The sequence below is a fragment of the Vigna unguiculata genome, chromosome 3 (assembly GCF_037176805.1).
Source record: "Vigna unguiculata cultivar grain cowpea cultivar isolate G323 ecotype 2 chromosome 3, ASM3717680v1, whole genome shotgun sequence".
Lineage (NCBI taxonomy): Eukaryota > Viridiplantae > Streptophyta > Magnoliopsida > Fabales > Fabaceae > Vigna > Vigna unguiculata.
Window position 1 is genome coordinate 8616468 of NC_140794.1, and position 256590 is coordinate 8873057.

At 31.7% G+C, this 256590-nt stretch overlaps 24 protein-coding genes, 7 non-coding genes and 3 pseudogenes across 57 annotated transcripts; 15 read left to right on the plus strand and 19 right to left on the minus strand.

Moving 5' to 3' along the window:
- The first annotated feature begins 3841 nt into the window (after positions 1–3841).
- On the plus strand, positions 3842–13289 carry LOC114176092 (Peptidyl-tRNA hydrolase family protein). 10 transcript variants are annotated; one of them, XM_028061009.2, is made up of 11 exons: positions 3842–4035; positions 6102–6176; positions 6551–6721; positions 6838–6950; positions 7157–7241; positions 7337–7404; positions 9467–9517; positions 9606–9679; positions 12354–12412; positions 12498–12574; positions 13033–13289. In XM_028061009.2, exons 4-11 carry the CDS (start codon positions 6843–6845, stop codon positions 13162–13164), a joined length of 654 nt encoding a protein of 217 aa, XP_027916810.1. In that variant the 5' UTR covers positions 3842–4035; positions 6102–6176; positions 6551–6721; positions 6838–6842; the 3' UTR covers positions 13165–13289. The 10 variants fall into 10 exon arrangements, with proteins under 10 accessions (XP_027916810.1, XP_027916808.1, XP_027916807.1 ...); XM_028061007.2 differs by having other exon boundaries at positions 6551–6706; XM_028061006.2 differs by having other exon boundaries at positions 6551–6660.
- Positions 13290–32336: 19047 nt separating this feature from the next.
- On the plus strand, positions 32337–35275 carry LOC114175657 (calmodulin-binding family protein). The gene is made up of 8 exons (XM_028060431.2): positions 32337–32923; positions 33008–33122; positions 33219–33284; positions 33394–33482; positions 33564–33651; positions 33755–33994; positions 34103–34204; positions 34312–35275. The coding sequence occupies exons 1-8, from the start codon at positions 32352–32354 to the stop codon at positions 35035–35037; spliced, it is 1998 nt and encodes a 665-aa protein (XP_027916232.2). The 5' UTR covers positions 32337–32351; the 3' UTR covers positions 35038–35275.
- Positions 35276–41529: 6254 nt separating this feature from the next.
- On the plus strand, positions 41530–46472 carry LOC114178868 (uncharacterized). The gene is made up of 2 exons (XM_028064991.2): positions 41530–41688; positions 45073–46472. Exon 2 carries the CDS (start codon positions 45108–45110, stop codon positions 46332–46334), a length of 1227 nt encoding a protein of 408 aa, XP_027920792.1. The 5' UTR covers positions 41530–41688; positions 45073–45107; the 3' UTR covers positions 46335–46472.
- A 1749-nt stretch (positions 46473–48221) lies between these two features.
- LOC114178537 (Sept9 (DUF616)) lies at positions 48222–54559 on the minus strand. Of its 9 annotated transcripts, none has more exons than XM_028064511.2 (9): positions 54275–54556; positions 54120–54175; positions 53726–53841; positions 53401–53580; positions 52480–52557; positions 52186–52385; positions 51650–52065; positions 50653–50837; positions 48222–48631 (listed from the first exon to the last, which is right to left on the minus strand). In XM_028064511.2, the coding sequence occupies exons 3-9, from the start codon at positions 53811–53813 to the stop codon at positions 48264–48266; spliced, it is 1515 nt and encodes a 504-aa protein (XP_027920312.1). In that variant the 5' UTR covers positions 53814–53841; positions 54120–54175; positions 54275–54556; the 3' UTR covers positions 48222–48263. The 9 variants fall into 9 exon arrangements, with proteins under 9 accessions (XP_027920312.1, XP_027920316.1, XP_027920315.1 ...); XM_028064515.2 differs by having other exon boundaries at positions 53735–53841; positions 54096–54175; XM_028064514.2 differs by having other exon boundaries at positions 53735–53841; positions 54275–54555.
- An 8993-nt stretch (positions 54560–63552) lies between these two features.
- Positions 63553–71149, plus strand: ACD1-LIKE (ACD1-like protein). Of its 2 annotated transcripts, XM_028059746.2 has the most exons (7): positions 63557–64190; positions 64664–64851; positions 65048–65133; positions 65223–65386; positions 65689–65877; positions 66599–66786; positions 70670–71149. In XM_028059746.2, the coding sequence occupies exons 1-7, from the start codon at positions 63675–63677 to the stop codon at positions 70923–70925; spliced, it is 1587 nt and encodes a 528-aa protein (XP_027915547.1). In that variant the 5' UTR covers positions 63557–63674; the 3' UTR covers positions 70926–71149. The 2 variants fall into 2 exon arrangements, with proteins under 2 accessions (XP_085527401.1, XP_027915547.1); XM_085671275.1 differs by lacking the exon at positions 65689–65877 and having other exon boundaries at positions 63553–64190.
- Positions 71150–71818: 669 nt separating this feature from the next.
- SUB1 (calcium ion binding protein) lies at positions 71819–73924 on the plus strand. The gene has a single exon (XM_028064977.2). It carries the CDS (start codon positions 72003–72005, stop codon positions 73725–73727), a length of 1725 nt encoding a protein of 574 aa, XP_027920778.1. The 5' UTR covers positions 71819–72002; the 3' UTR covers positions 73728–73924.
- A 1812-nt stretch (positions 73925–75736) lies between these two features.
- On the minus strand, positions 75737–78275 carry LOC114178488 (large ribosomal subunit protein eL32z-like). The gene is made up of 3 exons (XM_028064423.2): positions 78093–78275; positions 76150–76331; positions 75737–76036 (listed from the first exon to the last, which is right to left on the minus strand). The coding sequence occupies exons 1-3, from the start codon at positions 78180–78182 to the stop codon at positions 75907–75909; spliced, it is 402 nt and encodes a 133-aa protein (XP_027920224.1). The 5' UTR covers positions 78183–78275; the 3' UTR covers positions 75737–75906.
- LOC114180053 (small nucleolar RNA Z196/R39/R59 family) lies at positions 76472–76555 on the minus strand. Its single transcript, XR_003603628.1, has one exon. It is a non-coding gene; the product is annotated as a small nucleolar RNA Z196/R39/R59 family (small nucleolar RNA).
- Positions 76886–76964, minus strand: LOC114180051 (small nucleolar RNA Z195/SNORD33/SNORD32 family). The gene has a single exon (XR_003603626.1). It is a non-coding gene; the product is annotated as a small nucleolar RNA Z195/SNORD33/SNORD32 family (small nucleolar RNA).
- LOC114180052 (small nucleolar RNA Z195/SNORD33/SNORD32 family) lies at positions 77107–77185 on the minus strand. Its single transcript, XR_003603627.1, has one exon. It is a non-coding gene; the product is annotated as a small nucleolar RNA Z195/SNORD33/SNORD32 family (small nucleolar RNA).
- Positions 77334–77412, minus strand: LOC114180002 (small nucleolar RNA U31b). Its single transcript, XR_003603581.1, has one exon. It is a non-coding gene; the product is annotated as a small nucleolar RNA U31b (small nucleolar RNA).
- On the minus strand, positions 77730–77811 carry LOC114180001 (small nucleolar RNA U31b). The gene has a single exon (XR_003603580.1). It is a non-coding gene; the product is annotated as a small nucleolar RNA U31b (small nucleolar RNA).
- LOC114180000 (small nucleolar RNA U31b) lies at positions 77947–78029 on the minus strand. Its single transcript, XR_003603579.1, has one exon. It is a non-coding gene; the product is annotated as a small nucleolar RNA U31b (small nucleolar RNA).
- A 5635-nt stretch (positions 78276–83910) lies between the features above and the next one.
- Positions 83911–89666, plus strand: LOC114179283 (O-Glycosyl hydrolases family 17 protein). Of its 4 annotated transcripts, none has more exons than XM_028065557.2 (5): positions 83921–84399; positions 84665–84793; positions 85174–86424; positions 87547–87574; positions 89353–89666. In XM_028065557.2, exons 2-5 carry the CDS (start codon positions 84733–84735, stop codon positions 89489–89491), a joined length of 1479 nt encoding a protein of 492 aa, XP_027921358.1. In that variant the 5' UTR covers positions 83921–84399; positions 84665–84732; the 3' UTR covers positions 89492–89666. The 4 variants fall into 4 exon arrangements, with proteins under 4 accessions (XP_027921359.1, XP_027921358.1, XP_027921355.1 ...); XM_028065554.2 differs by having other exon boundaries at positions 83921–84289; XM_028065556.2 differs by having other exon boundaries at positions 83921–84176.
- A 975-nt stretch (positions 89667–90641) lies between these two features.
- Positions 90642–92939, plus strand: LOC114177009 (cell growth defect protein). Its single transcript, XM_028062225.2, has 3 exons — positions 90642–90886; positions 90979–91149; positions 92536–92939. Exons 1-3 carry the CDS (start codon positions 90776–90778, stop codon positions 92617–92619), a joined length of 366 nt encoding a protein of 121 aa, XP_027918026.1. The 5' UTR covers positions 90642–90775; the 3' UTR covers positions 92620–92939.
- A 3265-nt stretch (positions 92940–96204) lies between these two features.
- FUS9 (Ubiquitin-conjugating enzyme family protein) lies at positions 96205–100819 on the plus strand. The gene is made up of 4 exons (XM_028065289.2): positions 96205–96571; positions 96666–96739; positions 99827–99974; positions 100529–100819. The coding sequence occupies exons 1-4, from the start codon at positions 96370–96372 to the stop codon at positions 100624–100626; spliced, it is 522 nt and encodes a 173-aa protein (XP_027921090.1). The 5' UTR covers positions 96205–96369; the 3' UTR covers positions 100627–100819.
- A 1491-nt stretch (positions 100820–102310) lies between these two features.
- AAE18 (acyl-activating enzyme 18) lies at positions 102311–109207 on the plus strand. Its single transcript, XM_028059728.2, has 14 exons — positions 102311–102717; positions 102786–102915; positions 103004–103263; positions 103550–103751; positions 105107–105147; positions 105554–105682; positions 105821–105894; positions 105979–106199; positions 106966–107060; positions 107131–107347; positions 107676–107801; positions 108235–108333; positions 108505–108711; positions 108906–109207. The coding sequence occupies exons 1-14, from the start codon at positions 102449–102451 to the stop codon at positions 109017–109019; spliced, it is 2184 nt and encodes a 727-aa protein (XP_027915529.2). The 5' UTR covers positions 102311–102448; the 3' UTR covers positions 109020–109207.
- Positions 109208–109807: 600 nt separating this feature from the next.
- LOC114174926 (transferases/nucleotidyltransferase) lies at positions 109808–113805 on the minus strand. The gene is made up of 13 exons (XM_028059658.2): positions 113537–113805; positions 113363–113458; positions 113209–113286; positions 112485–112565; positions 112183–112402; positions 112044–112102; positions 111601–111650; positions 111426–111513; positions 111073–111333; positions 110888–110980; positions 110688–110792; positions 110387–110503; positions 109808–110307 (listed from the first exon to the last, which is right to left on the minus strand). The coding sequence occupies exons 1-13, from the start codon at positions 113600–113602 to the stop codon at positions 110242–110244; spliced, it is 1380 nt and encodes a 459-aa protein (XP_027915459.1). The 5' UTR covers positions 113603–113805; the 3' UTR covers positions 109808–110241.
- Positions 113806–117928: 4123 nt separating this feature from the next.
- Positions 117929–119171, minus strand: LOC114176731 (F-box/kelch-repeat protein At2g44130-like). The gene has a single exon (XM_028061865.2). It carries the CDS (start codon positions 119087–119089, stop codon positions 118043–118045), a length of 1047 nt encoding a protein of 348 aa, XP_027917666.2. The 5' UTR covers positions 119090–119171; the 3' UTR covers positions 117929–118042.
- A 17512-nt stretch (positions 119172–136683) lies between these two features.
- Positions 136684–138810, minus strand: LOC114177776 (putative polyamine transporter At3g13620 pseudogene; annotated as a pseudogene).
- A 5060-nt stretch (positions 138811–143870) lies between these two features.
- On the minus strand, positions 143871–143942 carry TRNAG-UCC (transfer RNA glycine (anticodon UCC)). Its single transcript has one exon. It is a non-coding gene; the product is annotated as a tRNA-Gly (tRNA).
- Positions 143943–144008: 66 nt separating this feature from the next.
- LOC114177777 (Lipase/lipooxygenase, PLAT/LH2 family protein) lies at positions 144009–147439 on the plus strand. The gene is made up of 3 exons (XM_028063296.2): positions 144009–144230; positions 145692–146075; positions 146651–147439. Exons 1-3 carry the CDS (start codon positions 144056–144058, stop codon positions 147358–147360), a joined length of 1269 nt encoding a protein of 422 aa, XP_027919097.2. The 5' UTR covers positions 144009–144055; the 3' UTR covers positions 147361–147439.
- A 1615-nt stretch (positions 147440–149054) lies between these two features.
- LOC114178946 (serine/threonine-protein phosphatase PP2A catalytic subunit) lies at positions 149055–156962 on the minus strand. The gene is made up of 11 exons (XM_028065101.2): positions 156678–156962; positions 154408–154464; positions 154044–154127; positions 153257–153328; positions 152553–152624; positions 152146–152186; positions 151162–151228; positions 149982–150173; positions 149802–149891; positions 149615–149722; positions 149055–149510 (listed from the first exon to the last, which is right to left on the minus strand). The coding sequence occupies exons 1-11, from the start codon at positions 156762–156764 to the stop codon at positions 149445–149447; spliced, it is 936 nt and encodes a 311-aa protein (XP_027920902.1). The 5' UTR covers positions 156765–156962; the 3' UTR covers positions 149055–149444.
- Positions 156963–161876: 4914 nt separating this feature from the next.
- LOC114177549 (pentatricopeptide repeat-containing protein At2g34370, mitochondrial-like) lies at positions 161877–168467 on the minus strand. 5 transcript variants are annotated; one of them, XM_028062939.2, is made up of 4 exons: positions 168329–168467; positions 167901–168003; positions 163369–165435; positions 161877–162253 (listed from the first exon to the last, which is right to left on the minus strand). In XM_028062939.2, exon 3 carries the CDS (start codon positions 165413–165415, stop codon positions 163376–163378), a length of 2040 nt encoding a protein of 679 aa, XP_027918740.2. In that variant the 5' UTR covers positions 165416–165435; positions 167901–168003; positions 168329–168467; the 3' UTR covers positions 161877–162253; positions 163369–163375. The 5 variants fall into 5 exon arrangements, with proteins under 5 accessions (XP_027918740.2, XP_027918739.2, XP_027918741.2 ...); XM_028062938.2 differs by having other exon boundaries at positions 167901–168185; positions 168329–168449; XM_028062940.2 differs by lacking the exons at positions 167901–168003; positions 168329–168467 and adding an exon at positions 166325–166511.
- An 8447-nt stretch (positions 168468–176914) lies between these two features.
- LOC114177305 (DEAD-box ATP-dependent RNA helicase 37-like) lies at positions 176915–187233 on the plus strand. The gene is made up of 7 exons (XM_028062587.2): positions 176915–177094; positions 177452–178391; positions 178482–178565; positions 181458–181700; positions 181896–182063; positions 183999–184112; positions 186205–187233. The coding sequence occupies exons 2-7, from the start codon at positions 177621–177623 to the stop codon at positions 186691–186693; spliced, it is 1869 nt and encodes a 622-aa protein (XP_027918388.2). The 5' UTR covers positions 176915–177094; positions 177452–177620; the 3' UTR covers positions 186694–187233.
- A 7354-nt stretch (positions 187234–194587) lies between these two features.
- Positions 194588–199589, plus strand: LOC114178421 (Galactose oxidase/kelch repeat superfamily protein). Of its 2 annotated transcripts, none has more exons than XM_028064312.2 (3): positions 194588–194895; positions 194977–195191; positions 198146–199589. In XM_028064312.2, exons 2-3 carry the CDS (start codon positions 195129–195131, stop codon positions 199394–199396), a joined length of 1314 nt encoding a protein of 437 aa, XP_027920113.1. In that variant the 5' UTR covers positions 194588–194895; positions 194977–195128; the 3' UTR covers positions 199397–199589. The 2 variants fall into 2 exon arrangements, with proteins under 2 accessions (XP_027920113.1, XP_027920114.1); XM_028064313.2 differs by having other exon boundaries at positions 194591–194872.
- Positions 199590–204795: 5206 nt separating this feature from the next.
- On the minus strand, positions 204796–206254 carry LOC146887454 (uncharacterized). Its single transcript, XM_085671476.1, has 5 exons — positions 206234–206254; positions 206028–206081; positions 205343–205945; positions 205215–205296; positions 204796–205121 (listed from the first exon to the last, which is right to left on the minus strand). Exons 1-5 carry the CDS (start codon positions 206252–206254, stop codon positions 204796–204798), a joined length of 1086 nt encoding a protein of 361 aa, XP_085527602.1.
- Positions 206255–214248: 7994 nt separating this feature from the next.
- Positions 214249–219014, minus strand: LOC114178535 (geranylgeranyl transferase type-2 subunit beta 1-like). The gene is made up of 12 exons (XM_085671392.1): positions 218878–219014; positions 218639–218684; positions 217990–218230; positions 216655–216708; positions 216346–216496; positions 216125–216241; positions 215783–215849; positions 215547–215695; positions 215085–215218; positions 214906–215004; positions 214706–214781; positions 214249–214537 (listed from the first exon to the last, which is right to left on the minus strand). The coding sequence occupies exons 4-12, from the start codon at positions 216706–216708 to the stop codon at positions 214443–214445; spliced, it is 942 nt and encodes a 313-aa protein (XP_085527518.1). The 5' UTR covers positions 217990–218230; positions 218639–218684; positions 218878–219014; the 3' UTR covers positions 214249–214442.
- Positions 218692–220641, plus strand: LOC114178534 (berberine bridge enzyme-like 8 pseudogene; annotated as a pseudogene).
- A 1193-nt stretch (positions 220642–221834) lies between these two features.
- LOC114178276 (DUF538 family protein, putative (Protein of unknown function, DUF538)) lies at positions 221835–222500 on the minus strand. The gene has a single exon (XM_028064093.2). The coding sequence runs from the start codon at positions 222399–222401 to the stop codon at positions 221931–221933; it is 471 nt and encodes a 156-aa protein (XP_027919894.1). The 5' UTR covers positions 222402–222500; the 3' UTR covers positions 221835–221930.
- A 1407-nt stretch (positions 222501–223907) lies between these two features.
- LOC114178274 (exonuclease V, chloroplastic pseudogene) lies at positions 223908–225194 on the plus strand (annotated as a pseudogene).
- LOC114178275 (putative ribose-5-phosphate isomerase 2) lies at positions 225129–226424 on the minus strand. The gene has a single exon (XM_028064092.2). The coding sequence runs from the start codon at positions 226030–226032 to the stop codon at positions 225238–225240; it is 795 nt and encodes a 264-aa protein (XP_027919893.1). The 5' UTR covers positions 226033–226424; the 3' UTR covers positions 225129–225237.
- A 6054-nt stretch (positions 226425–232478) lies between these two features.
- On the plus strand, positions 232479–234806 carry LOC114179542 (transmembrane protein, putative (Protein of unknown function, DUF538)). The gene is made up of 2 exons (XM_028065913.2): positions 232479–233095; positions 234492–234806. Exons 1-2 carry the CDS (start codon positions 232628–232630, stop codon positions 234534–234536), a joined length of 513 nt encoding a protein of 170 aa, XP_027921714.1. The 5' UTR covers positions 232479–232627; the 3' UTR covers positions 234537–234806.
- A 9204-nt stretch (positions 234807–244010) lies between these two features.
- On the minus strand, positions 244011–245309 carry LOC114176392 (non-specific lipid transfer protein GPI-anchored 14-like). Its single transcript, XM_028061434.2, has 3 exons — positions 244767–245309; positions 244578–244676; positions 244011–244383 (listed from the first exon to the last, which is right to left on the minus strand). The coding sequence occupies exons 1-3, from the start codon at positions 245092–245094 to the stop codon at positions 244250–244252; spliced, it is 561 nt and encodes a 186-aa protein (XP_027917235.1). The 5' UTR covers positions 245095–245309; the 3' UTR covers positions 244011–244249.
- Between the last annotated feature and the right edge of the window lie 11281 nt (positions 245310–256590).

The window sequence follows — 256590 nt, forward strand, 5'->3', positions numbered from 1 at the left end:
TCCCACCTTCCCTTTCACCACCTCCGACTGCCTTCCATATCCTGTCGAGAAACTCAACCTGTGTTCTCCTCTACCATATTTTGCTGCATTGCCTCCTTAGTGTCTATATGGAAAGATGTTTGATTTCGCATTTCGGCTAGCGTCTGAGCTGGTACTTTCAAAAGCGACACGGTAAAGGAATTTCATCGTACTCCCTTCACAAAGGCCCTCACTAGCGTTCCCTCATTTGGTTCTATTGGCCTCATACTGAGGTTGCAAAATCGATTTAAGAAACCCTTGAGTGACAAGTCCATCTACTGCTTGACGTTAAACATATTCGCCATCTCGAAAGATTTTGCACGGTTTGTAGCAAATCGTTTGAGAAACATCTTGGAGAACACATGGAATGAAACGACTGCATCATTCAGAATGACACTGAACCATTCAGAGGCGAGCCCGTCAGGGTTCCTGCAAACATCTTATAGTGGACCGCGTTGTTTCTGCCGTATTAAGGTCTGATGATTGATGACTTATGTTATATATATATATATATATATATATATATGTATATATATATATATATATATATATATATATATATATATAATATGAGTCTTAATAATTTATATAGGGACATGAATATGACAAGGATGAATATTATGGCAGGTATGTGGACAAGTACGAGGTGGATATATACATCCGTATCCTCCATCTTCAATTGAAAAAGTCGAGTATTATTTATACCCATTCAATGGAGAGATTCTCCCTCAAAATGAGAACAAATTCATACAATATCCATTGAGATAATTTTACTTGTCATCCTTAATCACAATAATAATTATGGTATAATTTATACTTAAGAATTTAAAATGATTTTTTTATTATTATTTTAAACTTCAATTATATGATTACTTGAGTTAAACTCATTTGGTTAAAATTAATATTTCAGGTAAATTTTATCCTTGATCAACTTGAATGATTATCATCTTAATGTTTTAAGAGAAATTACAATAAAATATAAGATAAAAACAATATGAAAATGTAGAGAAGCAAAATAGTTATAGTCTCGTCTTGCAAGTTGCAACCTTTTGATAGGCATAATTTGTTGGAAGAGATGGTGAATCACAATTATTGCTTTGTGTAATAATTGAGGTTTTGGGTCACTAGTTTTTTTCCCTTTATTTAGGCATAATTTCAGAATACATTATTAGGCTTTTATTTCTTTTGAATATTACATTACCTTTTTTCTTTCTGAGAGATTAGAGTGCATGATATTTTTTTCCATTTTTTATTTTCTATTAAAGTTCCAGTCACGTTTTTGCAAAAAAGTACTATTTTTTTATCTGTTAACAGGTCAAGCTACATACAGGCCTGCAACCCATCACAACAAGGTTAGACCCAAGACTTTAAATTAAAAAAAAAAATTGTCTAATAAAATAAAACCATTTTCTTAGAAAATAATAATTTAGAACGAGTAAAGAGTATAATTTGAACGCAGTGAGAACGCGAAGAATATTTTTTTTTTGCATCATTATTTAAGTATAGATGGTAATGTTGTAAAAATCATTTTAAAACTCATATATAACTTACTTTTTTTTTATTGATGGTTCAATTTTTAAGTGTTTTTTTGCGTGTGATACCGACAATGTTGAAATATTAAAGGGTTAAATATGATTTTGTCCTCAAAATTTTAATCAAATTTAAAATCAGTTTCTCTTGTAAATTTTAAATCAATTTAGTCTATCAATTATGTATAAATGTGTGGATTTAGTTCTTTTAACTATATTTTATTAAGTTTATATGATGTTTCAAACACATTTTATTGTAGTATTTTAGTTTACACTATTTGACACATGTTCACTTCAATGTTAATTGAAAAACACATTTGAAACGTCAAATAAACTTAAAAAATATTGTTTTAAAAGACTAAATTCACTCATTTATAAATATAAGTGATTAGGTTGGTTCAAGACTTCCAAAATGAACTAATTCAAATTTTCATTAAAAATTGAAGGATTAAAAACATATTTAACTCAATATTAAAATCTAAAACACATGGTTCTAACAATTAAAAGCGTTGGCATATCTTTTCGATACATTTATTAAAGAAATCGCTGTGATGGATAAATGAGAAAGACATTATAAAATGTTAGTATAAAAAATTTTTACACTATCACCTAGTCACAAAATGTTATGCAGTTTATATCTATTATTTTTTACAATAATTACCTTCAAAGTCGTTTAACAAATTATTTATGATTAAATAAAAAATTTAAATTATTTTATATTATTATTAAAGTAAATTTAAATATATATTTTTCAATTTCAATAATAAGAATATAAGATTTGTTGTCTTTCAAGCTAAAACCCATAAGAATAGTTCATGATTTTAGGATAGTCAATCCTTACACTTACATTGTAGTATTCAAATGATGACATGTTATATCAAACATTAAAAAAACATTGTGTTTTGAAGTTTGTAACTTGTTAAAAGAGAATCGTTCTCACTTATATTAATTATACTGAGACTAACACTCCTTGATTAATGTAGTTAATGATGACATGAAAGTAAAAAACATAACAATTTTATTATTCAACATTATTTCAATCAATGCAATAAAAGTCACTTTTCGTTTAACACAATATCATTTTATATTGACCATAATTTTTCATGTTTGGAAATGTTAAAATAATTGAGTAAGATCACTAGAAAAATTATCAATCTCGTCACCTAATTACTGAAAAATCAAATAACAAATACCCTGTCCAATTAATGAAACAGAAACTCAATTAAAAAACTAAAAATATTCAAATTTATGATCTCCATAAAAACTCAATTAAAAATATTCAAATTTATGAAGAACTTATAACTTAATTAAGTCAAACTAAAAATAAAGATTTTAAATATTATAAGATGATTTTTTAAGCACTAAAATTAAAATCAACACATTATACACCAATTAAAAACCAAATTTAAATCTTAAATTACATTGTATTCACTAAAATGTTACACAGGGTTGGAGAAACATGCAGTAGAGGAGGAGTCTGATTATATGTATTCATTTATTTATATACACATATGTAAGGAATAAAGTGTGAACACAACATATACATGTTTTGCTTAGATGTTTATGTACCATCAGCAGTGTTGGAAATGTAATTGATTTGTGTTCATAATGAAAAAACAAGTTATACTAATCATGTGTTTGTTAATTTTTCTTATTTTTTTCATGAATTTTTTACTTTTACGTTTCCTTATATTTGGAAGAGTGAAAATGTTCAGATATTGAATCATATATTTAGACCTAGTTTTCCACAATGAAGGAATGGAGGCTATAATAACTTCTCTAGATATTTCCATTTGATCATAGAACATATACAATATAATTTGACATTTTTAAATACTTTGACTACTTCAATCACTATTTAAACTCTATGACATCTCAGTTTCACGATCTTTTTACAATCTTTTTACAATCTTTGATCCTATGAACCGATCATAAAACTAATTTTTAAGTCCTTAATCTTTGATTCTATGAACCAATTTTATAATTGATATTTAATCTGAAGCTTGGACACGTTTAATGATTTTTGTTGCCTTGTTTTCTTTCCCACGTTATTTTGAACTAAAATGGTACGACTTCAAATGTGCTAAACTGAAATCCCACACAATTTTTGATGAAAAGTGCACTAATGTTGTAATTACGGTTTGAAATTACCCTAACATGGTAAAAAAAACCTAAGACATTTCCTTTCACATGATTCTTGGTAGGTGTTTGCTTCATGCATCCCCTTATTTGTTACTTGCACCCCATGAGTTTTGAAATAACCGTTTTACCCTCTTGAACTTATGTTTGGAATGATCTTCTCCTTTCCCACAATGTTATTCCACTGTTGATTTTTCACTGGGGCTTGGAAGAAAAAGAAGTTCGACAATGAGTGGTGTTGATGATGTTTTGAAGTAATGATGTAACTTGTCAGGAAAGGGATCCGATCGGAGCCAAGGAGGGAACCAACCCAGGACCGCCAGCACAACAAGGAAAGGGGCTCCGAGAAGTAAGCACCTCATCAGGGAAGATTCAATAGAATTATCTGGTGCTTGAATGCATATGATGTTGTTTTATGCCGAACTTTATGTTTTATGTTTTATTTGTTGTTGATTTATGATTCTGTGTGAGTTGTTGCTCGAGTGCTTGAAAGCATAATCCCACGGTCACCCTCATTAATAACGCTCATCAAACTTCCCACACTCAACACCAACACTTTCATCACCCTTCAACCTCCGACACCAACCACGACTCAACCAATACAGCTTCATATTCTGCATTCTTCTCCGCCAATAAAACACTCCAGACCGTGAATGGGTGAGTGTTGGCTCACGCAGAGGAAGAAGAACCCCTAGGGTTTTACGTTCTAGGAGTTATTCTGGCGTTGGGCTTAAATCTGGTTCTATCAACTTCGTGCACTAGGCCATGTTTTGTTTCCTTCGTGCACCCCCAATGTTTGTTTATCTCGTACTTCTCCTGTGTTTGTTGTGATTGGGCTGTTTTCTATTTTTGAGTTTTCTCATTGCACCCCTAAATTTATTGTATACACTTTTCTTCCTTACTCATTGCACCCCACTCACTACATCATAGAACTAATCTCTAAGCCTTTAAACCGAAGCTTGGACACGCCTAATGACTTTTGTTGGCTGTTTTGTTTTCCATGTTATTTTGAAATAATGTTCTTCAAGCTCCTGGTTAAGTTGAAGAATGACGTGGTTTTGTGAAATAGAATTATTATGGAATTATGATTTCAGAAATGTGTAGTATAACTAGGTTGCCCCACAATTCATGAGAATGATTTCTTGATTTTACTTCTATTTTTCCATCAAAGCATTCTTTTAGAACAAGACTTGTAGACTGTTACATGTCTGTGGTTGTTATAAAATAAAATACTTGTTCATTTTTCTTGCTTGCCTTTAAGCATGCTGATTGACTTTAAGCCATGCACTGTGATGTTGTTGTTCACTAAAATATTAATAAATTTAATGATAAAATTTTAAGAAACAGTATACTTTCAATGGTAGCAAGTTTTTATTTTAACCTTTAAAAGTGGTGTTATTCGGTTGCAGAACTTAACTCACAGTCCAGTTTTTTCTCTCAAATAAAGCAAGATAGTGATGCCGGGGAGAGGGACTCAATGCTCCCTTTGAACCAAACTCACGGGATTGTTTCCCGTGGGTATCTTTCGTATATGTACTCCCTCTACCCCTCCACGTTGCTCCAGAAAGTTAGAGAGAAAGAGCAACAAAGTAATAATAATATTGCAGTTTATTTTTGTAGGATAATACTAACAACATAACATAGAGAGAGAGTGAGAGTTGTTGGAGTGTGGAAGGGAATTCAGCTGTCTTTTTTTTTTTTTTTTTCATTCAAGATCAGGTAAGAAGGTGTTGTCTTGGGTCTTGGAGGTTTTCCCTATGATTATTGTCCCTTTTCTCATAGGATTTTACCATTGTGCTTTGTCTGTAATTCTTATCTCTTTACTCAAGGGTGAGGTTTTAAAGTTTTTAGCAACTATTTTAATGTTTTTCGTTATAGTCTCTGCTAACTTTCTCTGACCATTTTTTGTCCTCTAATGCAGTTCTTCACGAGGTCCTGTTAAAGTTTTTAGCAACTATTTTACACTTTACACTCTCTCTTCTGCACTAAACTCCACTTTCTTTGTCCCTCAACTTTTAAGACCAAGATTTTTTCATTTTGGTTTTCAGTTTTTTCTTTTACACACTGTCCCTGGTGTATTGAAACAACATTTGGCTTCACTTGGTTGTTACAGGTTGGACATGTTTGCTTTTAAATAAATGGACGTCTTTTTCGTCTTTAATTGTCAAAAGATATGGATTGTCAGTGGGGATAATTTGGTACCTGAATCTGTTATCGGTATAAACTGAGTCATACTTTTCTTTCCAGAGTTATAGCTTCATAGGTTGAATATTCACGTCTTTGATCAGAATCAGAATTTTGGTCCTTGCTTACTAATTGCATGTATGCACTTGTGGAATTTGTAGTTCTTACTGATTGGAAAAGGCTTGGTTGTTGAGGTTTGTGATTTTTGTCTAAGACACTTTGAAATTACAGATCTTGGAGGCAAAGACAGAGATTTGAGCATTAGAGATCGTAGAACAACCTAGACCTAAGAGAGCAGACAAGCAGGTAAGTGATCACTGTTCTTCATCTATATTTTCTTAATTCTTATTTACATAATTTTTCTTTTTAGCATTATTTTTACATGATCGAGTACATACTTGTTACGTGTTTTTTAGAAAATAAAGCAAATATCAAGTTCCACAAAATTTATCTTTAAAATTTGATTTCTTGATAGCGATACTTGCTTGATATTTTATTTCTCTCCAATTTGAAAATAGATTATTCTTTAATATTGTTGTAATAAAAAATATGAAGAGTAACCTATATTAATCTAATTCCATGGATTTTTAGAAAATAATCAATAGCATTTTTTCACTGGACAACATTAAACAAGGAAATTTGGTTCTTATTGTCATTGTTTTGTTCACGTGGTTTGATAGCCATAGGTTTCCTAAAAGGCACAAGTTCAACAACTCTATTAGTAAATTACGGGTAAAACCCGACACCCATTGCTCGATTGCACGGCTTCGAATCGTGGGCGCACATAACGGTGAGTTGCTGCAGTGATTAGTGATTGCGAAGATGGAGAGAGAACGGTGATTGCTAAGACAGTTAATTCATTAATTTACTAATGCATATTCAACTTCGTCGTTTCGTTGATTTTCTCCGTTTACAACAGCATCGGATAGATGAAAGTGAAACTCTCTTATTTTGAATTTTGCTGCAGAGGAAATGCTTAATGGGTTAAGCCGGCGATGTTTATGCACCATTGCGCCACGCCCATGGCTTTTCGTGGGGTTGGGCAATCCTGGTGACAAGTACAAAGGAACTCGCCACAATGTACCTTTTTCCCTTTCCATTTTTCTTTTTTCTTTTTTTCGGCTTCCGCTTCTACAGCTTGTTAGTAGTTTGTTTTGGTAGTTACAAGTTTTAGTCATCTGTCTTTAACTTGCATTAGAAGTGTTCTGCAGTGTTAGGAGACATAATCAGCATCTGATTTTGCATTTTCTTGATGAATTTCCAAAATACGTTTTTGTCTAAATCAGGTCGGCTTTGAGATGATTGATGCATTTGCTGAGTCGCAGGGGATTCCTATGAACACTGGCCATTCCAAAGCCATTTTCGGAAAAGGTTTGTCTGCTGCCTTGCTTAGATATTTCTATTTTCTGTTTTTCTCTCGATGTTTGTTGTATTCATGAATTTTTGCGCAAGTTGGTTTGTTGCAGGTTTTGTTGGTGAAGTTCCTGTCTTCCTTGCAAAGCCTCAGACTTACATGAATCTGAGTGGTGAATCGGTAAGGAGACTGAATGTGCTATTTTTTTTTTTTCTCTTAAGCATGTGTGGATATTTAACTTTAGATTGTGCAAGTTGTGCTGTCTATATAGCTTGTCACTTGCCACTCCCAAAAATTTATTAACCAGGAGTTCCTTTAATCGCTTAAGCTTATAGTCTACTTTGAAGGCTAGCTTTTCTAATCTGCACATTGAAATTTACTCTTATTGGTTGGCATTGTTGTGAAGTTATATGTACTATAAAAATTGTAAACAGTTAAAAGATTGAAATTATTTAAGTTTAATATTACGACAACAGGGATAGGAAAATCTTGAAATTGACAATGGCTGCTAAAAGAATAACAGTATTTTCGGCAGTTTGAGCTCTGACAGAGTGGATGGTGTTTAATTCCTTAGTTTCTTCTCATTTTGAATATTGGGTGTTTAGAAGAGCTTATACTGAGCTAATTTTAACGTGACTTGTGAATTACTTATGAGTCCCTTTAGCTTATTTCAATTAGTTTCAAGGTGAATATAAACATAATCTCTTCTTATTTTAGTATGCTTATTATATGGGCTCTTATGTTATATTAGTCTTGAATAAAAACTTATTCTTCTTATCCAAATGCACCTATAATATTTCTAGACTGTTAGAGCCTAGCATATTGAAAACTAGGAAGTTGTAGCAAGTTTTGCGGTCATGCTGGCAATCTTGAAATCAAAAGTTCCTCTTGGTGAACCATGATTATTTGATGACATATTGACATTTGTAACCTTGTAAGTTTTGAATTGAACAGAGTACTTTGATTGTCTGGTATTATATGGCAATCAAAAAGAATTTTAAATATAAGAACTGTGAATCCAAGTTAATAGTTGGAAAGCCACCTTACCTGTGATCGATCTTGGGCTAGAAAAGGTTACCTACTGAGGGGTTGACCAGAAATACCAAGTTAAACATCATAGAGTACAACCATTGGGATGTAGGTCTTATGCGGTTGAGTCTCATCGATTAGAGGTATGACTTAATAGAGTCTATTGTTAGAATAGGTAAACTTGTTTGTACATCTATGATTTAAGGCTGTTTTGTCAGGGAAGACATGTAAAAAGAAATAAACTGTTTCAGCTACAACTTGATCTCTTTTATTCCCTCAACCTTTCTGATTCATCTTTCACATTTTGCTCTTCAAGAATTGTGTCTTAACTCTTCATTATCTTGTGTTGTTTTTGCTTGCAAGAATGATGCTACGCTTCACCTAAGTTGGTTGCCTTCGCCACAAACACTTTACCTTTGCTTCTTCATTTAGTTTTGGCTTGATTTCTTATTTCTTCACCGACTGTTGCACCATTTGCTTGAGCTTAGATTATTGTTGGTCCTCTCTTTCAAGAACACCGTGGAAAGTCTGCATTTCTTTGATGCAAGTTTCCATCTCATTTCTCTTCTTGCTTTAAGGTAGTCAATCTTTCAAAGACACGGTTACCACAAGTATCTTCAAATCTTTTGATCAAATCTGTAGAAAAGGATTCCCAATTTGAATTTGGGTTCATTTGGCACCAAGAATTTCGAACCATTGCATGACCATACCCTTCATGCCCATGAGTGCATATTGCAGCTTATGGAATGAATGAATTTCTTGTACCTCAGAATTTTTCAGCCCTAGCAATCAACCAATTGGGTCTGCCCCTATAGATGCTGGCAGCTCCTCCTTGTCCAAATTTGCACTTCATCTCCAACACTGCCTGTCCCTTGAAGATCCAGCAATTTGTAAGAATTACAAAAAGAAAAGAAAGAGGGATTTTTTATTGAATAGGATGAAAAGAACAAGAAATAGGAGAACTCTCTCACCTCCAAGGTTTGCCCTTCACAAAGGATTTCTCCTTTCATAAAGTGTCAAAATTTAATCTCCAAATGAACATTTATAAATACATGCATTTATTTAACTTATTAACTCCCTAACCAGTAATATCCTACCTGTATTAACTAACTATCACTTTCTCATAATCCTAACAGGTTGATGTTTAGGTTACATACGAAATCTTATTCTTATTATCAATTTATGTCATTCATGACTCTTCATTTTACTGCAGACAGGACCACTGGCTGCTTATTATAAGCTACCTCTAAATCAGGTGCTTGTGGTTAGTTATTCTGTATCCCAGTCCATTTCTTTAAAGTATCAGTGACAGGTGTGGTATTCTTTATTTACTCATCTATTTTTGGTTGCAGTTCCATGATGACATGACCTTGCCATGTGGGGTGCTTCGTCTTTATGACAAAGGGGGTCATGGAAGCCACAAAGGGTACAATACTAAATGATAATTCTGAAGTAAAATTAATACTATCTGTTTGACATTGACCGTAAGAAATTTGTTACTAATTGAAGTACCTACTGCCCTAGAGTTATTATGGTGTTTATTATGCATCACTAGATTATGTAACTCACTAATTTCCCATCCCAATAGTTATCTATGTTGAAATTAACATGTATATATTATTGGACTCATAATCAAATTCACATCACTTCGGAAGTCGGTTCTACGTTTTGTTATAATGAAAAAATAGATGGAGTAAGCCAAATTACATAAAACTGTGGTACATCAACATTACTGTGAATGGCTGTGCAATTTCATAAAACAATTTGGATATCTTAAGAGTCCTGATTAGGTTGCATCTTGCTTTGTGTGGCAAAAAACCCATGACCTATAAACTTTTCCCTCTCGATTAGATATTGATAGGAAATCAATATAGATTGAAAAAGAAAAAAACTGATACATATGTATTGAAGGATTCCCTTGCAACCAGAGGAGGAATCCTCTGTTATAGAAAACAAATGACATGAATGGAGTGAGGTCCTTAGAAGATGCCAAATAGGAATTAGAGCAAAATAAAAATGTTAACACCCGGTGACTGAGAAATGACAAGTTCCTCTGCTCAGACTAACAACCCAACACGATGCTTCATAAATTCCCTCATTTCCTCGTCCCTTTATTTGTTCGCACATCAAACTAAAAAATCGTTCTCTTTCCGTGTTTGATTTCTGGCTTCCGCATTCTGTCCTACATGCCACCTGTACAATTTGTTATTCCTCTCTCTTCTCCTCACGGTTTCTCTCATGTCATGTTTTTCCCTTTCCTCTCATATACTACCAGGCCTCGATTCTCAGGTCCACGCTCCTTTCATTCACTTCCTTACCCCTCGATTGCATAATTGGCCTATATCATACATAGTATAGTCCTTCCTAATGGTTCATCCTTTTCATTAATTCTTTCATGCAACTTTGTTTAGTTTTTCACAATCTTGTGCTTGTTCTGCTGTAACATGTTGATAATAATGTTTTGAATGTTGCCCAATCTAATTGTTGCCTAATCAATCATTTTGCAATCCTTGTTCTCTTCCAAGTCCATTTGTTTCTCAACAACATTAACTTGCTATCCAAGTTTTCCACTTTTTTTTGTTCTGCAACATCTCCCTCAACATCTCTGCAACCACCCTCAACATCTCCACAATCAAGTTCACCTACTCCCTTTGTCCTAAGATGCTCCTCCTGACCCACCAAACGTAATGTTCATCTTGCCGGCTAACATATGTGAAGTTGAGACGAATATTAAAATGAAATTTGGGAACCAAGAGGACATCGTGAAGGACAAAATTTGGAGAAAAAATAACTATTCCAGAAATGTAAGCAGTGACAATGTCAACACGTGCCACGATTGATAGTTGGTTCCATCAAAGACAGGAGTAATAGACACAGAGGAAGGACCATCACTAGGATGGATGAAATAAGGACTGGAAGGGTTGAGCGATGGATCGTCTTTCTTTGGACTGGAGGGTGGAGGGAGTTGTTGAAGATAGGGGAGGACAGCAGGCAGAGCTCCAGGAAGGAGCTCTGATACCATAAAACAAATAAGAACGAGGGAGAAGATATTTGGAATACTGAGGTAATGATTTGGAATTCAAGTCACATTTCAGCCAAAATACAACGTTATATACACGTTTTTGCCTAACCAATTTACATCTCATACTATTCTACAATCTTCTCCAGGGTTATAACAGAAAAAGGTTACATACAGAGATATTTACAAGAATTATAATGGGCCGAGGACAATTGGGCTGTATGGGTTTGGGCTATTACTTATTTACTGTGTAAGTTTGGATGTTGAGATAGCAGTTGACACTGGAAAATTTTGGTTCTGACAGTCAGGGTTGTTAGTTGTATTTACAGCTTCGTCTTTTGGTCCTTCACCTTCCTTCTTCTCACCAGCCTGCTGTAAGTTTTGTGCCCGTACCTAAATTATCAAAATTGTGTTCCAGTTCATCTGGAAAATTTTCATGACCTTTATTGTTGCTATCCATTTGGTTTCTGAAACTATGGAAGTGTCTTCTTTGTCCAATTAAAGTATTTTAGAAACTAATGACTGCAAGGTTAGATTGTTTCAATTCTATTCCTGATTTGTGTTTTGATATCCAAGCTTCAATGCACCCATGAGGAGTTATCCTCGACACCAGTTGTGGTTATTTGGAATCTAAATGGTAGGAAAATGCATATCAGTGAGAAAATATTTTATATCAAGAACTTTGTTACTCGAAAAAACTTCTATCCGCTCTAAACTAGTGGCTGACTAACTTTCCGTAAACAAACAGTCTATTAGTACTTTGTATGGAAACCTAATCACATAGTTTTTCTTCATCATTCATAGTGGATATATAGCTTCACCATTGTTAATTACATTTTGACTTCTCAATGGGCCATATGTTGTCATATCTGTAATAGTTCATGGTTTTCGGTAAAAAGGAAAATAGTTTTTTGGCGAAGCTGAAATAAAGGTGTTTATAATTCAATAATATTGTTTAAAGGATAAGTGGTGATGGAAATTGAGTTCATGAAACCTTCTCAGCTCTGATTTTTTCTTGTTGAGTGCTTCTTGACTCAAGTAATGCTACTCATCCTACTTCCTCCTTGCTTCTAACCGACAGACTAAGGAGTGTGATCTATCACTTCAGAGGAAATAGAGAATTTCCCAGACTGAGAATAGGTTGGTGCTTTTCTTGCAAATCTTTTATTGTTTCCCTAGTTCAGTTTATTGCTGTCATTTTTATTTTCAATTTGCTTTGTCATAGGAATTGGAAGTCCTCCTGGGCAAATGGATCCTAAAGCATTTTTGCTTCAAAAGTTTAATTTAACAGCTAGACAACGAGTAAGTTCTTCCTTAACTGCTAAATACACTTTTGGTTTCTCATGTAATGAACGTTTCAGTTTGGTTCTCATGGTTCAAATTGCAATGGTGCACCTCATGTTTTGTATGAAGTACGTAACTTGAATCCAATTATCAATGTCAATGTCATAAAAACGTGCTAATAGTTTTATAATACACCATAGGGTGGCTTTATAAAAATGAGTGTACTGATCCTGAAAGTTTTAGAGCAAAAGTTTTATAAGAGAGCCATAGTTGTTAAAACCATGTGATATGTGTAGAGGCAGTAGAGCACTACCCTGGGTGACATTACCCCATTTATATACTAAAGCAAATTTCTTGTGGTAAGCTTGTGGAAATTGCTTTTGCATATTTTTCACATCGTAGTATATGCACTGATTAAAACGGGCCAAGTTACAAAAATCTTCATCTCAATGTATCTGGCTTTTCTCGTTGAACAGATTGACGAGGCTTTGCAAGAGGGAGTTGATGCCTTGAAGCTCCTTTTATCTAAAGGTTTTACAGAGAGTGCAAAAAGATTCAACAAAGAACAAAAGTATAAGCACTTGAGAGTGCAAAACTTACCAGTTTGAAAGGATTTCCTTTTTCTCTTTAGGTTTCAATACATGTGTACAACTTAGTGATTGAAAATTGCCAGAATTTTGTAACATTCCACATAATATATGTGTATAAATCTTTCTATGTTGATTTGCTTTAATTTGGATATTGTCTCTGTGATGTGCAAAGTGAAAAGTTTACTACACTGGTGGGATAACTTAAAACGTATTAAAGTATTGCCACATTGTTATTCAACACGTTCATTTTGTTAATCGTAATCTTAGACGCGCTATTAACCATGGAGTAGGTAGGGAAATTTGACATAAACAGGTCAAATTATTTTTTGTTGAAAAGTTATTAAGACATCTTCCATACATTAGTTTATATATATACCTTAACTCTAGCTTGGAAAAAAAAATGATTTTGTTATTAAGATCGAAAAGGTTCATCTAAACTCGTTAAAAAAATAATTTTTCAAACTTCAACAATATTGGACTTGGTTGCAACTAGAAAATTGCAGATTAGGAACCTAACTTCTACTTCCTGTCCACTACCTACGTATGTGGCTTGATATACAGGTTAGTTAGAAGGTACAAATACTTGGATAAGAACAAGAAAAAAAATTAAGAGGATTGAACCTCTATCATAATAATCAATAAGACTTGAGTTTTAAAGTGTTGAATAATTTGGTTGGTAAACCATCACGAGTCATGTTACTTGATTTATGAATTATCTTTTAACTAATTTCTTCTGATTCTTTTATCTTGACTTTTCGGGAGTTAACACCCTTTGATATTAAGTTCATGTTTACACATTTGATTTGATGTTTTCCATAGCTAATTTAATTTTAAAAAAGCCATAAATTATACGGCTAAATATTAATCGAATTTATCATGTGAAATAAAAAAAAAAGTGTTCAATCACGTTAATTTTTTCAAAATTGAACCTTGCATCGATCCAACAGGTTTCATTTCATACGCTCCATGTTTTGATTATCACACAACACAACATTATGGGCCGAATACGACAGTAAAGGATTTACAGTAGCAGCCAGCTGTTCTGAGATCCAACCATGTCGATTCTGAAATTTTCAGAAACAGGTTTTCAACAATGTGCCGAGTAGAAAAATTTGCATGTGCTCCATCCATCCACGTCCCAAAGGGACCTTATAAACAAAATAATTGACAGATTTGATTTTCCGTAGTACCATATGCTTCCCTTGTACCATATTCACACTTCATATTTAATGTATTTATGTTTTAGGAATGCTTCATTTATGATCAACCAAAATAAATGAAAAAACCCACTATTCTTTTCTTTATTTACTTTCAAAACAAGTAGATGGCATTACATGTTCTCTGAGATACACCATGCTCATTCTTAGCCCTTTTCTACTTTTTCTTCTCTTTCAAAATTTACGCTGTTTGATTTATTCAACACGTCTATTTTCAACAGCTACATTATCATTTTCACAAAACACTTTTTGTATTCAGCTATAAAAACAGTGAAAAGGTCACAGTAATCGAAAAGGGGCAAAAACAAGCATTTTGGTGTTCCATGAAGTGTTTAGTACTAAGACAAAGCATTGTAACAGTTCAAACACTACTATTTGACTGTGATTCGATCTAATTTTTTTTCATAGAATAATTAATGTCACCTACAATATTTATGATCCATGAAGGGGGAAAAATATTAATTTTGATTGAAACAACTAACTTTATGGAGTGATTGTATAATAAAGGTGTATGTATATGTTGATGCAGGCCATGCAATTATGAAAGCTTAATTAATGTAATGGGTAGTGTTATCTGATACCAAATTGGAAATGGTACAATTGGTAGGTGGATTGTGCATGAATCATATATGCATGCCAGCTTGTTCATTTGGTGGTGTCCTTTTATTCATATAGTTGACCCTATCTTCTCTTCTCATCACTTCTTCTCACACTCTTTACCCTTTGCCTACACCTTCTCATTTTCCAACAACCTTTTCCCAGATCTAGGATTAAACTAATGTTTCACTTTGGTCAAATTTCATTGTTCTTTGCTTTCAAATACCTCTTTACTACAACCAAAGCCATGGCATGGAACACATGCTGCCTGCATTATTAATCTAATCACCAAGTTATTTCTACAGCTATAGCTTAGTTGATCACCTAACTATTTCTTAATATATTATTACAAAATATCATTAAGAAATAAACTTTAAACCTAACTCAATCCTACAAAACCAGCGTGTAAAGTAAGGTTTTACATCCATTTTTATACTATAAAACTGTCTGATCTCTAAATGATACGTGATCTTCAACGTATATACAGAGAGCAATGAGTATGTAACTGGGGATTGCTTGAGGCAGTGGTTAATTATGGTTAGAAATACACACATCATTGGAGAATTATTGAGGGACATATAATTGGTTCATCATTTATTTAATCCAACCACTGACATAGTGACATGTTTGTGTTTGTTTTAGCTGTAGGTGTTTGCAAAATCATATAACCTGCTCCTTAATTTCATATTTCGCCTACACCACGCATGCATGCTGTGTGCTGCATAATTAAATCCATATATGCTACATTTTCTCCTTCCTTTCTGACGTTAACTCTAATTAATTAAAACTATAATCTGCTTAAGCAATCATTAATCATCTTTCTCTTAATACCCTTTTGTGTCACATGCATATGTTCTGTTCCTCTCCCACACACACACACACAGAAATTCCATACATAAAACCAAGTACACACAAATACACAGTACTGTTGCAATTTGCAATCTGCATATTAATTAGCCTAATTAATACCAATAAATAGCAAGTAGCTAGCATCACATGTTGACTTTCACATGCCAACCACAGTGTGAAAAATTAAAAAGAGTTGTTGAGTAAGTTCTCAAAATTAGGGTTGACCTTAAATGAACACTTGTCAACTCCACTCTGAAAGAAATGGGGCAAAAGTAGAAGAGGTTACAGAATACGTGTTTGTGCTGTGTGGTATCTGAGTGTGTCGAGTGATCGAGATCCTTATTTGTAGCTGTGACACAGAGATCAGAGCAAACAAGTCAAACATGTGTGTTTATTATACACATCTATCTCAAGCACCTTCGTGGCTGCTTCCTCCTTCATGGAAAATTTTATTCAGTTTTTTTGGTTTTGTTGTGAAGGTGCCAAAAACACACACATAATATAAAAGACCAAGTCACCGACTTCTCTCACAAGTATCATGGACCGACTATTCTTCTCAGATATGGTTTGGTGACTGCTCCAATACATATGAAGAACCTTGAAAAAACACACACACAACAAAAGTAATGGAATTCAATTCCTTCTTTGAAATTTACAGTATCTTTTGGTTTGGAGAATTCATTTGCCACCCTCAAATAGAAATTGGATTTTCTGTTGATTTTTTTTGCATTATTATCTTGTTATATTCTCAAAATATATTCATGATCACTAATTTTAAAATTATTAAAAAAATATATATTAATATAATATATTTTTAATACTTAATGGTGTATAATATAAAAAAATTAAATAAAAAATTTGAATTTCATGAAATATTACTTATAAAATCACATAATTATTATTACTCTTTTATACATTAAGAAACAAACTACATTTTCTCTTCTTTTCAAACCTGAAATATATATATATATATATATATATATATATATATATGAATTAAATATGTTATATTTTTTAAATTTGAATTTAAATTTTGAAACATTTTAAATTTTAAATTTTAAAAATAAATGGATATTTTCATTTTAATTTAGTTACTTTAATTTTTTTCCCTTGTTAAAATATGTTTAGATTGGTATTTCAGCTATAATTTATCAAAAGGTACAAACAATTCAAACACTAAACTGGATAATATTATTTGACAAGTCAAAAAAACTTTAAAAAATATATTTATTCATTCTTATATTTTGGGAATCAAATTATTTTGTATCAAAATTTGATACATGAGGTGAAAGTTTAAAATTAAAAATATATTTAACCTATATTAATACACTAAATTAAATAGTATTAGGTTTTGTATTGGTAAGATGGGGTTATGAATATTTGACGTGTTGAAGGTTGGTAAAATGAAGATTGGAAAGTGTTAAAAGGAGTAGAGATGAGAAGGAATTGTTTGGTCAAAAAAAATGAAAGAAGAGATGTTAATTTATGTACTTTTTGTTGGACTGTGTTGACAATTGACCCAAAAGTTCTTGCTTGACAAGTATAGAATATTTTGGAGGATGAGTTTTGACAAAAATGGTTTCACTCATAACAAGTGGCACCAAATTCATTAATCAAAAATGGTGCTGCCAACCACTTCACAACAACATTATCTGCTGCCTCATTTACTCCTTTCGCTACTCACTATTATGTACTGTTATTGAAAAAAAAAAAACAATATAAAATAAAGATTCATCTATTTGATGTATAAAGATTATATTTTTGTCTTCTTTTAATTTAGAATAATCTTTAGTTGACAAATATCATTTTGTTTATATCAAAGGCTGGGCACTCTTGAGAGTAATATGCAACAAAATAAGGTAATTTTATGTTATTACCTAATAATGAATATAATAAACTTATTGAGTTTACAATAATTACCGTTATAAATTACATAAACAATAATATGAGATTAAATTAGTATGTAATATCTATACTTTTATATTCTATATTATTAATGGATTATTTCTTTTGGTATATACGTCTTTTTCAATTGTATTATTTTTTTTAATTATTAAAAAAATAGTTTTAACTTTTATTCTTTCGATTATAACTTTTGGATTTAAATAATTACTCATAATAAAAAATTAGTTATAATAAAATGATAATATTTTTTTTTATAATTATACGTTTTTATTCTAAATAAAATGTATTAAATTCATAAATCATTAGATTTTTTTTAATGTTAACTAAATATCGTAAGTGAAGTGTTCCTAATTTACCATAGTTATTCTTTAATAAAAAATCACTATAAGTAAGACTCAATAAAATTTAATCGATCATTTTTTTCCTTTTAAGGTAGAAAATTGAACTAATAATTCTTTTTCTTTATCATTAATCGAATGAGTGTTTGAGACTCGGGATTCTATTTGATCATCAATCCAATCACCATTCATGGTTTTTATGTTTCTTATCGATGAATAGATTGTTTTACTTTGATGGCTTAGATATCTCATATTTCTCGAAAAAACAATTCGATTGATGGGATTTTGTATAATACTTATGAGATTGATGAGATTCCAATATTTATTCTTAGAACTATCTATTTGACCCCATAAGCGAGACCACCACCCCATAACATGTTGCTACCAAAAGCAAAACTTTATATTTCTTCTAGAGAATCTCTTAATTGTTTTAGAGTAACTAGAAAAAGATTCTTTAACCAGAAAGAATTCAGTTTAGATGTAGGCTACATATCCAGAAGTTTTCACAACTCAATCATGTACGATGGAATCATCAAAGATTTTATCTTTTCGAACTCTGTTTGTAACTCGCTATAGACTCGATAAACAAAGAGAAGATGTTTACGAACGAGATATGTAACAAGGAGAATGAAAATGATTGAATAAAAGAACTCCTAAACATTTAGCGATCTCATATGTGTTGATATCAATAGTAACTCATTATTTCAACGAGTCAACAACAAGGAAAAGGAAAATGATTGAATAGAAGAACTCATGAAAATGTAACGATCTCAAATGTATTGATATCAAGACATCCGACACCCACTTTTTTTTTTTTTTACTTTCGAAAATCTATTTATGGACTATAGCTTATGGTCATGAGTCCCTTTTTATAGAAAATGTAGATTATAACAATAAATTTAGTTTACTAATTATAAGAAGTTTAAGTACTTGAATGTATCAACAAACTCATTTCATTCCTTTTGTTAACGGTTCTAACAAAACTCATCTCATTAGAAGGTTTTGGTATCATCGTGGATATTCTATATCCTATCCATATGGAAATCTTTTGTTCAAATTCTTCGATATTCGATAAAAGATATCACTTTCTTTCCATTAATAAAGTTGTTTTTTTTATTACAATTGGAATAGTCTTTTTCCTCAAAAAAAATGGATTTATATTTTTTTTTAAAAGAGTCGACGAATTTTCTTGTTCCTGTATAACTTATATGTATGAGAATATGAATCTATCTTTCTTTTTCTACGTAACAAATATGCACGAATTAGATTTTTTTAGGAACATGTTAGATTTGGTTAGACAATGTGTGGTTGGAAATCAAGGATCACTTTTTTAACAAGATACAAAATGTATCATCAAATTTTCAATATGATTCTGCAATATCTAGTTTCATTCAAGTTAACATACATACAATCTTCCTCATGTATTTTGATTAATTAGATTAGGTTTTTATAAATTCTAATACAAAGATTTTGTACATATATTTATGGACATTGCTTTAACATGTCATCTAAAAAAACATTGTTCCACTAATTCTATAAATTTGTTTGGAATATTATATTATTTAATATCATTAAAAAAATTAAATTGATTAGAATTCCACCGATTAATATATCAAGATTTCAAACTTTTCTTACTATTAATAAATCAAGATTCCATAATTTTCTTAAATAGAAAAAACACTTAACATGTCATCTAAAAAACATTGTTCCACTAATTCTTTAAATTTGTTTGGACTACTATATTATATAATATCATTAAAAAAATTAAATTGATTAGTATTCCACCGATTAATAAATCAAGATTTCATACTTTTCTTACTATTAATAAATCAAGATTCCATAATTTTCTTAAATATAAAGAGATATACAAGAAAAAAAAAACTCTAAATGTAAGATATAAAAGGTGAATATTTTTTTTTTCATTTTTCGAGACCTTTTAAAATAAAACTTGAATAGTAGTTTTTTCTCTTTATAAGTTCTACATTTTAATAGTAAAATATTCAACTTTCATCTATAAGAAACTACTTCACTTTACTCGGTTATTTTCTACAAAAAAAAAAAATATTTTATTAATAATGTAAACAAAATTTATAGTTTTATTTAATTATAGATTATTATGTATGTTAAGTTTGTTATTTTAAAATCATTTTAAAAATTATACTATTACGATTTCTTATTTTCAAGTTAATGATGTATATAAATTAGGCTCATATTGACTTAAGAATTTAAAAAAAAAAAGTAGTTATAATCTTTGTATACACTTACAATCTCAAGTAATTTTATGATAAATTACATTAAAAATTATACCAATAATAGTCTATGATTAATTAAAAATATAATTCTATTTACTTTATAAATATATATATATATATATATATATATATATATATATATATATATATATAAAATCATTGAACGGTTTATATTGATGTTATTTTTTTTATCCGACAATATAAAATCTTTTGTGAATACAAGAGTAAATGAATATCGAGTTAAAATATCTTATCGAGTGTATTTATAAGTTTCCATGAGCCTTCTAATATAATCACAAATAAAATAAACCGAAGATATAATAACATATTAATTATATTAACAATGTAAGAAATGAATTTAATTCATAAAATATTGGGTCTTATGAGAAAGGATCATCTAGGAGATACAATATCAATAAATACGAGCTCAACCTACATATAAAGGATTGACATTACTCTTAATCTCAAACTTTAAGATAATAGATTTATGGGTCTTTATCTTATATAGTACTCTACCTTTTTATTTTTAGCCAACGTGGAATTTAGACTCATACTTAAATTCTTATCGTAAGATGATTTTTGTTTATATTATTATAAATATCATTTTTATTTTATTTTAGGACTGTTAAATTAAGAGGAAGCTTACATATCCTTTTCATACTCTAAAATTATTTTTAAATATTATTGGTTTTGAATTAGCCAAATATAAAAATCATATTTTTCGTATATTCAAAAGTTTTAAAAACTAAAAGTTCTGCTATTATCAAAGTTCCCCACGCACCGACGCTACTAAACTCGCCAATCTCTCTGAGCCGTTTGTTCCGATATTAGATACTGAGGTATAGCAAGAAGACTTTTGAACCCTTCCATTATTAATAGTATTGAATTTACAAAAAAATCAAATTAAAAAATAAATGCAAGAAAATATTATCTAGATGAACAAAAAACAAAAAGTATAAAAAACTGAACAATTGTTTTTCTCTTTTAAGTGAATAAAAAATTAAACAACAAAGTTTTCGTCATAACAATCAATGAAGATTATTCATTTATGTAATTTTCGTATTTACACACTTTTCCTATCATTTTATTCCTGTAATGACATCTTTCTTGAAATTTATAAGTGAAGCAAATTAGTTAAATATACAAAATATGAGTTTAAGAATAATTTGTTTAATATAAAAAAAAATCTAATATAATTGTGATCTATTTTTATCATTTTAAACTTTGCAAACACAAAGATTATGATTATAATTTAAGGATGGAGATGGATTGAATTTTTTAAACTTTAGTCTACATTCCATAAAATACATCGGATATAAATTTTAATTAGATGAACTAAATTTAAATTTTTTCAATCTAATTTAAATTAGATTAAATTTAGTTTGAATCACTTTATCAATGTATAATTCATTTGACTCAACTTTTTAGATTGTTTATATATATATATATATATACTAGCGTACACATAACACATAGACGTGATAGTGTATGTGTGTACACATTCTTTAATTATGAATGATAGTATGTTAGTAGGTGATAATAATGTAATATTATTAAGTTAATATATAAAATAAATTTATATTTATTAAAAATAAAGTGAAATAAAAATAGAAATTAATTGTTGATGAATAAAAAAAAAAGAAAAAAAGAAAAAAAGTTTTGTAGAAAATAAGTACAAATAACCATTAATTTTAAAAAAATTAATAAATAATTATATTATAAAGAATAGAATTGACATTACAAATGTGAACACAAAAGAGGAAATTCAATTTATATACTACTAGCCTACACACAGACGTTGTCGCGTCTGTGTGTATGCATTTTTTAAATATGTATGATATTATATTAATAAATGATTATAATATAATGTTATTAAGTTAATATATAAAATAAAATTATATTTATTAAAAATAAAGTAATATATAACAAAAAAATGAGAGAATAATTGTTAATAAATAGAGAAAATAAATTTTTAAAAATAATGGTTAATTTTTAAAATTTAATAAATAATTATATTTTAAATAGTCAAATTAGTATTTTGAATTGTGAAAAAAAAATCTCTTTATTTATATATATATATATATATATATATAATTTATATCAATTAATGAGATATTCTTTGTGGACGGTGGTTGTTGAGAATTGATAGGGGACTAAAAAAACTGTCGTTGTGGGAACTTGGAGAGGACACGTTTTGAAGTTTTGTTGATTGTTAATTACTACACAACATTTGTAGGTGAAATCATGCTTATAAACTCCATCCACGTCAATTGCATTACTTTCATGAGTTGTGTACGTAAATAACTTATGTAAACAATAATAATAATTACTTCACTCTTTTTTGAGGAATTTAGTTTACTTACATCATTTTTTTATTTAATTTATGATTATTATATTAAAGATGTGAGTGGGTGATTTTGTTTTTTTCCATACAAGTTAAGAAGGAATATTTATTAGGTATTTTAGACTTAATCACTGTGTCAGATCAAGATAAAAGAGCAAATTTCTTTGAAAAGCACTATTTTAATTTATACAAAATATAAAGTATGATTAAGATTTTTAAGTTACTTTTTATTTAATTATATAACTTCTTTTATTTATAGCAATCAAGAATGTGACTACCTTCTCAATTGTTCTTTTTACATGATTTTCACTGCTTTTATTATTATATACAACTAACTTTATTTTATAAATTTAATATAAATTCCAGTAACAATTTTTTATTTTGATAATTTTTATAACAATTTTTTTTATTATTATAAACAAAAGTGGAGATACACGCTCACATGTTTTACACTAGTATTAGATATAAAAACGTTATTTTTTTTAATTTGTTCTTTTTTGTCTTTAATTTTTTCCAGGATTTTTAGTTTTAAAATATTGTTATTGAAGTTTTATTAAAATATAATTGAAATGTGCATTGAATTTTTGGTTTTAAATATTACCACACTATTTTAATTTTTCAAAGCGATTATGAAAAAAAAATCAATAAAATAAAATTTAGGTTTAATTTAATTCTATATTTTTTTAGCAAATAGAATATATATAAACATGTAATAAAGATTCTTTTATTTATTATACACAAATATTTTCTTATTTTTTAATAACATTTTAAAGTTACAATAAAAATATTAGACATTAGTTATAAATTAATATATATATATATATATATATATATATAATAGAACAATAAAGAAAAAAATGAAAGAAACTAAATTAGTAGAAATAAACCATTACTTAATACAATTGGATTTACAAGTCTTTAGATGTTTGTTTCTACATTTAAAATATTTTTTATAGCATAATCTTTATACAATGCACTTAAATATCTTATTTTCATATAATAACAACAAAGTTCCATAAAATAAAATATATATTTAAAAAATAAAATATTATTTTAATTTAAATGTAATAAAATAAAATAATACACCACATAGCCACATTAACAAAAGAAGACATTTGCTTTTGTTGATATAATATACAACAATAATACATAATACATAACACTCTTATTTTATTATTAGTTATATTTAAAATAACATTTTGAATCAACTAAACTATTTTATCTGATTAATAGTGGTGAAAAAGAGAAAAAAAAAATGTAAACACGTTCGCTACAAAAAGTTACCTACATTTTCAACTATTTAACAATATAATGATTCTTTTCTTTATTTTATGTAAATCTATACTTTATAACACTCTTCCAATGTTAATTTTATTGAAATTATATGTTACACATATTAAATATAAAAATAGTAATAGTTGTACATTTGAATAAATTTGTAAACTAATATAAATATTAAATTTAACTAGTTAAAATAAGATGTTATGATAAAAAATATAAATACATAATCCATGTATTTTTCACAAATAATAATAATAATAATAAAAAGATAAATAAATAAAATTGAAGTTTTCACAGACAAGGATGTACCTGCCGCCGATGTTAATGTTATTTATTAATTGGTTCTTCCTTTTTGTTTTATTTTACTTTACGAAATCATGAAACGGATCGCGTATTATTTTGTCGTAGATTACATCAAATCTTCAACCATTTTTAAAACACAGTGACGTTTTCCTTCTCTCACCACATCAAAAAGGTGTCACACATTTCAAGACAAAACACCTTTTTTTTTTTTCAGAAGTACTACTATTACATTAATTAATATCATATCTTTTATTATGTACTACACCTATTAATTCAAAGTAACAAATACGTTTTCCTTCTTTCCCTAAACTTTTTAAATAATACTGTGATTTATATGGGTTGTTGAATCGGTCTGGTCAAAAGAATAAAAGTGAACTATAAAGAAAAATTAATTAAAATATATAAATATTACAGGTGACATTAATTATTTCACGAAAAAATTAAATGAATTAAATTATGATTAAACAAATCGTGAAAAGAATGATTTTTAGTTTAGCGATAAGCGCTCATCCTAATAATTGATATTGAAAAAAAAATAAAGCTACATACATATTCAACTATATTAATTATTAATAAAATTAAACAAAAGCTATTGATATTAAAATTATACTTAAATATTAAATTGAACAAATGATATATACCTTAAAACGTTAAAAGATAACGTAGAATGGGAAAGAAATGGAACAAACGTCAAAGAAGTGAAAGAGGAGTTTGACTTTTGCGTGAGTTGTGGTGTTTGGGATTTTGAGAGGTTTGTTTGTTGCATTTTGCATGCGATGCGAGTGGTTCCACACACACACGTACGGGTCAAAAAAACACGTACGAAAAACTCACCCGCTTTAGTTTGAGTCGGTGTTTTATATGGTGTGGTGACCTTTTCTTTTGGTTTCCGCGTTCCATCTTTTTTTTTTTATTCTTCTTTTGGTTTCGCTTCAGAGTTCACATTAGTGGGCAGTGACCACAGAATCAGTAGAAAAAGCGACCAAAACATAACAAAAATGAACGACACTTTTCGTGCCAGCTGCTCATATTTAATTCACAACCATGCTCTACAGCTATATCTTCTTCTTCCTTCTGTTCCAGTCTTTATTAGTTGACGACAAAAAACAAATAAATAAGTGAAATTTCTTATAATACATATACAAATTAATAAATTTTAAGTTTATTATATAAAATGTATTATTTTCATCGATTTAAAATTTGTTTACCAACTTCTTCACTAAAAACGTGTTATTTTATCTATGCATATATATACGAATTTGGATTTTGTTCTGAGTTTTTTTTATATTTTTTCATTGTGTCTTTATAATATATTGATTATCATTAATTTTGACGTTTTAAAATATATAAAAAAATATTTAAAATATTAATACAATGTATTTTTAATACTCAATAGAGAATAATATAAAAAAAAATCAATAAAAAATCTGAAACTCTACCTTTCTATCTTATGCCTTCCACAAGAATAAGAAGCTAGTTCGATTAAATATATGTGATTCAAGATGAGTCTGTTTCCATGAGTTTTTTTTTTTTTTTCTGTATTGTTTATGGACCTGGAATGATTATTATCTAATCATTTATTTAGTTATTTAGTGGGAGTCACATGCTTATTTAATGTAAGTGGCTTTTAAAATATTATTTTTGTTTTTTTAGGATTTCATGCATTAGAGATTTGAATTAAATGATAATATTTTTTATAGGGTTGCCTAAATTTCTCTTTCATCAAATCATATACAAGTTTATCTGTGTTTATTATAACGACAATAATTATATATATATATATATATTGTATTATTCATTATCAAGTTTCTCTTTATTTCTATTTTGAATGTTTCTGCTGTGAGATAGAGGGTTATAGATCTTTTATATCAACTAGTCATGTGATTAAATTTTTAATATATAAAGGAGTCCAAATTCACCTCCTTAAATAAATTTTTGAGATTGAAATATAAATTATCTAAAATTGATTTGAAAAATTATAAGACATATTAGAAAAGACGACTCTACAAAAGTTAATCTTGAAAATATTACTATTTGGCTTAAAAAAAAACCCCGCCTCTTACAATTTAGTATTGACCAAAAGAAATCTCATTTTCGAGATAAAATAAATTTCTAGATCAAATTTTTTCTTTAAAATACAATGTCTTTCTTTATAGGATTGATAAATCAATTCAATGAATGAAAAAGAGAACAAAGGCTGAAAATTCCATCTTTTATATCCAGTTTCAAAATTTAAAGAATGTAATAAGATACGCTATAGAGCTATAGATATATGTTTTATTATTTACATATTTTATTGTATATTTGATTGAATTAATTTTGTGAGAATGAGTTAAATTTATATTTAACTACTATGATATTGGAGTTATTAAAATTTTATAATTGAGATTTGCACCTTCTGTGTCATATTATTAAATGGGTTAAATATGTTTTTGGTTTTTCAAGTTTCACTTAATTTTGGAATTAGTCTCTTTTCGAAATTTTATATCAATTTAGTTATTTATCTTTAGAAATACATATATTTAGTCTTTTTTACAAAATTTTGTTAAGTTTATTTAACATTTTAAACGTATTTTATTATAATATTTGAGTTAACATTGAAGCGAAAATGTGTCAAACGGTGTAAATAATTCAAATATTATTCTAAAATGTATTTAAAATATCAAATAAACTTAACAAAATTTAATTAAAAATAAATTTATATAATTTTAAATATGAAAGACTAAATTAGTCAAAAATTAAAAAAAAAAAACTGATTCTAAATTTCGCTTCATCTTAATAAAAGTATAAGATAGAATACATTGTACGTATAGCAAAGTGGATTTCTACATGAAAGCAAAACATAGAATACAGTGTAAAAGGGACAACAGGAACTGGAGAACAGATTTTGTGGTCTAGGGAAACGGTACGGTGTTACAAGTTACGGTGGCAACGTAGCGTGGCCCACTCTCATTATGACACGTGCACATCCCTCTTCTCTTTCACTGTTCCATGCATGCAGATCTCAAACACCATGACAGTTGGAAGTGACAATGTTTTGTCCATCTATTATATATCACCCATCTTATTTAAAACAAAAATATCCCTATCTATTTATTAATTAATATTTCTCACATCTTTTCAGTTTGAATTAATTAAAATGTTTTTTTTTTTCTTTCTTAAAACATCGAGCGTTACTTTTTGAGAACAGACAAGAGTACTGAAATGACTTACTGGATTAGCGTAGCTTTCTTTGCTTTGCGTTTGACTAACAGGTGTATTCAGGGTACAAAATTCCCCACTTTTTTAAATATATTAATTATTAATTGATTTATCTTCATTCTATATTAATCTCACCAGCATTTATTTCTTAAACGGTGCCGATTTAAAGTTGTGAAGTTTAGATTGTTTAGAAAGAATAGGAAGGTTCCTGATTTTGTTGAACGAAAAGATAGAACACGTGGTTTGTATAATTGTGATACATAGTCTTTGTTGAATCTGAAATGGAAAGATCTTGTTGTGGCTTGGTATAGATATAGTTGTAATTTTTTAAAATGGGAAAAGAATAAATGAAATGACCGAAAGATGAAACAGGAACACGTAGATTCCTAAATTATGTTTCCTTAATTACCACCTAAACCGGTCCTTTTCAATTTTTACTATAAAAAAACATAAGAACGGAAGAGAAAGTTTAATTACATAATTATATATTGTCTTCTCACCAACTTATTGTATATCTGTACATCACTTTCCGACACCGTACGTTTGCATTTGATACCAAATTAATATAATGTCTCTCTAGTTTTATATTTGGTTTTAGACTTTTAACACCAAAAGTAAACAATTTGTTTCCATTTTTTAAGAGCTTTACATTGTAATTATCTGTAAAAGAAAAACTCCAAACAATTATTTTCTTACAAAATAAAATAATCAAAATTGAAATATTTATAGATAAAATAAAGTTATAATATAATTGGCATATCATTTTGAAAAAAGTGAACCATTCCTTATTCAGCATTATATTATGACATTTCAGAGAGTACAATGAAATTGCAAAAAAAAAAACTTAACAGTTCAGCGAACTGTTGATGTTATTAAAATTATTTTTCTTAACTTCCCTTATACGAATTTTACGGTCATTCATCTTTAAAGTGTGACAAAAACAATTAATAGTGGTAAAACATATTATTTTGATTTCTGCTTTGGTAAAAAAATATATTTAAGATCAGAATTTTATTGGAAATAAATTTTTAAACAAGTAATGATAAAAATGTTTATAAACTCATTTTTATTAATATCATTTCCCTTAAATTCATATTTTTTTAAAACTACCTTAAGTTTAGAGAAGATTTTAACTATTGCGTTAAGAGATTATATCTACAAGGAGATAAATATTTTTTTTAGGGAATTCAATCCCTACTAAAGAATGTATTATTTTCTTCTCCTCTTTCAATAATTGGTTAAGAAGGGATTTTTCATGCAGGTTTGATCTTTGAAAAAATTATTTGTAATTTTGTTGATTTTCTAGAAGTGTCAACAAAAATTTAAGCTTGTAGGCACACTACGTTTAGAAATTAAGGCAAGTGAAGTTAATGATTATAGGTATTCAATGAATTGGTTGTTTAGATGAGTAAATAGTGTGATGGTTAACACACTGTTGAAAAAGTACATATTTTTTTTCACGTTAAATACTTACAAATTTTATTATGAAAAATAATTTTAAACAATTACTACTAATTATTTTGTAAAATATTTTGTATAAAATATTTTTCATACAAAATTTTGTAGAAAATTTTTGTAAAATAATATTTCATAAAAGTTGCTACCAATTATAGTTATATTATTTTATGTAAATATTCTATATAATATAAAAAATAAAAAAAATAAAAATGTTAACTAGCATCTCACTCAACACGGATTCACTTGTGTCATGTTACACTTAATATATGTTGTGTACTAAAAAAACCAACATATAGGTCATAGGTGTGATGACTTAGACATTATTTGGACTTCCATAAACACTTTTTGTTGCTATTAATTAGCCAATTAGAGACACCCCAAGAAGAACACAAGGAAATTTCCAACCTTTCACATCCCCACCACATTTTTCAAATTCATTACTTGCTTTGCACATCAAATTAACAATCTTTTTCCAACGACTATTCAATTAACATAAAAAATTGCAAGACTTATCGTCAGCAATGAGCTCCATAGGAGACACAAAGTTCATGATTCAATTTTGTAGTGGTTGTTTATCTTAACTTTGGGATAGTTTGACAAGGTTGATCATAAACAAACACTTAAACTAATTGACCTAAAAACCTTAGAATCAATGGTTGATTTTGATAAAGTCAATCTGGTTCTCACTTCGAATTCATGGATTGCATTTTACTTCAAGACTTTGTCAAGAAAATGACCCCTTCAAGATAGGGTTTGAAAAAGAGGGTTATTTCTTGGAAATTTTCTTTGGAGGATATACATGATCACAAAAATACAAAAATGTTTATAGCAGCAAGTCAAACCAAAATTCTAAGTAAATATGTTTCCTTTTTAATGTACATAAACTCGTAAAAACTGCCAGAAAAATAAATAGATACACTGTTTGTTATAGTTGTTGGTCAAATATACAAAATATTTCGTTGAGATTTGTCAACTCTTTAAATGAGTCTCAGATTTTCAATACTCGATTTCTTTTTTTCTTTTTCTTTTTTTACTTTCAAAGTCGTGTATTTACTAGCATTGGTGTTGTAAAAACTCAGATTACATCATTAATTACTTTGATTTAATTTTGGTATATTTCATTCCTGCTAATCTCTATAAAGTTGTTGAAATTTCACCATATTCATGAATTTAAGAACTTTAATTTTTTTTCCAGAATTAACAAATTAATTATAATTATATATGCTTAAGGTTAGAGTGTTTTAATTTTTAGTTCTCTTTAATAAGTTTTATTTCTAAGGTTAATTATTACACTTCATATATAAACTTTTAGACATGGTAAATTGTCTATTTACATAAATTTTGTTTTAAGCATTAAAAAACATTCCTAACCCAAAAACCAGGATGTAAATCAATCAATTCAAAATTATTTTATGCTTTATTTATATGGATGAAAATCGTCGTAATATGTATTTTTAAAAAATAGATTAAGAAGTAAATGATTTGATAAACTTATTATTGTTATTTAACTTTAACAAAAATTAATAATAATCAAATTAACCAAAAATTCTTTTTAAAAATATTAGTAATGATATAATCCATAATAATATACAAAAGAGATATTTTTTGTTTTTTATGTATACAATTTATATTTCTATTTTACGCTTAACTATATTTTAAGATTAAAAAAATTATAACAATATATAAAATAATATATGCTTGATATTTCTATTTTACTCTTAGTTATATTTTAAAAGTAAAAGCAAACTATTAAAACACTAAAAGTGATGATTATGCAATATGAATTATTTTTTTATGCAATTACTATTATTGATATTATGTTTTTCTTAGAATATATAAAATCACAAAGTGTCTCTTTTTCATTAGTATTTTTAATAATTTTTTTTTTAATTTTATAAATAAAATATCTCTCCCATATAGTTAGGGTTACCAATTTATATATGTTCTGAAGAGAGACCCCTTATAATTAAAAATTTTGTTTTCCCTAATCGGGTATACATTAGCTAAGAAATAATAATATAATACACATTCTTTTATATAAGGTAATTTGCGTGGTTAAATATAAACTTAAGCACGATTATTTTTATTTTTATTTTCTCGAATGTACTTATCTTATTTTAGGTATCAAAAACAGAGACGTTGCTTAAGATATTGGGTCGACACTTGAACTCCAAGATTTACGAAACTAGTTTTCCACAATATTATATCAATTTGACTATCCTAATTTTTTAATATATATTTTGAAGATTGCAATGTTACGCGTACGCGTGAAACTGAAACAAAACGTTCACCAAGCTTTATTTCATTATATAAATATAAATATTTTATCAAATTCTTAGTTTTTCAAATCATTTTATTTCATATATTTAATTTTGTATTAACGAATAAATTCCCATTTTTCTAAAACGGATAAGAAATTAAAAGAAGGTTACATGTCACGTCATGGGTGTGCTGGTAAAGAAGCCACAAACCAGAGTCCTTCTAAAAATAATGTGAGGAAGAAAAATCTGAAAAAGAAAAATGGAAATAAAATAAAAGGAATTTGAGTATACTTGTTCGACTCCACGTGGTTGGAAAGTGGAAACACTGTCTCTCTCTTCATCTTCATCTTATTCTTTCTTCTCCTAACATGTATATATATATGTTAAGTGTTTCATAGTGAAGGATCCCATTACCTTTGATAACAAGTTCAAGCTAGCTACCAAGTTCAGTTTTCCTCTATCACCATCTCAAAAACCACCATTTCACTTCATGTAACATCTCATTTTCCTCAACTCAACAACACTCTTCATTAATATTCATTCTCTCATCTTATCAACCCATTACAGATTCTCTTCTTTTCTCCTTCCTGGTTTTCGAATCTTCAGGTACTCTACTACCCTCCATTTTCCTTTTGTTTTTAAGAATCTGTTTTAATATGTATTTCTTTTTGTGGAATGAATGGTTTGCATATCCATTTCTGCATATTGAATACGCTGCTGAATGTTTTTTCTTTGAAAGATATTCAGCTCAATCTAACTAACTTGAAGAAAAATATAATCTTTTTTATTGTTGGTGTTTTAGTGAAAGTTTTTGTTTTTAGATCCTTGCTATTCTTTAACTGGGTTACCTGATATGCGTTGGTTGGTTGGTTTGGAATCTGTTTAGGAGAATGAAATGGGTTTTGTATTTACTGTGTTTGAGGTTCTCCTTTCATGTATACGAGACTGTTTCCTGTGATTTGTCTTTCAAAATGGGAGTTTGGTTGGTGGGTTTTGCGGATCCGTGATCCTTTGTTTCTGATGATTCTGTAGCAGCATAAAATATGAGTTCTTGTTGATGCTTTTTGTTCTTGCCCACAGAATAGTAAAAAGAACAATGCATTTTGAAATGGGTCTCAAGAATTTTAGTTTTCTGTTCTTTTTATCTTGGTGGAATTGTGTGGCTGTGATGTGAGTACGGTCTGAAATTTTTTGGACAAATGGAAAATGCATCTTCTTGTATTTTAATGCCGACTTTGCTATTTTCAGGTCCACGGATTGCACAAGTTTCTGCAGATTGGTTTTGCTGTCATATGGGGATATCCTTTTCATGTCCATTTGCCAAGTACAATGATGTGGAAGATGGCTTAGATTCTGTGGTTGTAAAATCCATCAACTTTGGCAATGATGAAATCAAGACTCCAGTACGATCTATTAGTTTCAAAAAAGAAGATTTAGAACCCACCATTCTGAAATCTGTAGGTTCTGGAAAGATGACAATAGAGACATCAGTGAGCTTCAAAAGAAAAGACATTGATGACATTATCTCCACCAACACTTTGTCATTTGACAAAGAAGAAAACATGCCTATCTCAAGGACTACCAAAATGAGCAAAGAAATGGATGATGATCTGCCATTCAAGTCAGAGAATCAAGTGGAAACCATCCAATCAGCACTTCTAAATCCAAGCAGCCCCAAACACATTGCTGCGCTTAAGTTGCAGAAAGTGTACAAGAGCTTTCGTACCAGAAGAAAGCTAGCAGATTGTGCAATTCTTGTTGAACAAAGCTGGTACTTATTCATTGTCCTAAAAATCTTTCCTTTTTCACAAAACTCCATGTGTTTCTAACATGTTTTTGTCGAATCTTTGAATAGGTGGAAGCTTTTAGATTTTGCTGAACTCAAGCGCAGCTCCATATCTTTCTTTGACATTGAGAAACACGAGACTGCAGTTTCTCGTTGGTCTAGAGCCAGAACTAGAGCTGCCAAGGTACTTTAATACCTTCAATAACTACCATGCTCTAACCTTTTAGTTCAAATTTTCATGCTGGATTGAACTTGATTAAACTTTTCTTTGTCATTGCAGGTTGGAAAAGGGTTATCAAAAGATGATAAAGCTCAAAAACTTGCTTTACAGCACTGGCTTGAAGCGGTTAGTCAAACATAACTGTTCTAGTGCTTTCTCTGCTTATGTTTTGGTTTGGTTTGTTAGTGATTCATCAATTATTACTTACAGAAATGTTTTTCATGTGTAAAAACAGATTGACCCACGCCATCGTTATGGACATAATCTACACTTCTATTATGATAAGTGGCTTCGGTGTCAGAGCAGAGAACCCTTCTTCTACTGGTGAGATTCTTTGTAAATGTTACAACTTAACATAGATCTTAAGTCACCAGAGTTTGAAACTAATCTTGTTTGAAATTGCAGGCTAGATATAGGAGAAGGAAAGGAAGTAAATCTTGAGAAGTGCCCTCGTTTCAAACTTCAACAGCAGTGCATTAAATATCTGGGTCCGGTAAGGTTTCCTCCATTTATGTGAACACCTCTTGATAGATAAATTTGCTTGAGACTCTTTTATTTCAACTTTTACTAATCATTTTCATTCTGCTTTGTTCCAGATGGAAAGATTGGCATATGAAGTTGTTGTAGAAGATGGAAAGTTCTTCTACAAGCAATCCGGAGAACTCCTTAACACCACTGGAAAAGATGCACATGCCAAGTGGATTTTTGTCCTCAGCACATCGAAGACATTGTATGTTGGAAAGAAATCAAAAGGTTCATTTCAGCATTCTAGCTTCTTGGCTGGAGGAGCTACATCATCTGCTGGAAGACTAGTGGTTGAACATGGTGTCTTGAAGGTATAAAATTTACTTGCTTAGTTATGAATCTTATGCTAGATTCCTACCACCATGGATGACTATTTTACTTGCTTAGTTAAAACTGATTTTGTTGTTTCTTTTCAACAGGCGGTTTGGCCACACAGTGGACATTATCGACCGACAGAAGAAAATTTTAAGGAATTCATTTCATTCCTTCAGGAGAACAATGTTAGCCTTTCGGATGTCAAGGTATAGAAAATATTAAAACACAGAACCAATGCTGTAATAGTTTATGTAATGTGATTACAAGATGTGAGAGAATATCTAAGGAGATTCATTTTGTTATATATATGCAGATGGATTCAGTTGACGAGGGTGATGAATTACGTTCTGTGAGAAGTGGTCATCTGAGAAGCCACTCCTCTGAAGAGGACTTAACTGAGAACATGAATGGCCTGGAGATTGAAGATACCATGAATGTAACCTCAGCTGCAGCAGAGAAGGCCAATTTGATTCAAACTAAGACAGCTTCTGCAGTGGTGACACCTAGCCCAAGGCAATTTCAAATTCTTGGAAGAGAACTTAGCAATCTTGAAATACCAAAAAGGGGTAATGTGTTTGAAGGACTAGAGAAAGAGGTTGAAGGTTTCCAAATGGAATCTCTCTCAGTTGATGAAGAAACAGCACAAGAGAAAAACTCTTGTGATGATAATGATGATGTTGAGAGCATTCCACCAGAGTCCATACTCAAAAGAATCAATTCACATAAAGAAATGAAATCATATCAACTGGGGAAGCAATTATCATGCAAATGGACAACTGGTGCGGGACCACGCATTGGGTGTGTGAGGGACTACCCTTGTGAGCTTCAGTTCCGAGCATTGGAGCAGGTTAATCTCTCTCCAAGAAGTGGATCCCGCCATAAATCATCTTTTACTCCTAGAAGCACCACTTTGTTGAATTCTAGTCTTTCAAATTTATGTGGGGACATAGCTATTGAACCTCTTCACAATAGTTCAAGATCAGAATGCTCCCCTTTGTTCAGAGGATCATCAGTGATACCAGTTATTCATACTTCATGAGTGAATAGGAGACTCCATTGTTTTATTCTTTTTGAGTTCATAGGTAACCAACAACACTTGTATTTTTCTTATTCTTTCCATTGATTCACACAGGCATTCATTTTTCACTCATGTATAGTAGTACTATTATACTATATCATAGGATCAAAATTGTAAAATTATCATGGGATCTATTTATCCTCCCATTACAAAGGAAACATTTGATCTTCCACCATGGAACAAGTTCATGGCTTCAATATTTGAAGGTGCAACTTTATGTTATCCTTTTCACTCAAAAGTTTAAGTCTAATCCACAATTGCTGTTGTGCTGTGCTGCTGGAGGCATGTTTGGACTTCAAGTACGAACCTATAATGGTTTTTCTGGAAACAAAAAATGATTCCAGTTTCAACCTGCACTACTATAAACTCTTGTATTTTAAATTGTGCAAACTGAAATGTAGTTTGTTCCAAAAATAATTTTGTTATGAAAGAGGTTAAGTGGGTTGGGTCACAATTGAATCGTGACATCCGGGTTGTTACACTCTTGAGTAAAAAGAGTTACGTCCTAATAAAATTATTCTAAAATGCATTTCATTTATTTTGAGAAGCTTGTTCCAATAATCTTCTGAAAATCTTATTTCAAAAATTCTATTTTTAAAAACTTGTTCCAAAAAGTCTGTTTTAAAAATTATGAAAAGTTTGTTCTGAAATAATTCATAAGTCACTTAACAATGATAAAATAATCTTTTAAAAAATATAAGAGTACAGTTAGAAATAATGAGGGTACATGAAGAAAAGACCCAAATGTAAATGGAAAAGTTTCCGTGGACAGAAAATAAAGAAAATTTCTTTATCTAAGCAAAAATGTTCTTAATTAGTTTAAATTTATTTCATAAAGATATTTTTTTCGAATAATCTCTGAGAAATTACAAATATAGCAATACTTGTCTTTCAATAGTTTTTCTCACTTCTAGCACGGCCTTTAAAAAAAGTGAATAAATACTAATTGTAGTATTTGGTTTCGTTTTCAAACGTAAGTTGAAGAACTGTTTGACAAGTATTATTTGAAAAATATTGTTTCAGATAAGAGGAAAGATAAAGATTAATAAACTTCTACTGAAAACATAAAAGATATGCAAGAAAAAGAAATAAAGCAGAAAACTCATTTACTGGAATTTCAACTTTTTTATGATTTTCTAAAATTAGATATATGAAGTTGAATATGCGTGTCTGAGGTAAGTATAATTATAGTTTAATTAATAAAATAAGGCTCGCTATTATTTATAAATAAATAAACACTTATAAATATACGATTAAATGACTTATTATTTTATTTACATATGATTAAATGACCTCCACTCTACACATTTTTATCATCACTGCACGCTTCACCACCATCATCTCCATCATATTACAAATTTTCATCATTATTTACCATCATCGAAACCCCCATTACGCAGAATCCAAACGTTCTCCAAACACTTGCATCACACATAAACAACACGCACAAAAATCATAACTCCATTACCATCTATTCACAAACTCCCACAGAACAATAGAACACTCTCCTTCACAAATTTAACACCACACACTATTATCCCTGAAGGTAACAAGACAACAGAACACGCAACCCACTCATCGGACGAATTGGGCCACCATGTTCATTATGTTGTTAACTATTTAATATTAAATTGATAAAATATGTCGAAAATTGAGACTTTGTTGAATAAGAAAAAGAATTATGACTAAATTAAATAAATTCTACAAAAATAAGGACTAAATTAGTATTTAAATTTTTATAAAATAACTAACACAATCAAGACATACCCACAAAGAAAAAAAATGATAAAAGGAAATCTTATTTTAAATCTCCTCCTATTGAGAAAATATTGAACAAAAAAATTCTAAAAGAGTTAATTGAATTTTAGAGTAAGAACTACGGTAAAACATCTTATGTCTTATGTGTACTATGGGACTTAGAGAAAAATAATGTAAAATATTTTAAAATCTTGCACTAAAATTATGTAAGAATCTAGAAAATAGTAAAAAAATAATAGGAAATACTTAATTATATTATCGCGTTAGACTATCAATAAAACTTTTATTAATTGAGTTTGATTTTATAATAACCACCATTTCTCTAAAAGGTTTCTTCTAAACATTTTTTCTAACTTCTCTCTAGGTTTTTTGCTCTATTCTTCATCTATATGACTCTTGGCATCACAGTTCTAAGTGAGTTCAATTTTATGCTTTTCTTTTGAGTTTTGCTAGTAAATTTGTTACATGTGAGGGGTGTAGGGGCTTGCGTGTGATGTCAAAGAGGTCAAGGTGAATCTTTGTTCGGTTAGGATTGTAAGGGTATGTTCTGATTGTTGATCAGAGTTTTATGTGTGCAGGTAGAGCAACTTGTGTGAGGTAAATAGAGCCTATGTGGAGCACCTTTTAAGTTTAAGAGTGTCCATCCAAGTAAGGGAAACTAGTATTAATTTTGTACCGTTTGATTTACCTTGTTTAAATTGTGTGTATGTTGATCTTTGATAGAATGATTGGATTGTTTGATTTTAAATTGCTTTATTTAGTAATTGTGTACTGGACATGCTTGCGGTAAATTTGTTATACTATTAGTGAGAACTCAAGATGGATATATGACTTTGTATCCTTGGTTGCTAATGGTCCATTTTAAATTGAGGTAGTACTGATTGTTATTGAGATATGGATAAAAATGCCCATTAGAGCTTGTGGCACAATCTGATATGAAGAGTTATGTTTTTGGTTTATGCAAACTTGTTGGACGAGTCAAACTTCTGCCGAGTGAGACTTAAAAATATGATTACAAAGAGCATCGAGACCTTTCACTTGTTGCGCAAGTTAGAGCTCGCTAGGCAAGCTTGATTTAAATCAGTTCCCAAAGCCTGAGTTGTTAGGCGAGTGAATGAGTCATTAAGCGATAGTGAAATTTGAGTTTTGATAAAGAGGCAATGGAGGTTGGTCGTTAAGCGAGTCTACCTTCACTAAACAAATTTATATGTTTTTGGTTCTAATGCTTGATATTAATGATGTGGAATGAGAGACAATGATTCCTAGGGTGAGAATACTACTGTCTTTGGTGATGTGTGGAGTGTATTGGACTCATGTAGAAGAAGATATTTAGTGTGAGAGTTGAAAAAGGTCTTCATTTGTAAAATTGGTAAAGAGGGTCAAATCTTATAGATGCGGGATTTATCATGTCATACTCGTTGGTGGAAGATGTAGCCCTATCATGATATATCTATAACCCTTGAGAGGTACAGGTGAGTATGACATATGCATGATATCAAATGTTACTCAATACGCTCTAAGTCTTCGGAAGTTGTGTCAGATGTATATTGGTGTATAAAAGTTATGAGGATCTTTGCATTTGTGATATTTTTTAGATTTTGGTTTATTGAATGTAATGTGTGGTTCATGAGTGATACATATAAGGTCTAAAATTTTAAAATTTGTTTTTTGTGTTTGTTTGTGGTCTATCTACTTGCGATGATCGTATGTTATATGTAGGGATGTCAATGGGGCGTATAGGGTACGGGTAATAGCTCTCCCGTACCCTACCCGTTGGATAAATATCTGCCTCGTATCCGTACCCATATCGGTCGGGTATCCGTTATGCGGGTACCCGTCTAATTTTTTCATATCCGCGAATATCCACGAGTACTCGCGAATATTTACAAAATTATTTAAAAATAAATATTTTATCATAAATTCAAATAAAATAAAATAAAATACATCACTGTCATAAATTTTAAATAAAGTTCAAACAAACTCAAGTCCATACAAGTCCAAATAATTATAAAAATAAATATAAAATGAAGTTCAACACAATGAAAATTTTTTAATTAATGTTTTGATAAATCTGCCCACTTTCCGCGATTGATTCCTAAAAAATAATCAAATAATAAACCCCAACTGTCACGTGCCAAATATTCTTATTTTGATTCCATCATTTCACAACAAGCACACCATAAACGTTACTGTCTATATAAGATTTGATGTATATGCCCAATTTCAAAGAAGGGAAAGAGAAGAATGTCAAGGAATACTTGAAGCTCGAAGAATGAAGACAGAAGAAGATAAGATGTGCAACTTAGAAAATATTAGATCAAAATGTTTTTTACTAATATATATATATATATATATATATATATATATATATATATATATAAGGGTATTTTTTTGAATTAAAGTTTAGCGGGTATGGGTATCCACGGATACGGATACCATGATACCTGTACATGTCCCATTAACATGCGGGTATAAAAAATACCCGTACCGTGGATAATTGGTATCCATTTTTAATATTCATTTCTTACCTATTGCGGGTTTTATTCGCGGATACCCGTTGGTACGAATATTTTTGACATTCCTAATTATATGTGAGGATAAGAGAATGTAGGTAGGAGAGTTGAGAAGCATGAGCCTATTATTAATGGACAATTATATATAATTGTTGCATAAATATATAGTTTTTGTACTGTATAGATATTCTATTTATTTGAAAAAAATTATATATATTTTGAAAAAACTATCTTGAATTTCAAAGAGGAGTGTAAATAGGTTTATACGTTTGTTTATTGCTTAATACCTAAATTGTAATAATTCATTGTGAATAGGTTAAATTCATATATTACAAATTTATTATTTGTTAATTTTGGAAAATTTAATTAATATTTATACTTTATATTATAATGGAATGATATTTAAGTATATCTTTAACTTTAGATTTCTTTAAAAGATTTAAATTTTAATCATCAATAGTCATTTTCACCACAGTAATACACGGCAAGTTGAGATAATTTGTTATATTAATATTTTATTTATAAAAATGTTAAATTTTTTTCTTTGAATTTAATGTTTGTAGTTATTTATAATATTTTTTTAATTTAATTTTTAAATATGTGTTAAACTACAATAACGAACCACTAAAAAAATTATGTTTGTTCTATTTTAGGGGAGGAAATGAGAAATATATTTTCGAATTCAAAACATTTGTCTTTTCTAATTTAAAAGAATTGTTTATTACATTTTTTTTTAAAATTTTATCTTTTACATAAAATTTTATTTTTTAAACTAACATGATTATTTTATTAATTTCTTTATATTTTTTTTTTAAAATTTAACTATTTTTTATTCTCTTACTTAACTATTGTTTTAAACTTGACTACTTTTTTAGTTATAAATTATCTACACAATAAATAAAAATGAGTTACAATAAAATTATAAAAATTATTTATATTTAATTTTAAAATTATAATAATTAAATTATTATTATTTTATTATTTTTTATCATTATAAAAAAAAGTTAACATGTAATGTCATTATAAAATATTAAATTGATTTGTATGCCACATTACCTAATTTTTTTTAAATAGATATTTTTCATAAAATATATAAAGGTGTATACGGAATTATTGTTCTTTAAACAAAAAATATATATATCTCACCCCTTTTAGGTGGAATTGGATTTTTTTTTTCTTTTGACTCGTTCAACTAACTTCCATGAATTGAGTTGGGTCAATTAATTGAATCACAAGTTTTAAATTTACTTTTTCTTATCAAAATTTGTAATTTTATAACATTTTTTAAATTAGTTACATTATTCAAATTATTCAAAATTTAAAGAGTTAAATAATTTAGCATTTTAAAATATAATTTTTAATAAAATAATTAACTAATAATTTTATTATTATTAATATTATTATTTTATAATTTTGGTTAGATTGAATCTATCAAAATTTTATCAATTAGTCCGTAAAAATCAAGACGAATAGATTCTGGCACCAATTATTCCACCAAATGAAAATTCATAAATAGATTCAGTTTTTTTTTTTTCTTTTCAAAATGCACTTATCAATTACATTCTTTTATCGTTTTTAATTGTTGTATTTCATGATTTATGTAAGTAAACGTATATTTATACCAGTAATAAAATTCTGACAGAATTTTTTTAAGTAGATTTTATTTTTCTTTTATAAGATTGTGATAGTATTACAATATTATAAGATAAGATAGTGTGATTCATGAAAAAATACCATTGGTTATAAGATATAAAATATCGATATTATTATTATTATTATTGGGATTAATTAAACTTTAAAATTTTTATAAATTTATGAATTTTTAATTTAGTTGATATCAAATTTGTTCTTTATTTGGTATTCAGTATTTAATATTTTTTAAAATCGAATTTGTGATGTTTAATTTTTTTATTAAGTATATCAAATTTAAATTTTGAGATTAATACAAAATAAACAAAACATCACGGTCTTTTTAATATAAAGAAAAAAAGGAAGATATATAATCAAATTATCTAATAAAATATAAAATTAAATTATACAAAATTAATTGAAAAATACGAAAATTTTGAATATCTAGTAATACATAAATTTATAAACTTAAATTTAATTAATTTTTATTATTACAATAAAGGAAGATAACGACAAACGAAAAGGCCAAACTGAATATGTTTATAGCTAGAGAAATGTACCTTTAAACTCCATCTAAATCGAATCAAGAATTGGAAAATTCTGGTCTCTACTTTCAATTTCAAAACCGAACGAAAGGAACCCCCTTTTTATTTTGCTGTTCATCGCTAATCCCTGATCTATAATCGTTGTATTCTCCTCACGACTCTTTCAGGTTAACCCTTACTCTTCTACTCTCCCCTTCTACAAATTAATATTATTCATTTTCCTTATTGCTTTGATCTTCTATTCATCTCTGATGATACCTACACAGATGATGTCAGTCTTTGGTTCAATTCTTTATGCTAGAACAATTGTTGTCAAATGCTGTCTGTGGTTTAAATATCTGCCTGATTAAGGATCAATTCAATTGCAACACGATATGCAATTGTGAAACATGTTTTATAGCATATTTTCTTTAATTTCTTTGTTGTTCAATTCTGTTTCTTGGGAAGGTGCTCTGCATTGTTAAGGATAAGATTTTTAAGCTGTTACTCAGTATCTCCTGTGATTGTTATCGGTGGAGTTAGAGTCTGATTTGTTGACTGTGGCATTTACTATCTAAAGATAAGAAGGCAAGCAATAAAACCCAGTTGATTGAATTTCTTTGTTTATGGATTAATACTTCCAATTTCATCATGGGTTTCTCAGCAAATAATCTTAATGGTACAACTGGTACCGAGGATGTAAGAATCTCATGTTCCTGACACTAAAGCTCTTTACATTGGAAAATGTCCTTATGTTTAAAGAATACATTGTATGGAAAACATGGATGTAAGGATAACAGATGATAGGTCCCAGTAAGGAGCATGTTAGTACTGTTGTCCCTAAGTAAGAATTTGGCCCTAGAGAGTTATCACTTTTGGTGGTTAGAAGACTAAAGTGTGTGAAGTTAAGAAAATGATTATATGGGTAAGCAGAATCAGAAGTTCAAACTTTCATATTTGAGTTGGCTGGGAATTGAAGAATTTATAGAATCAAATAATAAAGGAGATTTAATTCTCTTAATTGAAGTTAAAAGTACCAAAAAAACTTGCCCAAGACATTGAGGCAACACTAGAATGGTTCTGCGGATTACAGTGATATAAACCTGTGAATCTCAGTTGTCTAACTTGATAAAGGGGTAAAATAATTAGGATTCTAAAACAATAACTGGTTGTTGGTCTTTGGGACCCTTATTAGCTGGAATATCAGAGCACTGTTAGTTGAACATGATACTCTTCTGTTTCTATTGTGATGCTACTATGCTGGATTTGTTAGTTTTTGTGAAAAATCACGCTGTGTAGTAAAAAAAAAATTGTTTTCTTTTGTATTGTTAACTCATTCAGTATGGTGTGTACATTTTGTTACCTCTTGCCTTGAGGTATTAAAAGTCCCTAGTGCCTATTGGGTGCTTTCTGCCTTGGACTTCCTTTACGCCAGTTCCTCTATAACTCAAGCTTCTACCAAATTTAAAGTCACAATAAAATTATGCCTCTTAATAAACCATATTTCTGAATTGGGTATGTGCAATTCCGAAAGGCTGTAAAGGCTAGGAAAAAACATCTAAGAGAGGGAACCAGCCAAATTGTTAATTATTGGGGTTCAGGGGAGCTGGAAAGTAATCATTGGGCCTAGTAATAGACTACAGGACTGAACATGAAATGACACCCACTCTTCACCCAAAACATTAAGGAATTGGGTATAGGGGTCTGTTTTCTTATATTATTGTTAGAAGTGGGTTTAAGCCTAACTTAACCCCACAAAACTGGCTTAAATCCACTTCTAACATGGTATCAGAGCCCGGTTAAAGCCTATCCTAGCGAGCTTTCTTGAACATTCTGTTCCACCTGATGTCGGGCCGCTAATGGAGCACCCATTCATTTCTAGTCTCACGCACACCTTGGCATGAGGGGGTGTGTTGAAAGTCCTACATCGACTAGAGATAAGACCAATTCACAATATATAAGTGGGTGCAATTCTCACCTTACAAGCCGGTTTTGTGGGGTTGAGTTAGGCTTAAACCCACTTCTAGCAATTATCATCGAACCCATTCTTAACCTACGTTGGACTTCAAATAAACTCTTGAATTTCCAACATTTGTTTAGTTCTGCAGCCTTGTTTTTGGATGGTGATGATAGCTCTTTCCTCCCTTTTTTTCCTGCTTTTGCCATGATAGATCAATAACTAGATGAAGCCATTATAGTATATCAAATAATAGTTTTATATAGGGGTATGCTGAATTGTTTTAGAAGAATGCTGAGTGTTGTTTGTCTTTTTTATGTAATAAACAATGGTCTTTATTTTTCTTTTGTCTTGGGTATATTGTTTTTTGCCATGAGAAAAATGAAAGCTGCTTGTTGCTGTCTACGTATGTTGTCATACCAATTCATCTATTGCAAAGCCACTAGTTCTTAAGCTTTGGTTTTCTTCTTTTGATTCTCACTTCAATATTACCCACAGAAAATATCTATTGTTCTGCATACCTTGTGAAATTAAGTTTTGAGGCTTTTTTCGGAGACATGCAGTAGCAGTAGATATCTTTAGTACATATCAAATTTTAGGATACCTAAGTGCACTTTGAAATTTTAGGAAAAGTTTGAACTTATCCTTCTTTCCTCGGAAAAATAGTTTATGGGCGGGATGCTGGAACGTGAATGGTTTTTTCCCTGTGGATCTATGGTTTTTTAGGCTTATGTTTCTGCTTCAGGTGACACAGTGCTCTTCTATATTAAGTATTTATTAACAAAAATGAAGTTCTTTAGTCTGTTTTAGTTAGTTTGTAATTGTTGTTAATACAAGCTCCCTGGTATAATTTTTCGGATCAAGTATTTATTATATGCTATTCATTCGTGTTTGTGAAATATGACGGAGTTGTGTGCATGTACAGCTTCTCAATGTCTAATGTTGCATTAATATTGATAAGAAAAATGAAGAGTTTTATTTAACCTTTTTATCCATGGGATTTACTGGAAAACTCAATTGTGCCGATATCATCTGATGTTTTCTGTACCTTCTCATTTCTTTAAAATTTATAAAATTTTATGCATTTGACTTTTTGCTTAATTTATGTCGTATCAAACTCCACTAAGTTTTTGTCTTTCTCCTGAAGAACATCTGAAACAACTGACATTTTGGGCAGCAGGAGTCAATATTCTGAAATTTTAAAATGTTATGATTGTCTTTTATGTTGTCAGTGACAAGCATGGTATCCTTTCTTAGTGTGTTTACAAAATAGATTTGATTATGAAGTGATATTTTAATGAAACAGATACACGATGCCACCATATACTATTGTTTTAGATCAATGGTCATTGGTCAGTAGTCATTGCTGGTGTCAATTTGCACCTTTTCTAGTTCCAACTAATTATGTAAATGGATGCAATCTTCAAAATCTTAATATTTGTGAATAAGAATCAATTTCGTAAATAAATAGTGGTTGGATGAGAGGAAGAGAATTCTATTGATGTGAAGAATGGATCTTTTAAAAATAAAGAGCTTGTTATGCTTTAATTATTCAATTACAATTGGTATTTCTTTACGTAATCCATTTACTTTTTGATTGTTTGAATTGTTACAGATCTTGTGTTTAGCTACTGCATCTTGAATTTCAAAATGCCAAAAGTTAGAAGAGTGAAGTCCCCATCTACTGATTGCAATCGATCATTTCCTTACCCATCCACCTCCAGAAACATTGAGATGCGTAAGCCTACGAATTTGTCCGGATCAGTTGATGAAATGAAGGAATGGGAGGAAGCTAGATGTCCTATTTGCATGGAACCCCCTCATAATGGTGTTCTTTTGAAATGTTCTTCCCACGAGAAGGGCTGCCGTCCTTATATGTGCAATACCAGTTACCGCCACTCCAACTGCCTTGACCAGTTTTGCAAGTCATTTGCTTCTCATCTCTCCTCAGAAGTACTGGAAGAAATTCCTGCCACAAGCAGAGTATCTCATGATAGAGAAGTTCAGCCAGAGCCTGGGCACCCATCTCATCTTGGGAGCCAGTTAAAACCAAAGCTCACTTGTCCTCTTTGCCGAGGAGAAATATATGGATATATGCTTTTGGAGCCTGCTCGAAGCTATATGAATTCAAAACCAAGGAGTTGTTCTTCTGAAACATGTGAATTCCAGGGGACATACCCAGAACTCAGAAAGCATGCTAGGTCTGAGCATCCTTCTGTTCGGCCATCAGACGTGGATCCCTCGCGTCAGTGCGATTGGTTAAGGATGGAACAAGAAAGGAGCTTGGAAGATCTTTTTAGCTCTATCCATTCAAGTTCTGGTGCTGAATACAATAGAAACGCCATTTTGACGGGTGGTCTTGCTGATTTGATGTCCTCATTCTTGTATGAAATCTTCATCTCGATTGAAGATGTTAGCCGAATGGCTAGTTCCTTGTCTAATTCCAGACACAGAGTGCCATTGTATGACAGAAGGTCTGGAATAACGCACAGGGTATCAAATCATACACAGGCAAATCAATCAGCTAGATGGAGATCCAATTTACCTTCAGTGCATCAACTGGAGAGAATTGCTAGGAGTAGTAGTAGTAGGGTGAGAACCAATTTTCCTATTCTATCATCCCGTGATCTGGAGGCAGAGGCTAATCGAACTGCAAGATGGAGGACAAATTTATCATCTTTAAGAACACCTCGTGACGATCATCAGTTTTATAGAGACCTCAGCGCAGAGGTCACATCTTCAACAAGGATGCCTCGGACCTCACAAGGTGCTCAGACTAATCCCCAGACCGACATTTCTTCATCTGCAAGGATCCCAGGTCGTCAATTACGTTGGCGTGATCAAAGATGGTCCACCAACAACTACTACCAACGATGAGTGCCAATACATACCAAACTCTCTTTCATATAAATATTTACTTCTGCTATCCATATGCTCATGGAGATACCTCATCTATCATTAAACTCCTTTTATTAGATGATATTTGCTTCAATGAAATCCTTTTATTTCACTTTAGGGTTCGGGTATGCTTAAACTAGATCGATAGCAGTTACAAAATATTCATCTAAATTCTAGATATTATCTTGCCCCTCAACTATCATTCTAAATTCTAGATACCAACATAATTTAATTCTCTTCTGACACTTGTCTTATTACCACAGTTTATAGTAGCATCATTTGTCACATCTGGCATGTGATGTCTCGTCCAATAATACCAACATTTGCTTGAAAAACCTACAATTGCATCATTTGTTTCAGCTCAATGGGTTTTAAGAAAATATTTTCACTTTAATTGTTACAATCATATGTCAATAGTGAAAATGGAATATCATAACTATTATTCACTCATATTTTTCTGAACTTTCTTTCGGGAAGTTTTCAATTATTTTTTTCATAGAAGAACTCTCACCTTATGATAAGTGGGTGGTTTGAAACTGCTTTTGTTTTTCAATACCATTCATCGTTTGTTCAACAAGTGAATTTTTACCAAATTTCGAAGGTTACAAATCCATGTATGCATTCGCTAATTTCTTGACTGATGTCATCTTCTATAATTTTAACATTTCATTCACATTTCTGAATTATTAATGGTAATTAAAATGTTCTGTCTAAAAGAATTAAATTAAATTTCAGTTACCCTAATTTACGTGTTTTTCTTTGATAATGTTTAGCCAACTAAAGTGAAACGAACATTTATATTAAAACTCTTAATAGGTATAGTTATTCATTTCTTTATTCCATTACATGCCTTTCTAAATACTTAATATATCAAAATTTTAGAGATGTAAATTTTCTAATCAATATATCAGATGAGTTAATTAATGTTGAACATTCAATTGTGTTTTTGGAATTACGTAGTCAACCAAATTTAAAGTAATCAAATAAATTTAGTATGCGCCACACAATCACACAATGTGTTATTTCTAGACAATAACATAAAACGTCTTTGGTGTCATTTGATTTTTCTTTTTTTTGTTAATAGAAACAAACGAGTCCCTCGTTATATTACATTATTATCATTATAACAGCATGAAATAAATTATAGAAATATTGAAATCCTCCTTTTTCTCTCTGAAAAAATCATAAAAAATAGAGGATTATTTGATGTGGATACACTCTTGATTAAAAAAAAATTGTTTAATATTTTAACAAGTTTTTTTAACCTTGGTGAAATTGGATCTTTTCAATTTTTATACAAGAAATATAGTTATGAAGTTTTTCTAACTTAGTTTTCACTAATATTTATGAAAGATAACTTAAATTTAGTTCACTCCAACAAATTGTTAGTGTAGGACAACATCAATGAGCTGGCACTTTTTAGATGTTAAAAAGTAAATTTTAAAGAATTTAAAATGTTACGAATTTAAATTGCACAGATTTAAATTTTCATGCTAACAAAAACGAAGATATAAAGACACAAAGATAGACACACCCACAGAAACACATAGACTCTCAACATTTTAGTTTTGTCTTTTCCCTCTACCTTTCTTCATTGGTAACTATAAAATTGCTAGTGTCTACAGACCCCTATTAAATGATAACAGTAAAAAGAGCAATTGAAATTAACTTATTTAAAAATTGAGATTAATTTATACATAATACCATTCTCCCTTATTTTCTCTCATACAATTATTTATGTTAGGGTTTCCTCAACTAGACCTATAAGAAGGCGCTTACTTTACAACTAAAAAAAATTGAAGAGCTTTATCTTACTCTCATTAAGATTAAGCAAAATAAACATGAAGAAATTCTTGAGAAAAAAGATACAAAACAAAATGAATATATGTTAAAACAATAAACAAAAAATCAGCCTGCTTTTGATGTTCTTGTTACATTTGGCAGAACAACAGAATCAAGATCCCCAGGATAAGGGGTAAACAAGCCTAGCCCTCCCCTACTTTCTCTTAAACTGCTATCCCTTAGTTTACTAAAGTCTTTAACCCATTCTATGGGAGAAGAGTGCTCTCTCGTGTGAGGGTGCAACACAAACAGTGAATTGTATTCACAGTTAGGAAACATGAAATATTTGAATGATTCCCCCAATCTGTATGCAACATAGCCAAAACTAAGTTGATCTCTTGGTGTGAAGAGGTGAACCTCATTGAACCACAAACAGCTAAACAAGTTACTCATGGCAGTGTGTTCCCGAATGATAATGGCTCCCTCTGGTACATCTGAAACATTATCATATCATAATTTTCAAATTTTACATTACACTATTTCTAACAATTTACCAAGTAAACATAAACTACAACGTTTGCATATCATACAGATCAGTGAAGTCATCAGAGAACTAGAGATAAAATTACTTTTCCATACGTTTCATTTTTTAACCTTACAAGCTATTTGTTGACAGGATTCTTCTGTCAATTGGCACATTGATTTCTTTCTCTACAAGGAGCTCTTATAAGAGTTTACAATGATTGCAAGGTAATTCTGGAAGAATCTTGCTATACACAACATAGGATCTTGAACCTTGATGTTTGTTTCAGGGGCCAACTAAAATGTTACAAATCCAATAATCAAGTGGTGGTAGCATAAAGGTGATAAACAATTAACTTCTATGGAGAAACTATAGGAGAAAAAAAATTCGGAATCACAAGACATGTCAACAAAGGTTAGAAAGGTTGATAAAGTTGTCTTGTTTTGGATGAATCAAAAAGGTTTTGGACTGGGCTAAGTAATGTGGGTGGTTGAATAAAACTATTCAAGAAAAGGTAAGAAACAAAATGGAATGGAGTGTCTTAAGGTCTTGCATGGGGTAAATAACGCAGAAATTTGGGCAAAGTATCAGAAGGCTAGATGAGACATGGAAAGTTGAGTAAGAAAATCAAATATTATACCAAGTAAGAAATATTATGCATGAAAACAGAAAAGTTTTGGTTATAGATCAAGATGTGATAGAGAAATAGAAAAATATTTCTAAAAGTTTTCAATAATGGGCAATGATTTCTTTGCAACGTGAAAGATTAGAAATCAAAGATATCAAACAAAATTTAACCAACTATAGCAAAGAAACCATTAAGAGGGTGAACATAATGGAGAACAAAAAATTATTTGACTCACTAACTGAGAAGAGACTAGAAAAGCTTTGGTAAAGGAGTATGTTTGCATAGATTATATCCAGGCTATATAAGGCAGTATGGTGAGACAACTACTAATGTGAGAACTTTTAAAGGTAAGACTAAGAATTTCATAAGGACAGGTATACATTTTTGATTCCTTGTTTAACCTAGTTTTTTGGATATGCTTCTCCGGGACAACTAAAAGATTGTCCCTAAATATATGCTTTTTGTTGATGATATAGTTTTTATTGTAGAATCAAGTATAGAAAATAAACCTAAACAAAGACAAACGTTACGGTCAAAGATTTTTGTTTATACAAGAATAAGCCATAATATATATGCATTGCATTTTTAACGAGACAACAAGAAAATGACTTTAATGTAAAAGTTGAAGTTATCATACCATAAGTTTCGAAGTTTAACTGTCTGGGATCAATGTTAAAAAATGAGAAGAAATTAAAATGAAGATGTGACACCATTGATCCATGTAGGAGGGTTAAAACTAAAAGACATTGGAGGTTATTTTTCATGCAAAGTACCAATCAAGCTGAGAAGAAATTTTTTATAATGTTGCTGTTCAACCAACTGTGTGAATGTTGGACTTCAGCAGGACAACAAGAAGATGAGCACAATAAACAAGAATGATAAGATAAATGTCATACAAGAACGAGATGGTATGGAACAATTCTAAACAAGAAAATTTTGGTGCAAGACCTTCCAATAATAAGACGACATAAAAACTATTATGATTTGGTTATGAGCAAAAAAGAAAACTAGAGGCACCGATGCAGTAAGGTGAGTAAATCACATAAATTTTAGTCATGTAAAAAGGAGAAGACCAAGCAGGACATTGACAAAAATTATTGAAAAGGATCTTATGGTGAAAATAACATCATTGAACCCAATGGTGACATGTAATCCGTGCAGTCAACCTGGACTATTGAAATAAGGCTATGGTTGTCATCAATGCTATTGTATAGAAGTAAATTAGAACAAATTTAGAAAATTAAGATAAAGGCGACAAAACAATGTGTAAGGATAAAAGTGATACTGTTTACTCTTACCAAAATGATTGAAATCAAACAGTAGAAATAAAAAACAAAACCAGAAGGTCGTGTTTCCTATCTTACCACTAATGATCTTTTTCTTTGAACTCCATGGTTTCATTCCCTCATAATAGTAGATTTTCATGTGGAGATCAATAAGGGGTCGAGCATATCGCTTTCGCCTCTTGTTTGCATCAGCCTCCTCATATATGCTACGGTGATGCTTGTGTTGAGCAATGGCAAATGTATGCTTCCCTCGCCACAGGTATCTACACAGTTAATATAATCTTACAAGGTTAGCATCACCTCCAGTCACAGAAAAGCATGCACAAATATGGTCAGCAGTTTATCAACATTGCAACAGTAAGCTCTTAACATGAAGCTACAATGGGAAAATTTATGCCAATAATTTTATTGTCTTCTGTTGGTCGAAATAGATGTTCTCAATCTAAGTTATCCCCAGGTTTATATATTGGAGACAAATATCATAGCAAATTAGCTTTCGAAAGGAACTACATATGCTTTTATACAACACAGGTATCATAGCATCAATTGCAAATAAACATAACCCAGATAACTACAGGAATAACAAAAAAGGTATCCATTCTGCTAAAATGCACTATTTTTATCAGTTTCAAGTAACCACTGTTTATTTGTTTTAGAAGAGAGGAAGGAGGAGGTTAGTGTCAAACTAAATCACAAGGGGCGATGAACAAAGCCTAATTTCATGATTCAATCAAATAGTTATCCCAAAAGCAAATCTACAAACACATCACAAGCAAGTCCCTACCAAACCAATGTTCTGTATCTATAATGTATCAACTTCTTCATTCCAAAATGTAAAAGTCCAAGTAAGAGTAAAATGGGAACACAAAAGACATCCATTAAGGTTTTTATGATAAGCACGAGAAATGTATCAAATTAAATATAAAATGCCTCCTCCCCAAGCCCCTTTTATCCTTCTAAGATCTCTTCCTAAACAAAGAATAAAAGTTTAAATGTTTTTTCAGGAAAAACAAATTTAAAATGGTACTCTCATCAGAAAAAACTTGGCATAAAGTATTTAAATAGATATAAGTACCTCTCGAGGATTAGCAATGGATCAACTATCAACTCCATTTTGCCATCAATCCAAATACTATACTGCGCTTCAGGGAACAACCTGTGGGTTAATATTTTAGGAACCTTCCCATTCCTTCTTGGTTCATCATAGGGAGGATGCTTAAGAGGAATAATCCGCCATATTCCCACCCATTTTCCACCAGCACTGTCTTCTTTGACAGTACCATTTTCCCTCATGAATTTCAGAGATACCTCATCCACTACCATAAGAAAGCAAAAAAGCTTCTTTGAACTGAAACTTATATTTGATGGTTCGTGCGGTAAATCATAGCCATCAAAGATGCCAGATGCAACAACAAATTTGCATTTCTTTACATATTTTTTGTCCGCAAGCTCCATTTCAGCACCACCACCTCGGATAAATCCACAATGCACCTAGTGGGCAGAGTACATGGGAAAATACGAATCGTTAATTGGGCAACAAGCCAAATACGACATAATCTTACAAAACCGGCAACTAAAATGAACTTGATCATATGATGCTAATTAATTTACCTTCATATTTGACTTTAGTTTGAAACTTTCCTCCCTTTGTTTCCAACTTGGATGGCCTCCAAACAAAGGAGATGATAGATCTCCATTACTTGGAAACTCATCTTCCATAACATATGACAAATTTTTGACAATTTCGTTGGGAGTTCTTCTAGTTGGGATATTTATTCTATCAGGGTTATTGGAAAGAGGAATCGGACATCCTAGTGAATATAGGTAGGACCAATATCAAACACATAATTACCACTTGGTGAAGACCAAAAAGAAGGGATGGGGACAAAACTGTTAAAATCTTACTGTGAGGTTTTGAATCTCTTGATACAAGCCCCATAGTGTCTAACATGGTATAAACCTTGCTATCTCTGTTACACATAGCTGCAGGTTAAGCAGAAAATTGATATAGTATTCAGAAATGTTATCATGATGTTGAAAATTTTGAAAAAAAAGAAAAGACAATGAATATTTATACTATACAAGCATTCCTTGAAGTGTACCTTTTAATAACCTAACAGAACCTCCCATTAAATTATCATCCTTCATTTCTACTCATGGCAAATTTGCACCCAAACTCACCAACCAAATTTAAGATATTTGTGTTTCCAAAGTGAGTTTGAACTATCTCAATATACATAAAATAAAATATAAGACAAGTGCAGCTCTGCTTCCCCTTAGAAAATATAAAATACCATCAAAGATAGGCAAACATAACAAGACAACATCACATTAAATTCACTTTCTGTACCTAGATACATATACTATTCTGATCTTCAACTAGAAATAAGAGTGTTCCTAACCTTCAAAGTCCATTGTCTGCAAAAAAGTTATGCTACTAGTAGAACTAACGGATATGAGAGAGAAAGAGACATAAAACTTAGCCTTATATACATTGAAAAATGAATTTGCAAACCGTTTCTTTTAAATGCCATTACAATAAATGGCAAGAAACGTTCTTTACCTGTTGTTTTTCTAGTCCAAGGAACCAATAAATTAACAGATAGACAGCTACAAAAGTCAAGTTAAAATATAAAATGATGTGATTTACTCCCTTCTACCCAACTCCCAAAATATCACATTAAGAATAGTTAGATAGATGAAGAGTCTGTGTTATTACAATTAAGAAGAGTTATCAATAAGAGAAAAACATATTCACCAAAGAAAGAAAGATAAACTTGAGAAGATTCACAAGAAGTAACCAAATGTAATATAAACTTTACTAACCTGATAAAAAGGAGACAGAAGTTTGGCATGACCATATATGAAATAATAATGCAAGAAGAATTAATAACATCCACAAGATCCCGACAACAAGAACCAATCGAACAAACCCTTTCTTCCAAACAATCTTCATGGGGTAATCTTGAGATACCCTCCCCGAAGAAAATAAACTCACATCAACATCTGCATCACCAACAAACAAACACAGTTTATTTGTCAGTGCCGAAGAGCCTGTTTCCCACACTGTAATATCACCTAATAGATAAACAAAAAGAACAAGGGAACGATTCCTCAACAGATAAAAGAACCGAAACAGTTTATAACAAACCTTCCTCACCTTTAGCAGGAATTTGATTACTTCGGTCTCCTCTACGACTTAGGCGCAGAGATCGAGTCCTTTTAAGATCACCCTCCATATCTAATTCTTTCTTTAAGTTATCATCCCTGCCATTGTATAACAAAAATAAGGAAGATTAGAATAAAAAAGATGATATTTTTTTCATAACCCATGAGACTAAAAGGCAAATAAGATGCCCAAAGTTACAACAACTAAATTGAGAACGAAAAAGGGAAACTGATCCACACAGCAACTGATACCCCATCAACTCCTAGAAAATATTCAATCAGAATAACTTCCAAAAACAAAACTTTAAGAGAAAAAAGAGGGATCTAAAGGGAGAAAAAGAAGAGGGCAGGACCGAAAAGGAGATTAAGATTAGTACAATGAGTGGATATGGAGAAGGGGTGGTGTCGGTGAGAAGGGTGTGGATGCATATAGCTGCAAAAAATAATGGGAAAAGGAGCAACGAGTTGAGGCATCACTATCAGGTGTCAATTGTGAATGAAGCAATGGAGGAAAAGCAGAACAAATCGGTACCTGGCAGTGGTGAACGAAGAGATGGTTTTGTTGACAGTGACAAGAAGAAACAGATCTGTGTGAAAAGTGTTATGTTGTGTTGGATTGCTTCCAAAAAGAAAGAAGGTGAAGTGAAACTAAAATGTAATGAAGAGATGTTGAAGTTTCAAACTGAAACAGATCTCCCTCTATCTATCCTTTGTTTTCTCCTCAACACTCATCTGGGTCATCATAAGAACATTGAAGCTTCATAATCTCTTGCTTTTTTCAGCTTTAATGTTTTCCCCTTTAACTGTGAATTGATTGAGGAAACCAAAATAAGAGGGTTGGGTGAGGGCACCAGAATATTTACTTAATATTTTTTAATTTATTTATTTTTTAAATATTTTAGTTTTAAAAATTAGATATTATTTAAATTTAAAAATACAAATTGCATATTTAAATATTTGATATCATGTTATATCTATTTATTTATATATATATATATATATATAAAAGAAATTAATAAGTCGATGTTAAAACATATTTTTCATATTTTTTATATTTTCAAAACTTCTAAAAATTTCAAAAATAAACTACTCATTATTAGAATAGAATAAAATTTATCACATATCATCATTGCACTCTTTGGTGAAAATTTATCCTGAATGCAAACTAAAAAGAAAGATTAGATTTATAAGAAATGCTACACGATGATTTGTGTCGAGATTTTTAGAATTTTTGGAGTTATGAAATATATAAGAAAAATATGTGATATATTATTACGAGAACATATATTTTTGTATTTAATTGATATATTCTGTATATATAGTCAAATATAATATAATATTAAATATAAAATATTTACGATATTTTATATTTAATCTAAAATAATAACTAATTACTATTACTAAAAGATATTTTTAAAATTGAACTATTTTCTAGAAATTAATTTAAATAAAATATATATATTAAGTAATATTTTAAACTTTTCTCTTTGTTTAATATCTTTATTTAAATTTATATTTTCATATTTGATTCTCCATCTTTTAGTGATTGATTTTCTTCATTTTGTTTGTGCTTGTAATTATTGTTTTTCTCCTTCTTCCATACGATCACATATTTCTTCACTTTGATATTCTTATTTGTATTTTGTTTTCATCTCTCAACATCATCTTCTGTTGTAAATATCTGACAAATCACAAACAAAAGGGTATTTCTTGATGCGTGTAAAATTATTGTCCTTAAGGACTTATCCGTGGTGTGTTACGCAAGTTTCACAAGAACTTCTCGGATCTTCTGAGGATCTTAGAACTAGCAAGGTACTCTAAAACGAGTAAGGAATTAGACCCAGAATAATAAGAGGAAGGAAGAACTAAGAGAACAAAAGATATAGGAGAGGAGAATGAAAGCTTAATTAGTCTGTCTTGGAGGAGGCAAAAGACATCTATTTATAAATGTGAAAGGACCTTGCAAATGGTGAACAACGGTAAAAAAATTAAAGACCAAATCAAAATTGATTGTGAAATAATGGCCAAATCAAAACTGAAGCACCAAGGCTTGCAGCACAATTACGGATGAACCTAGATGGTATTAGGAATCAAAACATGGTCTCTAAAATAGACTTGCAACGCATCATTGATTGGTTCAAAACTGCTGCCATAAATGTAAAGATCTTGTTTCTAGACTTTTCTTCCCTTTCGAAATATCCTCTATTTTCCAATAATCCCCCACATATTACAAAAGGGGGGATATAGAAGAAAAACAAAATCTTGGGTCTAAACTAAGATGTAAAGCATCAAAGCTGGTATAACAAGCTATATGAACCAGTCCTAGACAGATAAACTTAACACACAATGTAGTTGGTATAGTAAGCTATATGGACCAAAGACACTTGATATGTGTTAGTGGTTTATCAATCACAATACACCCCACAATCCTTCTTGTTAATGCTTGTTGCGCTTATTACGCCATGTGTGTGCCCGATATTCATGAGTGCTCTAGAGATCATGCCAAGATCTCATACAAGCGGCCCCACTTGACACTCATATAGGTGATTTCATCAAGTGTATGCTGCAAATCATACACCACCCATAAGGGATATGAAAATCATTAAAACTTTGTTTAAACTAAAAAATTCTTACACCACATCGAATTTTAATTTACAAAGTTTAACCTCTCAATAATGCAACCTCTAACACTTTCACGCACACCATAGGAATGGACATAATTGATTTAAAATCAATTTAGTGTTATCAAAACTAACAAGTGACTTGTTTTTACCCATATGAACCTTATTCATGGGATCTCTAATCACAAAAGTTGGATTACCATCACTTGTTTGTTTGCAAGTGGCTTGAGTTCCATTCTCCTCGACGTTTCTAAAATCATATTCCTTCCCAAGGATTTTGACAAAGGGTCTGCTAGATTCCGTTTTGACTTCACATAATCAATGAAAATAGTTCCACTCTTTAGCAGCTGCTTAACCAGATTATGTCTCAATTGTATATGTTTATTCTTTCCATTATAGTTTTTGTTTTTAGCTATAGTTATTGCTGATTGGCAATCACAATGTATAGATACAAATGGGGTTGGTTTCATTCCTAAAGGAATGTTTGCTAAGAAGTTTTTCAACCACTCAGCCTCACTACCGTCCATTTCGAGAGCAACAAACTCAAATTATGTAAGACCAAATTGGGGTGTTACAGATTCCATTGTTGATCTTGCAATAATTGTTTGCCTAGCTGATCTACATGTAATCACACCACCCTCAAGTGTGAATACATAACCACTAGTGAATTTTGTTTCATCTGAATCAGAGATCCAGTTAGCATCATTGTACCCTTCTAGTACAGCGGGAAATACTATATTCAATGGCATAATCCATTAAACCTCTTAAGTATCTCATAAGCCTTCCAAGTGCATCCTAATGCTCTTGATTAGGACATTGAGTGTGTCTACTCAATCTACCTACTGCATAAGCAATATCAGGTCTTGAAAAGCTCATTAAGTATAGTAAGCTCCCAATTATCTGGACATACTGAGGTTGAGAAACAGGGATAGTAATATACTATCTCCCTAAGGGGTACTCACTGGTTTAAAGTCATAATATCCAAACTTCCTAAGAAGTTTTTCAATGTATTAGTAATATATTATATCCCTTCCTTATGACTCTAACACCTAAAATCACATTGACTTCACCCATGTCTTTCATTTCAAACTTAGATCATAGAAACAATTTAGTTCTAGAGACTATATCAATGCATGTACCAAAAATTAACATGTCATCCACATACAAACATTTAATGACACATTCGCCATTTTCAGATTTAGAGTACACACATTTATCAGCATCATTAGATGAAAAACCATGACAAAGTAAGACAATATCTAACTTTTAATGCCACTATTTTGGTGCTTGTTTTAATCCATACAAAGATTTAAAAAGTTTGCACACTTTATTTTCTTGACCAGGGACAACACACCCTTCAGGTTTCCTCCTTTAATTCATCATTCAGAAAAACAATCTTAATGTATCACTAGCTTATGGGTAGCTGCTAGTGCTAACAAAAAACGAATAGAGGAAATCATAGTCACAGGGGCAAAGGTATCAAAGTAATCTATGTTGGGTTTCTGAGTAAAACCTTTATCTACTAATTTTGCCTTATATTTATCTATGGATCCATCATGGTGATATTTTTTCTTAAAGATCTACTTACAACCAATGGGTTTTGCTCCTTTAGGCAAATCTACTAAGGTCTAAGTATTATTTTTCTCAATTGATTCAATTTCAGTCCTAAGAGCCTTATCCCACTGTTTTGCATCAGGAGCACTAGTAGCCTCTAAAAAAAACTTGTTGGATCATTTTCAACTAGATAGATATAAAAGTCATCTCCAAAAGAAGTTTCGTTCATCTATCTTTTACTTCTTCTCAAACCCTCACACATGGCATCACAATTATTATCTATAGGTTGTTCAACTGTATCACTAACCTTTAAAGGAAATATATGTTCAAAAAACTCAACATTTTTTATCTCCACAATAATATTATGTTCAATCACATCACTTTTAAGAACAAGAAACCTATAGGCAACATTATGTTCAGCATAACCCGAGAACATACAATCAGAGGTTTTTGAGCCTATTTTTCTTTTCTTAGGATCGGGTAACATTACTTTAGCTAGACACCCCAACACTCTTAGATATTTAAGATTAGGTTGATACCCTCTCCATAACTAATAGGGAGTTTACCCGTTTTCTTATGAGGTATCCTATTTTGTAAAAAGCATGTAATAAGAAGGGCTTCTCCCCAAAGGTTATCAGATGCACTAGAACTAATAAGCATGGCATTCATCATTTCCTTAAGAGTTCTATTTTTCCTCTCAGCTACTCCATTAGACTCGGGTGAATATGGTGGGGTTACTTCATGGATAATACCTTCTTTCACACAAAAGTCATTAAATAAAACATATTCACCACCTCTATCTGATTTAATCCTCTTAATTTTCTTACTCAATTGATTTCCCACTTTTATTTTATAAGTTAAAAACACATCAAAGGCTTCATCCTTACGTTTGATTAAGTACAGTTTAGTGTATCTAGAATAATCATCTGTAAAGGTTACAAAATAATTTTTACCACCTCTTGACATGGTTTGTTTTAAATCAGCTAAATCAGTATGAATTAACCCTAACAATTCAATTTAACATTCTACATGATAACATGTTTTCTTAGTTATTTTGGATTCTACACATACATCACATTTACCACTTTGCTTATCATTCATATTAATTAATCTTAGTCGTTGCAATTTCATAACATATGATGAATTCACATGTCCTAATCTAGCATGCCACATATCATATGAGTCAAAGATATAAGCAGAAGAACATGATTCATTTATAATTTCTGAAATATTGAGTACAAAGAGACCTTGATCACAATATCCCTTCCCCACAAAAACATTATTTTTTGTCATTACAAAGACCTTATCAGATTCAAATGACACTTTAACCACCACTTTTCCCAATAGTGATACATAAATTAGATTAACTCTGATAGAGGGCACATGTAGCACATCACTCAAGGCTAGAGTCTTCCCAGATGTGAGTTTTAGAAGAACCTTTCCTTTTCCTAGGACTAGAGTTGTCCTGCAATCACCAAGATAAACATGTTCTTCTCCATCCCATACACTAGTGTAGAAGGTAAAAGCACTCTTGTTTGCACAAATATGCCTAGTAGCACCAAAGTCTACCACCCGCTTGCTCACATTGGTCATCAAATTTACTTGAGAAACGACCGCAACTATAGTATCTTCCCCTTGGGCTATATTTACCCTAGGAGGATTGTCGTTTCTTGCTCTACGCCTGCACTGAGCTGCATGATGGCCTGACTTCCCACACACGAAGCAATTACCCTTTTTCTTAAAAACGGGGTTAGATCCATTAGAACATAAATTTCAAAAGTTATTTTTCCTTTCGTGATCAAGTTTGTTCTTGTACCTTTTTGAAGCAGGTTTGTCTTCTACCACGTTTGTCGTTGCAGATAGTGCTTTGGCCTTTGTAGTAGCACACTCCTTCCTGTTGGTATCTTCAATTATGATGTATGTAATGAGCTCTTGAAATGTCATTTGCTTGTGTCTGTGTTTCAGTTGTTGTTTATAGTTAGTGCAGGACAACGACAATTTCTCGATCAGAAGTTCTAAAACAAACTCATCAAGCAGAAGTATGTTTTCTGCTTTGATATCTTCAAGTAGTTTGTGATATTTGTTGATTTGAATCTTAATGTCTTTATCTTCGATCATCTCCCAGTGGTAGTAATTCCCTATGATGAATCTTTGTCGGGCAACGTCTTCGGCAGTATATTTGAGAATCAATGAATCCCAAATTTCTTTTGCTTCCTTATATGAGCAATACACATCGAACATATCATTAGACAAGGCACTAAGTAAGGTGTGTCGACATACCTTGTTTGCATGAGCCCAATCTTCCGCTTGTTTGGCATTGTATTCGTCAAGTTTTGAAGTTGAGAGAGTCATAGCTACTCCATACATGTCTAAAAGAGTAGACGACACACATTCTTGTTAGCATCGAAAATTCTGCCCAGAGAATACCTCAATTTTTGATACATCCGAAAATGGTTTTGCAAAGATGGTATGAGTTCCGAAAATATTTTGATTCTCTAGAGTAGTAGAGTTGTTGTTGTTGTCAGCCATAAGTCCTTAAGATTGTTGTAAATATCTAACAAATCACAAAAAAAGGTACTTTCTGAGGTGTGTAAAATCACTGTCCTTAAGGACTTATCCGCAGTGCGTTGCACAAGTCCCCCAGGATACAACAGGAACTTCTCGGATCTTTCGAGAATCTCATAACTAACAAGGTACTCTAAAACGAGTAAGTAATTAGACCTATAATAATAAGAGGAAGGAAGAACTAAGAAAACAAAAGATATAGGAAAGGAGAATGAAAGCTCAATTGGTGTGTCTTGGAGGAGGCAAAAGACATCTATTTATAGATGTGAAAGGACCTTGCAAATGGTGAACAACGGTAAAAAATTAAAGACCAAATCAAAACTGATTGTGAAATAATGGCCAAATCAAAATTGAAACACCAAAGCTTACCGCACAATTACGGATGAACTTAGATGGTATTAGGAATCAAAACATGGTCTCTAAAATAGACCTGCAACGCATCATTGATTGGTTCAAAACTGCTGCCATAAATGCAAAGATCATGTTTCTAGACTCTTATTCCCTTTTGAAAGATCCTCTATTTCCCAACATCTTATTTCTCAATTATGGATTTCATGGTAGTGACATTGGACCTTTGATGAATATTAGAATGTGGACTTTCATTTACTTTCTTCACTTGGACCACTTTTAAGAGATATTCATCTTCTTTTGATTTTGATCATTCTTTTATACTCTCTTTATTTTGTCTTTCATGTGGACTTTGAATATTTTTATGTTCTTAGAATTTTTGATCACACAAACTTTATTTTCAAAGGAGATTTTATAACCTTTGTCTAACATTTGAGTAATACTTAACAGATTTTGAGTAATCTCAGGTTAACAGATTTTGAGTAATTTCAAGAACATATAAGATATAAAAAACTTAATTTTATACCTGAATGAGTTTTAATTGAAACAATTCTTGTACCTTTCACAACAAGTTGTTCTCCATTCCCAATTCTTACCTTGAAAATATTTGATTTATTGAGTTCCTTGAAAAAGTTATTTATCATGAGTCATGTGGTTTGTAGAACCACTATCTATAATCCAATCTTTTGTAGATTTGTTGGTTATGACACATGATGTTGTAAGGAGTAGTTCCTCCTCTACTTTATCCTTCACAATTTGTATACATTTTCCACATGTCCCAATTGACTGCATTTGTGACATTTGACATTTGGCCTCCACCAACACTAGTTGGGTTGATGACCTTTTTTCTTGCAATAGGGACAAGATGGAAAACCTGAATGTGGTTGTATTTACTCCTTCTATTGTTTTTTACTATGAGAGCATTCTCTTCAGTGTAATTTAAATTACCTTCAACCGTGTCATGATCTTCTCTCATCAATCTTCGTTGTTCTTGTGCTTGCAAGACATGTATCACCTCTGTCAAGGTAATTGTAGACAAATCTTTTATGTTTTCTAAGGAAGCAATAGATGCCTCATATATTTCCGACACTGTCACCATAATTTTCTCAACAAGTCTGGAATATGGAAACTCCTTTTCCAACAATTTTATTTTGTTAGCAATACCCAATAATTTGTTTGAGTATTCTTTAATTGTCTCTGACTTTTTCATCCTTTGCATCTCGAACTTCTTTATCAATTTCACAACGTTCATGCCTCGAATATTCTCGTTCCCTTCATATCCTGCTTTCAAGTATTCCCAAATTTCTTTGGGAGACTTTAGAGTCATGATCCTGGTCATAATCATTTGTGAAACACTTGCGAACAAGTATGAATTTGACTTTGCCTTTCTCATTTTTTTGTCTTTATACGCTTTGATTTGATCCACTGTGAGATTTTCAGGCAAGGGAATATCATCTTTCTCCACGACTTCTCATAGATCTAGTCCCTCTAGATATGTTTGCATCATTATCCCCCATAGATCATAGTTTTCACTATCAAAAAGTGTAATAACGACATGTGACATATTTCCTTCCACTAATGGAAATGGCTTGATTGCATCAAATCTCCTAAAACAAGGATCAAATTGAGATAAGTAAAGATAGAGGGACCAAACCGATATTTTGCTACAAAAATGAGACCAAAAACATAATTAAACTTACATCAAATAAAATAATGCTGAAAATATTTACTTAATATATTTTTAATTAAATTAATTTTTAAAAAATATTTCAATTTTATAACTAATATTCAAATAGATGTTATATATATAATATTATATGAATAAAATAAAAATAAAAATTTCTTTATAAAATATTTTTTTTATATTTCTCATATTTTCAAAACTCCTAAAAAAATTTGAAATGGAAATAATCCTTCCATGGTTTTTAAAATAATTTTGAATATGAAATGTCACCCAGATTTAGTGCATTTTATAACTCAAAAGCTGTTTTGCAGTTTAATGTTGAATATAACATTATTATTTAGTAATCGTAATATGCATAATGCAATATAAGTTAATGGACACAAAATTGTTTGAGTTTAACAAAAAATATTAAATTCAAGCTTTAAATATACAATTACATTAATTTTAGAAGGATGTACTCGATAAAGAAATAATAAGTAATGAATTCATTCAAATATTTGGTCACTTTAGATAAATTTACTTGGTTGAATTAAATTAGTAAAAGTCTAAAATAACCTTCAAAAGTTATAAAATAAAAAATACTGTTCAATTAAGTCATGCAAAATTTTACTTTTAGTATAGTGATTGTAACAAAGTATCATATTTTTTTTCTCCTTCAAATTATTTTTCACTTACTTAGAATTTTATTCATTTAAAATATTTTATTTTAAAAATAGAAAGTGTTTTTAAATTAATTAATTAGTAAATAAATACGATTAAGACATTATGTTAACTTAAATGGCAACTAATTGTAACTAATAACAGACACCTTTGAAAGTTACACAGATGAATCTTACGTTTTAACCATGCAGGTGAGTGATTTTTGTTCTTCATTTGTTCTTGTCCATTCAAAGCTCTTCATCATCCACGTGGCTTTGTGATCTTTCATCAAATGCCACAAGGGGATAAGGTGCTTAATTCAAAGTTCACTGAAAAGCCAACATGGCAACAAATGGAATTCTAATTGGAACGACCCTAAAATTTCATTATCACATAAAAATGAACATTAAACACGAGCCTCTAGTTTTGAATTGCAGTACATAATTTGGGGTGTCCATTGTTTATTACTCTGCTACTTTCGTCTCTTCTTGTACTCTTGTTCCTTGTTTGCAGGAAGGAACATGGAAGCTGTGTGTGCTTTTTCTGTTGGCACACTTCACATCCCAACAGCACCAGAAATACCAACCCCATTTAGGAAATCCATATTCTTGAGAAACCATGTGAATTCACCTATTTCTTTGGTTTCTTGGGGCATTTCAAAATCCAAGCTTTTCACTGCCTTGTCGCCCCCTCCATTGACAGAATCAAGTAACCAGCCTGAGGCTGAGTCAGAATTTGAAGGGCAATCAGAAAAAATTGATTGGTACTCTCAGTGGTACCCTTTGATGCCAATTTGTGACTTGGACAAGAGGAAACCTCATGGGAAGAGGGTGTTAGGAATTGATGTGGTTGTGTGGTGGGATAGGAATGAGGGTGCTTGGCAGGTTCAAGATGATGCTTGTCCTCACCGATTAGCCCCCTTGTCTGAGGGAAGGATTGATCAATGGGGAAGGTTGCAGTGTGTATACCATGGCTGGTGTTTCAATGGCAAAGGAGAATGCAAGTTCATTCCTCAGGCACCCTCTGATGGCCCTCCGGTAATTGCTCTTCATCATTAATTCTAGTTCATGAATGTTGTTCTACTATTACTTCTAAATTCAGTGCATTTTTATGTTTCCTTTCCTTCGTATCCAGAACATACTACAAAATGCTTACTTTTCAGCCCCTTTTGCAATCAAGAGATTCTGATTTGCACGCACCATTTACTCATTTCCTGGCGTTAATTTTAGTTTGTCACAATTTCATGTTTTGAAACGTATACAACATTGATGGTGTGACCATATTATGTTGATTCTTGGAACATGAGTAGTGCCTTGTGAGTTATGTTGATCTGATGTTATGTTTCAGTAGACTTGTACTTTGTTTTTAATAACCCTATAAATTAAAAGTGAGTAACATTTACACCCCAAGTTTAGAAGTTTCGTTTATTCTTTGCTCTCTATATGCTATCTAAATATAGTTGCAGATGGGACAATTTGATAGTCACTAAATTTGGTGACAAATTGTGCAGATTCATACGTCCAAAAAAGCATGTGTAGCTTGTTACCCAAGTTCGGTGCAGAATGATATCTTGTGGTTCTGGCCCAATACTGATCCTCAATATGAAGATATTATTACAAGAAAAAGGCCTCCATACATACCAGAAATAGATGATCCATCTTATACTAAATTAATGGGAAACAGAGACATTCCTTACGGGTATGATATGATCTTTCCTGTATTGTAGATATGTATCTCACTTTCTTTTACATGAACCACTTCTATTTTTTTTTTCCTTGGGATTGCTAATCGGCATAGATATGTGTCGTAATGGAGGTTTTGTATTCGTGCATCATAGTACAACCATATTTCCTTCTTTGTGTATCTTTCTTACAAAATGATTATGCAATTCCAGGTATGAAATACTGATAGAAAATCTAATGGATCCTGCACATGTTCCATATGCACACTATGGACTAATGCGTACTGGAGAACCAAAAGGTAGGCTTGTAAGATGTATCTTTCTTCACTTTGAGTAAATTTCTATTTACTATATATATGACACTTACATATGTAGAGCTTATTGACAGTGAAAGCTGATAGAGAAGGGGGCAAGCCACTTGAATTGCATGTTGAAAAGTTAGATATCAATGGTTTTATAGCAGATCAGGGTTTGACCAAAAGCAGATTTATTCCACCATGCATTTTTTATGCATATACTCCAGATCAACCTTCCTCATCTGGTGAAACAAAGGTAACTGTTAGGAATAATTCAAGTGTGAGTCTAAATCTCAAATTGGGTAGAAAATGACAAAGTTAAAATCGTATAAGAAAAAAGACTTATAAACTCATTGTCTTAAGGTTTTGGATTAAAAATGATACCAGTTCTTTATGTGAGTTGGACTTATGTCACACATATATAATCTCTCTCTAATGAATACACCCTCTAAAAATAAACCCGTCACTAACATGTTGAGTAGATGCTATCTTTAGATCAAAAACAATAAATATGCAGTTTCTTTATTTGTTGCATGATGTGTGTTAAACTTTATGCAGAAACCATTAGCTCAGAAGAAAATGGCTTTAATCTTTATCTGTATTCCGGTTAGTCCTGGTAAAAGTAGATTAATATGGTGCTTCCCAAGAAACTTTGGAAAGTGGATGGACAAAATTGTACCACGATGGATATTTCATGTGGGACAAAACCTGATTCTAGATTCAGATTTATATCTCCTCCATGTTGAGGTAATTTCTATTATAATGTATAAACCATTTATCCAGTTGACTAATCAGTTCCATTAGTCTCTGTTTTTTCCTCCTCAAATTATTACAAGTTATATTATACTAAACAAAGTAATAACAAAGAGCTGCAACAACTTATTTCACAAGTTAGTATTCGATACATGAACTAAACAATTTTTTGTTGGAAATCTTATTTATACACATAAATTTCCTTGAAGTTTGAGTAGTACTTTTTCTTATCATTGGTAACACTCGAGGTACTCTTCCATTTCAATCATCCTACACGAATCCTATGGTTTACATCTCCTCTTTTGCCCATGAAAATAATAAAAGAAACATATTAGTAGTTACTATTACATATTAGCAATCCAAAATTCAGTAACTATAACTTTTTCAATTGATTAGTTTATTTAGCTTGCGTCTGTGTTTATTAGCATACGTGGCCATTTGCAACAAAAAATTTGATCAAAGTATTCGTAGATGATATTTTGAATACAAATGTTTGGTAGCAGACATCTTGACTTTATCATTGAATTTGTGCACAGGTTATTAATGTTTAAAATCTCTTTTCTCAATATTTTTAATTGATTGTTTATGTTAGTTTCTTTAACTTTGACAGATTGATCTCACAGATTTCAGTAACTATCACAAATTTTCGGTCTGCTGAAATTTATGTCCACTTTAGTTTGACTCCTTATATTTGGTTCTTAAATTCTTCTGATAGGAACATAAAATAAGGGATATTGGTCCAAACAATTGGCAAAAAGCCTGTTTTGTTCCTACAAAGTCAGATGCCCTTGTTATTGGTTTCAGAAAGTGGTTAAAGAAATATGCAGGTGGTCAACTTGAATGGAGAGGAAAATACAGTGGAGCTCTTCCTTCAACACCTCCTAGAGAACAGCTTATGGACAGGTATTGCACTTGAACATGGAGGTTTCAATTTGCTATATTTCAAATAGATTTGCTTCTTCCTTCAATATGTTTTAAGGGAAGAGTTGGTACACGTATACCTTTTGGTCACTGGATGTGGCAACTTCTGTTGCTTTGGTCCATGAAAAAGTCTATACAGATTAGTCCTTCTATGTATGGAATTATTTACAAGTTGACAGCTTTAAAAGGGTAAACTTGTTATAGATCTGTTAGTTTTTTAGAGATAAAGAAATGTAACAAAGAAGTAGCAAAGAAGAAACGTAAGATGAAAGTTTGTTTTTTTTGGGGAAACTGATATATTAGATAGGCTTGTTTGAAAACCCAATCAATAGCTGCAGATGATCAATAATTATGTTGTACCACACCCTTGGGGCTTCATATAAAGCTTTTTCTTAGCAAGTACAACTTGTCTTTTTTACCTTTGATCACACAACTTTCTGGTTGCTCAACATAAATCTCTTTTTGTAAAAAGCCTTAAAGGCGGATTAGACGTGCATATAGTAGTCGGTTCCAAATGTTTAAGAGTAGCATTTCACCACGAATCTTGCTTTGTTCCTGTTTATAAAGCCACAATTGAACTTTGTTCTAAACACCCATTTCAACCCAATGGCATATCTATCTTGTGATCTTGAAACCAGCTCCCATGTCTGATTTCTGTAAATCATGGACAGCTCCTCCTTCATTGCAGCTATTTCTCCTTCATAACAGCTTCTTCCAGACTGGCTGGTTCACCCATAGCTATGTTGCACATTGTTGTATTTCTCCTTAGGTAGATATCAAAAAGTAACCTTGTGCCACAAAATGCGAATCATTTATTGTTTCTGTTGGGTTTTTAATAAACTTAAATGTATTAACCACTATGGGTAACTAGCCGTCGTAAGAAACTAGCCGTTGTGAGTGGTTAATGCACTAGCCGTTGGAGTCTAGGTAGTTAATAAGTTAGCCGTTTATAGCCGTTTATAGCTGTTGAGAGTACAATGGTGAGGAAATGTGGGTCTATAAATATAATGTATTGTATGAATAACAACAACACAAGAGGTGAATAAAGTTTGTTCACAAGATTATAGAGTTGTTGTCTAACAAAGTGCTAACAAAGTGGTATCAGAGCCAGTTAGCTTGAGTGTTTGAGTGGAAAAGAGAGAGAGCTAGAGAGCTTGAGTGCTTGAAAAAAAAGAGCTAAGTGTTTGAGAAAAAAAGAAAGTGAGATGGCCAGTCTTACAAATAGTATTTCCCTGCCCAAGTTGACAAAGGTTGTCAACTATGACAATTGGAGTCTCAAAATGAAGGCCCTTTTTGGATCCCAAGAAAATTGGGAGGTGGTTGAAGATGGTTTCGATGAACCCACCAACACTACAGGTTGGTCAAATGCCCAGTTGAAAGTGCTGAAAGACGCACGTGTGAAAGACAAGGCAGCTTTGTACATCCTGTACCAAGCTGTGGACGAGTCTGGCTTTGAGAAGATTGCAAGTGCCAAATCTTTAAAAGAAGCGTGGGATATTTTGGAGAAGGCATATAAGGGAGATGACCGAGTGAAGCAGGTGCGACTTCAAACACTTAGAGGCGAATTAGAGAGCATGAGGATGAAAGAGACCGAAGGAGTAGCCGAGTACATTACTCGAGTTGAAACCGTGGCGAACCAACTTGCTAGAAATGGAGAGACGTTACCCGCTAGCCGAGTTGTGGAGAAGATCTTGAGGTCATTGACAAACAACTTCGAGAATGTGGTGTGTGCGATTGAGGAGTCCAAGGACCTATCAAAGCTCACGGTTGAAGAGCTTGCAGGATCTCTTGAAGCACACAAACAACGAAAGAAGAAGAAGTGGGAGCCACTTGATCAATTACTCCAAACGAAGATGTCAATTAAAGATGAGAAAGCTCAGAACACTCAAGGTAGAGGACGATATCGAGGAGGTATAAGAAGCGGTCTTGGTGGTAGAAGCCAAGGACAAGAAGAGAAAGAACAATCTAGTCAACAAAATTGGCACGGAAGAGGATGAGGTCCATGGAGAGGAGGTCAATCAAGCAACTCAAATGTTGAGTGTTTCAAGTGTGGCAAGTATGGTCATTATGCAAAGGACTGTTACTCAAGCAAGTGTTTCAGTTGTGGTAAGTCCGGACATTTTGCCAAAGATTATAGATCTGAAAGTAGAAAGGAAGAGACGATCAACCTCACAAAAGATGTTGAAGAAGAAGCGACATTGTTGATGATGGCGTGTAGCTCGGGAGCTGAGCATAAGCAAGTGGTGAACTCGGCAAGAAGACCAAGTAGCATGGAGAATTCAAGTTTGCAAGAACAGTTACAAGTTGAGAAGGATCTGAGAGTTGCACTGGAGGTGCAAGATGAGAAGTGGCGACTTGAAATGGATGAGGAGATTGAGCACAATAATACGTGGGTGTGGTCTGATCATTCAAAAGGAAGTCGGCCTATTGATAAGAACTCAGTTGACGACAAGTCGGCCACAAAGACAAAGAACCCAATGAGTAACAAGTCGGCCAAAGAGAAAAACAAGTTTGCCAGTAAGGATGCAAAAACTGAGAGAGCAGAGAACAAGTTAGCCACAGGAAAAGCGAAGTACAGGTCAACCATAGATAAAGTGAAAGGGAAGTCAATCATGAAAAAGCGAAGAACTTAACTATTCATGAAAGGGACAAGCACAATGTGGGAAGAGTTATTGCACGTTGGAAGCCGTGATGAAGAATAAAGGAACAAAGATGGAGAATAAAAGAAACATTTAAGTTTACAAGGGAGTTTTGTTGGGTTTTTAATAAACTTAAATGTATTAACCACTATGGGTAACTAGCCGTTGTAAGAAACTAGCTGTTGTGAGTGGTTAATGCACTAGCCGTTGGAGTCTAAGTAGTTAATAAGTTAGCCGTTTATAGCTGTTGAGAGTACAATGGTGAGGAAATGTGGGTCTATAAATATAATGTATTGTATGAATAACAACAACACAAGAGGTGAATAAAGTTTGTTCACAAGATTATAGAGTTGTTGTCTAACAAAGTGCTAACCGTTTCTTCAAACTCAATTGCAAGACTTTGATTCTTCTTTGAGTCACTCCAGCATTAGCTTTCATCTTCCATGAAATGCAAATCATTGAAAATAAGCACTTTTTACGGTTTGAGGCTTATAATATCCAATCTGCAGGTTCAGCCCTTCTGTCAAATTTATCACACTTAAGATACATACATATATGTGAGTAGCACAAGCAACCACAATAAAAAATTAAAAGAAAGTTTAAAACTAGACCAGGCCTCAAAAGGAGTTTGATTCTCGAATTTCAAGTAGGAAGCCTATTTTGAATGAATAAAGTTGTATTTGCAGCTTCAACCCACACCTTTGGTGATTCCTCTTGATAAAGCATACAACTAGGCTTCTCCACAATTCATCCATTTTTGCTTTCACTCGCTCCATTTTCTTGAGAAGTCTAACGAGCTGTTAGTTGATGTTCCATCACTGCTTCATCAAAGAATTGCTCAAATTGATTAGCCACGTACTCGTACAACATTATTTGACCTCAAAATTTGAACTTGAGTAGCTCCTATTGTCAACGTGAGCTTTGAACTTCTAAAATGTTGCAGCCGCTTTTGATTTGTGTTTAAGAAAATAAATCCAACACATTCTAGTTAAATCATCAATGAAAATAATATAAGAAAGAGGAACTCCACGAACAAGTTGACTTTTCAACATGTAACTCATTCCCAAATGATGGAAATGGTCCAACATTTTGTGTCATTTGAGCTTGCTGTGATTGGAAAAGCAGCTTGATCCTTCATTGGATTGAAGGGAAAGCTTTTTGGTTTTCATTTTGGCCTTGAAAATTTCTTGCCACTAACATTGTTGGCTACAATTTAATTTGAACAGGTACTGGTCCCATGTTGTGAACTGCAAGAGCTGCAATTCTGCATACAAGAGCCTGAATGTGGTTGAAGTAATGCTGCAGATCATATCTGTTGCTTCAGTTGGGATTGTGGCAACCATGAAGCAAGGTACAATGTCAGTGGCAACAAGAAACTCATTGGTTGTGTTAGCAGTACTATCCTTTGCATTGTCTCGCTGGTTGGCTCACTTCATATACAAAAACTTCCGTTATCATGATTACGACCATGCATTCCGCTGAAATGTGTTTTCCATTGTTCTTCAACCACATATATATTTGTATATATCCATACCATACGAAAGCTCCACAAGAATAAACCCAAATTTTCTCAAGTGCCAAAAACGGAACTGATCGGTGTGAAAAGTATTATGTTGTGTTGGGTTGCTTCCAAAAATACAAAGAAAACTAAGAATGTAATGAAGAGATGTTCAAGTTTCAAACTGAAACAGATCTCCCATTATTTATCCTTTGTCTTCTCATCATAGGATTATGGAAGAAGCTTCATAATCTCTTGTTTTATTTGTTTTTCAGCAATAATGTTTTCCCCCTTTAACTGTGAATTATTACAATATTAGTCGCCTCGCCCCCTTTGCTTGCAAAATCAGAAATAATTAATTCCTCATACAATTCTTATTACTCGGTGACAATTCAGGTAGGAAAATTTTAGTAAAATGGTGATTTTTGTTATAGTTATAATAATAAATGAATATATCAAGATATTCCTTAAATAGCAAGTAATTTAAAACTGGGAGATTGGTAACAATGAATATTGCAGTGTTTCTTCTCGGAATAAAGTAGGGCGACGAAATGTTTATATATTTAATCGGATGAAAAATCTTTAATCATTTTGATTCATTAAAAAAGTAATTAAAAACAAGATACATCTAATAAAACTTCAATTCAATTCACACATAAAAAAATTATTTTTTATAAAATTAGAAATAAATTTTGAACACTATACATTTAAAAACAAATTTTGCTTTAAAATATATTTTCAAAAACAGATGTAAGAAAGATTTAATTGTAAACAAAATGATTGAATTAATCTATTGACAGGGGTTGATAAAAATAAAATGTTTGAACAATATGATTTGGTAAACAACGGTTAGTGATTTATAATGGGTTAGTAAATACAAACAAACAAGTAAACGGAAACGGAAGAGTGAAGAAGTTAGCACACTATACTTACACTTACACCACTGAATGACGGGTCACCAGATTCAGATCCACCGTCGCCATCATCGTCACCGTCACCATTAACCTCTTTCTCTAACCCTACCTTCTTCTCTTTCTCAGATTCAGATCTCAAACCTAAAAATGAAGGACTCCAACTCCACCACCGGTAGCAACAGTGGCAGAACCGAACCCATTGCACAAAACATCATAAAACTCATAAGCAACCTTTGTTTCTCCGTCTTCGTCTTCTCCGTTCTAATCTTCACTGTCATAGCCATAACCTACCAACCACCAGACCCATGGCTCCAGTCCACCCCAGCCCTAACCAACCTCTTCACCCAATCTCAAAATGCCACATTTCAAATCGACTCCTCCGTCATCAAAACCGGCGAGGACCTCGCCCCCTCGCCTCAGGACCCTCCCCTACCCCCGCCGACCCCTTCCGCCGCCGCTGTAACCGAAGCCGTCATCGAGAAAACCGAACAGCGAATTCTAAATTCCACCGCCAACTCCACAGCCCCGCCGCTGCCCTCTGTCGCCGACTGTGACTTAACCCTAAATTGCTCCGATCCTCGCGTCCTTATTGCTGTTCAGAGGTTTAACCTCCGCGCGTTCAAGTCCATTGCCTTCTTCGACTATCAGCCGCCGATGAACGGCTCCTCCACCGGCGAGTGCGACGTCGCGTGGCGCTTCCGGAACAAGCGCGAGCGGTCGTGGCGCAAGTACCGCGACTTTCGCCGCTTCAAGATCAGCGTCACCGACGATTGCAGGTACAAGGTGGTGCACGCCGGTGGGTGGCACTCCGGGGCCAATGCTCGCCGGAACTTTACGAGGACTGGCGCTGGCAGGGGTGGTAAGACCCTGCCGCCGCGGGTTTCTGCCCGCGATGATGAGATCAATGACACGATTCCGACTTTGGGATCGGAGAGCAACTTTAGGAATGGGAAATATTTGTATTATTCACGTGGTGGGGATTATTGCAAGGGGATGAATCATTATTTGTGGAGTTTCTTGTGTGGGTTGGGGGAAGCTATGTATTTGAACAGGACTTTTGTTATGGATTTGAGTGTTTGTTTGGCTTCCAGTTATAATCCCAGTAACAAGGATGAGGAAGGGAAGGATTTCAGGTACTATTTCGATTTCGAGCATTTGAAGGAGACAGCTTCGATTGTTGAGGAAGGTGAGTTCTTGAGGGATTGGAAGAAGTGGGATAAAACTCATTTGAAGAAGAAGAGGGTTCCTGTTAGGAAGGTTGTCACTCACAAGGTGACTCCTATGCAGCTTAAGAAGGACAAGAGTACGATTATATGGAGGCAGTTTGATGCACCTGAGCCTGAGAATTATTGGTACAGGGTTTGTGAAGGTGAGGCTGCTAAGTATATTCAGAGGCCATGGCATGCTTTGTGGAAATCGAAGAGGTTGATGAATATTGTAACGGAGATTAGTGGAAGGTTGGACTGGGATTTTGATGCAGTTCATGTGGTTCGGGGAGAAAAAGCTCAGAACAAGGAGCTGTGGCCTCATTTGGATTACGATACGTCGCCGGATGCTATTCTTGAGAAGCTTAAAGGAATGGTTCAACCTTGGAGACATTTGTATGTTGCCACCAATGAGCCTTATTATAATTACTTCGACAAGTTGAGGTCAAATTACAAGGTCCATTTGCTTGATGATTACAAGGAAATGTGGGGAAACACGAGTGAATGGTATAACGAGACGACTCTTCTCAACAATGGAAAGCCTGTTGAGTTTGATGGGTACATGAGAGTTGCAGTGGATACAGAGGTCTTTTACCGTGGAAAGACACGTGTGGAAACATTCTATAATTTGACTAAAGATTGCAAGGATGGGGTCAATACATGTTGATCAGGTTGGCACTACTGGTGTTGATGCTTATTTAGAATACATGGTACACTCTTTGGATTCAGTTTCAGATTCATACAATTGGGTTGAATATGAGCTACTTGTTGTACTTGCCCGTTCTTTTATTGTATTGATTTTGTTGTTTATCATGATTTTGTATACATACACTTTCCTTCAATTGGCTCAAGCTGTTAAAATCATTCTTATTCTTTTGTTCTCCTTTCTCATCAGAATGTCTGTTTCTAAAATGACCACACTGTATTGAAATTTAAGAAGGGTTCTTTGCGTAGGAAGCCCATTGAGATTTCATTATCTTTGATGTTTGCGTTTGGTAGTTGCTCTGCATTATATAATTTTTCTGAAGTCATATGAATACGATAAAATATATGGATGACTACACTTCATCTTTAAACACACCACGTTGTTGCCCCGATGATGTTCCATCCAAACTTTTGACAAGATCCATGCATAGCCCAAATTATTATGTGACTCATCTACCTACACTTCCTTTACTTCTGTATTTTGACTGCTAGGAATATCAAGTTTACCCCGTGCCACGGCCAACAAATGACACTAATTTTCAACTTGAGGATGACTTTCATTGTATCAATCTTTCTTCCCTTGCACGTGTCATGTCTACAACCCATAGAAGGTCTGTGTTATTGAGATTACAGATTACTCCCTCTCTAATGTGTGGTGGCATCTCTAAATTGGAACCCAGACCGTCATTTTTTCTGCCGTAAAATAAATCGTTTGGAGTATTAAGAAGAGTTACTATTAATCTTCTTATATTAGGTAAAAATTGTTGTTAAATCTAGACTGGAAACAGCCGTCTGAAAGAAAATAATATGGATCAAATTGTGTTTGAATTCTTCCATTATTTTACATTTTTATTCCCTTATATGTGATTAACTGCATTCATTCTTGGTTGTTTAAGCAAAAGTACAAATGCATATCACACTTTTATTTTGAGTGTACCCAAATCTTGCAAGCAACTATTGAGCAGTTCATGTTATCCTCCTGTAAGGTCACCTCAGAATACGATTTCCCATTGAAAGTGTAATATTAATTTATGTTTGTATTAGGTCGCCAATAGGAGACAAATGTTCTAAACCACAGATTTATTACCAGAATGTTTATCTGCACACTACTTGGTGTATGATCAATAAAAACAATATATTACAAATATGAATTTCTTAACCACAAATATCTTCGATTCTGAATGCCACTTCCAAAATCAACATTCTTGCCCTCCTCCGACATAATCTAAAACTTTTGCAAACGTATATTTTCCTTTGAGCCACAACATCTTAAATATGACAAACAAAAGAACAGTGGGAATAGGATATATAACCCGCTTGATAAGCAATGTCTTCATACTCTTTAGAGAAAAAAGCATTTCCAGAGTCAATCACAGATAGCTAATTCTCCAGTCGAAACATCATTTCTTAGTTCTACTCATAGCAGCGCCATAATGAAACTCGAAACCAAAAATCACCGTCAATTCAAACTGTTATTCCCCAAGTTAGCAGAGATATTACTAAGTTTCAAAATTTAAGCTCCGTTGTGAAACTGTTATTCCATATAAATTGGAAAACATTAAACACATTACTAACGGTGGCATTATGTGTAGCTTAGGTTAATGTTTTGTGCTGACGGAATAACTAATCAGCACAAGACCGTCCATAAGCACAACGAATAATCATAAAAAAAAAAAACGTACAAGTCTACGCAAACAAATGATTTCTTCCAAAAATAAACGAAATCAACAAATCTCGACTAATTGAAGAATGTCCATCATTCTGCACAAAACCTCAAGACATGCAAACCAAGAGGATCTCAAATATAAAGAATGGCATTCAATTTAGCACATGCTTTGAATTCACAGGCTATAATTGTGGAGCCTTGCAAATCTTCGATATGTGCAATGTCTTCATCGAATCAAGTTAAATTAATTACAAAAGGGGCACCTTATATTAAATAAAAAAAAACACAATTAGAACGCTGTGAACTAATTCGTCTAAGATAAATTTTCCAATTTATAATTTGTGTACCAAGACAACCAAATAACCAACAGGTGATCAATCAACAAAATTCATTGTACATCAAACTACAATTCTTCAAAAATAAAATACGCAAATCCGATATCCCAAGTATCAATACAATCACTGAATCAAATTGTCTATTCATCCTCCTGGCTGCGTAATCTGGCAGTCTTGTTTGTCACGACAACATCAAGCTGCGCAGCTCTCTCAACTATTTCCTTCCTCTTTCTGGTTGATACATTATGTGCAATCTCGGCACAATAAGTCCTTAAAATAAAAAGGATAAGCAACAAGTGGTTCAATAAATGCACTATATATGGAAATCAGAAAAAACTACAGTAAAGAACTATAAATTCTAAATAGATTTTCAGATGAAATACCTGTTGTGCATCATGAGCAATTCCAAATCTTTCACGTTACTAACAACAAACTTTTTGAAACCGTTAGGGAGATAGTGACGTGTTCTCTTGTCTGACCCATAACCGATGTTTGGCATCAAAACACATCCTTTGAATTTTCTCCTAACACGGGAATCTATACCCTTCGGTCTACGCCAGCTAGGCTGTTGAAAGCATATTATGAATGAAAAATCGTTATTATTTGAAATAAATTATAAACGAACATTTACAAACATTACACATCACATCAGCAAAAAGAAAGTAAAACCAGGTTAATACACCCATCCAAAATAAAACTCGTTTTTGCAATCTCAGCCGAAAGATGGTGATATTAATAGTAATAATCACAGACAATCAGCAAATTACGGTAATATCATCACAGATTGCAATTTCTGACAATTTTGGAGAAAAATAAATAATAACAAATGCAATAGTTTTTTGAATGTCCACTTATTAATAACTACACGAAGATAACTGCGTACTATGAAAACAGGATTAATGGGCTAAAAATGTAAACAGGAAAATAGTAACAGAAAGCTTATTAAAAAAGCCAACTGTGTCGCAAGGCCTGTAAAAATTTTATATACGCCCTGAAAAACGAAATGTCCAGCTACAAGGAGACAAAAGTCAAAACTCTGGACATCAGATACCATGGGCAATTAACAATGAAAAAAAAAACTAAAAACTAAATAATCGATTTGTAAGAATTTAAAATTTGAAGAGATCAGATGGTAGTGCATGTAAGTAATCATCACTTTAACTGCAGAAATAATGGGTTAAACATCATCATATCTCTTTGTATTTGACCAAAAAACGAATACTTCTAAGAGGAAATTATTTTGGACATATGAAAAACGAGAAAACGATGAGAAGATTTTAGTGGTAAAACAAGAAATCAAATTCAACAAGCTAAATGAGGCATCTAGCGTACAATTTCATTAGAGGTCAGACGGTAGTGCATGTAAGTAATCATCACTTTAACTGCAGAAATAATGGGTTAAATATCATCATATCTCTTTGATATTTACGAAAAAAACGAATACTTCCAAGAGGAAATTATTTTGGACAGATGAACAACGAGAAAACGCTGAGAACATTTAATTGGTAAAACAAAAAATCTAAATCAGTAACAAAAAAAGACGCATCTAGTGTACATTTTCATTAGAGGATCAGACATGTAATATTTCACCAGGGTGCACAATAAGAGCACGTAAGACTGGGTGTCAACAAGCTATCATCAAATCCCATGTTTACAATAAAAATAAAAACATGATAAAAGCTTTCGACCACACATAATCAAACAAACATTATTAAAAACTAGAAAAAAAAAACATCAGATCCAATTACGAAACACAAACCATAATTGATAAATATGGGATCAGATAGTCGATCTATCACCACTCATAAAAGTATATGGTAAGACTGGGTGTCAAAAGGCATCCTCATATCCCACTAGTAATTAAAATAAAATATCACAGAGAATGCTTTGTATCAGTATAGCAAAAAGACTAGCAAACTGAAATTGATTTAAACCTACAAAAACAAAATTAACACTACTGGGAGAATCAGACAAAATGTCAATCACCATCTTACACCTTATGGCGCAAATTAAGACTGGGGCGACAAAATACTATCATCATATCCTTTACAAAAAGCATTCTCATGTTCCAATGGTCATTAAAATAAAAGATCATAGAGAATGCTATATATCAGTATAACAAAAAACTGGCAAAAAGGAATTGATTTAAACCTACATAAAGAAAAATAACAGTTCTTGAAGGATCAGATAAAAAAGTCAATCACCATCTTACACCTTGAGGTGCAAATTAAGACTGGGGCGACAAAATACTATCATCATATCCTTTACAAATACCACGCCAATTCAATTCAAATCACGATGAGTGTTAGAAAGAAAAGATGTATACCTTCACGGAAATCTTGCGGTCACTTTGAGGCCTCTTGAACCTCTTCACTCTCTTCTTGACGATCTTCTTGGGGAGTAGAGGCACCGCCATTTTCTCTGAAGTGGCTTTGCTTGATGTAGAGCTTGCGGATAGAGTTGTATATATAAGCGCTTCAGCGTTTTAGGGTTTTGAAGTTATAACAGAATGCCTCTATTCTAGGGCTTTCTTGGATTCAGGTAAGTGTGAATGGGATTGGGCTAAACAATGGGCCCAACTAACAATAAAAGCTTGTTATTTCCACTCCAAGAATCTCTATTGTCACCTCCTCTGTTTTGAAATTTCAAATTTGAGACGTTAAGTGTTTGTAGAAAGTGACGTAGTACGCTCCCCGCAGGAGACATCAATTATGGTAGGAATCAAATGTTGTTCCTTAAATATGGTAAGAGTCAAATGTTGTTCCTTAAATATGGTAAGAGTCAAATGTTGTTCCTTAGTTTATAAGTTGTTTCTGAATAAATTATTGATGGAGTTTTTTTTCCATATACATTTTATTACTAATTTCGATACAAATAAATATATATATATATATATATATATATATATATAATTTTATTATCTTAATAAAATTAGTAAATTGTTATAATTTATAATAATATATACGTTATTATTTTTCACTTCAATATTTAAGAGTTAGCTTTTGAAAATATACTAACTAAAAATTTTGTACGTATTTTATAAAGAAAAGCCTGTCCATCTTATAAAGTTCGCAAGCAATACATATTTCATCTCATCTTTCCTAAATCCATCTTCGCAAATTCAAGAAAATCCATGCAAATCTCTCATAAATCAGAGATTTTTTTCTTTTTTCATTCCTCTTTAATCGTACATCTATGGAAACAAACATACCTTTAATTAAGTTTTAAATATTTTATTAATTTTTAATTAAGTTTCTGTTAAATTATGTTTATGTTTATAAAAATTTTTAAAAATATATTTTTAAATTGAGTTTTGTTTAATTGTTTTATTAATTAAGTGCTGTAATTGTTATTTGAAATACTTGATACTTTGTATCGTTATTTTTTTTAAACTGTGGGTTTATATAACTTTATATACGAAATTGAGAATTTAGTGATGATAGTTTTAAAAGATAGTTTGTAAAATTATAAAGTATGTACTGAAAATAAAATTATTAAATTATTAAATTATTAAATTATAAGATATTAAATTAAAGATTATAAAATTATTAATTATATATGATAAACGAATAGTTAAAAATAATATAATTCAATTCATGCGACTTGACTCACTATAGGTTAACTTTAAAATGAGTCGTCATCTCAATCCGACTCTTTTTTTAGTGAAAAATTTTGTAATTTTACTTGATTTGTCACAGGTTGGTGGTTGATTAATTTAAAAAGTTTTTGTTATTTTGATTTATTTTATATATTTATTGATGTGCAATTTGTAACATTCCTTTAAAAACTAGTTCATACTTAATAACACAAAACAGATAAAATTCACACATTGATATAATATATTTACACGGTCATCCAAAAGGATTATAACTATACAAACGTAAGGAGGAACTTAACGTTTTTAACCATTAGGGGTTTCTATTGAAATTGTACATATATTCTAACCAGTTATCCTAAGCCTTAGGTCGAAGGTTCCTTAATGTCCATTGATGCATCAATGTATGCATCACCCTCTACTCACAACACATATGTGATCACAGCAAAAAAGAAGAAACATAAACCAAGACCATCAGAAAAACAAACATGGTAAGTTATCTGAATAAATGATATAGATACATTTTTAAACATTTCACCTGCGTATAAGTTTTATTTCAAAATATAAAACCTGATCACTCAATATATCATATTGTTAACTAAACTCTTATAGATTCAATATTATCCAAATAAGTGCAACTGAGTTTAGACTTGTGAAGCCAAATATTTGTGGTGATATAAATTATTTTATCGAGCTACCACGCATAAGGTTAATCCTTATTACAATTATAAGAATAATGGAACCACCCTTGTGACATGACCTTTTGCTACTCTCACCACCTAACCATTCTCTTTTGCATGAGTATGAATAATTAGTAGAGCTCAGGATAGTCTCACAAGATGGAACAGTCATAATCTCAAGGCACACCTTAGTGAACACACCTCATCAATGGGATTTTCCCCTTGGGAAACACCTTACAACAACTTAAAACACACATTTGTGTCAAAATATAAACCAATTATATACTTTACTTCACAATTTCACATTTAAAGAAAGTAAATCAGATAAATGATGGAAACAAGTAAAACAAGGCATCTGACGTTTAGTGCCCTATAGTTAAATCATTCAAAGACCTATTGTTAGGGATGACAAAAATACGTGTGCATGTGGATAAAATTCGTGACAAATAGTTAGTACTCGCGGGTAGCATGTAGTGAATATTTTAATATCCGTTTATAAACGATTCGGGTGCTGGTACCATACTATCTGTATTCGCGGGTATCCGTTATCTGCAAAATTTTGAAATTAAAATTAAATTCATGTTTTATTAAGTTAAATTTAATTAAAATTAAGTTTTAAATTATATTTTGTTATATTATATTTAATTTAATTTAATTTAATTTAATTTTTTTGCAATTTTATTTAATTTTAATTTTAAAATTTTATAAAATATATTTTTTTAAATATTTGCAGGTATCCATGGGTACTCGTATGTTTTAATATACCTGCAAGTATTTTTTAAACGAGTACTCGCATGGGTAGTGAGACGGGTTGCAGGTGAATTTTTTTATTGCATATTGGATTACGTGTAGACACTATCCGTGCCCGACCCGAATTAGAAAATAACAAATGCATTTTGTGGTTTTTAGGCGATCTGAATCTATTTCATAGTTCAAATTAGTATTCCTCTTTTAGGATTTATCCTTAACAGTTCTTAAAACATATAAACTAGCACCAATTTGACCAATGACTCAGATTCATTTTTCTTCCAAATACCACAAGATCAATCAACAACATACAACAAAAATTTGAATTCCAACTAAACAAAATCAACCAACCAAATTCATATAAATTCAAACTTTATCAATCCAAACAAATCCACAAATCATAAACACTCATTTTATATAACTTGTTTTTTAGAGAAATGAAATGTTTTAAAGTAATGAAACTATATTTCTAGTTATACTTAAACATTTGATTATTAGGATAACTGAGTTCCAATATTTTCAACACAATACCCATTCTAAAATTCAATTTTATAACCCTTTACACAATTAAAGTGAATTGATTTTTTATTACAATATCATCATACTCTTCACATCTTTCACCCAACATTAATATAAAGACAATGATTGGAAATTAAAATGTTTAACCTATATAACCTTGACAAATAAATTAAATTTATAAACTATTCAAACATTATAAAAAAATATAAAAAAGTAATAAATGATTATTGTTGGTGAAGTTATTTATTCACTTATTTTTAACTCACTTTAAATCTGTTCAACCCATAAGTTAAGTAAGCCAAATTCAAGTCGACTCACGTTTTAAATTTTTAAATCCAATCGAAATTTGTGTTGAATTGCATTAACTTATGAATTGTAATCTATTTTGACATCTATAGATAATAATAAAATTATTCGATCAATATTCATGTCGTTAAGTAAAATATAAATTTGTTAATTATTAATAGATTATAAAAATTTAATAGAATCATAGGTACAAAATTTAAAATTTATCAAGAAATTAAATATTAATTAATTTAACATGCAATATAATTTTGTTATATAATTTTCTTAAGATCTTTGTTTACTTTTTATAAAATTCTGCTGTCTTTTAGTTAATTTTTTTTAAAAAATTGTTAGTTATTTTTTTTCTGTATCGTAACACTTTTTTATTTCAAAATTATTTGAACATTTTATTTAATTTTTTTCAATAATAAAAATTTAAGAAAAATATTATTTGATGGATAAAACAAATGGAAGAATAAGAGCCATACTATATATGGAAAGAAAAATAATATGTCAAAAGAAAGAAGAAAAAAGAAAAAAGAAAAAAGAAAAGAAAAGTAGAGAACATTAATGAATAACATGGTCACGGGTTCTGTCCTTAGCTGTTGCAAAACCAAGTACCTTTTTTGGATTCATCTAAAGAGAACCATATTAATAACTTCTAAAATGTAAAAATGAAAATTCTATGATATTTAAACTGGAAAATGTACTTTAAAAAATAATTTTTCGTATTTCAAAATTTAAATGATTAATTATATTTTAATTTTCAGTGTCATTATGATAAAATAATACTTCAATTTATATTTGTATGTGTTTCTCATCTCTTCACAATACACAATTATGTTGTAATTTTCCAAAATAAGATAATCTCCATACATTCATTTATTTTTATGACAACGATGTTTTACAAGTTTTTTTTTTAATAAAACCACATTAATATTTTAATTTTTTGAGATTTTGAACTTATTTTTCTATAATATGCTAACTAATATTTATGTACTCTATTTTTATAAAGAAAATACTAGTCACTTGTATTAAGGTAGTGTGTCACTTTACTAAATAAAATAATTCATCTATTTTTTTTATACAATATACAAATCAGAATTAATAACTTATTTTCAGCAGTTATTTTTCCATCCACTACATTAAAAAAAAAGTTTCTTAAATAAGAATATGTGTATGAATTTCTAATTAAATTTCACTATTTTACAAATCATGAAAATTGAAAATAAATTTACATCATAATTTAAATTATTTATCACACATAGAAAATACAATTTATAAAATTAAAATGATTTGTTTACTGTAAGATAAAAATTTATCCTAAGCACGCACATGGTTTTTTCCACATTAATCGTTCATTAACCCTCTTAGCAAATCTTGAATCTTCTTAGATTAAATATCAATTATATTGAACTTCTTTTCTTAGACATACTTTTTTAACAAAAAATCTTGTATGGAAACAGAACTAAATGCAATGAGTAGTTAAAAAATTTAAGGGTTAAATATGTTTTTGGTCCCTCAAGTTTCAGTGAAATTTGGAATTAGTTTTTTTTCGAAATTTTATACCAATTTAGTCTTTTATCTTTAAAAATATATGAATTTAGTCATTTTAACCAAATTTTGTTAAGTTTATCTGACGTTTCAAGCACATTTCATGATAGTATTTGAATTATTTATACCATTTGACACATTTTTTGCTTCAATATAACACAAACATTATCATAAAATGCGTTTAAAATGTCAAATATACTTAACAAAAATTGGTAAGAAGGACTAAATCCACACATTTCTAAAGATGAAAGATTAAATTAGTATAAAGTTTAAAAATAAACTAATTCCAAAAACATATTTAACCCAAAATTTAATAGAAGCATATATTATCGATTCTACTTTATTTCATAAACAACACCTAAAATAGTAATTTTTAAGAAGTTATTGGTATTTTCATAAAACATTTTATAATTTGTATACAATTTTTTAGATTTAGATTTCTTATTTCTTATTAATTATTATTAGTCTTTGTGTTTCTTATCAATAAATAATAAAAAGGAATTTAAATAATAATAATAATGAAAATTACCTTGGTTAACATTTTTATAAAAATGAGTTAGTTTTATTACATTATGTTAGAAATATGATATATCAAAGAGGGAATAATGTTTTGATCAAAGAAGTGAAAAGAAGCTTTATGTTGCATGCATTATTTATGAATCATGAATAAAGAAATTGAAAGTTGCATGTGCAGATACATAAAAGAATGTGAAAAAAAAAATAAAAGGTAAATGAAGAGAGAAGAAAGGAAGAGCATAGGGCAAAATGGAAGGCAATGATGTGGATGTAATGTTGTCTGGTAGTAATAACTCAGTGGAGAGTGAGCAATTCAGACAGAAAAGTGACTGAGACTTGCCTCACACTGTTTACCTCTTCCTTCTCTCTCTCACTCTCTCTTTCTTCCCCAACTCATTCTCATTCATTCTTCTAACACACAAAAAACTAGTTGGTTGAATGCATCACTGCACCTACACATTGCAACCCAAATCCCCCAATTCAATTTTCTCATCGTTTCAGCTTCTGATACTTGGTACTGTGCTCAAAGTTGTTACCTTTTTTCTGTTTGTTTTGTTCTGTTCCACCTTTCAACTAGAGAAGAGTAGCTACCCAACACCCACTTTACTGGATTTCTAACAGAATCAGGTCCATACACTGCATTTCTCTTGTTTTCTTTGCAAACCCTTTTACCAGGATTAGGTTATTTTGTAATAAAAGGGGAATCCCTCATCTCTCTCTTCTCCATTTTTAGAAAGGTCTGTAAAAACGCAAACTTTTTTATTTTTTATGTTTGTTTTGACTGAGCGTTGATGTGCACAATGTACCTATTTGGAAAACTTGTTCTTACTAGATTTGATTTTGTGTAAGTCAGATTTCGTGCTAGAGTGCACGTGGGGTTTGTACATTGGTTATTGTTGTTTTGTCCTACTTTTGGTCTTTGTATATTTTAGTTTGCTGTTTGTGTTTTTGTTGGTGAGTTTAATTGTTCAAAATGTGATTTCGTGTTTTCTTTGGCTGAAGTTTGATAGCTAAGGCTTTGCTGGGCAGCAACATTGGTCTGAGCTTGGTGCTGAGGTTGTGCTGGCTTGATGACGCTTGAAACATGGCTTGCGAGTGTTTTGTTGCTAACTATGCTTACCACCACATTAGGTAATTTATACCTGTTCTGTTACCTTGGCGTGTGTTTGTTCTGTATATCTCAAATTGACTTTTTTTGCTCTATTTTTGTTCTTTTGAGCCGTCTACTTACTGTATTGTCCTGTGAGATTTTGTAGTTACACTGTGTGTCAATTAAATTTTGGATTGGAACTTTTTGGATTGAGATTGATAGTTACGAGCAAGGACTTTACAGTGAAAAATTACTGTTTTTCTTACATAAAAGGATGACCACATGTCTTGTACGTTGTTCATGTTTATTTTAATAAATGTGTTAGAGTTACCACAAGGGGAAGTGATTAGGTATGTGGGTGTACGGTTTTGACAGTATTATCTTTTTCAGTTGAAGCTAGATCTAATTTTTAAACTTGCAGGTGCATACGTGGGGGTAAACATTGGCACTGATGTTACTGATTTGCCATCTGCTTCGAATATAGTTGACATTCTACGGGCTAATCAAATTACTCATGTGCGTTTGTATGATGCTAATGTGCACTTACTACAAGCACTTTCAAACACAAGTATTGAAGTAATTGTTGGTGTCACCAATGAGGAGGTACTGAAGATTGGAGAATCTCCATCAGCAGCTGCAGCCTGGATTAATAAAAATGTTGTTGCTTATGTCCCTTCCACCAATATTACAGCAATAGCAGTTGGCAGTGAGGTTCTTTCCACAATCCCAAATGTCGCTCCTGTTCTGGTTCCTGCCATGAATTCTCTTCACAAAGCCCTGGTTGCTGCAAACCTTAACTTCCAGGTCAAAGTTTCAACTCCTCAATCTATGGATATTATCCCTAAGCCTTTTCCTCCTTCTGCTGCCAGCTTTAACTCTTCATTGAACAGTACTATATATCAACTACTTCAATTTTTGAAGAACACCAATTCCTCCTACATGTTAAATGCCTACCCTTATTATGGATACACTAAAGGAGATGGTATTTTCCCTATTGAATATGCACTTTTCCGACCTCTCCCTTCGGTGAAGCAAATTGTTGACCCAAACACTCTGTTTCATTATAACAGTATGTTTGATGCTATGGTGGATGCTACCTACTACTCTATACAAGCGTCGAATTTCAATAATATACCCATTATTGTCACAGAGACTGGCTGGCCATCATTTGGTGGAGCCAATGAACCAGATGCTACTGAAGAAAATGCTGAACTCTACATTAATAACATGATTCAGCGGGTCATGAATGATTCAGGTCCTCCTAGTCAGCCAAACATAGCCATCAATACATATATATATGAATTGTTTAATGAAGACAAGAGGAGCGGACCCGTATCAGAAAAAAATTGGGGCATCTTTTATTCCAATGGGAGTACTGTTTTTCCTTTGAGTTTTGGTGCTTCTGACCAGATTACCGCTGGAAATTCTTCAGGAGTTTTTTGTGTGGCTAAAGACGGAGCAGACACCGATAAGCTGCAAGCTGGCCTGAGCTGGGCTTGTGGACAAGGAGGAGCTAATTGTGCTGCAATTCAACCCGGGCAACCATGCTATCTCCCGAATAATGTGAAAAGTCATGCATCTTATGCTTACAATGATTATTATCAAAGAAAGCATAGTACTGGTGGAACTTGCGACTTTGACGGTACCGCTACAATTACTTCTAAGGATCCTAGTAAGTTGATATGATTTCTTGTTTTTGTTTTAACTCATATTCTGCTATTGTTCTCTATAACACATATAACCATTCTTTTTCCAAATTGCGCACTAACAGTTGTAGGAAACTGAGAGCATCATTGGTCACCGTAATCATATCTATTTGATTGACCAATGGGCCAAGGAAACAATTATAACTATAGCTTATCAATTTATAGGCACATATGCCTACATACTTTTTCCAAATTACACCACTACACATCTATGGCTTCGCCAAAGATTGAAGTTGAATAAATACTTCTAACCCCCCCTGCAAAACATTGTGGTATAATAAAATTATGGATTCTAATAAAGTCTTTGGTTGGTGACCTTGTCTCTATTTGTCATATTATTATTAGCATTAGATAAGTTTAGCAAGAAGTCTTTGAATCATTGTAAGAGTGATGTAAAGTTGTAGGTTTGTACTGTTCAAATTGAATTTAATTACCATCATTGGCATCACCTTAAAGTATAGATTCATTACTCTGTTGAATATTAGAATAAATAATGTATCCCTTACTTCATTGATCGTAGTGTAATACAACATCTCTTGATTCCAGTTTCATTGATTGATAGTAGTTACTGAATTAGAGTGACAGTGTCAATAAGTTGCACTTCAGTTGTCTATTAACTTGTTATGTAGGCCTAGGTAATTGGATCTGTAGCAGTATTACTGTTGACTGGGTGCATATCTATGCCTTTATCCTGATTCTATTTCTAGTTTCCGGTTAAGATATCATGGTTGCTGGTCTCTTATGTGTGAGGCTCAATGTCCAAAACCACAAACTCTTTAATGTTTGATAGAGTTTCTGAAGTTTGTTCTTTTGGTTTGGCAATATGGTAGTAGTATTTATGATCCTCAGGGCCTAGATATAAAACCTGTTGAAGCTTCATGAGCTCTACGTAATAGGCTACTATAAATATCATATTGTAACCTGAAAAGCTGAAACTAATAATTGCATAAAAGAGAAACTACTGGTGTGGACACTTTCAAACATGCATCTTATAAATATGGGTGCCATTGAAACATTTCCTAGATATCTTTGTGTTGAGGAATTGTAGGTAGTTACTTAACCAATTAATTCTGTGTACTTTGTTTCAGGTTCTTCATCCTGTATATTTACTGGAAGGTATAGAATCTTAATCTTTATACATCCTTAATACATTATTAGACTTAAGGTCTTTTGGTGAATTTTTTTCTGTAAACCCTTTTAATAGAGAAAAAGAACAAGAAAAAATGGAATATTTTTTTTTTTTATCAACAAAAATTAGTTTATCTACTGGATTAGCTATAATAAATGAGCTACACAAATGAACTCATGATTAAATGAATTTAATTTTTCTTTTTTTTCTCTTCTAGACCTATTTATAGAAAAAAGTTTCGAAATATAGGAACAAAGCAACAAAAGGTCAAAAGATACAGAAACAATACCTCTCTTATTATTGAACATGACTGCCACAAGAATATATATAGCAGTCAGGCAGAAACAACAACTGATAAATGGAACAGTACAAATAGCTGTAGAAAAAAAACTGACAAAATCCCTCAAGTTTCTAAATCTCTCAGCCTTCAATGCCTTGGTAAACAGGTCTGCAAGTTGCAATTCTGACTTGCAGTGTTCTATCTCAAGCTTTGCACTGTTAACTTGTTCATGTAGCAAGTGAAACCAAGTCTTCTTCCGTGAGTTGCTGGATATTAAGACTCGGTTTCACTTCCTACGTGGACAAGTTAACAGTGCAAAGCTTGAGATAGAATACTGCAAATCAGAATTATCATCTTGTGCCATATTTACTTGGTTTTTCGGTTTATTCTATGCTTCTTCTCCCTCCCAGCAATCTCGAGCAAAATGGCCCAGTTTTTGGCAATTATAACACCTGACTTTCTTCTTGTCAAACTTCCACTCCTTGCTTCCACTGGAAGGAGTTTTTGACTTATGATCTTTCGTCTTGGTAGTATCTTCAGAATCACGAGATTTGTGACCATGTTTCTGTTTGTTGCCTTTCTTGCCACCTTTGTTCTTTTCTTTATAATTGTACTGTGCAGCTTGTTCTTGAGTGTGTCTCCTCCTCTCATTTATCCTGTATTCGTGAGCTTCAAGCGAATGCCGCAGTTCTTCAATTTCCATGGTGTCTAAGTCTCTGTTTTCTTCGATTGCAACCACCACATGGTCAAACCTTGGAAGTAAAGTTCTCAGGATCTTATCTACAACTTGCTGATCTGAGACGCTGTAATTGCAGGCTCTCATAGCATTCACATGTTCTTGAATTTTGTCAAAGTAATCTGATATGGTTTCACTCTTCCATATTCAGAAATTCAAACTGCCTTCGCAGAGTTTGGAGTTTTACCTTCTTGATTTTATCACCGTCACCATAGGTCTTGATCAAGATTCCCCATGCTTCTTTGGCAGTAGCTGCCTTTGAGATCTTGTTGAAGATCTTGGAATTGACGCATTGGTAGATGAGGAACCGTGCCTTGCTATCAAGTTTCTGCTGCACCTTATAGTTTTTCTTTTCTTCATCAGTGGCTTTCAACCCCAGTTCTGCCAACCCTTCAGTGACCACTTCTGCAACATCTTGGAAACCAAAAAGGGCAAGCATCTTTATCCGCCAATCATCAAACAGCTTCCCATCAAACACTGGTAGAGCCCCTAGTATCATTCCATCCATTCCAGCCATGTGTTTCTTGATCAATCTTGGAGATTTTTCTACCTTATTATTGAACATGACTGCCACAAGCATATATATAGCAGTCAGGCAGAAACAACAACTGATAAATGGAACCGTACAAATAACTGTAAAAAAAAAACTAACATTTTAAATTTGACTTAATTCTTTACACCAAATAGACCCAATAATTAATTGGTACTTTTTAAATTTCTTATACGTTCATGTTTTTTTTTTTCATCAGTTCAAACTCGAGCACTGGTGGATTGAGTCTACCTCCAACGGCACTTGGACCATCAAGCCCCTTTGGTGGAAGTATGAAGCTGCAAGTTTGTAGCCTTAAGTATTTGATATCTGCAATTGCTGTATTTTTAGCTCTGTGAATGCTCATTAATGATTCGTGTAGTGTATGTGTTCATCATCGATTTTGTTTCTAACTTTTCTTGTCCATTTTATTCTTCAGATGTGTCCCATCTAGTGCATTTGGGATCATTGTAATTCATCACTCTTAAGATAGGTAGTTATTTAATTTAGTTTTTTCTTTTTTTCTTTTTTTTATTAATGTTTCTTCTAATTCGCCGATAATTGAGTTTTAGTATTTTTTTTATTTGCTTCTTTAAGATATACAAACTGGCCTCTTCTTCAGGAAGAGACAATCTTCCATTTTAGAGATTATGGAGATTTTCTTCCTATGGGATGAAAAATTCTCACCATGGACAAATACGATAAACATTAGATAAAATGGACGATCATTTTTTTTTTTCGAATTCATGTAACAATGCATACATGAAATTAGATAAAATGGATAACAATGATCAAGTATGGGTATTGAATTTAAATTTTTTTAATACCCGATACTAATATTTCAATATTATAATTTTTGAAGTATAAAAATGCAAGTTTTATTTTCGCACAGCAAACTCTGTTTCTGTTACCGCACTTCCATTCTTCACAGCAAACCCTATTCTTTACAAACGCAAATTTCGCGTTTTTGTTGAACATTCTTGGTGCGAGATTTATGTTGTTGAAAGGGAATTTTTTGTTGCTGGTATTGTTCTCTGTGTCCTCGGGTAAGTTTTAGTTCAGTGTTTCGTATTTTTCAATCTTAAATCAAATTATGCATAATATGTACTAAGGTGACAACAACATAAATGTATAGTAAACTTTTGCATTGAATAAACAATGCAAGCAAAATATTTGTTAAGACTCTTGTTAAGAAAAGTGGATTGAGAAATTGTTAAAAAACATTATAAGCATACAAATACATCCTAATAGCAGCAGAGACATGAAAAACAAAGACAGATTATGGATATAATTCTAAACTTAAATTGATATCATTTCAAGAGAAAAACTGTGTAACAAAAGAAAGAAAAAATGTAAAAAAACTCTTTAGGATAAAGTCCACTCAAAGAACCATATTAAATTAGACTAAAGAATATAATTATAAATTAAAAACTTATATAATGAAACAATACCAAGAATTTAAAAAAGTAAGTCATATATTTTTTCTACCATTGATTTTTTTTTTTCTTTATATAAATCACAATCAAGACCCGTTAATTAGAAAAGTTGACAACGTATTTGAATCAAAGTCAACATTTGCAAAAGAACAAATCCAATAATAATATCTTGCCCTAATTTGAATTTGTGATCGATCGAATCGAAACATGGAGAGAGTGTCGGGTTCAGGCACTAACGGAAAAGGGTACGCGTGGGCAGTTTCTGCTGGATTCAACGCCGCTCTTGCGGCCATTTCCGTAAAGCTCCCTCTTCACCAGGTTTGGTTAATCATTCAGATTTCACTTCTGCATTTCGTATTATAATCAATTCTCTTTTCTTCGATCTTTGTTACTCACTGCGAACGGAACAGTTTTTCAGATACGGGATGGTGTTACTGTTCAATGTAACGATGTGGGCTTGTTATGTCAATAGCCTTAAAGCTCTCTCCTCTCTTCAGGCAACTGTCACCAATTTCGCTACCAATTTTATCTCTTCCGGTTTAGCAGGTTTCTTCTTCTTTCGGGAATCACTCTCTTTTCAGGTACACTTTCTCTTATCCATAGTGTAATTTCAATTCATGCACAATCCTTTCTGTGGCCATGTTTGAAATAATTTTTCAAGAACACTTCCGATAAAGAAAAAATAAGAAGAAAAAATGACAATTAGTTTATCTATAAGTTAATTTACCCGGAAACATTTTAATATGACTTTTGTACATTTTTATTTTTTGCTTGTATATAAACTAATTTTAAAATTTATAGAAAAGTTAATTACTTTTTTTCTGGTTCATATTTGTTCTCACATTGTTATGAAGTTTGGTTAATTTTGAATGTTTTAACTTGTTGGTTTACTCCATTTACGTCTAACATGGTCATTTAAAACTATCTACAAATAATTTTTTATAATCTTGTTATTTGTTAGACTTTAGAACCTTACATGGTTTTAAATTGCTGATGTGAAATTAAGTATCTCCCACACCCCGGAAACATTCTACACTGCAACACTTGGAGTAGGAGATTGAAGTTTGACTATTTTCCTTAAAGTAACATAATGATGTTGAAACCCTGTTGTGACCTGCTGCTCCATTTCATGCGATTTAGAATCACACTCTAATTGTGAGTAGCTACGCAATAGCAATGTTCAGGCAGAAACAAGTGCCGTAATCTGCCTTTAAAATCCCTGGAACCTTCACATACACCATTTTGGAACTATTCTCTCTGGTTGGATCTTGGAAGCTAAGCTTTCTTCCATCAATCCCTATTTCGGACTTGTAATTGTTTTTGGATTAAGAATTAAGCAGGTTAACCTTATAGATGCTTCAGAGTTATTGTGGTTGTGGGCTAGAGTCAGTTTGGTATGCCCCTAAATTTAGCTGAACTATTCCGGGATGAGTTTTTGATGCACTTTTACACATCAAGTCTATCTTTGGGTTTTAGTGTGTTCGGTTTGGATTCACATGAGATCATTTAAGATGACCTTGAAATACCATTTAATGTAATTTTAGGTAAACATTCACACGTTTGCTTCATTTCGATGAATTGATTTTGTGTCCAAATTAATTGATTCAAAAAAACTTTATATAGCTTATATGTTGCAACAAAACAATAATGGAGTTTTTTCTACTAACTTGATTTTAGAATAAAAAAAATCCAAACATAAATCGCTTCACTTCAAAATCAATTTTACAAACGCTATCTGAGACAGTTAATTTTCAAGGGTCACCAAACAGATGACCCTTAAATGTTGTCCTGCTCCTGCTTTTGTTGCTCTAACCGCGTAGAGGGATACTTGGCTTTTCTTACTTTGTTACTGATGCTGACAGTAAATAAATAACTAAACCATCGAAAAACTTGTAGCCGGTTATTTACCTCTTGTATATTCAGTTTCTTGAATTGTGCATTTTTCTGATGAAAGAACTGTTCCACAGTGGTTTGCAGGTGCCATACTTATAATAATTGGTGTAGTAATACTTAGCAACTCAAGTATTGAGGAGAAGGTTAGCACAGATTAGGTGTTACAGTTCAGCATGATACCTTTTAAGGTTTGCTTGTTCAAGATGGAGGCTAGCATCTGCAGCTGCATGGAAGCATATTTTGGACCACAATTTTGAAATATCAGGAGTAGTAAAGTTAGATCGTTTACAGGGCTTTTCACTTCACATGAAACAAACACAGCAAAATCGCTCCTTGCCTTCGCCTATTTGATAACTCTTGTTATATGTCATTCAGGTTCAAGCAGCTTTTAGTTCCACCATTCTATGGCTTCTTTCTTAAATTTAGATTTGTATTATGATCTCAAGTTTCAATCTGCTATATTTCTGAATGTTCAAAATTCATCTGCAACTACAAGTTTTCTTGCTGATCGAATTTCTTCTATGAATTCATTCATTTCAGCATCAATGTAAAAATGATTTTACATATATGAGAGAGTATTACTACCATCCTAAAATACAGCATGGCACGCGATACACTTGCTACTCAGGCAGTGGGGAGTTGTTTGTTTATTCATATATATAATCTATAACTATCAAGTAACCATTTTTTTAGTTTACGTGTTATATCAACAGTTTTACTGTTGTGAATACAATTCCTTGATTGATTTTATTTTTCGTAAAAAACTACTAATGATACATAAAATTTATCATCAAGTGCTATGAAATATAATGTCATAAAAGTTAATAAAAGTGGATACTCATTCACATGGATGCAAGCAGTGTCACTGTCGAATTTATTCTAACAACTTTTTCGTTGATTTTTCTTTTGAAAAGTATTAAATTGTGTACATGGATAAAAAAATTGTAAATATTAAAAACAAGGTGATTATTTACAATCTCAAGAAACTTTAGAGTTGTAAAATAATCCTTCTACTTCCTTTTAACATCTATAAGTGTATGATATATACTGAGGTATAATGTTGTACTTCTTTTAACAATTAAGGCGTATATTAGCACTTCCCTTGAAGTTTCTTGAGGTTATACATAATCTCATACTTTTCAAATGCTCATAATAACTTTTCTTATTGGTTACACAATGCAATATTATTCTTCAAATAATATGGGTAAGGTGCACTGGGAGTAGAAATATGTATCATTTGAGGAAACTTTACTAGTGCCAATGTCTTATTCTATGATTTGTTATCCGAAACAAGCCCAAATAAATACAGGGTAAAAAATGTTCAATGTTCAACTATGAAGATGACATAATGTAATTAGGGTGTCAATGCTCTAAGTTTGTTATGAGATGGCGGAACTCAATAAATAATTAAATTAATCCTACATTTTTAATTAATTTTCATTTAAATGTGATAAATAAAATATCAGTTATTCCACGAACTTATGAAAAAAACAAATTGTAACATATGATAAACTATCACAAACTTTTGTCATGGAGAAAATTTCTTATCACGTTAGGATAATGATATTTTAACATACATATTTTAACAACTTCTCTGACAATTTTATGTGACACCTGCCTGGATTTTTTTTTTTTTTCATTTCCACATTTGCATTGTTTATGAAATGCTTTTGTCTACATTTTTTCTTCAATTAAGTCGTGTAACTGACTTAGTGTAGTACTGAATTTGTTGGTTGAGAGCTTGTGTATAACAAATACCTCTAAGGTTTAGAAAGAATGCTCAAACTTATATCAGTCCCATGGACTCCCATATTGTAAGCACAATGAAGATATGTAAATAATAAATACCTCTCAGGTCTAGGAGTTAGAAAGAGAAATATATACCTTCGAGGTTTAGGAATTAGGAAGAGTAAGAGATACCTCCGAAGTTTAGGAAGAGAAAGAGATACCTTCAAAGTTTATGAATCAGGAACGGTTAGAGATAATTCCAAAAGTTTAGGAATTAGGAACAGTAAGAAATAATTATGAAGTTTAGGAATTAACAAAATACTCACTGGTTTAGAAATTAGAAAGAATACAAGATACCTCTGCAGTTTAGAAAGAATAAAAGATATAACACAAGAAACTTAAAACCAATCTAGTCAAATAAAATCTCACCAAAATACAAAGAACTCAAAAAAATAGAATCTAGTCAAATAAAATTCCAAAACATAATGAACTAAAAATTTGAAAAATAATGAATAATTAAATTGTGAAAAAACTAATTAATAAGGGAATGTTTTTATTTTAATTATTTTAATTATTTTAATTACAAATATAAAAATATTTAACAACAATGTCCCTCTAATTTAAGATTTGAATGAAACAATGTAATTGTGATTATAAGAAAAACTAAATAATAACTTTTATTTAAGTATAAAATATTACATGTTTTGGAGACTTTTTATATAATAGATGTTCATTTAAGTTCAATTAATGGTCGCATGCCCTCTAATTTAAGATTTGAATGAAACAATGTAACTCTGATTATAAGAAAAACTAAAGAATAATTTTTATTTGAGTATAAAATACTATATGTTTTGGATACTTTTTTATATAATATAGGTGTTCATTTGAGTTCAATTAATGGTCACATGTTACATTTTGGACATTATCACATCTCATTATTAGGTTAAAGACTCATAGGGTGACAAATTTTGTTTTCATACGAAGATTTGACCTTGGTTTTTTTAAGGATTATGGATAACATCATGTTATTGACGTGTGTGTTTTATTGTTTAACCCTTGTTAAGGCCATAATAATTCATATTAAAGAACATATGACAAAAAATTATGTACATTTATAGCCTTTGCAAAACTTAAACACTAAAACACACACGTCAATTAGTGATGTTATCCATTATTATTTTCATAAAATGAAAGATTGTAGATGGATTTTTTTTTTGAAGTGTGAGTTATCTAGGTTAGGCTTAACATTTTGTGTTGTTATTGTTTGTAAAATGCTTCCACCCTCGTCTTTTCTTCGATTAAGTCTTATAAATAAGTTAGTGTAGTGTGAATTTGTGTAACCCAATTGGATTAGGCGTTTTGCGTATAACAAATTCTTTGAGGTTTAGGAAGAATACTCAAACTTATATTAATCCCATCAACTCTAATATTGTAGGCACAATGTAGAGATGTAAATAATAAATATCTCTGAGGTTTAAGAAGAGAAAGAGATACCTTCGAAGTTTAGGAATTAGGAACAATAAGAGATAATTCCAAAATCTAAGAATTATGAAGATACTCATTGATTTAGAAATTAGAAAGAGTACGAGATACCTCCGCAGTTTAAGAATAGAAAAAAAAAACACAATAAAAACTTAAAAGTAATATAATGAAATAAAATCCTACCAAAATACAAGGAACTAAAAAAAATCTAGTCAAATAAAATCCCACAACATAAGGAAGTAAAAATTATAAAAATAGTGAATAATTATATTATTGTAAAAAAATTAATTAATAAGGAGATATTTTAATTTTAATTTTTTTAGTTACAAATATAAAAATATTTAACAATAATATCCTCTAATTTAATATTTGAATGAAATAATGTAACCATAATTATATTATATATAAAGTTAAAGAATAATTTTTATTAAAATATAAAATATTATATGTTTTGGAGACTTTTTATATAACATAGCTGTTCATTTGAGTTCGATTAATGGTCGCATATGTCAAATTTTGGACATTATCCATTACATTAGTACATAACATTTGAGTTGAAATTCTTGAGATAAAAATGTAGTGGACTGGTTGTGGGGAGCAAAAGATGGGAGAGGATGAAATGAAACACTCTGGTCCTTGGTTGTGGAAAGTTTGAAGAAGAAGATAATTGTTGAGTTTGTTTGGGGTTTGAGAGATTGATGATGATATCAGGAGGAGGAGGAAAATCATCGTGGAGTTCTTCAACATCGTCATGGGTACCCACAACCTCCGTGTCGGCTTCAGGAAAGAGGATTCAGAGGGAAATGGTGGAACTCAACAACGACCCTCCTCCCGATTGCTCCGCTGGCCCTAAGGGCGATAACCTATATCACTGGATTGCCACTATTATTGGAACCCCAGGTAGCTACACTTTCCCAATTCTATTTATTAATCCTATCACTGTCCTATCATCTTCCCAACTCTGATTTTTCCTTTATCAACTTCTTCTCTGTAGGAACACCCTACCAAGGTGGAATCTTTTTCCTTGACATCAAATTTCCCAGTGATTATCCCTTCAAGCCTCCCCAGGTACGTTCTTCATGTTGCTTGCGCCATTCTTTTTTATGTTTTCTACAAAGGAGTGAACATGTACTTCTTTTGAGTAATAATCCGTTTCATCTTTTTTAGTCTGAAGATTGTTTCAATTTCTCTTGTATTCCGCTATATTTGTTTGTTATTTTGTTTTATGCGCACGTAATTGCAAACTTAACTCACTTTGAACTAGTGTTGTTTTCATTTTTCCTTATTCTTTTATGCTAATTAGGAAATTTAGCCAAACAGCCGCATTAACCATTACCTGACTTATTAGCAATTATTTAGCCTCTTTTTTCAGTTGATGTTTCTTTCTCACAATTTAGTGTTTGCATTGGCGTGTAGAAGAATTTTGCTAGGCGTCTGCTGGACTGGATCTGATAATTTTGTTGCTAGTTCTGATAGAAGTGCTTCTGTCCCCTTTATTTTATAGGTTATGTAATTATACAACCAAAAAAGTGTACGAAGTGGGTAAATATAATGTTATGTTCTAACTTTTTCCCTTTTTATTTATAGAGCATTCTATAGTAATGTTTTAGAACATGTGTTTTCTTCCTTTTCACAAGTAAAGGTGAAAGATTTGCATGAATTTGCACGCTTGTGGGTGTGTATGAATATTTAGCATTGATTTTTATTTTCTCTTAAGAACTACAGAGCCATAGGGGTCTCTTTCTGATCAGAAGATGATGTAGTTTTCAAAATATTTTTTCATTGAATTCCTTCCATTTTCACTTCTGTCAAGTTGGATATGTGGTTTTATCTGTCATTTTGTCATTGAATTAAGAACTGAAGGGGATCCGCTTGCATATCTCAAAGATAGAGCGGATCCCTCTTGAGTTATTATGCTTTCATTTAAAAAATCATATTAGAATACAATTACTACAGCGATGAGCCCAATTTGGAAAATGAAGCATAAAAGAAAATACCAATTAAATTGATCACTGTAATACTAGTTACAATACCTATTATCCAAAGTGGAATACTCCTAGTTCATTGAACTTGGTGAGATATGGCACAGTTTTGGTTCTGTCAACTCTTTAGTCTGAGTTTATTGGCATGCATGCTAGGTGAATCAAGACCCAGGAGGGCTAGAGACTGCTTGACAATGTAGACAGTAAGCCATAAGGAACTAAGGGGTGTAGATTCAGACTAGGATTTTAAGTAGAAGAAAGGTTACTGTTAAGCACAAATGCGTGTTCTGACGTGTTGTATACATGCTTGGCATGGAGCTGTATTTTATACAATGATTGGATTGAATTCCTTGAAATCCATGCTACTTGTTGACCAGATAAAGTTGTTTATGGATGATGTTGATATTTACTTATTAGGATTGGTTGTGGATCAAGACAGGCTTTATCAATTTGCACATGGGGTGCACATTTGGACCATGATTCTCTCAATCACTTGAGTCATTTAAGCAGACTGTACATATGACTTACTCCATCAGTCACTAGTTCGGTTTTGCAAGGCGATGAACTTGTCTTTGATTATTATGTTCGATATTGAGTATAGGGGCTCAATGTGGCACTTGAGCCATGAGGCTCTTTACCCAACAGACTAATTTTATGGAATTCATGTGGAAGGGTGACTTGAAAAGAAGCAGCTAGGGAAGTACATACATGATACATGTGCTTAAAGAGTTAGAATGAAAATCATTCAATGAGTGGTTAGGTAGAGTATTCTCTCACTTAACAGATCAGTCTTTTTGGGATGGGTTTTCTCATGGACATAAGTAGGAAGTCTTAAAATCAAGACTGGGGTAGAGTCCCTTAAAAAAAAGCAAATTAATTCCAAGGACCATTAAGCTATCATCACTGTTGTGAAAATAAGGATATGGCGTATAACTTGGAAAATAAATAAAATTGAATGTTCGTGTCACCTTTCCTTTTCAAGAGTAGGAAGGTTGTCCAAAATTCCAAGATATCTAATCACTAGATGCTCATTTTGTAAGTATTAGACAAACTAGGAAGCTCAAAGATGTCTCCTCAATGGTGTGCCACTATGTTTGACATGAATTGGACACCAACACACATAAGATGACACATGCATGATACGTATCAGTGAAATGTCTTATTTAAAAAGGTATTTTTTGGGTCTCTAACATAGTTCTAATGCAGTTCCAACACAACCTTAATCATGGTAGACATGGTGATTTTTTGTGTCAAGTTCTATTATAATTATAGAAATAAGGATCAAATCGTATATAATCAAGAGTATTTAGATTATATATGTATTATTAGGAACTTTTTTGATTTATTCTACTATCATATCTTAGTACAATGTGAAATTTTTTAAAGTTATTTTGTTTTTGATGAACCTCGTTAAAGTGTCTTTTTCAATGATGATGATCAAGAAGGGGATGAAATGTCTTGAAACTTTTCACTTTTTTGGATTTAGATAGATGAATTAAATTCATTTTTGTATAAGATGACAATGTGTTTAGATTGATATATTTGATTAACCTTGTTTGTAGATGATTTTGGATAAATAAATCTTTATTGTCAGTTTAATTAATTCTTAATGATGTTCAATATATATATATATATATATATATGTGTGTGTGTGTGTGTGTCGCAATGTCCATGTTAGTCTCTGTGCTAACAATTGTCATTGGAAAAGGTTTTTCATCAATTGCTTGAATGCACATATTTTTGGCTTTTGATTTGGCAAATGGAAAGTTTGCTGTCTGCTGTGCTGTTTTAGGGAGTTGATTGGATCAGTGTGAACTTCCATCTGTTTTTTAAATTCTAGTTTCGTAAATTGAAATTTGGAGCAGATCAATTTTTTCCCCTTTTTGAGTATATTACTGTTACCTCTTCTATTTTTGCAGTTTTTAAAAGTATATCACCTTTGTTTTGAAATCCTGCACAAACCTTCTGAGAAATGTTCAAAATCTTTAATGAAGAGCCTAAATTATCCTCCTTCTGTTTTTCTTGATTTTCATAAACTTCCCCTGATCAAGGAAGAGTGGTAGTGGTTCTGGAAACAAAGGAGCGATATGCAAACAAACCAGAAAATAATGGATATTGCTGTTGCAGTAATTTCAGTGTTTTAGTATCTTAAATTAAAGATATGAGATTGCAGGTGGTATTCAAAACACGCATTTACCACTGCAATGTAGACCCTGACGGCCTTGTAAGTATGGGAATATTGAAGGATGATTGGAGTCCAGCACTAACAATTACTAAGGTGCTACTTGCAGTTAGATCAATTTTCACAAATCCTGATCATTGTAAGTTCTTCCAACCTCTTAAAAAAATACTTATTCATATGACTATTTTGGTCATTGTATTGTATTCACCTGTCTTGTATTCATTTTCTATTTTGTTGCTATAAATGGAGGTTGTTGATGGTCTGTATGTTAGTTCATTCTTCAGCCTTGCCCTGTATTGGAGATGTAGCACATTGTAACAGGGACACCAACTAATTTTGTTTTCTTTTTTGACACTTTGGATTCAACCAAGTTAAGGGGTTGCTTGATTTGACAATATGATTCATTTTTGTTCTAAAACAGAAAATAAGAATATAAAAGCGTTTTGTTAAACCAATCAGCTCTCTGATATAATTCCTACATCATGTTTTCACACACATTTCTTTTTTCTTCTGTTCTTCGTCATATCTATCAACCATCTTATCTCATACTTCTCTTCCTTAACTGTAAAAAGTTGCTGTGGCTGATGAAATCTTGTTTCCAAACATGTAATATTAATAACACCAACACTTTCCATCAACATATCAAGTAGGCATTTATGATCTTGGAGTGTAAAGTTGTAATAATTTTTGCAGATAATGCTGTTGTCCCTGGCATTGCTCACTTGTATTCAGGAGACAGAGCAAAACATGATGGTATTGCTGCAGAGTGGACTGTTCGATTTGCCAAGTGAATGTGGTACAACTGTCCTTTTATTAACTTAAATCTTATACAGTGTTCCAGTGTTTATGTAAATGAGAATGATAGTTAATAATTCAATAATAACTCATCCTTGCTCGTTGTTCTAGAGAGTGACTTAGTTGATTCTTCATAGTTGTAACTGGATAATGGTTATTTATCATCACATGCTTTTAATTGTTTTCTCAGTTCTTGTTTTTATTTACTTTGTTATATTAAATTTGTTTGTTTAACTAAATTTGGGGAAACAACAACAAAGATTTGTAAAAATGTGTTTTGTTGAGTAAAGGAAAACACGTCTTTTAAATTCACTTCTTTTGTAAAGAAGTTATGGATTCTAATTAACCGAATTTTGATGATATCTGTGAGAAGTAAGAATATATTATAGGGAAAAAAATATGTTGATATATATTATTTGAGGAAGCAACTTAAAATACTTAGAAAAAGTGAGTAATAACTTCTGAAAACATATACTTTGTTTTTCAGGTTAATACAATGTATTATATTTAGCTGTTTTAATTGTTAAGATCTCAAATAGATCGTTTTTCAGACTATTATATCATGTTATATATGATAGTAACATAGAGTTTTTAAATTATAATTGTTAATTACTATAATTATAATTTTATAAATTAAAAGGTGTTTCGATGATACTCAGCAGAAAAAAGAAATCAGTACGTATGGCATGGGACAAAACGTTATGTATAGTGAAAACACATGTTCATTTTCTTTTTATTCTAGTAAAAGTTTAGTAACTATAAAATTATTTTTATTAAAATTAATGATAACAATAAATAATTTGTATGTATTTTTTATTATTATTTTTTTTAATTAATAGAAAACCAATTTTTTTTGGATGATATTTTTAAGAAAATATTAAAATTTAATTAACATAATTAATTTTCAATATTTTATTTTACGTCTTTTTTAAGTATAATTTAATCAATAAAATTCAATTATATGTTTTAGTTTGTATACACTATTTACAAACTTCTCTGTAAATACTATAAACACACACAAAAATGCGAAAAAGTTATCTATGACCAAGTTTTCATAAATAATCTTTTTATTTCCTTTTTAGGCATTATTTCCAATCCTTTTGCTAAAATATTACAAATACATAGACAGCGTTCTTAATTTGAGTGACAAGAATACTGAACTATGAAACCAAAATAGAATAAAAGAATAACAGTAAAAAAAAAAAAAATTCAAAGAGATCGTTTAATCAAATGTTTTAACATAACTTAAATGAAAATTTTCTTTAAAAAGAATCTATAAAAAACACAATTTATTAAATGAACTACCACAATATTTTAATTTTAAAGTTAAAAATTTAGGATTATTAAATTAAAAAAAATAAAGAGGCATAAATTAAATTCAAACTTACTAAATCATTTATAAATAATAATTATTTTCTAATTAATTAAACTAAATTATTATTTTCAAAACCAATTAAGAACTTATTAATTTCACATGAATAAAATATAATTTCACATGAACTTATTAATTATGATTTTTGGAGGGAAAAAAACGTGGTTGGTTTGGTTGTTTGTGAGGAGAGGCGTCACCTACTACCTATGTTGTGGTCAACTTTGGGACCTTGCCTCTGTTGGTAGCTGCAATAAACGGAACACGTGTGAAGTTGTTCCAACCTTTCTCAAAGTTTTTTTTTTTTTTTTTTTAACAATACCGAGTTGGAAGTGTTAGGTGGTGTGAAGATACTGCATGATCCACTTGAATCACCTCAAACTCAAAAACTCAACAACCATTCTGCAACTTTTCATTCAATTTCCAGATTTCAAAGAGGAGAGAAAGAGATGGTGAAGAGTGTGAGCGAATTGCAAGTAGAAGACTTGGTGAACGCAGGGTTAACACTAGCAGAAGCCAATGAACTGTACCGTGTTTTGAGGGATATTCTGTCTCAATGTCCCTCCGACACCGACAACCACCGCTCACTCATATGGCGCCACCTTGTCTCTCGAAAACTGCTCAAACCATCATTTCCACACTCCTTGCATCATCTTCTCTACCATTCTGTTTATCACTCTCAACACGCTTCCCTTCCTCTCTATTGGTTCCCTTCTCTGTAAGTCTTTCTCTGCTCATCACACTTATCACACTACAATCTCCACTCACTTCTCTTCTTCCTTTCAGGGACACCTCCAAATGCACCAACCTTGGCCGTTTCATGGAAACTCATGCCCCTCAACTTTTAGGACCTTCCTACAAAGACCCTATTTCCAGTTATCGCCTCTTTCACAACTTTTCCGTTCAACACCCTCAGGCAAGCAAAACCAAACACCTCTTTCTCTATTCAGACATAACATCTCTTCTTCTCTTTCTTTCTTTGTTAATTCTTATTGTGAATGCAGCTCTACTGGTCCCTTCTTCTGAAGGAACTTTCTGTCTCCTTTGTTGAACCTCCCAAGTCTATTTTAGATACTTCTGACCCTTCCAGACATGGAGGCACGTGGCTTCCCGCTTCTGTCCTCAACATTGCTGATTGCTGTCTGCAACCCAGTTCACATCCCTACAAACCAGATGACAGTATAGCCATCGTTTGGAGAGATGAAGGTTTTGATGATTCCGAGGTTAACCGTATCACGCTTAAACAACTCCGACAACAAGTAATGTAAGCCTTTTCAGCTCACACTTGCTTTTGGACCAAAGTTGTGTTATTCAATATAGGGAGTCTGATCTCTTGACTTTGATTTTAGTTCAGTCTGTATTTTTCAGTTGCACCAGTACATTTAATTTTTGTACTTTTTGATCAGGACAATTTGTGAAAATGAGTGTGAATTTGGTATTATTTGTTTCCATTCTTTTTGTTCTTGTATCTCACTTTTTAGATTTTGATCTTTCTCCCTTTGGGTTTATTCTTGAAGTAGTTTTCATAGTTTTTGCTGTGTTTTTTCCAGGTTGGTAGCGAATGCAATAGATGCCTCATTCTCGAAAGGAGATGCAATCGCCATTGACATGCAAATGACAGTGAATGCAGTGATTATATATCTGGCCATTGTTCTAGCAGGATGTGTTGTGGTATCAATTGCTGATAGTTTTGCACCAAAAGAAATTGCAACTCGCCTGCGTGTTTCTAAAGCTAAGGGTATTTTCACTCAGGTGATGTTTTAAATTTGGCATTGTGTATGACTTTAATAGTAACATGTTGTTCATCAAAGTGTACTATTCAATCGATATTGCCTTTGTTCTTTCCTAGTTATCAATTCCTGCGTGTTATACGGTTCATTGTGTGTGAAGCAATGCTAAAGTTACCAAATTGTTCTTTTGGCCTAAAAAAATTCATTTTCATTAAATGTTTCTTGTTTGATGAGATTCAACCAACAGCCCATGGTCACGGATACCTAATTCACGGAGAACTTGTTAAAATGATGATTTCTATTCGGGAAAACTTATTGGCCTATACATGTTTGATAAGGATGATGACTACATCGTATAGCTTTGATCCTAGATATTAGAAAAGAGGTGGATCTTGTTCAGGCTTATTACTCTTCGTGAATGGTGCATTGCAATAAATTAAGACATCACAAACTTGAGAAAGGTCAGGGTTTTAATAAATATTAATTAGGTAGAACAGTAGCTGCATTGAAAGCTGTATTTCGTGTGTTGAAGGGTGGCATGGAAGGAGTTGATAAAAACTAACAACCATATTGGTAGCAGTTTTAGTGATCAAAGAGTGCTTATTGAATTAGATTTCATGGTGCTGAGAGTTTTAGTAAGAAAAAATTAATTAAGACACTAAGTGATCTTAAAAATGTCTAGCCATAAGATAAATCTGGACAGATAATGAACATAAAGAAAATTGAAGATTAGAGTTCTAGATAAAGATGGTGGTTATCCCTGGCTTTCTGCCTTTTCTGTCCAGCACTTTCACACTCAAAATCTACAAGTAGCAATTATCTAAATCTTAAGCTGATAATTACATGGATGAACTTGTCATATATTGTTAGTTACATTTTGTTATATTCCCAACTATCTGTTAGTTAGAAATTAAATTTTCTAGGTTGCACCTGACAAATTAAACTGTTGGGAGACTGTTCATGATATCAGATTCTACCAGTCGTCAAGAGTTCTGTCCTCTCTGACAAATTCCCTTAATCAAATTATAATTTCACCAAAAAATCAGAGTGCACTGGTATTTTGTTTGTGCCTGAATCCCAAATGGGTCTCACTATTATTGGGCTTGTGCTTTATAGCTTAAGCTTTAAGACATTTGGTTCTTGAAACTATCGTTTAAGACATTGCTTCTTTGGAATGTTCTTTAGATATAAAAACATACAGCTTTAGCTTTTAGGAGAGTTGATCCTTGGCATGGTATAAAACTATCCTGATCCAGTGGTGAAGAGTTTGATCCTAGCTGTCATCACATTTAGGATCTTTAATATATGCACTTACATGATGAACTTTCAAAGATAAATTCGAACTGTTGTAATTTACTCAGCTTTGATTTGTTTCAGGATTTCATATCAAGAGGGGGCAGGAAATTCCCTTTGTACAGGTGAATAGTTTGTTGGTTTCTATGCTATATGGATGCTTAGTATGCATCTGTCTCTTCCTTTCATAAAGCATAATTATGGTACTTCTTCAATGCTCTTTCAATATGATTCTTCCACTTGGAATGTCGCATTTCTTGCTCATTTGTATTTTCTTGGCATTTTGATATGCTTAGACTTTCCTCCAGATTTTGGTCAGAACAAGGCACAACTGCCTTCCATTGACCAAGTTTCGTATTCTAGATGCATTTCCTAACTACTGCTTAATGCATACTTTAGTGCCACTCAGAATATTTTTACGAAGCAAAATTTAAAATATTTCAAGCTTTCTTGTAGTTTAAGCTAGATAAATTTAAGGTTGTTCCTTTTACATATAGAACACCAGCTCATTCTGCTTATTTCTCCTTGCAGTCGAGTCATTGAGGCAGCTTCATGTAAAGTTATCGTGCTTCCTGTGATAGGTGATGATCTAGGTGTGCAATTAAGAGAATGCGATGTATCATGGAAGGATTTTCTTTCTTCTAGCAGACAGCATCCTAGGTAATGCATACATTAAAATGTTTCTATTATGTGGTCTAAAATAGTCACTACTCAAGGTCCCATAAACAGAAAACATGGGTGAGAGAAGTTGCAATGTTTCTCTTGTTTAGTCTCACCTTAACATTTAAACCGTGGCAGGTCACATCATTACTCTCCATTCAATCAATCAATTGATGCTGTCACTAACATACTTTTTTCATCTGGAACCACGGGTAAAGATTCTTCCTTGAACAGTGAAACACATCAATAAGAAACTCCCATTATAATGATTTTCTAGTTACATTTTTACTTTTCAGGGGATCCAAAAGCAATTCCTTGGACTCAACTTTCACCCATAAGAAGTGCTGCAGATGGATGGGCTTTTGTTGATATTCAACCTGGAGATGTCTATTGCTGGCCTACAAATTTGGGATGGGTGATGGGCCCAACTCTTATATATTCATGCTTTCTATCAGGTGCAACTCTTGCTCTGTACCATGGATCTCCTCTAGGACATGGTTTTGGAAAGTTCGTTCAGGTATTTGTCCAACTCTAATATTTCAGTATATTTGTGAATTACAAAACACGTCTTATTCTAACAGACGGTCATTATTTGTGATTAACATAACATGTCTTAATCATCCAAGACTTTGGGACAGCATGCTAAATAAAATAAATGCTAACTAGTAGCAGGTCTGAATGGGAACTATACTAGGTTAGTTGTTTTTTCTTCCAAATTCCGGATGCAATGAAGTAATATGTTGCAGTGGGCCGTAGAGGGCAATGGTTGCAAGTTAGTGTCATCTACAGTGGCATAACTCATGAACATTCCTATCCTTTGTGAAAACAATTTGCATCTGTATGCCACTCCGATGTCAAAACAACGTAAACAAAGTTTTCTCCGTAGAAATTGTCTCATAAAATAGAATTACTAAGATGAAGCTTGTGATGACAAGAGAAGTATCTTGTCGGTGAGCTATGTCCATAAAAGTATATATGTTAACTTATGTAGTTTTGTTATGGTAAAAGAAAACAGAAAAACGAGTTTCCTTATGCATTTATTTGGCTGAGCCTCAACGACTAGGTGCTCTAGGCCTGAATGTACACGAAAGGGAAAAATAACCTTTTAGAAGGCAAGAATCTCATTTCTAGAACCTGACATAGCTACACACAGGTTTATTCTGGATGGGGTGAATCAAATATAAATGCAGCAATATACATAAGCGTCATACTAACTGTTGTATTCTGCGTCAATAGAATTTGATACGTTGCTCAAAGATCATCATTCAAATGCAATTGTTCAGGATGCAGGTGTTACTATTTTGGGAACGGTTCCGAGCTTAGTAAAGACATGGAAGAATACACAATGCATGGAGGGCTTGGATTGGACAAAGATAAAGTAAGTTCTTGTTTAGTTTGAACAATCAAGTAACTAATGAAAAACTGAACTAAACTGAGATTATATGCAGAACATTTTGTTCCACTGGAGAAACTTCAAATGTTGATGATGACCTCTGGCTTTCTTCGAGGTCTTATTACAAACCAATCATTGAATGTTGTGGAGGCACTGAGCTTGCATCTTCTTACATCATGGGAAGTCTACTGCAGCCCCAAGCTTTTGGAACATTTAGCACAGCATCAATGACAACTGGTTTGGTCATCCTTGACGAAAATGGAGTTCCTTATGTAAGAATATTTTCTTGGTAGTTTATTATTTGATCATATTGGTATTAACTATTTAGTATTTTGCCACCGACTTCAAACTGCTTTTCATCGTGTCAATACTTACCTATAATTTTGTTGTTGCAATGGATAATGGATGTCAAGTGCTTGTTAGCTGTAACATAGTCCAGACTTTTGAACCAATAACGCTAAATGGAAATACTAATCTCAAAATCTTGAGACTGTATGAGTGTGTTTGTGTGTCCTGTTAGAATTTTCAATTCTCTCAAGTCTTTAAGACTTTTTACTTTAAGGCTTTCTAATTTGTTTGCCTCTTTGACCAATGTGACAGCCAGAGGACGTTGCCTGTGTTGGTGAAGTGGGCTTGTTTCCTATATATATGGGAGCAACAGATAGATTGCTTAATGCTGATAATGATGAGGTTTACTTCAAGGGAATGCCAATGTACAAAGGAAAGGTATACACTTCAATTACCTATTTCCAACGTGACATTGTTTTCAAATTCAGTTAATAGCTATCTTAGAATAGTAGTTCAGATCTAAATGTATTTTTTGTGGCTTTTCTTGCATCCTAATGACATTTTAGAGGTCCAGAATGAATTGGTTCAATACATCTTAATGCTTGTTTGATGTCCTACTGCACAAGCACTCACTGACCGAATTGCACAGATAAAATCCAAAAATAAAGAAACTAGAGGATGAGATTACTCTTTAACTCTAAACTTAGGATGTTTAACTTCATAAAGGTTCAGTTAGTCACATTGTAACTTACATGGTAACTTAATAGACTATGTTGTGAGCTGTGATGTTAACTACTCACGTTCTGTTCTTATTCTAATAAACTTCTTCAAGTGGTTTGTTAATTTGTAATGTCTAAAATGATATAAGCAGGTTCTTAGAAGACATGGAGATATAATCAAAAGAACTGCTGAAGGCTATTTAGTTGTACAAGGGAGGGCTGATGACACAATGAATCTTGGTGGAATAAAGGTACCTCATCACCGCTACATTTATGTTTTCCATGTCAATGTCCAGCATAAATTAATAAGAGTTGAAGCTACTTGCTACTGATAATGGATTCTTCAGAAAATCATAAATTCCTACCTTGACACCTCTGTGTGACTGTCATTCTTACCTGGAATTTTCTGTTCTGATACGCAGACAAGTTCTGTAGAAATTGAGCGTGTCTGTGATGGGGCTGATGAATGCATTTTGGAGACAGCTGCAATCAGTGTTGCACCTGCACATGGAGGCCCAGAACAACTGATTATATTTGTAGTTTTAAAGAAAGGATACAATTCAGATGCAGAAACTCTAAAAAGGAAATTCGCTAAAGCTATTCAAAGCAACCTTAATCCCTTGTTTAAGGTATGACCTTTGGTTCATTGCAAGCAATTACCATTTTGAATTGAATAAATCATGAAAAACCACAACTCAACGACTTAAACATTCATGAAATTTCAAGTTTGGAGGGAAATTCAAAATTTACCGGAATTTTAACCTGACTTGTGATGATTAAGTTATTGAGTTGATGTTCACAAACTCATTTTGTTATTTTACAGGTGAGCCTTGTTAAAATCGTTCCGGACTTTCCTCGAACAGCTTCCAACAAATTACTAAGGAGAGTTTTGAGAGATCAAGTGAAACGCGAGCTTTCAATTCAGAGCAGACTTTAGTGACATTATTAATTGGCAAAAGAACAAGACATACATCAAGATTCAGTTCATTCTCTTCACCTACCGTCTTTGGCGTGTAAACAAGATTCAGTTCCTTTTTCTCTGTCGTTCGTGTTCCTCTGCCACAATTCCTTGTAACATTCATTTTCTTCTTGCCGCAATAAAACCACTGATAAATCTTTTCTAAATTTTTATTCCCGCATCAAAATTCGTCAAAATCATTTTACAAATTCTAGAAATTTCATATTCAAAGACTTTTAGCATATTTTGTTATCATTCAAAGAATGATGATCAAAGCTGTATATTTCATAAATGAATTTAATTGGCTTTCCTGAATAAACGTTGGCTACTATTAATGTCTAATTCCTATCACATAATGAAGCGATACATTTAACAATGAACAACGTCTTGTATAAAAAAATTCTCACATCCTTTTAGGAGACTTTATTTACGCCCTGTTCAAGTATCAGTAAATTGACCCTCGCTAAAAAATTACATTATAATCTTTAATTATTTTTTGAAGACAACTTTTTCATCATAAACAAGATTGGAACACTTCATTATTATAAATCACTTTCCGCCAAGATATATTCAAACATAAAGATTCATTTCATGAAATTATGATAACCAATCACGTTATTCCTCATTTTGCTAAACGTTATTTTGCGGTAATTTAGTAACACGATACCATTAGTAACTCAAAACATTCGCACACCTATCATCATCATAATCCCATCGCACAATAGGGAAGAAAAAAGTTGAGCTTAAATGAATTCTTACAAAGCAGGTACCAAATTCAAGTAAACATTATTATCACTAGATCTATAACAAAAACTAAAATGCAAAAAGCCCAAAAGAAATACGTCAATAGTACTGCATTTACTCGAATACAAAACTGATGCCTCTGGATGCCCAAAAGAAAGTCCCTTGTAACTTGAACTTAAATGGCAGAAAATTGTGATGAAGCGGAAATAATTAGTAGTCATTTACACAAATGAATATTCAACACTAATTGCAGCCATTTTCAAACAAATAGCAAGCAAAACAAACTGCAAAGGACACGCGTGCAAGTCGGAAGTATTAGAATTTCTTTGCTCCTCCTGCCAACACCAAATTGTAACTGCCGTCAGCAAAAAGCACAAAATTTGCACCAAGCAGTGATGAAGCAGAACATAAGTCATTTTGGTATGTATTTCCCAGCCTGGAATTTCACATCTCAGTTTCATTTCTTAGCCAAGACCTCTCCCTTGCACTCACTACCAGCAGTGACCACATAACCTGCTCCAACCTGCCAATATAAACAATGTCACATTCCGATTCAAATTGCAATCATGAAAAAATGGCCAGAAAAAGGTGAAACAAATTACTTGACAATCTTTTACTACTGCACGTTCTTGGAGCTGTACATTGCTACAGATAACAGAACCTTGGATTGAACAACAGTCCCCAATAGAAACGTGATTCATAACTACTGAATTAACAACCTGCGTGCATAAAACAAGTCACAAGAAAACTTGGCATTAACGTTATTGAATACAACTCATTAGTAATATGCCAGACTGTGTTGCTGATTACTCATTGTGGGTTGGAGATCATATACCACAGATAAATCAAAAGATCAAAAAGTAACCTCCTGTTAACTTGTAAGAATAACATATCATATCCAACCTTAACATTGGCACCTATCCGACAGTGACGGCCAATGACAGATCGTTTCACACTGCATTTGTCACCCATTTGTGAACCTTCCCCAAGCATACAATGTGGTCCAACCTACACAAATCATTACTATTTATATGAACCTAAAAATGGAATGAACAAAAAATAATGCTCCAGAAACTGTATATCAGACCACTAAAGTAACTCACAGTTGTTTTTGCCCCAAGCTCTGCAGAAGGATGGATAATGTTGTTTTGAGCAGAGAAAGAATACCCTGATAAATGGCTAGCCTCTCCTGTTACCTGTCACAGTAAAAAATGAATAATGCCAAAGAACCAGAGAATTTAAGACAACCACAACTTCCTGATAAAGGCCATAACAACAACAAACTCACATCTCGGTTTATGTCATTGTACGCTTGTATAGAATTTAAGCGAGCACAGTACTTGCTGCTTCCAGCAATATACACACAGCATTTGTGGGTTTTTCGATCAGAAGTAGAACTATAAGAACCCAGTGCATGCCGTAGATGAAATGTTGGTTCAGATGCATTAGCAAGTATTTGAGATAGCATTTGTTGGTTGCTCTGAGATATAACCTTTTCCGTTCCATTTTCTTCCACTGGTGGCATACCATTAAATAATACTTCTGATTTCTAACTCTCATTAAGAAAATTTGAACAAGGTCAGAATCCCTATAAGTTCAACAATACCCAACCTATCTCTTGAAAAAACATTAATAACTAACCAGTTGGCTCCGGACTAGATATGGCAATACGTCATGCTTTAAGCTCTGAAATGCACTTTTCTGATCTAGAACTTCTTGTAGAACTGATCTGCAAGAAAAGTTTGTTTCAGGATACAAAAATAAGTGATTCAAGACAAAAGAACAAAGAAGGAATTTAAAAAGAAAATGAATATACCTTTTGAACGCATACAAGTGGGCATCCATTAGATCAGCTCGTATTTCTATCTACATGAATGACAAATAACAATAAAGAGAAATAAGAAATAGCAAAAGTCTTGCTTTTAATTTCAAGTTAATCAGATGACCAATTCATATTTTCACAGAAGATGCTACTTCTGTAAGATTGTCAGATAGAACAGTTTTCTAACTCTGGAAGCATGATAACCAATTTCCATTTCTACATAAATCACAAACAGAAAACAATTTCAATGATAAAGTTGGTCAATGTGCTGAACAGGAGATGCAATAATAGTAAATAGCAAATGAAAAGTAGAAAGTTTTGCTATAGAATAGACAGTTAAATCTCACACCATAAGAATGATAAACTTGCAATATTAGAGAGATTATAGGCAGGTGGAACCAACTAAGAAGGTCCAGACACGAGGAAAAGAAAAGTACCTGGCCAACTGCAGGGAGTATGCTCTTCTGAATTCGAAGATCCTTCTCAACTTCTGCTCCTGAAAAGTGTTGCAAGATTCCACATGAACACACACACAACAATACTATGCCATATATAAGTACAAGTTAGATAACTAACCAGTTGCTATGTGAACTAAAAACTGCTTTGTGGGATCCAGCCCTATCAAATCATAGCGGCCAGGTTTCTTTGTTTTGTCTTTCCCACCAGAAGATACTGACTCTGAAGGTCCACTCACAGGAGCAGAGCAGAGCATAGCAGTAACAACTGCATCATGTCGTCTATGAGTAGCTGCAACAGCACCAAGCGGCACATCCGTAACAAGATCACCACTGACAACCTGCAGAAAATCAACGCAGCCATGAAGAACAACATTATTTAGATCACAGAGTTCACAGGCAAGGGAGGGAGGGATATTCCACCAAAATGTCTTTAGCAGTTAGGTGATGAGAAATAGCTCTAATTGCACCTGCTGTACCCACATCCTCAGGAATTGCAGCAACCTGGACAATTGTTAAGCAAAAAAAATCATCACACATGTCTTTGCATTATCAATCTTTTAAGGAAAAACTAAATAAGACCATTTAGATCATTTTCTTAACAAGCAATCATAAAAGAAGAAAATGAAAAACAAAAACGAATCATACTTCTTCCACAAGTTAAAATCAACTTGTGCACCTCAGCTTCTGAAGAAGTTAGATGAGAGATCCTCAATAAAAATTAAAGTGCATAGGTTAATTTGAACTTATTAAAGAAGTGTAAGACCCTGTTTAAATAAGCTTCTCAATAAGCACTAATAAGAGAATAGAATAAGAAGGTAAAACAAATTAAGGCAGCATCTCCCAGGAATCAAAACTGACTTATACTTAAGCTAATTTATGAAAACTCTTCCATTTCACTTCTTCAAATCAGACGATTTTAACTTGCACGAAAAATTAATTCATTTTATCTTTTGTTTTCTTCTAACGCGGGTGATCAATGAGAAGTTTCCCCAAGAAAGAGTCTACTCATGTTACTATTTAAAAGTTCATCCAAACAAAACGTAAGTAAGGCCAAGGTACCATTATCCTTACGGTCACTATCAAGATACATAGCGACAATGAATCATGTCTAGTAAATGAAAGGTAATACCAAAAAATCGATTACCTCAACATGGAGGCGATCAGCATAAGCCCCTGAAATCCAAGCCCCGACACGAAGAGCCGCTTCTTCGCCTTCAACCACCTACGGTTAAATTTCCTCACTAATTTCACTATTTACCCTTTCCAATAACACCTAAGATTGCGAGAAATGAAATTACCACAATGAGATCCTTGAGGTTGCTAAGCTCCAAGTACTCGAGAACGTAAGAGATAACGGGGCGATTCGCCACCGGAAGCAACGCGTTCGGAAGCTCCTGCAGACAGAAATAAGCGCTTTCATATAACATAATAGCGTCGAAAATTGTTTGGTTAGAAGCATTTCCGTTGGGAACCTGGGAAACGAGGGGGAGGAGCTTCTTGGAGACGCCACCGCCGAGAACCACCACTTGAAAATCCATGGCCACAACAAAACGCAAAGCCAAACAGGGTTTTGGGGTTTTCGAGGGTTCTGTTTCAATTTCCCTAATCAAATCTCGGATTCTACAAACGCTTACTCATTCATTCATTCCCAAAACCCAAACCCAAATCCAAACACGCCTTTAATCCACCTTCTGTTAATGTCAAATGCACCTTCCCTAATTGGTGCACCAAATTTGTTCCCTGCACACAACTTTTTTATTTTATTTTTATCCTTTTTCATGAAAAAACATCCTGGTTTAATTTTGGTTTAACAACATAATATATATTCAGATTTTTCTTTTGTCTATAATAAAAAATATGTCAGTCTTCTGTGAAAAAATATTTTGTATTTCATTTTATCATTACATGGATTCTGATAATTTAACATACAAAACCTATAATAAAAGTATTTTTGAGATCGTATAATAAAACCAAAATTTTCCAAAGACAAGATTAAAAATAAATGAAAAATCAAGGTCGATAATAATGAAAAAATTATTTAGACATGAAAACATGTTTAGTTAATTAATTTTTATGTAATGCTATTACATTTATTCGTTTTGAGCATTTATTAAATTCATTTTTAATCGATTAAAAGTTGTGGTCGGTATAATTTTTAAGTTAGTGTGAAAGTTAATAAGTTATTTGTGATTAAGATAACATTGACAACTCAAAATATGGATGGATAAATTATTTTTATTTTTTATTTATTTTGAAATGTAAGTGTAATTATATATAAGAATGACTTGTTCTTACATTATATTATATAAAAATACATGTAAGAAAAAATCATAAAATTATAATTTTGATGTTTTAGATGGAAAATAATATTAAGTTGTTATTTATAATTTTTTTAATTGGGACATTTACACTGTTTTTTTCCTCTTCGCCGCAAATATCAACCAACATTTTGAATTAAATTTATAGTGAAATATTTTAAAGAATATCTAGTGTATTCCTTGTGTTTTTTCGTTATTGATGTTTTTATGATAAATTAGGTTACTTTTTATTTATCTTAGGTATTTATTTAATTTAGGAAAACGAATGTTTGACAAAGTAAATGTTATAAAGTTTTTGACAAACTGACGTGATATATATTAAATGAATTTTTTGAGTTAAAAAATACTAGGATTGCGCGTGTGAGAGAGAAATCGAAGAAAAGGGAGGTGGTTTAAAAAATGGGGTTCTCTTTCACAAAAGCAGCTCCTGCGCCGTGGAGTTCTTTATCACCTGCTCTTAAGCTTTTCTTCCCCACGATGAGAGAGAACCATTCTGCAAATTTCCGTTGATTAAAATTTCCATTGCATTTACCCAAACTCCATTATCGTTACACATCGAATCTCACCTATACGAAAGCAGTCCGTCCCGACAGTGGTAGACGAAATTACAGTGGAACGTTCCCGACGGTGGTTGACGAAAAGCATTGCAGGTTAGGTTTTTCGATTGTAAATCAATTTGGGGTTTAGGGTTTTGATTGGAAACCATAGCTTCTTGGAGTCAAATGCATTTTTGGGGCTTAGGGTTTTGACCGGAAACTGACGTGGTCCTTGTGATATGTGTCACAGCGTCGTGCTCCGTAAACACCACACTTCAATTTTTGACCTAACTACGACAATGGCACGACGCTGTGACACATATCACAAGGACCACGTCAGTTTCCGGTCAAAACCCTAAGCCCCAAAAATGCATTTGACTCCAAGAAGCTATGGTTTCCAATCAAAATCTTAAACCCCAAATTGATTTACAATCGAAAAACCTAACATGCAACTTCAATGCTTTCCGTCAACCACCGTTGGGAACGTTCAACTGTAATTTCGTCTACCACCGTCGGGACGAACTGCTTTCGTGTAGGTGGGATTCGATGTGCAACGATAATGGGGTTTGGGTAAATGCAGCGGAAACTTTAATCAGCGAAAATTTGCAAAATGGTTCTCTCTCACCGTGGGGAAGAAAAGTTTAAGAGCAGGTGATAAAGAACTCCAGCGCGGGAACAACTTCTGTGAAAGAGAACCCCATTTTTTGAACCACCTCCCTTTTCTTCAATTTCTCTCTCACACGTGTAGTCCAATATTTTTTAAACTTGAAAAATTCATTTAATATATGTCACATCAGTTTGTCAAAAACTTTGTAACATTTACTTTGTCAAACAATCGTTTTTCTTTAATTTATTTTGAATACTTCTCATTAAATATAGTTTTAATTAAATTTTTAAATTTAAAGCATTATTTGTTGGTAAAACTATTACAGTCTGTTATATCTTGTAATTTTGCACTTCTTGAAGAAAAAAAAAATACAGAAGTGTTAGTTTAAACCTAAACCTTTGTATAGAGAAAAGAGAAGCCGTGTGTTTAGGTTTTTGGGATGAAAAAGTGAGGAAGAAAAGTTATACGCAACATTTTAAAAATTCATTTGTATCAAATTCTTGGTGGTCAAATGTAAATTTAAATTTTTGTCCTGCCTTTGTAATAAGACGTAAATAAAACTTTTTATGTATAACTCTTTGTAGTTAGAGATAAGCAAATTTCTTATTTACATCTAAACATTTGTGACCAAAAGTAAAGAGTTTCATTTATGATTAAACATTAACAATTAGTGTCTGACGTAAAAGAGACTTTTTTTTTATCTAATTAGAAAGGTTCAAATATAAAAAAGTTTCTCGTATTTTCTCTTATTTATAAGAATGTTAGTATCCTTTTTAATGTATAATTATATGTAGTCAAAACGTAAATTATGTTGCATAATTAACTCATTTTCCATTAATAATAGGTTTTCTGAAAAACTCGCTAAAATGTAATATAAAATATGAATACATAACTTAAAATCTCTAAGACCTACAATTATGGTTATTAACTTTAAGATATCCATTACATTTTTGTGCTAGACTTACAATAAAATCTCCATCAATTTTTAACCACATGAATCTATATGACTTAAACACTTTGTAATATAAGTTTGTTACAATACTTGCCATTCAAATCAAACAAAAGCATAGATTTATTTAGTATAGCAAATTCCTAAATTACATTACATAGACATTATTTATTAATATTTTCATAATTATTTGTAATGTTTAATCATTATATATCATCATTTGGTTAAAGATGTATCTTGCTTAAGTGAAAATTAATATATTGAATGAAAATTGGTCAAAAACTATCACGAGTTTCCAATCTCATTTTCGCTTGAATATAATTACTCTGACAAATAAAAATGTGACTTTTACATTTTTTTTTTGAGTGAGAGAGAAAATCTCGTTCAAGAAAAACAGAAGATAAAATGACAATCTAACAATAATTTAAAACATGTTTTCAAAACATATAATTATCACTTCTAGCACATCATTAATTTTGAACAAGTTTAAACTATAAAGATTAATAATTCATGCACAAATTTTATATACAAATCACTTTTAAATTAGGGATTAGTGGTTGATAAAATTACAAGAGAAAAAAAAAAGACTAAATTACAAAATTATATAGAAAAAAAAGTTTAGATTTGTTGAATGAGAGGAAGAAGGAGTTTTCAAAAGGTTTTCTTTTAAAAAGAAAAAAATGAAAAATGTTATAATATAAGACAAATGTTCTCCATCCACTAAAAGAATGAAACTTAACAAATATTCCAACACACTAAAAGGGTAAAACTTAATTTAGTATATATAAATATTACCATATAAAACTATTATCAAACAAATTAAATCTTCAAAAATCTAAATTTAATTATCACTTATACTTTGCAATGTTTATAGTAATAAAAAAAAGATATCCATACATTGTATGGAATCTAGGAAAAATTTAGATTATGAAAAACAGTACTTTTTTTCACTTATACAAAGATAAATTACAATTTTGTTGGGCCTTTTCATACAAACACATTGTCTTGTTTATAGTAAAAAAAACAATATACAGTCTAAATTTTTCAAATTTATTTGCTCGCCCTTGATATTTAAAATAGGGTGAACTTAATGGCATTTCTAATTATAAGTAGTAGAGGTTGATTTTTATATAATGTATTTTGTCAAGCAATATGGAAATGTTTTAAAAATGACCTAATACTGTACGTAAATGGTAAAAGTCAATGTTAAAGTAAGAAATCACTGTCATAAAATTATATTGATGACTGTAATTTTTCTGGTTATGTTGAAGTTGAGTGAGAAAAATTTCTGGTAACATTAAGGTTTAAATAGCTTTTAGGGTATGATAAGTTGAAACCTCATTATCACCATTGAAAAAGGGGAAAAATTTCAAGAACGAAGCACTCTTTTAACATACTCAACCTATATTAGTTGCATAATTTTTCTACCCATGAATTTTGTGAGAGAAGCATAATTTGAAAGAAGTAGAAGGACTATCAAATTAAAAGTAATATACATGTGATATTTGTATGGTAAACAAAAAACTAATAACAAATTTGGTATAATTATATTACACATCGCTCCCTCACTATATTTCAACACAGCACCCTGATTGAACAAGCCCAGAAAAACCCTCAGCAACACTTATACTTTTCAATTTACGATTCTGCCCCTCCTCCATGTCCACCAAATAGAACCCGTGAGCTGCCCCTTCGTATTCGGATCCACTCAACACAACGCTCGACCCGATCGCAACCCCACAAACCCCGACCTTAAGACCCGGATCCAAACCTCTAAAATTCACCAGTTTCCCATCTTTCCCAACGCCAACACAAGACCTGGGACACCGACCCTCTTCCCAAACCCCGTTAACCTCCCTCCACTGACCCGACCCAAGATCCAGCACCTCCACCGACCCGTCAAACATCCCCTGCCTCTCCGTACCATATCCACTAACAACCCAAAACTCATCCCCCACCACCACCCCCTCGCACTCGTCCCTCTCACGGCCCATCGGGCCCACCCCGACCCACTCGTCGCGCCTCGGGTCATAAGCCCACGCCGACCTCAGCGCGTTCTTATTCTCGTCATGCCCGCCCGCCACATAAACCCGACCCCTCCCCGACCCGATCGCGAAAAACGACCGCTTCTCCGGCATGTCCTTCCCCCGCCGCCACTCGCTCGTTCGAAAGTCGTAAACAAACACCGCCGTCAAGGGCTCGTAACTCGCCGGGTCCCACCCTCCCATGAGCACGAGGCTCTCATCGCAGCTCGCCAGCTGGCAGAACAGCGGCAACCCGTTCGGGTATTCCGGAACCGGTTCGACCCGGTCCCACGCCATGCTCTGGGGGTCGAACAAACTAATCCCGTAAGACGGTGGCAGTGAGCCGGTGAGTTTGTCGTGGTGCGGTTGGTCCTGACGCGCCTGAAGGAGGCACGTGACTCTTCGCGTGCGGCCGGTTTTCTTGCGATGGTTGTAGAATTGGTCGCTCTGGAGGAGGTGGTGCCATTGTCTGCAGACTCGGAGTGCGACTCGGTGCGCTGAGTGGGGCAAACGAGTTAGGCACTCGAGTCCAAGGTCTGTGGGTAACCCTGGTATCAGGTCGTTGAAGTGGATGAAGATGGAGAAATCCATATTCTAAGTGTGTTAGTGTTTCATGATGACGCGGCGGTTGAAGCATTTATAGAGATAGAAGCCGTTAGATAAGTCATCATAATCCAGTACAGTACTTCCCTCCCAGATATTTTTTATCACCTTAAAACCTAACTACATTTCTTAAATATTTTCACTTTATCATCTCTGTAATAAACGATTCATCTTAAATTTCACAAAAAAAAAAAACAATTTTCGAATTAACATAAAATTAGCATAAGAGTCATGCGTGTAATTTCAGATAATTTATATTTTTAGTATATCAACTCTTAAAATTTTTACTTGTAGTATAATTATAATCACGAAGAAATTGACACCTTATATCTCAATAGTTACGTGTTGTTCTATAGAATGTGTCTGTATGAAAAGAGAAAAAAAAAAAAAAAAGTGCCTTGAAACCAGTCAGTCGAAAAGCAACTTCACAATCCAGAAACAAATGTTCTGTTGTTTCCTCGTATTGACAACATAAGAGAAAGCACATCCTTCTTTCCAAGATTCATATCAAAACCTATGTCATTGTAGTCCCTTTAATATTTTCTTTCTATTTAGTTATAACTTAATATTTATGTATTACCGATAGAGTCAAGTAATAATGGTATACTAACTCAAAAATAGGATTAAAAAGTTAATTTACTTTGTTTTAGATTATGATTACTCAAAAGTGTATATTTTTCCACTGTGAATCTAATGAGGTTTTTTATCATCAAACAAATGAGACATTGGCTTGGTTTATAAAATTAGAGAGAAGACAAAGAAAACTTTATAGAAGAAAATTCAATTAACATAAAATTTATTTATATTTAAACTTTTTATAAATATAATAATGAAGTGTCATATTTAAAACCACCACTACTCTTAAATTATTTTCTAAATTTTTACAATTATTTTGTTATTTAGTATTTTAGATTTTGTAACTTTTTTTAAACACAATTAACTATATACAATTGAAAAGTTACATATGACAAAATGATAAAGTTTATTTATTTCATACATGATTTTTTACCGGTAATCTATAACAATTTTTTTTAAGTTACCTTTAAGTAGTTACCCTTTATAACTAGAGGCATTTTACTAACTCTTTTTACCATATACAATTTGTTGTCAATTTTACATTTATTAATATGATTCATTTTATTAATTTATACTTTAAGTTTTGTAAGTATTTTATCAAATTCTTCAAAGATCTAGAAAATAGTTTAAGAGTAGTAATGACTTTAACGAGGACACTCGATTATTTTATTTTATAAGAATCATCTTCTCTCTAAAACATTTTTTCTAAATTCTTTGTATGCTTTCTCTTTAGATTTTTGACTTCATCATTCATCTGTTTAAAGATTGGAGTACGTCATAAGACTCATGTCATCAAGGTCTATAACCCTACCAATCAAAATCTTAAACAAAGTAAGTTCATCTCTTGTCTTTTTTATTTTTGTCTTTTCATAAATTTGTTGCATGTGGGATGTTTTGGGCTTGTATGTAGCGATTAAGGGCTCAATATGAATCTTTGTTTAGTTAAGATTGCTAGGATGTGTTATGATCGTTGATAAGAAATTCTATGTGCAAATAGAGTAACATGTGTGAGGTATAGTTTGTGGGAAGCACCTTTTGAGTCTAGATCTTATGTCCAACTAAGGGAAACTAGTTTATTTATAATAATTATTTTGTTCTAAAATTGATGAATTTGGGTTGTGTTGTATGGTTTTAAATTGTTAACCTATTTGATTGTGGCTTGTGTTCTACCTAAAATCATTGAATTTGTTTTACCTGTGGTATACTTTGAACTAAACAATGAAATTTTCTATAAGGAGGAGTTGGATTAAGTATAGTAGTAATATGAAATGGTTCTAATAAATTATGATTTATATTAATAACTGGGTGATGGAGTTTATGCTTAGTAGGACAACCTAAGACATCATTGTGGTAATCTGATTTCTTGGAATCTTTGATACAATCTTGATTTAGAAATAACTAGGGATGAATCAAATTTAAGTGTATTGAAATGAGATATTGGTATTTTAGGTTATCAACTACAATTATGTACTTGAAATGTTGGTATCGTGTTCTTTTGGTTGTAAATGAGAGATTTATCTATGAGATATTTAATTGTTCAAATTGGTGCTTCTTGAGGTAATATAGTGTTATATTATTATCTTATAAAGTATACTAAGTGGTAAATAGTTCAGGAAGAGTCAAATTGATTAATTAACACTCATAGAGACATTTCAAATATCTGGTACAGTGTCGGGTGCCGTTGCAATGTCATTGAGCACCAATTGGGCAAGGGCGACTGACTTGGCCATCGTTGGGTGAGACTTTTGTATCGTTGGTGCAACCAAGACAGTGAAATCACTTACTAGTTGGTGTTGGGTGCCATCAAGGGATCGTTGAACACAACTCTTGTTTTAAAATGTAGGAAGCACTAGGAGATCTAGCGTTGGGCACCAAGTGCATGGTGTTGCCACCCTATTTTGGGTTCTAGGAAATCTTGGGAAAATTGAGATTTCTACTTCGTTAATCGTTGGATTTAGTTGAAATTTTGACATCTTGTGTTGGAGTAATGTTATTCATCATTTTGATGTACTTAATATAAATATTGTATGTGAATATTAGGGTAATGCAAAATAAAGAAGTTGATGTATTATTAGTGTTTCAACTAAATTAAATGGTATGTTGTGAGTTTAGATAGAAGTAGGAAACATATGTATAACTTGGTGTGATAATTTAATATTATATGAGAATGTGATGTGGGAGCTATGGTGCGAATGTGGTGAATGCAATGACTCCTATGAAGGGAGTATTACATTGATGTAATGTTAGGTGGTGTATTGGGAAGTTATTTTGTGTAGAGGAAGATGCCTAGTTGTGAGAGTTGAAGAATGTTTTATGTTTGTAGTTTTGGTGGTTGATCAAAATTACAAACATAGAATTTACCATGTCATGCTCGATGAAAGACGGATTTCTCGACTTTGTATTATATAGCTATAACCCTTGTAAGTCAAGGGTGAGAGATGACATGTGCAAGATCTCCGAGTCTATTCAATACATGCGTCTTCTAGAAGTATAGTAAAATATTAGTGTTATGTGAGTCATTTTAGGCATGCTTTGTGTGGACATATGATTGATGATTTATATGTTTTTGAAAATTGATTTGGTGCAAAAGAGTTTGAATATATATATTTTTAATTTGAGTAATAAGAATTGTTATAATTGCAGTAACTTACTCTATTGTTTGTTATGTTATGATGTGTCCGTTTCCAATAATTATATGTTGTACATGAACAAACGATAATACATATGAAATATTTGTAAAATAATAAACTTGTCGATAATCATCTAAAAATAGTAATAATCACTTATATATAATTATTGTATTGTATAAATCCTCCAAGTTAACAAAGTGCTATTTATCTTTGAAAAATTAAGTTATATTTTTCTCATTAAGGATTTGTAAATACAATTTATATACTATTATTTTGGTTTATATTTTTTTTTATCAATTACGTAAAATAGTAAATATGCTAAATTGAGATGTTACAATATCAATTTACTATAAATAATAATAAAAATTTGATAAAATTTGATAATATATTTATTTGATTATTATGTAAAATTGTAAAAGTTGAGTGTTTTATTAATTTATAATAAGTATATGAAGACGGAAATAAATTTAAAAAAGTATAAACAAATTTAAAAGAGCTAATTTTAGTTATATAATATAACACACACACACACACACATATATATATATATATATATATATATATATATATATATATATATATATATAAAAGAGCTAAAATAATTAATACTAAAACATTTTTTCCTCTGAGCATTGTTGCAATTTCAAACTTGGAAACTAATTCATTAAATGGGATTTAATGTACGGGATACATTGTTCCTCGACGGAACAATTTCGAATCAAAATATATAAGTGATTTTAAAATTTCTCATTTCCGTTGTGAAAGTAAACAAAATAAAAATAAAATATGATTTGTAATATTTTATTTCATACGTTTGATACCTTTTCCCAGCTATAGAAGTAACTAATATTAGGATCGTTTTTGTTTTCAACTACTTCAAAATATCAATTTACTCTTTATCGCATCTGTGTTAAATTTACATTAAGACTAAGTCCAATCATTCGTATATTTTCAGAATAAAATATATATTTTCTTTTTTATAATTTATATTTCAAATTAAAATAAAAAAACTTCTTTAAGCCACTTATAAATTTTATATCAATGAAAATTGTTAATTTGTTAGTAAGATTTAAAAGAAAAAAATAAAAACGTAAGTAGAAAATGAAGGTAAATTAGTTTCCGAATCAAGTACACTTTGTTTCACGAAATCCTTTTCTATTTTTCAAAATATGAAAGTGGAAATGTATGTTTTTGTGCTTGTTAGAATGCTGTAAAAAATATTTCTTTCGTTTGCTTTTACGAAAATTACAATCCTTTTGTCTATATGGCTTGAATTTTCATGCTAAGGAGAGGATAAGTTATTTTTCATCGACATGAGAAGTTACAGTTTTTTTTTTTAAATTAAAATAAATTTAAAAAGTACTCACCTGAATATGAAAAATTAATTTAGACATGCTTAGGAATAATTTTCCAATCATAAATTACTACAAATTACGTCACCAAAAATTGTAATTCGAATATTATATGACCATCAGAAATGTAAGAACTTGTTTTGGAGTTCAAATATCACAAAAAATAAGATTATTTTTTTATCAGGAAAAATGGCAACAATAAGATAACTATTATCTACGTTATCTTACAGTGTGCAGAATGATCATAACCAACTAATAATATGTTGTGGTGATCTTAATAATAATAGTGATGATAATGATTACACTAATGAAAGTCAGATAAATTGTTATAATGTTAATGATTGTAAAACCGTCATAATTTTATGTTGATTCATAATAATTAGTAAATAAGATGTATTGTAAGATTAAATATGTAATATCTGAATTTTATCCAAAAATATTTGAGTGGATTTTGTTTGATTCCCAATGAAGTGCGTAGAAGTAGATAAGGATGCATTCGTATGTAGGGACTGATGGGAGCCAAATTCCGGATAGGATCGGAGACTACCCTGCACAAAAATAACACTTATCTTTCTCCTAACAAAAGTAACCTTCTCATAAATAATCTTTCCTTCCTTCTTATCCTCATAATCATTTACTTAAATGTACATAATAAATTTTTATTTTTTATTTTCTTAAGTGAGTAATTTTTTTGTTTATTTATGTGTATTTTCACATTAAAAACATATTTACTCTAATTAGAAGCAAACTCTAAATATATATGTTAAAATTCCAATTATTTAGTCATTTATTATGTGTAATTTGTATTAGGATTAGCTTCTTAAAATGATTAAGAGGTTAAGTCTATTTCTAGAACTAAAATTTGTATCCATGTCTAAGTTCCATTTCATTTTTTTATAATTCGATAACAACAAATAATATGATAATTTATTATATACATTAATAATTAAAATAGAACAATAAATACGAAATACAATATATTGTATAGAAAAATTTATAAAGAGTATGAATTTATTACATCTAATACGATAAAATGAAACTTTAACTACTCTTATATGCATCTAGAACATATATGTAAGCTGAAATCATGGAGGAATATAAATTTTGAATATCCTAGAGTCACGTTTAATCCTAAACCCCAAATAGAATACATCTTTTTTTTCATTTACGATATATTAACTACTTCCAAAATTTATTTCCTCACTAAACGATTATACACTTTCGTTAAACGAAAAACGGATCACCAATTTTTCATCAAATTAACATTAAAATTGTTTTAATAAAAATAATTTACTTTGTTGGTGGTATAGTTAACATAATTTTAATATAATTTTGATCGAATATCATTAATCTGTTTTAAAAAAAAAAATAACAAAAGAAAGACATTACATCATTTTTTTAAAATCATAAATTGAGACTGAACAACCAAATTAATATTTTTTTCAAAAACAGAACCAATAATTAAACCATTAAAAAGATGGTAATGAGCGAATAGAAGGATGTAACGTGCGAATGAAGATAATTTCAACTACCTTATCCATTCACCTCTGCCTAAACCTCATTGCAACAATGGTTGCATTCTCCAACCAGATTAGTGTAAAAGTTGAGTGGCCAAGCAAGATCCAAACCAGAAAATAATAATAATAATAATAATAATAATAATAATAATAATAATAATAATAATAATAATAATAAATTGTTCACATACAATATACAAAGATTGTGTTTTCATGTAAAATCACCATCATTCATACATCATTCAGACGCGTAAAAAACTATAATGTTAAACAAACTTACCATAAAATATGTAAAACTATTAACTCAATAAACAAATGTACTACTGAAATTTTTGTAAATTGGATGCATTTTTACGGGAGAAAGAAATAGAAGAAGATTTACTTGTAAAAAATAAACAGAATTTTTATGATTATGCTATTAGGATAAAACTAATAAAAATTTTAATTTTGAGATAAAAAAATTAAGAATTTTTTTTTTCAAACATTTATTGCAATCTTTAATTTCGAAGAAAAAGCTAAGGCAGAAGTGACTCTGAGCGTGGACGGCAGTGCAATAGCCATAAACACTCTGAATGTGATATTTTACCGCTTATCGTATCGCACATGTTTTTGCTCCTCTTGTCTCAACAATGTCTTTTATTAATTAGATTGTTGTGACTTACTTACAAAATTTTATTTTAAATAAATAAATATTTATTTCATCATGTTTTAAGAAAATATATTAACTATCTTTATATTTGATAAAATAATATTCACCTTCCTTATTTTATTCATAATTTTTAAAAGTTTTCTATAAAAAATATTTAACTTTTATATTTCAAAATTTTAAACTCTAATTATAATTATAATTATAATTTAATTTTAATCAATATGATATAAAATAAAATAACATAAAGAATTATTACTCATAAAAATACAGAGCTATAAGAGTCATTTGTTGAAAATATAAAAACTAATATATATATATATATATATATATATATATATATATATATATATATATATATATATATATATATATATACTAGACCCACACTCTCTCTCTCCTAGTTGCTGCCACGTCTGTATCGGTCATAAATAAAATTATTTATACTCAGCAATTTATAGTTTCTTCTTTCAATGTGAAGGGTTGATAATTTTATATTCGCATGGAAATGAAAACAATGTTTTAAAGTAACTTTTTTAGTTTTAGTTTTCGAAAATATCGGTTAGAAGGTTAAATATATTTTTTATTTCAGTAAAATTTTAAAAAGTTGAATATATTTTTGGTCATTTAATTTTCAATGAAAATTAAAATTTGTCATTTTTTAAAATTTTAGTTAAATTTAGTCCCTCAACTTTATATATGTGTATATTTAATTCTTTAAACTAAGTTTTGTTAAGTTTATTTGATAGTTCAAATACATTTCTTAATAACATTTAAATTAATTACATTATTTGACACATTTATGTTTTAATGTTAGTTAAAATGGAATTATGAAACGCGTTTGGAACTATAAGAAAACATTACATTATTAACTTGAAAAAATTGTCAATATAATAACATCTACGGTCAGATTTTTGCTGACGAACTTTAGAATTTTGATTACTAACATATATTTCCATTAGTAAAGGATCAACAAGGTAGAATCCATTAGTAATATAGACATTTCGTCGATAAATTTCATTGGTAAAATGGATGCCAATGTTTTTACTTTAACTTTGATCATGTTGTGGTAAGATATGTTCTTGAGTCATTAGAGTTTAGGATTATATAAGTGATCCTGTAATTATTGGGACTCTATTGATTTAGTGAAATCCTTTTAAGTTCGAGTTGCTTAGAAGAAGACTGAATATACATTTATTTTGAATTGAACCAGTATAAAAATTGTTGTATTCTCTTATTTCTTTCATCGTTTTTGTTATTGCTAATTGATTCAATTAATCCATTAATGCAACATTGATAAAATTGATAAAATGATTGAAGCATTATAAAGATTGAAAAACAATTCAAGAATCTTTTAAAACAGTAAAATCTTGAAAATTCAATTCACCTCCTCTTGATTTGTGTACATTAGACGTATCTGTATTATTATATCATTGTCTTCTATTCTTCATTTTCTCACCGTTTAAGAACATGTGAAGAATAGTTAAGATCAAACAGGTGATTTTTTTTAATTAAAAACATATTTAATATATCATGTAAGAATAGTTTTTCTGATAAAATTTTAGGTCAAATTACTCTTTTAGTTCTTATTCTTGTTTATAAATATCAAATTGGTCAATTTTTTTTGTTTTAATCTGATTGTGATTTTTTAAAAGTGATTCAATTTAATTTTTATTATTAATTTTTTTACAATCAGTGTTATAATCAAATGTGATTTTTTAGAATTTAATACTTGTTATAAAAAATAAATGACAAAAACTACATTAAATCACTTTTAACAAAATCATAACTAAACTAAGACAGAAGAAGTAAAGGATCAATTTAACAATTTTTCTACAAAATAAAAAATAATAATAATTTAGCCAAAATCTTAACCATTGAATTTGAATAACTTTTAGTGCAACGAATGAGAGGAACTTTGAATTTTAGAAGTGCAGAAACAATAAGATATTTATCCCTTACATTTCTAGAAGCATTGTACTCTATCATTTTTAATTTGAAGTTGATCTGCCACGAATGCACTACTTTTGGGCCCAATTAGGAAAATAAAGTGACATGGACATTCTCCTTATCCCTACAAGAAAAGGAACACCTCTCATTTTCAATCAAATCGAATTAGAGACATTTTCAGCATCAGATCCAAAAATATGTCATAGTTTAACTAATTTAATATTTTTATTTTTTAACAGTTAAGATATATTATTAAAATGTTTTTTTAAGTTATATATATGAAGAATCGTGTTATTTAAGAATAAGAGTAATTCAAAATAATAATATTGAATAAGATTAACAGAATTTAAAATTTGTGTATATTTAAGTAAATAGATAATTTCACAAAAAGAAATACAATTTTATATTATAAAATATATTTTTAATGGAGGGTTAAAAATATAAAATATCCTTTAAAAAAAATTTTAAACACATTTTAACTTTTTTTGAGACATGAAAGGACTAAAATTTATTGGTCTCTTTGACAAAATCCTCTGCATGTATGAGAGAGGGAAAAATCCAATCTCTTTAGCTGTATTGAAAGAAAGATTCACAACGATTTCAATTTTCGAGTAAATTGTTCGTTTTTAAAGTAATTTACTTTGCCTGGAGGATTTAAAAAATCAAATCCTGAGTTATTTTATGGAGAATGCTAATCACATATTCCAAGTATATTGATTAATGAATAATTAATGTGTATGGATATAATTATTTTATGTTATAAATAATTAACTACACTAGTTAAAACAGTACAAATATACATAACATATTTTATAGGAGGATGTTAATCGATGCTCTAACAGTATTCGTTAAGAAATTATTAATGTATATATGTATCATCATTTTTATATTAAAAATTGAAATAATTAAATACATTAATTAAAATAATATAAATGTATATTACGTATTTTTAAAAATAAAAATACCGTTTTAATTTTTTGACAAAATTTTTTTGATACAAAACAATGATTTTGGAATTTTTATAATTTTAGATGTTCAATACTATTTTTTTCTTGATTTTTCTGTTAACTTAAACTTTGATATGTTTAATTATATTTAATTTTTAACAACATTAAAATATATTTATTTTATTATTTTTTTTTACTGTATTGATAAACATTAAATAAAATGAGATAAATATCCGTCGAGCTTGGACATAAGGATGAAGATAATTTTTTTCTTTGAGGATAAAATAATGAATGTCGTCCCCATCCCGTTAGCATCCTTTTTACATGTTTGAATCTTAAATCGATCATCCAAGTCAATAATATAAATATATATAATATAAATGTCTATAAATATACTCATAAATAAGTTAAGAATATATTTTTTAATCAATAATCAAATAAATGGCCATGAAGATAATATTTGAATAGAACTTGAATTATTATAATAGACAATAAAAAATGTTAAACACATACAAAACAATATAAGAGTTTTCACGAGTAAACAAAAGTTATATGCAAATGACAATATACTTGGAATGTGATATTAAAGAATGTGTCATGGAGAGTTACACTTATCGTATCAAACTATTAAGTCAAGGAATTTAACTCTTAAATTTATTGAAACTTCTCAAATTTTAAAATGTATTGGTTCAATAACTTACAAGGATTTACCACAAAAGAAATAACGTAACAATTTCTTAGAAATAATTTCTCTTGATAAAAAAGTTCTCACATTTTTAACACTAACAAAAATTTAAAATGACACTAAAAGAAACTCACTTGATATCTCCCACATGTTATTACTTCATATTTTGACTTACCCTTATCGTTTTCATTTTTTTCAACATGGTTTGGCTATGGTAGTTGATTCTTTTAGTCGTTAGTTGGTTCATATCAATCTTATCCTTTGATTCAACATCATGATATGAGAAAAACTTCTTCCACAACCTTAGAATGAGAAAAAGACAAGGACAGGATTTAGCATTGAATGTTAGGACTAAGAATTTTTAAAACGTAGTACAGTGAGTTTAAGAGAATGTCTGAATGGTAGAATGCTTTAAATTAAAAAATAAAAATAAAAATGAGCTGTTAGGAATATAATATAACTATGAAAAAAAAAAGTAGGCAATTATTACCAGATTCATTTAACTTTTGGTTACTAAAAAGTATTAATATAACTATTATAATTTTTCAGTCACCATATCTTCCATTATATGGACATTGATGTATCAATATATTTTATTACATGTATAAATTTGTGTGTTAACTATTTGTATAGAGTAGTATTAATGCGTACTTACACTAATCAATTTATTTATCAACCAAAAGAAATTTAATATCTAACCGATATATGAATGTTTTGATAAATCACCCAACAGAATAAAAATAAAAGTATTAAAGATATTTTGGGTATCATTTAGTTAAAATGAGTATTTAGTCGTGTAATCCCTATAATAATTTCAAGTCGGGTAGTATTTTTCTTTCCTTAGTTGAAATTTTTAGGACATTAATTTTATAGTATTCATAGTGTGAAATATATTTTTATACAATTAAGTAATTAAACACTATAATATGATTTTAAAATTAGTTTATATATAAAAATAAATAAATATTAAAAAAATCATATAAATATTTTTTAATGTTTTAATTGATTATTTAATGTTTTTAATTGAATAAAATAAAATAATTATTATATTACTCTTATAACTCATTATTAGAATTTAATGTATAAATGTTAATAATTTAAGTTACAATATTATATCATATTTACATCTTTAATAGAATATAATATATAAAAGTTAATATTTTAAATTAATTTTTAATTTAAGAAACAAAAGGAAAAAAAATATTCTCTTTTAACAAGTTGAAAATGTGAATCCAATGTATCTTCTTTTGGACATGTTCACGGTCGAGTTTTAAGTCGTGACCCACTTTACCGTATCTAATTGCATGACAATGATAAATGATTCCAATCTATTTTATTGGGTTCAAATAAAAGTAGCTAACATACAGAGAAAAAAAGACTATTATTTCCTACACCCATTATTACTGTCGCTATATAGGAAGAAGAGAGAAAATGGAAAAAAAAAAAAAAAAAACTTGTTTCAAAAAAGCTTTTTCTGAAACACATTTCATGTTTTCTAATCCGCTCTTTTTGAAACATATTCCATTTAGGGATGTCTTGGAAAACTCGTTTTGAAAGGTACTATATGGACTCAAACAATTTTTCGGGCTATTCTATTCTATTCCATAATTAATTTTTGATATTTAAGAGATTAATTTAAGAATGAGGCAATTCAAGAGTAGTCTTAACTACAAAACTCTTATTAATTACACAAGTCTTAATTATGAATGAAAGTCTTTTAATTACATATTTTCTAATATTTAGGAATGAGAAAATTTAAAAGAGTAATTGATTTATCTAAGACTTTGAAATTTTTCGAAATAATTTGGATAGGAGGTCGAGCCAAAGTCAGAGACTAAGACAAGTCAGTTAAGATTGAAAGTCAAGCTGAATCAAACAAGATCGAAGGTCGAGCTGAATTGGTCCAAGTTGAGTCAATCCAAGTCGAAGTTGCTACAAGTTATTTTAGTTCAAAGGTTGACCTAACTCAATTCAGACTCAAGAGTATAATTGAGTTTGAATTAAAATATAAATTAAATTGTTTTATCTAAACAATAAAATTGAAATCTTAAAAATAGTTTAATTACTCAATCCAAACAAAGTATTTAAGAAATAAAAAGAATTCAATTGTAAAAGTAAAGTTGAGTTTGACTTAAAATATAAATTAAATTATTTTATTCAAACAAAAAAATTGAAATCCATAATATTTTAGTTACTCAATCCAAACAAAATATTTAAAAAATAAAAAGAATTCAATTGTAATTAATTTAAATATTATGTATTTTAATTTCTTGAAATTGTTGAAATCCTTCCTCCAACCACAAAGTTAATGTATTATAAAAGTTTTGTTCCAAAAATTTTAACGTGAAAAGTTTGTTCCAATTTTTTTTCAAAACATGTATTCCAAAAGTCAGTTTCACAAAGGATAAAATGATCATTTTGAAAATTTAAGGAGAAAGTGAAGAAATTGTGGGGTGCAGAAAGTAAAAGCCTACAGAAAAAGTTAGAGTTGGAATTTTGTATTATTTGGGTGAAGAGTAGTTAGAGGAGAATAATAGAACGACGGGTGAATTTGGAAAGTAGAAAGTACAAATAGTAAAATTCCCGAAAGAAACACACTTTTCTTTTCTTTTCTCTTTTCTTCTCATTTTTCCTCCTTGAGAAATAATGTAATTTTACAATTATTAAAATAATATTTAAAATTATAAAATATAGACTCCTTTTGAGATACTTTAATATTGTCTACATGATTCAAATCTTCAGATTCTTTTCATTTTAAAATTAATCGAGGCTTATTGATGATGCATATCTACTAAAACTTCTTAAACTTTGCAACAGAAGAATATGTAAATAAAATGAATTGGATAAGTTATGTTAACCCAAGGACACTTCAATCCGAAAAACGTGTAAACTCGAAATATAGACAACTTCATACTAAATTTTAAAGTTCGCAACTAAAATATGTTTGACTCTCAAACGTATATTAACATAATTTAATTGAATTGCGATGAGAGAGATTGAGCATATACATTTTAAAATTTTTCATAAAGATAATTTTAAAATTTATAATTTTTAAATATTATTCTGATAGTTAACGTCTTTGAACACACTAAATTACAATGTAAAACACATCTAGCTAATTAATATTATTCGGTGGGATGTGTTTAACCGTTATTATGTTATAATTATCAATTGAAAAACTTAAAAAATAGTTAAGAGGAAAAGTGGTTTATTTAATATGGAGTTTAAATTTTTTATCATTAAAATAAAAAGTTTGAGTATAAAAACTAAATATTCGAGGTTCACTTTAAAAAATCATCATTTTTCTAAAATTATTTTTTTTTCTCTGACTTCTTTTTAAATTTTGAACAATTTATTCGTCTTTTTTATAATTATAATTTGTCATGGAAATCATAACATCAAGTTCAACAATCTTATCTAATCAAAATTTTCATCTTAGTAAATTTATCTTTATCTTTTTTATTGACTCAATTTTTTAAAGTGAGATATTATTTACATGTGACTCAATTAGGCTCAAGATGAATCTATATTTGTCTAAAATCATTAAGATATATTTATATTGTTGATTTGAGTTTTCTGTGTACATGTGTTGTATTCTGTGAGGATAGAAACTTTATGAATATTTTTAGAGTCAGAAAGCTTAATCTTGGTAAGACAACCTAGCTCATTTTCTACTAGTATTATAAGTTATATGATTTGGTTGTAGGGATGATGAGATCACCACAATTGAATCTAGTTCTTTGATGGATTTTAGTATTCGATGGTTGTTGAATGTTTAAATGAGTCATTTGAATTTAATGTTTTGTGGTTTTGTGAATAGGGAATGGGAAAAATATATCAACTGAGTCAAATTAATTCAATTGAATGCTTTTTTAAACTAAATATATCATATTAGGTACAAGAAATGAGAAGTAAAATCAAATTTGAACTAATTTGATTTATGATTTGTGATGTTAAATTTTATGAATTATACAAACTCGCTAGGCAAGCCCTCTAATCGCTCGACTAAATTAAAGATTTTAAAATCCAAAGAGCTCAACAACATTGTCTCGTTAGGTAAGCCTTCAAGTAAGGTTCCCATTATTTTGGATTACTAAGAAAACCAATCGTTCGCTAATTAAATCTCTTTTTATAAACTATCTGAGAGCTTAAGGTGGCTTAGCCACTGTGCAAGTTTGACTTCAGTAGGAAAAATTATTTGGTAAAAGCTTCCAGTACTTGATCATTAGACGAGTCAATTATCTCATTGAGCAAAATTTATTTAATTAAAATTCTAAGAGCTTATAGGAGATTGGTCATTAAGTGAGGTAACTTCAAGAGGTGTCTTGCCAGGTGAGTGAGTACCCTTTCTCGTCAGTAAGCTTGCTAAGCGAGAAAATATATAATGAATGAAATCAATGTTTTTAATTTCTAAAATATGTTTAAATGATTTAAGTGGTAGTGAATGATGAATTGTATGATATTTTTAATTTAAATGTGGTTAATTGAATTGAAGTTTAGAATGATTTTGTATTAGAATATAAGAATGTATGCATGAATGAGTATCTCATGAGTTATTGAGATGTGACATTTTGTATAATATGAACACAATTATTTTAAAGGAGAAAATACTACATGTGTGTATTATATGAGGATTCTAAATAGACATTATTCTGACTTTACTAATATTGGATTCACATAAATGAAAATGTTAGGTGATGAAAGTCAATAAAGGTTCTTGTGATCTAGTCTACTATGTGAAAAAAGAATTGTGTTTGGTAGGTCATAAGGAATTTCTTTTGTCATATGAGAATAACTTAGTTTCTTGAGATGTAGTTTTGTGTTAGGCCGATGAAAATATTACGTCTTGGAAAGTCCCACATCGCCTATGATAAGCTAGGGAGTGGGTGTTAGTAACTATATAATGAGCTCTAAGTTCATGATGTTCCTTGCCCAAAGTCAAAGACACTTTTATCCAGTATTTGATTTTTTCTATACTCCTGTGTAAGGTGTTGTAAGGTATAGTTAAATTTTTGCTTTGGAAACTGTGGGTGTATTTGGGATCAAAGGGCATGGTAGAAATTTTTCTGTGTGTTATAAACATTTTTATATTGCGATTATTCTTCGGTTGTCTTTAGACAACGATATAATCACTACAAGAAAATTTCCAATTAGAAACAAAAATAATTAGTTCCTATAGTGACCAATTTACTACTAATTTATAAAATAAAAAATTACTAGTAACTAAAATAGTCACTATTATATATAAAAAATTATAATTGGTCATTAATTAATTAAAGACCAATTTAGGATTAATTATAATTTTTTATTCATTATAGTAACTATTTTAGTAACCAATAATTTTTAGTTTTATCAATTAGTATCTAAATTGGTCATTATAATTACTAATAATTATTGGTCACCAAAATTGATCAGTATTTAAAAATTTTCTTGTAGTAATTCTTGCCAATGATATGTTTTTACCATATGTGCAGGTGCGAGTAATATGGCTATGTATGTAATGTCAACACTTTCTTATATTTAATTCAACATTGTCTTTCAAAAGTAGACTCTAGTATCTGTGATGATGTAATGTCAATGATTGATAATACAAGAGATAGCTAGTTAGTCTAAGATGTGTAGCTACTTGATTCTAAATTATTATGATTGATTATACAAGTTATTTGTTGGATCATATCCATTAGATTATTTTTATAAAATTTAGAAATAATACTAGCTTATCTTGTATCTCTGTGGTGTTGCTTGTAAAATTGTAATGATAGTATATTACAATAATATTTTAAGTGGAGGTTTTCAGCGATGATATATGAAGAAGACTTAAGATTTTTTTTTTATTGTAACATGTGCATATATGTTATTATATGTAACTTTTAAATTCTTTATGAAGACGGGGAGAATAATTATATTTTAAAATATATTTCATTTTTTTTATTAATATACCTATGTATATCTAACCTGTGTTTATATAATTAATAATAATATAATTGTTAAATAAACTTCACATTAATAACGATTATTCAGAGTTATTGAAATAACCAAATTGAGCTAGATTCAAAAGATAAAAAGGTTAAATTAAATTTCTTTTAAAATATCGATTTGAATTTAAACAATAAAGTAAAGACTAGAAGAGTGACTTTACCTTAAAAATAATATATATATATATATATATATATATATATATATATATATATATATATATATATATTACTTTTACTTTTACTTTTTCGCAATTATGGTAGTGCCGTAGGTTATTTATAAGGTGAATTGTTCGAACATGTGATTTAATAATGTACCATCATTCATTCTCATTGGATGATTTGAGATGATAATATATATTTTGTTACCACGTTAAATATATATATATATATATATATATATATATATATGATATTTATTAAAATTAATAAAAATTAAACATAATTAATTTTAATATATTATATGTAATATATAATAAATAATATATTTAAACGTACATAAAGTGACATTAAACTCAACTTTTACAAAATATTAAACTCATTAGATATTTTTCAACATCATTTAAGTGATGTGACTGAAACTAGTAAAACAGGTTTGCCTCGAATTGTCTCTAATATTAGTTGTTTGTGCCAAATTGGATAAGAAACAACTTCTTAAATTCGGTGTTAAATTGAGTTTTGCCGGATTTGATTCACCGATGGTTGCATCAACTTATTTTTGAAAATAATAATTATAATTTAAAGATTAAAATATCATTTTATCGTATCTATCTATGACAGAAAAAAATTAAAATTTGAAATTAGCATTATTTAGATTACGTAAATTAAAAAGCTAAATGAATTTGATTTTTCAATTTAGAATTATCTTAATTTTTTTTTTTAAATCGGAATAAAAACCCGCCATTAACCCCACAAAGATCGGTCCAAAATACTTTGACCCATTTTGCGGGATCACCATAATTTCTCCACTACCTTTGATTTTTTGTGGTACTTTAACACACACAAAAAAAGAAAAAAAAAGAAAAAAGAAAAGAAAATTTACTCTTTGACATTACTTTTTCTCTCTTCTTTTTCTTTAGAAATAGAAAATAATTTTACCAGGTGTCAAATAATTTTTTTTTCCTCTTTTGAAAACACAATCATACAAATAAGCACATTTCAGTAATTTGTCTTATCTTCCCTGTAACGTAACTACAGGAAGAGTAGTTGGCACCCAAAAAAGTAGAAGGGACACCAATTCTTAAATCAGATCTTTATGGCCTTTGAATTTATCAGCTTATCAGATTGGATCTAGAAATGCCAACTTGAAATAAAATAACAATTCAAACTAAAAATCAACCACTCATTGCTGATTGTACAGGGAATCTACATTGTCATCAATATATTTGCATGACAATTTTGTACTTGTATACATAATATCTGAAGAGAATCCAATTTCTCTAGCAGAAATATGAACCATGATTCTTCCACCCAACCCAGATAAATAAATCTGATAAAAATTTCAATCAAACAGGGGCACTCACACACACCCAAATTCTACAACACATAATCATCTTCATCCAATTTATCTCCAACGCGGCTGAATTCAAACCACTTCCTAGACTTACAGATGTTCATGAAATAATATAAAGCAATCCCAAGAGAGGTCAAGAAGAAACTAGCCACATAAACAATTTTTGAAGCCACACTCATGACATACACCAGAAGCACAGAGGGGACCAAACACATTAGGACCAAACCAGAGAACCCCAATGGAACCTCAAATGGTCTTTTCAAAGCTGGGAATTTCCTCCTCAATCTTAGGAATGCAGCAAACTCCAAAAGCATTCCCAAACTGTACAAGAAATTCACAGTGGATATGATATCTGTGAAGGATAAGAGACACATGGAGATTGCAATAACCGTTGAGACCAGAATAGCCATCCAAGGAGTGTTGAACCACCTTGACCTTTCTCCAAAAATTCTTGGTAAGAATCCCAAATCAGCCATACCCAGAAGTTGGAATGCAGCACTGCTGAGTTGAGCTTCAAACAGTCCAATTATTGACAAAACAGCACCCACTTCCATCCAAAATTTCAACCATTTCCCAGCAATGATCTCAGCCACATCTGCAAAATACCCTCCAACCCAACTTTTCTGGTCAAGTGGCATAGCCCCAGTGGCAGCCAACAAGGGAATTATGTAACCCAAACAAGTAAGCAACCCTGCAGATAACAGAGCCTTTGGGAATGTCCTATGAGGTTCCTCAACTTCACCAGCAAGAGTACTGGCACTGTCCCAAAAGTTCAAGTTCCAAAAGATGGTGTTGAAGTAGAGTGTCCAGTCCCTCTCCACACCCTCCTGACCCCAACTTAGCCACCTGCTGGGATCAATCTTGGGCAAGGAAAACAAAGAGAGTAACACAAAAGGCAATAGGGAAACAACCCCCAAAGCAACTGCAGTATAACCCACTATAGCCAAACCAGAATAGTTGAGAAAAGACAACGTGCAGGTGGAGAGGATTATCGACACAAAGCGGGGTGAACCAGAAGACAAAGCCGGAATCACTAGTTTGAGATAATCTATGCAGAGAACTGGGTATGAGGCTAAGTTGATAACCCCACTGTAGAACTTCCAGAAGCCCATGAGGGAACCCCAGAAGGGACCAAAGGCTTCATTAGCCCATATGACAAACCCACCATTACCAGGGAACGTTGTGGCCAATTCTGCAGTGAGGAGAGCCTCAGGGATGCTCCAGATGAAGGGGAAAACCACAAAGCCAAGGATTGCAATGAGGGGACCTGCAGCCCCCACTGCAGGCTCTTCACCATAGGGGCCTCCAGCAACTTCAAAATAGATGAGAAAAACCAAAGGGAGAAGTGCTAGCTTCTTGTGTGGCTTGGTGTTGGCGCCATGTTGCTCTCTCTCTGTCCCTTCTCTGTGGTCTAAAAGATGTTGCAGAGAAGTTGGAGTTGAAGAGTGGAGCGAATCCTCCATGTTGAGTTGATTGATTGGATTGGAAGTGTGAATCAAAGCCTTTATGAAGATTCCATCCCAATTGGACGAGATTCCAGTGGATTAAGATACCAATCAGAGGGTTGGAAGTAGATATTTTTGTTTTCTCCACTGTCTAGTTTTCTTTGCGTAATTCTCACGAACACCTTTTATGCTTGCATTCCCATTCCAAACCTAGCCAACAAAGTACCTCATATTTGTCCGCTTCTTGGTGTACTCTAGCCCTAGGACACTCACAATTCTAGGCTTCCATTTCGTGAAAAAAAAAAATTGACCCAACTATTTCCGTCGAAATTGGAACGCATTTTTGTAGCAGAGATTCCATTTTTGGGAAAAATAAATAAATAATTATTTTTCCTCATTGATCCAAACAATTTGGGAGCTACGTTGTTAGTTTGTGTTGGAGGAGGAAGAACAAGAGCAGCAATTGAGGAAGCTTCCTCTCACCGTTTTCTGTTCTCAAGTCTTTTCAAGTTTTCAAATATCTGGAGTTTGATTAACGAGTAATTATGAACACTTATTCAATATTTTAGTGATTTTCTATATAACATAATCAAGATAAATAATGTTAAGCGTTTATAATTACTTATAGAAAATTATAATACAATAAATTAAAAAGACTTTATTTCTCTTGCAAGGAACTTTAAAGATTTTTGGTGAATAAGGTATGAAAGGGACGATACACACTATATTGAATTCATTATTCTTTAAGTTATCTTTTACACGTCTTGAAAAAAAGGTGGCCACGCAGAACTTATGATAATATAATATACTATTCATCTTATAAGACATGGGAAATTATATATCAATATTCAATATCTTTTTAACGACTTAAAAATTGTCTCAGAAAAAATTATTTAATCAATAAAATATTTACTTTATTTTTCTTCTTTGAGGAGAAGTTTACTCACACGCGCGTAATGTTATTATTTGACTTTGTTTCAAATACAATGATTTTTAAAATAACATATCTAAAAATAAATAAAAAAATACGTAGAAAATATTTTTAAATTTCAATATATAAAAAAGTATTGCGTAGCGGCCTTTTGTTTCTTGGCCGTAAAACAAACTAAATCTTTTCAGACACATCACCATCTTTTTGAATTTTTTATTTTTTATTTTTGTTTACGCTAGCTATTATTATTAATTTAGAGAATAATCATTATATTTATTTTGCTAGAATATTATTTTATTTGATTGAGAAATAAAAATGAAATAAATTATTAGAAAGCATTTGTTTACAATTACTCTCCAACCTCCATAAAATTGTTTCAGAAATATTAAAAACAATACCTATTTGATTTAATCAGATCTGTTTCTCGTTAGTTTAATCAATTTCTACTTTATTCTTTTTGTTATGAGAACCTTACTACGGAGATCGCGTTCTACCATTATTAGTTAAATTCGAGTTTTTTTTTATATATTTACACGTATTTTTTTATGAAAAAAAATCAGTGTAATCAAATTAAATAATTCAAAGTCAAAACTGCTAGTTTAACTTATTAGATTTGGTATCAGTTCATTTTGCGTATTGGTAGTTGGACTATATTTGTTGAAATAAAATATATTTTCATTTTTAAATTAGCAATTAAAATCAAAGCAGACAAATATTTTACTTTTGAGAACCAAGTATGATTACGATATATACTTTTATTTAATAACAAATTAATTTATTATCTACCGAAACAGCTAAATAACATGTGCAGGATTATTGATTAAACTAACACATTTATTGTGTACATTGAGAGAATGGTTATTTTTCAACCGACCTCCCAACGTTGGTTTCAAATTAGTTTTTCTTGCCCAGTTGAAAAATCAGTTGTTGAAACACCTTTGTTCTTCTCGTTTTTTTTTAGATGTTTACAATTAAAATTTATTTAAATGTTCTATTAATGAATAAGCTCTTCAACACTAATAATTGAAAGTAAATATTATCATAGAAAAACATATCATTTACCGTTATATATATATATATATATATATATATATATATATATATATATATATATATATATATTAAGATCTTTTATGTAATTTAATTTCTTTATCATAAGATATAGAAAAAAATAGGTAAAGAATAGTATTTATAGTTTTTAAAAGATTATATTTGATTATTTAATTATTAAAAGTTGAATTAATAATAGTTTTCTGATTATTGACTTTCATTTAAAAAAAATATTTTATCTAAAACTATTTGTAGACTCTCTTCTACCTTTTCTTTAAGTCATAACATAGAATTCTACATATATGTCTAATTAGAACTGAAAACATGATAAGTTCACTCTTTATGTATTTGTAGAGACATTTACAATTGGTTTTGAGAATCATGCATGTACTTGAAATCGGTTCAAAGTAAATATTTGTTTAGTTGTGATCTTTGTGATACATGTGGTTCTTTAATTCGATATTTGTTATGTAGTTAACATATTTTGTATAATATAAAACTTTACAAGCATCTGTGAGTAAAGGTTGTTTTCCACAATGGAGGCTCGTATGAATTTAAATGTTGTTGTTTGATAAGATGTAATTAGTATGACAATGTATTATGATGAATTTTTATGTGGAATTTGATTTGAAATGATGTCTCTATATAAGTGAATTGTTGAATTAATGTTTCATATGTGATATGAGTTGTTTGCATTGATGGTACCTCTGATTAGTTGTGTGAATTATATAGACTTGTCTAAGGTTGTGCTTTAACTATAATTTTGTGTGTTTTCAACTAAAAAAATAGTGAGAAGCCTAAACAGGTTGGTCAGGAGCATAACCACATGAGAACTTGGTCTACTAAATTATGTAGACTCGTTGGGCGAGTCATTCCTAATTAGATGAGTTTATCAAAAGCGGTGTTAGGAGGTATACTCACTGAGCGAGTAAAAGCATGGCTGAGCGAGTGAGGAAATGCTAAAAATTCGAGAGCAAGGTGTTTGTTTGACTCGATGGATGAGTGAGTCTCATTGAACATTTTTTAAGGAATATGTTTATGCCATGTCAGAGAGCATCAAAGTTATATTCTAATTAGGCGAGTATTGTGTCAATGGGTGAGTCTCCTCCTATGAACACTCATTGAGCGAGACATTGACTCGTCAAATGAGAATATACCAACATTAAACGATGAAGTTATAGTTTATGTCTTACAAATTATATTATGAATTAATATAAAATTTTGTTTTTTACATGTTAAACATGTTTTATGTAAATATTTGAATTATTTTCACCGTTTGACATATTCACATTTCATTGTCAATTGAGAAACGTGTCTGACACATACAAAAAATTTAACATAATTAAATTAAAAGGTCTATATTTTTTTTAATGTTTAGACACTAAAATGTATCAAAGTTTTAAATAAGAAAAAAATTCTAATTTTACGTCAAAAATAGACTAAAAATATATTTAACCTATAAATTTGATAAATTTCAAAGCCTAAAATTTTAATAAGCATAATGTACAATAACTTCACTATAAAATAATATACAAATATTCTAGCACAAAAAATAATATTATCTGATTTCATCAAATACAAATATGTTAGATCTTATTATATCTCAATTATTACTTACTACTAAGACTAACTCTTTAATCCTAATTTATCAGTGAAATCTCAAATTGTTAATTTATCAATGAGAGTCATATAAAACTTTTAGCACTTTTTTACCAGTTTACTTAAACTAAATCCCAATTAGTTAAAAGCATTTAGAACTCAAAAGAACATAGACAAAATTGAAGCTTAAAAGTTGTCTCCTCCCTACACTCCTTATCTTACCTATACTTCTTAAGTTCTTCTAATTATTCATCACATTAGTATACAAATAAAATTAGTATTAGCTTCCGCCTGAAATCCAAACTGGAAAACTTTTCTTTAGAATAAAAATCTCTAAAAATATTCTTTTAACACTAATATATATCTAATAAATTAATTATAAAATTATGTTTAAAATTAAAATTTAATTAAATTATTAAGAGTGATTATCATTTTTACAGTACATTTTTAATTAATAAAAAGATCTTATTTTAAAATTTATTTTAAACCTTCGAATGTTAAAATATATTTAACAAAGAGTTTTATCAATAAACAAAAATATCTCATTTTAAAGTTTATTTTAGGTCTCCGACCTCTCTTATTAGTATACACAAATAACTTTTTTAGTTTTAATGTATTTTATATATTTTTCATCTAAGAAAAATTATACCTATAAACAAATTTTGGCATTTCTAAAATATATTTGGAATACAAAAGCAAAAAAGTCAAACATCTAACGTGTCCAACGTATGGTCAACAGGCAAAAGGCAATGTGCATGAATAATGCATTCCTTTTTCGCTCGTGGTTGGTGTCGGTTAAGAATAAAAGAATAAGTTTACGAGTTACATGCAAGGACAATGTGGCAATTCACACAACAATCACTTTATTTTTATTTTTATTTTTCTTTATGGAGAGTAAGTTGATCGAAACATTTTAACCTATTCAATTTACTTAATAAATTTAAATAATTTGGAATATAATATCATTTTAGTTCACTTTTTATCAATTCAAAGTTGACAAAAAATATTAATTTAAAAATTTATTAAATTGATTTAACGTGTTTTAAATAAAAATATAGTAAAATAAAAAAAGCAATAAGAGTCCCTCATATATAAAAGAAAAATTATTAGGAAAATAACACCTAACCTAACCACTATAGGCAAACGAAACGTGTGGATTTGTGTGATGTCTAAAGGCCACCCATATATCCTATATGGTTTTGTTTTGTTTTTTTTTTTTTAAATATCCCAGTGGATCCGTAAATAAAAAAAAAGTTTTAGTTTTCACACTCTATATATTAATATAAAAATATATGGCATCAATTAATTAAAAGAATCATTGATAGAATTTAAAAAAAAAATTATTGTAAGTTTTTTTTAGTTGAACATTGTAAACTTACTGGCTGACTTTTGAGAAATTGAAATATTTCTTCTGTATATTTATTTTCTTTGGAAAAACTTTTTTAAGAGAATTTCATATACTGAAATTTACTTAGAGACCAAAATCAAAGGGAAATTATAACAAAATATTAAAATCAAAACTCACTTGTTTTTACATGAAATAAAAATATATTTAAACTGTTTATACATAATCAATATATATTTCTATTAACTTCTCAAAAATCTAATCTCTTACTCATAAATTAATTATTTCAACTTTGAAAAATATTATAACTTTTTTCTTCTAAGAAAATAACTTCTTCTAACGAATACACTGGTCAGTCTTTTATATTTTAGTTCATGCACATTTAATTCTTTGTTTTTATTTACTGGTATTTAATTTTCGTGATCTTTATTTAAAATCAAGTTGTATTCGAGACATGCACTCATTATACATTGATTAGTTATTATCATATAAACTATAAAGCGAGATTTTAATCTACATAAGTATAAAATGAAAATTATAAAAACTACCTTCAAAAGTAAAAATAAGAAACAAAAATAAACATTTGAAAACTAAAAAAAACAAAAACATGCGTTTGCCGGGAGTCGAACCCGGGTCTATTGCTTGGAAGGCAATTATCCTAACCGTTGGACTACAAACGCTTGTTGATTTCAATAACCCTTTCTATTCTAGTTTTTGATTTAGAGCTTTCAAAATGTGTATTTGTGTTGTGATTGCATCTCTACACTGCAATTTCTGAATTGGTGGTAGAGTCATGGAGGGAATTCCTGTAAGGAGTGTGATACCTTCAGCTTCAACATCTCACTCTCATCATTTCCAAAGGAAAACAATCATACAACTATCATCTTCTTCAACGACAAAGGTTCTCACCCAAAACAGATACTTACGTTTTTCTGTTCGGGCCAAACTGTCTTCTGCTGATTTTCAAGGTACCCCCGTAACTATTTCCGGAGAATTTTATTAAAAATCTGAACTTTTACCTAATGGATTCATGCTACAGAATTTCAATTTTGAGGGGTTGGGGATTGATACTATCTCTACCTCTCTGTTCATAACTTGTAACAAATTTTAATAGCACCATATCTTTTTAATATTTATATAACCACTATCTTTACAAGATTATGGTCCTCACTTCAGTTGATGAAGGCAATGATTTACTTGTAGAATATTGGCTTAACGTTTGAATGATTCTCTTCTTGTTTTGTTATTATATATTTGTATATTACTTAAATTTTACAGCAATTTTTAAGCATCATTAAATTTATCATGCATAAACCATTTTTTCTTTTATCGCAATCTGATATATATTAATTATTGATCCTAACTATTAGCTACTTTTGTTTTAAAGTTTGGGGAGTCAAATGATATCTGAGAAATAACTGAGTACTGATAGATTTATGTTCTTGTTTATTGACTTCTATAATAATTACTTTAAAAATGGTACTGACCATTATTTGTGATTGGATGGTAGTATAAAATCTCAGGGCATAACCATTGATCACATTTTTTTTTTATTTATCCTGCAAAAAAAAACCTCATTTTGAGGATGGATCCATTTATAAAATATATGCTGGTTGTCAAGACTGATACGGTTTACTCTTTATACAGATTTGCATTTGTCGTCACCATTTTCAACTAATATATGATCAAAATGGGATTGTTCTTTTGTCAAGTCATTTGCTTTAGTGGGAAAAGTATTAATCAAAACCTTTACATTTTAATGCTGCAATTATGATTTCAACTTGAAAGATATTTTAGTGTGACATTATTGCGATAGATCTAATTGGTTGATTTTGGTTTTCCACGTATGTGTGGTCTAACTTGGCTTCATCCTATTCCTGTATGTAGTAGAAGTTCAAAATTTAGCAGTTACTGATCACTGCAGTATCCTGGAAATTTGCCTTCTTTTTTAGCTCTAGCATGAGTGATAAACACACGAAACTTGGTTTAACAACTAATTTGCAAAACTAATTAGTTTCATATTTATTGGGTCCACAAAATGATTGGTAGTAACTAACATGACTTGCTTTTCACATTTTTTTGGACCAAAAAGAATTTCCCTAAGTTCCCTTTCTAATTTATTAGATTGAACAGGGGTAGATGCATTGATTGTCTAGGTTGCCAACTAACTTTAATCTGTTATTTTCTGTCACCTCTTTAATTGAAATGAAGACCTGAGTGATTTCTTTTCTGTTAACATACAATGGAATTTATTCCTATATTGTGACCAAACGGGGTAAGGAAATGGTTATGATCTACTAACACATCTTTCAATATGAACCTTTTCTTGGTATACCATTTCATTGAAAACTATTAGAGTAGACATTTGGTCACTAATGTTCTGAAGAAGAGATTATTTTATTCACCAATCTGTGGTGTTCCCGTCACAGATTTTCGGAGCTATGCGAGGCCTTCGCATCTTTTACCAGCCTCTGAGGTGAAAGTGTACACAAATACATCAGTAGAAAACATTTTATCATCTCTGAAGGAGGGTGGATCCAAATCTTTATATAGGGTCAAGTTATGTACAAGCAGCTTATATGGCTCGAGTATTAGTGACTTAAATGCTGGAATCCTACTTTGCTTGATAGATGAAAATGGAAACTCCATATTGCAAAGAATCCCTGTTAGTTTGATGATGGATCATTCTACAGAATCAGGGGATATTACTGATATTGACGTGCTTCATTTCCAAAGAGGTTCTGCAGATGAATTCATTTTTGAGGGTCCAAAAATTGCAAGACTTGAGGCTCTATGGGTTAGTGTTGAATCAGGTATATTATTGTTGTTGATATGTTTTGCAATAATTGAAAGCTTCTGTAGACATCATCCGTGACCTACAATTTTAAAGTGCCCTTGATTAACACTCTTGTTTGTCCTCAAGATAAAGACTAGTTTTAATTAGTCTTACTTCTGATTTTATAGATTTGAATAAATTTTAACTGATAGGATAGAGTATGTTATAAATTGTTAAAGAATGAGTTGCTTGGTAGCACTCCTCTTGCACACAAATCTGTTTCTAAGTACTGAACTAAACATCCCCCCTTGGGTATTTTTTGCTAAGAAGCCAGTGTTCTACTATTTTCCTCTAACATCTTAGGCTCAAATCCGAGTTTTCAAAGCATTAAACAACCAATATATGCTCTTTTTTGAAATATCAAGTAATTGGTGGTAGAATTATGAATTCTTACCTATGAAGCTCTGTGTCCCGTGTACTATGTTTTTCAGTTTAGCTGTATCATTGTATCAGTACCCGTATTTGTGTCTGGGCTTCATAGGTTCTTACCATATTGACCTGTTTAAACCTAGGCTTTCTTACATCATCCTTCTTTTCTGTCTCTAAGGTCAGGTCAGTGGCGCCTAGGAAGTGTATCCTTAATGGTTATTAGTTGTGAAGGGCAACCGTCTGGGTTGGTAGATGGGTTACAAAGGTGCACTGGCTTTCAGTATGACTTTCAGATTGATGATGTGCTGCTTGGTGAGGGAACTGATCTATCCATGTTGGAATTAAGACCTACCCTTGTGACTGTGCTGGAAGGGAATGATGTCACAAACATCTTCAATAAAGGACTTAGTGACTCTACCTTGCTTTCAAATCCTAAGATCTCAAAGGAAGATAGCATGAGGGAATATGCAGATTTGAAGTTCTCATTGTTATTTTATGATGCTATGCTTACATTTTTTGGTACATCTGTGGCTTCCTTCTCAACTGGAGAAAATGCTGGGATTGATTTCTTGATTGGTGGAGTTGGAGGCTTCTTGTATCTGCTACTGTTGCAGAGATCTGTGGATGAATTGCCAGCTTCAGAACTAACCACTGATGACAAGGGTAGAAATGATGCATTATTCAGGGGAGTTAAGGGTCCAATAGCAAGTGTGGCTTTAACTCTAGGCTTGGCTGTAATTGCATCAAGGTATAGCACTGGAGATCTTCAATTCATGCTGACACCAAAAGATCTCATATTTGGAATGATGGGATTTCTTGTATGTAAAATATCTGTGTTGTTGGCTGCATTTAAGCCTATAGCACTAGGTTCAAAGTTCCCAACTGATATGTAACATTGTACTTTTGTCTCCTGTGAAGTGGTTTAATTTTTAAACCCGTTGTATCATCAATACAATGATTCATATTGTGGTATAGTGCTGATTATAGATGCATGGATTCCTCCTATTTCCTATTTCCCTCTTACCAAACAATGCAAAGGTATGAAAGGGGGAATGATATTTTGATAAAAGTTCTCCCATCCCTTTTCATCAGATTTTTTTTTTCTTCCCTTCTTTTCTTCAATTGAAAAACCACATAATTTTCAGTTTTAAAATACCGATAATGTTTGAGGAATATGTTAGACATGGAAACATCATAACAATTAAAAGAAAAAAAAGATTAATAAACATAGCATGAAAGCATGAATTCTTTAGTAAGCTGTGTCTAGTTCCTGTAAACACAACAAAAGCAATACTATTATTTGTCTAATTATTATAACATCTATCCCACGTAAATAGATTGATATATTTCAAAATACCATATTCACAATTTAGGGTTTGTTAGACATATTATCATTGTAATTTTACGTTATCAACTGATTCAAATTAATCTTGGAATGACAAATAGTTATTATCAAAGTCAACAAAAACACCCTACATAAAGATATATGATTGGATGGAAATATAAAATAGCCATTATTACATACTAAGTACATTTTATTTAAACTTCTTGAAATTCTACCTAATAATTAACAAATAAACAAACTCAAATACAAATAGTAGTAAGTTGTCACCCCAATAACAGATTCCAATTATGTTAATATTGCCCTCAAGGTAAGAACAGATTCTGGAGAACCCATCTTGGTTATGAGCTTAAAATAAAGACAGACTAGGCTTAGTGACTTTGAGCGAAATGAACCAATTTGACGACATTGTAGCAATCTACTCAAACTAAATGATAATCAAGTTCAGTTTGATTTATGAAAAGTATGATTTACGACAATTTATGTGAGGAAAGACATTATTTTATATTTTAAAATAAAAATGTTATGTTGAAAGAGTGCTTAAGTGAAAATGGTGTGAAACTATGTGGTGAATAGATTAGATGTGAACGCAGGTTGTGGATAGACAGAAAACGGAATGGGCAATTGCTTCACCTCATCAAATTTCTCCTCCCATTCCGTCGAAAGCTTTCCGAAAAATATTTTCCGTACGGAGAGATTGATTTCCAAAATTGTTTATTGTGTTTCGGAAAATGAATTCCAGAATGTAGGAAGAAAATGATAGGTGTAGGAATAATTTCCAACGGAATGTTGTGGTTTAGTTAGGTATGTGGCATGTGATACTTGACATGGAGACATTGGGTGCAAGTAATCCCTCACTACTATGTATCCAAGACAATCGATGAGTAGCTTTTGTTCTTCTACCGATCTCAACAACAAATAAAAAAAATTAACTCGTCATTTATGAGAAATCCTTCCAGAACTTAATAAAAAATCGAGGAAAGCAAATAATAATTAACTGAACAGGTAGGAAATATAAATATATATTCAATACAAAATACGGTATTTGAATTACCAAGGATAGAGGATCATGTTTTTTAAGATAAATAATTTTATTAAGGCATACGGTAGTTAAGATAAGCTATTGTTTAATTTTTCACTAGGGTTATCCGAGTATGAATATCATAATCATCATGAAAATCACCTTAAACTCACCATAGATGCGTCCCTCTCACTTTCGTGTAAAATCAAGAGTCACAAGGCGGGTAAAGAATCACAAAACACTCATTAAAAGATATATTAAAGCATTATCCATCTACAGAAACCCACCCCCTTAATAATCCTAAATTAAGAAACGAAAGGCCAAGAGTTTAAAATAAATAGAGAAGGAAAATTGGGGAAAAAAACATTAAAATTGATACATTGCAAGCTGGAATGATACACATGCCCACAATAGCATCGCCTACTGCTCAGCTTCCTCTTGGAAAGATTCAGTTATAATTCAACTAAATAACACATCCAGCGAAGCCTAACTTCGAAAATTATAAGTATCAAGATGATTCATGGCTCTGGTTTGGACAAGTAGATGAGCTTGCAGATTACTTACTGCAGGGCATTAGTTGCTGTGCTGGTAACAGCAACTAAACCAAAGGAGTATCATAGGAAGTAATCAGGCGTTCTCCTGGTTACATCCGGCTCTCCCCTCCTTGGAGCTGGTTCAAACTGAGATTAAAAAGATAATAGTTAAGTATAGATCCAACATATTGCTTAATGCAAAGCCAGCTAAAGAATAATTGGAACACCTAATAAAAAAAGGAAATCCCAACCTGAATGAATGTGTGTCCTTTGCAGTCATCAACCTCGAGAATTGATGCCATGTTCCCACAACGATAACAGTAGTTAGGTGCACTAAAGATAGTAACCACCTTTTGATCCTGTAACAAGGGACTATTGATCATCCATTTATCACAACGAATGAATACAAAAACAAAGTAAATGATATGAAGTATTTACATGACCCCAGTTATATCCTTCCATAACCAGCTGGTGAGCTCTAGCAATCAGCTTCAAGTTATTGGTATGATTAAATTGCTCAGATATGTCCTACACAACAGCAATTTGCGTAAGCAGTAAAAAAAGGTAACGGTGACAAATGAAAATAGTACAACCTTGTTAGATATAAAACTGGATTACCTGCCCAAAGGTATATCCAGCACCTCTAGGAGAGATGCCCCAACCACAACGATCATCCGGATCCGACCACAGAAGATCACACATGGGTCCCTCATGAGGAACTTCTTGTACGCGATCAAAATTACGTATGTTGTCGAGGGTTTCAATAGATGGTGACAATCCACCATGAAGACAAAATATTTCAGATTCAACCTACCAAAGTTAACATATCAAACTTAAGTAAGCACCATTCAGTTATTTAAAAACTGGAATCCATTGAAATACGTGAACTGCAACTGATTGAGCGGCATATCATGAAAATTTAAAAAATGCGATACGAGAAAGCTTCAGGGGAAAAATTTTCCAGAAATATATATCAGAGAGAGACAAAGCTTAAAAAAATCATACTGAATTCAGAGTATTAACAAAAAGAACACGGAACTAGGAAAGGTTGTTAAAATCGAAATCCTACTAAGGAACCGGAAGGGAAGGGGGCTAACAATCATCAATCATGACATTGAAAAAAGGATTGTAAGATCCTACAAATTTCATAGTATGTGTATGCTGCATATAAAATCATATTTTTGTCATTATATTACTAATATCTCAATCTCATTTTATATCTTGATAGTAATAATAAAAAATCAAAGATGCGGAAGGAGACAGAACATAAAATTCAGCAATAGATCCAAGAGTGGTTTTATTTTAAAAGAAAAACCCAAAATCCGTTTCTTAGGTTTCAGAAACACAAAAGCCACAAGCTTCTTCTGCCAGCCCTTGCTTCCACGCAGAAAGCAGAGCACAAATAGATCAGAATGATGCTTCAGTCAGATATATCACAAATAGATCAAAGTGACTTCGGAACAAGAACAGAAAGGAGCAGAAGATTTCAAACGAGATAAAAAGGTTAGAAAAGTTGGATGCAATTGCTGTCATGAGATGGGGCTTTGAGCTTTTTTTCTAAAAAAAAAAGGGTTACAGCTAGACCTAGAATCTCAGTAAGTGACATTCAGTTTTTCTTTGACCAGGTGACACGTGATTCCTTACATGTGGCCACATGGCACAATCTTACATGTAACCAGCACACTAATTGCATCATCAACCATTGAAACAAACAAACTACCATAGGCCTGAGAATAATGACAATCTAACAAAATATCCCATGGTACTTTCAAACATTATGAAATGACGGTATACTAACCAATGCTGTTAATGGAAAGTAGTCAAACAAATCTGTAAAGATCTTCCAAACATTAGCAGAACCATACCTGCAAATCAAATAAAAACATTCAATAATACAGGACTGCACAACTTCAAATATGCAAGCTATAAAAAGAAGAAAAAAATACAAAGGATTAAAATTGAAGAAAAAAACACACCAGTAAAAGGCCAGGGTACTAACACGATATGAATTCCAAATCAATTTTCACTCAAAAAATTAATTTGATATATTTATAATAATATAATATATACAACTTATTCACTCAGAATGGCAGGACCCACCATTATTCGTATAGGGTCCATAAATTAGTTTGTTTCTCATGACAAGAAATCAGTATGTCAGTAAGAGGCGAGAAAGAGGATACAAATCCTTAAACAGGAATTAAAATCATGTTTGTAATTTTTATTAAATCACATTAACCAATGAAGATGCAGATAAAATGCCTAAGTAATTTAATTGTTTACTACTTAATTCAGGAATTCCATGTTGAATGTAAGTGACCCGGATCAAATGTCAAAGCTTAACAATCTGAGTAAAACCTAACTTAACTGCCAGTGAAAACCTTAATTACAAGGGCGAAATGTTTTCTGATACTGAAGGCTTATCAAAGTAGAAGTCTTGGCAATCTATTGGAGAGAGAAATAATACTTTATTTTTCATCAATGTCACCAAGTAGGATAAAGGCTGTTGTTGCTATCATCAATTGGGGAATACTAAAAAAACTACCTAATAATATGCTAAAAACGAGAATTTTATACATCAAGCTCTACAAAGGGGAAAATAATAAGACAAATAACAGATAACAGGTAAGGAATACAAGTTGATTACAATGCTAATAAGGAATATAGGATAAGCAGTAAAATTTTTTAAAGAATTGCCTAATAAAAGGAAAAAAAAATGATCCCAAACAAATATTATCTTAAACAAAAGCACCCATAAATAATGAATTTAGCAGGTACTCACTTCCGTAAGCACTCATCATAAAACCCATAAACTTGAGTAATCTGCAACAGAAAGCTAAGATCAGCCATTACCATTCAAAGCGAAAAACATACAAACAAAAACAAACAATTAAATTGATGATGTACACAGTACTACTGTCAGTTGCTTAAAAGAAGTTCTAACCCTAACTACTTTCTGAAATTAATGGTGGTATAGTATTTTTATAAGCAATTTTGGTTCATGAGATACTAAATGATTTCCTCAAGAAGGACGTACAACATGAAAATACAGCAGTATATTAACAGAGAAAATCTGTCAAGAACTCAATTGGTACAGACTATGCTACCTCCAAGGGACAAAATATGATTTTTAATCTAATCTGTAACTCACTACTGTCAGGAAGTTCACGTAATTTTAAAACAACAAACCTGGCGACTTTCATGATTTCCCCTCAGAATGGTGATACGTTGACGATAACGCACTTTAAGGGCAACCAAAAGCTGCATTGTTATTTTGGAATTAGCACCGAAAATGTTACAAAAAGAAACACCATCTTAAATAAGCAATTAAAAAATAGCGGTTATCAACTTGTGCCACAAAATCAGTTTAAGTGTCATACATATATCCCCACAAATTGATGTTTATTTATATATTAGTGAAATACAATGGTATCCCACATGTTCAATGGACACAATGCATTATGTACACACGTATATAATTATGGCTTATAGGATGAAGTTTGGACTCACTTATATAGACTTTAAATCTAATTTAATCTCACAAAAACTAACTTATAAGATGGAGTTTGCACCCACTCACATAGTATGATGTGGTCATATTTATAGTTGATGTGAGATCTCTAATAATAGTTATAGTCCAGCAAAAGGAATTCTCAAATAAAAAACAACTGTTGATAAACTAAATAATTATCTACTCCTCTAAGCAGATATCAACTCACTAATACAAAAATACAAATCAAGCTTGGTCACTTAGCCAAAGACCAAGACATTTCTCTAGAACATCCTAATCAAACAATCACATATAACATATGAAAAGTAAATAACAACAAATAAAATATTTCATGATGAAGTTGAACTCTTAAAAATAGTAAAGTACAATAGTTCATATTTACCGTAACAGTTTCGACAGAATAATAGCCACGGTCAACGTAGTCTCCCATAAACAAGTAATTTGTATCTGGACACTACCAACAAAAATAGTGACTAGAAATCAGTATGTAATCCATAAATTTCATATTTCAACTAGAAGCAAGAAAAAAAACAAACACACACACACACACATATATATATATAGGCACAGAGAGGAGAGGTTAAAATTAATGATTCACCCAAGAAACAATAAATACAAAAATACATTTGTTTTCAAATTTGAAATAAGATAGTGAGAAGCTGAGTAATGAAACTGATTTAGCTTGTTTCTCAAATAAAAATAAAACTTTGGGGCAGCTGCATTAGAAATTAAGAATCAGATCAAACTGCACATGGGCGTTTCATGACTTTCCATCCAGTATATTACCATTTACAATAAAAATCCAAGCACAATAATTACTCCCTAACTACATGCATTCAAATTTAAGTGTGCGACTACTAATTTTTAGACCATGTGAAACTCCAAAAGAAATTTTCTATTTGTATTGCTGCTACCCAAATTCCAAATTAGAATACAGCATCTGGCAACTGGAAGGACCACACTGTTGTGAACATTTAATTAAGAGTGTTTTACTATGGCATAAGAAACAAATCAAACTTAATTTCACAATACAACATGAAAGCCGCAAAGAATTTCCTGAATTCCAAGTACTATTTATCTCAAACTTATAAATTAAATCTATATGATCTAGTTAACATAAATTTAATAGATAAATGTTGAATATAAAACCAACTATCATAAAAAAATACCTTTCCTCCAATGCGAAAAAGCTCTGCAAGATCATGAAATTGCCCATGAATATCACCACAAATTGTAACAGGACTTTTAACAGGCTGCAATTATAGGTAAATGAAAAATCCTTTTAGTTTTTTTTTTCATTTATTCAAAATCATCAGGTGTTAAAATCCTACAAAGAAACTCATAAAACAAAGTAAAAAACCATCATAAAGGGTGGTTAGTAAGAACTTAACAGATAATGGTAAAAAAATGTAAAGAAAAGGGGCACGAAAACAATGTTGGTGCAATAAACTAATTCAAAGAAAAATCCCTAAACTGAAAAGCAAATAAGTATAATCTAAACATGCTGACATAAATTATAAAAAATAGACGGACCTGCACATTGCTCTCTTCCATCAAAATCTCCTTTGCCTTATCACACAAGACCCTTACCTGCATACACAAGTGCAGCACGAAATAAAAGTGGGATCACCAAATAAAAAGGAATCAAGACACTCTCAATGACAAGGCTATTAACAGAGAGTAGAGTAAAATCGAACAAATAATGGAATAAAATAAAATAACTGCAATATAATTTACGTTCTGCATCTGTTGGTTTTCTTTTATGAAAGCAAATCAACCTAACTCATATATTCAATCAAGATCGCAAGCATTCTATTCTTTAGATTGAGAGATGAAAATATACGTAGATATGTGGAGTCAGAGAGTTAGCAATGCAGTTTGTTATACAACTTACGTGACTTTTCTATCAGAAATGTGTTATAGACAATCTGATGTTAATTTGGCCACAGACTAGAAAAGGTGAAGTTGGATCATTATTTCAAAACAAAACAAACTGGCTGGGAGTGATTTTTTATGTTTAGTTGCCCAATTGGAACCAAATTGATTTGTTCCCAAATAGGAAAAATTGATTGGTTCAGTTTGGAGGACACTTTTCCCCAAAAACAAAGTGTTGTTAATGCAGTATAGATCTGTGAAGTTGCCATCTACAAAATGTAAGATAGTGGATAAGAATGATACTGTAGCACAATAGTCTGAAGGAAGACGACTTCTATAGTGAAGAATTTGAGTGCAATATTGAAAATAAAAAACAACAAAAATTCAAGGCATGTTTATGAAAATATGATGAAAGGGCATATTCATCAAATTATCAAAAGTCAGTCTGGATATAAGCAGAAGTTATATAAAACAGAGGCAACAAATCAAAGACAAAAGAAGTGAAAACAGGGGCTGAGTTTGCTAAAAGGAACAGGTTTAGCCATAAATCATAAGTCTAGACCACAATTATCCTTCACAAATACCAGCATAGAGTGGCCCACGAAGACGGTATAGCACATTTTTTATAGTGGATGGAGAGATCATGTTTGAAAACCCAAAATCCATTTGATTCAGAAAAAAGAAAATAAGTTTAAATTTTAAAATCACAAAAGGGAAGTCCCAAAAATCAGTTGCATTATAAGAAAGGTAGATAAAAAAAAGGATTCCATCCTGTTCCAAATAGTGGCTTGTAGAGGTGTGAATTTGTCTGTGAATGAACATGACCTCAACTATGATTTGTGAGAAGCAAAAATACAACACGACTTAAGCAATTAAAGCGGTCAGAGGACCCTCTAACTCCACATCACCACAATAGCAGGTTGTTGCTAGCAACTTTGCAAAAAATGGAAATTGCTCTGAACCCACAAACTTCTAGATAGCACTTTCTTCTTATTCCCTAAATCCCACCCATCAAATACAATGACATGTGTGAATAACAAAAGGAAAGTAAAATTAATTGGAAATCTCTAACTTGATTAATACAGATGCTTCACAAGATAGGCAGTAGGACAAAGAAGTAAGGAATTTTTGGTCATTAATTATTAACCAGTGCATTCAACTGTTCTAAATATTTCCCTAAAGTTTTGCAGGCTCTCTCCAAGTGCAAGGAGACATATTAATCCTGCCATTAAATACACACTTTCTCAATTGTATGAAAATAAGACAAAAATCATGCATCATGCTTAATGTTATAGCTGTAGCCTAACTTATTGTGATGAAAACACATCTTCCGTTTTCTATTTCTTCTTACAAAATCAAGATTCAAATCAGTGTTCTTAACTTGCAGAGTGAATAGGAGGAAGTATTCATTCAATAGCACTTATTCCTCCCGAGGTATGAAACCAGTCAGCCTGCTTTTCGTATAAAATCATACAATTCATATAATCATACAATTCACAACCATATATATGTTTTCCTCTATTTCAAATAATCCTAAGTCAATGCTAACAATATCGGCTCCTTAAATGCAGAAACACCTAAGTTAATGGTGACCAATTGATTTAGGACTAAAACTCACAATCCACAATGAAAAGATATGCTCAAAATAAATCCAAAACCTAGAATAACTTGCGGAAAATCCTACAAATCTGAAGGAATTTTCAAACAAAAGACTCATTCTAAACACCATTACAATTCCATGAGAAAAGATATTTCACGAAAGAAAAACAAAAACCTGTTTAAATTTCGATGGATCGATTCTAGAGAAGCAATTTGAGCAAAAGGCACAAAAGCGATGAGAACTAGAAGAAATCTTCTCGATCCGAACGTCACATTCGCTTAAAAGAAAGGAGTAAAACTCGGAAAAGAAAAAACTATCTGAACATTACCTCTTGTTCGGACAAGGGTTTGCACTGCATGAGCTGAGAAATCTGCTCATCGAGGTTTCCATGTGAATTCGAAGGCACCGAATCCATGCTCTAGTACTCCACCTCCTAACCTTGCCTTGCTGAGGTCGTTTGATGAATATCCTCTCACCGAATCGATGGGAACCCTAGATCTCACTAGGAAAACCCCTTTTGCCTTTTCCGTTTGTGTTTATTGTTTCTGGTTTTTTTAGAGAGAGAGAGAAAGAGAGAGGTGAAGGATGGTGGTGGTGAAGAAACCAAAGCATTGGAGGCTTCCGTGCTCGTTTTGTTCGATAACCACTCCTTTTTTTGGGGGGCAAAATTGAAATTACACATTGGAACTTCACATTTAGATTTTAAATACTGCAAAGTTCTTTTAATTAAAATGCACCAACTCTCAGTGTAGTAATTTTATATTTCTTGTTTAATTAATATTTTAGATTTTAGAGTTATGGATCATGTCTTTACCACCAAAATATATATATTATAATTTTAGTTTATAGTAATATTTTATAATGTGATGTATGTTATTTTTAATCATTAAATATTTTAATTATAAAAAAATCATTTAAATTGAGACAAAAGAAAGTCAATTAAAAGGGTCACACAATTAGAAAACGTAAATATATAATTAAAAATAAAATAAGGATAATTTGGTATGTTTGAGATAATTTTTTTTTTTTTGTTAATCACATGGATAGTGTACAAAATAACTAACATGAATTCATGTTGTTTGAAACTAATTTTAATTATGGGATAAAGGATACATCATGATACCCTAAATCTAAAGGTTATTAAAATAAATCTTAAATTAATAAAAAATATTGTTGTAAACACTTAAAATTAACTTAAATTTATACTTTTAAAAAAGAAAAAAAGGAATTTGTGAACTCATACGAAAAAACTCTCGTACAAATTAAGTTTTTATTATAATATAAATAAGAAAAAGTACTAATTTTATTATTGAGCTTTCTAATTTTTAGAAAATTATTATTATGAGGATAAACTAAAAATTATATTGAAAAGAATATTGAGGAAGATATATAGAATTGTAAATTTGTAATAATTTTCTTAAACTCATTTGATTGGTATGTTACTTTTAAAATAAAAAATGTATAAAATTAACTTTCAATTAGATTTTTTTTTCCTATTACCATGATTTGTCATTGTTCTCTTTGCTAGTATTGACACTAGAAGAATACTCGCTTAACATATTATACTATTGTATTTTATTTGAATGAGTTGAAAAATAATATTTATATTAATTTATAAATTTCATATTTGTACTACTTTTTATATTTAATATATGTATTTTATAATTTAAATAAAAATAATTTTGAAATAAAAATTAAATTACATATTTGTATGAAAAATAATAGTGTGGAGTAATAAAAGTATATGCAACTACTTATGTACAACAATATTTTACATATATATATATTTTAATATTAAAATATAATTAAGCGTAAGATATAAATATAAATATGTACATAAAATATGAGAATTATCCTTCTATTGTTATAAAAATATATTATTGATAATTGAAATAAAAATATTTTTTCAAAATAACTAAATTAAAAAAATCATGAAAAATAAATAAATATATTGTGAAGCAATTAAAATGTGTGTAATTATATTTAGCTAGTAGCTTGTATTTTTTTATTTTAAAATATAACTAACGGTAAAATTAAAATATAAATTTGTATATAAAATGGAAGACTCCTTATTGTGTGTTATTAATACAAAAATAACATCTCTTATTCTTGTATTTTTTTTAAGAAAGTAAAATTAACAATGACAATAATAATTACATAAAAAAATTATTTGTAGCATATTGTGTTTTTGAAGATGTGTGTGTATAATTACATAATTTGTTTTTGTTATTTAGTATTAAAATAAAATTAAAAATAAAATATAAATATAAACTAATTTATTTTCTAATTAAATTTGTTCAATGGATTGACCTTCTTGTAAATTATATAGTTGATTTAACTATATAAACTGTAAATGATTTAAACATTAATGTATGTTATATACTTACTGAAGTGATAGATGAAATGTTGAATGGGACAAGTGGACATTTCATAAAACATCTTGTGATGAGTGCTAATAATATTTTTTTATTAAATATTTGTATTATATTTAGATTCATGTATTGATTTTTATTTAAATAATATTGATGTTTTGGATAGAAGAATTATAATTATATACATGTCTTATTTATTATATATATATATATATATATATATATATATATATATATATATATATATATTACTATTTTTATTTTATTGTGTTATTGTTTACGTGTCATATACGTGAAACTTTATTGTGGTCGATCTTACACATTCAAAAGTTGAATCAAAGAGATAACGATAATATGGGTCATTATCTCTCCCTCATAATTTTTCTATCTTTTATTCGTCTATAAACTAATGTAAATCTTATTTTTATTTCATTTAAAAAATGAGATAGTATATCATCTGTGTTTATTTTCGGAAGATTAATTCGTTTGACAAAAGCTTAATATGAAAAATAGTTTGCCAATATAAATGGAAAAAATTTTGTCCAAAATAAAAATTAAAAAGAATTTTGTTACATTAAATAAGTCTTCTCTTTTATATTTTGACGTGATATTCCTTGAATTTGGAATTTCTATTAATTTTTTTTATATTGTCACTTTAAAATAATCATTATTTTTAAAAATTTAAAATATATTAAAATTATTTTTCAAATATTAAAATAATATAATTTTAACGTTCAGATTAAAAATAATACACAATAACTCAGTAGAAAAATCAAAGTCGTATTCCTCATAATTAATCACATTATCAAATTAATCGAATCAGTGTTATAAACGGATAAATCCACTAACTTAATACGATACAAATATATTAAGAAGCTAAAGAAAATAAATAAATTAGAAAAAAATAAACAAAAGTCATACTAAAAGTATATTCTATCCTAAATGTTAGATTTATATTGAAGAAAATACTAAATTGTGGTGTCAACAAATATAGGATAGGAAGTGGATATAAATTTAGCAATGAATATAAATATCTTATTAGTAAATATTTTACAAGTATTGTTTGAGTTTTGAATAACGTAAACCCAAACAAACACACTTGTCTAATTGCTTTGAATTATGTCACAACGTTTTTATACAATTCACACTATAGTTCGAATCTTTTATTTTCTTCAATAAATATAATTATCATATATTCCATTTCCAATACCACAGACTATCGTAACAAGAGTTTACATAAGCAATTATATATCGTACTCAATCGACTGTATAAAATGAAAACATAATATATAACACGCACTGTAAATCACGTAATTGATATTATTGTACCATATTGGATTACATGGATTATTTTGGCACAAGAAAACAAATCCAACATATTTTTTATTATTAAGAGAGTTAACTTTTTTGTTGGCATTTTTAAATTTACATAATATTAATTCCATAAATAATTACAAAATTTCTTATAATGTAGTAACACTGTTAATTGCATTTAATAGTGGTGTAGCATGAATTAAGGTTTTAAAAGCAAAACTTTTAATAATTATATTTTCACTTATTAATATTCAATTAAAGAAAAAGGAGATACATTTACCAAAAATTAGGGATGACAAACTCAACAGACTCAATCAATTTTATTTTGAATTATAACGAGTTGAATAAAAAAAAATATTAATTCACATGGATCTATTAAAAATCTCAATAAAAAAATGGATCCAATTTAATATATTCAATAAAAACCCAATTCATCTATTAACAATTTTTATGGTAGAAGTTCCATATTGTTTTTCAAAATTATAGCCAGATTTTCAAAAAGATAAATTTTAGCCAGATTTAATCAAGAAAATTTTGGTTGGATCAATGTTAATCCATTAAGTTTTGAAAAGATTATTTATTTAAATTTGAGAAACAATTGATAATTTCAAACATGTATACTTTTATATGTTTAATGCATGAATTAGATAGATTTGCTTATGACTAATGAAAAATGAATTATTTCATCACTGCTACCAAAAATATCAACGCGTGTAGACATCACACATCTTCAGCAGATACAAAGACATTTAGAAAAGTTTAAAAATTCCATCAAATAGTTTTTAAACAGATATTGTCACGTTATCTCCAATTTCTTATATAGGTTCTTAAATAAGAACTCTATTTTTATTTAAAAAAGTTACATTAAATTAAAGATTAGTTGAGTACCACCTTAGAGAACTAATTATTGTCCAAAAGCTCTAAAAATTGCTTACTTGTGAAAAACAAGTGACAAAGGAGAGAAGAAAAACACATGAAAGTATAGTACATTATGGAGCCCACATTTTAGAACCAGAGAAAAATAAAATATATCAAAGTTCTTGATGAACCCACCTTACCAAAAATAAGTTCAACCATATTAGATCTATAATGCTCCGACACACTTCATAATAATGTGTTTGTATCCGACTCATAATAACGTGTTCGTATCCAACACATATCAGATACCGACCGATACTAATATGATACTTGTAAAACACATTATGTCTAATTTAAAAGATATTCTTTTGTGTTCAACATAATTTCAATGATTAAAATAAGGAACAAATCTTATACGATCACTACTTTTAAATTTTTGGATATTAAATAAATTAGATTCATTTTTATGTTAGTTGACAGTTTCAAACTAACATGTATATACACGTCATATCCCATGTCCTATATGTTCTCAATTTAGCCGTATTTTTGTGTCTGTCTCCATGTCTATATCCAAGCAACATAGTTGTAGATAGCCTTTAGATATAACTATTTTTCCATATTATCCCTTCTTCCCTCTCCCTTGAAAGGTCTAACTTGAGCCTTCTGGACCTAAAATAATTTCCCTGGACCAGCTTCCATGCCTAAAGCGAGTTTGTATGTTGCTGGAACAACAATCTCACGTGGTTGTGTCAATGTACCTAAATCTAATAAAGTACATCTTACCCACTACCTATTCAACTAACATTAACTTGTTGTCACGAGAGAGACCTCATTATTCTCTCCATGATTGGCTATTTTGAACAAAGGAACCCCACCCACAAGCAATCCTAAACGCTCCAACAAGGCCTTCTGTAGCAGGAAATGTCCATTTATACATGCCACCAATAACTTTCACACACAAGAGGCAAGCAAGGCCAAACAAGTTCAGAATAATGACTCCGATGATTTGAATTTTGAGATTTAGAGATATTGACAGTCAATAAAGTTGTCTGAAAGTATACCATTGAACATCAATGTTTCCTATCATGTATATCAACTTTTCTTTGCCACATGAGCAATAATAATTTATATAGCATAAAACTACCCATAAAGAATAATGCCTCTGCAACCTGAGTACATGTCCCACAGCTTGATTTCTTAGTATGGAAGAGCCTGGTTAAACAAAATTCCAATCTCCTCGTAGATATAATGTTCGTTTTAATTTAATGACCATGACCTATACGAACAATATCTTTATGACCAGTCTTGAGGGGTTTAGCAACACCCATGCTATTGAATCAATTTGGTACCCAAGATACACCTGCATAAAATATTCTTGTGAGGATTTCCCAAATTTTGCTTCATAACACGGTTGACAAAAATATCAATGGTAATATATATATATATATATATATATATATACACGGTTAAGAAAACAACATAGTAATCCACATTATCATCATACTGATATTCTAAAATGACAAATAAATGCTCAAAGACAAATCTTGCAGACAGCTATCAATGCCCTGGATCAACTCCTTATATTACATTCAAAATAGACTCAGGTTTGATCCACTACAGGTTAAAGTAAAACAACATCAAATAGTCAAGCATTTGCCCGGGTTTCAAATGATATCCGGGACAAGGATGAATGATTATTCCATGTCCAATGGCCAAATGAACAGTCCCTTTGACAAGTGTTTTGCACATGGGATTCAAGGATTTAATTTCTTCTCTGCTAGACGCAGTGTTCTAAATCAGAGACAGAAATTCTAGGGTGAACGGACGCAGCATCACCCATGCAACCGTCCACCGGTTATGCATAGAAACTATTAGTATACTTCTCTTTTAAATCATAATGTTGCCTGTTGTTAAGAAAAAAAGAGAAGGATCAACAATTAAGAGTCAATATTTTTACATTTGAGTTAATTAGTATTGCCTCAGCTCTATTTTTCATTGTAAACCCAAATATGAATTGCAATTGCAACTCCCGGAAGTGAAAATTAAAATCTAATTTTGATCTACTTTAGAAAGCAACGTTAGGATAAGGATATATTAACACCACCAATTGGAGATGAACCTGTCACAACTCTCTGGTTTTACCAAAGCATTTAGAGTTTTATAATCTAAACAACTTAGTCAGCTTAGATAAAGTATAGCTGCAATAAACTACCTCTAGGCTGCAGTTTTACTGGGAAATTTCATAGCGTGGTTGGATATAGTGCATACTAGAAACTAAGCACACAATGCATTGAAAAACCATGGGGTGTATGAGCAGAGAGAGTGGGTGTGTGCAGAGAGACCGGATATATTTCATGTAAATTGAGCTTAAGTATAGTTGCAGTACAAAACATGCCTACCAAAAATGCTGTCATTTCAGTTTATTAGCAACCAATAAATAACAAAGGAAAAACATTAATAAGAAGCAAGCAGTACCTCATGTTCACCAATAATCCCTGCAGGAGCATAGCCCGTCTTTAAAATGGTGAAACCTTTTTGCATCTCGAATAATGAGTTCTCTACCTACAAGCTTAGAAATAATCTTTAGTGCTGTGTGGCAATCACCACAAACACGGAGGTTCTTAATAACCCTGATGGGAGAGCGAGCAGAGCTGCTAAGGAGACCATACGCAACAGCAAGTCTCTCACTGTGGGCAAGAAGAGCATCTTCTTTGCCTTCCTGGTCTATGTCATGCAACACAAATTTTGTTTCCGGAATATAGCCAGCTTCTTTCATTTGTGACTTTAGACCTCTCAACAACGCATATATCTTATCATTTTCAGGATGAGATGTATCTCCTGCTCGATATTCATGAACACGACTCCTTACTTCAAGAAGATTTTTGCTTGCTAACTTTTTTTCTTTCTCTTTTGACAAGTCTGAGACTTTTACAGGTACAAGGCCAGCCTTTGATTGATCACTTAATCGAGATGAATCTAGCTGCTCAAGTAGCTCAGCACAGCGATCCCCCAGCCCAGTGTTCCCATGAACTCTACACAGATTCATCAAAGTCTCCCATATATCAGCACTTGGCTCCATTGTCATTTTCTCAATGAACTCAAAGGCTTCATCAAGATGCCCAATGCTGCCAAACATGTCTACTACACTGACAAAATGAGCCATTGATGGTATAATGCCATAATCTCTGATCATGGATTCAAAGTGCAGCATTCCCTCATCAATATCTCCCAGCACACTACAAGCAGAGAGAACTCCAATGAACATCTGCCCATCAGGTTTAAGTCCTAAGTTTTTAAATTGAGTAAATAGATCAATTGAATCTTCTGCAAACCCATTCTTTGCAAGTTGTGTTATCATAGTATCCCAGGTAGTCAAATTCCGCTCAGGCATAGTGTTGAAAATGTTGAGAGCATCATCTACAGCTCCACATTCAAAATACATCTCTAATATTCTATTATAAGTGCTGCCTAGTAGAGGTGACAAATGTTTTAAAGCATGTCTGTGTACAATTTTCGCCTCTTCAAGAGATTTAGAGTCCCCACATTGGCGCATTAATTGCAAACAGCGAGGCAAATCCACAGGAATAAGTAGTTTTTCCAGTAATTCCAAAACTTCAACAGCTTCCTTCACTTTACCCTCAGTGCAGAAACTATCTAGTTCCTCAAGTGTACCTCTATATGGACTATCATTAGATGCCCCATTTGATTCACCACCAGGATTTGCATTATTCGATAGATGAGAGCCAACAGCCATTGATCTCTGTGAAATATTAAAGTTTGGAGAATATTGACCATCTTTAAGACTCTGCTGAAACTGTCCAGAACCTGAGTATTGTTGACGCATTTCATTACCCCCTTTGTATGGAACAGTTGATGGCTGCTGAAAACAATCAACGTTTTGGTTCAAGCCCCCTCTAGGATTTCCTTCTGATTCTAAAAGCCTACGTGAATTATATGCATTGAGAGACTGCATCCTTTGTCCAGGATCTTGTGTCCAACCATGATTATCAACAAAAGCATTTGGATGCATCCCAGATGCCCATTCATTATCAACCCCAACATTTTGTTGCATTTTCATGTTGTCTTGACCAAAGCATCCATTGGCACTTCCATTATGTCCCACCAAGTTATTCTTAATGTTTATGGGTACATTCATATGGCCTCCATCTGCAATCTGACGAGCTCCATAAGAATTTTGCTCCAAACTTACATGATTATTCCAATAAGACCGACTTGAATTTGCTTGGGCAACATAATCAGGTCTTTGCTTATTGAAATGCTCATTAGTATCAGCCTTCATCTGGCTTTCCTGATAAAACCCAACATGACTTTGCTGGTAACCTAAAGAATCATCATTTTGATGGCCACCACAAAACTGAAAATCAGTCCTTTCAACAGCAGTGCTCATAACCCTCAATGTATTCAGGCCTTTGATACAGTCGGCAATGTGTTGTAAAGAACATTGTTTGCACAACTTCAAAACAGAACTAACAGTAACTGATGAGGCTCTCTTTGTAGACATTAGTTGGGAGTTAACATAATCTGAGGAAAGACATTGAAAATTAAATCACGTCAGCAAAAACGGAACTGACTTATTGTGATGAATACGTAATTTACATTTTCTACTTCTTACGAACTAAGGTGCAAAGCATTGTTCTTAACTTGCAGAGTTAATAGGACGTATTCATTCAATAGCACTTATTCATCTGCCTAAGGTATGAAACCAGCCAGCGCTATTTATACAAGTCACATGAAATCACAAAATTCTTATAATCACACAATACACAAGCATATGGAAAGATATATTTACTCAATTTCAAACAATCCTAAGCCAATGCTAACATTATCAACTCCTACACAGCATAAACAACGTTAATAGCGAATTACCACAATAAAATGACATGCTCAAAATAAATTCAAAACCTAAAATCTGACGGAATTTTCAAAACAAAGGAGCATTCCAAACACCATTATGATTCCATGAAAAGACCGATTTCACGAAAACTACAAAAATATTCACTCTTACCTACTGCACAAATCCGTAAAAACTTAGTTAGCTACAGATTACCTACGGTACCAAATCCGTAAGTAAATGCATGCATTCATGGTTATCAAACTCGCGGGTTGACTCGTACATCCGTACTAGTCTGCGAGTCATGACAGTGTTCACGGGTTAACTCGCATATAAACTCGTTTTTTTTCAAACTCGTAATGAACTCGGAGTAAACTCGTCGACTCGTACCAGACTCGCGAGTTCGAGAGCGAGTCACCGAGTTCGAAGAACGAGACGAATTGACACAAAAACATGTTGTTGGCTTTCGGATTTTAAGCCCAAACCAAAACCCCAATGCCCCAAATCGAAAATCCAAGCAAAAACAGAGATCGAAGCCCAACTCGAAAACCCTAATCGAAGAAGAAGAGAAGATCGAACTTGAAAACGTTGACCTATTTCGAAATCTCAGCCCCGGTCATTCACGTCGCAGCTCCGATCATCTCGCACGGCAGCTCTGATCGCCTCGCGTGGCAGCTCCGTCGGGTCGCTGGTTCAGTGGCGTCGTTGTTCCCTTCTTCTCTTTTCCCTTTTTCGAAGTAATGACATACGTATATAATATATCTTTCTTTGTTTTTCATTTCATTTTTTTTACTTTTACTGATCATTACATATATAATATATTATATATCTTTCTTTGTTTTTTTATTTCATTTTTTTTTCTGGCTTTCGTTGTTGTTCTGTTATATATATATATATATATATATATATATATATAATATTTATTTAATTTATTTATTTTATTTCTGGTTTTCTAAAAATTAAATTATTTAATTTTTAAGTGATAGAGACTAGTTTATGATGTCTGGAAGTGAGACTAACAAGATGATGTTGGAGATAATAAAAGTAGAGGATTGGGGTCAAAAAGTTGAAATTATTTATGTTTTTTTGATTCATATTAACTTATGTGTTTGTTGAAATTTGAACTTATATAACAATCATGTTTGTTAAATTAAGTTATTTTACAATTATTGAACTATTATTTACTATTTGCATTAATTGTGGTGATTAAATTCTGAATTGGTATGGTATTATATGCAATTTTTCATATGAAGTAGGAGTATAGTAGAATCTTACGAGTCTACGAGTTAGGTCTACGAAGCTCTCACGAGTCTACTCGAATCTACGTAAACTCTCAAATCTACTCGAATCTACGTAAACTCTCGAGTCTGATAACCTTGCATGCATCGACTCATATCCATAGATGATTTATAAACAAAAGTATAGCAGCATAGGATGATCTATAGAGATTGAATTGGCAACATTCCCCTAAACTTTACTAATTTAACTATTCTCTCCTTCCCTCCCCTATTTTAATATAGTTTCAACTTCATATTATCCTTTATGTTAACTGAATAATCTGATAATTTGATTTTTAAACACAAGAATATCAATTCTCATGTTATTCGAGAGATTCTGGTTCATGAGAAGTATTTTAAACATATAAATCAAACTTGATTGCAATCATAAACGAATTGGGTTGGGAAATATAAATGCATTGGAATTGAATATATTAAGTGTTATGTTAATGATTAAAAAGTTAAGATTAAATAAGCAAATATAAATATAAATAAGATCAGTGAATAGATATTATTCAAACTCTAAAATGCCCAATTAAGAAATAAAATCAGAACCACACAGACAAAATGACACCACAGAAAAATTAATATTACATATGAACCCAACAAGCACACAACAAAATATTAATCCGTAATTCCCAATTGCAGTACAGTAGCTTTTTTATTTAAAAAAAAAGAGACGGAATTTCAAATCCTAAATATTGATATACACAACTTCCTCACCCAAATTAAATTGTATCAAAATAGAGGAATCCATAGGTTAATATACAGCGTATCACAGTTAAAAGGCGAACAGACCATTGCAAAAGGTAAGGGAACTAAGATGAAGAGGGAGAAGAGAATTGAAAGCGATAAAGGGAAGGAAGGAAAATGACAACCTGGGAGAGTCAGATTAAAACCTTAGCTATCACTAAGGTTCAGAGAGTATAACCTTCGACCAATTCAAGTATATTGTGCCACTTCCAAGCTACTCCGAGTCCCCTGAAACCAAACAAAATAAAAAAAATGTTTGATACCACAAAAAACAAAAAGAGAGTATTTTCATCATGGTCAAAGCTTTCTAATTGGGGTTCAGTGACGAGTGTCACGAGGGTTTTATCTTGCGAGGGTTACAAAAGGCTTCAGGTTTGTTCAATAACCCTTCGTTCCAGTCGCTCTTCAACCTTGCATTTAAACACCAAGGCGTTGCCAACAAGATTAGAGGGAAGGTTAAGCAAGAACCGGTTCAATTTTCGCTACAACAAACCAGGGTTCAAATTAACTGAACTTGAACACAAAACAATGGTATAGAAACTCGAACACTCACAAATCACGCTGAGCAAAGAAAAACGGAACACCAACGGCGCAGCAGAGATTAAGGGTTCGAGAAGGAGAGTCTGAGAGTGACGAGAGGAAGAGTTCTTCGACAGAGTGAGAGGCATGTTCCTTACTTCGTAAAAACGAGGGAGAAGCACATTAGGGTAATGGCAAACCCGGATCTACCCGATTTGTTCGACCCGACCCGACCCGGAAATCTCCGGATTTACAAAATATTAATAAATGTTCACTAATAGATAGTGTTTGATAAAGAAAACAAACAATAAATATTAAAACACACCTCCATTATTTCTAATTGTGGACGCTTATTCAAATTTAAAATAAGTAACTTCTTAAATATTTATTTATTTAAAACAGATAAATTTAACATAATTAAATGGAAAATATGTCAAGAACACAAAATTTATTTAATAAAATATTTTTCAAAATCTCATGCATAAATTATATATATATATATATATATATAAATTTTGAAAGATTATAGTGTTAAAATACGTGGGACAGAAACACTTTTCATATATGTCGTGGGGTAATAGGTCATCAAATTGTTCATGCTATAATCAACATATTATTTGATTCGTGTTTCAAATTATCAAACAAGTAACATATCTTAAGACTAGTTCATTTCTTGGCTCATTGAATCCCACTAACTTTTCACTTTAGGTTACATCACAATAACTTCTATTTGATATTTTTTTTCATGTAATACTATGATAGACATAATTGTAATATAATTAAAATCTCAATTCTTTTTTTATTTTGAAGTTTTGAATAATTTGATTTATATTACCTAATTGACATTTTTATATGAAATAAAAAATATAATATATAAAACACTACTATATATATATAAAATGAGTTAAAAAAAATTGATTATGATTGTTAAAAAATTAAACTCGATCATAATCTGATATTATTTTACAGTTTTAAGTTTTTTTTTTCTTCTTCAGAATTTAATTTTCAAATTTTAACTCTTTCATAAATATGGACAATTTATTTGGGATCAATCATTAATAAAAAAAAATAAAAAATTGAAGTTAAATAGTTGATAAAGATACGGGGTAGAAACTTAATAATATATTATCACTTATTTATAAAATAAAAAATTGTCATGACATTAGATTGAAGATTACTAAATTAACAATTTTTAATAGGAAAATACATTTAAGATTTGATAAAGGAACATGCAAAAAATATCTAAAAAAAATTAATTAAATGAATAACAGTATAACAAGTTTTAATTTTTGTTGCTTTTGGTCTTTAATATGATATGATGCAATGCAACACTGAAAAGAATAAATGTCAAATAGCTTCTACTGCTAGAAATAAAGACAATAAGATATATGCAAAATACATTAAAGATGAAAATAATCTAATGGGTATGAATTAACGTGTAAAACTAAACTACAAAAATAATGTTCAAGAATAAAGTAAGGAGTCAAAGAGTAAGGATGAGTATATGAAAAGTGATAATAGAGAAAAAAAGAAGATCGAAACAGAGATAACTAATCAATATTCTTTTCTTAAACAAAATTATGATTTCTTAAAAATATTTGTTGGCTCATTAAATAATATTTTCATTGGCAATAAAATTTAATACTATATCAAAATATTTTAATTAAATTTTATTTTCAAACAATATCTTACAATTAATTTAAGGAAAATTATGCTTTGACAAAATATTTTTTTTTTATAAAATTGACAAACTTTCCATAAATGAAATTAAAATAAATTATTTTTTTATTTTTCAATTAAAATAAAGTAATAAAGTAGTACTTTTTTACTTAGGTAATTTCTTATGTTAAAAAAAATTTTTGTTAAATTATCATTTTCCTTAATTTAATAAAAATATATTAGTACTAAAAAATATTTAAACTTTTTAAAAGACCAACAAGAAGTTTTACTTGGTTAAGCCTTTATTATATCCTTATTGATTTAATTACATAAATACTCTAAATATTTATTCATGAACATTCCATGCATATATTCTTACAACCAGTCATGTTATGTTAAATGAGAAATTAAAATTACAAAATACATATTTTAAAATTTCTAAAACTAACTTAAAAGAAATAGAAAATGTTTCATATGGGATAAAATATTATTTAACCGAAGTTTCTTCTGGAGTATTGTTCCTCACTAAATTAAAATTATCTTAGGCTATTTTTTATTTTCCATTTAGAGGCATACAAGAATATCAATATAAAATAATATATAAGTTTTTGACATGAAAAGGAATATAATTTTAAGCACTTAACAAAATAAATGTTTTAATTGAAAACATTATTATAAAGTCAAAACTAAATTTATTAAGAAGTCAAGTGAATTTAAATTTTGTAGTGAGTAGTATGTAAAGATAAAAACTTATAAACTATGTATTTTAGGGTTTTTAATTAAAGGTGGTGTGTTAATTTGTAGTATAAATTGAACTTGCATTTTACTTATATTGTATCTTCCGATGTATCTGATAACTCAACTTTTATACTCTCATATTGAAGTTTATTATTCTTTAGTCATTTTTGTTCATTTAATCTTTCAATTTTAGCTTGTATTTTTTTAATGAAGTTTTAGGAGTTGCAACATTGCCCAACATCATTCATTCGCGTCTAGTGCATTTTTTAACCTTGCTCATTGTCACTATACCACCCAGCATCATTTGATTGGCGTCCAGCAGAACCAAAAAGATTAGCCCTTGTTATGTTATAGTCTGCCGCACACGTGTCTGATTGAGTTTTTTTTCTTTTTTGCTTGGGATTTTGGACTCGAAGAGCTTCAATTTGAGTACTGGAACATATTTTTTGAGAAATGTACAAGATGCAATTCAAGTTAGAAGTTGGCGACAGTGCAAGAGGCATAAAGTGATTAAAGCTTTTATTTAAATTTAGTACCAAGAAAGGTGAGATGGAATAACACATTTAGCCATGCCATATCACCAAACAACACATATTCAAAACATGAGTTCGAAATAATACACACCCAAGGAAAAAGTTGTTTTTGGCAGCTTTTGTTAGCCCCTTTTGCAAGTTTCAATGTGTTTGTTTTCTTTCTCTAGTTGAGAATACATTGAGGAGGAGTCGGATGACAGAAAGTGAATGTGTAATAGGGGTGAGTAAGGGTTGATCAGGGTTTGATAATCCCAGTTTGAATTTAAAATTTAAAAACCACATTCGACCGTTTAATGTCTCAGATTAGTCAGATTTGAGCCATTCGGGTACGGTTATATCCGAATGGATAACAGGTTATCCAGATAAAAGAGAAAAAAAAAAACACTGAGGAAGACAAGTAACAATAACAAAGATTTTGAACACAAGTATACAAAAATTCAATAACACAAAAATAGCTCGTGAAGGCCATGGTTGACTGCATCTCTGCTGCACTCCTCTTTAGATCTTCAAAGTTTATTTCTTTAACCTATATTTTTTGATTTCATAAACAAAGAAGGAACATAAACAACAACAACATTAGCCACAAATTAAAGAGAATAATGGAGATAACACATGGTGGAAGACATGTACCAACAAGAACTCAAGGAGAAAGATGAATAGTGGACACCAAGTGGGGAAAACCCTAACGCTGCCACCACGACATCGATAGCAGTAACGACACCACCGCCTCCCACAACATTGACAGTGACAACACCACCAATAATCAAAAGATTCAACATCAAAATCATCCTTCAAATTGGTGAAGGGCATGGAAGAAAAATGAAGGTGGATAGGGAAGAAGTGACGGTTGTGACAACATATAATTAGGTGAAAATAAAAGTTGAGCTTTTATATGTAGGGGATTCAGGTCAAGTGTTTGCGAAATTAAAATTTAAGATCCATAAAGTTAGGTTAAAATAAATGATTTCTACTATATAAATAGAGTTTAAAAAATTACAAGTACACCTTAATAATTATATACTCTAAGAAACCAATAACTTGATACATTTATCAAGAATTATACCCTATTGCAATTGAAATTTCAGCTACACAATGAAGACATTGTAAAGAAATGAAATGTGCAAAAAATAAAAAATGAACAAATACACCTTGGTGTGCAAAATTTATAATCAATCCTTAATGCCAAGCAAGAACTCTCAAAATCATACCCATCTCGAAACCTGTTTGAAGAACTTTTGAAAACCTAACACTATGATTTTCAAGAATCAAAGATTTCTTCTTTCCCAATATCTCAATGCCTTAAATCTAAAAAATTTCGTGTCTTAAAATGTGAGTCAATGTTGGTTTAAAAAGGCAGCCTTGTTACTGAGATTAATTGATTATAGAAATAATGTATTCGATTATTGAGTTCAGATTTGGAGTTGCTCAAGTGAACAACCCAATCGATTAGATAAGTAAGCCATTCAATTATTGAGTTATAGAAAATTTATTCTTAATTCAAACTTATCTTAATCAATTATGTTAATAGTCAAAGCAATTAAAGTGACAACTTTTCTTTTGAGCACCAAAATTATTTGTAATTGATTTTGACTAGGTTGGATTGATTTCAAGAGTTTTGAGCTTGGTTTACAATAGTTTTAAACAAAAAACACTATTTTGGACATGAATAGTTCAAACGATTGTTAGTGGCAAAACTACGACACTACCACTAACATGGATATCATAAAAAACTAAACTTGGATAGGATGATAAGTTCCCCATGTCAACAATCTCCCATTTTTTTTTATGATGGTCAATCCTACAAAACAGAAACACTATACCTAGTCATACAAAACATAAGCGCTGTACGTAATCTTCAAAACAAAAACACCATACCTTTCTCTCCCTTTAGACATTAGCAAAAAAATCGGGGATCTAAATATGAATTGTAACAATGCAAACATAGTATATTAGACATTGTCATGCATTGTTCCAAATAATTTCAAAGAGATAACACCAAAACGACAACATGGTTCAAAGCAAATAGTTCACAACCTTGTTCAACAACACAACACAACACAATAGACAAAATGCAAATAGTTCAAAGCAACAAACCATTAAAGGCAAAAAAGCATTAAAAACATCATAAAGCAAGACTATAAAGGACATCATACAACCTAGCATATAACATTAAAAATCTATAGGACACATTTAATCTTCGTTAAAGCTTGCATTTCCTCTAAAATTTCACCTTCAGTTTCATCCTCATTATTGCCATTGTTAGCTCCATCTCCACCAGTGTTAAGCATATACATTTGCCTTTGTAGTTTAGCAATTTGTCTGTTTAAGGAGTCAAACCTTTGAATTGATTGTTTGTCCAGGGAGTCAACAATTTGCCTTTGCCATTCTTTGTTTAGGGCAACAAAATTGGTTGTAATTGATTTTGACTATATTAGTTTTATTTGTAGAGTTTTGACCTTGACTTACATTAGTTATAGACAGACATCATTATCATGGACATGAATAATTCAAACAATTGTTAGTGGCAAAACTAGGACACTACCAATGACTTGGGCATAATCAAAAACTAAGTTTGGATAAGATGATAAGCTCCATTGTAAACAAGCATTTATGCATATGATTTGAGTAAGTATGATGTGATATATATAGTCCACGCTAGATTAGGCATGTTTTTTCTTTAGGGAATGGATTGATTCAGGGATTCATGACTGAATGTTATCTTGACACTCTGATAACAATTTAGACTCATATAGAGGATAATGAGTTATATGGTGAGAGTAGTATGGATGGCAAAATGGGTTAGGCCCGCCCAAAAAAGGGCGGGCCGGGTTGGAATTTCTAACCCGTGAACCCGCTGCAGCCTGGCCCGCCTGGCCCACCAGTTTAGCGGGCCAAAATGGGGCAGCCCGCCAACCCGTTTTTTTTTTTAATTTTTTATGTTTAAAATTAAAGATAATTAAAAAATAATACTTTTTTTTATATTATATAAATAAATTTATATATATAAAATAAATTTATAAACAAAATTTTAATAAAAAGTTTAAAAAAGTTTTAAAAAATAAAAAAAGTAAAAAAAAAAAACAGATGGGCCAACCCGCCAGCCCGCCCGAAAACGAGACGAGTTACAGTTTTTGGCTCGTTTTGACATGGCGGGCCAATCCGACCCGACCCTTTTTTTGCGGGCCACAGGCGGGCCGCTCCAAAATGGGTCGGGTTGGCCCGTTTTGACACCCCTAAAGAGTAGTAGGGGGTCATAGTCTAAGGACAATTATACGGGTCTTATGACGGAGGAACGACTAACCTTGTGAATGGTAGGGTGAAACCCATTGACAATGACTTTGTAGAGGAATATAGGTCACAACAAATGCAAAATTTCCAAGATCCAATGTCAATGCATGTACATGGATGATTGATTTAGTGGTTATTGTTTTTTTCTATAAATGTTTGGATTACTTTGTATGATGATGCAACTTGATAATTGATATATGATGTTTATTTTGTATATTAGCCTACTCTCGTGTGTTGGTTGATTTGTTTGGACTTCTCTTTTTACAATGATCATGTTAAGGATTGAATAGATAAAGATACATGTATAGATGTACCTCTTGGTGATAAGGAGCCAACTCTATAAGATGTTAAATGATGTTAAATCATGTTAGATCATGTTATGTATAATTTTAATATAAATTAATAATACATTATTATTTTTTATATATATACGTCATATTATTATAATTGTACTTTGAGATAAAAGTAAATGATATATATTTTCAGTTATTTGCTTTTAAGTATTAATTATAAAATAACTTATTTTAATATTATGCTATCAAATGATATGTTAAACTTTAATTGTTAATATTTTTGAAAATATTTGAAATTGGATTTGAATAGTTTTAACAAGGCGTCAGAGAGAAATTTCATTAACAAATTCATAAAAATATCCTAAAATAAATTACATTTTTTAAAAAGATAAACATTACATATACTATTTTCTTTTTTGTTAAGACATAAAAGAATTATTTATATATATATATATATATATATATATATATATATATAATATAGAAATAAGTTATGCATGTAGAGTTGAAATCAATCAATCTTCTATCATTTAATCACACTTACATTATTTAATATATTTGAATTTTATACTAAATATCACATTAGCGATAATTTCTTTTATTGATTTACTGTATGCAACTTTTTACCTTGATCCATGAAGTTATCAGTTTAAATATTGGTTAAAATATTTCGTCATTTTCGTTTTTTACCAAAATCTCAATTTGTTCATCGTATTTTTATTAGTCTTAATTAGGTCCTCAATTTTGTAAATTAGTATCAATTAGGTTTTTTCCGTTAGTGTAGAACTAACACCGTTAAGTAGGTGCCACGTGTCAGCTCATTGTTTTTTTGAATTTTTTAAATTTTTTTTGAATTTTTTAATAATTTTTTTTTGAATTTTTTAAATTTAAAAAAAAATATTTATGCCATGTGTCACGTTTGTAGTGTGCCACGTGTCGATCTAATATGGTGACACGTGTCAAATTATTGTATGAATCTCAATTTGGTCATCATATTTGTTAATTTGACTTGATTATAGTTCCAAATTTATTTTAAAAATTTCAATTTTAGACACTCCAAATTTAGACCAAATTTTACTTTTTTATAATGTTATGATAATAAAAATATAATCATAACATTATATAAAAGTAAAATTTGGTCTAAATTTGGAGTGCCTAAAATTGAATTTTTTAAAATAAAATTGGGACTGAAATCAAATCAAATTAACAAATATGAGGACCAAATTGAGATTCATACAATAATTTGACACGTGTCACCATATTAGATTCACACGTGACACATGGCATAAATATTTCAAAAAAAAATTAAAAAAATTAAAAAGATATTAAAAAAATTCAAAAAAACGAGGAGTTGATACGTGACACCTACTTAACGGTGTTGGTTTTACACTAACAGAAAGGACCTAATTGATACTAATTTACAAAATTGAGAACCTAATTGAGACCAATAAAAATACGAGGACTAAATTGAGATTTTAGTACAAAAATGAAGACCAACGAAGTATTTTATATATATATATATATATATTATTTAGATAAATATGATATTATATTTGTAGATGGTATTATAATTTTATTAAAAGTAAAGTAGAATATATGAAGATAAAATGAAAAAGATAATTATTAATGAATAGAAAAAAATGAAAAAAGATAAATAATAATATAAAAGCTTATAAAAATAATTGTTAATTTTAAAAATTAAAATAATAATTATATTGTACAAAATAAGAGAGAATATTTTTGTATATAAATATAAATTACAAAAATTTAACAAATAATTTTATCTGATATGATTGAAATTATGAAATATGACATATAAAAAGAATTTCTTTATATAGAATTTCTTTATATGTAATTATAGTAATTTTATGTACTTTTTATTTCCAATTAAATTAAATATATTTGATTTTCTGGAAAGTATGGTTTTGATTTTTATTTTTTTCAAGATTATGTTTTTAATTTTTGATTTAGAGTGACAATTAACACTTTAACACTTCTCTTAAATTTCTAAACTAAAAAAAATGAAATCAGCCAATAAAAAATAAAATTTAAATTTTGGTAGACGAGTGACATATTTTAATCTTTTATTTTTTTTTTCCGTTTTGAAATTGTGAAGAGAGAGAAAAACATTACAAAAGGTGAAAAGATATTTTTGTTGTTTCTAACTCCGAAAGCGCCCTCTCTTCTCTTTCTCTTTCTGCATCCAAAACCAAATTAGGGTTTCTCGATCTTCTTTATTTCTCACTCCTCTCACCATTTCAGGGTTTTACCTTCCTAACGCAGACGCAGGTACGTCTTCTCTCTCTGCAATCTGCATATCATTAGTTCTTCCTTGCTTCGGTTGCGGTGGGATTCTGCTCTTTTTGTTTGTTTGGTCGCTGTCCTACTTGTTTTTTGAAGACATTGTGATTGGTTCGGTAATCTAGGCCAAGTGTGCTTCTGCTATAGTCTATTTGAGATTTTGAGGAGGGTAAACTTCTTTGCATGTATTCATTGCCTTGTGATCTTTTGTTTAGTTTTTGCTTTGCATAGTTTGCCCCTTTGTTGATTGTGTTTTACTTGTTCTGCTACTAGGCTCCTTCTTTGTATGATATCATGAGGCAAATATATTGCAGGGTTACTGATTGAGATTCTGCTGTGTTTCAGGGTTAGTTCTGAGCAATTTTGTTCGTTTTGAAGAGTATTTATCCGTTTCAACTGTTTTTATTTATTCATCTGGGGCTACTTGTAAAGGTGTTATCGCGAATCTGGAAAAGAGGGGGCTTCCCTTTGAATTTTAAAGGCGGCTGTTGACAACAAGAATTTGTGATTGACTATGCGAACTTCATGGGCTGATTTGGCTGCAAATTCTGCAGCTGAAAATTCGGGTCCCGGGTTTTCTGCTAACAATGTGGGAACTGGTAGCACTGGTAGCACTGTAGCTCCTTCACGACCAGTTTATGTTCCTCCTCATCTTAGGAACCGCCAGCCATCAGCGGAAGCCCCAGCCCCATCCCCAGCCCCGGCATACAGTGGTCCTTCTTCTGGTTCTGTTGGCTCTAGTGCTGCTGGTAATTCTGGATCCCGTTGGCCTGCACCCAGAAACGATCATCGTTCTGGGTATGGTGGTGGTGGTGGTGGACGCCCAGGTGGATGGGGAAATAGAAGTGGTGGATGGGATCGTGGCAGGGAAGTCAACCCCTTTGAAGAAGAGGATAATGCTGAAGAGGCATTTAATGAGCAGGAGAATACAGGAATAAATTTTGATGCATATGAGGACATTCCGGTGGAGACTAGTGGTGAAAATGTGCCCCCACCTGTGAATACATTTGCAGAGATTGACTTGGGTGATGCACTTAATCAGAATATAAGAAGGTGCAAATATGTGAAACCAACACCTGTTCAGCGGCATGCTATACCAATATCTCTAGGTGGACGGGATTTGATGGCTTGTGCACAGACTGGTTCTGGAAAGACAGCTGCATTCTGTTTCCCGATCATCAGTGGAATTATGAGGGGCCAACCTGTCCAGAGGCCACCTCGTGGGGTGCGCACTGTGTATCCACTTGCGCTTGTTCTCTCTCCTACGAGGGAGCTATCAATGCAAGTGAGTTAGCTATATTAACCTTGTGGTATGACTTTTGTTGAACAATGTTGTGCTATGAAAATGTATTTTAAATGTTGTATTTGTTTTCAGATACATGAAGAGGCTAGGAAGTTTTCATTCCAAACTGGTGTTAAGGTGGTTGTTGCTTATGGTGGAGCACCAATAAACCAGCAGGTTTATCTTTGTTTCTCTTTATTTTTTCTCTCTGTTTTTTCAGGACTAGTCATGAATGAGTCCTTGACATGATATTTTTGGTATATGCTTCAATTTGTATTGGTCTTTTTCACTCAGCTCTGTAGATACCTTGTTATTACTTAGTACAGCTCACATCTGAGAACCAAGCATAACAAGTGTGGTTGTCAAATACAGAGTTGAGTCATGCATAAGATTCATGATAAATAACTAAAAATGTTTTATACGGCCAACAAAGTCATAGCAACTTTAAAACATAGAACTAAAAGTATTTAGACATAAAAAGAAACATTGAAAACATCTATATATTGGCATTTTAAAGTTCAATAACTCACTATCTTGCAAATAAATTGAAATATGAACTTCAGAATAAACTATAATTTAATGCATAATAGTTAAAAAACTTCAAAATAAAGCAATTTATGTAAAGGGGGCACAGCCTCGCAGCCATTTTTTATTTGAACCTCTTTTATTTGTTAAAACGTCATTTTTCACCCTTTTAGCACACACAGCCAGAGCTCATGTGTAAGGCACAATAACTTAATATAGAGATAACAGCAACAATTAAATACTAGAATAAGAGGTTGGAAACTGTCGGCCTTGAATAATGAATGGAAGCAGATATAAAGTACTGGGGAACAGAACATATATATGAAGCAGGTGTAGTTTGGGGAGGGAGAGAGTGGAGAACCGAAAATAATGTTTCTTCTTCTGAAGTATTTCATGTAGGTGTCATTGCATGGAGATGATTTGATGGTTTTTAGCAAGCTAGCCTCTGGCAAACGCATGTGGCTAGCCCACTCCCTCTCTTTTCCGTTTTTCTTGTTGACACTTTTACTAGAGTTGTCAGTCTTTAAGCTAGCCTCTGGCAAACGCATGTGGCTGGATCTACTTTTTGGGGAATGAGTTAAAACAATTAGAAAAATATTCTTATTGGAATATCTTTCACAATCCTTGGAGAGCTAGTTCACTAAAAGATCAAGAGATAAGTATTTGCGGTGAACTTGGATAGGAATTTCTCTTTACAAAATAATGTGTTGATCTAGTTGCCATAAAAGCACAAAAGACTGGCAAAGTTTATTCTTTTCTGTTGATAAGCTGTGATTCTGTCCATAAAAATCCTCAACGTGTTCTGCTATGAGGTGATTCCAACCAAGTCTGTCTTTCCATAATCAGTACTTGCTTTGTGCCCTCTTCCTTTTTGATCTGGTTATGAAAAGGGGGTTGTGGATAATGGTGATCTTATCTAATGATTGTGTTAGAATAATTTCATCTATGTAGTATCATTAACCCTAAGTATAGGGTGTAGTGTTGGAAACATCTATCAGCTGTACTTACAGCCGTATCTAGTTCTGCACCTAGGAGTCTAGTGCAGTCCCTTAATCTTCCATGTATCCTTGTATCAGTTCTTCATTATAAATAGAAGATAGTGAGAGAGTTCCTTTAAGCCCTTCAAGATATATTTCTTTCTTTTTAATCTTAAGATTGAAATACCCAAAAGCCTAGAACTTGTCTACAACTTGTACTGAGATTTTCTCCCCGAAAAGTGCTCTAACCTTACTGCATTGCGGTAAAGCGGTGTTTAGAGGACCATAAGGTTGCTCTTTGCACAGCACAACTTTGGCAGCTGTTAGTTAAGTTGGTCCTTGCTGGATGCTGTAGGGCTTATAATATATTTGGGTGTTCAAAAGTTCTCCTGAATCTTGAGTAAGGTCAGTTTAGAATGACCTGAGTTTTTGGTTTGCAAAATGCGTTGCAGGTCATACATCTCAAGTGAGTTTAGGTGGGATTGTATGATCCCAGTCATCTTTTAAGCTTGCACAGAGGTATCATCAAGGTTTTGAAATTGAAGATTCTTTCACATACTACTCTTATTTTGACTACCATGGTGGAAACAACAAATATTGACTTACAAACATACATGGATGGTCAAGATTGATTTTTTTTTTAGTTTTAATTAATTTTAATTTTAATTTTGTCCATCCATGTATGTTGTACTACAGTAAAAATTTACTGTTCTTGTATGCAGTGCATATATGGCTAATTATGTGCCTATGCACAGTCTGATTATTAGCTTGGCATTTTTGTACATATTCTTTGCTTTTGGAAGAAGTTAATGTTGACTATGTTTGATGAGTATCACTGGTTTGGCTTTATTCTTCTGTCAGAGCCACAGAACATGTTCTTACCCTATGGGGCTTTAGATGTGTAATTTACTTCCCATAAACATTACGTTTTATTATTTACAGGATGATAATTTAATTGTGTTTGGATATTTGACTGTACTGTTTTTTGTTATACATTTGCATGTAGATAGTTTTGGAAATGATTTTCCTTTTATGGTGGTATGACATCTTCTATTGTGCATGTAATTGTATTTCTAGTTATGTTTTTATCTATTAACTTTAAAATTGATAGACTTTGATATGTTTTGTATTAAAATTAAAATTGTCAATTTTAAGCTACTGTATCATCATCTGCACTTCATAATATATAGTTATGTTCAAGGTAATCTTGTTATCTTATTGTTAGTATTGGAAACACATATTTTAGGTCGGTGAAGCAGTGAAATTTTATTACACCCTTTTAGAGCTTTATTGGATGTGCATATATTCATTTTTTCAATAATTTTGCAGTTTTGTGCTACAGAAGTCTTTGCATGTGTATGTATTGGTTGGTTAAGAACTTTGTGTTTATATATTGTATTTTGTAAATTATCCCTCTAGATGTGTTCTTTTTGTAGATTCTGTCTTGTTTCAAATTCTCCTTGATGGATCCAATATGGAACCCTTATTGACCTATAAAAGTTTACCTTTGAACTATGGTAAGGACTTTTAGGTTGTTATATACCCTAACAGGTTATTTTCTCTGTAGCTGCGGGATCTTGAGAGAGGGGTGGACATTCTTGTTGCAACTCCTGGAAGACTGGTAGATTTACTGGAGAGAGCTAGAGTTTCACTGCAGATGATTCGATATCTAGCCTTAGATGAGGCAGACCGGATGCTAGATATGGGTTTTGAGCCACAAATAAGAAAGATTGTAGAACAAATGGACATGCCTCCACCAGGTGCTAGACAGACTATGTTGTTCAGTGCAACATTTCCGAAAGAGATACAGGTCTGATATAATCTGTAAATATAATCTTTTGTTAAGCATGATTTTATCTGGCATGTGATTTAAAAAAACACGTTCTTAATTTTGCTACCATTCTTCCCTACTTTGTTCCGCCCTTGTCTCTGTGGCCTGCATACAGGCTCCTTTTAATGCTGGCTATGCACCTCTTTATTATAATGATTTCTGGTTGAAATGCAGAGACTGGCTTCTGACTTTCTTTCAAATTATATTTTCCTTGCTGTTGGAAGAGTGGGTTCAAGTACTGATTTAATTGTCCAAAGAGTTGAATATGTTCAAGAGTCTGACAAGAGAAGTCACCTAATGGATCTTCTTCATGCACAGAGGGCAAATGGTGTACAGGGAAAGGTACTTTATTACTTACATAAAACTTATACAAGTGATTTTAGAAACTAAATGAATATCAATAATTGATCCAAGTTGTGTGAATGCATAAATCCATTGAGTTGGGATAAGTACCCCAGAAGATCTAAGATGATCAATTTTACCTTTGCCACCACTGAATTTGGAGCTTTTGTCAGTTGTCCAGTCACTGACAATGGACTCCAGTGTCACATTTCCTTGAGAAACACCTGAACTTTTCACAATGGCTATTTTCTCATGAACCCATCCTGACCCATTTGGGATGGTTCTGTTTACTGAGATGTGTATACTCATTTACTTGTGATTTTTGAAACTAAATGAATATCAATAATTGATCCAAGTTGTGTGAATGCATAAATCCATTGAGTTGGGAGAAGTAGCCCAGAAAATCTAAGATGATTAATTTTACCTTTGCCACCAGTGAATTTGGAGCTTTTGTCAGTTGTCCAGTCACTGACAATGGACTCCAGTGTCACATTTCCATGAGAAACACCAGAACTTTTAACAATGGCTATTTTCTCATGAACCCATCCTGACCCACTTGGGATGGTTCTGTTTACTGAGATGTGTATACTCATTTATTCTTGCATATATTTTTCTTTAAAAGAATTAAGAACATTATAAGACATATGCTAACAGATGAAAAAAATTAGAGACGCTCCTTGAGGAAACATAAGTATACAGAAAATCATTCAAAGACCTCCTAAACATTACTTGGTGAGCCCTCCTAAAATGACCATAAACCTTACATACCCAAGAAGGAGACTAACATCTAGTCTTGTTCCAAAGAATTTGATTGTCTATATGATTCTCCATGAAGATACAAAAACTCTACTCTCTGACTATATACCTTTAAGTGTGGCACATATTTATTGCCTCAATTTGGCTTCTTAACTTCTAGCAAAAGCAACAGCCATAAAACTGCATGGAGGACTTTAGGGTATGCCTAACTCAAAAAATGTGAAACAAATAATTTTTTCGAGAAACATATGAAGAACAATCTTATTGATTATGAGCAACATGCTTGCACTTGTTTATATTGACATTTTAGGTCATTGCGTGGATTATGTTGTTTTGTTGTTTTTGAACTGTGGTTATGCCTGTGCAATGTTGCATCTATGTTTCAGTTTGTATGGATAGTGTGGATAATCTATATTTGTTTTCTTATTGTATAGTTATTTATTGTGTTCTAGGAAGCAACAACACCTCTAAAGAATAGTGTTTTGCCATATCTGACACTCTTGTGCCTTTGTATTGCTTTTGCTTCCAACTCTCCTTAACTGTGTCACAATATGTTTTCTTAAGTTCAGACATCTCCTTGGCAGATTGGGGACACCTCTTTGTTACATCTTGAACACGTGTAAAGAGAATGAGCTAACACCTATTAGTGGCTAAATGCTTTTAAAAGACTGATATCATAAAAAGTGAGAAATTAAAAGAAAAAACTTACCTTATAAACTTTAAGAGGCTAATAACATTTTTTGTGATGCTTTATTTTCATAAGACACAACTAGTTGTTTTAGCTATTAAGAGATATAATTCGTAAAATTTTACTGAGAACCTTTTTTTTTATAGACTGTTAAATTTTTCAAATTTGCTTATACAGTGTGAATTATGTAAATTTTAATTGTGTTGAGATTTTTCTCATGTTAATCATGTATATTAGTCAATTCGTTGTGCCCTATATATATTATGAACATTAACTTAAGTGTGAATTATATAAATTTTTATTCTCAGTTGAGATTTTTTTCATGTTAATTATATATATTAGCCAATTCTTTGTGCCATATATTTTGGACATTAACTGTGTCTCGGGGTCTGTGTTCATGTCAGAGTTGGTGTTTCTTATATTGCGTTTCTTTAAGAGTAAACTGTTTCTTAATTATCATTTATAACATTATTTCATGCATGACTTTGCAGCAAGCTTTGACTTTAGTTTTTGTGGAGACAAAGAAGGGAGCTGATTCACTGGAACACTGGTTGTGTCTTAATGGTTTTCCTGCAACTACTATTCATGGTGACAGGTCGCAGCAGGTTAGTTTATTGCGCGAATGTCAGCTCCTATTTTTGTGGGTTTAAACACTGCTAACTGCTATTTGAAAAGCTGAATGACTTAGACACTCCCATTTTTCTCTTTTCTTTTAATGATTTATTTTTCACTCTTGCAATTGTTATCTCTCAAATCAACGCCTGCTGTTTTATAAAATATTATGCACAAATTAAGATTTGTCATCACTTACTGAAAAAAGAATATATCCGCAAACGAAATTCACATTCAAAATGTAATTCATGGACAGTTGTTTGTTGCCCGGAAAATGAACATGTCTTGGACTTCTTAGAGCATTTGTACTTGTGCTCTCCATTGTATCATGCCTCTCACTCAAGGACCAGTTGCATTTAAAATTTATAGTAATTATTTATTTTAGCAACCAGTCCTTAAATTTTTAAGCAACAACAATACATGCACCCTTAGCTTAATAGTGAAGGAAAATTATATCTAAATTCTAAAAACTAACAACCTGGCTGTCTCGTCAGTCCTATGTTTGGTTGCAGGGAAGGAAAATGAAAGAAAGTGAGATAAACTAGAGGGAAAACTGTATTTGTTCGTTTGAAGAGAGAGTGATAAGGAAATGATCATTTTAAAAACTAAGAAGATAGATTAAAGTTAAGTAATTGTACAATTACAAAATTACCCATACATATATATTATTAAGAGAGAAGATGAGAGGTGTAATTTTGGAAAATACCAATATCTGTTGCACTTTTCACTCTTTTCTCCTTAAGTCTAAGTGTAAAATAAAACACGTGAGAACTAATGGAAAGTGGCATCTTTCTTTACCACCTTTTGTACCGTACAAGGAATGCTTTCTCTGCTATTTCTCTACACCAGTCATTTCCTGCTTTACGATTTCCTTTTGAAACAAATGGACCTAAACAAAGAAGCACGTCAAAAGTGAGATAAATAAGGTTGGAGAAGAGAAGATCAGGAATGTGTGAAAATACTTTCACCTGCACAGAGGGCAAGAAGGCTTCCATGGCCAATGAAGTTGGTTTGAACATATTTTTTTGTGGGGGTTTATGCTGGGATGGCTTGAAACACCAAATAGATGGTTGTATCATTTTTCCATTAAAATTACAAGAAACTAATTTGTCATGGTTCTCCTGCAATTTATTGAATTCCAATGTTCTGTCTAGTGCATGCCTATGAAGCTTCTTTCAACTCAAAATACAAAACACAGAATCTCTAACCTTGCCAGATACAGTGGCCAAACATTTCAAGAACAGTCATGAAGTGGTTATTCCTATAAAAGAATTGTTTTTTCTACAGGCAATGTTGTGAAGTATCATATTAATTATGCTTTCTTGGGCAACCTTTATTTGATTATCTCTTGTGCTTGTTCTCGAATGATATGATTAGTTTGTTTATTTGAACTTGGATCTTACAAGTATCTGTATGCTTATTTATTTGTCCCAATTTGTTCATTAATAGGGTCATGGTTTGGTTTTAATGCTATTCAACTGTTACCCTCATATGAAATGCAGCAACTTTATAGCATTTGATAATTTATCTGTTGTTTGTACGGGTGGAAAACTGGACGGATTATTTTGGATTATAGCGATTTGGATAAAAAAATCCATTAATTAAAATATTACGTTAAACTATGATACAATCCAATCCAATCTATTTAACAGAAATCCAATCCTGCCCATCCATTAGTTTTTTTCATTGATGGATATATATCCATCTGTAAAAGTTAAATGTATATTTTTAAGTTGTATTTTGAAAAAATTAAAAAATACTTTCTTTAAACAAATTTGAAGTTATATTTTTGAAAAAAAAAATAAAAGAAGAAATTTAAGAAAGATTTAGTTGTGAAAAAAATTGTTGGATTTTGAGAAATTATGGATGGATCATTAACCATCCATGAAAGTGGATAGATTTGATCGAATCTAATTTTTTTTTTATATATTTTATGTAATGGATGGATTTACTGGTGATTAACCGGATTGATGATGAGCAAATGGATTGCTTTGCCACTCCTAGCTAACTAACTGTACATCGAATTATTGTTTATACATATGCTTGTTTGTCTTACTGTGCTTATCAATTTTGAAATACCTGCAGGAAAGAGAACTAGCATTGAGGTCTTTTAAAAGTGGCAACACCCCCATATTGGTTGCTACAGATGTTGCTGCACGTGGTCTTGATATCCCCCATGTTGCTCATGTAGTGAACTTTGACCTGCCAAATGATATTGATGATTATGTACACCGAATTGGAAGAACAGGGCGAGCTGGAAAGAAAGGTCTTGCAACTGCATTCTTTAATGATAACAATTCATCACTAGCTAGAGCTTTAGCAGATCTGATGCAAGAAGCAAATCAAGAAGTACCTGCTTGGCTCTCTCGGTATGCTGCTCGGTCTTATGGTGGAGGGAAAAACCGCAGATCAGGTGGTCGGTTTGGTAGTCGTGACTTTCGGAGAGAGGGCTCTTTTACAAGGGGTTCTTCAGATTACTACAGTTCAGGAAACAGCAGTGGTGGATATGGAAGCTCTGGTGGATATGCTGGAGGAGGAGGGTATGGTCCTGGCGTCACTAGTGCCTGGGACTGACTTTCTTCTTTTCATATCATTACACCATCTTAGGTATAGGTGCGAATACACACACCTACAGGATGATTTTTCTCCCCTCTTGTTTTAATGGTCTTCAATTCACTTGTGTTTCAAGCCGTCATTTTGTACTATTTTACAGTGCTAATCATTGTGAGGGATATGGGTTTGTGTATGTGGTCGAGTTGGCACATCAATAAAGATTGTGTAATGTTGGTAGGAATTGGAGATTTACTAACATATTAGGAGTTTCTGGTCGACGACTTTTTGACCCCTTCATTTTGGGTGGTGATTTTGGTGGGAGACTGGTTGTAGATTATGCCTGGGGAGAAATTTGAGCTTTTTGTTATGGCTATCATGGTTAACTGACTCATCTCTCAAGCATACTCTTCCCAGTTTCAACCCATTTTATGTTTAAATTTAATATTTCCCCACTTTGATGGGCAAAGGTTTTTGTAATATTATAGTGGTGGCTGAAATGAACGATAATTCCCCCATGCTTCGATTGAACATACAATTTGCATCTGGTGACTAGTTTATTTACATGTTCTTTATCTTTGTATCATATATATATATTGGGTGATCTTAACTTAGACCAAGGGCAAGGTTATAAAGAGTCAGTAGCATTAACACCGTTCCTTGACATATTTTTTTGAAGAGAGGTGTCAGTTTGAATACGTACTGCCAATTTTCACTCGTAATGTCTCTAATGAAAGAAAGTTTGTTTCTAATGACCACTCACTCCCAGTTTGATCATTCGTCTTTGGTGATGTTCGTATTTCATTTCTTTAAATCCAATAGAAGAAATAATAGGTTCTTCGTCCTCCAATTTTATATTGTCAATTATTATTATAATATTCATATTTGTTGTATTTGAAGGACAACATTTATGATGAAGTCGCATTCGTTTTGTCTTGTCTATTCAAGATAGCTTGAGGTGGTTAAAGAAGTGGACCGACCATGTATCCCAAGTTGATGATCAAGTCAATAATTCCGATTAATACAGAAAGATACTTGAGTGGAGAAAAATTACGTATAGAAGGGGACCCTTTTTTATGATATGTGGATGTGATTATTATAGTTGACCTATAATAGCCAATAACTCTTCATATACATATAGTTCTATTATAATCTAAGTCCACTAATGTAGGTCTTTTCAAATTCCTTCAACCTTAGACGTGTGGCAAAAGGGTAAACATATAATTGTATTTCTTTTCAATATCCATCACCTGCAAGTAATTTTAATGAACTTTTATTATAACATGGAATCCTAATTTTGTGAGTGAAACTCTCTTTTTCTACTTTCTCAGGTTTAAATTGGAGTTAAAGTAAGGGTTTTTGTTGACCACCGTCCTAAGGGAGTGGTCAAGAAATTAAAGAGAAAGTTTTTATTATAAACCATATATGTAGTTTTAAATAAAAAAAAAAGTTATGAAGGAGTGCTTTTTATACACTCTTATAAGTTTCCGATTCCTTAACAGAGGACAAATGTTAGCATTTCCCTAATATAGGTTACGTTGGATGATAAAAGCCAGTGTCTCTCTATCCTAGGAGGAGATGTTAAACATATACATATAATGAATGATCAAATTACTTTAAAATAGTTGTTTTTTTTAATCTCAATTTTTCTTTCTTTTAATTCAGACATCAATGATTAGCTCTCTTTTAGACTCGTTAAATTAGGAAAATGTAAAGATTAAGATGTGAAATACATTTTTTTCTTCTCTTTAAATTAATAATTAAAGGTGAGTTATTTTTAAGACCTATTAGATTATATAAATTGAAAGGCTAGGATAGGACACACACATAAGAAGGGATTAAAACACATGGATAGATCAAGATCAAATTACAAGAGCTTCAGTAAAAGAAACCATTTTAGTTTTGAGAAAAAAATATTTATAGGAAACCATGTTTTCGGGAATGACTTTTAATCAATCTCAAAAACATTTTCATGGGGAGGTGAGATTTAACTTTTCCTAATGAAAATATTAAATTTACGAACGAAATTTCCATGACATTCTTAATAAATTTAATGTGGTAACAATTTACATATTTGGTTAAAAGAAATGGTCAGAAAATTACACAAAGGATGGTGAATCGGTAGAAGAACAAAAAATTATTTATAAATTTCGAAAAAGATTGGTTCTTAAACCACTTTGATGTGAGAATTTTAGTGCAGTTAATTTTCAACACAAAGAATATCATTGTAATACCATCAAACATTATCAAAATATAAGAGGCAGAGGATGAAGACAATATATATTGATTTTTATATCAAGTTGAATCTAATTAATCCAAATTAGATTATTTTAATATATAAAATATAATATTACTAGTACAACTCACATGGGTATGTAAAACATCAAAGAAGTCTTCTTGAAAAACCAAAAGTTTTACCAACACGTGGAAAAGTCCATTACATGCTCATAATAATCTCATGACAGAATGTGAAAAGATAGCACATGAACAGTGAAATATATGAATAACTTGTGCACAAAATAAAGACTTCTGCTTATGCTTTAAACAATCCTCGAGTTTCACTTTCTTACTAAAAAACTTTTAGAATTTTAGGAACTAAAGTAAGTATTGAACTCTATTTTGTAAGCATAAAAATACTAAAGTTTGTTAAAGATGTTGTGATGATACCATCAAAAACTGCTATATAAACTTTTCAAAACAGAGACAATCATTAGAAAACACTTATATGGTTCTTCAATCCACTTGGATTCAACCAAAATTCAATAAATCATATTTACTTATGATAGTAAATTATTTACACATTAGAAACCCTATATGCTTTAAATAAACCATTAATATCTTAAGATAATTAATTACTTGTGTATCATATTAACTCTTCACAATGATATTTCCAATTAATCACTTTTCAATAAGTTTATGAGAAAATAAATTATACCATTCTATAAATACTAAATGGATAATATTTTGAACTTAATCAGATTTAAGTATTTTTGAAAGATGCTTGAATTATTGATCAATTAAATTTTGAAACTCATACAAATAGGTGAAATACTTATTCTAGTGCATGATTAGCGCAAAAGACAAAGCTTTTACAAAATACACGCAATTATTTTTATTATTAAAAAACTTTAGAATAAATAGAAAATAATTAAATAAAGTTTATCTATATAAAAATTACTCTAAAACAATTCATCTTTCTTTACATTCGTTTTAAGAGTTTTAACTTTTTACCATCTATTTGAAGATCGGAGAGCATTGTAGGACTCTTGACATCATAACTTACTTTTCTACGCAATCATTTTGTTGAATATAGTAAGTTTTTCTTTTGTCCCTTCTAAGTCGTTTGATGTTAAGGTTGCATGTGTGGGTGGGTGGGTGTATATGGTTACATGTTTGTCTTAATGGTTCTTGATGAATCCTTGTTCAATTAGCGTCATTAAGGTTTGATGAGATCTTTAATCTGAGCCTTCTTTTTGCAAATACTTTATTTCCTTGCAATTAAGGGTGCATAGAGCCAACAAACCTTTTTGTGCTTTTAAATAGGTAAGGAAAGTTAGTTCTTTGAAAATTGTAATGTGATGGATAGAAATTGCGTTTGATGTGATCTTAATCGATTGAAGTTGAATTATGAACTAATTTGTTGTCGTGAAATGGTTTGGTATTGAACAACTAGTGATAAATGTGTAATTTGCTTAGTGTTATAGGATTATTCAAGATAATTGAGTTTGATTCAATTAGTATCATAGAGTGTATGTTGTCCCTGTAGAACCTTGGCTTGTCTGTTTATGGGAACTCCTTTATGGTACTTCTTGAGCTAAGATATGGTTGTGCTATAATTTTGTAAAGTCATTTTAATAGGGAATAGCTTCAGAAGAGTAAAGTTTGCTTAATTCAAATTTAAAGAGGAAGTTTAGCTTTTGATATACTATTGGACGCCTTTGTAGTGTCGTTAGACATCGCTTGGGAAGTGGCCTCTAACTCAGTTGGCGTTGGGTTGTTGTACCGCTGAGCGCAATAAAGTTAGTGAGCTCATTGACTTGTGAGCATTGGGTGCTACTCAAGGATCGTCAGATGCTACTAACGAATTAAAATCCAAGAGCTCCAAAGGTGCCCTTGCTATGCGACCTCTTGGCTTGTTGAACGTGGAAGGATAATGTTGGCTAACACATGACCTGTGGCTATGTGTGACTCTTCTTGGGACTTTTCTATTTGAATGGTGTTAAAAAGAGGTTTGGGGCGTTGGGTGAAAATCTATCAATTTTAATGGATTGTTTAGTCTTCAATAAGTTTTTGTTATATATATATATATATATATATATATATATATATATATATATAAATGAATGGTAGGGATGTTTAATTGTTGAATGTGATGATATGTAATATGAATAAGTTAAAGGTGGATTGACTTTTAAGGGAAGAAACCTTCTACTCTTAATGTTAGGTGTAATGCGTATGGGCTCGAAAGGAGATCATCCACACTCTAGTAAGTATCCTAACTCATATAGAGTAAGATATCTAGTTAGTGATAATTGATGGAGGTTCCTGTGACATGAAATGGAAGGGAATGAACATTTTTTGGTTGACATAAGCGAACTAACCCTATCATTAGGAGGGTTGGTAGAGCCATGACTTTATAAGCCAAAATGCTATTGATACTTTGATGATAGGGAAAAATATTTGTGTCTGACTCTATAAAAAAAAAAATCCTCCTAAGGTAGTTTTTGGTTCTCAAACTTTACAAATGAATGGATGAAGTCCTCGTCACCAAATGACGTTAAGAATTTGTTGATGTGGCTAACAACTTACCACGTCCTGATGTGGAAACACAAATGTCAACACATAGACATACACGTGACAACTCCGTTAGCCATATCAACATGTCCTTAATGTTGTTTAATTATGAGAACTATATTCGTTCACTCTTAAAGTTTGGAGACTAAACACTGTCAAAGTTTGGGATAAGGATGAAACTCAATTTTTCGCTATAGTTTAGAGACTGAAAACATATTTGATCCTATATTTATTTATATAATTGTTAGATCAACCAGTGACACAAGAAGAATTGAAGGAATTGATATCTTATTTTGACTAAGTCTTGGATATTTGTTAGTCGTAATTGTAAAGCCTTGTCAAAGAATCTTTCTCTTATTGACTTCAAAAGTTAAACATATTTTTTCATAACTCATACTAAACAGGATAAAGACTTTAGGTAACCTATTTTTTAATTGGATAATCACATCTTCATAAAATCAATCAAAACTTAAAAATAGGACAACTTTCGCATTTAAATCGATTAAGGTAAGTATCTAATTGATTATTTCAGTACAAAGAAAAACCATGTAGAATAATATGCCTTTCACATTTAATCGATTAAGCCTAGTATCTAACCAATTGTGGCTATGTTTTTGTGAAAACCATCCTCTTGCACTTAATCAATTAGGTTAAGTATTTAATTGATTAATTGGTTCCATATCAATTTTGAAAATGATTTTGAACAAATTGATTGATTAGATCTTTAATATAATCGATTAATTCTTGTAGTTACAACAATTGTTGCATTTGATTATTGATTTTAAAAGAACATAAAGGTTTTCTAAATGTAAGATTTTTTGGAAATGTGTAAGAAGTGCATTTTTTGAGAAAACTAAGATCTAAATCTTTATGCAAATCTTTTGTCATGTAATATAGTCACAATCATGTGTTAAATTTTGTTGTTATCTTTTGATCTTCTTTTAAGTCTGTATTAATAATCTAAACTCACAAACCAATAATCTAAACTCTCTATTAATAACTTTCAATAAAGTTTTCTTTTTACACAATGAACATTTTTTTTTTGAAAATTAACCAATTCACCCCTCGCTCAATTGTGAATCAACCTAGTTTTGATTTTAACAATAATGTTATTCAATGCACAAATTAAAATACTATTTTATTTGTTGTTTGTATAATTATTTTACCCTATTTATAAATTTGAGAATTGAGCAGTGATAGCTAAAGACTTAAATAAATATTTGAAATGAAATTTGAAGTCTATCTCCTCAATTTAATTCCTTGTACTAAGCTAAACTGAAAAATTATATAATTAATCAATATTGGTTAGGGATGATAAATCGGGTCAGTTCGGTCCGTTTTGGCATGTGCCACATTTTGACCCGCAAAATGCAGACCGAGCTGACTCAACTCGTAGTTCAAAAATGAATTTACTTTTCTGGCCTATTTGTGATGAGAAAAATAATTTTTTTTTATTTTTCCATAATAATTGATATTCATTTTCTATCGAAATAATTTCAATTGGTCTAACTAATCAAAGATAAGAAATAATAGCAACGAAGATTATAATTAAAGTACAATAGCAACTTGTCACCTTACAAGACAAGTACAAATTTGTTAACTTAAAAATGTATAGAAAGATATTCCATATTTGAAAACTAAAATCATTATCTTATATACAATGCTTATACACAACAACAACAACAACAACAACAACAACAACAACAACAATAATAATAATAATAATAATAATAATAATAATAATAATAATAATAATAATAATAATAATATGGTGTGAAAATTGAAAAATGAGAATATTTAATTTTTTAACATCCCAACCCACCCCTTTTAGCCCGCGTGGGTTGTGAGCCTGTGCAGACTAGCTGGTTCAACATCCTAACCTGTCCCACGTTTCTTTCTGTGGGCCAGCTCGCCTGACCCGTTCTGAATTGTCATCCACAATATTCATTAGATTTTTATTCTTCATTTTAAAAATATATATGTTAATAATTTGATAATCCAAATTGAGAAACCTATTTTTTTCTCGTTAAGTTGTTTGATTTTTTTTTTTAAATTCATACGAAATGAAATTATTTAATTTTAAGAGTATAATTGCACTACACTAATTAAAAAATGTGTTAACATGTTTTTTCCCTTAATTCTGAGTAAAGATTGAAATTAGTCATTTTTTGAAACTTACTCAATTTAGTCTTCCAACTTTAGAACGGCGAGAATTTAATATTTAACTTTTCAAACACATTTCATGATAATATTTGAGTTGTTTATACCATTCACACATTTTCACTTAAATATGAACTAAGTAATTATCATAAAACACGTTTGAAACATAAAATAAACTTAATACAATTTAGTTAAAAAGACTAAATTTATAAAGTTACGAAGTTAAGAGAATAAATTGAACTAAAGTTAAAAAAAAAGGACTAAATTAAATTTTTACTCAAAAGACAAAAACACATTTAACGCATTAAAAAAACCTGCATTATTATCTGATAATAAATGATCACATTGGATAAATTTATTAACTTTTATAATAGTTATTCTATATTTCACACTTATACTACTTCTTCCTTTCTACATTTAAAGTTATTCAACACATATTAATAACACCAATAAATATATAACCTTTTAAAAATAGATTTTTGAAATAATATTTATTATAATTATAAATGTATTTAATATAATTAGAGTAAAAAGAGGATGAATTTAATGATATGATATATCAGGAAGAAAAAAATTAATATTTCAATTAAAGCATAATTCAGTTTCATTCCATTTCATCTGACAAAAGGCTACAGTTATTTTGAAACGATGTAATTGATTAACAAAATAATAATTTTATTGATAAGGCATGAAAAATAGTTTTGAATTTTATTTTGAAAATAAAAGTGCTGAATTTGAACTAATTCAAATATTTTTCCTCCAAAAACTGAACCATCGGTAATAGCAATAGCATAGAATGCAAACACGAAACTGGAGAGTTAAAGAAAAGAAAATCTTAAAAGCCGAAATGTGTTAAAGAAAAAGACAAAAAAGGTGTTCTAAGGAATCATGTGATGACCAATCTTCACAATCCCATAAAAGGGTGATATTTCTGCGATCAACAAATCGAAAAAAAGAAACTCTCTCTCTCTCTCTCTCTCTGTCTTTCTCTCTCATCTTTGGCTTCAAAGTTGGGTTGGTTTGACCCATGAACTGCAACACATTAATTAAAGAGGACCATCGTCACAAGCGATGTGTCCTCTTAGGACAGTTATGCAATTTATATTAAATTCCAAAATTCACACAACTCACTCAGTTTAGCATTAAAATAAATAAAAAAGCAACATTAATTTTTCCCAAATCCCCAAGAAAGGAAAAAACACACAATTTCTGAGAAGCTAAGCTTGTGGTTTCTCATTCTCAGCCAAAGGTGAAAGAGGAGAGTGAGAGAAGGTGCTCGTCACATCATCATCACTCTTGCTTCTTCCTTCCAAATTCCAATGACCCATTTCTTTGTTTTTCATTCTGTTGCAGTTCCTGAGGAAAAGACACGAGCTTCTCTCTTCTGCGCACTGGATCGGGTTCTGGGAATTGAAGGTTAGGTTCAAAAGGGGCTGTGTTGATCTGCACCAAGATGCTTAATTTGCGCTGAAAAACCCATTCATACGCAAGTCTCGGTTTCGGAGATGAACCAGTTAGTTGAAAGCTCAACGAATTCTCAAAGGGTCTCTAGAGTTCAAGCTCCACTGGTGAGTCCAATTGACTGTTATCTTTTTTATTATCGAATCAGTTATGTTGTTTTGAATCGGATAACTTTTTCTCCATTCTTTTAGTTTCAGCTTTTTTGTGTGTTTGTGTTGATAAAAAGGTTCAATTTACCAGCTTTGTGTTTGAGGTTTTGTTTAACCGGACATTCTATCATTCTCTGATCGTGTTTGGAAGAGAGGCAAATACCTAAGGTGATTGTAAGTTGCAACTTCAGTCAATTGGGCAAAAAGCTCTCTGTTATTTCTAGGGCTCTTGTGTCTGACCAAGTCAAAATTAGATTTTACAAGTCTCTTGCTGCCTCAACATACATTGTGTGTTGGCTTCCTATATTCTAATTCTACATTAGCATGATATACTAGACTAAGAAGTTCTACGCAGCTTAACATTTATTGAGTTGCCAACCTCCATCGTCCATATTCCGCACCTTTGACTGAGAATGCTACGATTTCTTTTCACGTATACTGAGAATGCTCCATTCCAAGGTCTCATATCACTAGTTTATTAGCAGGAATGAACCCAAAACCTTTTTGTCGATGCTATTCGGTCTTGCTAATTGCAAGTTGTTCTTAGCTAGTGTTTTTACGAATGAGAAATGTTAGCTTCCTTACTCTACGCCCTTGACAGAAATTGTTACAATTTTTTTATTGTGCTAAATTAGTAACAAGGAGGATTTTCTTTGTATGCCTTCTCCGGTATATTGGGTTTGAAGCTTAAGAATTTGTTGGAACTAGGATACATTCCCTTTTTTTTATTGGGGAGGATGTGGGGTAGAATACATTTTTTCATTTTCTCTTTTTCTTTGTTCCTCTTGATTATCCATTAAACACTATCAGGTTACATGCAGAGGATAAATTAAATTCATGTTTTATAACTAAACCTTTTTCCTGATCATACTATTCTTTAAAGTTCTTCTGCTCATCAATATCACAATCGGGGGTCCTTGTCATTCTCTACTTTTGAAAATTATCAGTTATCACCAATCTTGTATATAGTTCTGCTTATCTACTTTTTTCCTCCTCATTAGTTTTCTGAACTGTTTTATATTTCCTTTTTATTTTGGTTCTCTCATCTCTTCCCTGTAAAGTTAATTAATATTAGTACTCTCTGTGTATCTAAATTAAAGCATTGGTCGTGATATTCCCTTTTCGGTTAGCTAAATTAAAACCTTCAGCTGAGGGCAGTATCTTGCTCAACCCTGTTTAATCAATTATTTCACTTTGTCACATCCTTTTATGATCCTTGAAAATTATTGCTTGTCAGTGTCCTCACTCATTCTGGAAGTATAACTTACTTGATATTTATGTATGTGTAACAAGTGCAGGTTGCAGGTACTTGAAGTTTTCAATGATTTCATTTTTATTAACTAGGGGTTAATTTATCAATGATTATCTCCTTATTTTCACATTCAAACTCGTGTTTTCTCTGATCATATCCTAATTCTCCCTGTTTTCTCTTGAAATATTCTCTTATTTGTATTCTATATGTGTATCATAATGGTACATGTAACACCTTTATTTAAGCCTCAATAACAGAAATCAAGTGATTTATTTGATCTTGTTTTTCTTTTTGCACGATAATTGAGCATTAATTGCATGTATTTGAATTCCAATATATTGCACATCTATCCTTTATTTTTTCTTTTCTAAAATTTTAGGATTGCTGGACCTAAGGACGGTGTAAATAGAACATTTTAGTTTAGTCGAAGCTGAAGTGTTATGACATTTGTTATCGGACCTAAGGAATAACAGTGTTTCTCCAAAGACAAGCTCTGTTTGAATTTTTTTATTGCCGATGGTGGGTCCTGGATTGTCAATGTGCAAACAAGGATCTGATTTTTTGTTTCTTATAAATTGTTGCAATCAGAGAACAGACCATTCCACCAAAGAGAATCAGTGAACAGAGCAGAACATGTGGGTTGAGAGGATTAGGCTGAATGTAACATAGAGACAGCTTTTTTATTTCAATAATGTTCGGAGTTGGTAGAATGTAATGGAACTCAACTTTCCACGTCTTTACAAAAGTGATAGCTTCCAAACCAAATTTAAGGGGTATGCATACATCTGCAACTAGGTAGTAGGTACTATATTTGTGCCATTTTAGAAATATCATTGTTGACTACAGTGCCTTCCCATCTTTCTGAATCTTAATAGGAGATCTTGCTTACAGATGCTAAATATATGTTACTGAGGTGTGTAGGTTTCCTCCCTTGCACCTGCCTTTTTCTGATATTCCTTTGACTCTGGAAAAGCCTGCCCCTCGTCATATTCATTGCAGCACTCATGGGATTTGTATCATTCTTGACTCTGAGATGTCATCATGTAAATGGTGATTGGGTGTATCTGTTTGTATGTAGTGTTACAACTTATTGTCCTCTAACTTGTATTAAAATTTGTCTAAAATCATGATTATGAACTCAAACTGTCACTTCTTCACAAATCTGAGTTTGTGAAGTCAAATTCCAGTACATGTATACATAGCTGCTCCTTTTTTTTTTTAATCCTATATGAATCATTAACAAAAGCTAATGTAACCTTGCTTGGTCTTATGATTTTATGATGCATGTGATGGAATGCTTTACTAGTTTTTCATCTCACCATCCCACTTACAGCATCGAAAATTCCTTGGCTGCATCATATATAATATTTTTAATACTTAATCTGACCTTCCTAGGAAAATAAAATTTCTAGCTTGATAAATAAATAATAATTTAATGTTTGACAAGTCAACGAATTGCTATGTTAGTGGTCTGGAACTAATGTTTTTGCTGAAGAAAACTGTACAAGAATTTTCAGTTCTATGGAACCTTGAACTAGGGCATGGAAAAAATAAGTAAAGCTTGCTGTCTTGTGAATATGATCTTTGACGTTAGGCATATACATATTTTTAGTGGAATCTTTTTCGTATTTTCAACATACTAACATGGAGAATTTCACAGGTTGACTCTGTTTCTTGCTACTGTAAAGTAGATTCAGGCTTGAAAACAGTTGCTGGGGCAAGAAAATTTGTTCCTGGGTCGAAATTATGCATCCAACCTGACATAAACCCAAATGCTCACAGGAGCAAAAACTCACGCAGAGAGAGGACAAGAGTTCAGCCTCCTCTTCTTCCTGGTCTTCCTGATGATCTTGCTATCGCATGTTTGATTCGGGTACCTCGGGTTGAGCACGGTAAACTGCGTTCAGTCTGCAAGAGATGGCATCGTCTCCTGTCCGGAAATTTCTTTTATTCACTCAGGAGAAGTCTTGGAATGGCGGAAGAATGGGTTTATGTCATCAAAAGAGATCGCGATAAAAGAATTTCATTGCATGCTTTTGATCCCATCTACCAGCTGTGGCAATCCCTTCCACCTGTTCCTGGGGAATATTCTGAAGCATTGGGATTTGGCTGTGCAGTTCTCAGTGGTTGTCACCTGTACTTATTTGGTGGAAAAGATCCTCTGAAAGGATCTATGAGACGTGTTATTTTCTACAATGCTCGTACCAATAAATGGCACAGAGCACCAGATATGCTGCGGAAACGCCATTTGTTTGGTGCTTGTGTAATAAACAACTGTCTCTATGTTGCCGGAGGGGAATGTGAAGGAATCCAAAGAACTCTCCGATCTGCTGAAGTTTACGACCCCAACCGGAACAGGTGGAGCTTTATCTCAGAGATGACCACAGCAATGGTGCCCTTTATCGGCGTTGTTCATAATGGCACATGGTTTTTGAAGGGTCTTGGATCAAACCGCAACGTGGTATGCGAATCGTATTCACAGGAAACCGATACCTGGACCCCGGTGAGTAATGGAATGGTCGACGGTTGGCGCAACCCTAGCATATCCCTGAATGGACAACTGTATGCACTTGATTGCCAAGATGGGTGCAAACTGAAAGTGTATGACAGAGCAAGTGATTCATGGAAGAAGTTCATGGATAGCAGACTCCATCTGGGTAGTTCTCGAGCTCTTGATGCTGCTGCTCTTGTTCCTCTTAATGGAAAACTGTGCATTATACGCAACAACATGAGCATTAGTCTTGTTGATGTTTCGAGTGCGAATGGACGCGTGGAAAACAATCCTCAGCTTTGGGAAAACATTGCTGGAAAAGGTCATGTGAGATCTTTAGTTAGAAATTTATGGTCTACTATAGCAGGGCGTGGTAGTTTGAAGAGTCACATTGTTCATTGTCAGGTTCTTCAAGCCTGAGGTAAAATTGTTGATTTTGAAAGGTCATTGCTTTACAATCATGAATGAATTGAATAGGGAGCAGATATTGTAAATGTTGTTTCACTCTCAGCCTGTGCCTTTTCCCATTTCCTTTCTTTACAATATATTAGGTTGTAAGACATGTTTTTGGGCTGTATATGATTCATTACAAAACATCACAAAAACATTTCAATCTCTGCTCAACTTTATTTATTTTAGTAAGCAGGGAGAATAGCATATCAGATTCCATCTTCTGCCAAAACCATGATTCAAAATCCTTACTGAGAAGTCTATACTTGGTATTTTACTGAACTTTGAGCAAAATTGATTTTGATGCTACAAATTTGTGAAAGTGAATTGAAAGATGTGGATGCATAACTAGCCTTTTGAATGTTTGGTGAACAACATATATAGTATGTTATATAGTATGTTTGATGGAGATTTTCTTTAGAAAGTGATTTATTTTTACAAGGAATTGGAGAGAGATTTTTAAAACAATTCGAAATTTAATTTCTATGCCTGCAATTTTAAATTTTATCCATATAGTAAGAATTTGAAATTTTTGCTACTCTTCCTTTTATTATACTTATACTTTTTTTTTTCTATTCTCAAATTCACCAATACCGCTAGTTTGACTTCGGTTGTGTCAAATTTGATAAATATTGGACCATTGTTGATATGATTGAAATTGACCCGATATCATTTTTTCTATTGATAGGTTTCTTACATTATGATTTTTTTTTTAGTATACATTGCCCAAGACTTTTCATTATTGACGTTGATCATGTTTTTCAACGTGTTTACTCGATGTCGATCAAATTGATGTTGATCAAATTTATCTTTTCAAGAATATTTTTCCTCCAATATAGCTCAAACTTGTTTCTTAATCAATGTTAATAAAGGTTTATAGACAATCTTTACAAGATTTTTTTTATTAAATGTTAATTAGAGTTTTTTTTTTTATTTATGTTTGTAGTAATTATTTTTTGACGAAAAATAATGTATTAACACCTCAAACAATTGACAATCTATTTTAATGGGTAATTTAGAAAAATAAACAATTGCAATAGTAACGAAAAAAGGAGGGCAAAATAGTAAATATTAAATTGTTGTATAAATTTGTTAGTGTCGTCATATAATTTTTCTATTGATGCCACCAACGCTATAAAGTTTGTTACAATTTTTTTTATTCATGTTAGTTTGGACAATTTTTTAGGTCATATCGATCGAAAAGTAGATAAAAAAAAACACATCGAAAAAATCATAGACTTTCATCTAACAACAACCTTAACTAAAATTAACGAAATTACATCACCCATTAATATTTTTTCATTACTAAACTTCTTTAATATTAAGATAAATTTTTATAGTCGGCTATTATCTAAATATCCTATTCACACAACAACATTAAAATCCAGAAAATTAAAATTACTTTATCTAGGAAAAAAATATTTAAATGAAAGTCATTGATATTCAACGTATTTGAATTTTTTGATTAATCTTTAGATCCAAACACAGAGTAACTAAACACATTCTAACAACGAAAGAATTTTTCATCACTGAAGTATATCAAACATTTTTGTATTGCTCTCAATTTTAAGAAACAATCACACCTGGTTTTGTCCGAGTTGGTAGATAGATCAAGTGATAAAAGTTGGAAAAAAAGTGTCTCAAAGGTCGTGGATTTAATTTTTGCAAAGGAATCCTATTTTTTTATTTCTAATATTTATTTCCTGACGTGATTTAGTATAAACTATTGATTAATGTATCACTATTTTTTTTGAAAAATATCGATAACTCACACTAGATCACGTGAGATAATAAAGGATAAGAGTCAAAGAATAACCGTTATAATATGAATTTTTGAATATATAAGATTGATGGGAGTAAGAAAGATTATGGATACAACTTTTTTCATTAACAAAAATTTAACAACTTGGATAAAAGAAAAAATAATGAATCGAAGCAATTCCACAATCTGATATCACTGAGCTCCTCTGTTGATCATATCCTGAAAACGTCTGAAGGAATTTTCCCTCTCAATCTTCAACTGTTTGCGGAAGTTGTTGATGAATGCATCAGCCATTTTATTGACGTCTTCTTTCTCATTCTCCATCACTATCTTTCTGCTCATCAATAACTTCTTCCTCTCTGAACTTTCACTTTCACCGTTACTCCTCTTGTTGCTCAAGCTCTTTCCATAATCCATGGTAGAAGACAAGACAACGCAAAACTCTAAGCTCAAAGAGAAAGTGATTTTGGTGTGGAATGACTTCTTGGTTCCTCAAACATCTAACATTTATACTCGCAATCTAAGCATGTGTTTAGCATGCCCACAAATCTAAGAAAAAACATGGAAAGTGGAAACACTTGAAGTGAGTGTTTTTTTGTTTGTCTTTACGTAAATGCAAAAGTTGGCAACATTTTAATATTACTCAACTTGCCTTGGCATCGTGGTTTTTAGCTATTGTTAACTAAAAAGTAAGCTTTTTTTTTTTCTTTTTAAATAAAATATTTCAATGGGAACATTGTTAATCACGATAGCTGCCATAAAAATATAAACGTGTTTGAATTCTTGGTCAAGATTTGACAAACAAACTATATTGTATTGAAAAACTTTAACACCATATGTTATATAAAATGCAATCACTTTTTACTTTTTCTTTTTTTACAATTTATTTTAGGAAAATGGTACAGTGACTATCCAATTTGACTACCCAAGTTACTACCTTACGTGGAATATAATATTTTATTTTTTTTAATTGAAACAAATGGAGTGGCACGTGAGTGATGGAAATCTGAAATTAAGTTACCCTTTCACGTGTTGCCGTCAATTAACAGCCCTCCCGTGAAATTGAAAAAAGAGGGAAAAAGTGAAACTGCAGAAACTTCGCAGGCAGTGTTTCGGCTTCCATACCAACAGTTTTCTTCTCCATCGCTCCACTGCACCTCTGAACTGCCACACCCCTTCGAAGTCCACCGCGCAGGCACGAAGTCCACCATCTGTTTCGAAAATCCACCAGCACGACGAAGTCCACCGTCCTTGCGAAGACCACCGTGCCTGCGAAGTCCCCCGTCCCTGCGAGGTCCCCCGTCCGTGCGCAGTCTAAGGAACATTGTCAAGGCAAATAAAATAACAACACATAAATAAGTATTTTCTTCACTTGTACAAGTGGTTGAATTTAATACACTTTTCTCATTTTTCTATTTAATAGGTTTTCAAATATGACATTAGCCCTCCAACTCAAGAAGAAGTAAAGGCTTGTTTGCCTGTAGTGCGACTTAACTATGTTCCGAAAAAAACTGTCGATCAAAATATGGAGACAAATGTGCAATCTGATTTAAACGTAAATCAAAACATAAATATGGATCATGATGTGGGGGCAAATGTCGACACCAACAACCCACCACTTGTGTCGGTTAATGTGGACGAAATACTACAGAAGATGGTTCCTCCCTCAACTCAAAGTCCTTCTTATGAACTTGGGGAGACCTCTAAGGATGAATCATCTACCTTGAATAATATTTCACTTAGTTAGCTCAAAACTATTTGATGTCTTTTATTTCCATGCTATTTAAATTTTGATTACGCATTGAATGTTGTTGTTTGTACTTTGAACTATCAAACAATATTTGGTTAAGGAAATGTAGTAATTGTCTATTATTGTTGTTATTATGCATACCTCTTTATTCACCTAAGCAACATTCACTGATAAAATCGAACTGCATATGATATTTCTGCACACTCTGACTGAATAATCTGTTGACCCCTGATGTATTATCTGGTGACCTGCCCATAACATTTTGCACAAAAAAATGAATTGGGGTCTGTTGTATGGGCAGCAAAATTGTTCCTCACTTACAGTGACAAGAAGGAGCCTCAAAGCATGTGTGTAGACTATGTTGAACTTAATAAATATTGGTGCGACAAAATTGGTCCACATAATTCACCACACATAAATTAAGTCTGCACGAAATATCTGGTGACCACACAATTGATAACTGGTGACCTTCCCTGAACTTTTTGCACAACTTATTCACCCCTGCTATGTTGCAAGGATGTCCACAACTAAAACCTTAAGGATGTCAGGGAATACCTCAATCACAATTAGAGTACGTATATACACTCCTAATACAAAACGCTGAGGAATAATTAGCCCACAAGTGCTTGAGCACACAAAACCTAACATTGACTGAATAATCTGTTTACCCCTGATGTATTATCTGGTGACCTGCCCATAACATTTTGCACAAAAAAATGAATTGGGGTCTGTTGTATGGGCAACAAAATTGTTCCCCACTTACAGTGACAAGAATGAGCCTCAAAGCATGTGTGCAGACTATGTTGAACCTAATAAATATTGGTGCCACAAAATTGGTCAACATAATTCACCACACATAAATTAGGTCTGCACGAAATATCTGGTGACCACACAATTGATAACTGGTGACCTTCCCTGAACGTTTTGCATAACTTATTCTCCCCTGCTATGTTGAAAGGATGTCCACAACTAAAACCTTAAGGATGTCAGGGAATACCTCAATCACAATTAGAGTAAGTATATACACTCCTAATACAAAAAGCTTAGGAATAATTAGCCCACAAGTGCTTGAGCACACACAACCTAACATTGACTGAATAATCTGTTGACCCCTGATGTATTATCTGGTGACCTGCCCATAACATTTTGCACAAAAAAATGAATTGGGGTCTGTTGTATAAGCAGCAAAATTGTTCCCCACTTACAGTGAAGAGAATGACCCTCAAAGCATGTGTGCAAGCTATGTTGAACCTAATAAATATTGGTGCCACAAAGTTGGTCCACATAATTCACCACACATAAATTAAGTCTGCACGAAATATCTGGTGACCACACAATTGATAACTGGTGACCTTCCCTGAACTTTTTGCACAACTTATTCACCCCTACTATGTTATAAGGATGTCCACAACTAAAACCTTAAGGCTGTCAGGGAATACCTCAATCACAATTGCAGTAGATATATACACTCCTAATACAGAAAGGTCAGGAATAATTAGCCCACAAGTGCTTGAGCACATACAATCTAACATTGACTGAATAATCTGTTGACCCCTGATGTATTAGCTGGTGACCTGCCCATAACATTTTGCACAAAAAAATGAATTGGGGTCTGCTGTTTGGGTTCCATTGCAAAAAATTATAAAATACAATATGTTGTATTCACTTCAATATTATTTTACAAACCAAAATATGTATCCTAAACAAAACAGTTGAATATCAGTAACAAGTCTTCACTAACAATTTCAACAAAGTTGTATGAAATACAATTGTTTCACAACTACCATATGTAAATGTGAATTTAACATAATCCTAGATGAACTTTTAATAACACAAAACAACATTCATCTAAATCAACTATTGACTGCGTTTTCTCCTGCTATATGTTGCAAAAGGAGTTCTTAATGAAATACTCTTGAAACGCTTCCTTGGATCATCCCTGCGTCTTACATACATATTGCTTTGTTGTATTTCCTTGCCATCCTGATGTAGACCATCTTCTTCTTTCCCAAGTTGATCCGTCGATGTCTCAACAAAATTACCTTCATCAATATCCCCAGATTTATGTTGAGCAATCTCACTGAATTTTTCTTCACCTATGTCAGCAACACTAGATTCATCCCATTGATAATAATTATCTTCAACCTCATCATGGCCTTGCTTCTTCCTGTCAATCATATTTGCTTTCAACTCATAAAGTTCTTTTTAAATTTCACCCAACATGTGTTCTTGACGTTAAATAACTTCCATTAGCTCATCTTTTCTGCCACCCTTACTTCCACGTCCAAATTCCTCAAAACCTTCTTTCACAAAGGTATTGCTGAGCTCATCTGCAGAGGCAGCAACATCTGAAACAACCTGCAAGAAATTCAAAAAAACTCTCAACAAGTACTAATCCCATAACATGGAAGTTTTTTGAACCTGGTTTGTCTCTCATCAACATTTTAGCTTCACAAATGCTTCCAACCAAATACTCATACACCACACCACCCCAATTATATTTCCCAATACTACAAACGTCATCAACAATGTTAAACAAAATAGAAAAGACTCTGCCACTACGATTGGCCAACAAAAACTCAGAAATTCCTAACAAAAGATAAAGCTTACAAAAATCATTAACTTCTAGATGTTTACTATGTTTTAATAGGTAGTCATATACCATTTCAACATCAACAACTTTTTTAGGTCCAAATAACTTCTTGCAATGACTATCTAAGCCTTCTCGGGTTAAATCAATGTTTTGACCAACTACCCTCAAACCAAGACCAACACATACGTCTAATAAGCTAAAAGCAACAACTTTTGTACCCATGTCAAACCCCCCCAGCCTTTCAACCCACCGACTAATTAACAGACTCAACAGATTCCTAGATATCTTCACAGACTCTTTAAACTCAACCAACCATGCAAATGGTGTTGCCTCAATAAATGACTTTTGATCGTTTGTTAACTTCTTATTCAAACTACCAATAAATTTGGTTCGGCATGAATGCCTAAAACAAATCTGAATCAACAAAAAAAAAATAGTTATAGCAATTTTAATCAAACACACACTCAAAACAAAATGAATTAAAAACATATCATACCTTTCGGTCAACACTAAAATCGCTTCCTTCACTAACTTCACTCATAATTCTCACCTGACAACATAATTGAGGTCACCACAAATTCATAACAAATCATCCACTCAATATTACAATTAAATAACACATTACCAATCAAAACCTAGATTCAACACAATGATTATCATGCAAATCTTAAAAAAGTAAGTAAACAATGATATTAGAGAGACGTTTTTGATAAAATCTACCATTATTAGACATACATTTTTCAATGCCACACCAAAACGATACAACCACGACGTCAATGGTTTGGGGAAAACAAAAAAAATCATACCTTGAACCAAATGGAAGAATACCCTGCAAATGGAGAACACTGTGATGTTAAAAACCCCCTTTCACTGGAAAACCCTAAACACTTACCATACACACAACAACACAAAGAAGTTACCTTTCCGTGTTTCGGGGTGGTGGATTTTCGAAGGAGACCACCAAAACGGTGGACTGCGCACGGACGGGGGACCTCGCAGGGACGGGGGACTTCGCAGGCACGATGGTCTTCGCAAGGACGGTGGACTTCGTCGTGCTGGTGGATTTTCGAAACGAACGGTGGACTTCGTGCCTGTACGGTGGACTTCGAAGGGGTGTGGCAGTGCAGAGGTGTAGTGGAGTGGTGGAGAAGAAAACTGTTGGTATGGAAGCCGAAACACTGCCTGCGAAGTTTCTGCAGTTTCACTTTTTCCCTCTGTTTTCAATTTCAGGGGATGGCTGTTAATTGACGGCAACACGTGAAAGGGTAACTTAATTTCAGATTTCCATCACTCACGTGTCACTCCATTTGTTTCAATTAGAAAAATGAAATATTATATTCCACGTAAGGTAGTAACTTGGGTAGTCAACTTGGGTAGTCACTGTACCATTTTCCTTTATTTTATGTGTATGTATTTCAAAATACACCTTGAAATTATAGGAAAAGTTTTGAATCCAATTTGCCAATAAGGTGATCTAACTCTGACTCTGCTCATACCTCAGAAACTTTTAAAATAAAATGAGGATTTAATTAAAGACTACCAAAATACTAATTAATTTTCTAAAGTTCAGAAACTTTTAAAAAGAAATTAGATTTTGTAAATATTACCAACAAGTTGAATTAAGATAATTCAATTCATCTTAAAAAGTAGGTTGAGTTTATTTTTAAAATTCAAATCCCCTCCAAATTAATTTCATGTCATATCTCAGTTTTGAAAGTAGTTTACTTCATTTTTTTTCTTTATTTATTTGTCTATAAGTACTTACTAAGAAATTAAAGCTTAACCTTTTTAACAAATAAATACAGTGAAAAACTAATAATACTAATTTTGAATAAAAATATTCTAAAATTGCCGAAAAACAATGGTCTTTCTGATACAGCGAGCACAAAAAATAGAACCTTTTTTAATATATTATCAATCCTTCCCAGAGGTACTAAATTAAATTCATATATATTTTTCTAGAACTTAAAGATACACACTAAAAACTATTTTCTTTTCTCTATCTGTATTGGATATATTGGATTTTTTATTTATTGAACTTTTGGAGTGTTTTCTTTCCTAGGTGGTGGGTGTGATAGGAAGAAAAAGAATGAAAGGTTGTGAAACAAAATTATTAAGGATTTTTATTCAAATAATTTTTATATTTTTATGATAATTAATTTGAACTTGGTTAAAAAAAGTATTTGTTTAATTTATTCATTATTACTTCTCCGTATAACCCTATGAAATAAATTTTTAATCAAATTGTTATTCATTTCTTATTTATCAATACTTTGATATCTCTACGCAAATTTATTAATATAGAAATTATTGTAAAATAGAACAAATGAGAATAAACAATTTATTTAAAACCACGTTAATATCTAAATGATCATAGTACTTTGTAAACTTTAAAGTTATTTCACCAATAAAGGAATTTTTTATATTATTTGTTTGAAAATTTTTATAAAAATAAAACAATTTTAACAAATTAATTTTAATATTTAAAACAAAAAGTAAATAACAATGAATGTGAATAATAATAAAAAATAGTGTGGTGTCAAAAATACCGTTGTCTACCAATAAATTATACTTTTTCCTTTTTGTAAAATGTCACTTTTAAAACTTTGAAGTTATTATGATATCAGTCCGGTCAGTGATCATGATCAAAGACAGAAAGAGACTAGTGACCAACAATATAAATGATAAGGATGATTTAACAAAAATATTATAAGAACTACTATTAATGTGATTTTTATATTTAATGTGATTTTTCTTACAAATTTATTAAAGAATTTACATTAATTTCTTTTTTCTGTTATTTTTTTTAAAAATTTTAATTGGTATGTAATTTCTTCGTATATAATTATTTCTTATAAAATTATAAAATTTACAAGGTAAAAAAAAGTATTTTATAAAAGTTATTTTGTAAAAAAATTGGTAGCAATTTTTTGCAAATTTTTTTTTACAATAAAATTTGTAAGTATCTCTTAAGAAAAAATTTTCAAAACAAAATTGACAAAAAATATGAGTTTTTTTTAGTAGTAACTAAAATATAAAAAAAATAAGGTAAATTACAAGGATTATAAGTGTATTTAAGCTAATTTTAATTACTCTCTTCTACTTTAGTTCACTTATTGAATATTTTATTTCTTGAACATGAAAAATATGAATAAAATGTAATAAACACAAAATGAACATTTTGCACCAAAGAATTAAAGAAAAAACATTAACTCAAGCAATAAATCATTTACCACTTGTTTTATACGTATAAATGAGATTTTTTAAGATAAATATAAAATAAATATTGTATTACTTTAAAGGTTGTACATATTATAAAATAAATTCGTTTTTAATTTCTCTATAACACTTAAACTTTTTAAAGTTAGAAAACTTCAGACTTTTATGTAAAATGGTTTTTTTTTTTTTTTTTTGGTTCGAATACACTCTCTAGAAGATAGATAAGTTTGAACTATCAGATGATCAGTTCTTTATATCTATTTTCTTCTACATCTGTGATTTGTGTTGCAATAATCAATCTGTTAATTTGAATTTATAGTAAAGTGGTTAGTTTTGACAAGGCTTCTTTGAAGCAAGATAGGATTTTCCTAACTCTTCCATTTTTTATGTATTTTTTCTTGAATAGCCCAAAATTTTAAGGTAAGTTATTTAAATTTAGTTCATTTGGATTTACTTGAGTAAAAAGTTACGTCAGATAATAATGATGTTTGGTCCAGATGTAATTATTTTAATGTAGATTGACCTTTAAATAAAAAAATAGTGATTGTTTGTGTTCTTGAATATTTAATCAAAGTAGATTTAGAGAATATGAATCAATTAGATCAAGTGATTAGTCTCAAGCAAGTTAGAACTTCTATAGTTGTTATGTTTCCTAAGTATTTTTGTTAAAGAACATAAAATTTCAAGGAAACTATTTAAATTTAGTTAACTTGAACAAAAGTATTTCATAGTTTAAACTTTGGTTAAAATACTTTTTTTGTCCCAATTTTCGTCAACTTTTTTGAATTAGGTCCCAATTTTCGCGGGGTGCTCAAATAGGTCCTAAATTTGGTAACGCCGTTTAAATTGATAACGTTTCACTGTATAGTTGGCTTTTCCTTGCTACGTGTCGAAATACTAATCCTACGTGTCCGTGTTTCTTTACAATGAGGTGGTTAATTAGTGGGTTAAACACATTAAATTTTTAATTAAATGCAAGTAATGAAAATTAAAAAAGAAAGTGTTAGGGTTTATAAAAGGTCGAAGAAGCCATCTCGTGTGTGACCTTGCTCATGGTTGAAGCTTTGTTGCAGCTATGTCTCGGACCTAATCATCTTCTTCATACTGTAATAACTGCGTGCAGTGTAGTGTTCCCGCTTCTCGCACTCAAGCTTTAAGACCTATTTGTGATTGTGGGAAGGCTGCAGTTCTGAGGATAGCAAGAACTCCGAGAAATGTGGGTAGAAAATTCTAGGGTTGTGCTAACTACAAGGTAAGATTGATTTAATTGCTATTGTTCTGGGTATGTCTGATTTAATGAATCTTTTATGTATTTTCTGTTCATCAACAGCGACAGAGTGAAGGTGGTGGTGTTTGCTGCAATTTTTTTAAATGGTGGTATGAAGACGTTGATGAAGAAAAAGAAGTTATTATTGTGAACCAAAACATGAAGATAGAAGATCTCGAGAATGTAGTTAGGGATCTGAAAAAATGCTTTAATGTATTAGCCGTAGTGGTTAGTATCGTTGGGTTGATAAACGTTGTGATGTTGGCGTTGATGCTGAAAGATTGACAAAAAAGGGTTGTAATTGTGAAGGTTCTGATGTACGAAGTTTCAAAAATTATGAATGAATTAAGTTATTTGTGTTCAATCAGGTCCTCAATTGTGTTAGTTTTGTTCAAATAGGTCCCTACTTTTGTAATTGATGTTCAAATAGGTCCCTACTTTTGTAATTGATGTTCAAATAGGTCCCAAAATTTAAAAAATTTGTTTAATTAGATTGTGTACTGGATAAACTTTTCCTGTTTAATAATGTTCTGAATACAATTAATTGCATTGTAAGTCTTATAAGAATGTCAGTACTAATAAAATTATAATTCATAAATAACCAAAATCCTCATAATTGAGATTAAAAAGTTGTTGTCCACCATAATCCTGAATTAACCAACTTACAAAATGAAAAAGTCTGTGATCCAATTTATCCAAAAATGGCTAATGAATTTTACAAAATAACAGCCATCAAAATTCAAACTTAAAGACCAGATTACATATACATTAAAAGGTCGCATAAACAAGTGAATCAGACTGGTAGGGTTGGTTGTGGAGGAGCAGAAGTTGGGTCCTGTGATGGCTGGTTTGGTTGTGGAGTAGCAGAAATTGTCTCCTAAGATGGCTGGGTTGGTTGTGGAGTAGCAGAAATTGGCTCTTGAGATGGCTGAGTTGGTTGTGGAGGAGCATCAGTTGGCTGTGAGGACTGTCCTTGTGTAGGCAGTTGTGGGCAATTTGTTCTATTGTGCCCCAATTCACGACAAACTCTGCATCTTTTTCTATGGCCACCTTTTCGTAATTGGGTGTCATCTTTCCTCAACTCCCATTGTTCCAGCCTTCTCTTTTTCTTGGGTCGCCCAGGCATAATACTTTTATGTGGAGGCATGACATATGGGAAATCAATGGTGGGCCACATGTTTTGTCCATTGATAGGGTAGATAATGGAGTTGTACATCTCTTCAAAAGTTGATTTCCTGAAACATAGGGGGATATAATCTGCTGCATTCAAGTTCAAGAACCTGATGGCAGCAAGTGCATGGCAGCACGGGATGCCAGTTATCATCCACTTCCTGCAGCTGCAATCTTGGGTGTCTAGGTTGAAACATACTTGTCACCTAGCACTGATAGGTGTGCAACTTCAAATACTTTCCCCCTAGCACAACTACATTACAATTCATATAGACATATCAGATTCTACAGCAGAAATCATCAACACAGATGAGGTTATACATGATCAACACTTAAATAAATCATACCTTGGGATCCAGTATCTACTTTTTTTGGATTCTTCTTGTAGTCTGCTGTTTATTTTAGGACAGATTTGCCCTTCCATTTTTTCCAGCTTTTGTCTTTTAGATTGCCACCTCTTCATCATGTATATTCGTATGTCTTCCAACATTGAGATAACAGGCTTGCATCTAGCATCAACAAGCACACTGTTAAATGCCTCTGTCATGTTATTTATTACTGTGTCAGTGACAGCATTCCTAGTGAATCTTGATCTGGACCAAAACCTGTGTAGAAACAAACATTAATTATGATAAGTCAGTGTTGATATTAAATACTATAAAATAAATGAGATTTCAACACATACCTAGGTGGTATAACAATGAGGTACTTGAAAGCATCTTCATTCTCCTTTTTAATATCTCTCATTATCCTTTCCCAGGCCACAGGGTGTGTCACAGTTGTTGCCTTCCACATTAGGTTTTTCAACTTCTGGCCACCAAACCATTTTCTGAAATTAGAGTACAAATGCCCCATACATTTCACCCTCACTCTTTGTTTATCATTTTTAACCCATCTTATGTTTCTACCAGAATGAACTGCATAAGTTATTATTGCTTGTTGGAAATGTTCCTTATCTATGAAATTTGTTCCCACATCCCACCATAGTCAGCCATCGAATTTGGCATGACAAATGTGCCAAAAGGACCACAGCTCCCCCCTTCATCACCTGAACTTTCATCATCACTTTCATTAAGACTAAGGAGGTCATCTGATTGTCATTCATCTCCTGTTGTTTCTCTATCCGAAATTACATAACTATCATCTTCCTCACTATCACTGTATTCCTTTTCTTCACTTTCATTCTCTTTTTCAATATCTTCCACCTGGTCAGACTCTTGCTTATTATTCACCTCCACACTCCCTTCATACAAATTATGATCACCATGGTCCAAACTGATCTGGACATCAACAAGTCCCTCATCCTCTTCTTGAACTCTTTCCTCACACCTGACGTGAGATTGCACCTCACAATCACTTAAACCATCACCCCCCATCTGCACTTCAACCTGAACCTCATGAACCTCCTCCTCAACCTCCATATTAACCTTCTCATGAACTTCCCGATGAACCTCCTCACGAACCTCCTCACGAACCTCCACATGAACCTCCTCATTAACCTCCTCCTCAACCTCATTTTCAACCTCATTTTCAACCTCCTTTTGGACCTCCTCCTCAACCTGCTGTACCTCCTTCTCAACCTCTTGTACCTCCTTCTCAACCTCCTGTACCTCCGTATTTATGTGACTGCCCTCCCCACTCTCTAACTCAGCCCCACAAAGCAAACCTTGTTCATCCTCTAAGTCGTTTTCCACAACTTCTGCTTCAGATATACCATGGACAACAAACATATGAACCACACACAGGGTCCACGAACAAAAAAGGGACCACAACTTTCAAACAAACCGCACCGACAAACCACGCACACAACCCCAATCCACTAACAAACATGTTCAGGACAAACGAGTGGGACACTACAACGAAAATCAGAATGTCATACAATAGCAGACAATGACAACACAATAGCACAATAAAACAAACAAAACCGCTTTCGAAACCAACACCAACCCAATCGCAAACAACCGAAAAGAAAATCGCAAACCACCAAAAACGAAAAACCAAAAACGAAATCGAAACTGCTAGCGCAATAGAAAACCTAACCTGGTACCGATATGTGCGATGAATTCACGATGACCCCGTACCAATTGCGATTAAAATTCCTATTGAATCTTTTACCCAAATTCCAGCGCAGTAACCTAAACCGCCAATTCCCTCAGCAAAGACCTTAAGATGGGTTAACCCCTTCTACTTGCATTTATCGCGCTGCGATTTATGTTTTATTTTACTTTCTTTTTTTTTTCCTCTTAATTAAACACTTAATGTCATTAACCCCCTAATTAACCATCTCATTATAAAGCAAAAACTGACATGTAGGATTAGTCTTTCGACACGTAGCAAGGAAAAGCCAACTGTACAGTGAAACGTTATCAATTTAAACGGCGTTACCCAATTAGGACCTAATTGAATCAAATTGACCAAATTAAGGACCTATTTGAACACCCCGCGAAAATTGGGACCTAATTCAAAAAAGTTGACGAAAATTGGGACCAAAAAGGTATTTTAACCTTAAACTTTTAAGCATTCTCTATGTATCCTTTTTTTTTATTTCTTATAATTAACTATAGTTAATTTAAAAGAATAAACAAAAAATATTAATTAATATATTTTAAACAATAACGAATGAATTTTAAATTAAGATAACAATTTTTTCTAAATACACAATTTAAGTTAATTATCACGTTACTTTATACCCTATTAACTCGATAATTTACTTATAACATTTTAATCTTTTATTAGAAAATAATTTACTCAATACTTTTAATTTAGTTTCTGCATATTAAGTTATAAAATAACTTACAACTTGTTAATATATCATAGATAGGGATCTTATTTCTGCATACAAAAACAATAAAATGCTTTAACCTTTTAGAATTGCCAATTATAATATATTAAAACTATATGGTAATTCTTTCTCTTTTCCTTTTTCTATTCTTACATAATTTAAAACTAAACAAAAATTATAAAACTCAAATCATAAAATTCTCTTACATTAGCCTATCCATATATATATATATATATATATATATATATATATATATATATATATATATATATATATATATATTTAAAATCTTTGATGGTTGACTACAACACTGAACAATCCTTCTCGTATCACAGCAATTTAATTGAAGAAGCTAAAAAAAATTGTAAACATTTTTAGGAAATAATCAACTGTGTTTGCGCCGAGGGTAGTAGATCTAACTCCAAGAGTGAGTGATTACTGGGTAGTTATGAACGAACTGAACTACTTCACTCTTATTTCGAAAAGAAAATCCGATTTACAACATCAACAGGCAAGGCATAAGCTGGATCTATCGGTTTCACTCCTGGATATTCAAGAAGAGAAAGTCCTGTAAAAAAAAAAATCAACGTCCCTAGTTTTTAGTATGATTGGAATAAGAAACACATGAACAAAACCAAAAACGTTGTCGTCAGATAAATGGGCTTGTTCCCAGATGACAAGATTTTAGCACAAAAAATGGAACAAAAAACAATAAAAAAGATAAGAGGTACTCTACCTGCAACCCCGAAGAATGTGTGAAATACATCCACGGCATCATCTGGCCTGTCTGAAATCCCACCATTTTCTGTGTCCTTACAGTTTCAACATACAAATTATTTCAGAAATACTAACCTGAAAGTAGTTTATGCACGAAAATAAAAATAAAACAAAGAATATGCAGATTTATAAACACCGTAAAGACATTGAACAACTAACCTGGCAGTCTATGATAAACCTTATAAGCTTCTCCTTACTGATCCAATGAACTCTATCAATCATGGTCAGGCTAGAAAGAACCCACCACGAGTAGCAGACCTGAGATGATCTAAAACCTATTAAGAGAAATGAGCATATCACATAAAGCAATAAATGTAAATTTGAAAAGATTTACTCACATCAGGAAGTTTCTCAGGACGCCCATTCAGACCTCCAGATTTAACCTGTCGCTCACATAACCACCAACCTAGTAGGTCCTTGTCAACAAGATCTAGTGACCCCGTTATGGCAAGGGCTCCCACACAACAAAAAACTGACAATAGGAAAAACAAATATTTTATAAGGAATATATTCCCAGATGATGATGATGGATGAATTAACGAGTTTTAACTTACACAACATTTAAACTACAAGACAATTACTCTCTATATTAATGTTTAGAGCTTTCTTAGTGTGCTGCCTGGATAGGATTAAACAGATTATCCATAACTTCAGAAAATATATTCCAATTTCAAATTATGCCTTTCATGTGGGGAAGAAGTAAAGAACATAATTGTTGAAGGAAATAGTATTAGTACATTCATCGAGTAAGTGATAGAGAAATTAATAATTTAAGTAAAGATCATGATAATATTACATACTTTGACCAGCATGAGATTCCCCACCAGGGGTGCAACCAAAACCACCATCCATATTTTTGCAACTTATAATGTACTTCACAGCTTTCTCCACATTTATTTTATCCAAGCGATGTAATATTGATAAGCAACAAAGAGCAATATATGAGAACCTAAGACAAACAATTCAGTGGATTTTAGTTAAAAATACAGTAACCTCTTACATGCTCAATAACGAATAAGGAACTTAAGAACAGTACCGCGTATCAACTTCACCCCACATATCCCCTGAAAAGGATCCATCTTCATTTTGCAGGCTGACAATATCTGACAGATATTAAGTACCAAAGATCCAGTATACTTTTTTCACTGATGTAATTTTAGTAACTAATCCATCAAACTCCACTAAAAATCACAATAAAATCTTTTCAATTATCTTTCGAAAAAGCACAGCATGATAGCCAACTAAAGCTTCCTGATAAAAAAACAGAAATATACCATTTCAAAAAACGGGAAAAAGAACAAAGTTTCTTCTGTAACGCAAAATATTTGTGAATACAGATTATAGGACCTTCAAAACCAGTCAATAAGTGTAAGGATACAATTTGTCACCTTATCTACATCAATAACGTCCATCTTATCAAAGAGAGCCAACATCTGCACGGCACTTAGTGTATACAGGATGTGCGGGTCATGACCAACATTTCCACCAAATCCACCTTCACAACAACACGATCTCATAAGAAATTATCTATAATGCTGATGTCTAAAATAATTCCAATTCCAAATACAAAGTAAGGAAACAAATTAAACATTGAACAACCTGACTCATGTTGACAACTGAGCAACCATGAAGTAACCTCATCAACATCAACAATATCAAGCTTTCCCAGGAGATCCAAAGTAGTCAATCCCCAGTATGCCCCACTCATTCTCAGATGCTCCATTACCACAGATTCAAAATTATCTTTCCTCTGGAAAAATAAAGAATGCGTAAAAAGAAAAATGAACACATCCAACCTTTTAAGCATAAAAGAAGAGTTTGCAAGTCATCCATGTTTTGGATAATCAACTAAAGACAGTTTCTTCTTCTTTTCAGAAAGAATGTATTATGTATAAACAGGAAGCAAACCTTTTCAACTGATAATATGTAGCGAACATGTTTCTCAGTTGCCAGCTCTGCCATCTATTCCAAGAAAAAAATTAGAAAGATTAGAATCGGCGATTGTAAAAGCCTACACAACCCATTCATTTTGTCCTTTCTAAATGAACGGAATAGAAATGGTTTGATAACTAAATAAGATATGAAATAAACAAAGCCATAACTGCTAAGAAATTATAATGCTCAGCGCACAAAACATCCATAATACAATTACTGACTCACTTTGCAATTACAGTTTTAATTTGTGGTCAGTCAACTATATTTGATATTTCAACGAAAACAAGCGATAAATCATACGTTAAGAGGGAAAGTTTCCTCTCCATTAGATGAATCAGTAATAATTAGTCAAAGGATTAAGTGGAGGAACATCAAATCTTAAATTCTAGGTTGCACAAAATGTACCAATCAAGATCCCATGATCAGGGGAACAAATACTTCACACATTATACCAGTCAATCAAATCTGGTTTATACTTCATCAAAATCTAATGTCAACCAACCAAGGACAAAAATAAAACTAACGTCTCATTAAGCATAGAGTCGTCATAAGTCATAAACAACACTCCATGGTTTAGTAAACTATGAACAAATCCATCCACCCTGACTTTTTGTGATGGAAATAAATCTTGTATTTTCAACTTCTTAAGAGCTCAGGATTCAAAATCACAGTTCTTGACAGGAAGTACTCATTCAATAGCACTTATTGGCATCCCTAACCAAGCAGGTAAAAAACTAACGTAGCAAACCAGCTATATTGCTTCAAGTACAAGTCATAAAACCACAGCATACATAGTCATATAGAAAGATATGTTTTCCTCAATTTTAAAGATTCCTAAGCCAATGCTAACAATCTAACAGATTGACTCCTCAAATGCAGAAACAACATAAATAGTGTCCTATTGATTTATGTCCATAACTGACAAACCACAACAACACGATATAGTAAAAGAAAATAAAAAACCAATAACTACTAGCACAAATTCCACAAATTTAACAGAATATTCAAACAAAACAGGCTTTCCATACGCCATTCCAATTCCAAGAAAAGCCAGATTTCACGAAAGATGAATCGATTCAAATATCCTACAAAGGGCTATGGATTGAAGCGCAAGATGCGATTCAAGCAAAAAAACACAAAAGTGATGAGAAACAAAAAGAGATTTTCCCAATCCCTGAGTAGCATAGCATTTCAAAAGAAAGAAAGGAATAAAATGCAGCCAAAAAGAACTTAGGTCAAAGCTCCGATTTAAGTGTACTATCACATATCCTTACACTAAAAGCAACAATATAGATATCGAGCACTCACAAATCATAATCAAGAAAGCAAACGGAACACTCAAGTCGCAGCAGAGATGGAGGGTTCGAGTAGAAGAGTCTGAGAGAGACGACAGGAAGAGTTCTCCGTTCGTGCTCGTGTGCGTCTTTGTCTTCGTGAGAGTGAGAGACAATGTTCGTTACTTCGTGAAGAAGAGTGAAGACGACGAAGGAGAAGCGAATCAGGACAAAGACAAACCCGGATCAACTCACTCTGTTCGTCACGACCCGACCTGAACCGGAGACCCGGGTTTACAAATATTAATACATATATGGGCTTAATAGAACTATGTGTTGATTTGTAACATGGGTAGTTCAAAATTGTTATTTTTCAAAATTTTACTATTAATTACTAACTATAATTTTTATTAATAGCAAGACTAAAAAATAAAATAAAGAAATAACAAGAAGAGAGAATTGTTATTAAGAGAAGATAAAAAAAGGAGAAAAGAAAAAACTGTGAAACAAAAAGTAACAATAATTTAAAGCGAGTTCTAATTGAAGCAACAATGATTTGGTGACAGAAGAAAGGGACTAAATTTTGGAAAATAATAAATACTCAGTTGTAACTAAATAAAATTGAGCCAAACATTAAAAATGTTGCGATGAGCATCGGTAATTGTAAGCAATGTGTTACTAACCTGTGATCTCAGATCATGAAGTCCTTGAATGCCAATTTTATACTTCCTACAATCATATTTTGAATTATTTTAGAAAATTCATTCCGAAAATTTTATTGCATGATATTTCAGATTAAATATTTTTAATTTTGTTCACATAATAAAAATATAAAGATTTTGAAAGATTATTTTCTTCTTTCTGTGAGAGGTGAACCAGAAACCATTTCCATACTAGAAGATGCTTGTTTCTGCAATCCTACCTTTTCTCTCAATCTTTCTTCTAATGGCGGCCTCAGATCCTGTTGTTGAAGACGCCATTCTGCAGTGTCTCTCTCTTCATTCGAACCCTTCTTATCCAATCTCTTCTGTCACGTATTTCCCCAACACTACCTCGTACATTCCCATCTTGCACTCCTACATCAGAAACCTCAGATTCACTTCCCCCACTACTCCCAAACCATTGTTCATCGTTGCCCCAACTCACATCTCCCACATCCAAGCCTCAATCATCTGCTGCAAAAGTTTCCAACTTCAGATCAGGATAAGAAGTGGGGGGCATGACTACGATGGTCTTTCATACGTGTCACAGTCTCCGTTTGCGATCATGGACATGTTCATGATGAGATCAGTGGAGGTCAACTTGGAGGATGAGACTGTGTGGGTTGACTCCGGGTCAACGATTGGTGAACTTTATCATGCGATTGCTGAGAGGAGTAAGGTGTATGGTTTCCCAGCTGGGGTGTGTCACAGTGTTGGTGTTGGAGGACACTTCAGTGGAGGAGGGTATGGGAACATGATGAGAAAATTTGGTCTTTCTGTGGATCATGTTTTGGATGCTGTGATCGTGGATGCTGAAGGGAGAGTCTTGGACAGGAAGAAAATGGGGGAGGATCTTTTCTGGGGGATTAGAGGAGGTGGGGGTGCTAGCTTTGGGGTCATTGTGTCGTGGAAAATCAAGCTGGTTCCTGTCCCTGAGGTTGTCACGGTTTTTAGAGTTCAAAAAACATTGGAACAAGGGGCCACCGATGTTGTTCATCGATGGCAGTATGTTGCCGGTAACATGCATGATGAATTGTTTATTAGAGTGGTTCTTAGTGCTGTCAAAAGGAAGGGTCAGAAGACAATCAGAGCCAAGTTCAATGCCTTGTTTCTTGGAAATGCTCAAGATTTGGTTCGTGTGATGAGTGACAGCTTCCCTGAATTGGGTTTGGTTGGTGAAGACTGCATTGAAATGAGTTGGATCGATTCGGTGTTGTTTTGGGACAACTTTCCAGTGGGAACTTCGGTTGATGTTCTGCTTGAAAGGCATGATACGACCGAGAAATTCTTGAAGAAGAAATCAGATTATGTGCAGCAACCTATATCCAAAACTGGGCTTGAAGGTGTTTGGAGTAAAATGATGGAGCTAGAAAAACCTGTTCTCGCACTGAACCCCTATGGTGGGAGAATGGGTGAGATTTCGGAGATGGAAGTACCGTTTCCACATAGGGCTGGTAACTTGTACAAAATTCAGTACTCTGTGAATTGGAAAGAGGAGGGTGAAGATGTTGGTGACAGATATTTGGATCTGATTCGGAGGCTCTATGATTATATGACGCCTTATGTGTCAAAGTCACCCAGAAGTTCATATCTGAACTATAGAGATGTTGATATAGGGGTTAATGGACCTGGAAATGCTACTTATGAAGAGGCTAGGGTTTGGGGTGAGAAGTATTTCAAAAGAAACTTCGATAGATTGGTAGAGGTGAAGACAAAGGTAGATCCAAGCAATTTTTTCAGATATGAACAGAGTATACCATCACTTGCAGCATTTAGTGTTGGGATAATGTCAGAATAGAAGATTGGTTGAAGAGGTATAGAATAATGGTTTGATTCAGTAGTATAAAAGATAGCAATGAAATTTGATTGGATAGTGAAGGGTATGTATTGTAATTCTATTTTACCTTATGAAAGACATTTGTAATATCAATTGTATACTAAAATTGCTACACCAATTATAGTAACAAAATACTATTATTTAGCCACTGCAGCAATTTCATTATGCATAAGACATTTTGATGTGTTCTTTCTCCTTCACCAACGCTATTTGTCTGTTCATCAATAGCTTCTTCTTCCTATCTGAACTTTCATTGCTGCTCTTGTTGATGCCACTGTCAATGGCGAAGTCCTTGTTTTTAGTGTATATTTTTGAATAAGAGGAAAATTCAAATTATAGATTAGAAGGTTTTTTATCCTTCTGGTTAAGAATAGTATCACCCATACTTTCTTTGGCTCTCCTCCTTTTCGTTGAGACTTCCTTATTTCTTGAATTTTGTTTGATTCTATTAATTGAAATCCAATTTCAAACTTAAACTATAATTATATATTTAAAGAAATTTAATTAAAAGAAAATAATCAAGTCATAAACCTTATGGATCCATGAAATATTAATGAAAAAAGCTATGAATTATTTTTATGAGCAAAATTATTGTTTTTTTTGTCATATTTATCCTCTCTTAGATCCTTTAACTCCTTTCTTCTTGTTAATTCATACACTCATCATTCTCCATTTGTTTGATGAATTTTTTTTCACACATTTGTAAAATCTGCATAAAAAGAAATTTGATTACTCGCATTAAAATCAGAACTAACATTATAATCCATGAGATAGATCTATCTCATTAACATTGTCATTAATTGTTTCTTAATTGTCCTTAGCCGTCGGATTAAAATCTTTTAGAAACTATTAGTTATTAGTATAATTGCATAAACTTCTTTATAAAGACTTCTGCATAAGAAATTAAGAAGAATATTAAAATTATTTTTTCTGCATGTGAAAATTGGGTAATATATAAATTAATTTATACATTATATTTTTAAAATTTTTATTTTAACTTATTAAAAACTAGTTTCGACTTATTGATAAATGTATTGTTTTTTAGTTTCTTTTAAATATTTATCGAAAAATTTTATCTTAGAAAAAATGTCAAAAATGAATCTGAATTTTCTGTTGAATTTTTACTTTAATATCTACTAAACTTTTAATATGTACTGATATCGTATATAATTCTTTTTAATATATTTTAAAACATAAAAATTAATATTTTAAAAACTAACTAAGAAACAGCACCAAAAACAATAAAATCACATTATCTGTGCTTCCGATTAAACAAGTGAAGAAGAACTTTTACATTCCACTTTCTAGATCCTATGAAGAGACAAATTTAATGACGATAAATTTTACTCAAAATGCAAACAGATTTCAATCATTATTATTTCTGTTCTCAAAATAAAGTGTTTAATTTGAAGAAGACAGATGAGAGAAGCAGAAGGATTACAGAGGAAGGAAAAGATTGGGATTGAGCAGCGATCCTCTGCGGGCGCACCCAGGTACATCTTGGAAGTCGGTGACGGGGAATTCCTGCGAAAAAGCTCCGACGAAAAACTGAAGCGTGCCGGAATCCTGGTGGAGCTTGATTCCGGTGACGGGGAGCCAGAGGAAGAGTTTCTGGCCCTGAATCCCTGAGACATGGGAGACGGAACCGTAGGTGAGGGTGCCCTTGATTAGGGTACTGTAGTACACCAACTGGTCCTCCCAGTAGACGTAGCAGGGAGCATCTAAGTGGATGATGAAGGAGCCGTCGGAGGAGAGTGTGTAGGAAATGACGTTGTTCGGAAGAAGACCCTTCGGGAAACCGTACTCAGGGAGAACATCGTGGATATCTGGAGATCCTGTGCTTGATCCCAGATCTCCATGGAAGAGGATTAGGAACGTTGACAACAGAATCAGCTTCTGTGGGGACATGGCTTCACACTTAGCCCTTCAATAATCATCCAAACCCATATATGTATGTATCCAGATTATTATACTATTATCCACTCAATACATTTTTTTAGTAGAGATAAATTAACTTGTACAACGCTTTCATTTAACAAAAATTTACATTTAATTAATCCAAGTAGTTTATCTTAATTATTCAATTACTTACTCTAATTAATCATAAGTATGCAACAAGAATACGTCATTAAAAAAAGTCAATCTAATATGTATCAAGATGCTATCTATACATGATTGAAAAATATCTATACATAGTATTACACCAAGAAACTTACATAAGACGATTCTTTAAGAAAATTATCTTCAAAAAGTCATTGAGATCTTTCTTCTTTTTTTTAATATTGGAAAGTGTTGAAAAAGAAAATTGGAAGACTTTTCTTTTTTAAGGGTTTTTGTGGTTACTAAGTAATATCAAAAGATCAAGAGTGAGTCCTCTCGAAAAATCTAATAGTGTTATCATATCAGTTTTAAATTTATTTATACGATATAATTTGATTATATTTTAGTTTATATGAGATCGAAAGAATGAAGCTACCAAAGTTGATGTGAGAGGTTCTGTCATTGATGATGCCACTTGAAATTGGAATGGTATTGTAGCTTGCTAATTTCATTAATGATGTGAATCAGCTGTATAGGGAAAGATCAACACGCGAGCTTTTAACTGTAAGCTTGATTTTGCACAGCGCATATGAAAGCTTGATTTTAACTGTAGGCTGGATTTTCAATGAGTTCTTGAGTGACAACATAAAGGTGAGAGTTCAAATTTTCCTATAATAATAGATATTGCATTTCTAAGCTCAATCTCACATTTAAATTTCTAATATTTAATCTAGAAGTTGAATAAATAAGTTAGTAAATTGAGTTGATTATAGCAAGCTGCTTGAGACATTTTTGTTTTCATTTGTGATCAAAGGTTGGTTTAAAATGGAACTTTTTTGTGCATAGTATTTTCTTGTGGGGTACATGACTGGCTAGATAGCTTAGCAGTGAAGGTTTTCTTCAACCAGTATTGCATAGCCACACAATATGCTCTAGTAACCCTTGGTTTTCATGGGTAACTTTTTTTTGTTTCCTACCAGTGACTCTTTAACAACTAGTGCAGAGTTTTCTTTACTTTTCAATTCATGTTCACACTATTTGCTTTACATGATCATGGCTTTTGGACATAAGAACACTATCAGAATGTTCAGCTTACTGTTTGAATCATGACCCACATGCCACTTTACCAATCCTCCAACGTTATGTGTCTACATCCCTAAGCTGTTTTTCTATCTTCTATGCTTTTTCTTTCGTATTTGTCTACTTTCTTTGAACTGTACTAAGATTCCACAACCTTTCTTTTGCCTTCAATTATTTTTCCTTTTTCTTGCTCATTAAGCCTTCCAACTCTCACTCACTAGCACCCTTCTAACAAGATAATCTCAACACTCAATAGTTTCTTGAGTTTCAAACTTGGACGACCAACATCCAACCATGGTGAGAACATCCTCCAAGAAGATCCCAATTGTGATACTAAGCGATGATGAAAACTTTTACACTGAAGTTTCTACACCCTCAAAACGCACACCTCCTTCAGCCTCTAAGTTGCACAGAAATGCCAAGTCAATTGACTCAGTTTCAGGCAAAGCCAAGAGAAGGCTGTGCATGTGTTCAGAACCTGATATTGAGGACTATGGCGATTTTCTAAAGAAGAAGGAGAAGAAGGAGAAGAAGATCAAAGCAGATAACAACACGTTACTCCACCGGTTTAGGAGCAAGAAAGGCTTGTTTGTCACCGATGTCACCAAAACTGAATGGTGTGAAAGGCAAATGGAGTTTTCTCTTTTCTCTGAAGAATGGAAGAACAATGAAGGCAGGCCAATGGATTCTGGAGGAGGAAGGAGGAACAGTGAAGCTATGAAAGCTGGTAGAAATCGACATGTTCAACTTGAACTGGAGGTTCACTCTTGGGTGGAACTGAAGGTGAAGTCACGTGAGGATGACATGGCAATGAAACTTGTTAACTTCATAAATGGGGTGAATCAGTTGGTGTGTGATGGGTTAACACGCGAGCTTCCAATACTGAGTTTTGCTTTTGCAGAAGGCATATGGATGGTGGGGAAAATCGATGAAGTTCAAATGCCTAAAGCAAAGAAAGATCGTAATCCGATACTAATTGAGACAAAGACTCGTTTCCAAGACACGGTTCCTTCAGAAGCACAGAAAAGAAACGGAAGGATTCAGCTAATGTGTTACAAGTATTTGTGGGACAATTTAGTTGCACATGCTCATCATGATTTCCCACGCAAACAGTTGTATGATTATTTTGAGTTGAATCCACGTCGTACTCTAAGTAAAGATCTACAAGCAGCGTGTGAAGAATCTGGATTCACAGCACTGACCCTTGGTGATGTGGTGAGGTGTTACCAAAATACATGCAAGATGCTGCCACCTTCTAATAAGAAGTTAGTGTTGAAATATGAATCTCAGAGGGACCATTCAGTGCTGGATGAAGAAAAGATTGCATATGATGAGGGTTGGGTGAAGAGTGAAATAGGGAATTGTCTTGAGTTGTGGCTTGGACACAGAGAAGCCAGTTATGTGGCTGAGGATGAGCGATGGAAGTGTGGTTACTGTGATTTTGTTTCTGAGTGTCAAGGATACACCGATACCGACAGTGAGAGCACTCAATTTGTAAGTGATTACTCAAGTGAGTAGAAAGAAATGTAATGTGATGTAGCATAACAAAAATAACAAAAATTCTGCAGTCATTTTATACACTCTTTTTCAATCTTATCTTTTGTTTGTATCAGTAAATTCATTCCTACTTATTCTTCACCGTCAAGCCAAGTTCCCCTGCCACAATAACAGTGGTAGCCATATCCAGAAACATGCCATGCTCCACCACCCCAGCAAGCTGCAGAATTGCGTCACTGGCAGCTTTCAAATCCCCGAAACTCCTCTCGAAATACAAATCCACGATGAAGTTCCCATTGTCAGTGACAAAGGGCTCATCCTTCTCCCCAAAAGTTCTAAGCTTTGCAACACACCCAGCCTCCTCAAACAGCCTGCGCAACCTCTCAGCGGTGAACTTCCAACAAAACTGAATAACCTCAACGGGCATGGCCAATCCACTCCCCCCTATATAGTTCACGAGCTTGGACTCGTCAACAATAACAATAAACTTCTTGCACGCGCTCTCCACCATCTTCTCCCTGAGGAGGGAGCCGCCGCGACCCTTTACGAGGTTGAGGAAAGGGTCAACCTCGTCGGCACCGTCGATGGCCAGATCGACGACGGGGTGGGAGTCGAGATCGGACAGGGGAATCCCAAGGGAGAGTGCCTGTTCGTGGGTTTTCTTGGAGGTGGGGATTCCGACAATGTCTTTGAGTTCGCCCTGTCGGAGAAGTTCTCCGATGCGGTCCACGGCGTGCTTGGCGGTGGAGCCAGTGCCGAGGCCGAGAACCATGCCGGATTCGACGTACTCGACGGCCTTGTAGGCGGCGATCTTCTTGAGGTTATCTTGGGTGATGATGACGGAGGGGGAGGAGGGGAGGAGGAGGGCGGCGTCCATGTCGGCGTTCTCGGTGGCGGTGAAATGCGGGTAAGGAATGGCCATCTTAATGGTGGAGGAAATGGGTGAAAAGACCTAAACTTGCCACGCAGAGAGGTTTAAACGTGTGGTGGAAGCAGAAAGGAGAGAGATAAGGTTGAAGGGTTAGAGAGGGATGAGATTGATTATATAGAAAAAGGGATAATGAAGAAAAAGGAATTTGGTTCAAACACTGCGTTTTTGTTGTTTGAAGAGAAATTGACATGTCCAGAAAGGAGAAAGAGACACAGAGAAAAAGATATTCGAACCATGAATGCAGGCATGCAGCTTCCCAGTTTTTTGGAGGGATAAACCTAAACTATTTGTATAGTATAGTCAGTGTTCTAACCGCTGATCCATTTCATTCAGTAGCAATCAGTTACTCATTTGTTTTTACATCCCATCTTTAATAAATTTGTTTGGATTAGAAAAAAAAAAGTAAATTTGAATAAAAAATTGTAATTGATATAATTGATGGATTGATTTTTTTTCTTTTAAAAATTTAAAAGTTAAAAAAATTAAAGACGTAACCATTAATAGTTTAGTAGATCAAAAACTTTAATAAAAAATTCAACTAGAGAAAGAATGATGTTTTACGATGCACAGATATTATACTTGTACGGATATGCATATTAAAAGATATACAATTTTTTTAAATAAACATACAAAATATATAATTATTCTTGTGTAAATTTAAATTAAAATCAAATATATTAAATATTTTTAATATAAAACTTTATAACTTATTATCATCATAAAATATTATTAATTTATGTATTAGATATTTATTAATAAATATTAAAAAAATGTTTTAAAATATCATATACAAAAACATAAAGAATCCTGTAAAATAATATTATAACAAATATATTGTCATAACAAAAACAGAGGATGCGGATTTAATTCCTAGATCAGGCGTCACTTTATTTTCCTGCACTAAACTTAATTACAGTGCTGTCCAAGATGGAAATTTGATTTCAAAAAATTCTAAATTGTAAATAATAAGTTATTTATATGAAATGAAACATTCTAAATACTTACAATTTAATTTTATTTAAAAGTAAAAGCAATTGCTTCTTTTCTTCTTATTATGTTGTTAGTTTCTTTTTGTTTTTTCCTTTTCTCTATATCTTTATTTTTTGTTTTAAATTGATACCTTTATTATAAATTTTATACTATAATTTAAAAATATTACAAAAGGTAAAATACAAAGCGATTTAGATTATTATGATCATGTTTTAGTTACAAGATTGAAATTTTATAATTCAACTTCATATCATCAAATACTATACAATAACTAAAGTATTTTCTTGTTCCTGATTTCTATCTTAAAAGCATTGATTTAACTAGAGATGACAAGAATCAGGTCAGGCACGGATAGTGTCTACCCGTAATCTGATCTATTAAACAAAATTTGTCTGTTACCTGTTTGCTTATCTATCAGATATCCATTTAAAAAATATTCGTAAATATTTTTAAAACCTACGGATACTCGTAAATATTCAATACCCATAAATATTTAAAAATATATATATATATATATATATATATTATAAATTGTTTAATATGAAATTATAAAAATAAAATATAAATTAAATTAAATTATAATTATAATTAAATTTGACATAATAAAATATACTGTTAATTTTAATTTTAATTAAATTTAACTTAATAAAATATAATTTTATTTTTATTTTAATATTTTTATGAGTAATAGATACTTGCAGATCCAACCTATTTATAAACAGGTATTAAAATATCTATTATCCGTAGATAATAAATACCCAAAAATACTAATTATCCGCATGCACTGATACTTTTTGTCATATCTGTATTCAACACAGAAAAAAGAAAGATAGAACTTGTGCACTGTGCCAAATGTGAGGATATCATTCGTTAAGAATTAATTCTTTTCAGTCTGAAAAAGCATTCAATGTTCAATGTTCCAAGTCTTCAATTCCAAATTCTCCCATTTTTCTGCATTTCAATGGACCACAGCATGGAAATGCAAATTGTTGTAACACGACACTATCTGCGTTTAACAATGTGAAACCAAGAAACACATTTTTTAGTGATAAACAAGGCGTGAAGATTGCTTTTCTTGCTAATATTCGCATATCAAAGTCAAACAATGTCCATTCATTCCTTCTTTATGTCATTTGTTTTCCTTAATTAAACAATGCACTTATTTTATCTTTTTTGTTTTGATTTAAATAAATATCTTTTTATCTGTATAAATATGTTAGATAATTACAAAGGAAACATGTGATAAAAAATTATCTTAAGAATTTAGCGTCAATAATTTTATTTAAGGTTAAATATACTTTTAATATCCAAAATTTTTATGTAAAATTAAAATTCATTGTTATATATCTTTAATATATTTTGATCTTCAAATTTAGAAAATAAATAAATATATCCTTCTAGTCTAGTTATACGAAATTTTTTTAACATTGTAAACTATATTTCAGATTAATATTTGAGTTGCTTATATTATTTGATCTGTTTTAGTTCAAATGTTAATCTAAAATATCGTTTAACATTTAAAAAATAAAAAGTTAATATAATTAGATTAAAAAAAACTATATTCATTTATTTTTAAAGTTTAAGAACAAAAATATATAAAAATTTAAAACAAAGGTGAATTCTAATTTTATATCTAAATTTAAGAATAAAAATATATTTAATATTTTTATTTATGTGAAATATTTTCTGTCGTTTGCTTATAATAGATTCTTTGTATTATTTGACTATGGTAGCTATGAATTGACCAAACACCATGTTTGTTTGGTAAGTAAGGATGAAAAGTGTATACAATTTGGTTTGTCCTTTTAAAATGAATTTTTTTATAATGTTTTGTTTTTAGTTTTCTTTTGCTGGGCATCTTATTCTTCGGATTGGTCAATGATTTTGGTCATCTTCTTCACTCCATTGGGCTGAGAAAATCCAAAATCTTCATTAAAAGCTTGAGTGCAAGCAATATGTATTTTTTAAGGAGAAAACTTAGAGCTTCGTATTTAGGTGGAATAATTTTAATGCAAAAAGATAAACTATCCAAGAGAATCAGTGATGAAAAAAAAAAAAGGAATCCAAGAAAAAGAAAATTAAGTTGAACATAAAAAGAGAGAAAAATTACGTAAAAAATAAATCAACTAAAAAATGTTTAATACATAATTTAGTTTGTGTTGACAAAAGTCTTTGATTAAACATTTGTTAAATGAGACTGCAAAATTCTCTCATTTGTTATCATTATTTTCGGTCACCGTGAATCCATCATATGCTTTAGGTAGTTGCACTTCCATGCATTTCTTCCCACACCCCCATAAATTGTGATATTCCTACTTTACCCTTTATTCAAAATTTATTTAAAAACCCTACCTAGAGTAATGGGGCATTTCCCGCTCATGCATAGATTGTTACCAATTTGCCGACAGGAAAACAAACTCTTGATTACAAGTGAGTCTATAAAATCAAGTATCACTCATGCAGTACCATTGATAGATTTAAAGTAAGGTTGTTCATTATAGGGAACCACCAAGTTGAAGGGTCATACTACACAAAAATATTTGCCTAATGGCAAAAATCGTTAGTGAATGTATTTTTAGAAATGTCAATTTGTACAATGAGCCATGGTCGATCTTAGCAACTTTTGAATAATTTTTTCTTTTAGGGAGCCTTTAAAATGAGAGAGAAAAAAAATGTTTAAATTCTCAAAACTTCCTCTCAAATAGATTAGAGTCTGGACTAAAATGGATTTAGTCTCACTAAAAGACTAGAATTAACTCTTAAAACCAATACCTTCAGTCTCAGTCAAAGATTGAACAGAGTCGTCTCATACCAAAGGCTAAGATGGACAAGTCAAGCCGAAGTTGAATTTGTTCAAGTCATTCATAACCAAAACTTGGTTGGTTGAATTTGTTCAAGTCATTCATAACCAAAACTTGGTTGAATTCGGTCGAGTTAGCTTCAACCGAAATTTGGTCAAATTTATCCAAGTCATCTACTACCGAAATTTGATTAAATTCAACTGAGTCAACTTTGGTCGAAATTTGGCCGAATTCAACCAAGTTAATCACGATCAATCAAAATTTGGTTGAATTCGGCTAAGTTGTCCCTGACAAAAAATTTGGCAAAACTTGATAGAGTGTCACAATCGAAATTCAGTCGAGACGACCCTGGCTGAATTCAATTAATGGGCTTTGACCAAAATTCGGCTGAATTTGAATGAGTCAACCTTGAATGAAATTTTGCCGAATTCAGTTAAGTCGACTCCAACCAAAATTTGACTGAATTGGTTTTAACTCAAGCCGAAGGTCCAGATAGACTCTCTTGGACTAAAGGTTAACCCTAGTCGATTTGACTAAAGGTTGGGACAAGGCTATTCAAACTGAAAGTTAAGACAAACCAGTCTAAATTGAAGGTCTAATGTTATTTTTTTCATATTTATAAAGAAAGTTCATAAGTTTGTCCTGTCTATAGGACTTTTGTGGATATTTTAATCTTGTGAACTTTTTCAATGAAATACTTTTGGACAAATTGAATTTTTTAGTCTAGATCTACATAGGTGAAACGATACTCTGAGATGAACCAAATTAACACATCTATATACTCTATTGGTTGTTACCGCTGCTAAAGATTGAAAACTCCGTCAAATAGATGTTCACATTTACATGGCTATCTTCAAAAGATGTGTGTAAGAAAATTTCTCTTAGACAGAACACTATAACGTGAAGATACCTTGGAGCTCAACTATTTGACCACATAAAAAAAATCCAATGTTTTGCTAGTACCTTTACGTTAAAATATCAACTCACCAATGGAGGAGAAACATAAGAAGAAAAAAAGGAGTTTTAAGAAGTTAAAACACAAATGAATCACAAACGACAAAAATGTTCACTTTTGGAAAATTGGGAATATATGAGAAAATTACGGGGTGCAAAATTAAACGATGATAAAAAATCTCTTAACTCCCAAGCAACTTTTTTTTCTATCTCGTGTCCTAACACAACTTGAAAACTTCAAAATTTGGATTTAAATAACAACACACAAGCAACACGGGGTGTATTTATTTATTTACCAAAATTTTATTGTTCTTGTAATAAGATTTGAATCATTCAGTGTAAAACCACCATATTTATAATTACGTTATCGTTCTAAATTTTATAGCTCATATTTATTGACATTAATTCCTGTTAAAAATTTTATTTTTGACACATTTTACTTAAATTTTTAAACAAAATAATGATATTTTAGAGAACGTTATAAAACCAAAATAGCGTAATTTTATCACTACTTTTTTTAAAAATTGATTACATTTCAACTTTTCTTTATGACAAGTAATCACTTTGTTAGAATTTTAATAGACCAATGATTAAGGATTTCAATTTTTATGAGTAAAAAAAACTGAAAGAAACACTAAAAATGATAATAGTTAAATATTAAGATATGCTACCCACACGTCCATGCGTCCCACGAGTTTGAATATTATAAAATATTGTGTTAGAAAATTATTATTATATATTTTATTAATATGATTGATTAGACAAGAAAAAACCGAACGACACAATAATATATCTAAATTTCTATGCATTCTTATTGAGTTATTGCAAGGTGATTTCTTTAGAACCACTATTTTTTAATTCGATCACATGCACTATTTTCTAATAATAAAATGCTAAACTGTTAGAGTAATATCCAGATTTGAGAATAAAGTAATAACATAACGTATGGTGTTATGAAGTAATTGTCTAGAACAATATCTTTGTCAAATATTAGGGGTCAAGGTGTGTCACTATTTTATTTAGAGACGAATGAGTTTAGTCTGATTTAATTTTTGTTCCTTAGATTTATTCTATATATTTATTATAGACTAATTAATGCGATTTATTTTGCAATCCGAAAACATTTTGGAACAGTCATTCGAAAACGTAACTAACAGAACAACCAACGGAATTTCTTCTGAAAACAAATATTATTCAGTGCAGTGATAATGAGTGATGAAGACAATTTCTGTCAGCAACAACGGAAGTGTCGACAATAGGTCTACAACACTGTCACAAAGGAAGAAACAACCACTACAGAGAAGTGTAAAAGAAAAAAATTAGGTTAAAATTATGAGGTGCAGAATTAAAATAAATGTCCAATTTTTTTTTTAATAATAGTTTTAAAATAAGAAGAAATAGAAAAATTTGAACCATATTCAACGGCTACAAAATTTCCTCTCATACTCGTGCCATGGTCTCTCATACACGTGCCATTATCTCTACGCAATTCTATCACAAAATTTGCAATGTAATTTAAGAAAAAAAAATGACAACTTTAAACTAATATTGCATTATTTAGGTAGGGTGGTTAGTTATTTAATTAATATCGTTCAATCATCAGAATATTACGCATTAAAAATGGTGTAGTTTATAGTTATAAAGATTAGTTATTTTATTAATATATTTTGATAAAAACAACAGTTGGAAATTATAGATAGGGGTTGCGGTGTTTAAAGTTGAAACAGAGTCTCTTCGGGGAAGGAGACAAAGCGCAGAGATAGAGAGCTACAGAGGATCGTAACACCGCCGGTCACTGCAATCTCTCTCTCTCTCTCTCTCTCTCTCTCAAAATTGCAGGTATGGCAAAACGGTCATCCCACGCGCTCGTCATGGCAATGATCGCTCTGTTCTGGGCGCGTGCATGCACGGCGAAGGAGAGCGTGTACGACGTGCTCCCCAAGTTCGGGCTCCCCAGTGGTCTGTTACCGGACACCGTCACCGACTACACGCTCGACGAGGACGGTCAATTCGTCGTCGTTTTGGCGAAGCCCTGCTACATACAGTTCGAGTACCTGGTTTACTACGACAAAAAAATCACCGGCAAACTCAGCTATGGCTCCATCACGAATCTGAAGGGAATCGAGGTGCAGCGCCTCCTCCTGTGGTTCAACGTGGACGAGATCAGGGTCGATTTGCCCCCTTCCAACAGCATCTACTTCCAGGTCGGCATCATCAACAAGAAACTCAACGTTGACCAGTTCAAGACCGTTCATTCCTGCCGCAAATCACTCTCCTCCTCTTCCCCTTGCACTCAACGCCGAATTAAGGTTCTTTTTTCTTCTTTTCTCCGGAATTACTTTAATTGGATGTTTTTTTCTCCAAACAACCTCTTATTGGTTTCATGAGATGTGTGTGTGTGAGTGTGTGATTTATTTGATCCAATTCAGCGTTTATAATTGGGTGTGTGTTTTAATAGATGTGTATCCACATGATTAGACTTTTCATCTCAGGTCCATGGAAAGTTAGGAGATATCAAATAAGGTTGTTTGGTATAAACATAAGTTAGCTGAAACCTCTCTCACTGTGGGTTCTTAACATAAAATCAAGTTTTTGCGCAATATTACCATTGGAGTAGTCTAGTCTGCATTCCACGTGTAACAAATGAACATTGTAGAAGAACTCGAAGCAAATCAAAATGTGGGGTCCTTTGTGAGATGTTAACAACTCAGAATGAGTTCTGCTGGAAAAATATGTGTGTTCTTAAATGAGATGCAATGTTGATAAAATTGGTTGGTATATATTGAATGACATACAATGATATATTTAGTTATTTTCATAATCTGCCGCGAGTATTATTGCTAGCTTTTCTATCATAGAGACAAATTAAATATTTAATGAAGTAGTTTGTGAAAATAAACTGGAAGATTAGAAAATAAGTGTGTTTTAAACAAACATATTTTGGTCAAAGGTGTTTGTGTGTTTTTGTTGTCAAAGATGTTTGTGTTTTTGGAGTAACTTATCAAACACACTTCAACTCTTTAAAGGGGACTCTGTATCTTAACTGCAAAGTTACCCATAAATTATAACTAAACTGGTATTTTAGAAGTTGGGGGAATTGTCTCAATGAAGTATAATACAAGGAACCCTGCAACGGATCTATTTGTTTGTAGTACAACACTGAACAATGTTGTTGGGATAAGGGTCCATTTGCCCTTCCATTGTTCCTGTCTTATAAGCAGTTTATGCTAACGCGCCTTCAATTCTGAGGCAGCCTCTAAGCATGTTTTGTGGACAAGGGGAAGTAAAGTAAGGGTACAGATTGTAGAGTTCTGTTTCCTGGGGCAACTTTGAATACGTATTAACTCATGAAATAATAGGACCCCCAAAGCCTTATCATCTCTCATTATATGCCCAAAAGGATCACGGGGTTGCATATTGGGTCTCTAATTTGTTGTGTTCAATCTGGTGGCTCTTGTCCAATAACTTTTACATCAGGAATGGTCTGTGTCTGATGCAGGGTGTTATGTCATGAATTGAACTTCTGCTAACCTTTGAACTTCTGTAAACACTATTGATCATAGCATCTGATATGAGTATTGTAGCTATTTATCAGCATCTTATTTCCCCTGCATGTTTCCTGCTCCATTTAGTCTTGGTATTTTTTTTTTCTTAAGCACTCAGAAAAACTAACTAGTATAAATCTTTGGCAATTTGTACTTGCAGTTTCCTGCCCCGGTAGATGAAATTCCAATGCTTCTGACAGAGTAGATTCCGTTTCAAAAGTATGGCATAATAGAACGACGTTTTAAGATGTTACTGTGCCTCTATTGCCCAGTTTATATATGTCAAAGTGTCAAAACTGAAACTGGGGTATGGTTTCTCTTTAATATTTCTCACGGGAGACTTTTATGAAAATATGTTATGTACATATTTAAGTTGAGACTTAAACTTCAAGTCTGTTGCAGAACTTTCTGTTTCTGATCAGATTTAAACGTGCTTAATAATGAATGGCAATGTCGGGTCTTGCAAAAGAAACAACTTTGTATGCTACCCCTGCATCACCTTGTCACCTTACTACACTGAATTGTTTTCTACGTCATCTTTTTCTATGTGGTTCAATGATCACTTTCCCCGACTTGCTAGGGATTAAATTTATTCTAAACCACTGTAATGTCATCATCTATATCAAGTGTTTCCTTGAAGTTTAACACGTAATCAGTATTATAATTGACTAATATAATCAACAAGCAAAATTTAATTTCTGAACGAAGAATGCTAACTTCAGATCTTCTGCCATTTTATTTTATAGGAACAACAATTACACTGCTATTTTAGGTTTACAAAGATTGGAACTAAATTACAACAAGCCTATTTTAAGGCTATGTAGGAAAAAATCAATCAAATGAGCTATAATCTGATTTTACTATAGTTAAGTTAAGAATTTTCAATAAATATCTATTTTATAAACTTATTTTCTACGGTTTTGATTATGTTGCTATTTTGGGCAGAGGTTAATTCCATTTTGAGGTCCTTGTAATTTTTTTTTTGTATGATTATGTCTCAACTTGGTGAATGGCATTGGAGAAAACATAGGTCAAGTTCCTTATATCTTTATTAAGTTACATAATAAAATAATGTTTTTTTCTTTAAATTCTGTAAAGTATGTCTTTTTGATCTTATAACATTGACTCATCTCACTCCTAATTACAAGCTATTCCAATGGAGTTCACATTTATTTAACTTTTTACCCAATTTAATTATAATTGAGTTATCATGTTGAATAATTTAAAAAATAAAAAGAAATCATTCCAATGCTCCTTATCTAGATTTAACAAAAACTAACTCACAATTCTGACTACATAAAAAATGGTTGATATTGTACAAAAAATTATGAGCATAAAGGTACCTACTGCACATAATAAAACACCTTGGTTACCTCTTGCTCATCTTCTCCACTTGTTACACAGTGTTCTTTATACAACTTCTTTATACAACTACTGCACAAAAAAATTCATGTTATTTTTCTTATTGCAACTCATTTACCATAAATTGGGCCTTATATTAAAGTTACGTTCTCCTTTGTTTAAACTTTAGCTTGTATATTCATTTGTTCTTCAATGATTGTTCCCTTTGAATAACTTCATAAACTTATTATTTTGTTCTTATGGGACAAGGTCATCTTTTCATTCATGACTTTGATCCAATTTTTGTGTGTGTTTTATCTCTATAGCTTCGTCAAAACTTTGTGGTTCACCATCAACAATTAATGTAACATTTCCATTATTATTGCTTGCCTTGGATTTTTCCTATCCATTTTATTGAAGTTCCTTAATCGTCTAATCTTCAAATAACATTACGTCTCTACTTCCAACAATCTTCTTATTACATGATCTTATAATATATACCCAAATACATCATTTGAAGATTCAATGTATATTCATTCCTTGATCTTATTAGCATCCAACTTCATTATTTCATCTTCAAGTATATAGACAAATACTTTGCATTTAAAGACTTACAAGTGATTGCATGAATCCTTTTTCACTTGCAATTATTCCTCTAAAATCTTTCCCTTCAAATGTCAACATGACCAAAGATTTTTTTTCGGCCTTATGCTTTATCAAGACATGAAATCTAATAAAAAAAATGAAAAATTCTATCTTTAGTTTTTAACATATATACCCGAAATCTTCTAAGTTAATCATCAATAAAATATACAAAATAATATGCATCTCCGAGATATTTTTCAGACAAGTCACAAACATACGAGTGAACAAATTCAAGAACTTCCTTCCTCTGTGAGGGATCGTTCTTTGGAAACTTTACTTTGTACTTCTTCTCGATCAAACAACCAATGATTTCAATTGGTTTCAACTTATTCTAGAAACATAAAAGGTTCTAATGAATGTAATGATAATGATGTTAAATAGAACCAGGGGCGTACCTACATTGCGACAAAGGGAGCCATGCTCCCCTAGGTTTTTAATTTTTAATTATATTATATATATATATATATATATATATATATATATATATATATATATATATATTTATATATTTCTTAAATTTATATTTATATATTATTTTTATTAAGTTATATATATATATATATTATTTATGTATTAAGTTATGTATATATTTTAAAAAATTAAAATAAAAACTAATTTTATGGACCTTAATTAATAAATCGATTAAGGTTTTGTATCTAATCGTAAAGTTTTTTCAGAGAAAATCATTAATAAAGTGTAAAAGTAAAAAGAAGGGTTAAATATGTTTTTGGTCCCTCAAGTTTTAGTGAATTTTGAAATTAGTCCCTCTTCGAAATTTTATACCAATTTAGTCCTTCATCTTTAGAAATGCGTGGATTTAGTCCTTCTTACCAAATTTTATTAAGTTTATTTGACATTTTAAACGCATTTTATGATAATATTTGAGTTAACATTGAAGCAAAAATGTGTCAAACAATGTAAATAAGTCAAATACTATCATGAAATGCACTTGAAACGTTAGATAAACTTAACAAAATTCGGTTAAAATGACTAAATTCACACATTTTTAAAGATGAAAGACTAAATTGGTCAAAAGTTTTGATGAGGGACTAATCCCAAATTTCGCTGAAACCTGAAGGACCAAAAACATATTTAACCCTAAAAAGAAAGAAGATTGAGAAATTGAGATTGGAGAGTAAAGAGATTGAATAACTCATACTCACAAGATTTCTTGAATCATAGTATTTTAGTATGATTTATGTATGTTAAATTTATGATTATCTCATTACTATATTTCTTTTAAATTAAGTTTTTCCCAAATTAGTATGAAAACTAATTTTATTTTAGGGATTTTTTTTTTTATGAAATTGGTATGAACCCTAATTATATCTTCCCAAATTAGTATTACCCTACATTATAATTTTTTTTGAATTTTATGTTTTCCACTTTATATAACGAATTAGTTGAATAATATTGAATTGGAATAGAAATTAGAATATCTATTTTGCATGAATTCAATCTATTAAAAAAATTAAAAATTGATAAGTGTAAATTACGGTATGAGAATGATTTAAGTAAAAGAAATAGAGAACTTTTTTAATTAATAAATTATATATAACAAATATAAATTAACACCCCTGAATTTCTAGTCCAAGTTCCGCCACTGAATAGAACACACTTTAGAAGTCTCGTAATCAATGTAAAAGGGTAATAATTAACTCAATTAAATAATATATTTATAAATATAAAAATTTTCCACCAAGAGATGATATAGTGTTTCTAGACACAAATTATATCGTCAAGGTCTTAACAAAGTGTCACAAATCTTAGGTAATAAATTGAGTGTAATTCATCATCCACATTTAATTCAATCTTAGTTAGTTTATCATGCCATGTATTTCCTTTTCTTAAATTCGTTTGACAAGGTGCATTTTATTTTTAGGAGTTTTCTTTTGGATCATAGAATTAAGTTTGGCCCACAACTCTTATATATATATATATATATATATATATATATATATATATATATATATATATATATATATATATATATATATATATGAGCAAGAGGGGTTGAAAATTATACATCAAAGTAGATAGAAACAGCATCTTATTGGTTGACTGCTAAATATTATGTGAGCAGTTTGGGATAATAACAAAATGAATGATAGGAATTGATAGCGTAAGTGACGTTGTTCCAATCACTAGTAGGAAAAAAAAAACTCTTAAAACATGTTAAAGATGAAAAAGAAAATTACAGTATGATTTAGTGGAACTTATTATCATTTAGTCCATTATTTCTAGTTTAGCTTGTATCACATTTGATCAGCTCAAAATAGGTTAATGTGGACTCAATCGTATAAAACTTGTGGGCTAATCAATCTCATTTCTTCCATATCATTGAGCATTTAATATAAACAAATATTTAGTATAATTTAACAATTATAAGAAAAAATAAATAAATCTTAATGATTCAGCACAAATAAAATAATGAAATTTATTAAAATGAACTATAAAATAAAATTTGGATTTGTATTTCTAAATATATAATTGTCGCAACTGAAATCGCGACGGGACGACGAACCGAAAAAAGAAAAAAACGAGTTTGAAAAAGAGATTTGGGAGTCGCCACCATAGTTATTCTGGAAAAACTATGGAAAACCATGAAAATAAAATAAGTCTGCGAAAAACCAGATTTTGGATCCGGGAGTCGGTTACGCGTAAGGAAGGTGTTAGCACCTTACTGCGCCTGCCCGAGGGCGGTACCTTTAATTAAAAATGCAAAGCTGATGTGATTTTCAAAATATTAATTTTCCCCAAAAATAATAAGACAAAAATGCTAAGAGAAACAAAATATATATTTTTTTTAATTTTTTGGGCCCGACAAGGATTGACCTTGGTCCTACGTATTCTCATTCAAAATGAGAAATCAGGGTTACGTAGTTCTTTAAAGATATTTAAAAAAAACAATTGAGAAAATGATTTGATTTTTTAGAGGTGAACCTGACAAGGACTGACCTTGCTCCTACGTATCTCACAGGGGAGAATCAAGGATCACGTAGTTCTTAAAAAGACTTTTGTTTGAAAATGTTGATGTTTTTATATTTTGAAAATTTTATATTTTTTTGTATTTTTTGAATTACTTGAAAATACGTGTCACACGACGCGGGCGGTCGGACAGACACTAAAAGGGAAAGCAAACTATTTTTGGTATTTTTGAAAATGAGTGTCACGCGATGCGAGCGACCGAACAGACACAATAAAGTGGAAGAGAATATTTTTTCATTTTTTTGGATTTTTTCTATTTTTGTAATTTTTTGTAATTTTTAATAATTTTCAAATATTTGTTTTTGTTTAGAAATAATAAAAAATAAAAAAAACGAAAATAAATAATAATAATGAAAAAGTAAATAAATAAATTAAAAAAAACAAATTAATTAAGAAGGATGAAAGTGGAAAACAAAACATGGGGTACATGAGTAATTAGTGAGAGGTACATGAAGTGAGTGAGGTGTCTTTATTAAAAGTGGTGGTGTGGCGAGTAAAATATAAAATAAGTCCAAAATAAGAGTAAAAAGTGTGTGCAGGGGTGCGGGATTAGTAATTGTGGAGGTGCGTGAGGAAGTAAAAATGCAACAAAAGCCCGGCAAGCAAAACAAGGTGGGGGTGCGGGGTTATCATAAATGGAGGTGTACGAAGAAAATAAAAAAGAACGTGGAGGTGTATGAGATAATAAAGGGAGTGCATATGGTAATGGAGGGGGTGCGAAGAATACAGATGGAGGTGTGGAGAGTAAAAACTAAAATAGAGTAAAGATGCTGAAAGGGTACAAAAGGGAAAGCAACACAAAGAGGGGGTGCAGATATTAAGGTGGGAGGTGCACGGAGCAAAAGTGGGGCTGGTCCAATTTTTTTTCTCTAACCCTAATAACCCTAATTAGCTAAACCTCTCCTCACTTCACAAACAGCAGCTTCTTCCCTGATGCCTCAAGTCAACGAGCCACCAAGACAGGTGCCGCTGCCACCAGTCCCACGGCCGGCGAGGCACGCCGCCGTCGACGCCAGCCGCCACCGGAAGCATCGCCGGCGAGAACCCCACTTCCCGAATCATCCCCTTCTCGTTTTCTCCTGCGCGCGAGGCAAGGGTCACTCCTCCTTCCCGAAGACGCCGCTGACGCAACGCCTGTGGCCACCACCATGAGCGCCGCCGCTGCCGCGACCGGAGCGTGTCGTCGGTGATGCCAAGCTTTTCGAATCGCCTCTCTCTCTTATGGGGGCGTGACTCGGACGGCTTCCGCTTCGTCATCTCAGACCACCGCGGCCACCACCACAACTCCAAACCCTGGGAACGCGTCCGCATTTTAGCCGCCACCCGCGACCTCCGCCGGAGGCTCGACGTCTTCGTTCTCGCGTGAGTCACCAATGAAACCAAACCTCCAGCCGCCGCGACCAAGACTCCCCTCCGTCTGAGACTCCGACTCGCCGGCGGCATCGTTTTTTCCTCTTTTTTTTTTTTTCTGTTTTCTGTTTTTGATTTGTGCCGAGTTGTGACGATGAATTTAGGGGTTTCGCTATATTAGTGGGTCGGGGTGATGAATGATGAAATCTTTGAGTTGGTAGCAGTGGGCGTGTATGTTGTTTTTGGTTCTTATGCAGGTGAGATGAGGATGAGGAAAAAATTAACGGAAGATTGCGTGTCGGAGATGATGATTTTTGCACCCCAAAGGCGTATAGAACACGAAGAGTATATGGTTTTTTGCGTGAAGGTTTCCCTGCGGAAGTGTGAGTACGATGGAGGTTCCGAATGAAAGGAGAAACGGGTGGGGATGGAAGCCTAATGGTGGTGGTTCTCTGTTTTAATTATTTGGTGCACAGGTTGGATGGATAGAAGATGAGGAAGATTATGATGGCTATGGTGAAGCATATTTCGTTTTCCAGACTCAAACAACAACAAAGAGCACAGTATATTTGATTCATAGAGATAAAACCCAACATACTCAGATCATGCATATTCACATAGAAACATTGAGGACGAAACATACCAATATATCAAGTCCAACACCCAACACATTATGCTCACACAGACGTCCATTTATTCAAGATTGGGTGCTTACCTCTTGGAGCTGCTTATCCCAATTTTGCTTTCTTCTCCGTGTAAACTTGTGAAAAAATGTCCCCCTCCAATTCGTCTCCTCTTTTGCTTATGTGTGGAGTTGCCTTTTAGCCATGCTGCACTGCTATGCTCAGACTGCCTCCCCTGGTTGCTGCCACAGTGATCACCAATACCTAACATTCCTTCTTTTTTGTCCAAAAACCACCCAATAACCCGATAACGTAAAAATCTGGCCATATTTTACATGACGAGTCAAGTCAAATGACTTTCTTTGTTATAATTTTTTTTATATTTTATATATTATTTATTTATTTATTTATTTTTTAAGAGCAGAAAAATAAAATGGTGTGAAAATGAAATAAAATAAAACTTGAAATTAAAATAAGAAAAAGTAAGATAGGATAAAGTAAGGAAAAAATAACATAAAAATAAAATAAAACAAAACAAAATAAATAAATAAAAGTAAGACAGAATAAAAAAAATAGGAGTACATATATACACGTCCAAATTAATGTTGATCTTTTTTATAATGTTTTTTTTTTTTAAATTAATTTCTTAGTTAATAATAATAAATAAATAAATAGTAATGTAAGGTAAGTTTGTATGAACCACGGACACTTAAAATGTCCAACTATTTTTCACATTTTTTTACAGCAATTTTCAAGTCATATGACGTGTCTTGTATTATAAATTGTATTGATTCATAGATTTATAAATTAGTCTATTTTATAAAATATTTATATTTTAAATATAATAATGATTAAATTATACTTTTAGTCCCCATTTTCGTAACAAAATTTGAATTTGGTCCCTCAATTAATTTTTATCTCAATCTGGTCCCTATTTTGGGAAATTTAACCCAATCAAGTCCTTTCCGTTAGTGGTAGAGTAACGGTGTTAAATGGGGTGCCACATATCAGCTTTTGGATTTTTTGAATTTTTTTTTTGAATTTTTTTAAAAATTAAAAAAAAATAAAAATTTTGCCACGTGTCAAGCTGACATCGTGTCACGTGGCAGTGACATTGTCACGTGTCACTATTTGGAAGGTATCATTTTCGTATTCTCAATTTGTTTCCTATATTTTACTTTTTGTCTCAATTTAGTCCTAATTTTTGTAAAAATTATGCAATTTCGTCCTCTTCCAAATTGAAACAAAAATTATAAAATGTTATACAAATATTTTTATTAAATTTGATTCTTTTATTCAAATTGATATTTTTATTATATATTTTCAATAAAACCAAGTTTCTTTAAATTTGTTTCACATTAAATTTTACTTAAAATTGTTTTCAAATTTTAAATTTATTTGTTTTTTATTGTTACATAAACTAGTTAATTTTTTTTAAATTATATAATTGTTATTTCTATACTAACTAAAACATGTGTATAGAAATTATTGAATTTTACACATTTTAAAAATATGCAATTATTTAAAATATAAATTCAAATAAAAAACAATATTAAAGTATAATGTAATAAAATATCAATATAATTTATAAATTTTTTTATTAACATTATTTTCTATTAACAACTTTAAAACAATTTTAAATAAAGTTTAACGTAAAATATAAATTAAAATAAACTTAATCTTGTTAAAAATATTTACTTGAAATATCAATTTTGATAGAAATATTTGTGCATATTTATATAGAAATTAAATTTGGTTTCAATTTGAAGAGGGACAAAATTGCACAATTTTTACAAAAATTGAGACTAAATTGAGAAAAAAAATAAAATACAGGGACCAAATTGAGAATGAGAAAATGACAACTCTCAAATAGTGACACGTGGCACTATCACTGCCACTGCCACGTGCACCCATTTAACACAGTTACTCTACCACTAACGGAAAGGATTTTATTGGTCAAATTTTCCAAAATAGGAACCAGATTGAGATAAAAAATAATTGAGGGACTAAATTCAAATTTTGCTACGAAAATGGAGACTAAAAAATATAATTTAACCTATAATAAAATAGTAAAATATATATTTACTTAAAAGCATGTCAAAATGACTCGGTGACCCACATTTCCTACATAAAACCGATTTAAAAGTTAATACAAACTATTTATGCATATTGTTTAGAGTTTAGTGTTGGAAAAATCAACTAAAGCATATTGTTTTCTGTTTTTTCTATATTTATATTTTAGTATAAAAAGGGACAAATCATCTTGGCAAAAGATTAATGGTCGATTAATATTTAAAATAAATAATTAAACTCTCAAAATACACCCTAAAATATCTAAATCCAATTTAAACACGGAACACAACTGGATAAGTCGAAAATGGGTTTGGCCCACCATGTCTTCGCAAGCAGGTAATGCTTAGAAATGATGAAGCTTAAAATTCTCAATACTTATCTTATCCTCATTTTCTTTGGATACACACACAAACATATATACATATATATCATTTATATTTTAAATCAGAAAAGCAAAATAATAACTTTTTAGAAAAGAAAAATTACTATCATCACTATTTAAACCATTTGAATTGTAAAATTATTAAAAAATGAGTAAATGGCTTTTATAGCATTAAATGGGTGCTAAGAAAAGTGTGAACATTGATGAGTCGATGGTTAGAAAGAAGGGAAGAGAAGGTGGTAGCAGAAAGATATTTAAAAGATAGATGTTGTGGAAGTTAATTAAAGGGTCCCTCTGAATGGTTCCATTAGTTGGAAAATTAATCACCGAGAAACAAAAGAAGATGGGCACACACTGAAGATAATAATAACTAGAGGAAAAGGACAACACACCACCTAGGTAGCTACTAGTAGCAACAAATTACATATTGCATCCTCAACATATCTATGCACAAAACATGAAACCACATAACATTAAAACACACAACTACCAACCTTCCATTTCCATCTTCAACCTTCACACCAGGAACAACACCAAATGGGATACTAACACTAAGGGTAAAATTCCACATACCACTTCTGTCACCAACCACTTCTTTCCCCACCCTCCACTCTTGCTATTACCACTTAATGTTTCTCCCTTTGCAGAACCTGCACACAATTTTCAATTTTCAATCCCCCCACATTGTTAAAATCAACCAAAATTATATTTTTACTATAAGGGTGTCTCTAATCTACTTGGATCACTAGCAAGAACAGCAAAAGCTAAGTTTTTTTGTTGATTGATTTTGTCTGCATATAAAAAAAAATGCAGAAGGAATGAATAATGGTATATATATATTTACCAGCAGGGGCGGAAGAGGGGCTAGTTTTGTTGGTCAAGGCTTTTTCAAAGCCTTCAAACACCTTGGCGTCGGGGGAGTTAGGTGGCAAATGCAAAAGATCTGAAACAAAACAAGAAACAAAGTTTGGTAACAAACCAACATAGATTATTATTACATCACAAAGAAAAAGAAGAAGAAGAAAAAACGGACCAACACACTGAGTTATGTTGGTGGGTGTTTTGCAAACTTCTGGGAGGTTAAGAGCGAGGGTGACGTTGATCTTGAGGCCGAGACTTGGGTCGTTACGATCCTTGATGAGGATGCAGAGACACCTCTTGTTCTTGTCGATAACTTGTTTGAGACCAGAGCAACAATCCATGGTGGGAGCTGAGGCGTCGCCGCTGGCGTAGGTGAGACAACCAGCGAGACCAATCAGTTTGTCCGTACAATCTGCTTTGTCTTGGGTGATGTCCGAGTTTGCAAAACCGACCAGAAGGAGCAACAGGGTTGAGGAGAGTACTAGATTGGTTGAACCCATGATTTTTTTTTTTTCTTGGAGATGCAAAAGAAAGAAAGAAGAAACCTAAAAACAGAGAGAAAAATGGGTTCTCCCTTTCTTTCTAATGTCGCTGAGCTTGCTCACTGCTATGCTTGCTTCACTGTTCACATTACATAGCTTTGCACCAATTTACTAAAATTGAATACTTACGCCATTTTTAATTCAGATAATAAATGCCAACAGATACTTCTTGTGTTTTCAAATAACCCAGTGGTTTTTTTAGGTTAAGTAGGTACACGAAAATGGTTGAAGTAAAAAAAAAATAAAAAATTGAGTATTTTAATTGTGTTTTTGTTAAAAGTTTGAGTATTTAAAATATTTTTTGTTTTTATTTAAGTAATTGCCAATTATTTTCTTTTGTTAGTAAAATCATCTGATTGTTGTTTATGGATTCGTCTTCTTTTTATTTAGTTTTTTTTCAACTTATTAATCAATTTACTACTTCTTCTTTTTTCTTCGAGAACTATTTAATTGATGAATTTGGAGATATTAGAATAAAAATACAAATTGAAGACAAGAAAACAAAACTAACAACCAAACTTTGATAGAGAAATCAAATCATACGGTACTTGGACAAAAACAATAAATATTTCAATTTCTCATTACAATTTTTTTTTAATAAAAGCTCAATTAAAAGAATTTAAATTTATAAAACATTAAAAGATTAGTTGAAATTATTAAAATTATTGGAATTTAAGATTTGGATCGAAGTGACGTAAATTTATTGTATGGATTGGATACATATTAACTCCATCTAATAAATCCTTCTTTGAAAAAAATTAAACCAATGAATTTCTTTTCTTATAATTAGAAGTGATAATTCGTGTATATCTTATAAATTATTTAATCTTTTATTGATTTAAACTGAAATTCTGTCTAATGCCTCTTTAAACATTTTTTTTGGGTTTGTAGGAATTAAATCTAAAGTATTTTATTAATGAATTTTTAACTCGGTGAAAATACTTTGACACTTTATGAATTCTACATAAAAGCTAATCAATTATGTCAAAAATCAATAAATAATAAGAAAATGTTATTGTACTTTAAAAATCTAGACATTAAAAGGGTTGGCAATTAATATTGGATAATAAAAGAGCTTTTCAGCGTTAAAGGACGAACAAGAATAATGAAACAATAAATAAATTTGGATTCAGATGGTGCAATGAACGTTTGAAGGACCTCCATCTTCTTTCGTTGTTGGTCACAATCATCACTGAAAGATGTTCTTGACTAAAGGATATTAAATATAATAATAATATCAGATTAATACTTATAATTTTATTAATTTTCATTTCTACCTATGTGTGTACCATAAAAAATTATCCGAATTTAAAATACCGAATTATTAATTTGAGTGGTATATTTCCGAAATGAAGATGAGTTGTCCGTATTAATTAAAGTATGCTACAGTACAGCTACGACATACAGCTACGTTACGCAACTCACGAATATCCACCATGTGTAGGTTTAATTGTGATTTTATACTTTATAAATATCACTTAATTTTTAATCATATCTAATTGTTTTCAATTTTGCATTTAATTATTTATAATTTGGCTTGTTATTTTGCAATTTTTTATCGTTAAAATTGGAAATTAGGGATAACTAAAAGTTAAAGATCAAAATTACATAAAAATAATTAGGGGGCAAAAATTATGAAAAATAAAATTAAAGAAACTAAAATTGCGGAAAAATTTGTAGAAACCAAATTTCAGTTGAGGCATTTCTAAAAGAAAAAATAAACACTCAAGTGAAGAGCTTTAATATTTGTAAAGTTTCAAACTAGTATGTGAGGTAAACACTTTGTTGCTAGCTTTTAGGGTGTGTTTCTTTGGAGGTATAGATTTGGGGGAGATTGTGAATATAGATTTGTGTGGATTTGAGTAGATGAATTTGTGTGTTTTTTTTAGTGAATTTAGAGGGTAAAGTGAATGGATTTGGAGATAAGTTTTATGAAAGTTAGTGAAAGATTTGATTGATGTAATAGATAAAATAAATTGTAAAAATAGATAAAATTAGAAAGTTACTAAAATACCCTTGATGAAAAAGGAAAATGATTTTATAATTTGATGTTATAAAAATAATTATAAATAATTAATATGAATTAAAAAAAATATTAAAATTATATGAAATTATAAAATAAAAAAATTTAAAATTTTATAAATATAAAAAAAATGTACAATTAAAATTAAAAAAAAGGTTATATAATTAAATGTTAAACAATACAAAAAAGTAAAAAAAAAAAAAAAACACGACACCGGTTACATAACCGGTGTCACCCTCCTCTTTGCAAAGGCACCAGTTACGTAACTGGTGCCATACACACACACAATGCACTGCACCGGTGCACAACCCCTCACATGCGCTCACACTCCCAACCCCTCACATGCACTCACACTCCTGCCCATCTCCTTCACTCACACACTCACACCAACACTACATCACTTTCCCCACACCAATGAGAGACAAGTTTGGTTACATGTTAGTGAAACTGTAGGGTTAATTTGGTAAAAGTAGTTATAACACTTTCAAATCCTTGCATATATAAGATGAAATATGATAGGGATCCCGCAAATCCGCTCTTGCAAATCGATTCATATTCAATCCATATTCGCTCAAAAGAACAACGACCTGCACATAAATCCATCCGCGCAAATGCATTTAAACAGTGCCATCCACACAAAGAAACACTGCCTCAGGGTGTGTTCTTATGTAGGTGATGATTTGAGAGGAAGATGATTTATTTGGATTGATTAGAAGATGATATTTATGTTGTTATTTTTTATGACTTTGGGAGTGATAGTAGAGTAGATTTGAAAGTAATTTTTGTACAAATTTGTGAAGGATTTGATGTGACTAAAAAAATTAAATTTAATAAATAAAAATGTAGAATGACCTAATTGTCCTTGGTGTTAAAAAAATATAATAAAATAATATTTAGATAAGTTATAATTATTTTTTCATATATTATTATCATAAATAAAAATATTATAAATATTTATTAATTTGGTCATAGCTAAATTGTACTCCAGCAATATCTCAAAACAAATACTATAGTTTAAACAAAAGCAATAGCACTAGATAAAAAAAAGTTCTACATGTAACTAAGAAGGGTAATTTTGTCAAATAACAAAAGTTGCTTAAAATCTCTTCATAAAAGACGTGATGGATTAAAGCACGAATCTCACATTTTCTCACTCTTCCTCGCTTTCAATTCATAGCAAAAGAACACAAAAATTGTTATAAATCCATGCTTTCAATTCTGTATAAACAGTCAATCACTTCTAACGAACACACGTTTAATCCTTCGGTCATTTTGGTCTTCTATATCAACATAACTTACTTTAAGAGTGTGTTCTTATGAGTGGAAAGATTTAAAGGAGAGAAAGATGATTGATTTGAGTGGGTTTGAGAGTGAAACTTGTGTTGTTCTTATAAGAGATTTGGAGGTGATACTAATTAATTTTGAATTTTTTCTACATAACTTAAAAATTAAAGATATTTATTAATTGAAAAAAAAATATTATAATGCATTTGAACCGAAAAATAAAATATTTAATTTTTTTATTACAAAAAAATATGAATAATTTTTAATCACACAATTACTAAAAAGTCAACTGCAAATGCCACAACATAACAACAATAAAATAAACAAAAGACTGGAATCAGATACAAGCAGTATGTATTTGGATACAAGTAGTATGTATTTGGATACAAAATTGAAGCACTTGGAACCGGATACGCAAACAATGGAATCAAGTAATTGGAGAAAAGAAAATATGTTGGAATCAGATACAAGTACAACATATCTGTTCCATTACTTCTTCATATCTACATGTATGAAAATTCTGCAAAGCTTGGGTGTGATATGAAAAATCAAACAAAGCACCATAGAAGCAAAGGGATAGAGTGGTAAATTAACATAATTATTTCGCAAATCTCTTCGAAATAGCAAGATCAACAATATACTATAACCTCGCAAATCATCGCTTATCAGTCGCTTTCTTTCATTGATAACGAACAACCTTTTCTCTGCTAATTCATTGTTTCCCATTCTTTGTTAGGTTTTTAAAGGAGGGGGTTTCATTGGGGAGAACAAACATCAATGAGATCTGAGCCCAACCACATAAGGCATTGACATTACTCTCAACCCAAAACTTTAAGGCGATGGGTTTATGGGTCTTGATCCTTATATGGTGCTCTACTTTCTCAATTCTGGTCAATGAGGGACTTAGACTCACACTTGGATTTCTAACAATCTTCCCCTCAAGGGTGAGTTCCTTCAACCACATTGGTACACTCCCCCTCCAGCGGAACCATTCCCAACCACTAGTACTCCTTTTCTGCCCTTTTCTGTACCGCCGTATTTTTTAAAGGGACACGTTTTACCTAACTCACTGTCAGGAAGACTTTCGATACTAGGACCATACTGTACTCGTCTGAGCCGGTTTTTAACCATCGGCTCTGATACCACTTGTTAGGTTTTTAAAGGAGGGAGTTTCATTGGGGAGAACAAACACCAATGAGATCTTAGCCCAACCACATAAGGCATTGACACCACTCTCAACCCAAAATCTTAAGGCGATGGGTTTATGGGTCTTGATCCTTATATGGTGCTCTACTTTCTCAATTCTGGTCAATGTGGGACTTAGACTCACACTTGGATTTCTAACAATCTCCCCCTCTCTGTTGGGTATCAGAGTACTAACACAAGTACTCACAACTAAAATAAAAGATGAAAATAAAGGAACAAAAATAGATAATAGGTAATGAATATAATTTATTCAATGAAAGGAAAAATTACATACCATTCTCTCTACTCCCAAGGAGAAACAATGACAACCCCTCTCTTGGAAATAGGAAAAACTAATACAAGGAGAACCTTAAAGGAGAAACTAACATTCTCTGTTAGAGGAGAAACTAATATTTTCTCTTAGACGAGAAACTAATATTCTCTCTTAGAGGAGAAACTAATATTCTCTCTTAATTCTTCTCTCAAGCCAATAAAGCAAAAAGAAATAGAAATGGAGAGACTTTGGGATAATTTCCTAAGGAAACACTGGACTCCTTTTATAACATTAAAAGTAAGCCCCAAAGTAAGTTCCCATCGATGTGGGACTTCTTTTCTCACAATCTCCCACTTGAAGATTTTGATGAGATTAATCAAATCTTCACACCATGCTTTATTCTCTGCCTTCATGTTGCTTGTTCTTCTGGTAGACTTCAGTAGAATCGAATCCACGTAGACTTCATTGACACATAATTTTGATCCTCCAAAACGCAATGCAACACCCGAGGTTCCTTTTAAGGACCTCTTGTCAATACCTCACTGCTCTCCACCAAACCCGTCATGAACCTACTAACCACTCCCACTGCTTGTGCAATGTCTGGTCTTGTACACATCCTAGCATTCATAAGACTGTCCACCACCGATGCACTCGGTACTCGAGACTTCTTCATCCTCTCCGCTTCACTGCTAGGACTCATACGTGAGGAACAATTGATAAAAAGTGGGGTAGAAATTGGCTTGCAATCTTGCATGTTGAAGCACCGCAAGATTATCAGTAAGTATTTCTTTTGAGAAAGCCAAATCTTCCTATCTTTTTTGTCTTGGTGAATTTGCATCCCTAAAATCCTTGTTTGCTGGTTCCAAGTCCTTTTCATACTTCCTAGCCAATTGTGCCTTCAATTCATGGATTTGAACTTTGTGGGGGATCTACCCCCAACATGTCATCCACATACAACATCAATGGTCTAAACACCCAGTATGTTGTAACCGAGGCTTATGAAGGAATCAAATCTCTTGTACGAACACTTGAGCACCCTCTTTAAACCGTACTGAGATTTGTTCAACCATGCAAACCAAGTTTTCTTGTTCTTTAACGCCTTCTGGTTGGAGCATCATTTCATTTTTGCTTAACAATAACCTTGTGGGTAGTGGGACCCACAGGTGGTACCCCTTCACATTGTTAGCATAGCCCAAGCACTTAATTTTCTCAGTTTCAAGCTCTACTCGTGCTTTGGATTTCTTGAACTGGTAACAACACATTTGACTTCCTCTTGATGTAGTACACCCACAATCTCCTAGAGTAAACTTTGATTGTCCTAGTGATAAGTCTGGTGATTCCCTTACATCAGAATAAACCAAGTCTTCTAGTGTTTTCCTTTTTCCTGGTAGTCAAACTAGTAATCTTTGATCTATGACTATGTTTGTTGGCTTACCACACAGTGCTCGTGTAAATCAACCTTCTTGAGCCTGAGTAAAAGATTACGTTCTACTTGGATTTGCAAACTTCGCTCTGACTTATACCCAAGTTTATGATGTCACATCAATATCGCTTCTTCTCGACTCGTTGATGCAATCATTGCATTAGCATCCTGTAACGTATCTCCCAAAAGCACATACACATCTGCCATGATCTTCTGAGCTTTCACGACTTACCAGATCTCTCCTCTTTTTCACAGAATATCTTCGTCCTCCGAGGTATTTGCCATACAACCTTATGAGGTTGATGCCTCAGAGTTCTTTCCTCCATTCTTCAAATGCCAACAGTCTTTCTTCACATGCCCTCTTTTGCCACAATGGTAGCATTTGAGATGCTTCTTACTTTGATATCTATCATGAGACTGACTCCCACTAGATCCACGTTCTGTTGATCTACCTCTCGTCATCACCAAAGCTTCTGTTTGCCTTGCACTTTCCACCATATCCTCTTTGTTCTTTCGCCCGGATTCTTCTTCAAGAACAGCTCCGGCAACATCCTCAAAGCGTAGGAGGTCAATAACGTTGTAATTTGTAATGTTGATGACAAGCTGATCATACGAATCAGGTAAACTCTGTAGGAGAAGCTCTGCACGTTCATTTTCAATTATGTTGAAATATGTCACTGAAAGTTGGGCAAACAATGTATTTAGATTGTTGATGTGGTCTGTCACCGATGTGGACTCACTCATTCGAAAAGTATAGAGTTTTCTCTTCAAGAATATTCTTGTGTGAAGTGACTTAACCTCGTACAGGCTTGTGAGAGTATCCTAAATCTTCTTCGCTGTAGTCTTCTCCGCAATGCTGGATAAAACTGCATCTGCCAATGCTAAGTGCAAATTTGCTATAGCATTGTTATCTATTTCCTTCCACTTTTTATCTGTAATGCCGTCAGGTTTTTCTTCAATTGCTTCTAGACAATTGTCCTTTCTCAAAATTGCCTTCATCTTCAGTTTCCACAATGAGAAATTTTTCCCATTGAATCTCTCTATCTCGTATCTTGTTGTCATGGCTTTAAAACCGACTTATGCACTTCTCACTATGAATAGTACTATCTACTGGAACAATGGAGGCAGACCGAGAACCAGTGCACCAGGTAATTCCCAGGAAAGAGAGGTGGGTCATTAATGGACACGCTTAAGTACCAAGTCTTTCCTAACCAGAACTTTCCTAGACATGCACTTTCACACTACCACACTTTATCCACTATCACAGCACTATTCTAATGACAATAACAACAAAATATAATCACACGAACCAACAGCTCTGATACCACTGTTGGGTATCTGAGTACTAACACAAGTACTCACAACTAAAATAAAAGATGAAAATAAAGGAACAAAAATAGATAATAGGCAATGAATATAATTTATTCAATGAAAGGAAAAATTACATACCATTCTCTCTAATCCCAAGGAGAAAACAATGACAACCCCTCTCTTGGAAATAGGAAAAACTAATACAAGGAGAACCTTAAAGGAGAAACTAACATTCTCTCTTAGAGGAGAAACTAATATTCTCTCACTTAGAGGAGAAACTAATATTCTCTCTTAGAGGAGAAACTAATATTCTCTCTTAATTCTTCTCTCAAGCCAATAAAGCAACAAAAAAAATAGAAATGGAGAGACTTTGGGATAATTTCCTAAGGAAACACTAAACTCCTTTTATAACATTAAAAGTAAGTCCCAAAGTAAGTTCTTATCGATGTGAGACTTCTTTTCTCACATTCTTTAGCTACAGTAAATCGGTTCATCAGAACACGTCATGCCTCTAAGTAAGAGTTTTCGAATAGATATTGAAATAACTTATCTAAACTATTGTCTTATATCATCATAAACCCTTTTTACATTTTTTAAGCTTCATAAATCATTTAAGTATAAAATTGGTTAAACTTTGTAACATATTATAATGTGTGATTTTCTTGTTATAGTTGGAGGAATTATACATTTTTAACATATTAAATGTTATTAAAAAAATAATCTATTAGATTTTTTTTCTTCTTAAAACTCTTGTATAAAGAAGTTTATCTAGGGAAGATTTATTTTCATTTATTTTATTTTGTCAATATCTTCGATTAACTTATTAGATTACTCAAAACCAAATTTTTCATTGAACTTAAGAGGTATATGCCTCATAAATTCTTCCAAACTCTCTGACACGTGATGATGTACTAGTAAGGTTGCCCTTGTTATTTTAGTAGTTTTTAATTGGTTATTGTAATCTGATATTGTTCTATCATGATGACTAGTGTGATGCAAGAACTTCATATAGTTTCTCAATACCTAATATTCTAAGTTATGTTATATCAGTAAAGTTAGGATTTTTTTTTTCTTAATGAGCTTATGTACTTGGTATTATGACCATAAAACAATATTGGGTGTCCACATAACATACGAAATCGTGCATGTTTATTCATCATATCCCATTTCATCACATACATCAATTTTGTATGTGTTTATATTCATCTAAATCATATACAAACACACTTGTAATAAACATTTTGAATACTACATATATAAACAACTAGAGATTATCATATGAGTAAGACTATGTCGCTTGTGATATTAACTCTATAAGAGAGATAATTGATGTAACATATATTTCTTGCTTAAACATTTACTTGATATCTGAACAATCATAACTATAAGAGAGAGAATGAATATTAGAATTGCTTAAAAAAATTGTGTTATCATCACTTGGTTGCTTAAACAATAAGAGTTTCTAAGACAAAATTGATGTTATGTTTGTTTTGTTTAACCCTTGACTTTAGCTTGGGACCATTATATTGTAACAATGAGACCATTACCATAAGAGTGCTGTTGTAAAACCGTTATCATGTTACCTCAAATTTATTGTTGTGTTTACCACTAGACTGCTACTCACTATTATAATATATTTCATTTTTTTAATATGAATAAAGAAAAGTGAAAAATACAATATTTTTTTAATAGAAACATAAAATTCAATTTTTATTTCGGTCTGGATCCTTTAACATGGAATTTAATGAAGAGTGCGGTGGTGATGGGTTGCATTAATCACAAGATTGGTGTTGGTGTTGTAATGTTAATACTAATATGACGGTGACATTAAAGTATGAGTACTATTGAATTGGTTTCATTCAATAAATATATGATTCATTCAGTTGGGTGTTAAGTTGAATGATGGATGACGCTAATAACTCGTAGAGGAATGTATCATTCATTCATAATAAAAATCAGAATGTCAATTTAGTCCGGCCATAGGCTTTCATTCTCATCCATGTGGATTGGAATCGAAAAAATTCACATGATTACAAAACCTACATTAAAAGAGTTTATAAGGTAAAAAGCTCACAAAAGTATTATATATCACAGTCAGTTCATCAGTTTTATTTTTCAAACATAAAAATATATTAGTAAATTTTTTATTTAGGTTGATCTGTCTCAAATTTCACCAAAATCGGTCAGGATTGACTTTTAGCATAGGCAGAGGTCTAAGTTGGTCTTTCTCGAATTTTAGCACTAATCGTCGGTCTGAGATGACATTTTGCCTGAACTGGCCAACTCGATCGAATTTGGAAAAAATTTTGACACACGCAAGCTTAGTTGAATTTGACTAAATTTTGGAATAGACTGACTTTGTTGAATATTGATCACGACCAACTTGTGTCAATTTCAGACGACGCAGACTCAACCAAATTTTGGCCCCGAGCAAAATTTGACTGAACTGATTCGTCTCAACCTTTAACTCGAACCGACCAAATTCGAACTAGACCGACTCATCTCAATCTTTAACTCGAGTCGACTCGTCTTAGCCTTCAACCCTCCACAACCATAGGCCCGAGCTGGCCCATCTCGTCCTTCGGCCTAGGCTAAGAAAGAGTTTTATATCCTTCTACAAAAAATATTTATTCTTTTCTAGTTTGACATAAGCTTTTATCAAGTTCCTCTTCTATCTCGTTAGCTTTAGCCTTTACCTCCTATACGTCTTTCCTTTAAAGTTTTCATTGTAGAGATGACTTATTGTAAGCATGGACCAAAATTGCAAAAGAGTATAAATAAGTGAGGTTATGAACATTGAAACTAAAATAAGTTTTATTAGTAAGTTTTATTATAAGCTATATTTATCTCTTTGATTATTTGTAGTATTGATATTTACTTTTTATTTAATTTTGTCCTTTTTTTTTTGTAAAAGGTACTATATTTACCATAGTCTAAAGGACAACGATATTTTGACTATTAAATTTTGATAACTTTCTCTTACAACTTGATGCGTCATTTTCTAAGTAGTTTTGAAATATTAAGAATGAAAAAATAGAAACATAAAGTTGTAAGAAAAAGTTATCAAAATTTAGTAATCAAAATACTGTTGTCCTTTAGACTATGTTAAATATAGTACCTTTTAAAAAAAAGGACAAAATTAAATAATAAATATCAATACCAAAACTAATCAAAGAGATAAATATAGCTTATAATAAAACTTACTAATAAAACTTATTTTAGTTTCAGCGTTCATAACCTCGCTTATTTGTACTCTACTGCAATTTTGATCCATGCTTACAATGAGTGACCTCTACAATGAAAACTTTAAAGAAAACATATATAAGAAGTAAAAGCTAAAGCTAAAGAGATAGAAGAGGAACTTGATAAAAGCTTATGCCAAACTAGAAAATAATATATACACTCTTTCTTAGTTTAGAACATTTGTGAATATAAATATTTTAGAAAAGTTTCTAAAAAATATTCCTAGAATAATTTAGAAAAATATTCTATTAAAATAGTTCTAGACACATAAAATTGAAGATGATAAATAAAACTATCTTCATATATATTGTCTCAACACATTCCCATTTTGATAAAAACAAATTCCGTCTTAATTAGACATAAGTATCGATAATATTCAATTTTTTTATTTAGGTACAAGATCACAGATAAATATCTACGTACTCTCCATTCCTGTCACACATGTCCAAATATTTATCACGTTTCGTTTAAATTTCTTAAGAACTTAATATTCATATATCTAACATAACATAGTTCCCTTTTATCATAATATTTGTTTGGTTATATTCAAATAATGTGTTATTTTTTTAAATGTTCAATCCCATCAATATTTTATTTAATAAATAATATAAAAAATTTATCACTTATATTCTCTTTGATCCGTTAGGATCGTTGGTATGGGCTGACCCGTCTAGTCCATACGCCCGAGCCGGTGGTCAATGCCTCTCTACA

What these genes read in the sequence shown, in the direction of transcription:
- LOC114176092 (XM_028061009.2), top strand. Translation starts at nt 6,843, where the DNA reads ATGCTTAATGGGTTAAGCCGGCGATGTTTATGCACCATTGCGCCACGC. An exon ending in CAAAGCCATTTTCGGAAAAG is followed by an intron (nt 7,242 to 7,336) that starts GTTTGTCTGCTG and finishes GGTTTGTTGCAG; the next exon opens with GTTTTGTTGGTGAAGTTCCT. An exon ending in ATTTAACAGCTAGACAACGA is followed by an intron (nt 12,575 to 13,032) that starts GTAAGTTCTTCC and finishes CTCGTTGAACAG; the next exon opens with ATTGACGAGGCTTTGCAAGA.
- LOC114175657 (XM_028060431.2), top strand. Translation starts at nt 32,352, where the DNA reads ATGGAAAATGCATCTTCTTGTATTTTAATGCCGACTTTGCTATTTTCA. An exon ending in CCAGAACTAGAGCTGCCAAG is followed by an intron (nt 33,123 to 33,218) that starts GTACTTTAATAC and finishes TTGTCATTGCAG; the next exon opens with GTTGGAAAAGGGTTATCAAA. An exon ending in AGAGAACCCTTCTTCTACTG is followed by an intron (nt 33,483 to 33,563) that starts GTGAGATTCTTT and finishes TTGAAATTGCAG; the next exon opens with GCTAGATATAGGAGAAGGAA.
- LOC114178868 (XM_028064991.2), top strand. Translation starts at nt 45,108, where the DNA reads ATGCCAAAAGTTAGAAGAGTGAAGTCCCCATCTACTGATTGCAATCGA.
- LOC114178537 (XM_028064509.2), bottom strand. An exon ending in TAATCAAATTCCTGCTAAAG is followed by an intron (nt 53,581 to 53,734) that starts GTGAGGAAGGTT and finishes TTGGTGATGCAG; the next exon opens with ATGTTGATGTGAGTTTATTT. An exon ending in TTCTGTCTCCTTTTTATCAG is followed by an intron (nt 52,558 to 53,400) that starts GTTAGTAAAGTT and finishes CTTAACCTGCAG; the next exon opens with CTATGTGTAACAGAGATAGC.
- ACD1-LIKE (XM_028059746.2), top strand. Translation starts at nt 63,675, where the DNA reads ATGGAAGCTGTGTGTGCTTTTTCTGTTGGCACACTTCACATCCCAACA. An exon ending in CACCCTCTGATGGCCCTCCG is followed by an intron (nt 64,191 to 64,663) that starts GTAATTGCTCTT and finishes CAAATTGTGCAG; the next exon opens with ATTCATACGTCCAAAAAAGC. An exon ending in GCGTACTGGAGAACCAAAAG is followed by an intron (nt 65,134 to 65,222) that starts GTAGGCTTGTAA and finishes GCTTATTGACAG; the next exon opens with TGAAAGCTGATAGAGAAGGG.
- SUB1 (XM_028064977.2), top strand. Translation starts at nt 72,003, where the DNA reads ATGAAGGACTCCAACTCCACCACCGGTAGCAACAGTGGCAGAACCGAA.
- LOC114178488 (XM_028064423.2), bottom strand. Translation starts at nt 78,182, where the DNA reads ATGGCGGTGCCTCTACTCCCCAAGAAGATCGTCAAGAAGAGAGTGAAG. An exon ending in ACCGCAAGATTTCCGTGAAG is followed by an intron (nt 76,332 to 78,092) that starts GTATACATCTTT and finishes TGCTTTCAACAG; the next exon opens with CCTAGCTGGCGTAGACCGAA. An exon ending in TTGCTCATGATGCACAACAG is followed by an intron (nt 76,037 to 76,149) that starts GTATTTCATCTG and finishes TTTTATTTTAAG; the next exon opens with GACTTATTGTGCCGAGATTG.
- LOC114179283 (XM_028065557.2), top strand. Translation starts at nt 84,733, where the DNA reads ATGACGCTTGAAACATGGCTTGCGAGTGTTTTGTTGCTAACTATGCTT. An exon ending in TATGCTTACCACCACATTAG is followed by an intron (nt 84,794 to 85,173) that starts GTAATTTATACC and finishes TTAAACTTGCAG; the next exon opens with GTGCATACGTGGGGGTAAAC. An exon ending in AATTACTTCTAAGGATCCTA is followed by an intron (nt 86,425 to 87,546) that starts GTAAGTTGATAT and finishes ACTTTGTTTCAG; the next exon opens with GTTCTTCATCCTGTATATTT.
- LOC114177009 (XM_028062225.2), top strand. Translation starts at nt 90,776, where the DNA reads ATGGAGAGAGTGTCGGGTTCAGGCACTAACGGAAAAGGGTACGCGTGG. An exon ending in TAAAGCTCCCTCTTCACCAG is followed by an intron (nt 90,887 to 90,978) that starts GTTTGGTTAATC and finishes CGAACGGAACAG; the next exon opens with TTTTTCAGATACGGGATGGT. An exon ending in GGGAATCACTCTCTTTTCAG is followed by an intron (nt 91,150 to 92,535) that starts GTACACTTTCTC and finishes ACTGTTCCACAG; the next exon opens with TGGTTTGCAGGTGCCATACT.
- FUS9 (XM_028065289.2), top strand. Translation starts at nt 96,370, where the DNA reads ATGATGATATCAGGAGGAGGAGGAAAATCATCGTGGAGTTCTTCAACA. An exon ending in CACTATTATTGGAACCCCAG is followed by an intron (nt 96,572 to 96,665) that starts GTAGCTACACTT and finishes TCTTCTCTGTAG; the next exon opens with GAACACCCTACCAAGGTGGA. An exon ending in ATCCCTTCAAGCCTCCCCAG is followed by an intron (nt 96,740 to 99,826) that starts GTACGTTCTTCA and finishes ATGAGATTGCAG; the next exon opens with GTGGTATTCAAAACACGCAT.
- AAE18 (XM_028059728.2), top strand. Translation starts at nt 102,449, where the DNA reads ATGGTGAAGAGTGTGAGCGAATTGCAAGTAGAAGACTTGGTGAACGCA. An exon ending in AGGAAATTCCCTTTGTACAG is followed by an intron (nt 105,148 to 105,553) that starts GTGAATAGTTTG and finishes TTCTCCTTGCAG; the next exon opens with TCGAGTCATTGAGGCAGCTT. An exon ending in ACGAAAATGGAGTTCCTTAT is followed by an intron (nt 107,348 to 107,675) that starts GTAAGAATATTT and finishes CCAATGTGACAG; the next exon opens with CCAGAGGACGTTGCCTGTGT.
- LOC114174926 (XM_028059658.2), bottom strand. Translation starts at nt 113,602, where the DNA reads ATGGATTTTCAAGTGGTGGTTCTCGGCGGTGGCGTCTCCAAGAAGCTC. An exon ending in TACTCCCTGCAGTTGGCCAG is followed by an intron (nt 111,651 to 112,043) that starts GTACTTTTCTTT and finishes TCATTCATGTAG; the next exon opens with ATAGAAATACGAGCTGATCT. An exon ending in GGATAGGTGCCAATGTTAAG is followed by an intron (nt 110,504 to 110,687) that starts GTTGGATATGAT and finishes TTATGCACGCAG; the next exon opens with GTTGTTAATTCAGTAGTTAT.
- LOC114176731 (XM_028061865.2), bottom strand. Translation starts at nt 119,089, where the DNA reads ATGGATTTCTCCATCTTCATCCACTTCAACGACCTGATACCAGGGTTA.
- LOC114177777 (XM_028063296.2), top strand. Translation starts at nt 144,056, where the DNA reads ATGGAGGGAATTCCTGTAAGGAGTGTGATACCTTCAGCTTCAACATCT. An exon ending in GTCTTCTGCTGATTTTCAAG is followed by an intron (nt 144,231 to 145,691) that starts GTACCCCCGTAA and finishes TTCCCGTCACAG; the next exon opens with ATTTTCGGAGCTATGCGAGG. An exon ending in ATGGGTTAGTGTTGAATCAG is followed by an intron (nt 146,076 to 146,650) that starts GTATATTATTGT and finishes CTCTAAGGTCAG; the next exon opens with GTCAGTGGCGCCTAGGAAGT.
- LOC114178946 (XM_028065101.2), bottom strand. Translation starts at nt 156,764, where the DNA reads ATGGATTCGGTGCCTTCGAATTCACATGGAAACCTCGATGAGCAGATT. An exon ending in ACTTTCCATTAACAGCATTG is followed by an intron (nt 150,174 to 151,161) that starts GTTAGTATACCG and finishes TAACTTTGGTAG; the next exon opens with GTTGAATCTGAAATATTTTG. An exon ending in CTGGATATACCTTTGGGCAG is followed by an intron (nt 149,892 to 149,981) that starts GTAATCCAGTTT and finishes GCTGTTGTGTAG; the next exon opens with GACATATCTGAGCAATTTAA.
- LOC114177549 (XM_028062939.2), bottom strand. Translation starts at nt 165,415, where the DNA reads ATGTCTACAAAGAGAGCCTCATCAGTTACTGTTAGTTCTGTTTTGAAG.
- LOC114177305 (XM_028062587.2), top strand. Translation starts at nt 177,621, where the DNA reads ATGCGAACTTCATGGGCTGATTTGGCTGCAAATTCTGCAGCTGAAAAT. An exon ending in CATTTCCGAAAGAGATACAG is followed by an intron (nt 181,701 to 181,895) that starts GTCTGATATAAT and finishes GTTGAAATGCAG; the next exon opens with AGACTGGCTTCTGACTTTCT. An exon ending in CAAATGGTGTACAGGGAAAG is followed by an intron (nt 182,064 to 183,998) that starts GTACTTTATTAC and finishes ATGACTTTGCAG; the next exon opens with CAAGCTTTGACTTTAGTTTT.
- LOC114178421 (XM_028064312.2), top strand. Translation starts at nt 195,129, where the DNA reads ATGAACCAGTTAGTTGAAAGCTCAACGAATTCTCAAAGGGTCTCTAGA. An exon ending in CTAGAGTTCAAGCTCCACTG is followed by an intron (nt 195,192 to 198,145) that starts GTGAGTCCAATT and finishes AGAATTTCACAG; the next exon opens with GTTGACTCTGTTTCTTGCTA.
- LOC146887454 (XM_085671476.1), bottom strand. Translation starts at nt 206,254, where the DNA reads ATGGTAGATTTTATCAAAAAC. An exon ending in TGGTAGATTTTATCAAAAAC is followed by an intron (nt 206,082 to 206,233) that starts GTCTCTCTAATA and finishes TTATGTTGTCAG; the next exon opens with GTGAGAATTATGAGTGAAGT. An exon ending in ATTTTAGTGTTGACCGAAAG is followed by an intron (nt 205,946 to 206,027) that starts GTATGATATGTT and finishes TTGTTGATTCAG; the next exon opens with ATTTGTTTTAGGCATTCATG.
- LOC114178535 (XM_085671392.1), bottom strand. Translation starts at nt 216,708, where the DNA reads ATGGCAGAGCTGGCAACTGAGAAACATGTTCGCTACATATTATCAGTT. An exon ending in CAGTTGTCAACATGAGTCAG is followed by an intron (nt 216,242 to 216,345) that starts GTTGTTCAATGT and finishes GTTGTTGTGAAG; the next exon opens with GTGGATTTGGTGGAAATGTT. An exon ending in GTCCTGAGAAACTTCCTGAT is followed by an intron (nt 215,005 to 215,084) that starts GTGAGTAAATCT and finishes AGATCATCTCAG; the next exon opens with GTCTGCTACTCGTGGTGGGT.
- LOC114178276 (XM_028064093.2), bottom strand. Translation starts at nt 222,401, where the DNA reads ATGTCCCCACAGAAGCTGATTCTGTTGTCAACGTTCCTAATCCTCTTC.
- LOC114178275 (XM_028064092.2), bottom strand. Translation starts at nt 226,032, where the DNA reads ATGGCCATTCCTTACCCGCATTTCACCGCCACCGAGAACGCCGACATG.
- LOC114179542 (XM_028065913.2), top strand. Translation starts at nt 232,628, where the DNA reads ATGGCAAAACGGTCATCCCACGCGCTCGTCATGGCAATGATCGCTCTG. An exon ending in GCACTCAACGCCGAATTAAG is followed by an intron (nt 233,096 to 234,491) that starts GTTCTTTTTTCT and finishes TTGTACTTGCAG; the next exon opens with TTTCCTGCCCCGGTAGATGA.
- LOC114176392 (XM_028061434.2), bottom strand. Translation starts at nt 245,094, where the DNA reads ATGGGTTCAACCAATCTAGTACTCTCCTCAACCCTGTTGCTCCTTCTG. An exon ending in CAACATAACTCAGTGTGTTG is followed by an intron (nt 244,677 to 244,766) that starts GTCCGTTTTTTC and finishes GTTTTGTTTCAG; the next exon opens with ATCTTTTGCATTTGCCACCT. An exon ending in CCCCTCTTCCGCCCCTGCTG is followed by an intron (nt 244,384 to 244,577) that starts GTAAATATATAT and finishes AATTGTGTGCAG; the next exon opens with GTTCTGCAAAGGGAGAAACA.